Raw genomic sequence first — 243,793 nt, 5'->3', positions numbered from 1 at the left:
AGAGGAAAGCAAGAACAGAAGGATTAAAGAACACTTTTTAGAAATGCAAATAGTGAAGAGTATAAACAATCACCCTTCTTTCCTCTCCCCACACGCATCCAGAAGCACCAGAGCCAGTGAGGCCCGGTATGGGAGGTTTCAGGATTCTCTGTCACCTCTCCTCCTCTGCCTTACCCCTGTCCTGATGTCCGCTGGGACAGAGACCAGAGTGACTCTGGAGTAAGGCTTGCCAAACCTCCTTCGACACATGCAAAGCATCCTCTCTCCTCAGGGGTTCCTCCTTCTGAGCTCCTGGTTCACCTGTGCCTCCCACAAACCAACGTGCATTTTGGAGCCAGGTGACTTTGCCCAGAGTGAGAGAGGCAGCGCCTTCCCCCTTCGCTGAGGCCTGGCGTTTCCTCACTTGTAAAAACCGGCCAGAAGCTTAGTAATTGACCCAAATGTTGTTGTTTTTTCCTTCTCAATCCGACATTTATATCATCACGTTATTCCCAGAGTACTACAGACCTCTGCTACGGTTGGGTAGCTTGTCCCTGCGAGGGCACTGGGCATCCGCTCCCAGGGGAAGGGACGCCCCATAAAGCCCTCCAAGGCCGCGGATGGGCGAGTGGTGGCCCTGGCTCTGAGAAAGTGAAGCTGTCCAGCGGATTCTGCCGGTAGTCCTGACTCGCTCTTAGATAAGCACCCCGGCGGCGGTCCTCTGCTTCGCCGCGCTCCAGAACCGGGAGGGAACGGGGATCGCGGTCTCTCGGGCCCCGGGCCCCCGCCCAGCCCCTCGGCGCCCGCCGCCCGCCCCTGCGCGAGCGGGGCCGCACCCACTTCCCCCGGGACGCGCCCCCGCCGCGGCCAGGCTGACGTCACAGGCACCCAGAGCCGGCGCCCCGCGGTGCGCGCCCCGCGCGGGGACCCGCCGCCCTTTCGGCGCCGACAGCCGGGCGCGCCCGCGCGCGTGCCCGTCCCGGCCTGGAAGCGCCGCTGAAGATGGCGAGCGCGGCGCCTCCGGAGCGCGGCGAGGAAGGATGCCCGGCCGGGGCTGCGGAGGAGCCGGCGCCGCTGCCCCGGGGTCCCCCCGAGGAGCAGGAGCAGGACGCGCTGGAGGAAGGGGCGACAGCGGCTGTGGCCGCGGGGCGGCAGGTGGAGGAGGCCGCCGGCGGGGTGGCCGCCGCGGTGACCTGGCTGCTGGGGGAGCCCGTGCTGTGGCTGGGCTGCCGCGCCGACGAGCTCCTGAGCTGGAAGAGGCCGCTGCGCAGCCTGCTGGGCTTCGTCGGGGCCAACCTGCTGTTCTGGTGAGAATTCGGGGCCGGGGTGGGGGTGGGGGACGCCTGGGAGGGCAGGTGACCTTGGGGCGCCCGGGGCCTTGGGTGGGTCGTGCGCGCTGGACACTGCGGAGGAGGAAGTGTGAGCCCTACCCTACTTTCTCGGCCACCTTTCTCTCACAGGTAGACACTCACTTCAACTTTCCTCCACACCACACTTCCCTGTAAACAGTTGTCATCCTCCGTCTGTGTTTCCAGCCTCGCAGGCAAGGTGGTCGGCTGACCCGCCTGCACCTGTACTTACAGGTGTGCCCAGCGTGCTCAGAAACTTCGGCTTTTTGCTTTCTAAAACTCGCAGGTCTTGACCTGCTCCCCCAAAGCATGCCCGAGCAATCGTGCTTGAACTTGTATTGGTTCTTGCACCCCCAGCAGGCATATCTGGACCAGCTTAGGTACACGCTCAAGACTGCACCGCCTTCGTCAGCCACCTGAGACGGCACTGAATGACTTGTTTTTCTGTTCTCTGGAGGATTGGGTTTACTGTCTTGACTGCATGATGAGAAAACAGGCAAACGGTGGATTACGTACAACACCCTGCCCCCTCCCCAGGTGTGCACAGGGTGGAAAACAGTCATATTTTTAGGTGAAATACATAGAGAATACATAGGAATGTTCTCTGACAAGCCCCTGATCAACAGGTTTGTCTCTCCAATGAAAACTCTTCACCTGTAAGGACAGGGGAAGTGTCTGGCTCCTTCATTGAAGGACATGCCCTGTCATCTGCTACCAGTCTGGTGGAGGGCAGAGAAAAGCTGTCTTTGTTTGCAACCGTGTCCTCATAACAAGCATGACCCACACGGTACACATTAAACAGAGCTTAGGCAGCAGATAGCCTGCTGTAGGACAGATTTCTTAACCTTGCAGTTAGGAAACAAATAAATGCACAAGGCATAACACAGCCTACCATTTTCTAGGTGAATCTGAGCAATTCAAGGATTTTTAAAAAAGAAAATCCTAGTCCTGTGCTAGTCCTGGTTTTCTCTAAAAACTGGCTGTGTCTTATTGGGGCCCCTAAATGTCAATTAACTTTATTTTGGGTCTCTTACTTCTGTGTTCCTAAAGATTATTCCAAATTTCTCTATCCTGTTATGAAGTTATGTGAGCATTCAAATAAGGAGGATAGATTTATTGTATTATGCTAGATTGGGCAATAGTTCAGTTGTCTTAGGGCTGTGTCTCACTCATTTCACCAATGAGGGACACATTTTTTAAATTCTCTTTCTTAAGTTTAAATTTTCCTTATTAATGTTACCTGTTTCCTGTATCTTTCCAGGCAGTGCACATTTTAGCAAATACACAATATTCTATGCAAATTGTAAAATACTATAAGGGTCTTTCCTCTTCTTACTGTATCTTAGAAATCACGTCCATGCCTATTTTCAGCTGCATAGAATTCCGTTGTAAGGTTGTCACAAATTATTTAACCTGTGTCCTAGTGATGGACTGTAAGGTTGTTTCGAAATGTTTGTTACTTCAGTGTTACAGCTAATGGCTTCGTACATGCATGCATTATTTTACACACATGCTAGTGTTTCTGTAGAATAAATTCCCAAGAAGTGGAATTGTTGGATCACAGGGGATGTGCACTTGTAATTTTGATGGATCTCACTGAATTATTGCAGTTCCTTGGAGTTCTACCAATTTATACTCCAACCAGCAATGTGTGTGACTGTCTGTTTCTCTATACTCTTGCCACGAGCATTTTATCAAACTTTTTGATCTTGCAAATCTGATAGGTGAAAAAGGGTATCCCACTGGGGTTTTAATTTGTATTTCTCTGGGGTTGAGCATCTTTTCCTGTGTTCAACAGCCATTATAACCATGTTTTCTTTGCATTGTCTGTTTTTATATTTTATCCATGTTTCTAGTTGAACCCTTGGGTTTTTTCCTATTGATTTGTAGGAACTCTTTTTATATTAAGAACTTTAGCCTAATGTCTATACTATGAGTTGCAAACATTTTTCTGTAATGTATTCTTTATAACCTCTATGGAAAAGAATGATTTTTGCATAAAATAATTGAAGGCATATTCGGTAGTGTTCAAGAGTGATGTCTTGTTTGTTTTTAATGAGTCTCATGGAGAGGCACACAATATCAGGTCTTCAGTCCAGTTAGAGCTTTCTTCTTATCTGTTTTATATCTTCTCCCATTTGCAGTGTCTGCATTCCATGTATGTACTTTCTTTGACAGAAAGATAATGGTGTGGCTTTTTAAATTATGAAATATTTGTTAGCTGGAATTTATGACCCATTTATTAATTTCATTAAAAATTTGAACTCCCCCCGCCCCTTTGTTGCTTCGGGGGTTAAAACACTTTTAGAAGACGTGGTTTTCCTTAAATAGTGTATTTCTTAGCATGTAATCTTAAGTTGTGTGATACTCTAACATTCGGTGTCCCAGGACCGCTAACGCTCTGTATTTTTTATGAGAAAAACAAAAAGATTAGTAATGTTAGCAATATGGGGAACCCAGATCTTAAGCAAGAGTGATAACGTGTTCACTTTAATTGATGTTACTTCATGTTTTTTGGAAATTAACTTTTTAAACACATGTTTTCTGAATGACTTAGTATCAGTTACCAGCAGTAGCTTTCAGGATTTTGAGTTCATAAAGCTCTGACATTTCTTGCCCACCCGTTATGTGTAAGATTTTAGTCCTGTGTAATATAAGGACCAACACTGACACGTGGCCATGACAAATAGGTATAACTCAAGGCTGCATGAAGTTAGTGAATCTTGGAAATCACGGCAGAAGAGTCAGAGAAAGGATCGTTTATTTTGATGCGATTTGGGGGGAGTGGTGCCATCGTGGAAGGAGGCGATTGTGCGGTCTTCATAAGGAGATTCTGCTCGGACCAGACCTGGATGGATAGGAATGATTGGGGTACATCTAGTATATCATCAACAGCCTTCCAGCCCAAAGGAGTTGTACTTAATATTTCGACCAGTATATACTAACTAAACTGATGTAATGGCACGTGGTAGAGGGAAGTGGGGAAGAGGAGACTGGCTAGGTGTTTCTGAAGACACATTTGGGGGCAGTGGTTACCTCGAAGGTCATACTGTGTGTTTGGACTTGTTTTTTCTCTCTAGCAAGTGGGAACAAAAAAAAATGCTTTGAACATTTTAAAAATGTCCATGAATATTTTAATGGATAAGTAAATTGTAATACATTTATTCCTACCGTAAAGTACTATATGACAATGAAAATAAACTACATGGATGAGTTTTACAAATGTAATTTTGGTCCAAAGAAGCACACAATATATGCAGATTAATTCAGGTTTTAAAAAGTTTTAAAATGTGCAAAACATTGATTAGAGGTATACACACAGGAGATGAGAAAGATGTTCTTATCCCTGAAATCAAGAGAGTGGTTGTCTGGGAGGAGTGAGAAGGTATGATCACAGAAGGGCACGTGGAAAGTTTTGGGAGGCAGGTTTTCTGATTTGGGTGGTGGTTACATGGTGTTCAGCTTGTAATTATTTAAAAACTGTATGTATGCATTTTTATCTATGTATATATTTTATGAAAAGTACTACAATGCTAAAGTACTAATACTCAAGTACTAAAATACTAAAGAATGCTAATAAAAATGGTATTCACTCAGAGCTCAGGAGGAATTTGGCAAAGCACAGACCACGTATAGTACCTGCCTCAGGAAGCGGGCTTTCCGCAACCTGAACTAGACTAGGCAATAGCTCAATGGTTTTAGGGCTGTATCCTCCTCATTTTCCCAATGAGGGACATATTTTTTTAATTCTTTAAATTTTAAATTTTATTTATTTTAAAAAATAGCTAATACCGCCTCACAGTTCAAAAGTTTAAAAGTACAAAAGAGTAAACAGTTTGAAGATCTCTTTCCCACGCCCGTCCCTGGCTACCCAGTTTCCTACAACATAAAAGAGAATGGACCCAATGAAACAGCAAATGCCCATTTGGTTTCATTTTAAAAGAATTAACTTTTTGTAGTACAGTGTCAATAAAATGCCCACACTCGAAGTGTACAGTCAAATGTACCCACCTGTGTCACCACGGCCATTGGCATTTAGAACATCGCACCACTGCACAAGGTTTCTTTGAGTCCCGTTCCTGTCAGTACTTAACCCTGGGAGTGGATCTGCTTTCCATCACTATAGATTTGATTTGTCTTCGCTAAAGTTTCATATAAAGGATACCACATATTATGATGCCTTTTGTGTCTGGCTTTGTTTACTCCGCATGAAGTTTTGAGGTTCACCACTGTTGTGTATATCGGTTATTTGTTCCTTTTTGTTGTTGACTAGTACACCCCTTCGGGGATATGCCCCAATTTGTTTCTCCATTTGCTAGTTGATGTGCATTTGGGTTGTTTTCAGGGTTGGCTATTATGAATAAAGTTATTGAAAAAATTCAGGCAGAGGCGTGGCAGGCTCTGACTCATGTTTTGTAGGCCACGTGACAGTTGCCTGGGATAGGCCGGGGGATGGAGCAAAATGCCCCTATTCTCAGCCTTCTGGCCCATCCTAATACTGACGCTGGATGCCTTCCAATGCAGCCACCGTCGTGGGGCAGTCAGCCTCTGCAGCCAACAGTGCTCTCTGATGTGATTTGGTTCTGAACCCACCACTGGGGACCCGGCATACAGAAAAGTCTACTCGGGCCGTTCTCCTCAGAGCCGGTGGCATTGCATGACGTTACCCTCCATCTGTGTAAATATTAGGTTGGGGCAAAAGTAAGTGCAGTTTTTGCAATTATTTTTAACTTTTTAAACCGCAATTACTTTTGCACCAACCTAATAGTAAAACTGCAAGGAAGCGATTTGCCTGAGGTGACCCCACAAGGGCAGGAGACCTTGGGTACTGTAACTTTTGTGGTGTCCCAGGCTGGGCATGGGTGCAGTCTGGAATGCCTAGGACCCACTGGGAGTCCTTGGCGTGCTGTCCTCTAGAGCTGGTTTGGAAGGTTGCACTGGGTGCCAAGAGCACCTGTGTAGCCTCGCTGTCACTGACGGTCCCTCCCCTTGCATTAGAGCACTCTCCTCAGAGTGTTCTCTGACCCGCAGTATCGTGGGGTCACCTGGGCGCTTGTGAAGATGCAGATTCTGGGCTCCATGCCACACCTACTGGACCCGAATCCCAGGATCGGGGCCAGATCATCTGACTTTTCTGCGGTTCCCCAGGTGGCTCCGTACCCACTCCAGCTTGAGAAGCACTGCGCTTGAGCACGTTCTGGGGTCCTCTGCTCTCTTCTCTATGAGGCAGCGTGTCCATCGCTAGATAACTCTAAGGAGCAAATATCGTTCTTACACTGAGTTACACCCACCTCTTGGTTATCTCTGCAGTACAATCCCGTGTCTGTTTCAGGATTCATTCTATTCTCTGTTCCTGCTGAGTCTTCTTCCCAACTGAGAGATTCTGGGCTCGTTCCACTCACTGTTTTCCAGAGTCTTCTGAACATGCCTCCATCATCTGTATTCCTCCTTGAATGCAGCATTCCTGAGACAGTCTGACCAGTGTGCATTTTACCACCTCTGCCTGGACAGCACACACAGCCTGCGATAGAATTTCTTTATTCTAATGGCTAGAAACCCCCTCTGCCAGCTGCCACTGTTGACCAATGTTAGACTCTCATCAAACTAGACCTGTATGTATAACTGTACAGGTGTACTTTGTCAAACTACAATTACTAAATTTATTAAGGATGTTCACATTTAGCACCTCATTTAAATCTCACAGCTCAGCGAGGCAGGTATTTGTCATGCGGGAGACCCTGCTCGCTGCACCATTTGTCGTGCGCGGAGGCCTGGGGGTCTCTGCTCCCGCTCCCCACATAAGAACGCAGGATATGGCCAGGCCAAAAAGGAACACCCACGGAGCCATAGATGGGGGAGTCATACCACTATATTCTCGCTGGCGGCATCTGCCTCTCTGCAATCCGCTCTTGCTAGCTCAGCCACCATCTTCTTGCTAGCCCCCATTCTTTCTCTCCTCTCTCTGCTAGCGTAGCCACAGCAGTTATATTAGTGGCCAATGGCTCACTGGTTACGCTGACAGCCAACTAGCCACAGCTGATGGCCATCCAGTCACAGTCGATGGCCATTTACAACCTGAGCCAACACCTTTCTATGTGAGGCCGAGAGCCTGGAAACTACTTTCTGGGGCTCCGTCCCCACAGTATTGTTCTCTTATTACACAACAGGAAACTAAGGCCCCTAGAAATTAATTGAATTATCAAAGATGACGTCGACACTTTGGCCTGTACTGTTTAATGGAGTCTTTGCAGTGATGGAAATAGTTTACATTTGTATTGTCCAGTATGGTAGCCTGTGGCCTCCTGCGCTGTTGAGCATATGCAGTCTGGCTGGTGTGACTCAGGAACTGCATTTTTAATTTTACTTCATTTAAACATAAATAGCCACACATGGCTACTGGCTGCCATATTGGGTAGCGAAGTCCTAGACTACAGTCACGGGGCTGGGTCCTGAAGCCACATTCTCTTTCTGCAAAGTGTATTGTTTTTACTCTGTCTCTCTAAAGAGTAAGAGAACACAGATTATGGGGACCAGCAATCAGCGCGTACATTTACAGAGTTACACTTAATGATTTCAGCATAGGGTAAAAATAATTCTGTTGGGAGAGCATTGCTTCTGCATTAGCAGAACCTTCTCAGCCTGTTAGTCCAGTCCATGCTCCTCACCTGTTTCTACTCCGTCTGGGCGTAGCAGCCGTGGATGAGTATTTCAGCTCCAAGTCTACGTGGTGCTGGGTCTGGGGAGTGGACCAGAAGCCCAAAATCTGAGCTTGTCTTCGAAAGCTTACGCTCTGATTTAGGAGACGTGGCTGTTTCAATGAATTAATTAAAACAATACACCACAGTTCTGAATTGTATGTCACAGTCTCTAGGGCTGTACAGTTTAGGAATAGTGGAGATCGGGGGGATTTGGAATCGTTGATGAAAGCTCTGTGCGATTTATTGAATCGGCTTAAAGAGAAGGTGTAATTGTAAAAGTAAGGTTAACGGTAAGGGCTGTCCATGTAGGACAACCCCAGGAGTAAATGGGGACGGGCACTGGATGCTGTCAGCATGGGAGACTCACCTGCCTCATGCTGAGGGTACATTCTGGGGAGCGGGGAATATAAATTACTCTTCTTGGATGTCTGGAACCAGTGTGGGTTCAGAAACGCTGTCGATGGTCAAAGGTTTTGTGCCCTGAGCTGGGCTGGAGGATACTCCCCTAGCTTGAATAGGGTGGGGCTCGTGTAGGAACGAGTGGTCTTGCACTGTAAAAAGGCTTCATTCAGTTCACTGAGAGTAGTCGTTTTATATCCAGCATTCAGCAAGTGTTTCGGTGGCCCCATGTGCTTTTCATTAGACACAGTGGCTCTTTCACGAGTTCCCACGTAAGGCTCTTCTCTCAGACCTTCGAACCTTAGATCCAGGAGCTGCTGGTTGAGGACCTGAGAAATGCGGCTGTTTTCACCAGATTAACACTCATTCTAGAGCCCCGTCAGGTTTTCCTCACCAATGTAATAACTGCAAAGCTCATCGTTAGTGATTCTGCACAATTTTATGGTTACGCTCTTTGGGTAATAACTTCACCTCAGCTTCTCCTTGCTACTCTTTTTTCTTTTTCTCCTGTCGGTCATGAATGTTTTAAAGCTGCCTGATTGATCGAAATGAGTACAGATAAATGAGGTGTATCATTATCACTAGCTGCTGGGAATACAGTGATGACTAAGACACGTTCTGATCCCTGGTGAGAAACAGATTAATAAGCAAATCGTTCTAATGCAAGGTTAGGCTGTGAGTGCTCAGTTGTCACACACGGGCCAAGGAGAACCACTAAGGTTTTCTTGGTATTGAATGTGGAGGTCTGGTGACTGGGGAAGAGACAGGATGATCAGGGTATAGAAAGGGGAAGAGAACTAATGCATACTGAGGAGCTGGTACGTACTAGGTGCTCAGCTAATTCATGGAAGCTTGGACGGGTACACAGTAGCCCTCGTAAATATTCACTTATATAGATATATAAAGAGAATGAGAGAGAGAGATGGGGAGGGGGAGAGGAGGGAAGGATGGTTTTATGTATTAGGGGGAGTGTCCAGAAGTGAGGTTGGAAAGAGAAACGTTAGGGCCAGGTTATGAAGAGGTTACTGATGGTTACTGTGCTAAGGGACTTGGGCTCTATCAGATAAGCAGTCTCTGTCTATTAGCCTGATACAAATGCCATCATATTACTCCCTTTCAAGACCTCCATTCAAAAATTCAGCCATTATTTATTGTCTACTACATGCCGACACTGTTCTAGGTGTTAGAGGTGTAACAGTAGACAAAAAATATTAGTAAGATCCCCTTTCTCTTAGAACTTCTGTTCTAGTGGTGGAGATGACAGAAAAAGACAATAAATGAATCTACAAAATGCTAGGAGAGTTGATGTTACAGAAAAACTAAAGCAGGGACAAGGGACAGGGAATGACAAGGAGGGCCGACTTCGCTGGGGTGGTCAGTGCCGGTCTCTAAGAGGAGCAGCCTGAAGAGCAAATCAGGGACTGAGCCAAGCAGCTCCCTCTGCGGTGGAATGTTCCAGGCAGAGGGAAGGTGTGTGCAAACATCCTGGGGTGAGTGGGCTTGGGGTGTTTGTGGAACAGCATGAGTCACTGGTTGCAGCTGGGTGAGCAAGGGGAATCACTGGGAGTTTAGCTTAGTACGTCATGCAGCAACTGTGCCAAATTCTGCTTGTTGGCTTTCCTGTGGCCCCAGTGGATGAATTAGGGGAGCATGAGCCTGGAGCCAGAGACCAGTGAGGAGAGGAAGTGGGGATGTGGGAGAGGAGGTGGGTTCAGTGCCGACTGGAGGTAAAATCAGGAGGACTGACTGATTTCATGGGTGGGAGAAGAGGCAGAGGTGGGGTAATGATCCTGCCTACGATGATAAATGGGGAGTGGCTGATGTTAACAATTTTGAGGGTCATTGAGGCTGCAGCACATTGGGGCGGTGGGAGAGGAGGGTGACAAGCCCAATTTGGGGGTGTGGAATTTGATGTGCCTTTGGGCCATCAAGTGCAGAGAAGATACATGGGCTGATGCTCAGGGGACAGGCCGGGTGGGAGTACAGATTTGGGTGTGTTGGGGGTGCAGGCTGCGGGGGTGGGGGGCACGGTTGTTGTGAGATTTACTTGGGAGTACTTGCTGGGTGATGGGAGAAGGGAGCCTGGGGGCGAATGTTGAGGAAACTGGAACTCACTAGGTGAGTGACTACAAAGAGCGCCTTTTGCAGGGGAGTTAGAGCATGGCGGGCCCCAGAGAGAGGTGTTCCGGAGAAACAAGCGAAGTCCTCGGCTGGCATCCGACGGCAAGCGCTCCTTCCTCTCCTTGGGGAGAGCGTGAGGGCCGCAGCCTTCCCAGTCACAGCAGAAGGGGAGGGTTCTCCTCCCCTCCCCACCACCCCCTTCTTGCCCCAGCTGCACAGCTCAGTGTCGGTGGAGGGCAAGACTCCTGCCTGGTCCTCCTGGGTCCCTCTGCGATTGGGTCCTCAGGCCTGTTCCTGACTTGCCCACTTCCGGCAGTTTAGGAAATGCGCGTTCTCTCCGAAGCCTGGCTTTCGCACCTACTGAGATACCCTGTTTGTGATGTCAGAAGCTGCCTTTTGGCTGTTTCCATTGCTTTCCTCCTGTAGAGGCCTAACCTTGCCCCTGCCATTCTCCAGCCACTCTTCAGATGCTTGGAGACACCTGGGTGCGGACTCCGAAGGACCCTGGGATTTGTGGGGATGGAGGCAGTGCCACAGGGGAGGGAGAAGTGGCAGCAGGTGGCTCTGGGGAAGGCTGAAGGGGCTGGGCTCAGGACACCTGCTCTGATACCTGAGGACAGGAGGGGAAAGTGGGCGTGCCTGTGGTGCCACTGGCAGCTAATTTCTCTTTAAAGGAGGAGAATGAACTACTGAGATTGAGGAGGGAGGAGGAGGCTGGCTGTGGCTTTCACAGGGAAGGAAGTCAGGAAGTCGAATGATTGCAGGAAAACGCTGCTTCATGCCATTGTTTTCTTGATTTTATTTATATTTGCCCATTTCTTCAGTGAATACGTTTTCATCAGTTGCCTGTATTTTCATCTTTGCCCTCATAGACCAACTTTTTTTTTTTAAGGTGCATTTTTTTAAATGGGATAGTACTATATTTAGTATTGTGGTCACTCCTGTGCTGTATTACATTAACAGTAAATATTGCATGGGCACTTTCCCATTTGCTAAAGAAGAGAGTTCAAATGTGTCCAGGGTCGCCACGTATCTTTACAGACATGCGTTTCATAGGAGCATAAAGTGCTGAAGTATTTTCAAAGACTCTTTAGAAAGGTTTTCTATAGTGCTTTGTTCTCTGCTTATTTCAGTTTTTTGGGGGGAAGGAAGTATTTTTGTCTTGGGGAATTAAGGTAACACTACCTAAGTGAAAGCACGCGGGGCGAGGTGTGGCCACTGCATACTGCAGATGGAATCTTAGAACTGGGAGAAAGCTGGAGTCACCCGTGGGGCAGCCAGCCTCCCGTCTGTGCCCAGACTCTGACCAGACCTTTCACCGGAAAGACAAATTCAGATGACGGCAAGCACTCCTGTGGCCATGCAGGCCCACTGGGTTTCTGGACCAAGCCAATTTGGCTATTGTATAAAAAGCCAGTTTGAGGGCACACTTTCTGTGGGCTTGTGTGATTCCATTTGGTGATATCTTCAGTGATGATTGATTTTAGCAATGGCCCTTTATGGGGCTCCTCCTTTGCTGGGCTCTTGACATAGTTATTTAATTCTCACACCACCCAGCGAGGGACCATTGCCCCATTTTGCAGAGGGGGAATGATGAGGCTCAGGGCATTTAAGTCGCTTGCCCCAAAATGACAGTATGTGGCAGAGCTGGGATTCCACCCAGGCTTCTGTGTGTTCTGCCCCCATCAACTCGACTCTACTACAAGGGGGGGGGTACAGCAGAAGATGCTGGTGCGAGGTTAGATGGTTTATCCCCTCTGTCTTCTAGAGGACAAAGTTAGTTTACTTCTCAAAACATCAGCTGCCTCTCACATAGCTGCTTACCTCTTATCTGCTTTTGGGAAAGAAGATAATTTATTTTTCCAAGTAAAATTTTGGCATCCACCAGAGCTCCACACTGCCACCTTTGTTTTCCATTTTCAGTGTTAACTACCAAAACCGGGGATGCATTTCTCTTGAGTTGTCAAGTGGTCCAGCTTCGTCATATTTCAGTTCCCTTATGTGTTTGCCCTTTTGACCTGAGGATGGCTCTTTGTCTCCAGATGAAATGTCATGTGGACTTCCTCAACGCTTGGTGGTACCCAAAACATGTACTCTGGGGTGTGAGCCTGCGTGCGTTAGTGTTGGGCAAATGACGTCTTGTCTTTGGGGAGTGTTTCTGCCATACCCTGGTGCGGGGCTGGGCTGTTGGCTGGCACTGATGCTGGTGTCTGTAATTGAAGGGAGCACCGGAGGATATCAGGAGAGCAGATCGATCTGTTCTGCTCCTCTCTGGCCCATCTGCAAAGCCTCCCTGCTCTGCTTGCAGCTCTTGCCAGCTCCTGGGCTCGCTCTTTCAATCTCCAAGGCTCTGCTGTCCCCACCAACTTGTCCACAGCCCCTTCGCTGTCATTAGTCTCATAATCACCTCCTTGGGGTCGTCAACGCCACCCTGTCTGGGTCTTGCCTGTTCATTTCAAGATCTGCTTGTATCTTTCATGACACCTAGTACAATTTGAAGATATTTTACTTTTCTTTGTGTTTGTTTTTCTGATTCTCAGCAACTTACTAAAACTCTGATGAATACCACTTGAGACAAAGAAAAAAATTAAAACTACAGTTACAGAATGTGTGGTAAATGATGTGAAAAATGCTACATATGAAAATCAATCACTCTCTTTTTCTCTACACATACACAAACTCTTTCTGGTTTTCCCTTTCTCTCTTGGATCAATTAATTCTACCCGACTTTTAATAAAAATACTGCAATTTCTTGCTCCTCCACTTCCCAGTTCCGTTTCTCAGAGCAATTATTGTTAATTTTCTATTTTTAGCTCTATTTAGGCTTTCCTAAACAATATTGGTAAATTGCTATTTCTTTGTTTTTACGTTTATAATTTCTTTAACAATATTTTTGAAGCTAATTGAATTATAACATTATATTGTACAATATACAACAGCTTACAGCAACCATACATACAGTGTACAACATAATGATTTGATATTTGTATATATTGCGAAATGATCACCACCATAAGTCTAAGGCCACATCCGTCACCAAACATAGTTACACTTTAAGTGCCAAGTCTTGATTGAGCAATCTGAGACATTGTTTTTTTCCCCTCCTTCCCTAATTCACATACACACCCTTCCCCTCCTCCATCTCCTATAATGATGCCACAATTTGGGGTTTTTATCATTAAGATTGTGTAAGCATTGTTTATATGTGAACTAAGGCGAATGCTACATTTACAGTTCTTGTGCAACTTTATTTTCCTGTTATTCTTAGCATTTCTTTTCTAGTTGATCTTTTTAACTGTCCAACATTTCTGGGAAACTCCTTTTGCTAAAGGTCAAGCATATCAGGCTGACACTTCAGTGTCTTTCTTTTACTCCTTTCCCGTGAGCCAAATCTTCCTGTTCCGGTCCTATGTGATTGTCCCCTGGGCCTGCGGTCCCTTTAGGGCATCCACGTTGTCATCCTGCTCCTTCTGTCCTGTGTTACAGCCTCCGTTACTGGACCCTGGCTGAAAACCGGGTCAGGAGAAAGTCAGCAGCCTCGTTGGGGAGGCCCCCATTGCTTCTCCTGAAGCATATTCATGGTGGTTTAAGGCTCTCTTATGTTTGTTTCGAGTTTCTCATTTCTGTTTGTTTCTTCTGTTACTGGGCTCTTTCTTGGTGAGCTATTCTGTATTGAGAGAGCACATGCTCTTGCTCTGAGACTCAGAGTACAAAGGAAATGCATGTTTTGAGAACTTGTGTGCAGAAACTCTCTTTATCTCACCCAGCTGATTGCTAGTTTGGCTTGGTTTAGAATTCTGGGTTGGAAGTAATTTTCCCTTAGAATTTTGAAGCAGTGCCCTCCCTGTCTTCTCTCTTGTTTCCAGTGTTGCCTTTGAGCAGCTGGACGCCTTTCCAGTGCCTGGTCTCTTATCGATGACCTGGAGCTGGTCCAGCTATTGATTTCAGATCTCTGGTATTTAGGTAAGCAGGAAATTGGCCAGGCTGCTTGCTGTGTGACTATTGCTCATGCTTTAGATTTTCAGGACAAGCTTCAAGCATTTCTTTTTGGCTTTCCTACTTCCCAGATTCAACGTTTGCCATATGAAAGCTGCATATGACTTTGGTGGTCCGTCGTATTAGCGCTGTGGAGTTGAGCACAGGGCTTCTGTGCGCCTCCCAGGAGTACTCACACAGAAAACGGCCTGCGTGGTGCCCCCTGAAGTTGTGCAGGAAGATTGCCCTTGCTCTCTGGATGCTGTGGGCTTTGCTGAGTCATGCCCTGGAGGGTGGGTATCGAGCCTGGCTTTGCGGGAACCCTAGAATAATAGGCTGCACCTAAACGAACCAAAAGGTAGAGAGAATTCATGCCTTGACCTTGTTAGTACAGCGCTCAAAACAAATACCCTAACTTGTCATAGAGCAGGATACAATGAGTTGAGAGAGTCACTGCTATTTACACTTTAGGTGTGGTTTGGAGCTTAATGCCACATGGGTGCCGCTTTCTGCTTGTCAGCCTCTCAAGAACACCGGGTCCCTTTTGTGCACGGTTTGGCATTCTGTGTAGCACTGAAGGAAATACGCATCCAGAGTAGCAGATTTCAGCCGAAGAATCGTAGAATGAATCTATTAAAATCGTCTAGCTCCCCAGTACTTGGAAGGTCCTAACCTGTTTTCCGTATTTCAAACAGCTGATGGAAGATACTCATTTCTGTGCTCCAGTTGCACTAGCTCTGACCTGTAAACCAGGTTATTTGCTTTGTTAGCAGCTAAACCCTTTCAAAAGAAGGCGTCTGTATGATGGAACAAGAGGTAGGGAGTTTTTGCTCCAGTTTAATCATCTCATTTTAGAGATGAAGAAACTGAGGCCCAAGTCCCCACAGTGAGCTGGTGACAACATGACCCATATCAGAGCCTCCTGACCCCTTTTTAAAACTGCGTGCTGCTACGTGTTGAAACAATGAGCGTGATGAAACTTAGGAAGGCAAAATAATAATGTTCCCAAGTGCCAGGATCATTGATCAGAGTTTTCAGGTCAGGCTGGAAAACTTGTTGACCCAGCCACATCTCTGGGGGCCTTGAGAGTCTGGAGTGAGTGTACTGACAGATCTCCCCATGATTTGCTGGGGCCCTCAAAAGCTCCTGTCTGTGAGGTTCAGACTTCATCATCCCTCCTACCCGCTTGTCATAGCGCCAGAGTTTGTGAAAGTTGTTTTGGACCAAAGGAGACAACTGAGGGACTTGCTCTCGCTGTCAGTCATAATGGCTTGACTTGACCACACCTACTTTATACAAGATGTTTGCCATCCAGCTAATGGCAGTACCACCTTTTTTCAAATGATGAGGGTGACGCCATCCTGGAAAACCTTTCGTAGGGAGAGTTCTCGTCACTTGAAAATGCATTTACTAGTCAACGGAAACATTTTTATGTGAACTACAAATTGATAACTTGTGTTTGCTAAAACAACGCCAAGACCTGTTAAAATGGACGCGGTCACTTTAATAGTTAGTTCTCAAATACAACGTAAGGGCTATTTTTGGTTTCGATAATAAAACCTCTTTAAAATAGCTGTTGACCTCTTCTCATCAAAGCTCTCCTGTAACTGGTACACACAATACAGGGTGTTCCCAACCAAAAACCGTACATGCACTCAGTGTTTAAAAAAAAAAAAAATCAAATCAAGCGTTCTTGGGAAATAAAATGTAAAAGCCGGGACCAGAGCTGTCCATTAGAACACAGGTTAGGGACCACAGTGCACAAGACTGCATGTGCTGTCACCAGCACCCAACGAGAATTTCACCACAAGTCAGAAGACGGCCCCGTGGCCTCTCACCTGGGACTCAGTGGCTCATGAGTTGCTAAAATCCCGATCCACCTGTGAATGAGGAAGAACTGGCCCCGTAAGCTGGAGGAAGGACGTTATATGAACCTTCCTGCGGCTCTGCTCTCACTGCGTGGCTATGTTTTAGGGTATTGATAGCATTGAAACCTTACTTTCTCTCTTAATTGACGTTCTTTTAGGAATGAATATATATTTTCTTAGTTTACCTTTTGAATTTCACTTCCAAATATCTTCTGGGTAAATTCAAAACCACAAGTTGCGTTGTTGTGTTGTGTGTAACGTCAGAAAATTTCAGTGAGAGTCTTCAACCAGCCTCTTATCAGGGTTCGTGCAAAATGGTACGTTAAGCTCTTAACCTTTTAAAAATAAATGATGTCTAAATATTTAAAGATATTTAACAATACAATTTCACTTTTGGCTCAAGTTCTAAGTTCCCTAAAATAGATGTTTAACTATAATCCAGTAGAAATGGAAAATATGATTTAAAAATTGATTTTCTGTGTTTTTTCCCCATTTCACGAGTATTAGTGAACACTAGCTTTCATTTGTCAAAATAGAAATTGATCGCTTTCATTTTTAATAATACCACTAAGTAAAGCTGAAAAGTTCAGCATGCTTGTGTATATGTGCCATGTGTGACTAAGACATTGGATTCTGTGTGTGTGCCCACTTTTAGCTCCGCTGTTGCCTGTGGCATCTCTGCTGTGGGTGGGCTTTGCCTGGTGCAGACAGGTGGATATCTTAAGGCTTATGGGCCCATGGTTGCCACGTGCCTATAGCATTCAGAGAGTGGCCATTAGCCAAAGAACCGTTTCTGGGCTACGGCCCCCAGAATGTCAGTTGTGATCTTTGGCGTCTGGCTAGAGGAACTCCCAGATGCCTAAGAGAAGCCCAGACGTGTGTTGTGTAATGGTGTGGCTTTCGCCCACGCATAGCTTCTAACACTTGAGGGAGGCACATGTGCTGCCATGCCCCTGGGGATGAGGGTGCGTGAGTTGGCCAGGGCGCCATCTTCTTTGATGTGACCACCCACACTGTTGGGCTTTAGCACCTGGCAGTTAGGAGAGCCAGACTGACTTCCCAATAGCTAATGAGAAGCCCAGGTCTTTCCTTAAAGAGAGAAAAATTAATCAAAGCCAAGGTCCATCCACGTTCTCAGTCGCTTCCCAAAAGGTGTTGGAAAATTGTACACAAATTTTCATGCTGCCCCCATACATTTTGGCAAGCTGTTACTGTTAATGATTGGGTGCTTCAGGGATTTCACGATGAATGATTATGTTAATGCCACCCCAGCACTAGGTCACTGCCTGTGGGCCAGGCGGTGACCTAGTGCTGGGGTGACATTAGTGAACAGGAGTAAGTGGGCCCTCTCCTTATGGAGCTTGGGGGTCAAGAAATGAACAAGCAAATAAATGAACAAGCAAATAAATACACAAGTAGGAATCAAGATGAGTGCTATGAAAGGGAAAAACGTCACTCTGGGAAAGCAATGGAGCAGTCTAATTTGGTCACAGGCTGCCAAGGAGACTTGTTTTCAATGCCATGTGGCTACTGAATGTGACAGCTGTCCATGGGACATTCTAGTGCCTTTGACAGACTTTGAAAAACAAACGCTTTTTGCCAAAGAGCCCAACTGATCTGAATACCATTTCCTTTTGGGTATTGCAGATTTGAAGGCCCGACGCAGTGGCCTGCACGGTGGGGTATTGGTGAGACCCAGTAAGGACTAATGGAGGGCGCGTCTCTGTCCTTGGTCAGCACGGTTTTGCCTCACTCACGTCTCACCTGGTTGCAGTGGAGGCCTGTGCTATTCCAGGCTCATGGGGCTCGTTGACTGTGTTTGTGGTTGAGCTGAGGCATTCGCTTTCTTGTTTGTGTTTGCCGTCAAAGGTTATAAGCACCGCAGCTGAGTCACTCATTTGGAGAGCTAAGTGAGAGACTGTCATCTTTCCTTATTATGTATTCTTTTATTCTTCTTCCCCACATTGTTTTTCACAGGCGTTGTGTGTCTTGTTTGGACTGTTAATATGGTCCGGGAAATCTCAGGCAGAATTATCAGGAGAGACACATGTTTGCTGTTGGAGCTTGGTGAGGGCTGTGCTAAGGGACGGCTTTGTCTCTCCTGTTTAATTAACGTTGTTAGGGTTGTTTGTATGGCTGAGCACGCCCGTGTGTGCACAGAGGGTGTGGGAACAGACAACCTTTACCTGCTGGTAAAGGTGGCACCTTCCAGCACCACCAGGTGAGTTTTTAAACTGTATGTGTTGAAGGGGGACTTTGTTTCCTCCTGCGACACTTCCAGTCACCATTTTTCTTGTCTTGTTTTGCAGCTCCTTTTTGGCAAACAGTGAAAAGCATTAAAAACAAACAAACATCCCCGTAGAGTCTCTTTGAACAAGTCAGCGTGATCTTGCTGTTCAGATTGCTATTGTGGTTCCCGGGCTCTCCGAGGGGGTTTGGGGTGGTCCTCTGACATTCGCTATTTCACTATTCATTTGCTGTGTTTTACTGATGGATATTTGTCATAGTAAGAAGATATGGAAATGTTCTCTGTGTTAGTCTTCTCTTACTGGAGTCGAAAAAGGGACTCCTCATGATGAAGTAGCCAGCCCTTAGCCTGAACAGTTCCTCTCAGAACCAAATTTGGGGCTGTCTTCTTGCAGCTCAACTTATGGCTTGAATTCTTGTGGGCTAGTCTCAGACATGAATAATCTTTTCTCCTTTGGTTATTTTCCCTCTGCCAATTTCCTTATATTTTTATACTTATTCCGTATTATAGTAGACATTTAAGTTCTCTCCATTGCTTTTTGGACTGCACTACGGTAGAAATAAATACTCATGGAGGCAAGTCTGTGTGTGTGCGTGTGTGTGTGCATGCGTGTACACGCATGTGTGCACGTGTGTGTGCCTGTGGCTGGGGAGGAGGCTTCTGGAATGAGGTGAACAGCTTCTAGCAAGATGAGCCCAGTTAAGTGCCATAGTCGTTCTGAGCTTCAGTCTCCTCATTTGTAGAAAATAGGCGCCTCGCAGAACAGCAGTAAGGTTTTGGAGACAGCAGCCCTTCTTGAGTCTGTGGCCTGCGGGTCATGAATTCACTCAGGCCAGTGCCCTTGCCCTGTGGTTTTTTCCCAGAATCACAGTTTTCCACCCAAAGATGTTCCACTAAATCTCGTCTTGCTACTTGTTTGTGCTATTTTTAAAAAATCACAAAATGTAAAGCACGACATTAAAATATTATCTTAAAAAAATAACTTTATAGCTGAAGGGAGCCCGATTTATAAATTGCCTTGACTTTGGGGTCCAGGTTCAACTAATCCACCTGTGCGTGTTTGACGTGGGAGGACTTTCTCATTATCGTGTCTCGTGCTCTCACGCTGCCCCTGAGTGGACAGGATAACCTGCGTGAGTGAGGGGCTGTGCTCGGCCCGCTCCTCAAACCCTGCTGCGGGTCCTGGAAGTCCCAGGATCAGGGGCTGCATTTGAGGGACTTTGGAAAATTGACAGCCATCGAAAGAGATTCATTCTCATCCCAGGTTCACTCTCAGTTTGGAATGTTCTAGAAACAGAGAGTATAAGACATTTCGAGGACCGAGGTCCGTGAGGCAACCAGCCCTCTCCCATGCTTGTGCACTCAAAGGCATTCTCTCCCTGTCTCCCTCTCTCCATTTCTGTCTTCTTTTTTAATTGGATGCATAGGACAGAATCAGAAAGGGTTTTCCTACCCGGGATGACAGAACGTAGTCTCTGGCCTTGAGGCGGCCCTGCCGTCAAAATCCACTGGACAGTGCCCATCGGTGTGTGGGCCCAGAGTGCACATTACTGATACGTAATATTGGTGCCCAAATACTTACCACTCCTTCCTCCTGTGTCTCCAGGGTGGCCACAGAGCAGCCGAGAGTCGCAACTCTCCACGCACTGGGAATAACGGGCCACATGTTGCCCCGTCCATGCCAGCCATTAGGACATCCATTGCACACACCACAGACTCTCTGGTTGTTGTTTTTTTGACTGAAGTTTTGAAAACATCTGCCACCCTGGGTCAGTCAGGACAGTTGCACCAAGTAGGATTATAATCCTTAGCTTTGACTTCCCTATCCCAGAGTGGCCTTTCATGGGGACAGACGCCCCAGAGTGTCATTACTGTTCTGTCACTGTAATGTATCCAGAAACTACAATGACAAGAGTCCACATCCAGTTCTGGGTATGACGTGGTTTCTTTAACATGTTGGCAGGAATAAGAAATAAAAGTGGCTGATGTGTTCCTGGGTCAACTACTGGATCTTGTGTTCCTGCTATTAAGATCGTGTCTGTGTGGGGCGCTGCTGCCCTGTGTTCTTAGACAAAGTGGGGTGTTCATTAACGGGGTGACCGTGGGCCATCTCGCCTGGGCATGCAGCGCCAGTGATGAAGCTGATAAAGGGCACTTGAATTTGGCCTTGAGATAATGGCCCTCCCAGGAGGACAGAAGACTCATTCAGTGCTCAGTCTAGTTTATGTTTTGGACGTTTGAAACACATCGGACGGTTGCTTCTGTGTCATGTGCTCATTTGGATCTTTATTAGAGTGACCATATAATTTACTGTCCAAACCTAAGTACAAACCTAAGGGCAGCGTGTAAGTCAGGATGCTGTGGACTCTCTGATCTTAAGTCACCTGTTGGTTTTAATCTGCAGTTTCTTATCGTTTGTTCAGATATGTCAGTTGTTCTCTCTTTGTTCACTGAGTGTAGCAGCCTGAGAGCCTTTGTTCAGCCTTTGTAGCAGGAGTTGGGAGGAGATAGGCTGAGTCGTCATCTGCGTGGGGCTGACAGAGCCAACTGCAGGGCTCGTTAACCTTGACGCAGACGGACACTGCAGCAGGCATTTCAGTCTGGACACTTGGCCCATGGGGTATGCAAGCCTCAGTCCTAGTTCTGGAACCTCGTGGTCTCAGACTGGGACAGGGAGGTCTGGGCTGTGTGAGAACTTGTTGCTGAGCCTGGGATGTTGACCAGGAGTGGTCAGTCCAGGAGCCCGTCTGTATGTGGCTGTCATCTTGGACCACGGGGTATTCGGGTAGGATCAAGAGTCATTCCCCTGGAAGGGGCCTGGCAGGAGCTAGGGAAGAAGCGCCCCGGCAGGGCTCCTGTGGGAGGAGAGGAGGGGAGCAGGGTAGGGATGGGCTGGAGAACCAGGCCGACCAACAGGACAGAACCAAGTCTGCTGTCACATGAGGCACGGTGGCTGAAGTCCCTTCCTTGCAAGCTTGGGTTTGCAGAGTGAAGGAGGCGAGGAAGCAGCGCATCACCCACAGCTGTGCCTGTGCCGCTGGTCTCGGAACTGCAGGGCGGCGGAATCCCTTTTCGGGACCCTGGACAGGGCCAGGTACATGGGAACGGGCCCTTGGACAGAATGTGGACGTGAGCCGATGAGTGGTCGGCCAGAACTGGATGGGCAATGACAAGGCAGGAGGAAATATGACAGTGCTCTTTCAGCTCTGCTCTCTGGATCATTCTGGTGCTTTTGATGAGTTGATTCAAGTACATGCCAGGGGCCTCCGTAGAGCAGTGGACTTGGAGTCAAGAAAACCCAACTCTTTCAGTTAGAGGCTGCACGATTTTAGACAAATTGCTCCATCCTAATCTACTTATGAATATATAATTTCCACATATCTGACTTCATTGGGCTGCTGCCTTAAATGAGATGGAGATGTGAAAATACACAGCACATGGTAGGTCCTTAGTACACATTGAATTAAACTTATTGGGGTGACATTTGTTAATACGTGAAGCTTCAAGTGTACAATTCTGTAAGACATCATCGTTATATTGCATTGTGCACTCACCACCCAAAGTCTAGTCTCCTTCCTTCGCTGCATATTTGACCCCTTTACCTTCTTCATCCTCCCGCCAACTCCCTTCCCCTTTGGGAACCACCATACTGTTGTCTGTGTCTATGAGCTTGTTTGCTTTGCTTGTTCATTTGTTGCTTCCTGTTTTATATCCCGCATATGAGTGAGATCACACTTCTTGTCCGTTTCCATTTGACTGACTTCGCTGAGCATGATACTCACAAGATCCAGCCACGTTGTTGCAAATGGCAGGGTGTCGTCCTGTCTTATACCCGCACCAGCTTCTTTCTTTTTGTGTCGGGTGTGCCCATAGGGTTCATTGAATTTATTAGCGTGTGTCTGGCCCCCTTCCCCACCCACAAGCCGTTCTTCACAACCTCCTCAGCGCCTGCCACTGTGCCTTGCTGCCAGTATGTACGTGGATTTATTTATGAAGGGAGCGGCCCCAAAGTGCAGCTTGATGTCTGGGTCAGTCACATAGCCGACCTTTAGTTTGCGGTTTATGGCCTCAGAGAGTGTTTGACTGGCAGTGACCGGAGCGATCGTTGCAGTCCAGTGTTGGCAAAGCTGGCCGTGAACACAGTAAATCCCCAGGCCTCACCCCTGAGGATTCGGACCTCCCAGGTCCAGAGTGGGGCCCAGGAATCTGTGTTTTTAGAAAGTGCTGCAAAGTAATTCCGCTGGCCAGCCAGTTTGGGGAAGGGCGTACCTTGCCGGTGCCTCACTTTACAGACGAAAACACTGAGGCACAGAGAGGAGGACGTGGGGTGTTTCTCACTGGCTGTGCCCCACCAGCTTGCTGGCCTCCCTGTGCAGCTGTGATTTGGGCCAAAATTTAACTATGGCAGGTACCACTGGCCAGGAATACAGTGTATTTCATTGCAATTTGCATAAAAACCCAAACAAACCAACCGGGCTGCTCGTGACAACAGTTTCTTGACCTTCACGTATTTATTTCTTTTTCGCCTCTGTGCTCCTGGATTTCACGTCCCTTTTGCCGTCCCCTCTTTCTTCCCTTTGTCCCTCTTACCCTCCTGCTACAGTGCAATGTCTGACTTTGATCGGATCTCTTCTTCTCTAGCTCCTTTCTGTGACCGAATCTGGTAGTTAAAACCTAACTTACTGGTCACTCAGCTAGAGGGGCTGCAGAGGTACTCTCCCTCCCTCCCGGGGTGGAAGTCCCCTTCTGAGCTGCAGGGATCACCTCTCGTAGCAGGTGCGAGGCTGTGGATGGGACGATGTTGTGCTCTAGGTGGCGCCCAGGGGCCCGCTGCACTGACTTGCTCCTGGCTTGATTTGCCCTTGGCTTTTGTCACAAGTCAATGCAAAGCAGGACTAGAGCAGGCTGATCTCGCTTTGCCTTGACCTTAGGTGGACTTGGTTCCACTCCAGCTGTGCCCTTGGCTTCTCCCACTCTGTGGGTTCAAGCATGCAGACTCCCTGCTGCTCTCCCCGCTGTCTTGTGGGTTCTCCACTGTGCCCTGCTGAGCTGGCACATTCCCCGAATTCACTGGATTATCACCCTGTCCCCCATCTCCACCGCCTGCACACTTTCTGGTTGCTACCACCCAGCGTCTCCCTGCCTGTGGGTGCCTTCCAAAAGTTCTCATCTTCTGTAGAAGGAAGCTCACCCCTTTATTTTTCCTTCATATTTCTCTCCTCTCTTGCTTCTAATTTATTTTTTTGGTCATCACAACTAAAGAAGTACTTCTCTAGGAAAAAAAAAAAGGCTTCTGAGTTTACTCTCCCATTTGTAATTGAGTTATTACTTTACTTCACTCCATTTTGATTACGCTTTTTTTCCAAGTTATTTAAAACTATATATTTTGTTGATTTTTAAGAAATAGAACCCCCCTCCCCAACGTAACACACAGTTAAACAGGTGTGAAACTTGGATGCATTTTACAATTCAGAGGGTCATAGTTTACTTGGCACCCTGTTTTTTTTTGTGTTTTTTTTTGGCTTAATGGTGAATAATTTAGTTTCATGTAGCATCTTCAGACACTAGTTTTGCAGGATCTGCATAAAAGGCCAGGGATATTAAAGCCAACTTTAGTTGAAATTCAGAATTTTGTGATAATAAGGCAGATAGATGACTGCAAGTACGCCGAACTCCTGGGAAGATGACAGAATTATTTTTCAGCAAAATGTGATGATCTGGACTTTGCATGTTGTTGGATAAATCATTATGCCTTAGGAGGCCCTTCTTTTATGATCTAAACCACCGTAATATTAAATAAAGCCAACTACATAAAGGACTCTATCTAGGCAAAGTCTGTGGTTATATATTTCAGTAAAGGAAAACAAAATCCCCTTTTTGGATCTCTGTTTTGAAAGATTTATAAGCAAATGCTATAAATTAATTCCAACATTAGAACTATGGAGGACTCCAGTGCTTTTGTTCATAGATTTTCTTTCTTTGAAGATAAAAAACAAAAATGTGTATTTTAGCTGTTGACACCATTCCTTTCATAGTATAAAACCGGTTATGCTGTTCCCAGAAATGAGGGTTAGGTTTTTACACCTAGAATGGACTAACTATTGTCCTTTTTATCTATTACCAAAGAATTTTTTTGATTCATTTTTGTGAACTATCCCTTTCTTTTCTTTATGAAGATGGATCTTGTTGAGCCATTTAATTTGGCTTTGCAGAACTCATCATAAAGTAATGGAAAATTTAGTTAGGTTTTCCTTGTCAAGTGGATATACAACTATTTGAAACTTTTTAGAGATTTGTAGAAGCGCTGAGTGGCAGTGTCCGGAAGGTAGCGGTAGTGCCTTCGTGTCCGTTTTGTCATGTGACTTGTCCACACAGCCCAGTGCCTGTCCTGGTGCTCTGGCCAGCCCGGTCACTTTGCTGCGACTTCCTGCATTGCCGAGGCTGAGCAGGCATCCTGGGGCCCCTATGCATGCAGAGTGCTTGAAAGTCAGTAAAGGGACAAGGCAAAGCTGTGACCCTGACGGGTGGTACACAGAAAGCCAAGATGGCAGATTACCCGAGAGTAATTTAGTTCGCAGCCTGTCATTTCGTTTTGAACACCTTCATGGGGTTGGTGCCCAACTCTCATGGGTCTGACTCATGAGCCCCGAATGCAGACTGATTTGATATTAGTCAAAGCCCGTGATTTGATAGAAAATTGTTCCTTTAAAATCATGGTGCATTCCACAATGGACATAAATCGGGGATTCCCCAGCCTCCTCTATTTTATTTATTTTTTTAACCTTTTGTAGAGGGTTGACCTTTACAGTCTTTTAGGCTTTCTTGGCATCTCTACCTGTTTTCCTTATTCTCTCCTTTGTCTCTGAGCATACGGATCAAGTCTGATTTTTCAGCTGACCCAGATAACAGAGACTAATCCTGTAAACCATCCCAACAATACCAGGTGGGCTATGGCAGTCGTCTTGAAAACAAGACTAAAATTCAAAATAATATAGCCAAAGCAGAGAATGAAAGAAAGTATAACAAATAAAAAGCAGGAAGAAAAAAACAAATAGACAAACTTTCCAATATAAAAATGAATCAGAAATGATCTGTATAAGCAGGGCTAGAAATCATCTGTGGCCTGTAAAAATCACAAGCTCATCGTGAGTCAGCTGGGTAATGTGGTACTTTTTAAAGCAAACCATCATACTGAGATGTAGAAATTGGACACAGCTTGCTGAAGGAAAGGACATGTAGCGATTTGCAGAACTTCTTTTCTGATAGCAGCGAAACCGTACAGTATGCCTTTGTAAGACAAATGGGTATTCGTATATACATATAATTTTATATACAGTCAGCCCTCCATATCCACGGGTTCCATATCCATGAATTGAACTGACCATGGATGGAAATATTCGAAAAACAATGTTATGTTGTTGCAGACATTTACTGTATAGTTAGGCTTAATGGTTACATCTCTATTGAACATTAATAGACTTTTTTTCTTTTTCTTTTTTTTTAACAAGAAAAAAATGACCAAATTTAATTACAATCTGTTAGAAAACAAAATTCAACTGAATAAATTTGGAAATCTAATTGGTTTTATTAAACGACTGATGAATGGGGCAGCACCCCAACTAGCAACTAGAAAGGTGCTCTAGACTTTTTTCTTCTTATTGCCTAAACAATGCAGTCTAACAACTACGAGTATTTACATAACGTTTACATTGTACTAGGTATTATAAGTAATCTAGAGATGATGTACAGTATACAGGAAGATGTATGTAGGTTATATGCAGATACTACACCATTATATAAAGGACTTGAGGATCCACGGATTTTGTTTTCCATGGGGTCCTGGAACTAATACCCTGCGGATACCGAGAGAAGACTGTATCTATAAAATGTGTATTTGTGTATGATTTTGTATATTTACATATAGCATAAATTGTCATATGTAATGTTTACCTATCATGACATGCGTCTATGTATTATAGTTGTTATATATAATGTTTGCCTGTTTTGGTTTCCAAAATCTGGAATATACTTTGTCAGATAAAAGTTATGCCTTACTCATATGTCAGCGAAAAGAAGTACATGTAACTATTTTAGTAAACAGAAATGATATTTAAAAAGATGGAGTGGTTTTTGTTCTTTAATTGCATATAGAAAGCCCAGCAATCTACAGGAAGATGTTATGACAGCTGGAGACGTAGGGATGCATACTGAGTGGTCTCGGTTCTCGGACCCATCGATGCAGCCAGAGGTCCCGAGGCTAATTTGGATAAAGACAAGGGTCCGTGTGCTGCTTTAAGCCATTTTAAGGAGAAAGAAAGCCTTTATTGGTCAGTAATGGGGACCTCCCCACCAAGATACGATGAGGGTATGGCCGGCTACATGGGCGAGTGGCCTGGATGCTCACACAGAGCCTGGTGTTCAGAAGGCCCGCCCTTGGGGGTTAATGCTCTGAGGTTGCCGTCTTGCAATTCTGACTGAGTTCATCTTTCAGTTTGTATTTTGTGTGTGAAGTCTGACAGGTCAATGAAGCATGTGAGCCTCAGCTCACAAGTGTTTCCATCTCCCCGGGATGGGGTTCTTGCCAGCCCCTCCTTTGCCACTTGGTGCCAGTTCTGCCCAGCCTCGCCCTCCCCACCCTACCCGACTGCCCAGGGTCCTCTGCCCAGCGCCAGGTTGCATCAGTGGAGGGAGGCTTGTGTTCCACTGTGGCCGTCTGCCCTTTGCTGGGGCCTGAGCACAGGTGTGAGAAGGCTTTTCTTAGGGCACATGCCTTGTAGCTGCAAGATAAGGTGGTCACCTGCCTTTGTGCTCATTGGTAGCGCTTTGGTGCATTGAATGGTGACTGGGCAGAGGCCTCAAACCCACCCTGGATCAAGGTCCCGATCCCTGGAATGAAGATTCTAGTTGTCTTGGGGAGCTCCCCTTTCTCATGGGTTGGGGATATAGAATAGTGGGATGGGGATTTTGACTTCTCCACCCCCAGCGAGGTCTCTGCATTTTTGTCTTGCACTGGACTTCAAAAATTAGGCCCTCTGAGAATGGCGCATATCCACAGAACACTCTCCCCCTTCAAAGTCTGCGATGCGATCACTCTGCTTCTCATGGTCTCTTGGGCATCCTGCATTTTGACCACAACCCCTCTCTTAATAATTATTCTGCAGCACTCAAGAATCCTCTGACCACTCTGTGTAACCATCTTTGCCTCCAGATTTCTCCATGGGTGAGGTGGTCACCACAAGTTTCTATGAATTCTGTGACTGGGCCTATAGCAAGGCCATCCCGGGGCTCAAGTCAGGCTGTGCCAGGTGATACCATTTGCCAGGTTCTAGTGGTGTTTGGTTCTTCCACTGAGAACAACTCCTTACCTCAGAGTAATTCTCAGCATCAGCCAAGCCAATCAATACTTCCTGACGCTTAGACCTTAGGAATGCAGTAGATTTTAGCAAGATGTTTAAGAAAATCTCACATTATGTCTTTGTGGACAAGGTGGAATAATATGGACAAGAATACAGTGGCAAACTGGATGACCTGCCATCTTCACAAAGTGCTGATTCATAAATGGAGGTCACTCTGGGTGCAGTTGCTAATGGGCAGTGATGGAAATCCAGTACTGATGGATCCCTTCGATCAGTTGTGTGGACGAGGACTCATGACATTTGGATATCAGATGTGTGGGTGTCGTGAAGCTGGACAAGAGAACGGGTGTGATTAATGGCACCTTTAAGGCTGCAGATTTGAATGCTAGGTTGTGTCAACCAACATCAAATTCAATAGCACATACTTAGATTCAAAAAATTGCATCTGAAAAATAGAATTTTTAGGGGTTTTAACTGCCTGTAAATTCAAAATAAGGCAGCACACTGATCGAGTTGTTGAAAAGAAGTCTGTGACCAAATAAGTTGAAAACTTATGAACACACAAAATCCTACATGTAAATTTTTAGAGCAGTTTTATTCATGATTACCCCAAACTGGAAACAACCATGATATCTTTCAGTAGGTGAATGGATGAACAGTGGCACGTCATCCAATGGAATAGTATTCAGAAATAAAAAGAAATGAGCCACGAAAGACACAGAACAAACTTAAGTAAATCCTGCTCAGGGAAAGAAGCACATCTCAAAAGGCTGGAGAGGGCGGGATAACAGGAAGGGCCAAGGAATTTTCAGGGCAGTGAAAATACTCTGTATGACACGGTGATGGTGGATCCATGTCATTAGACGTTGTCAAAACCCATGGAATGTACAGCACAAAGAGTGGCCCTGATGAGAACTTGGACTTTAGTTACAGCGTGTCAATATTGGTTCATCAATGATAACAGTGATATCACTGATGCAAGATGGTGATACTGGGGAGAGTACACAGGGGAAAAGGGATCCATGGGGACTCTGTACTGGCGGCTTAGTTTTTCAGTAAACCTAAAACTGCTCTAAAACAATAAAGTCTAGTAATTTTTTCAAAAAGCCTGTAGCAGAGCTATGGCGTCCAGAACAAAGGTGCCTCCTAGTCCCCGACTCCGTAGGGACCAGACGCTGTGGGAGCATTTGGTATGAAGAGTTGCCACCTGGAACCTGGCCAGCGGGGGGGTGGGATGCTGGGATGCGTCAGGAAGATGTGTGTCCCGAAGACCACAGCACTTCAGGGAGGCCTGAGCATAATCCCCAGTCCCTGCAACTCTGGAGGGGACTGCTGGTGTCTTTGAGGTGCACTCCCAGCATCTCCGAAGTCCGTTTGGCACACCTGAGCAGACCCACTAACGAATTGGTGACAGTCCTCCCAGCTATTTTCATGCGATAACAGGCAGATGGAGACATTTCGCAGAGTGGTAAGAGCCTGCTTAGAGCCAAGCGTCTGGACTCCCCTCCTGGTCCCACGTCTCCCTGGTCTTGGGCAAGTTGCTTAAACTCTCTTTGCTCACCTGTGAGATGGGGATAATGGCTGTGCCTTCCTCATGGGACTCGTGTAAGTACCGAATGAGTGACTCCATGTGAAGTTCTGAGAGCACTGCTCACACTCACCGAATGTCAGCTGTTTCGCTCATCCACAGTTTGGTCCCGGAGGGCAGAAGCACCACCACTGGGTCGGGAGAGGCACACTCGAAGAGCAGTCTTTCTCACTCTTCTGGCCTGGCCTCCATGCACTCGTGCAGTCCCCTTTGCGCACGCCATTCCCAAACCTGGGATGCATTTGTCTCTACCTGGCAAAGTCCACTTCTCTGGGAAGGCAAAGCTTAAACGCCACCTTCTCTGGAGCACTGGCTCTGACTTCCTTATACGCTTGTCGGCTTCCGTTTCTGCTCCCACAGCATTTTGAATGGTACTAGGGTTAAATATAGTTGTTTACTTGTCTACTTCCGGCTCCGCTGGGCAGGCTGAGGCCTGGTTGTCGGTGTTCTCCCCACGGCTCCTCTAGCGTCTGACCAACACTCATTATGCAATGAAAACAGAATTTGCCCTTCCCCCAATAATCATAGGATGCTGCAGGAAATTGGATGCTGCAAGAACGGCTGAGCTTCCTGATATGAGATGTAGTTCCGCAGTGGTGGGTGATGCTAACCCAGGGAATTCATGAGGCAGCAGAGGAGTGTAGCATTTTCCTGAGTGGTGCTACAGAACGCCAGCGTCAGATCACCGAGGACCAGACGGGCAGTTTTTGGGTGTTCTGTCCTATAAGACAGTTTTCATTGGTTGGAAACTTTAAAAAAAATAAATTTCGATATAGTAAGGTCACACATTCAAAACCCTCATTTGTCTTTGAGCTTGGAATTTTAGCTAACATAACCTATTTTGTTTATAAATCGAGCAGATTTTAACAGCCGTTTCCAAGATAGTCATTGGTGAATGATTGGCTCCATTAAAAGTTTAGTTACACTCCTTTAAACATTTTGAATGCATTTGTAAATTTTATAATTTCTCTGTCCCTTTAAAATACTTAATTATCAAAGATGATGAAGGTTGTTCCAAAGCGGCTTGGGAGCCAACCTGAATGAGCTCCCACCAGCCAGAAGGGGACACTTGAGGATCAGTTGGGACAGTGCCACAGTGGACGGAAGCACAGCAAATATGTTCATAGTAACACTAAACAAACAAAAACATTGAAGAAAACCAACTTCGTAACCTTTGGAGCAGGGGTGTCCAAACTTTTTTCAACGTTTTTCACCAAGGGCCGTATGCAGTAAAATACACAAACAGCCAGGCCACTCACTCGAGGTGAAGTACGTATTGCCTCACCTGGTTTATTTAAGTAAACTAAATATATTTTTGGAATTTGCTGCGGGCCAATTAACAATGGATTGCGGGCCGCAGTTGGCCCGCGGGGCCGCCGTTTGGACACCCCTGCTCTAGAGGATACCAAGGAACAGCCCATTCTCTTGAAAGCTGGTAAAGAGAAAGAATCAAGTCCTGACCCTGCCTCCTCCGAGGTCCGCCTCCCACAGTAATCAAACGTGGAGGACGGGAAGTTTCTCTTTGTAGATGTGATCCAGGTAACACCTGAGGCCAGAATGAAGGGCTGTCACCCCCACGTGTCTCCTGAGGTGTTACTGGCCCGGCAGTCAGCATCAGTGGCTGCTAGTATCACAAAAATAGGGACACCAGGCACCCAGACAGTATGTACCTCTTGATGGAAATACACCTATCCTGTGGTTTTACAGGGGAAAACAGTTGAACCTAAATCTGGTCAAACCTCTAGACCCAGCTACCAGTTTTTATAGTCTGCACAAGGAATAGAGGAAAATGTTAAATGAAACCACAAGGATACAGTGAGCAAGTCTCAGCCTCTGGAAAACTTGACTGGACAAATGAGTCTGTTTCTTCCACAAAAAATTTCAAGCCAAAAAGAAAGAGAGAGTGAGAGATGGGAGGAAACCTGTAAATTACAGGAAACCTAAAACGTGCATCTCTCAATTTCATTGTATGACTTTTTAAAATCCTGTTTCATCCGTTTAGTGTGTGTGTACATGTGTGTGCGTGTGTGCATGTGTGTGCAAAAGATGATTGGGAAAATGGGAATGCTGACAGAATATCTGATGACATTAAGGAATTAAAACAATTTTTAAGGCATGATAGTATTGTTTTTAGGTTATAAAGTCCTTTTTTGAAAGTTAAATGGCAATATTTGCAAATTATATGATATTTTGGATTTGCTTCAGATAATCTCGGGGTGGGGGGTGGGGGATGAGGGGTAGAGCTTAGTGTGCGGGAATATAGATAAAACGAGATTGGCTGTGAATGGACAATTGTGGAGGCTGGGTTTATTTTACCTTAGCCTCCCTTTTTGTATGTGTTTGAAATTTACCAAAGTAGAAGCTTAGAAAAATGACATCTAACAACCCAAGCCCTCCCAAGTATCGGGCAACTTCTATAAAATGAATTCAACTCAAAGTGTGCCTAAGATTTTAATTTCAAATCACAATTCTGAATTATACAACTACATATTTTAAATTGGAGCCATGAGCTGTGAATCATCTTAGATAGTGTAAATAATTAAAACACCAAATGTGCAGGTTTTTCTAGATCCAAATTATTAATATTAGGGATTCATTTCTCGAAACATGTCTGTACTTAATTTTGGGGGTTCAAAGACGCTAACCTACCAAAGAAACCGTCATGTGACCCCATGCAATTTTGGCATTACCGCCCCTTCCCCAGGCAGTTGTTGGGTGGCTTTCTCATGGGGCTGAGGATTCGTAGTAATTATTGAGACCCTTGGCCAACATGCCAGGATACATGGGGGCATCATCTTCAGTGCTCTTTCGAGTTGCTATGGCAGTGGTCTTCAAATGAGGTTTTCTGGAAGCCTGGCTCTGGGGTGAAGTCCTGTCATTACCTAATTTTTCTATTCCTGGAAGATTGCAACTTCCACTAAAAGAGTAACTAATGAGATTCACTGTTTCAGTTGGTTTTGCCCCTTTCTTTCTTTCTTGCTTGCTCTTTCTTTCTTTCTCTCTCTCTCTCTCTCTCTCTCTCTCCCCCCCCCCCCCTTCTCTCTCTTTCTTCATATTTAAATGACTTCTCCCTGGCTAGCTCTAAGGACCTTTACACTTGAGGGAACTTTCTCTCTCTCCTAGGGCTTTGCCTGATTCTGCAAAGAAGGCCAAAACACACTAAGCTAACGTTTGCAGATTCCCTCTGATGCAGTGTGAGTCAAACTGTGAGTGACAACTCGTGTGTGGATCCTGAGTCACTTTAGTGAGTCACAGTCAGCATTTAAAAATAAAGTAGTGCTGAATGGAAAGTACCAGAAGGCATCACAGATTGTGAGGATAAATATTATTTTTTTAAATTTTGGTTTTATTTGTATATATTTAGATGTAAATGAATTTCTTACTGTGGGTCACCATGAAAATTTTTGGAATTATGAGGTGAGGAATACCAAGTGAGCCTGGCACGCAGATGATAGCAAGAATTAATCATAAACCGATAGGGAGGCAGTAGGCCAAAAAGAAAATAAACACACACACACAAAAAAAAATCTTGATTAAAACAAACATGGGAACTCAAAAAATAGAGTAAGCAGTGGTTGGATAGTGGAGGAAAAATTGTTACCAAAGTCATGAATATTGGCATTATGTTTTGTTTTGTTTTGTTTTTTAATGTCTGTTCCTTCCCTCTGTGCTTCTTGTTCACCATTAATTCCCTTTTGGTAGCGCTGTGCCTGGCTCAGTGTAGGCAATCCATAAATACATATTTATTGAATTTAAATACTAGTAATTAGACTACCTGTTTTAGAGGACCGAGAGGAGGACCCTGGGGTCTGGGAATCTGTATTTTAACATGCTTTCCAGGCAGTCAACCTGGTGGCAGTTGCAGACCAATATTTAAGAAGCCCACTGTTCTACCCACTCATTTTACTCATTTTATTCATTTAACTTATGTCATACACAGTTAACATTAGAACCAAACTGGAAACTTGGGCTGCCCACCTCTGGTAGAAGGCTTTACACACAACTTCACCAGTAGCTCATGTTGCCCATTTCTTACCAAACACATTGCATGACCTTCTGGTAAATGTCCTGGACTCCATGCTTCTTGCCTATCCCACCTCGTCCTCTCTGCAGCCTCAAGGCATTTTCCTAAATCACTCAGCATTTCATTTTCCTGTCCTATACCTTTGGCTTTCTCTCTATTGCTGGTATCATTAAGACAAATGCCCTAGTTTATCATTCAGAGCCTGCACAGTGTCTGCCCCCAGACTGTTTCCTCAGTCTGTTCTCCCTTTGCCAGTCTCCCAGCACTCTCCTTTATCTGTCTCCTCCTGCTGGGGCCACTTCAGAACACTTGGCATGCCCCGGGCACATGTCAGCCTTCCCTGACTCTGATCTTCTGTTCATGTTGTATCCTCCAATGGGAGCAGCCTCTGTTTTCCTCTGAATTGCATCCATCCTCCCAGACCAAGTTCATATGCCACTTCTGTAAATTTTCCCCTAACGTAGTTAAGCCACTTCTCTTTGCTTCCTTGTACTCTTTGCTCATGTTCTATTATAGCACCTAAGACTCATTGCCTTGGGTTTTGTTAGCTCAGTCTGTGTTAGTCTCTCTGATGGGGAAGTAAGTTTCTAGAAAGCAGTATTCATGTGTTTTTGAATTCACTATATTCTCTACAGTGCCTTGCAGTTAGCATTGAATGACATTTGTTAAGTTAATTTTTCTATGCGTTATGATTACATCAAAGTTAATATTAATTGGCAACGTAGTCAATTAACTTGTGTAAAATGGGCTTTGACCTCTATATGAAGCCTCAGAGTTCCTTGTGACTTTCCATTTCTTTATAAGTCCAATTAAAAAAAAAAAAAAAGTACTGTAGGGTTTGTGCGCCTCATGATAAAGGATTCTTTGTTTTCCTCTGGAGAGGAGGTGGGCAGATACACAAAAGGGTAGTGATCTTAAAGAGAAAGCTTGTTAGAAAATTGGATCCTTAATAACTGCTATTTTTTTTTAAAGAAATTGGTGGGTAGGGGGTAGTAGTTAAAGAAATGAATATGGCATAGAGGAAAAAGAAACAGAGGAGAGCCAAGTATAGGGCATCTACGGTAGCTCTGCTGTGCGTATTAGAAAACCCTGCAGCTCTGCCTTTTTAGCCCATCATAATTCTGTTTCAGGTCAATTCCATTCTCCATCTGTTAGCAGAGCAATATTTGGGCCATACCCAGGCCAGCAGATCCTCTGTCCAAATTAGGGTTTAGAACAGAAAACCTAGCACAAAAATACACATGGTACAAGCATTTTTATTTTGCTGACTTTGATGCCTATTAAATAACTTTCATGTGGTCACATTGGGCTTTTGAAAAGTGAAATCATTGTTGAATGTATTTTTTATTTCCTGTGGCAGAAACAACCTAATTTGGAAAAAAAAAGATGAAAATTCTGAAACCGAAATAACAATTTGTCTGTTTTTACTGTGATAGGTTCCTTGCACTGACTCCATGGAGAGTGTATCACCTGATTTCCATCATGATACTTGGGCGTGTTATTATGCAAATAATAAAGGATATGGTTTTGTCTAGAACGAGAGGTAAGAAAAATCAGAATTCATTTTTTATGGTATTTAATTTTCTAGACCCTGAATGTCCAGTCTTTGTGTAGGCACATTCACCAAAATAGTCTTTTGAAAACGAGCAAAAAGCCAGATGATACAGGCATTGACTGCTATTTTTAATGTTGATTACATGTTTACTTATTAAAAATATTAAATCTATTTAATATTTCTTATTTATTTAACTGATGTTGTCCCTAGTCATAGCTGCTGCTCTTGGGCCAAAGGGTTGTATATGTTGGTTTCTCTTTTGGATCTAAGTGCTGTTATTTTTAAATACCATTTTGATACTTAAGTAGGCTGCAATGAGGGTAACAGTTAAATATTTAGTACATGCCACATGACAAAACTGGGCCATTGGAAAATGGACTAGTTTATATAATTTTTTTCCTCCCTCAGTGGACAAATATAATTCAGGGCTTAAGGACAATTAAGTAATGGTTACATTTTTTTTTAATTAGTTGGTGATGAAAAATGAATTAATTTTAAACATTAAGTTTAAAAGTGAGAACTTGAATTATTTAAAAAATTTTCTTGAAGTATTTTCTGACTAATTTGTCTGTATTATAAATCTGAGTCAACTTTTTCCATAGTCGGAGGGGCCTCTTCTACCAGGCTTGGAGCTAGTTTTGTAAATGGGCAAAAAGCCGTCCTTGGAACATTGAGCCCCATGAACCTAAATGTGGTATGATTGATTTGATTAAAAATAGCTAAGAGAAGGTTACAATGAGGCATTTGATTTCACTAAACGTAAACCCAAATGGAGGGATAATTTTGGTTGGGGTCCATAAGGATCCGTGCACATAAGACCTATCCAGAGTTCGAGCCCTGGCAGGGCCACCGAGGCCTTGGTGGGGGGCACTCATCTCCTCCCAAATCCCAACTCAGACCAGGGATAAAAGCTGTTATGATTTACCATCATGATGTTTTATGGTGGGGTTAAATCCAGTGTATATTTTAAGTCTTTGTAGTTCTAAATTAAATCATATGTTAACTATCTTTTTAAAAAATATATGTTTGTGTGTAGTTTTACATTGGTGTGTCTTAAGATTTGAAGGTAATTCCTTCATTCTAGTGTTTTGGGAAGGTGAACAAATTTGTTTTTGTCCAGTTACCTCTTTTCACAAATCTGTAGATTAAGATTATATTCTTGCACGTGTTCTTCCTCGTCTCCCTCTCTTCTCCTCTCTGCCTCTCTGTCCCCCTTTTGTGTTTCAGAGAACAGACTCCCCAACTTTTCACCCTCGCAGGCACTTTCCCTGATACTCTCTGTTTATGCGAGATGTGTTAAGGCCACACAGAGGTGGACCATTCCAGTGCTATAGGATGTTGTATAGGGTCGGCCACATCAATGCCTGGTGGTTCTCATGTTTGTACCTTGATTCATAACTTACACAGCCTGTTTTCCTTGAATCAACTTTGTAACATTTTCACCCTCCAGGACCTCCCTCAAGGAAATCTTAGAAGAAATAGCCTCTTACAAGTTTTATACCCAGTCATTTTAGCTCAGTGAAGGAAGTTGACTCACAGAGCAAGCTGAGCGTCTCAATCTTTTCAGTGGTGTAACAAACTTGGTTCCAGGACAAGTTACAAGGAACAGACAAATGTGGAAGGCCGAGGATGAAATTGAAAGATTTCATAACTATCCTTTTCTCACGCTTGGTCCCTTACACAGAGATTGTTTGCAGCACTGACTTATTGGCTTAATGTTCTTGCAAATATAGAACTTTCATATTCACCAATTGCTGGAAACATCTGCATTGCAAAGACTCAGTCCTCTAAAAAATTAAGGTGCTAGAGTTGGAAGAATACGAGCCTAAAGGGTCTGGTTCTTGAGCTCCTTCACTTCATTTCTGAGCCTTCGTAGACGGTATTAGTTTCCTGTGGCTGCTACTAAACTTGGTGGCTCAAAACAACAGAAATTTCTTCTCTCACAGTTCTGGAGGCCAAGAGTACAAAATCAGTGTTCCTGGGCCAAAGTCAAGGTGTTGTTGGGGCTGTATTCTCTTCTAGGGAAAGTTCTACTCCCTTCTTTTTCCAGCTGGCAGTTGATGGCGTCTTTGGCTTATGGCTGTGTCACACTTTGGTCCCTGCCTTCACGGTCACATTACCTTCTCCTCTTCCTGTCTGTGTCCGGTCTCCCTCTGCCTTCCTCTTACGAGGACACTTGTGATTGCATTTGGGGTCCATCTGGATGATGCAGAATAAACCCATGGTTCTTAGCTTAATTGCTTCCGGTAAATCCCTTTTCAATGCAAAGTAACATTTTACAGGTTCCAGGGATTAAGAGCTGATGCCTTTGGGAGCCACTGTTCAGCATCCTACACAATCTGAACCTCTTTGTCCTGTGAAATGGGAAAATCCAACACCTACCACACGGCTGTGTGAGGGTCGAATAAGAGTGTAAAATAGCAGTTCTCCAGGCACAGTAACAGTCTGTTTAACTCTGACACATAACCGGAACCACATGGGGTTTGTGCCCTTGTCAGTAAGTCTGTGAGCGCCTTTGTGTGCCAGGGCCTCTTGTAGGTGCCAGGCTTCCAGTGGGGTCCACACGCACCCCGGTCTCTCTGCCCAAGTGGAGCGCTCACGCTCCATCCCGTGGGGTAGACATTTATCACAGGCCAGTGTTTCTGTCAGGGTTTTCCCCGGGTGACATTGCTCTGAATACAGCATTTACTGCTGCGTAAAAAGAGAAGGGGGGTGAGGGTGGAGGGAGAAACGGGATTAACGCTTTCCTAGCGCTCCTCAGTCTATGGCTGAAGAAACACTGCTGCCTGCTTCGTCCCCTTAAGCAGTCTTCTAGGACAAAGACTCATTTGAGGCCTGTAAATAGTTGGCGGGAGCCCAACTTGACAGGCCTTGCAGCCCCAGGGCCCGGCTGTGATGAATTGGTGTTTTAGAGGCCCAGAATCGGCCTCAAATTAGATCCAGATGCCATTATGGTAATGCCATGGCTTCAACCAGAACTGCCAGACACTCTCATTAGCTACCCTGGCTTATAGCACCAATTACAAGGAAAGGAGGATCTCCTTCCATCGCTCGACTTCCCCTCCTCCCACAACGTTTTTGGGAAAAGACATTAAGCTTCTATTGTTAAGTACTTAATTGTATCTGTCCTTCCCCTCCATTATTATCTCTAGTACCGTCTTAGATGCTTCATATGAAATAGGTGAGTGAAAGTATGGAGCTCCTCCTTGTGAGTTAATCTGTGCGAAAGCTCCAGGAACCCAGGTCTCCAGCACGAGCACCCTCTAGCTAGCCGCGGTGGGTTTCTCTCTCACTCCTGCTGTTGTTTACTTTGAGGGTGTAGTTCCTGCTTTAGCCCCTGCGTCTGGGCTCTGGAGGACTCTTCTGCAGTGTGGGAAAGCCTCCTGCAGCCGTAGACTCTGCCCTAACCTCCTCCTGCTTCTCTCTCATTGCAGAAGAACTAGGTTCCCGCCCCAGCTCTCTTTAAGATGCTCTTCAACTACTGCCCTGGGCAGTGGGAGGCAGGCGGGCTCAGCAGGCTCCCCCATTTGCAACCCCTGTCTCTTCCCACCCTTTCCCCTGTGAAAGCCACACCATGTATTTGTGCCACGTTCTGGCTGCTATTGAACATGGAGCCACCGTGGCTTGTGAACAGTCCCTTCTCTGTCATTCTGACTTATACCCTGATGATTTGTACATCAGTCCAGATTCCATCACCTCTTCATGTGGCCTCGTCTTTGACCTTAGCCTTTGACCTCCAACCCTTACAGAGGCTGAAAGTCAGTCCTCAGTGGACCCTCTGGCCAGGCTGCCGCCCTGTGCTCCTGTTGAACCAGCTCTTCATCCCCAGTTCAGTGTCTCCCTGCTCAGCCTCTTGCCTTTGCACTGTCCCTCGGCCCTGGGCAGCCCCTACCTGGCCTGCGCTTAGCGACTGCGGTGATGCTGTCCTTACCCTTCGAAAGGTCCCTGTCCCGTTGCCAGCAGCCACACTCATTCTTTCCAATTTTTAATCACAAAACAAACACGCAAACAGGCCACACTGTGAACCACTGTCTCCACTCTTGGCTCCATTGTTGTCAGAGAAATGTCATATGACAAGGTGAGTTGGTGCCTCTAGAATTTAGTCCGTCCAACCTTCCAACATTAGTTGAGACCTCACGAGTGTTCATCATTCCTTGGAGTCTTTTGTGTTGTTTGTTTTCTTTGTTTTGATATGCCATCTGACTGCAAAATGTGGGAGGCAGCTTACAAAATGGAGGCAGAATATAGAAACTAAGGCTGCTTACGAGAGGCCTAGCAGGAGAGCAGGAGTCAGTCTGACGTGGTGACCGTGACTGAGCACCAGCTTTACCCCTGAGCTGACTGGCGATTCAAGGCAGAAGGGGAAACAGCACCAACCGCACAGTTCTAATCATCCGAGGAAAGGATATGAGCCATTCTGAGAAACTTTTCCCTGCGACTAAGTTTTAAGAAGAATTGAGGACATAGAGCTTTGATAGGAAATACTGAAGAACAAAAGAGACAGCATCTGTGGCATTTGTTTGATGGAAAATGCAGACACCGCCTCATGGCCATTTCTTATATTGGACTTTGTTAGAGCTGGTAACTGGGAGTGTAATGTTAAGACATAGTCCAATGAAGACAGTTACTGGAGAATTAAAGCAAATGAGGGGCGGCCGATGGCTCAGTTGGTTACAGCGCGAGCTCTGAACAGCAGGGTTGCTGGTTCAATTCTTGCATGGGATGGTGGGCTGCGCCCCCTGTAACTAAAGATTGAAAACGGCAACTGGACTTGGAGCTGAGCTGCACCCTCCACAACTAGATTGAAGGACAACGACTTGGAGCTGATGGGTCCTGGAGACACACACTGTTCCCCAATAAAAAAATGTAAAAAAGAAAGAAAATATGTATTTCCATCCATTTTTTTAAAAAAGAAAGCAAATGAGATCTACATATATATATTTTTTCTGTTGATTTCATTTGAGCCTAGATATAAGCTCTAAATACCTAAAGAATAAATACTCATAGATAAAAATCTTTCTCAAATAAGATGCCTTCGGTCCCCTTTTGTCAATACCACGTCACAGCTCACTTTCATGCCACCTGTTATTGTTGTTTTCTTGAGCAGCCACATTTTCTGTCTTCCCTAAACTCTCATGGTTTGTGCTGCTTGTATAGTTTCTACACCCCCTATGTTGGTTCATGTCTACTTGCGTGCAGGTTTTGCCTGCCCCACTGGGAAGTCTGGTCCCCAAGCCAGGTCCCTGTGTTCTACAGTGTTCCATCCCCCATGGTACCTAGTCAAGTGATTTGCATGTTGTAGGATCTCGATAAATATTTGTGGACTAGTTGCCTGAATTAGTTATGGTATCGAAGGTATACGCTGTGTGATTGGATGGTTTCTAGAGTTTAAAGATTTAAGCATTGCATGTTAAATAGGGCGGAGTATTTCTAAGTTGAGAAATGCCTCCACAGAACAATACCTTGGTTAAGTTTCACGTTTTACTTTCCTTGTTGCAGGTGCGCAGTTGTGGAGGAGCCTCAGTGAAAGGTAGGGACCTTCGTCTCAGTGTTGTGGCTCATGGAAGGCCGGGTGGGGGAGGTGACGGAGCTGCCAAGATGGGTCTCTGAAATAATATTTTAGTGACGGGGACCTCAGTCCTATAGTGATGTACAAAAATAGGAAAAATACAAGAAAATTCAATTGAACTGAGGGCAAGGATCAAGATAAGCCTCGTTCTAAGGAATAGTTCATATCTTGCTATAATATTGAGCAACGTTGATATATTGTGACACCCACAGTGTGTGGACTGGACGTGAAGGGAGGAGGCGTTTTCATTGGGGATTTCCTCTCAGGATTCATTTTGGGGTGGGAACGGCACTGCTGTAGTGGGAGAAGAACAGGGCAACACAAGCGTGGGATTCTGCTGGAACATTCCTGGAGGTTAACATGCTGTCAGTTGTAGGACTTTGGGGTGGGAGGAGCAGGTGCGAAGCTCTTGGGGGTGCGGATGCAGCAAATGTCGGCCAACCTCTTGACTCCTTGCCCAGCCAGAGGCAAGTCGTTTCCCTTTTTGTTTGGCGTCACCCATCCTGAAGTAAAGTGCTGTTTGCAAGTGGGAGAGAAAAGAGCAAGGGCAGGTGATGAGGGGAACATAATTCACTTCACCAACTGTGCATATGAGAAGTGGAGAAATGAGGAAAGCATAAGGATTAATAGCCTAGTAAAATGAATTTTATAGGTACTTACTTATTTTTTTTTTAATTCTGCCTTAAAAATATCCTTAAAGAGAGGTGGTTGGGGTGCTCGATTTATATCAAAGTGGACAGCATGAAATGAATGCACAAAAAGTAGGACAAAACAATGCCATTAAAATCCCATGGGGAGAAAAACATAACTTGGTATTTTGTATAATGTAACTTTAAAAGCTGTGCTCTTGGAAATAATGCTTATTTCAGGTGTAAAGGGTAATTTTATAACCCTTCTGCTCGCTTTTGAGAATTTCGCACTTATTATCAAAGCTGTTTTCAGTGTTTGATAATCATTTGGAGAAAATATTAGCAAGCCAGCAGGACCAGTGAACTCACTTTGCTCATATTGAGTTTGGTCAAGGAGTGAGTGGCTCCTTATATGGCTTTTCTGTTTTCTTCTTTGTTTTTTAGATTTGTAACATTTTAGTGCTTGGGGAAGGGCATGATAATGGAAATAACCTTTTTTGGCAAAGGTCTCATTCACTTCAGAATCACCTACATGTATATTCAGGTGCAACTAATCCTCTGTCCTAATTTCAACAACCCCTCCAGTTAGTGGTCTTGCCAAGTTCATGTCTCTCTCGACCTCAAATTTTCTCATCTGCTGAATGAGAAAGTAAGAGAGAGAACCATTTTGAATATCCCTCCCAGTCCTAAAAAGTCTATGATGTAATATGAGAGATTTGTGTTTGTGATCTTGTGATTTGTAATAAGAAATATGTATTTGGTCTCCGTCTCGTTTCTGGCTCAGACCTCCTAAAACCCTAAAACCGTTGGGTTTTCCTGTATGATGAAAGGGATAAAGCTGTCTTATGTTATGTTAACGAGGTGACTTTTGGAAAGCACCAAGGATGGGCGCAGGTTGCCAGTGGAGCTAAGGATTTAATTAGGAGGCTAGAACTTTCAGTTCCATCCCCTGACCTCTGGGAGGGGAGAGGGGCTGGAGGTCAAATCAGTCACCAATGGCCAGTGACTGAATCAACCATGCCTGTGAAATGAAGTCTCCAAAAACCCCTAAAGGACAGGGTTTGGGAGGCTTCTGGGTGGGTGAACATGTGGAGGTTTGGGGAGAGTATTCCCCAAGGTGTTCCCTAAATCTTGTCCTATGTATCTCTTCTGTCTGACTGTTTCTGAATCATATTCTTCTATAATAAACAGGTAATCCAGGCAGTAAAATGTTTCTCCGAGTTCTGTGAACTGCTCTGGGAAATTAATCGAACCCAGAGAGATGGGGTCGTGGGAACCTACAATCGATAGCTGGTTGGTCAGAAGTACAGGTGATAACCTGCACTTGTGATTGGCATCTGCAGGGGCGGGGGCGGGGTTGTAGAACTGAGCTCTTGACTTGTGGGAACCTGACTCAGTCTCCAGGTAGAGAGGGTCAGAGTTGAGTTGAATTGTAGGACATCCAGTTGGAGTCCGAGACTCGCTTTGGTGGGTCTGGGGGAAAGAACAGCTTCACACATTGGAATCGGTACCACAATTATAATTGGTGATCAGAGGTGGGATCAGAGTCAGAATCATCAGTATTTCATACTGTCATCCATTTATGTCCTTGTTTGGCCAGTGCCTCTTTCAACGTGATGTACTTTACTCTAGAAGGGATACTATCCAATATTTTTTCACTGCAGTTTCTATTGTGCAGTGTCATTCTCTTCTCTACGCCTCACACTGAAGATGTGAAATTAAAATATTTTTTCCGTGAATTCTTTTGAGGATTTGGTACATTGTTTGCAGTGATTCTTGACATCTAGTATGGATAGTGCTTGTGTTTTTAACATTGAAAAATTTAAAACCACTTTAAGGGTAAAATACAGTGATGGATAAGAGGATCCTTGGAGGCAGAGAGAGATGCTGTCTTGCTCCTGGGGGCCACGTGGGTCAGGATTTCCCTTCCACGGTCTCAGGTGCTGAGCTTAGAAGCCTCGCGCCTCACTTGGCAGTAGTTAGAAATCAGCATCCATCACCACCTTGCCCTGCACAGCTGGGGTTCCCGGCTTAGCAAACCAGGGTTAGATTTTCCTCTCTCTGCATTGGCTAGTAGTTTGTGTTCAGTCTCAGAATGAGCCAGGCCTTCTTTTCGTGGGATTTTACTTGGTTCATTTAAGGATCATAAGTTCACTGTTAGAAAGGAAGCAAATAACGAACCATTCTCTCTTCATAAAGCCATTGTAAAGCTTTTAAATTAAAAAGGAGCTCCTCAAAAAGGGAACCCTCGTGCCCTGCCGGTGGAAATGTAAAATGGTTCAGGCACTATGGGAAACAGTATGGAGGTTCCTCAAAAAATTAAAGTGGAACTACCCTATGATCCTGCAATGCCAGTTCTGGGTATATATGCAAAGAAAATGAAAACAGGATCTTCACGAGATGTCTGCACCCCCATGTTCATTGCAGCATTATTCACAATAGCCAAAACATGGAAACAACTTACGTGTCTGTTGGCAGATGAAATGGATAAATAAAATTGGTATATATTCACAACAGAATATTTATTCAGCCCTTACAAAATAAGGAAATTCTGCCATTGGTGAGAGCATGGATGGACCTTGAGGGCATTGTGCTACGTGAAATAAGTCAGACAGAGAAAGCCAAATACTGTGTGATCGCACTTATATATGGAATCTAAAAGCTGAACTCAAAAACAGAGTAGATTGGTAGTTGTGAGGGGCTGCTGGGTGGGGAAATGGGGAGATGTTGGTCGAAGGGATACAAATTTTGTTACAAGGGGAATGAGTTCTGGGGAGCTAATGTATACAGTGTGGGACTGTAGTTACCACTGTATTATATACTTGAAAGTTGCTAATGGAGTACATTTTAAATGTACCACAACAACAAAATGGTAATTACGTAACGAGAAGGATGTGTTAACCTTAGGATAGTACATAACGGTAGAGCCAGCGTCTAATTTCCAATATCGTCGTCAACAATAAAGATTGGATCAATTTTAATCAGATGTTATTCACATATTGATTTTTGTACCTGGAAAATTAATTCCGTGTAAACGTGATTCTCAGTGAGGAAATTCCAAGAAGGGCTCATGCTTGACCCATTTTTTCATAAACAACAAGCACTAACTCTACAATCTGTGAACAGGATTTATACAGAGCTGTCTGTCAACCTAACCAAATTAACGTCTTTTATGACTACTTGTTCCTAGTATTGAAATGAAACTTGATCCATACATAGTATAATGTTAAGCTTTTTATTTCTGCATGTGACTGCTGCCGCTGACTGAATAAAATCCTCAGTTAACAAAGGAAAAACTGTGCTCAATATCTTTTAAACACAAAATTGTTTTCAGTTAGGCCAAGTTTTTCTAAGTAAGTGTAAATTAGAAAGAAGTGACTTTACTTACACACATATCAATAATTCAAAAAAAATTTTTACCTAGTTCTTTAATAGTTTTATACATTATAACCCAGATTAAGGAGCTGTTCTCATCGTAAATCTTGTTTCATTGTTCAGTGCCAAATTACAGAAAATACAGGTATTTTTCATGGCAAGTAATGATTTTGAATATTATGGCTGTGGGCTCTGGGACTTTCTAACAGACTTCTTGCCTCTTGCAGAGTATCCTTTACAGGAAGTGGAGGTGGCTTTTCAGTGGTGTAAGGGGCATCAGCTCTAGTTGCCTTACCTCAAGCACAGCAGAGTTCACAGTCAGTCTTTGTAGAGCTAGCACGGATTAGCAGTTGTGAGCTCTTTACCTCTAGCTTGGTCACATTGCAGGATGGCTCCCATTAGCCTGACTCTCTCTCACCTGCTCTCAGGAGAAGCAGTTGTGTGGTCCCACTTCATGGGATGAAATGCCCTTTGTCCTGTCAGTGTCCACATAGCTACCAAAGCATTCTAGCTGGTTCTCCCCCCTAACCCAACCCCCTGGAAGAGGAGCCAAGAATCTCTGGTTGTAAAACCCAAGTTCTGAGCTTGCCCCGGCTCATATGCTCAGAGCGAGTTGGGGCATTTAAGTAAGAGATGTCTAATTAAATCCTTGAGCACAATATTATGTCTCTGTTAAAAGTGAAAAGTCATCTAGCATTTGCCAAACTGTCTCCTCAGAGGAATAGACTTTAGTGTGTAAACTGTGTGTTCTGTATTTATGAATCATCATTACTCATCAAAATTGCATAGACAGGGTGAATTACCAAGTAAAAAGCATTAAATAGTCACATGTGTTAAACAACAAAAATTCAACCTGGTACATCTTAAAGATCTTATTGGCTTTATTGACCATTTCATGAATTGGGCAGCATCTCATCCAGTAAATAGAAAGGAGCTCTAAGGAGTTGTACAAATTGGAAGGCTTTTATAGGCAGAAGGGCGAAGGAATAAGGAAAGCTATTACCTCATCTTCCTTTGGGGGATGGAAAGCAAGGGCCCATGTGGCAGATGATCTCATTGGTGCTCACCAGAAAATTCTAGGCTGACCAGTTAAGATTACATTCCTGGGGAAGGTTGAAACTGCAGTTAGGACGTGTACTAAATATTGGTTTGGAGACATGAGCTTAACACCAGTGACTCCATTTTGGGCCCGTTGTTTCTTTTTAACATGGTAGCTTAAGAGTCGCTGTCTTTGTTGTTTTGGCGCAGCAATAATTCTGACTCGTGCATTGACACTACTGGATTTTACAGTTTTAGAATTTTTTAATGTGTTTATAACCTGTATTTTGTAACTTTTCTGCTTTGTACCTTTCTAATAAGGCATACTATTTGAAAGCTGCATTTTTTAGTTTAATTGCAATCAGAACTATAGACGGGGACCCACACATCTCCATGAGTTTTAAAAGAAAACCTTGCTATAAAGGATACATTAGGTTGCATTAAATGAGGAAAAAAATTATTTTCCTCAGGGAAAGAAAAATTCACTTAAATTCAGAATATGCTGGATTGTAGCATAAGCATATCTATGTGCTTGGGTAAGTTTTTGGCAACGGAAGTCTGGGGTAGCCTGGGAGCTAAGCACCACTTTTAAAGTCTCTACCCTGCCAAAATAAAAATCCAAATAGGCCTTTTATTCCCTTTAAAAAAATAATAAATGAGCACAATTCTGTAGTATGTGTTTCACAATGGAGAGAAAGCCCTTTTCTTCCTCTTTCAGGAAAGAGCAGATCCATTCATTGCCGGATAGATAGCTCTTAGCCAGAGCTACTGAGAAGGGTCTGAAAGTTCCTCAAAGTTCTTCATCCGGATTCCATTCTGTTGTGTTCATTTCTTAAAAGTGGTACTTTGAAAATTACCCCATTTGCAGACAAGCACAGAACACAGGACGATAAGCAGTTTTCAAAGCTGTTTTGGAGGACAGTGGTGTGGAGAATTCTGCTTTCTTCTTCACCATCGGTGTGCACCTATGGAAAAGATTACTTATGAGTTTTTAAAAATGCCTTATGCTAGACATTTAAGGGCCATTCTTTTCTCTCAGGTGTCTGTCAAACTAAAGTACATGCCTGGGTTTTGTGTTCAGGGGACAAGACCTCCATGCGATAGACGTGGATCTTCCTGACAGTAACTGATAAATTTCTTGAGGCATTAAAAATAAAATGAAAGTGGAAATGCATTTCATCACCCACTGGCTTCGCTGACAAGAGCTGTGAATTGTTAGACCTGTTCCTGGCTGCGTATTCCTTTCATGAGTAACACATGCTCCTTATATTCAAGCAGATTTATCAAGTCAAAACATGGGCAAAATCCCAGGGGTCCGGCTCCCTGGGGACAGCAGCCCTCAGGTGACCCTAAATGACTTCGTACCTAGGGCTCCTAGGTGAAAAGCACTCAGTATTACACTTGGTTGTACTTTTCATTAAATTAAATTAGCATTTTCATTAAATAAATGAACGTTTAATGTAATTCCATAGTAATCTGATTTGACACGAGTTCAATCACCGTTTCCCCCATTATTTTAGAACTACATCTTTGCATAAGTGAAATGACAATATGTACATTGTCATTCCCCATGGCAGCCCCTGGGGTCTCAACCGCCACTTGATAACAAATGACAATTCCAGCTCTGACCATTTTAGTCCATGTTTGCAGATTTAGAGCCTAAGTTATTAAGTATTTGAAAATGTAGTTCCCTTATAAATATCTAAAATAATTACACTATACGAATTGTTTCCTAATAGCATTCTTGCGTCAGTAAATTTAAATGACCAGAGAAGGAAGAATGACTAGTAGTTAACATTTCTCTTCACTGCTTATGTTGCAATTATTTGAATATACATTAAGACTTCACAGGTAGTTGGAAGCCTCTCTCTCTCTCTCTCTCTCTCTCTCTCTCTCTCTTTCTCTCTCTCTGTCTCTCTGTCTCTCTCTCTCTCTATATATATATATAGTTCCCAAACATTGTTATAGTCATATTTGCCTAATAATGTTTAAAATGTGAATTTATTTTTTAAAAAGTAATAATGCTAATTTGGAAAACTGAAAATATTGGAAACTTATTAAAAGGTGAAAACCCAAATCCCTCATAACCCCATTACCCAGAAATTAAATTCACTTTCAATTTTATTTTCTTCCAGTTTTTTTGTAAGCTTATATATATATGTGCTTATTCATTTATTGATCCTTTCAACAAGTATTTATTGAATGTCTTTATTGCCAGAACTTCTAGACATTTGTGGAAGGAAAACAGGCAACAACAGACAAACAGCCGTGTCCTCGTGTAGAATGTAGTTGACGTTCTAGTGAGTGAGCCGGAAAATAAATACGTACTATAATAGATAACGTTAGATGGTGAACCTTGTTTCAGGGAAACTAAAGCAACTGCGGGGATTAGAGAGTGTGAAGGAGGGCAGGGAGGGTCGAGTGTAATGAAGTGCCCAGGAAAGACCTTCCTGAACAAGGTTTTTGAGCAGAGACTTGAAGGAGTGAGGTAGTGAAACATGTCTGGAAGAAGAGCTTCTAGGCGGGTGGAATAGCAAGTGCAAAGGCCCTGAGGTAGAAGCTGTGTATGAGACTGATTTTTGTTTTATATCATTAAGGTTTTTTGTTTGTTTGTTTGTTTTAATGCAGGCATAGTAACTGGAATAAATAGGATATTATATAGCTAATTCAGATCATGTTGTAAAAGAATATTTAGGGATATGAAAGTTTACCCTTTATTGCTAATTACAAAAAAAATTGTAGATTTATAGCAAGTGCGGGGAGGTATAATGCACAGTACATTATAATTCCATGTTGGTATATAAATAAGATATCTCCGTGTGAAGGGAATACAGGTGGATTTTGTTTTCTTGATTTTGTTGCCCCTTATTCTTTCTCTGTAAGGAACATGCATAGCCTTTATCATGAGGAGAGGTAAGAGGGTCGCTGAAAGGGGGAGGAGGGTGTCGTACCAGGCAGGGCTGGGCCAGTGACTGGAGATGTGGAGGGTGGCACGTGCAAGCAGCGCCGCGCCAGGTATTCGGTTCACCTAAGTGCCAGAGAGCTGCCATCCAGCGATGGGGTTCCGGTTCCAAGGAGAGAGACTGGCACGGCCCAGTCATTGAAACAAAGGTCAGGGCCGAAGTCCAGAGAAGCAGCTGAGCTCCAAGGAGGGGATGGATGGAGCCTCAGAAATAAGTCAGAGGCATTGTAGCCCGACCAGCCCCCGTGTTCCTTGGCACTAAGTCTCATAGGATTGGGGTGAAGAAAAACGACTAATGTATTGTTAAGTAATAAAGTGACATTGTTATTTCCAAGGTCAGGTGGTATGCGAGGGGTGGTATAAAAGTCCTTTAATTCTTCCTATCGGAGGCTCAGCGACAATCACACTGAAGCCTCTTGATACAGGTGAAGGGGGCTAAATGCATATGCTCATGATTTAGGTACCCAGCCTCCAAGAATGTTTTCTTTAAGTAAAACTTGGGAACTCTTTCTGTCCAGAGTAAGACTGATCTCCACAGCCTTATGCTCCAAACTGTAGTTTTTGGGCCAAACAGGAATGGATCTGGGAAGACATCGCGTTCTCTTCTGAAAGACATATACCTGGGTTCTGTTGGCCTATCTGTCTGTCTGTCCATCTCTCAGATATCAGCTGTCAATGTGTCAATCTATCAATCTACCTACCTACCTGTACATATTCTTTAGGTATATTTTAGTGATCATATTTGATATGTTGAAGAATATATGTAATATACACATAAGTTGTAAGACATTACAATAAAACGAACACACGGGAACCTTTCTGCCAACCAGGGCTGACACTGGTGTGTCTCCCTCCCCTCCTCCCTCCCCACACCAAAAGCAAGCATAGTCCTGAATTTTTTGCTGTTCGTTCCTTTGCTTTTTAAAATATATACATATAATGTGTGTATACATACAAATATATGAATATAGAGTATAAATATACATATAAATATATGTATAAATATACATATATTTAAATTACATGTATTCCTACATAAAATTTTTGTTTTCGAGGTCTATAAAAGTGGTACCATATTTGTATAGTCTTCTAGAACTAGTGTGTTAGCACTAAACAGTTTTCAGAAAAATTAATCCATGTTGCTGTGTATAGCTCCGCTGCGTTTTTTTGTTGCTGTGTAATATTTCATCACGTGACCATAGCACAATTTATTTATACATTCTATTTTCACTGGACTTTTTTTTTTTTGACCAGACAGACCATTGCTTCTGGGAGTTTGAGTTTACTACAGGGCAGTACCAAAGATCACAAAAAGAAACGCCTAACACATAAAGTGAACAGTGCCCTGTATACTGTATATTTGAAAGCTTGTGTAAAATCTGTACCGGTTCTTGGGTTCTGACACGTATTTTAGTAACACTTCCTTGCAGGACCTGCCCTGTTCTTGTGCTGGCCGCCACTAGAGGGCGCATAAGAGATGGGACAGCCGCAGGTTGTAGAAGCGAAGAATAATAGCTACTGTTGAAACCTAGCTAGCTAGCTTCCTGGCTCCAAAGTGTTGCTAGGACCTGCATATTTCATCAGGGCAAAAACATTAGTACGGCTCCAGTTCCAAGAAGAAAACACAATTAAAGATTGTGTTCGTATACATGCACACATATGCATGGGTCCGCATATATTTTAAGGTGGTGGGGGGAGTGGAAAACATGAACAGGGAGTAAGAGAAGTGATAGAAGGACGCATCAGTGGAGAATAAGACAGACTGAGTGGGGAGGAAGTTCACAAGTCAATGACAGATGACTGTGCTTCTTAGTTTAGGAACAAGCTGATGATTTTGAGGCCGCTAAGAACTCACTGCCACTTTGAGTGCACCGCCATTTTACGCCTTATTTCTATCCACTCTCTTATGAAATCTTTCGAATGTTGTTGATTATGTGCTCTCAGGAGTCTCTCCTTTCCTCACTGGTCCCTGACTTAATACTTTCTCCTCTGTTGGAAATAAATGGGAACATGTGGGTCCCCCTCCCGCGCCGCCACACACATGCACATGCACGTGTAGAGCTCTCAGTATTGAATCTTGAATTTCAAAAAATTGCTTAGTTTGCACTTTCATGGAGAAAGGACTTCTTGGTGAGTTCTTGGCCTCTAGGTGTGAATTGACCTGTGAAATATTGAGGGCAGAGGTCCCTGCTTGTTAGAAAGTGTGCAAAAGATACGCTGCGGAAGCCTGTCTTGGAGACCTTGGAGTATTTGTGGTAGACTGAGTAACCCCTCCACATCCATCCCATACCCCTGAACCCCCCCCGCAAAGATGTCTGCCTCTCATGCCCAGAACCGTGACTATGTTCCTTCCATGGTAAAAGGGACTTTGCAGATGTGAGTAAGGTAGGACAATAAGATGGTGAGATTACCCTGGATTATCCAGGTGGCCCAATGTAATCATAAGGGTCTTTATAAGAGGGAGCAGGTGGTCTGGAGAGAAGATGCTGAGCTTTTGGCTTTGACAATGGGCATGGTGCCACGAGTCAAGGAATGCAGGCAGCCCCTGGGAAGTGGAAGAGGCCGCGATTCTCCCCCAGAGCCTCTAGAAGGAATGCAGCCCAGCATTTGAACTCTGATCACCAGAACTGTAAGATGATAAATCTGTGTGGTTTTAAGCCACTGAAGTTGGTAATTCACAGCGATGGTAAACGAATGTACTGTTCCTTAATATGGAGGAGAACCAGCTGCCTTTGGAAATGTGGCGGGTAGGTTTGCTGGGTCACATCTCTGTCCGTTGAAATACAATTTGAGCTCAATTAACGGGACATCTGCGTCCTCAAACAAGGAGGGCGAGAGAGGTGATGGCCCAAGTGATCACGTCTGAGGCAGTGGGAGGGGACAAGGAAGCCAGCCCGCCTGGGAGACTGCTCCCACTGGGCAAGGAGAGCTGGAAAAGGGAAACGCCTGGGCAGAAGGGTCGAGAAATGTCGTGAAGACCCCATGCCTGGAAGCCAGGGGCAGTGTTGCAAGGAGAAGGCTGTTACATGTGCCCTGAAAGCACTGAGAAAGAGCACTGGATTGTAGCAGAATGTTTGTGACCGTTAGACCCTTAGAAATCGTTCTCCATGCTTCTGGTTTATGTGTATGGAGAAGGAGAATTCTTCTGGAGTGAAGCAAAATTCAGGGGCTTAAGGATAAGAAAATGGAGGTTGGTAGCATGACCCACACATTAGGAAATATGGTGAACAAATGGAGAGAAATTAAACAGTGACCAGGAAAAAGCAGCAGCTTGTTTTTCGTTGCTAATTTTATTTTATTGTGGTAAAATTTACCATGAATGTACCACTAGTACATTCACAGTGTTGTGCGAACATCATACCGTCTAGTTCCAGAACATTTTCATCTCCCCAAAAGCAAACCCATAACCATTAAGCATTCCCTCCCCTCCCCCTGCCCCTTAGCTCCTGGCAACCATGACTCTGCTTTCTGTCTGTATGGATTTGCCTTACGCTGAGTATTTCATATCAGTGGAACCATACAATGTATGGCCTTACTGTGCCTGGCGGCTTTCACTGAGCATAATGTTTCCAGGGTTCATCCATGTTGTAGCATGAGTCAGAACCTTGTTCCTTTTTCATGGCTGAATAATATTCCATTATTTGGACAGACCACATTTTACCTATTTCATCATCTGATGATGATTTAGATTGTTCCCACCTTTTGACTACTGTGACTAGTGAGAAGTTGTTTGTTTGTTTGTTTGTTTCTTATTTGGTGTTGTCTTCAGAATAGAACAGTGTGACGGTGTGGGTGAAGCAGAAGCGGTATGTTGAAAGGTAGAACTGTGTTCCACCAGCAGTCAGGGCCTTGCGCAAGCTGGCCAGCTGCTGGGAAAAGCTCGCAGGAAGAGTCTGGGCTGTCACTAGGGCCAGGATTATGTCTGGGACAGAGGGGGACCTGGGCAGGGGATTGGTTTGCTCGTAGTCCATAAATCTCTACTGGAAAATTGAAGATAGCATTAGGTAAGCTGGCAGATGCTGGAATGCCAGGGGGAGAAGATGCGTTCTAGGCAGCCTCGGGGCCTCCAGCAGCAAGAGTGATGCTTCTGAACGGAGGACCCAAAAGTGTGCTCTTCACGTGTCATTTTAGTCATGTTTCCTTTTCAGTTCTGTGTATTTTTGAAAGAGGAAGGAATACGCAGGAAGGAGGCAGTTGAGAGGGAGACTACATTATTATTTAGAGGTATTTGGTAAAAAGGGGAAAGGCGTATGATGTAGTACTTTTATTGGGTAGATTGCGTTACACATAGGCTGTTTGTTAGTCTTTTTCAAGGCTATTCTTACTTGTGCTTGTTTTTAATACCTGAACAACTGGGAGAGAGAACTTATAATCCTGGAGTCATTTGGCTTGTATTCTTAGCGAGTATTTTTAAACTATAATTTCAGAGCCATCTAATGCCATTTAAAGCACAAGAAGTGCTTTCAGTATTTAGTTCTCCTGAGCTGCAAGCTTTAGATTTTGAATAGTATTATTACTTCCACTGAAAACGCATTTCTAAAAGATCTTTTCCTTGATGTTTGCCTCAGTTTTGCGGGGTCAGCTGTTGTTATCTTTATTAAAACATGTGATGATATTTTCAGTCATGACTCAGGAGTCATCTGTCTTGGAAAGAAAACTGTTTGAATTCCAGCGTGTGTCAAGCTAAACATCCTCAAGTCAGAAATGGATATTTATTTTGAATAAATTGTGCATTTAAGGACATTCCCCCCCCCTGGAGCTAAGTTGGAATGAAATCATCTTGCTTTAAAGGACTTTTAATGGATGTACCACTCTTGGAATACATAATGAAGACTCGAATTGAGAGAAGTTCGAAATGGAAAAGAAACTGTATTTTTAAATTGAGAAGTAGATCTGAAACTAATTTGAGGTCAAAACAGGGCTGTCCCAATCTAAGTCCTCACTAAACTGGACTGGAAAAGGCCACCTTTCCCCACAGTTTGGCTCAGATACGAGATGTTCAATAAATGCGTCGGTGCCTGAGTTGAGCCATTTTTACTTGTCTCATGGAAGGGGAGACGTGTTCCTGGTGTGGGGGAATTTATGCTCTTTGTATGGGGCACGTAGAAAGTTAGACATCAACTTATAAGTTTGTCTTTGTTCTGCGTTCAAGGCATGAAAATCCACCAACAGTGAAAGAATACACAGCTTGTAATAAATGAATTTTCTCCTGCTGGTTAGAATATGAGGTCAATAATTTAATCAATAGTCGGGAGTAGTTAGCTAAAATCCTAGAGAAAGTTTTCCTCTTGCTACTGAAAACTGATTTCTGGAATGGAAAACAAGCAAATCTCTGCTCAGCAGGTGATTTCGAGAAGTAGAGGGAGGCCTGTGAGAAGTGGACGAGGCCGCTGCGACCGGGGTGACACCCCAATACTGCGTCACTCGCGTTGCCCGAGCTCACTGCCTGGACCTTGTGTGACCTCTTGGCCTGGGGTTCTCTTCCTGCCCATCTCCCCCATTTTGAAGTGAATAAGGAGGGTAAGGAGAGGGAGTAATTGGCTGACACAAGCCATAGGAATGCAGAGTTAGAGAGTAGGATAAAGCCACCAGTAATCCAAGCCTCTAAAAAAAGATGGCAATGAAACAAAATCATTAAGGCAATCTGTCTAGCGCTCAGACTCCTGGAGAAACAAAATCATTAAGACAATCTGTCTAGCGCTCAGACTCCTGGAGAAGGAATGGTTTGCTAGTCCCTCTGGTTGAGTAGTTCCAGCACCTCACAACCCGCTTAGGGACAAAGAAGTGCTCCCTTCATATTCTTTTTGGGAACTCCTTCCTGCGATTGCTGTTACTCTCCGGGACTCCTGAATTGCAGGAGTTACTTCAGGGGACGTTCGGATACTTTGCTGTGGACCATTTCCAGTCACAGACTCCCTTCGCAAAATCAGAGCAGTTAACTCAGTAATAATTTCAGGATATGAAATTATTGGTAAATTTGACATTATGGTGGCATATTTGTGTGTATTCATATATTCAGAGCTAAAGGGCTTTAAAAACATCCTGCTGTTACAGGACTGAACATACTGTGTACCCGTATATTTATGGAAGGTCCTCTTTGTACACATTGGAAGGGGAACTTGGAAGAACGAGATATAGTCTTGGCAAAACCATCAACCTATTTCTGCAGCTTAAATTAGTGCTGTTGAAACAAGAGTTAATGCTTTTGTATCACAGATTAAATTCCCACTGTTGGTAACACTCACGGTTATTCAATAACAGTTAACAGAGAGCCAGCTGGGAGCTGGGCTCTGCAAGACTATGGTCGAAACGTGACTGTAGAATGTTTTAAAAATGTTGTTGTTATTCCGAAGTGACCAACGTCTCCTGTTATCTCTGCAGGAGTCTATTAGCCATCTATGCTTTCCTGCGAGAGAATATCTTTTATTTTGCATGTGACTCAGAAATTCTGCACTCGAACCTCTTGTGATATTCATAAAGGGATGAAACGCTTCGTAAATGTCAATCTTTTTGTTTGAGAATAGAGAAGGGGCGGGGACGTTTACCCTGGGCACCCTCTAGGTCTCTAGCAGCTGCTATTTTGGGTCCCTGCTTCAACTTTGGGGCCACTTTCCCTGTCGGTGTCTTGAGCTTGGAAGTGGCTCCGTTCTGCCAACATTTAGTAACCGCCTGCTATGCATAAGGCACTCTGCTGGAGATCTAGCGTCAGACCTCAGATCATGTCAGGATTTTATTGTATTTCCCTTGATGTTGGAACAAGGGAGAAGGTCTCAAATGTCAGAGAAGTGGTAGGAATAACAAGAGTTGTACATTGTCAGGCAAAGTTGAAGCTGTGTCATTTTCACTTTTCAAGTGATTTTTAAAGAGCTTCCATTACTGTTTGTTCTACATAGAGAGAGCCTGTGGCTACAGAATAAAAATAGCTGTAAGTATTACATCATCAGAGAAAGTTTTCATGGGTATATCGTGCCTTCAGGGGAGCAAGTCCACAGCTATAGTTAGATTGGTTCTGTTTTGCTCATTGAAATAATTTTAAGACCAAGTAAGAAAAAGGAGGGGGAGGGATACCGGAATACGGCCACCAAATTTATATTGTACGCATTGATTAATATTTCAAACTTGGGGTGAGGTGTTAATTTTTGTGTACATTAAATCAGCATCCTCTTTATTGCTGTTTTCCAATCACTTGCTATAATTACGTCTCATATTTAAACTATACAACCATCTTTGAGGTAACATGTTGCTTCTAACACGTCTTTTCAGATGTTGAATGTTTCTTTATCAAGAATAGGAAATTTCAAGGTTTTGTGCAATGGGAAAGCAGCGGTACCAAAACAAATTTTCTTTTTAGTGTTTTCTTCCCCCCTTGGGATTTTGGTCATTGACTCTCATAGCTTTGCAGTTTATGACCTGTGAAGACTGGACTTGTTTTGAGTCTGTCACTGAGGGACAAAGGCTTTTAGCTCACTACCCGTGTGGGGAGTTTTGTCTCAGCCAGCGACATCCATCCAGCACCATCCATCCAGCACTCCTGGCCCCCAGAGCGACAGTGTTCAAATGACCCAGAGCAAAAAAAAAAGCTGCTTTGTGGACACAGAGAACTGTGAGTCTTGGGGAGCTAATTTACCTGTCTTTCCAAGGAAGCTTCTTGGAAACAACAAACACAAACCTCTCAATCTATCATTAATAAAGGAGGAATTATTATTTGGACTCAGTATCGTATGGAAACTGAAACCAAGAAATGCAAGGAACCAGGAATTAAAGCAGCTTGAAGGTGTCCTCTCCTCAGGAATTTGAGGGAGCTGACGTGGTGCCTGGAGTCCAGGGACGGGGATGTTGGAATTGTTCATTGTATTGATTTTGGTAGTGGTTTCATGGGTGTGGAAATGTCAGAAGTTATCAAGTAATGCACTTTAAATACGCAGTTTATTGTGTGTCAATTACATGTCAAAAAAGCTGGTCAAATAAAACAAAGCAAGCACAGCTGTCAACACCAATACGTGAATGAGAACACAAATAAAAGTAGGAGCTGTTCCATTTAGAAGCCAAAAAGAATTTTATTAAACTTTCTACAGATGGTTCCAGAACTAGTTCTGACACCCTTTTATACGCTGGGGTGTCCCTTTCATGTGTGCTGTGTGGCACCTATGTCTTTCAGTCAAAATGATTAAAAGGTCCTTTGACTTTTGAGAATAATGTGTTACCCACTAAAAAATAAAAGGATGCTTTGTGGAGGCATAGTGTAAAGATGGACAAGTGTAGATCTGAGATCTGAGCGGTGTTTACCTGGGGGATGGCTTTCAGTTCCTTTGCTTGCCTGTCATAACAGCAAAAACCAAAGAAGGTTTGGGGGGAGGGGGAGGCAACAGGTTCTGCCGACTCGAAAACTAACAGCTCCCCCCGCCCCCCCCGCCAGGCCTGTCTTCTTTGGAAAGCCTGTCACCGGCTATGGTTGTATGTAGATGAGCAAAATGAAATCAATACCCCCACCCACAAACTGAAAAACCTTCAGGTACAAGTCAGATGGGTAGTCCCCCCCCCCCCCAGTGCCATTAAAGCTCACACCTTCACTCATCTGTAGTGACAGAAAGCAGAGCAGCAGTGGTTTTCTGGGACTGAGTTGGGTTTCAAAGGAGTGTGACTCGGGTGGGTGGGTGTTTCTTAGGTGGGCATTGAAGGTGTTCTGTGTCTTGCTTGTGGTGGTAGCTTCTGTCAAAACTCACCAGGTTTTATGCTTTAAGTGCATAGTTCATTTTCTGTAAATTATATCTCAACAAAGTTGCTACTTTGGAAACAACACGTTTCTGTCCTCAGATCTCAGAAATGAGGCTATAGTTTCACACACACACACACACACACACACTCACTCTCACACCCTAGTTATGTTTTAATAAAACAATCATGTTGTTCCCCCCCCCCCCCCCGAGTAGTTTTTCTTAGGCAACAAGAATTAAAACCACTCTTTTAGTTGTTGTTTCAACCATGGGCATATAGATTAGTTTTTATTGTTAAACTTGGATATTTCTTTACATCTAAGGACAAAGTCAAGTGTGAAATTGAGGCAATTTTAACTAATAAAATATGCAAACACGTGTGATTATTAGTTGAGTCTCTTCACACACGTAAACCGTGGGGTAGGAGCGGGTCTAAGGTTTGTTCCTCCTGGCACCTCAAGCAGTGATGTCACAGAGTGCTTGTTGACTTGTCAGTTGGCTGAATTGATTCAGTTATTCAGAATTGTCCCTGTTCGGCAGCTGCTCTACTCTCTGATCCCCCCAAAAGACGCCCAGGACATACTAGCCAATCGTGAAAAATGTCTTCACAGTCACTTTGCACCCCGTTCCCCTTCTGTGCCCAGAAAGGTCTCTTCTGTTTGGTTGCTCCCAGCATGGGGGAGCTGCTGGATGTGGGGTGCCCGGCACCTGTGCTTTCTGGAACAGGCACACACTATCCCTCTCCTTCCTTTCCCTTGTATATAATCATCAGTTAGTTCCAAATTACTCATTAACAAGCCTGCCTTTCCCAGATTTGATTTCCTGCAGTGACCGAAGTGAATCATTCACAGGCATGTGTACGAATTTCCTGAAGGGATCGGAATCAAAGGGGTTTCAGAGTCTCCGTTTTTAAGATCCTTTCTGTCCTCACTGAATTCATGGTAGCAATGACTCCGTCATGTAGCCCTGGCCTGTGTCCGCAGAGGACGACCGCTGCTCCTGCGTGAACTCAGCCCCGTAATCCTGAGCTCCGAGGCCAGCCTCTGTCAGTTCTCCCACCGCCTTCCCACTTAGCAGGAACGCTTTGTCCTCTCAGGGTTTATCATTATTGACTTGATAAGTGACTCTGCTCAATAAACAAGTGTAATGAGGTGATTGACTTGCTCGTAAGAAATTTACAAGTGCTTCACATGCGTCAGTCGGGTAGAGACCACTGCCACTGGACATACAGCCTATTGTGCTGGTCCCTTTCCGTTGCGGAATCCAGGTCGGCAGGAGAAAGCTGTTGTTCAGATGCCTAGGCCCCCATCAAAAGGGGATGCAATTTTGGTAAGCGGCTCAGTGGGTGTCTGCCTTTTTATCAGCAGCCACATGCTCTGTCCTAACTGAAAGCAGCCAAGAATATAAATAAGATCATCGTAAGTTTTACATTTAAAAAGAAAATTATTTGAATGAGTGCTTCCCTCGGGCAGAATTCTTCTCTGTTCATGTAAGTGTCATTCATGTTTTCTACTCCCAGCAAACATTCCTTTAAAAAGGAAAGTTAACTTTAAAACATGTCATCCAATTCAGGCACATTTACTAAGTGGAGAATCTGTTACCCGTAATTATTTGGCATCTAAATCTCTGGTGAGTAAACGACGCGTTAATTTTTGACAGTTACTCAAACCATGTTGAAGAGGAAGGGATGAGACCTGCCTTCAGCGATAGTGAAGTGACCCCGCAGGACGTCCCTCCTGGGACAGCCGGCTTTCCTGGTGGTGGCTGAGAAGGGACAGGGCAGCACGCAGGCAGCAGTTTGTGTGGGCAGAAAAAGATGGGGCTGGGTGTGGCAGGACGAGGGGCTGTGTTTTGACCTTTCCTGTCTGGCTCACTGAGTCCTGGCCCTAGATTATGAAACATGTTCTGGAAATTACTTCCAGAGGACACGCATCCCGTTGGTGACAGCTTATTTCTGGAGTCCCAGTGTAAATGCCTGGACTCTGATGACATTCAGGGGTGTGTTTCACGGCCCATCATCTGATTAGTCACTGAAGTGTAAGGACTGTCCCGCTGGCTTCTGGTCGGAGCACGTGATCACAGGAGCAAAATAGCTTGTTTATTTCCTCCAGGCTCATTCTAACAGAGAATGAAGTCAGGCCCTCTCTCCTTCCCGAGGAAATGGTCTCTAATTCAGAGCTCTTTGAGGCGCCTTACAATGACATGTGAACTTCGTGTCTGAAGAGATGATTTCAATCCCCTCTGGAAAAATCTCGAAATACAAAGTGTGTCCGTAATAGATTCTTGTAAGCAGTCAAGTGCTTTTGTTCCTTGTTGAGTCTAAGGTGAGGTCCGTGACCCCGCCGGCAGGGTAGGTCTCCCGAGGGCAGTGGTTGCACTGAGTGCAGGCCGCTGTGGGTAAGACAGGCTGGAGTTCAGACCTCTCGCTGCCTCACTGCGCTCATGTTTAAAGGGGGTGTAATAGCCGAATCTCCCCGCGGAGCTTTGAGGACGCTTGAGTGAGGTCATGTATGTACAGCATCTAATACAGAATGGTGTGCATTCAGTTCATCTTAGCCACCTGTCCTTGTTATTATTTATCTTCGTTGTGTGTGACAAGTAGGAGAGCCCCTGAGTTGAACCCACTTTCATGCTCAGAACAAGACTCCCAGGGGGAGCCAGGGCCCCACTAATCCTGCAGCTGCCCGGCAGTCACTGACCTCACGGTGTTTCCATTTTCCCCCTTAGATTGGTGGCTTGGTCGGCAGAGTGGGAGCCAGGTGTCCTCTGCTCCCTGTTTTGGATAAGGCGGGTGGGGTGGGGGAGTTAAGTGTCCGAGTCCCCTCCAAGGCTGGGGGCTTTGCTAGACTGAGGGCCCTGCGGTGACCTCGCAGACACCAGGAAGCTGAATCTCACTTCCTTCCCATGTGTTTCCGTGAGAGCTGAGCTGCTCCATATTCTGTGATATACCTGAGGTTGAGAATTCCTGTAGTTCATCTGCCCAATATGTACTCCCAAAGCAGTGGCCCTTGCCTGCCAGCTGACAGTGTCCCAGGCAGGGCTGTCACTCTCTCCCTCAGACAGAGGGCCCCCCGGATGTGAATGCACCACCTGGAAGGTGCAGTCCACTTTCTCCTGCCCCCACCCATGTCTCACACTGTCCTTTTCCCTTTAAAGAATTAAAGCCTTCATGTGACCTGTGGCCATAGCCACACACCACACACGACCACACACCACACACGACCCACTCCCATGCCCACGGTTTAGTTGCTGCAAATGTTGGCAGCTGGCAGCCTTGCTGAGGCCTGGACACCCTCGCTGGCAGCTTCAGGCCACTAGAAGAGCCATTTACAGAACGTCCCCACCTCGCTCTCAACAGGTACATGGCCTGGACAAGTTCCAAAACCTCAAAGCCTTGTTTCCTTACTTTTTCTGTATGGGTAATACTATAATTCAGGGAGTCCTGGTGCGGATGAAAGCCCACGCAAGTCTGCAGTGTGCCTGTCCCCTTGGGAAGGGCTTGGAGAACAAGTGTTGTCAGGTCCGTACAGCGGTTTGGGACCAGCCCTGGAGTGTGTACTCTCTCACCCTGAAGGACAAGGTGGGAAGAGTGGGATTGGCACAGGGCTCATCTGAGGAGAGTGGAGAAGCATCCAGAAGGCAGTAAGTTGAGATTGGACCTTTTGCTATCTTGGGACCATTGCGGCATGAGGTACAGTGAAGAACCCTTCCTCTGACCACGCATATGCCTTCCCCATTTTGGGAGCTCATCTGGGGCGGGGGGAAGCTCAAGCAAATCCATATTTGGAAAGCATTCTTTTAGTCTTCCAGAATGCTCCCCCAAAACAAGAGTCTGAGGTGACTTGGAAGCCCCTTAGGTTATGAGACATCTCAACTCTAATTTTAATGTCAGTCAGTCTCAGGCATCCTTTTGCTTTAGTGCCACCAACACTGTGCACTGACCTCCAGTCTCTTGGCAAAGCGCTAAACTGTGCCACGGTGACCCGGGAGTTTTCCATCCAGTGTCCTGGGGCACGTCAGTGGTGGTGGTAGTTCCTCTTGGGTGGGGTGAGAGAAAATGAAATGGGAAACATACGTCTTGAGATTGTGTGTGTCTTGGTGGCACCTTGGCAGAGAAGTTAAAATGTGTTGAAGTGTTGACATGTCCAGGTCCCAGGGGTGAACCAGGTTGGCGATTTCATGTTTTGTCAGGTCATCCATTTATGCTGACTCACAGCCCTGTCACTCTCCTCCGCTGTGAGCAGGCAGCGTCTTCCTATTTGAAGACCAAAGGAGTGAGTCTGAGTTTCTCTCAGCACCGTCCAGCTTCAGGACATCGTGTGAGCGCTTCCTTCTCTCTGGGCCTGAACGCGGAGGCTCACTGATTTCAAGGCCACCTCCTTTGTGAAAAGCTGGCCTGAAAATTCTGAGCCATCCTGGAATTTGGATGGTCCATTTCGAGCAAGAGGAGTGAAATGGGTGGGAGGGGAAGGCAGTCTCCAAAGGTGGTAGAGAACTTGTAAAACTCTTGCTTGGCATGCTCCCCTGTGATTTTAGGTCAGGCAGGCAGATAGATCTTCTGTCACCCCCAACTCAGCGTGCGTCACAAACCACAGCGTCCGTTTCGTGGAGGGGGCTCTCCACATGTGACGTCCCTGATATCAAATAGAGCCCCCAGATCTCATAGGACTGACACGGGCGGAAAATACGTTTGCATGTATTGGACAGCAGGAGCCGGACGGAGAAGCAGAAAGACAGTACAGGTGTTCTGGTTGAAAATTGACCTCATTAGGCCCCAGCTTCTCATAGCTCTTAACAAAATGTGTCTATGTGATTATTTGTCTTCACTTATTTAAAATCCAGCTTCACTACCCTGGGAGCTCCATAAAGCAGAGAACATGCCTCCCTTATCCACCGCCGTATTTCTGAGGCCTAGCACAGTGCTTGACATTTGATAAGTGCTCAGTAAAAATGCTTGATGAATGAAGGTATGATCTTGCTCCCATAAGAAAAATCGGAGCCAAAGACATTGCCCATTGGAAGTTTGGCGGGGATGTTTTATCGATGTAGCAACCGCTGGTGCTAGAGTATACTTCTGAGGGGGCTTCTACTATTAGCAGATGAATAAGACAGAGGTTCTGAGTGTCATGTGAAAAGTGGCTAGTAAAAACTCAGAAAAGGAAAATGAGAGCTGGCTGGAGTTGAAGTGTGAATGTTGATATGCGTACAGAAATACCCGGGCTACCCCTTCTGATTCATTCACACATTATCACATGATGGCCTTGGCCTTGAGACGGTTGGCTGAAACAAGCAGGGTAATCTCTCCTCTCTGCCTGCTCTATGCATCGTCCTTGCCGTCCAGTGGGGCTGGGCAAGTGTGGAGCGCTCTGCACGTCAGACGATAACCTCGGGGAGCCTGTCTTCTCACGGCTCCAAACCAGTGGGACACTCGTATCTCGGCTCTTAGAGGAGTGTGTGTAGACAGTGTAGTTCTCACACAGAATCAAAGTCTCGGCTGCACTGAATGTACTCTGACGCTCAGTTCTTTTGGTTGGTAAAATGTTCATTATGGTGAACCAGTGGCGGCAAGGAAAACACGCCCTTCTCTCTGGCTGCCCAGACCTTTGGAAGCGCTGTCCCATGAAGGGGAATTTCCTGCCTTATAAGTCCATGCTTTGCCAACATAGAAGCCACAGCTTACTTTCCCAGCGTCCCCTGAAGCGAGGATGTAAGCAGGTAACCCAGGCTCTGCCAGCCCGATGGATGGACCTCAGACAGAATTAGAAGCTGGGCATGAAAGAAGCAGGCTTTCAGGAGCCCATTCTGGTGAGGGTGGCAGCCTGTAGACCATTTGCCTAGGTAGCAGTGGTGAAGATTCTAGACTCAACAGTATTCTGTGGGCTGCCAGGTGTTTCCACTGGTATTTCTGGTGGTGCTGTACTGTGGTGACATTTAGGCAGCATTGGGACCTGGTTCTCTGGTCCTTCGTGAGACTCCCTTGTTAGTGAATTCCTATTCTGTTCAAACCAGCCAGAGAAAGTCAGTCTTATTTGCCACCAGGAATCCTGTCTGATACTGTGGGCTGTTCCAGTTGGAGAGCCATGAGGATGTGAGATGTCCCCGTATTCACCTTGGAGCTTCATGCCGGGCCTCTGCTGTTTCCCACAGAAGTTTTCCTCCATTCCTGAGCGCGAGTCAAGAAGAGGCTTAGACCTGGAGACATGTAGGTTGTCTGCCTCAGACAGAGCCCCTCCCCACTTGAAATTTGGCACTTGTCCTTGGAGGGGGTGGGAATGGGGTGGTGATCAGACTCTTGGGTTAAGCAGTTAAGAGAATCTGAGTTTACATAAGGCTTTTGATGTTCATCCCCCCGGCTGCTGAAGCATGCATTTCAGCCTTTGCAAGTCCCTTTCAACTCCAAAGTCTAGAATCTAGGATGAGCATCTTTCTAAAAGGGTTTTCTTCATCTTTTTCAAGTCTTTCCAAAGTTCCATGTGCAGTGAATTCAGATAGCATATTGTATAAAATCACATTTGGCTATTTTGTGGGCTGAAATAATTCTAAATTATCTACCTTCAAAGTTAGCATTGTTTTAAATCTCACCGTGGTCTTTCACAGGAGCTATGTTATATCAGCTCTAACAGTTTATAAAGCAAAGATACTGATAAACAGGAAGGCAACCCAAGGCCGACTTCTTCGGTAGTCACTCAGATTATAACTTTGTACAGAGAATTCATGCAGTGAGCTCTGTGTTTAGATAATTTGTAGAAATTTCTTCAGAAATATGCATATAATACAGGCATTGTAAAAATGTTTTAAAAATTTACATCTAGGTAATTGCTTTAGTCTTTCCCCTTATTGTCTGCATGGAGAACCCACAAAAAGAAGAAGCAAGAAGGGAAAAAAACCAAAAGAAAAATGTTTGGACACCAACTAGTAAGTTGAGAGGAAACCCCTGATGGTCTAGAAAACTGTGCACCTTGATACCCAAAGACTTGAGTGACAAACAGGCGACTAACACTCAATGTCACTGAGTATCCACTGGATGTCAGGACATGTTTGGTCTAAGTGTCTGCCTCCCTGTGTCTGTTTTCTAAGGAAGATTTTCAAGGCTGAGGAGGAGGTGGGTCCATTCCCTCCATCCCAGCAGAACGAGGGGGCTGGCCCTGGGAGGTCTGACAGGTTCCCTGATGCTCTCAGAACGACCTTCCTCTGTAACTTGAAGTTGGCAGAAGGGCACTTGCAAAGCTTCCTAATCGGTTTGTCCACCGCGTGTGCTGTGAAAGAGAAGCCCAACTCGGGGCTGTCTGCTGCCTAATTTGTTAACCGAAATCCTGTTTAATGCTTGGTAGACCCTCGTGTCCCCCCTCCGGTTCTCTCTAACCACCCCCCTTTTGGTCCCCAGACGTGCCATGAGCTGTCTTGCTTCCACCTGGAGTCTCCCTCCTCCCAAGCCCACCCCAGCAATCCTGTCCCGTCACGCAGACATCACTTCCGGGGAAGCCTTTTTGCCACCACAGCCCCCAAGGCTGTGTCCCGGCTCAGCATGTGTGACTCTCTGTGTTGCTCTGTGCTCTCCCTGTCATCACAGCACTGATCACATTGCTGTGTAATTGCTTGTTGATTTGTCTGTGTCCCTTACCAGACTTACACTTGGTGATGACAGGGACCGTTTCTAATCTTTGTCCTCCTAGCGCCTGGCCTGCAACTAGCATCAATAAGCAGTTATTAAATGAACCAGTCATTAACCCAACTATAGTTAATAAACATCTAGATGAGTGTGGAACTGTGCTGTGAGCAGTAGGTGATTCAGGAGAAGAAAAACATGGCCCTGGCTCAGCCAGGTACACGCTCTGTGGCCTTGGGCAAGGTACCACGCCTTTCAGTCTCAGGGTCCTTATCTGTGAGATGGAACAAGAAACACCACCTTGCTGAAGACATTTTAACGATTATGTGAAATGGTTAACATAAAGCACTTGACACATAGTAAACTCCTTAGCTGCTACATTACCTGTCATCAAGGAGTGAACTGGCCAGCAGTAATGAGGGACCAAAAATGAAAGAATAGGAAATCTAAAAAATTGTTTCGTTCATTCTTTCTTTCCTTATGTTGATATTCTGATGAAAGTCAGAGAAGGGGAAGATCACCATGATTGAAGAGAGCAACATGAAAAATGTGAGATAGAGTATCTTTATCTCTTGAGTATTTTTTAAAGCAGACCATTGAGTAGGACAGTCCACATGCCGACACTGTTCTCAGTAGTTTGCCTATGTTTACATTCTCATGCAATCTTATATACTTAATCTAGTCTAATCTACTTCACAACATTTACAGATGCATTGTCTTCACAACTGTATGAATGCTATTATTTTCCCCATTTTACAGGTAAGGAAACAAAGCACAGAGTGGTTAAGTAATTTGCCTGAGATCACACAGCAGGTAGGTAGTAGAGCCAGAATGAGAACCAGGCTGGCTGGCACGAGGGGTCACCTGGCAGAATTGCCCCTTGGAGCACATACACTGTGCCCAGTGCAATGAAAGGCTCAGATGCCACAGACTCTTCCCTTCCGTGGTTTACTGCTCAGGCCAGGAGTTGCAATCCATTTGAAAAGTAAATAAAATCTGGCAAGAGAGGAGAGGACTAGAGACAGGGTGGGTTTCCTGGAAGTGGTCTGTGAGACAGAGATGCACGTGCAACCTGTTAGGATGTGCACCTCGGATGGGCAGAGGGGAAGGGGACCTGCTGTGCAGCCTAGCCTTCTGGGGCAGGGCGGACAGACTCAAGTGATGGGAGAGTCCAGGGCACAGCTCTCTGGATGCCAGAAAAGCTACATGAGGCTTCGCTTAGACTTGACGCTGATTGAAACAGAGGTTGAAAATGAACCTGACCACCAGGCAGGATAAATGCGAACAGTGTCTCGATTGATAGTGTGTTTGCACCTGAAGGACACTCAAGGTTAAATTTCACTCTCTGCTCTGTCCCATGTCACGGTGAATTAACAAAATACACAGGGATGCAATTAAAAACATGAAAAAAGGAACTAAAGTGGCTGTGCTAGCTGGGAACTTATCAAGATGCTTTATTTACTCTGCTGTTGACCAAAGCTGTAAAATAACCGTGCAGGTACCTTCGGCGGGATGGTGGTGATAGTCAGATGCCGATACATGAAAAGAGTGTTTCTAGTTTGTTCAATTACCACATTAACAGCAAGCGCTGCTGGTTTGATTTGCACCTGATATGATAAGAGGCTAATTATATGACAGGGTGACCCACGTGGCAGGACGATTTCAGTCATAGCAACACAATATTTATCTGAACAGCAAACAGTCAGGCTGCTAATTCAAGATGCAACCTTTTCCAGAGACTCGGCCAGTGCAGTGAAAAAACACCTTTCTCCGTTCCTCACACAGACACACACGCTCCTGTGCTAAGGGACACAAACGACAAGTTATTTTCTTGTCAGCTAGCGGTTTAGCATTTATTGACTGAGGACCTTTTTACAGTAAATCGTTTCCATCAAAAAAAAAAAAGTATGATCAATGACAAGACACCAAAACACAGACTCCCAGACTTTGTTTTCATTTGTAGATTTTAATTTAAAGGGATGAAAACTTTTAAGATCTACTTTCTTAGCAACTTGCAAATATACAGTACAGTTTTGTTAGCTAGAGTCACCATACTGTACAATAGATCCCCTGAACTTATTTATCTTATAACTGGAAGTTTGTACGTATTGACACCGTTTTTCCCAATTCCTTCGTCCCCCAACCCCCACCTCGGCAGCCACCAATCTGTCCCCCCGTCTGCATCACACGACCACTTACTATATTATTTCTTGAAATTTTTGAAAGGTTTATTTATAATAACAGCCCCTTCTACTCTGAGGTCACACCCCCACAAATAATTATGAATTCTGTGATAAATCTATTTAATGATATTATTATTGTTATTCATATTATTTTCCCACTTCTATTCCATAACCTTTATGGCATCTAAAGGCTTCCCAAAGTAGCATTGGTTGATGTCATTTCAGCCATTCTTCCTCCACCACTACTTTTCTATTCTAAGTAAAGAAATTGGAATGTACAGCTCTGCTATATGACAGATTTGGTTAGACCACAGACATGTGGCCACATCCTCCTTTTGAGGGATAATTTTAAGTAAAACAAAGCAAAGCATGTGTTAAAGGACAGTTGCCACCTCCTTGGCGGACTCTGTGCAACACCACCCACCAGGTTCCCCTTTGGGAAGGAACCCTGGCGAACACACCTAGGAACCCAGTGTTTGCTCTTTCTTGTCTCCCAGCTTTGGCTCAGCTTGTGTCATGTTCGTTGGAGGCCCCATGGGCACACAGGCCCGAGAAAGGTGCCATGTCATCCCCTGAAGCCTATTTCTCATGTTGAGGAGCCTTGCTTTGCCTTTGGGGTTTGTAATTCCATGTTATTGTGAAACTCCCAGGAACAGCTGTTTCTCACCGTTGGTGAGACTCCCTGTTTATCTCCTTACTTGAAGGCAGTTGCACTTTAATGGGGGGAGAAGGGGGCCTGAGCATCCCTAGAAGACGTGTGAACACGATATCCCCTCTTGCACAGACGGTGTGGAGACATAACGTTGTTTTCTGGCCTCTGTTACAGCTTCTGACACAGTGTGTGTCCCTTGCTCTTCACTTATATTTAGGACTGAGGTGACGTTTACATTTTAACGGGACACAGAAGCTAGATCCGGGTCTTAAACAAGTCATTGCCCTCTACAGTTTTCAATACAACTTGTGATTTTATTGTCTTATTAAAAATATAAAGTCAAGTTGGATATAAAAAATTCACACATTCGTTATAAATAAGCAGAGAGAAGGCAGCATCTGGCAGCGTGAAGCCGCTAGGAAAACCTATGATGAAGTGTGTGTATGATATTGCCATGGTTTGATGCTAAAAGCAGGCCCAGGTCAAGAAGCCAAGTCTCGTTTCCATTTTTAAACTGTGGACTCCCTCTAATACTCAAAATAGGAAAGAAACGTGGAAGGTAAGTACAAACAGCACAAGTAGAAAGGACATTGGAACTCCATTTCAATCCTGGACATTTTACCAGAGCGAGGAAAATAAACAGCAGGTTGCCATGGCTTTCAGAAGAACGCACTGGCGGCAGCTCACGCGTGTGCACAGCTCACCTCCGAGGACACTACCCAGAGCACCTGGCACAGCACGGAAGGCCATAAGCAGTGCCCTGTCTCGCAGATGTCCTTGGAAATGGAGGCACACGCGTGGGCTCAGGCTTGGGTTCCCCTGTGTCGGCCCACCTCCGACTTCTGGGTTCCGTCCCGGTGTCGCCTCTTGGCTGGTTCTGACGTCGGTGGGAAGGAAGCAGGACGGTCGTGGAGGGGGCTGGCGGCTCTGTGATTAACTCTGAACTTGGCTGGAGAGTGTCGGCTGGCCAGAGTTGGGCAGGTCTAGTGGCACAGTGCCAAGAGGACAGAGAGGTGGCCCCTCCAGGTCTCTTAGTTAAAGGGGTCGGAGGAGTCGGAGCGGGCAGGGTGGGCAGAAACAAGCTTGTGGCTGGAACAATTCGAGCAACAAAATCGATAACAGAAGTGGGTTATAACGCGACGTGCTCATGAGGGCACGGAAGCCCTCACTGATATAAATGACTGAATACGTAGATGAGGGAGGGAGGAGAGACAGAGCTCCCTTCCAGAAGAATTCCGAACAATGTATGTCGTTACTCCCCCATTTAGGAGGTGGAGCTATGCCTGCCTGGCCACCACCACCTCCCTTCCCCTGTGCGGAGGTTGAACTTAGACTTGCTTTCAAAGACTAGTGTGGAAAGGGAAAAAGAATAAATTTGCAGTGGAGGAACCTGGCAAACTCTGCTTTATCCAAATGACCAACTTAACATCGCCAGTGACAAGACAAGTGCACATTGGGAACCCCCTCATGTGAGAAGGGTCCTTCACCACTGTGGTCTTCTTCCCCAAAATCCGTAACCTCAGTCTAATTGTGAGAAAAACGTAAGTCTAAACTGAGAGATATTCTGCAGAATACCTGATATCTACAAAGTTGTCCTCAAAACCGTCAAGGTCCTGAAACCAAGGGAAGACTGAGAAGTTCTCAGACGATACGAGACTTTTGTAGGAGACTGTAGTGAGGTCCCCTAGATGGGATCCTGGAAGAGAATAAAGGACGTTGGTGAAACAAGTGAGGGAAACACACAGTCTGGAGTTTAGTTCATAGTAATATACCAATGTTGGTTTTTAGTTTTCACAAAAGTACTGGGTTAATGCAAGATATCAACCCAGGTGGAGTTAGGTGAGGGGTATGCAGTTCTCTGTACTTCCTTTGCAACTCTTGTAGAAGTCTAAACTTACTCCAAAACAGAAAGTGTATTAAAATTAAATTAAAATGAAATAATCTTGTATATTAAATAAACAACATTTTACTAAAATAAAATAAGTTTGTTACGCTTAGAGAGGTGCTGGATGCTGGGGGAAACCCTTCGTGAGGAATTTTTGTGGGGGCAGGAAATCGGGCATTAGCTCATCGCTCTCGGTGGACCCAGTTTCTCTTCTAAGGCTTTTCAAGATTCATGGTTTAGATTTGTTTCATTCTATTTTTAAAGCTTTTGCTTTTTGCTAGCTGTTGAAGGGGTTTTACTCAGATGGAAATGAAGTCACTTATGGGACACCTTCGAGTTGCTGTTACTGTATCATTTGGATCCCTCAGGTGGCCTGAAGTTTCTGAGAGGCCAGATTTATTATCAGTCAACCAATGGTTGAGGCAATCAGGAGACCCGATCCATTAAGTTATTGGAGGGATCTGCCTTTCTACAAGAAGCAACTTTGAAGTCTCTGTAAGTTAAGGCCCTCGCCTTCCCCACTTATCAAGACGCCCAGCTTTTCTTGTAGCAAATGCTTCTAAAGGGGCTGCTTCCTCTTCAGGAATGCCTAGAAGCTGTAGGATATTGATCTCTAGCACATTTCCTCAAACCCCGTTGCCTGGAGGAGAGGTTCTTAGCGAGTCTGAAGAGATTTCTCATCCCCATCCATTGCTGGGTCAGCAGGTGGAGCCCAGCCAGCCAAAGCCACAATGGTGTCACATGCTACTAAGGAAAAGGGACCAAAAGGAGGCTTTCTGGTCACCCAACCCATAATCTCCAAACGGATGATCAATCATTAATAGGGAAAACTAATATGGAAATAATGATTAACCATTGTAGGCCTGTTTGGCTGGAAAGTCTCCATTCAATTTGGCTTCTCCACAAAATACTGAGTAAATGTATAGCCAAGCATCTTATCAGGCGCTATTTAGGAATGAAAAGTATTGCATAATCTGTAGTTAAACAAAAGGTTCTCATTGCCCTCTGTCTTGCATTTTATTTTTAAGCTCAAGAGATAAGTTTTATTTTGAGCTGTGTGCCACTCTTGTTCAGTCACTCTAAGGGTTTCCCGTCCACAGAGACCTCTGTCTCTGGGACTCATGGTCTTAGAAATTTTCCATTTCCTTCTGTGTGCTAAGATCAGTGAAGTCTGCCAGACTTCTTTTTCTCCTATGGCTGTTTGTTCTAAATTTCTTGGAACCAAAAACTGTCGAGGACCTTTACCCCTGAAATACACGTAGAGCCTTAGAAGAGAGCTTTATATAAGAAAGCAAGCAAGATTTTTCAGAACAGGTGTGTTCTGTGGTGGGAAGCTTGAACCAATGGTAACATTGGGCTCCCTAGGAATTTGATTTCTACCAGTGTCTATACTCCTGCTGGAGTTTTATAGATTTTGGGGGGAGGCAGGGAAGATGGGGGTTGGGGAAGGATGGGAGGGAGAAGAGATAAAGGAAAAAATTGATTTGCTGCAGAAGCATATCAACTATATTTTAAGGAGAGAAGGAATGATGAGGTAAGTAGGCCCAAGACCCGTCACAGGTGACCAACAGGCTCTCGGAGAGGGGGCCACAAACAAGAGTTTGTGGAGACCATATTTAGTGCAATAAAATGGGCCTCAGAGAAATACATGAGAAAATAAAAACCAAACAAAAGAACAGGCCAGTGAAGTAGGGTGATGTGACGCCTGAGCACGTCTTGTTTCACAGTCCCTTTCTCCTCTCTTCCTTAAGCCGTCGCCAGACTGCCTCTCTTTCCTCTCCATCTTTCCCGAGGCTGTCTCTGTGCTCTGAATTCACTGTCACTTCCCGCTCTTCTCCACCCCTCAATCCCCCTGCCTTCCTGCTGTAGCCCACTGAAGGAGTGGGTACATGGGTTATTTGTGGTGTTTCCACTTAGCTTCATGGAGTCAACGGTCATTAACTCCTAAATATCACAATTCAAAAATTAACAACATATAATGAACTTCATTAAAAAACACATTTGATTAGAAAGTTAGGACACCAAAGAGACCCCCAAAGAGGTGAGCATGACAAAGGTGTAGCTGGCACAGGACAGAACCCTGGGGCTCTTGAGTCTCTCGTCCCGCTCCCACCCAGCGTCTCTCCTTGGCCCGCTTTCCCTTCCTGCCTCGCTGACTCTCCTCCCATGTTTGTCTTCCACACCTGGCCTTTTCACCTCCACCAGCCTGGCTCGTTTCCAGGATCCCCTGGGCTACTGCACTCTATTCCATCTAAACCACACTTTCCAGACAGCTTCACTTCAGTATCTTTTTTGGGGGAACACAGTTCAACCATCGCAGGGTCAGACAGCAGGTGTAGCATGGACAGGATTGGAAAGGTGTGAGAGGCACTCAGTGGCCACACTGCGTGGTCTGTGGCAAAGATCTGGCTTCAGTTGGGGGTCCCCAGCGAGACCATAACAAATTATGTGACAAATCCAGACATGACAGTCCAGCACATATTAATAAAATAGACATGCTGACTAGTAGGGGAAAGAAAATGGTGATCTGTTGGGTTACCCTACAATTGATGGTCTAAACAGGTGCATTGATGAGAGTGAAAGGGGTCTGTTATTAATTACATCAGGAGAAGAGGTGCAACTGGGGACTGTTCCAGGCTGGGAAGTAGGGTGACTACAGGGATACAACAAAAGAAAGAAGGAGGTTGACCAGAAAGCTGAGGGATGGGGGTGCTTCACAGGCTCTCTGTGTTGGTTTTAGAGAGCCAGGTATTTTTGGATGAAAAGAAATTTGAGGAAAACATTCCATGTGCAAAGCTTTAAAAAGGTAAAAGGATAAAATGGGTAACTGAATTGAGTCTGTTCTAATTATCATGAGAAGAGACTGTGAAGGAAGGTTCCCATTTTCTCTTCCTAGATGATCTGGGTCATAGTTTTCCAACTGTATCTTGAGCAGCTCTGGGTTTCCAAGGACCCAGTTCAGGGGCTGCCTTCATGGAGAGGTGAGGCCACGTGTCAGTGCCCTGCCCCCATTTAAACCTGAGTAACTTTTTTTGGTGGTTGTGTCTTATATACTAAGGTTTGGCATAACATAGCATTTGGGGGGAAACGCTTTTATTGCTTTGAAAGCCACGGATCTAGGACAAGTCTCAGTATGATTTCCCCACCCGGAGAGCAAGAGAGAGGGGACCAGCTCTCAGTAGTGTGGCGTGTTGTGATTATTCATCAGATCTGTCATTACCGAATGGCGTCATTCACACCATGTACATACATGATGGTTTGATCCTTTGATTTGTTTTGTTTTTTTTAATCTAAGAAAAAAATGCCCTTTTCCGCTTGGCATTGATACTAGTTCCATATCCTTATTCCACTTTTGCAAAGTGGGTGATACATAGTCTGAATTTTTGTGGTAAACAAATTCAGTATCTGCTGAACACTAGAAGTCGTTGGTGGGATGGGAAACGGGGAGGGTAATACTTAGACTCCCGAGGCAGTGTGTGGGGGGAGGGCTGGCTTGGATTTCCTTTCTCCTTCTTTCAACACGTGTCTGCCCGACAGTCAATTCCCAGACTCTCACAGATTTTGAAGCCTGGTGCTCCTGCGGCCTTACTTCCCATGTGAAAGAACAGGGATTGCCCCACCCCCTTTGGTGACAGGAAGCCGCAGAAAAATGTTTCCCCTTCCAGTTTAAAGTAACTTTTTTTTCTTTTTCGTATTTTAAGAACAAATTTTTTTTCTTCTCACAAGAGCAATTTGTATTTGTTGCTGAAAAATAGAAAATACAGACTGGCAAAAAGTATATCATGGAAAATATTCATTATTTCCTTAAGCTGGAGAAGAAAACTACAATTAACACCGAGGTATAAGTCCTTTATGAGCCTTTTCCTTTCTCTTCTTCCCCTCCTCTCCTCCTCTCTCTTCCTCTGCTCTTTCCCTCGTTCTTCTCCCCTTGTCCTGGTTTCCTTTTCTTCATATTACCTTTCCAGATATTTCCATACATATATATATATGTGTATATATATATATCTGTATATATATACACGTATATATATGTGTGTATATATACATATATGAATATATATACATACACATATGTATATGTGTATATGTACACATATGTATATATGTGTGTGTATATATGTACGTGTGTGTGTGTGTGTATATATATATATATTTACATGACCACAGGCCGCTGGTTAGGACCTTTGGCTGTACGGGACAGAAGCCAGAGGTTAGTAACTAGGGGATCTGTGGTCAGTGGTGGGCTGAGGGGAAAGAGCCAGTAGAATTCTGGAGGGTCTGGACTGACGAGAAGATGGATCCCTGGTGGTACCAACTGGAGTAGAGAGGAGGGGAGGGAATCAAGAACTCGGGATCCAGCCTGGCCTTGAAGAACTTACCAGGTCTTACTCTTGAAGGAAGGATGGGAGAGGGTTGTAGGTGGAGAAAAGCAGAGGCCAAGATATTGAGGGAGTAAATGTTCAGTGGACTTTTCTCAGTACTGTCCTGTGAATTGCCTTTTGTAATCTCTAGTCTTTTCCCTTCTGATTTAAAGCTATCCCGGAAGAGTTTATGAAACAGTTGGCAAGATTGTGTTAGTTAGCTCTCATAGTAACTTTTGTTTTATGTCTAATGTAGGCCAATTTTGTCAAGGAAGCAGAGAATTGTAGCTCTAGAGCTGTACAGGCCAATAGAAATGTAATGTAAACTACATACATTGTTTAAAATTGTTAGTAACCAAGTTAAGAAAAAGTGAAAAACAAGTGTAATTAATTTTAATGATATATTTTATTTAAGCAGTATTCCCCAAATATTATCATTTCAACATGTAGTCAGTATAAAATGTAAGAGTGAGATGTTGTACATTCTTTTTTTCTGATTCTGTCTTAGAAATCTGGACTAGCCACATATCATACGCTCAGTAGCCACGTGGAGCTGCCGTGCTGAAGGCCCATACAATTATAGTGCTGAGTGCTAATCTAAGAAATAAAAACGTGCCTGCTCTTAGGAGGTGACAAAGACCCTCTCTTGGCCAAACTGTAGTCAGCCTGCTCTGAGCTCGTTTTCAACAAGACCCTGTCCTTGTGTGGGTTCTCAGGAACCCGTTTTATCAAGAATCTTGTGGGTCGGATTTTGAAAGAGTATGGATGTAAGAAACTTAAACAATGGAAGTGTCTGGCCACATGAGCTTTCGCGAGAATGTGTGGGCTCAGCTGTCTCTTCAGCTGGCATAGGGAAAAGAGCACTTTGCGCTGGAGGCGGCTCCTGGCGTTGTCACCTGCAAGTCCCCTAACTGCTGGGCCCCACTTTCAGCCTCTGAAAATCCTGGGTAGCTTCCTTGGCCCTCATCTCTCCCACCTCTGTATCCTTTGAGTCCTCCAATTCGGAGTGCCCAGTGGATTTCAGGTCAGCAACGATGAGGGATCCCTTGGCACCCCAGTCCCTCCCAGGGCAGAAGGTATCATTGATGCGAGGAAGCCACCCTTTGTGTCGGTCATGTAGTTACACTCTTGGTTTTGTTATCTGTGCTGGCTGTGTTTGCCCTTCTTGTCCTTGTGAATTTCAGGAGTAAAAACAAATATACGTAAAGGGGAATCCATGGTTGGAGCAAGTAATTTAAAAACACATGAAGGAGTGCTTAAAGGAAGTATTTTAGTAAATATTTTGTGGTAGTGATGGGCGGTTGACCTGTTGTAGCACTAATCAGTTCATTGCCCTTTAAAACTGAGAGGCTGGTTTTAGGGATATATTCAGTGCTGTGGTACCCAGTAGCTAAGTTCAGCAAAAGCTGTGCTCAGTTATCAAGAAATAGTGACATAGGAGCTTAGGAGAACAAACGGGAAAATTAACAGGGTTGAATTATCAGCACTGAGAGACAGAATTAGCATTTTTGTTTTTGTTGATAAGGTTAAATAGAAGTGCTGTAATGTTCTCACTGATAATATTTTCAGTGTTTCAACATTTCAATTCTTCAAACCTGGAATTTCTAACAACACAGCCCATTGCTTCCGGTCTGAGAGGCTCCTGCAAAACCTGATCTTCAGAACTCTGCTTATGACTGTTTTCTTTCAAGGTCAACGGTATTTGAGTTATGTGTTTGAGTACCTGCACCGACTTAATCTTAGACTTTGAAGTTTACAACTTTAGATCTTGAGTGAAATATTAAAGAATTGTCTCAAACTGTGACATGCACGTATCGCAAAATAGCTAACACTTTCAAAAGGAATTAGATTAATATGTTATTTGCTTTGACTCTTCAATTCTTTAATGCTCTAGAAATCACTTTGACAAATATAAATGTAAAATATGCGTTAGCTATAGACATATTGCTCGGATTAGCTATAACGTGACAATGGAGCACACATTTTTTTTAAAAAGTTCGTAAAAACAAAATATATATATATTGTTTCATAATAATTAGATCTTGCTTAAGTGCCTTACTTAATGTTACCAACGAGGAAAAAAAAAGTGGTTTCAAGTTTTTGTGCAAAGCTTTTAGGGTACATTCCTAAAGGAATCTCAGTAATATTTCTTTTAGCCGTGTTTTTTTTTTTTAAATGAACAAGGAGCTATACTTTCTTTTTAATTGAGATATAATCGACATATAACACTGTATGAGTTTCAGGTGTCCAACACAATGATTAGTTATTTGTATATATTATGAAATGATCACCACGGTAAGTGTAGTTAACACTGTCGTCACATAGTTGTATATTTTTTCTTGTGATGAGAACTTTTAAGATCTTCTCTCTTAGCAATGTTCAAATATGCAATGCAGTTTTGTTAGCTGTAGTTACCATGCTGTACCTTACATCCCATGACTTATTTCTTTTATAAATGGAAATTCGTACCTCTTGACCACCTAGGAACGAACTTTTCTCCTAGCCTTTTTGGAAGCAAGTATCATTGAAGTGATGTTTGTCCTGCTCTTAGAAGTTGCAGCAAATGAGGGTACCTAGTGATTGATGACTCCTGTGCAGTGATAAGCCACGCTTTAAAAACATCTCAGGCTCACAGCCCGGCCATGTGCCAATGTCAGGCTGCTCCCTGGTGATAGAGGGAAGTCCTGCGGGCAAAACCATGTTGCCCAAAGGAACACAGGGACTCACATACGTGTGCATACTTACTTCGAGTTGAGAAATCTAGATGACCCAAGGAAAGATCTTCTTGCAAAACAATATCCGTCAAAACACAATTGTTTATTGGCATTTTTTCCTTTTTTTTTTCCTTCTGTTTTTGAGTGAGCGCTCTTTTGCTGAGTGGCTAAGCGTTCTCAGAACAAACAAACCTCTCAGTTCTGGCACGTACAGCCCATTTTGCTCTCTGCCCTCCAGCTCCCTCCTGTGAGTTAGAGATCTGATAGCCCAGGCTGAAGTTTCCAGCTCCCCGAGGCCACGCCACCCTCCTGTGGGGTGCTGGTCATGCCAGGAAAAAAAAGGAAAGAGAAAGGGTAGGCAGGACTAGGCGAAGTCATCCCAATAAAGGTTAGTAGCTGGGTGGTGACACCTTCTCACACGACCGGACAGAAAATGCTGGGCAGCTGGGCAGTGCTTGCTCCCAGTTGCCTGTCACGGTACTGGAGTAAGAGGTGACCTATTTATTTTTAGAAGGCAGCAGTCATAATAACTCGGCTCTTAGCTTCATTCAAGGCAGGCAGGCGCTTTGGAAGTTTGTAAACACCTCCTTTCTGTAAGGGAGGAGTGCTTTTTTCCAAAAAGGAAAGAACTTGATCACTGGGGTTTTTCCCTCCCGATACTCATCGTTACAGTGGAGGAGAAAACATTGCGGCACGAAGTGTTGCGGCTTTCTCCACTGTGTTAGTATTTTCTAAAAGGCAGAAATGCCTGAAGGTGAGGACGCGGGACCAGGCAAAAGGTAATTATGATATATATTTCTTCTTGAGTGTATTTCATTCGCTAGCTATCTTTTTAAAACTATTATGACTAATTTAAAAAGTAGTTTAAATTAAAATTAAAAATAAAAATTAGGACTGTTATCCCTTAATTCCAGGAAACAATTTTCTTTACATTGAAGAGAGAGAGATAAAATTAGTATACCCTTATATAGCCTATCCTAAACTATACCCTTAGAAACATGTGTGAGTGTTTTTCTTAAATGAGGAGGTGATGGCATGAAATTTTTAAAAATATTTCCCTTTACACCCTGTAAAGTCTACTTGAATTTTTGATGTTTGATTTTTAACTTTAGATGATAGTTTTTGGAAATCGAAGCTAGTGAACATTTTGTAAAATGTTTGCATTTTAAAGACTTGTTGAACATTTCTAAAGGCTAAATATTAGACCAATTTTGATATGACAGCACTTTTCTTTTAACCACAATTCTTATCTTTGAAAATGTGATCAGTTGAGCGCCCATATTCAGTAAATTAATTGTAGTGATGTTTTTATTACTATCTGGCTCTAAGAAGGGTGCGGGATAGAGATGGGTAAGGAACCAGGCAGTAATTCCCACTAATGTGAGCATCATTTGTGCCTGTATTGAGGGCCCATTTCTAGCCCCATTTCTGTGTTAACAAAATTTGTATGAATCAGTTTCATTGGAATTCTAATTAGGATCATGGAAATTAGGATATGAAGAGGTAGAAAGAGAGCTATTAAAGTAGGAAAAAGGGAAATTGACAATTTTGTCAAAGAGGGTAGAAACTGGTAACTCTCTAGAAGTAGGAATGCCAAATATATATATATATTTTTTGGTCCCTGTCATGAAGATAAGCATCCCTTTACAGCCGTAGTTAAATGATGTGTGTGTGTGTGTGTGTGTGTGTGTGTGTGTGTGTTAGTGTTATAATCAGTTACAATCATGTCCTTCAAAGCTACTTTTCTGTTCAGTTTTCTAATTTTCATTTTCTTCCAAATTTCTTCCCAGTACATCAAAGGGGACATTACGTTGACATTTAATTGAATAATGAGATAATTTTCTATATAAAATGAGAAATTAAATCAAGTACTTAAAGACGACATTTATAAAAATGCCTAGATTTAGGACATGGACTAACTAACTAGTTAAGAAAACATTTTCAGAGAAATGTAAACGTCAGTCTTGGTTTTGAGCTAATGGATTGAACTACCTGTATTGTATGTATCACCCCCTCCCCCATGACATTTTAACATTTCTGAAAATAGGACTTTCTCTTTTTCTGTTAGCATCTTGGCATTCCCACTAGCTCTCTGCATAGAATTTTATGCAGAATTGGCATTTTTAATTAATACTTGTTGAATGAAATGTATTTATGGATGATTTTCATACCTGCAATAAATACGAGTATCTAGGGGACATGATCATTTAGAGACTGACAGGAGAGATTTGGTAGAAATATGATAAGGGTTGCCTTAATGAAATGTAATATCACAATTAAATTGTAATTGTGGGTAATTATAACTATTTTGAACTAAATTTGTGGTTTAAACAAACATAAGATTATTTTCTAAGAATGTTTTACTGGTTACAAAGAATAAACATAAAAGGAGAGTATATATCTAATAAAAATGATTATTACTAAGGACTGATAATATATTTGCTGAAAATGGGAAACTCCGTCTCCTTTGAAGCAATGTACCCTTCCCCCCACTTTTTTATTTCAATGAGGTAGCTCCCAGCTCTTAACATTTGGTGTTTTCTATACAATATACTTTGCTTTGCTTCGAAAGTTTGTTTTTTCCCTATCTGTGCAGAAAGTTAGAAAGGGCACCCGGACAGAGGGAAAGTTTAGAGCTAGGCTAGAAATAAAAGATTACACTTGAGAGGGAGAGAATTTTATTCTTGCTAAATTTGAAATTAAATGCCACTGGACAACTCCTTCGGTGATGTCTACATGAGAAGTAACTATTAGAAGTGGTAGATCTGCTGACACATCTTGTTTTTAGGGCTTGAGCGCAACAGATTATGGTTGAATTTCATATCCAGGCTTCTTCATGTTATTTTAATCCCATTTTGGAATTTGGTGACTTAAATTGCTCTGTAACTGACAGTGAGCTAAATCTGAATGTAATCTTTGTTTTTTTTAATTTTGGGGGGGAGTATTGGGGAACAGCGTGTTTCTCCAGGGCCCATCAGCTCCAAGTCATTGTCCTTCAATCTAGTTGTGGAGGGCGCAGCTCAGCTCCAAGTCCAGTCACTGTTTTCAATCTTAGTTGCAGGGGGTGCAGCCCACCACCCCATGTGGGAATTGAACTGGCAACCTTGTTGAGAGCTCACTTTCTAACCAACTGAGCCATCCGGCCGCCCCTCTGGAAGCTCAGCGGCAGCTTGTTCTCTTCAGTCTAGTTGTGGAGGGCGCAGCTCACTGGCCCATGTGGGAATCGAACCGGCAACCCCGTTGTTCAGAGCTTGCTCTCTAACCAACTGAGCCATCCGGCCACCCCTGAATGTAGTCTTTTAAATAAGTGAAAAAAACAAAGGATATGAAGCTTCGTCAGTGTGTCAGGATGTGTGCAACAGCTGCCGCGGCTCGGACTGCTTTGTACACTCATGGCCCAGCGGCTCTGCGGCACCGTTTTATACTCACCAAATGGAAACACATGAACACGACTGCCTGGGAGGGGAGGGAGGCAGGTGAGAGACCCTCCTCCTCACTGTTTACCATGTTGCAGTAGTAAACGCTCTTGGTGAGAACCTCTAAAGACTCCATTCCAGTTTCAAGGTCAGGAGATGCGGGGAGAGGGTGTGAAAGAATGCCCTTCTGCAGGATGTGGAAGGCTGAAACCCAAGCAGGAAGTGTGGGGTGCCAAAGAAGAAGGAAAAAAGTGCGGGCAGTGACGGGGGAAGCAGACAGGATCAAGAAATACAAGGAAAATTAGACTCCGGCCAGAGGCCTGGCTCTAGGTGTTTCCTCGTCCCACCTACTGTGAGGCCCCACTGTGGGGGCAGCAGTGCAGGCCCTCAGAGGTGGTCCGTACGTGGTGGAGGGAGGGGTGTGATAGGCGTGCCATCCCCACTTCCAGCTGCCAGCAAGGGGCTGGACCCTGGGCCATCGAGACCAAGCTCTGAGTGTGTCTCAGGTCCGCACTTGCACACGAGATCATTATGGCCTCACTGCCTGGTTCACTCTGCATGTACTTACAAGTGCTGCGCCTGAGCCGATGCTATGCCAGGTGCTGAGCGGATGGGTCAGACCCCTGCTCCCATGGCGCATACAGTCCGGATGGGGGAGACAAGTCACTTGCATTAAAAGATAAGTGAATATTTCAGACAATGAGGGCTAAAACATCTTTTTAAAGGTAATGTGGGAGAGTACCTTGTATGTATGTGGTATGGAAACCTCGCTGAGAGGCGCCCGTGGAGCTGAGGTTTGAAGGAGCCGGCCATGTGAGGATGTAAGGGGAGTGCTCTCTGAGAAGTGGGCCCAGCATGGGCACAGGGCCTGACAGGGGTGTGTGAATTGGCACCTGTTAGGAACAGAAAGGCAGGAACAGAGAACAATGAGTGGGGAAGAGGTTTGGCCAGGCCTGCAGTGTCTCACAGGTACAGTAGGAGGTGGGACGTTAATTAAGGTGGTGAGAAATCATTAGAGGGTTTGAAGCTGGGGGTTGGGGGAAAGGTGGGGGCCACTCAAATACTATAAGGTAATATGCTTTTGTGAATTGGCCTGAAAACGTCACCATTTATAACTTCTCATGGAAACATGGGTTCTGAGGTATGAAAATGCTAACTTTGGAACACAACTAAATCGATAAATTGGGAATTAGGTGGATAAGCATTTCAGAAATCAGCATACATTACACATCAAGAAAACCCAAGGGTGGAGGCCATATACTGGGAGTTCAAGACAGCATTGTTTATTACAGCGTAGTTTGTGGTCACCCACTGGGTGACAGAGAACTGGGTCTCGCACCTGTAATAGGTACTTGGACTCCTGTGAGGGGCTTTACCGTCTGCAGAGAGAGAACAGCTTCTGACAGTGAGTCTGACCCTGCAGCTGACACAGTTGGGTGCGCTCTGTGTGTGTGACAGGCTTTAGTGTCTTTCTTTTGGACAAGACTCTTCATAAATCATTAGTGAGGAAGGGTGACTTGGTGTCCTGCTAACCATGGGACAGTCACAGACAGCAGCTGGTTTTCTAGATTCTTTAGAAGGGTCTACTATTTAACCAATAAGTAGAAAACATGAAGTTTTCATGATTAAGAAGCAAAATGTTGGCTGTTAATACAGGACTCTCTGAAGCATTGTTGCTTGACTTATCATATACTGTGGTGAAGACTTAATTGACGCTTTGATTGAAAAAGGCTGACTGTAACTCTGTCGTGGCAATTTCAGTTGTTCACAGATCTTACTGCTCTGGAATGGTGAGGTGGCCACATACCAGACTTCTGGACAGACGAAGGGCTGTTCCATCTAAGAAACCCACAGCTCTTTAAAAGCTCGTTGGCCTGGTTAGTATTTGGAAATGGCAGTGACCATCACATTGAATTTTACTCTTGGAAAGCTGGAGAGAAATTGCTTTAAGTATACTCTTTAATCCAGATGTTTGAATAATTCAAGTTGGCCCATTACAGGATTGATTTTACTGTATTGATGAAGCCTCTCCTTTGATAGTGCTGTTTCTTTAAAATATGAGGTGAGGTTAAGAGTAGCCTCACAAAGAAATCTGACTAGTGTGCCCATCTCAAGCTTTGCGTGAAATGGGTTTCCCGTGAGCAAGCATATTTCAGCTTTTGGTTGCCTGAGAAAGTCCGCTGGAACTAGGCGCAGAGAGAGCAAAGTTGGCGCGGCCATGAAGTGAAGGACCAGGCTGCTGAGTCCTGAGCCTGTGCAGTTAGACACACATATGGTCATATGGTGGTGACGCACTGGGTGGGTTTGACACTGAGAAAGGTCCGTATGGTTGGCACACAGGAGGAAGGAGAGAGTGGCTGGAGATGAGTGGACAGGGATCCAGGAGCCCGTCATTGGGCCTTTGTGGGTAATGTGTGCTGGTCGATGACGTTTAACAACTGGCTCTCTAGGGGAGGGGAAGCCCTAATGTACCATTTGTTGATTCCTTTTCAAGCCACCCACAGGAGGTCACTGAGAGTGGAACTGGGAAAAGATGTACCAAACTGGTTCCGAAAAGCTTGTGGAGGTCGATTCCAGCACACACATTGATTGTGGGCTGATGCAGGAGTTGCGTTTAATTCTGTGTTACATCTTCTTCATGGATGTATCCCCAAGACATACAAGCATTTCAGTAAAGGCTTGTCAAAGGAATTAATAATGGTGTCTTTTTTTTCCCTCCCTCCAACACAGTCATGGAAAATCGCTCTCAGGCATAGAAAATGTTTACCACTTTTGAAATTCTACTTTGACCCAGCTGGGCTAATATTTGAAATTGATTAAGAACACAGAGAACAACATAGTCTGCCCTTGTTACAGGAGGTTTTTCTGTGTGTTGTGTGATATCTTAATCAACACCAGTGAACAGGCAGTATGCTTCCCAAATCCTTGCAGCTCCCCCGTAAGCTTCCGGTCGTCAAGCCCCTGTTAAAGCTGATTTATATTTTATGAATATGGGCTGACGAATCTTTTGACATCCCTAAAATGTGATGAAGGTCTCTTTGGTTTCCAGTGCCAAAGGAGGGTGGCAGCTACTGTGTGGTGGGCCATTGGAAAGGGCTGTCCCGGGGCTGCCAAGAGAAGCCGTTGCTAACAGGAAAAGGCCATTGTTTGGGCTTTCCTTACTCCCAGCCTTTCGTCCCGTCTGTGTCCAAATCCAGTTGTCTCGCTTCTTCTCCTCACTGTGTAAATCTGGGTCCCACAGAAGGTATGTGAGTACACGGGCTTGCCTGAGGGGCAAGTCTCATATGCAGTCATGTTTTTCAACTAGAAGATGTTAAAAGTGTTCATTTGGGGATATAAAAATAGTATGGGGAAAATGCATTTAAAGAAGAAAGGATCAACTGTCATCTTACTACCCTAAAAAAATACTGGTATATTTTGCTTTTTAGTATTTCTTTGGACAGATTTTCTTGGCATAGTTACAATAATTGTATATATGTTACAGTTTTGTATGCTGCTTTTTTTCCCCCTCTCCTGAGCGCTTCCCAATGGCATCTAAACATTTTGGAAGCATTTTTTTAATGCCTGAGAAAGAGTCTACCCTTTGGAATTTCCTGCATACATCATTACTATATTATTGAAAACAGTGTTGCCCTACAAATGAGAGTGATATATCACTTTTAATTTTTCTAATTAGGGAATGATTGGATGGGAAGGTGTGAAATATGAGCGGCTAGTTTCCGACGGCCGGGCCAGCATCATTTCCCCTACGTCCTGTTGGCCAAGCAGCCAAAAATTCCAGACTTGAGGGGAGAGGAGATGGGACCCCGCTTTACCTTGGGAAGAAAGAATTTGGGGGCTCTCTTATAAAACGTCTAGAAAAAGAAAAATTTTTACTTAATATTTGTTTTTATAAAAATTGTATCAGTTATCGTTTGAAAAAACATCTATGGAGAAACTTTCCACCTGACTCCGCTGCCTGCTCTTAAAACAACTGCCGACCGACGACATCTCTTCCTAACAGAGGACTGCTCCAGTGGTCTAGTTTCTTGATAACTGTATTTACTTATCTAGAATAACTTTGTATTTCTTTGAAGCTCAGATCTTGAGGCATAAACACCTATCTATTTTCACCATTCTGTAGAGTGACTATTGCAGACATGGTCCTTGCAATTATGCAAAGTCGTTTTCAATCCTGGCTGTAAATCCCAGCCTCACCGATAACTAGCTGGGTGACCTTGGGCAAGTCTTAGTCGCTTAATCACTCTGGATTTCATTTTGTTTATCAATAAAATAGGCATAATGATACTTACTTTTTATAGACTAAATATGGTGATCCACATTAAATATTTAATTTTAGTAAATGGCTCACTGTAAGTCCTCACAAAGTAGTTAATAATAGTAATAATAATAATAAGTAATAATGATACTTACTTCAGTTATACACTGCCTTAAGCAGTACAAAATAGGCCACTTTGAGTGAAAACACCTCAGTCATCCGTGGTCTAATCCAGGTGAATATCCCGATCTCCAGTCATGATGTGTATGGGAGACACTCAACATATGCCGTCCATCCGCTCTGCCTACACGTGATCTCAACCAAGGGGAATGCAGGATCGCCCAGTGCATTCCTTGCTGGTTTGGTCTGGACAGTCTGCATGGTCTTTGTGTTGGGAATAGGGCCACGAGGGGTGTGTGTTGGGTCCATACAGTTTTGACCCTTCGTAGGATTGCTTTCACCCAAGTGAGCGTGGGTGTCACACCGCAGACCTGTGCTCTGAGTGAAAGGATTTGCCACTTGGAGGTGGAAGCGAGGATATGTGCACAGTGCAGCTGACAGTGAGCTGAGAAGCCACAGGCGGAAGTTCACGTTCAGGCCGTGCATGTATCTCTTGTGCAGTTGGTCTGTTTTAATCATATGTGAATCTTCTCATATTTAATCACTGTGAATCTTCTCAACGATCGTATTTCCGTCTTTGATGTAGCCATTGGGAGGTAAAATGACCGCTCACCTACAGCAAATGTATGGAACCCTCTGGAAGACACTTTTGTATGCTCTTCTTCCCTCGGCTTTCTTGTTTGCTTTCCCATCGGGCCTCTTAGCCCCATTCCCTTATAGGGCCACCCCCACCCACGGCTGGAATGGCTGTGTACTGAGGGACCATGTACTAAGACCCGGTGAGGACCTGATGCCCATCCCAGCCTCTGTCCCCAAGCCGTGGGCCCTGGTTATGGGGCATCATTTTCTGGATGAAGGTGTGCTACCTGTATACGTGCGTCCTGTGGACAAACTGGCTCTGCTCCCTGGGTGTTTATTTCAGCCCTTGTTTTCTATGTATTATAAACGACCTCCTTTATGGACTGGACTGAGATACAATAATTACCAAGAGAATAGCCTCTGCCACACACAAATTAAATATATCCATATATATGAAGAGTCAGAAAATGAACTGTTCCATTCACCTAGTTTTTAACTTAGGACTAAGGGACAAAAGTGATTCAGTTCTAGAGATCAGTTACTGTTGGAGATAGGGTGAAAGAAATGCCTCAATTTTGTGTGTGAGAAAATAGGGCATCAGCTTGCAATGTCTAAAGAAAGGTTGCTTTGAAAATCAGTAATTTTCTTCAGCAATCAAACTTCTCTTTCAACTGAAATCTAGGGATTTCAGTTTGTTTCTGGAGCTGGTTGGCCCCCTGGCAGCCTAGTGAGACTGTATAACGAGAACCAGCCCAAACTCAGTGGAAAGACCTTCAGGCACAAGTGAGTTAAAACTCTGTGTTTTCTCAGCTGTTCTTATGAAACCACCAGTAAACTCTGAATGGGAAAATAAAAATGGCCTCCAGGGGGAATATTGGCTTCTGGCTCTTTGGCCAGAGTAACATGACCTCATCCAGTTTCTTCTTTGAGTGAGATGTCATCGGGCAAGACGGTTCTACCCCTGCTCGGCTCTTACCCGTATTGTTTCCTAATTGTTTCCTCACGTACATTCATCTCTTCTCACTCTGGTCTCTGCTCCTTGTACCTTCACACCACCAACTGCCTTCTCACCCACGGTACCGGCTGTCTCTGAATTCCACATTGGCAAAGGAAAGGGGCACAAACTGGATGTGGCAATGCATGGCACTCCATCTAGGTCACAAAGTGTCCTGACGCAGGAGTTGGGAAACAGTGGGAGGGCCCCGGCTCTCCCTGGGGGACACACATGTTAGGTGGTGGTCAAGAGGGCAGTGGTGTTTTCCTTGAAAGGAGGCTCCTGTCAGCCTTCCAGGCCCGGCCATACCCCACCCCTCACCCCCTCCCCTGTTACAGACTCATTTTTTCAGGGTTGGCCTGCCTTGGGTGTGATTGTCACCCACTGGGGAACTAACACTGAGGGCTATTAAAGATGTTGCTCTGTGGTTTCCGTAGCGTCTTGGGTGGGTGGGAACCCAGACTGTGGATTCTTTGTCTTGGATGGAGGAGCAGGGGGGGGGGGGGGGGACTGGCAGTTGTGAGTGCCCCATGTGGAAGAGGTGAGGGAAAGGCTCAACACCCCAAAGTCCCCTCTGCCTGGAAACTGATTCATGCAGAGCGCTGTGTTTCAGGGGTGGAGCCTGGTGCTCCAGAGTCGGGCAGACACCCACACGTGGCGGTGTCTGAGGAGTGCCGTGTAGTAATTACCATCATGATGTGGCCTCCTCGCTGGCTGTAAACAGAACAAGCAGCTGTGCACAAATACTGCTCTGTGACTCGGGAAGTGACATCTCCTGGTGGTGTTTTAGTTGAACTATAAGCAAGTGCTTTATTTTGAAAACAAAACAAGCCCATCAATCAGTGGAGCACTTTCAATGTATACCTATAAAATGTAAACCAGTAAGGTGATGCAATTACAAATGTGTTTATACTTTTTGGAAATTACTAGTGCCTATTAGAGTATTCTATGTAGGACTCACAAATTTTGTGGCATTTGTAGGTTTAAACATGGATCTCTTTTCTAAGAAGTTAACAAAATGTTTCTGGAATAGCTTATAACATAACTTGGTGGATAACTTTCCTTACAAAGTAATTAAACTGAACATGAATGTTAAATAGTCTTAGCTTCTCCGTTTTTGAATTATTTGAAGACTTCCTTTAGAAGCCTATTTGGTTTTGCAAAGGAAGTCTTTGAGATGTAGATTTTTTTATAAAAGGAATACACATGTAGATGAATTATAAACCTAGACTGGATGGTCTTGCTTGCTGAAACAAGAGATTTGTTCAGTAAACTAAGGTACAACAAACATTGGCATTGATGGTAAAGGAAGTAGCTGATAATCGGTTTTTTGGGCACAGCAGCGGGGAAAATGGGAAGCTCTTGTGTCCATAAGGAAGGTATGAGGGTTTGATGGCCGATGGCTTCATTATCTCGTGCCAACTCCTGTAAACTGGAAATGGTGCCTGGCGTTCAGATAAGGATTGTGAGGGTTTGTCAAGAAGGTTGTGGAAAGAATGTTACGACAAGTTAGTGTGATCTGCCATGTTTGGGGAGAGGGTATGATTATGTGAGTGAAACACGCTGTGCCAAGGTGAGAATGGAAGTGAGGGGTTTGGGGGAGCGGTGGGGGAATAATAATCTTTGTTTATTTAACTTTGAAAGACCCTAAAAGTTTTCAGTGATATTGCTGGCACTTTGATTCCCCCTCCCCCCGTTAGTTACCTATGCTCTGAAGCTTGAGGGAGTAGCAAGTTTAGCCAGGAAAAATTTGAAGGTTAGATACCTCTTTGCTGAATCCTGGATAAGCTTCTAGGGCAAGGACTATTTTAAGATCACAAGGAAACCTTGTAATACTTTACGAGTCAAATCTAGCATATAATAGCTTCACTAGTAAAATGACAAGAAATCGTGTGCTTGCATTTCATTTATTATGAGCAATAGGCCTCTTTTTCAGGTAGCCGTTGGAGCACAGGTATGGGAGGCTGACGGGTTGGAGCTGGAAAGACCTGGAAAGATCTTATCCTGGTGCTGCCACTTCTTGGCTGGGTCTGCAGTCTCATGTGGAAAATGGGGACCGTTACCCACCATGTCAAGTTGTAGTGGGGATTAGAGCTAATATGCTGAAGCTCCTAAGGTAGTTCCTAGTCCTTGGTACATGCACAGTACGTGGGAGGTGTTTTATAGTGGAAGCTCTTTGACTGGTTCCCAGGCAGCTTGTTGGGTTAATCACTGATCTCCATCAATGCCGTTTAGCCACATGGCGGACGTCCACGAACCCTTGAACCTAGCCGACTAGCTCAGCCTGGAGGCCAAATCCACCCTTCAGCCTGTTTTTGTAAATCAAATTGTATTGGAACACAACCAGGGTCTTTCATTTTTGCATGTTATCTGTGGCTGTCCTCGTGCTGTAACCACAGGGTTGAGTACAGAGACCACATGGCCAACAAAGCGGGAAATATTTGCTATCTGGCCCTTTTCAAAAATGTTTGTCTATCCCTCCTCTAGTATGCAACTGCTTCCACCATTGGAGTTGTGTGCTTACCAAATCAGTGTGTTTATTTACAAATCTCTTTATGATGCTTTTGTAATTGCGTCATTTTAATTATAAATTACGTAAACTGATGAAATAAGAGATCAAAAAGAGTATTGTTGTGGGAGATTCTTTGTTTGCAAATACCCAGCTTTCCTTCCTTTGGTAATACAGTCTCAAGTTTCAGCTGGATGATGGCCACCAGTAATTCAGTTACATTTCCCAGGCTCTCTTGCGGCTAGGCATGGCCATGTGACTAGGTTCCAGGTGACTAGGATGTAGGTGGAAGCTTTACATGCAACTCACAGGCCATGACTTTAAGAGAAAGGGTGTGCCCTCTGGTTCCCTTTTCCCCTTCTTGCTGGCTGCAATGCGGATGGGATGGCAGGAGCTGCAGTAATGATTTTGGGTCATGGGATGGAAGTGTGTGACGTTGAGAGTGTCTGAGAAACAATGTGAAAAGAGCCTGGATCGCCCACATTATGGAGCTCCCATATCAGCCCTGGACCACTCTATTCTGCTGTACACAGGGAGAAACGAAGTGCTATCTCATTTAAACCACTGTCACTTTGACTTTTGAAACGATAGGTCAACTTATATCTTAATACATAACAGCTGTTTACTTCTTTGGAAATAAGTTGAATGCATTGGAGAGAGTCAGTAAGGGCAAGTTACTAATAAATATTACTTTTTTTTTAAAAAAAGTGGACAAAACTGAAAAGGTTGGCTGGGGATGTACATAAGAATGATTCTTTATGTGGATTGTTTAACTTATTATTAAATTCTTCCTCTTCTTTAAATACATGAAACCGGAAATCACAGATAATTCATGGGGGTGTATTTTATGCAAGAATACCAGTCTTTGCTCCGTACCCTACATTAGTTGGCAATTTTATAGCTCTCACAGTATGTATATTAAGTTAATATTGATTGAACTGAGTTAATGTACTAGGTTGGTTTGTTAGTCTCCGGTCAGCATTCAACTTATTCCCCAAGTCTAAGAATGTTCATACTGATTTCTTGTTAATAAGGTTTGGAATGAATAGATAATTTATACTATTCTAGATAAAGGAAGGGGAAGTTATCTAATACTGGAAAAAGAGCTTAAAATTGACCATTGTTTATAATATATAAGGATATGATAGCTGTTTGAAACTCCGTGATGAAAATTTGAGAAAAGAGTTGTTAACAACTCTCGGCTGATTAGGTCCTGACGGATAACAGCGCCCGTTGTTTTGGGTGAATTTGCCTTTACATTCCAATCCCCATCTCTGGAACTTCCAACGCATGTTTCTAGTGAAATCATAGGTCGCTGCTTTGTCCAAACCCAGACTTCCTAGTTGTGTATTTTACTGAAAGGGAACAAACCAGGGAAGGTTGCAGCATCCAGGCCACGTCACAGACCCAGCTGGCCCAGCCTGCAGCAGGCAGCCGTCGGGACATCTGCTCTGGCCTTGCGTCACGGGCGGCCTGGGAATCAGCATTCCATTGGCTGTAAGCTTCTCTGTTACAGGACAACTGAAATGGGCATAACCTGTGTTTAACCATTTATATTTTTAATATCCTCATAGCCTCAGAGAATGGAAGTACCTGGCTTTGTCTCGGCTTCTTAGGAGGCCTGCTCGCTGGGAACCTCTTTCGTCCTGAGATCTGACACTTTGCCATCAGTACTTGAAGTGTCACAGACAGCTGCTAAGATTTTCTTTTCCATTAGTATCACCAGGGATGTGATAGGGGACATTGCCAGCTTTAAGTATTCCTCTTTCAAATCTGCTTTTTACATGAGAAAGTGAGTGTTGTGTATTTCATAAAAGCTGAGGACTTATTCAGTGTTTTTCTGAACTCAGTTTTTCAAGCAAACGTGAGTGGATAGCCGATTACAAAATCCTTAAGCAGAAGATGTCATTGATCATCCAACCCAGGAGTACTCAACCCATGGACCCTCTGATTTCCTGAGATGTGTCAAAGGGGCCACGATTCCAGAACGGCCAATATCCGGTCTGGTCCAGCTCCTTCTTTTGCAGACCGGAGAAACCCAGGTCCTCCTCTGAACTGGTCAGAAAGTCGAATGGCCTCCTGTGGTCACGTGTGCCTGATATGTAGTGTTACAGCCCCACGTTCTTTAGCATAGTGTGTTAAAAGAACATGAATTTTATTTGCTCTTATAATTTCAAAGAGTTGATTCATAACAATTCACAGAGTTGATTCATTCCTGGCCTCTGTGCTATATCGTCAAAGTAAACTTAATTTTTGAGTGAACCTAACCATACGCTTCGCTTCTGGGGTGTCTGCCGGTTCTATGTACAGAGATCACTCAGACCCCGCTGGAGCTGGTTAAAGATTACATAGATTAGAAAGTACAGGCTTTTGTTCATCACAGGAGAAGAAATGGCATATATCTTACTTAAAAAAGAAGCCAACATTTTGATGAGCCATTCTTTTCCATTTCTTGAAAATGCATTATGGTTACATGAGGTAGGAAAAAAAAAAAAGAGGAAAACAAGCATGGTAGAGTCAGTTCTGATCAAAATACAATTCTAAAGCATAGAATGTATTCCAACGTATTGGCTAAGGGATATATTTGTTTCCCTCTCTCTTTCATTGCATGTTTGTTTAAAATAGTCATTGTGGTGTTTAATGACAGGTTTCTTTGGCCATCTGGCTCCATTGGTTCCATTTTGGCTGTGGTCACTTCCCTAAAGACTCATTATACCTGTATGGCTCTCACCTAGAGTTGTGAGCTCCCAAATAGCTCAGGATAAAATGTTTAGCACCACTTAATTGATCTAAATTAGCTGGGTGGAGACAACCCTTAGAATGTCCAGGCCCAGTTAAATGCTACCGTGTTTCCCTGAAAATAAGACCTAACCAGAACATAAGCACTAGCGTGATTTTTCAGGATGCTCGTAATATAAAATAAGCCCTGATGCGTCTTTTGGAGCAGAAATTGATATAAGACCCGGTCTTATTTTGGGGGAAATACGGTAGGGCTTATTTTGTATTACGAGCATCCTGAAAAATCATGCTAGGGCTTATTTTCCAGTTAGGTCTTACTTTCGGGGAAACCTGGTATTTCACAGTAGTTTTGTCCCTGTGGCTCTGGGTGGTCCTCGCCTAGGAAAAGTAAATAATTGAAGTGGATCAAAGAGTTATTATTTCATCTTACTAGAGGATCTTACCAAGTCTGTTTCATATCACTGAATTACAGAGTACAAGCAGAAAATGGAACAATAATAAACTAAATGTGGAACAAACAAGAAGCTATTTAAAATTGTACTGACTGACGGCAAGTCCAGTAAACAGTGACCTAGAGTGAGAGGAGTAAGGTATGGGCTTAATACTGTGCCCGAGGGAGGTGGCAGGTGTGAACACACACATCACTTTCTTGTGCTACCTGATTGACTGAAGGTGATTTCCTAGAAATGGCTAGAATATTGGGCAAGCAGATCTCCAATATGGTTGGCAGTTTTCCCAAGCATACCGCCCACGTGGCAGCAGGCAGAGTCTCCTGAACACACTGACGGAAACTTGAATTCTGGAGGCAGAGAGGAATACCTGAACAGGTAGAAGTGGAGGGAGACGGAGTCGTAGGCAGGCCTCTCTCACGGGCGGCACCGGGTTCAGCGTAGCTCACTCAGGTCTCATTGACTTGCACCGAATTACATGTCACGAAGGAATACTGGTTTTTAAGAAGGAGGCGTTTTTGAGCACACGAATATTGTGAATGGAAATGAAAGTGTTGGAGAACTCTGTGTTTTCAGGAAATCTTTAAGTCTTCAGCTATAAAACACGCAATGACTATTATAACGGTACTGAGGACTGCACTGAAGGCTGACTGCTTTCCTGTTCACTATGAGCCCAACTCCTACTGTCCTTCCCAGTGTATGAGAACGTGGGAGAAATGCCTTCCTGGAGGAACTCTCTCTAAAGCAGACAGGCCACGTTAATTTAAAAATGATTATTTTCCTGAAGAACCTATTATGAGGAGAAATAACTTCTTTTGAAATCTGTCCTCACTCCACAGTATAATATCCACCACTGTACCCCGTCACACATTTCGTGTGCAGGTATCCATTTCTACCTGCTCGCCCACGTGTCCCTTTCTAGTTTGCGCCCTCCTGCACACTCCCAAATACATACCCGTCACCCCTGCATGCTGTCGTTGAGGATTGCATTGTACTAATTTACCATGAACACATGCTTATTCTTCAAACCTGCTTTTGAGGGAGGCTGATGGCAGGTTTAGCAGGCTTTGACACACTGTCATGAAATTCTCATGCTTCCTATGACTGATAAGAGTGCCTTTTGGTAAGGGTGTGCTCCTTGAAAACCCACAGTTGTCATTCCAGGGCTGGCTTGTAAAGGAAGATAAACGAGAGCTGTACTCTTTAAAGAGCTAAAGTGAGACTCTATCCTGTAATTTGCAGCCCAGCATCCTGAATGAATGTCTCAATAACCGATAGTCTGATAGTCACGGACTCCAGATTTGCCGTATTCCAGGGGAACGTTCCCTTACCACAAAGACTGACGACAGAGTCTTCAAACAAAATTAATTCTGATTGGCCTTCGTAATAAACGCACTTTGGAGCAACTTGATCATTCTGTCTGTCTGGGTTGTATATACTTGTGCAGGCCCAGTGAGATGGTTAAGGTCTCTGAGAAACAAAATTAGGAACTATATTGTTGATGAAAACTTTTGCACTGTAAGAAATGTATCCTTTAGTATTGTCACAGTTTAGGTTTCAGATAACTAGGCCAAAGGTGGAAAAGCAGGGAGGGGATACTTACTTTTGACTCCAATTACAGTAAATCCTGGATTATACTTCATTGGGAATTGTGGGTCCCAAATAGAAAGCAAAGAAAGGCTTATATCCAAATTAGCCAGCTTGCTTCACAATAATTTCTGTTTTCCTTGAGAAATGTTTCTTGACTCTCAGATATTATCCGTCCTTCAGGGATAAAGTTAGAAACCATTTCTTCCCTCAGGGAGAGTGATTGAAACAAATCTTGGCATTCACAAATGAAAGGGTGTTTAAGCTCCTGCAGGTCTCAAGTAGGTGCTTGTTCCAAGCTAGTAATGGAATTTAAATTGTTCATGTCCTGAGTTTATGAAAGTCTGGTTGTTGAAAAGTTAACAAAATTGAAAACGCTGGAAAATAACTTCTACCTGGCATCCGTTCGTAGAAACTAGCATAACACAAGAAGTAACGTGATGGCGGCAGCCTTCCAGATTATCTTGATGCATAATTGATGGCCTCTGCACCGAGGAAGTGGCAGAGCGTAGTTAAGACAGAAGGGACAAAGGAGCAATGTCACAAAGTGACTGATCTCCGATTCATTTGAAATTTAGGGGAGAGAGCGCCCCAAAGAGAGAACCCCAGGTTGCCCTGTGGGAGGTGGGGCTCAGCTTCTCAGGGCAGAAAAACCCAGCACCCAGGTGGTGCCTCCTGGTGTCCAGCTTTGGGAGGCGTTGCTCACGTGGTTAATTGGTCTGAGAAAGTGAAGGCTTCAAGTTCAGCGCTATGAAATTTCTTAATCTTGTGTTTGCTTATTTTAATCCTCCAGTTGACACATCTTATTTGCTTCGTCATGGTTCTAATGTTGTGCATGTTTGTGCGGAGATACATACCCTTGTTTTTATTGTTTCTCTGTGCGTGCACACGGAGCAACATATTATGTGTCCACAGGATTAAACAAAATTCTAACACATTGCCCTAAAAAATGTTAAAATCTGTAACTGGATACTGACTGACCTTTCTAAGAAAAATTCGACAGGAGTTACCATCAACAGATGTTCACTACCAACAGAGAGCATGAGACCATTAGTCACCAGCTGAGAATGCAAGGGCTGCGAGGGCGCCCCGCCAGAGCTTATTTTTAAGTGTGATGGCTGAAGCAGCTGCTTGTCACGGTTGCTAAGTGACAACTTAGGTATAACAAATCCCTTCTTTAAAAAGTTTGGTCACCGGGGATGTTGATATAACTCATTTACTGAAAAATATTGTTTGCCTTCAATTTCCAATTCCTACAGATTAAAAATAACGTCAAATAGTGTAAAGTAACGTACGTTCTCTGGAGGTGGTGTGACAGAAGTCTTCTAAACATGTTTGGAAATGAGTAGTTCAGCGTAAGTTCGTGGGGCTATGGAAAATCTAAAAAGTGACTAAAAAGAGGTGTGTGTGTGTGTGTGTGTGTCTGTCTGTCCGTCGGTGTGTGCATGTGTCTGTGTGTGTCAGTGTATGTTTAAGAGGATACAATAATATCTGGAAATCTCTCCAGTGGATTGAGGTTGCCCAACAAAGACAAAACAGGGACTCGTTTTTACCTGTCACATGTGAAGGCTGGGTATTGGTTGGTTTTTCACATTCTGGCTCAGCCTCCCAGATAATGGGCCCCGTCCTAGTCCCCAAGGTATCACAGATGCTCCTGGGTTGTGTGAGAGTATTGTCTGCAGGAGGTGTGCCTGGATCCAGGCTTCCCCATGGACAAGTCATGCACTTGGACCTACATTTTGCCAGGAGGAGTTTCGCATAAAATACTGATTTCTAGTTAAGGAAACTTTTGGACTAAAGGAGGCAGTTTGGAACGCAGTTTAACTCTCCATTTCCAAAGGAAAAAAAAATTAAAACAAAACTATTCCATATAAATGAAAGTTAGTTTCCAATTTTTTGGACCTTTTGCTCATTATTATATATATATTATATAAATAAAGGAATACATGCTAATTATTGCCAATATTTCACGTATAGAAACATTCAGGTACGTGAATAAAAATAATACATAATGTCACTAGTTAACCACTGTTAACTGTTTTTGATATTTTCTTTTTGATATTCCCTCATTGTTTTTAGTCATTCATTCATTCACTATTTCATGTGTCTGAGATGTCAAGCTCTGTTAGCTGCTAGCGCCAGAGCCATGTCTGTGAATTATTTCATGAAATTTAAAGTCAAATGGGAGACAACAGTACAAACATTCAGTGACTACAATGGATAATTGCCACAAAACTAAATGATGTCCTGATGGGGGGGCGGGGCTCAGGTGGAGAACCTTCAGTGAGAGCAGGTACACAGAGCGCTTATCACCGTGTTCGGCTCGTGCAGACAGCTCAGCCCCTGGGCGCTCTGATCGTGGTTGTCACGGGCACGTTTGTGGAGTCACTGTGGGTCCTGACTTGGAAAGAGCCCAAGTGGTGGAGAGAGAAAATAGCAATGAATCTAAGTGCGCCGGTCCTTAGTTCCACCTGGGAACCAAAGCCGCTCTTTAGATGTTTCTGTTTCTGTCGCCTGGTATGTAGGGATTCTGTATGCTTCCCATGTCACTGCTCTAATGTTCTTTCCCACTCATCGTTGAATGACCCCCATGTTCCAGTCCAGAGAGTGTTCTGCCTGTATCTCCTCGCACATCACGAGCAGCCTCAGCTCCACTCCTTACGGTTCCATCATGTATTCGTTCTGTGACCTTAAGAGAGACAGTTAAGTGTGTGGGCCTCAGCTTCCTCGTCTGTAAGGAGGGTGATACACAGCACCTCACTCCTAAGTCAGGGCTGAGGACAGGATGCGATAGCAAGTTTACAACCCCGAGAGCGGTGCCTGGCCCCTGCTGAGTGTTGGCCCGTACTCTTATTTCATGCTGCCCGAAGCCTCCTTTTAACCAACTGCCTTGACTTGAATTATTCACCCTATTTCCATTGTTCCATTCGACTAAAAATTGTCATCTAAATAACACTGTGACACTAATCTCTCTGTGTAACCTTATTCCATAACTCTTTAATTAGTTGTTCCTACCTCCTGCTTTAAAATATATAACTCTTCATTGCTCCCACTGAAAAATATAGGACTTTATTTTGTGTTGCAAATGCCAGAAACCAAACTGAAACCAGCTTGAGGCCAAAAGGGAATGGGCTCCCACCAAGGGGATGTCCATGGCTGGCTCTGCCTTTCGGGGCTGACAGGACCCCAAAACTCAAACCAGCCCCATCAGGATTCATTCGTAGTCTCTACCCCCACACACTGCTTTCCCCTCCTCTTTCTCCACCCACCACAGGTTACCTGTCTCTTGCTGCTAATTATGTCCTCAAATCTAAAGCTCAAGAAATACGTGAAAGGATTTGAGCTTTGATATTTTAAAAACTTCGAATATTTTGCTAGGAAACATAACTTTGTATAAAAACATTTTCTGACTCTTAGGTTCACGAATATATGCTAGAGAAAGATTTGTTATCCTGTAAAATGTACAATAACAAAAAGATAGTGTCTTATATTTATAACAGGGTTCTCCTCATATATCCAACCCCCAACTTAGTTTTCGATGTTTTCCCCTAATAGTCCTAAATACAATTGAATGTCATTTTATAAAAGTGAGTTTCATATATAAGAGAGGGAGGGAAAGGGAGAGAAATCATTTGGGGGTCACACATAAACTCTCACTTGTTGAGTAGGGGTTGTGCCTTAGTCAACTCTATATCCCTGAATCCAGGATTGATGCCTGGCAGTCACCTAGTATCCTCAGCACAGGTTTATAGAAACGAAAGGAAGGGAAATGATGCTGAGATATCATTTGTTCTATGCCAAGATTCATTTGTTTCAGCAGTATTTCTTGTAGTGCTCAAAGGCACTTTGGGTGAAAGAGATGAAACAGGCTGCGAACACATGTTCTTTCTTACAGAATTACAATCTATTTATAGAGCACGTGTCACATTTCCTGGGCTTATAGCACCCCCTCATGGAGAATACTATGTACTGCATTCTGAATTTCAAGCGTGTAGCCAGTAAGCTGTGCAAAGACTAATTTGTCTTTTCACATAAAATTTAAACACTGTGTGTTAAGTATATTTTAAGGGGAAAAAAAGGCACATAATAATTTAAAATGTAAGTATCAAAGAAAATAAAATCATTCAGATCCCATGTGAGTTACTTGGTTCATAACAAAACTTGGCACTTTTTACTCCTACGTCTGACACACGTAAATTACTTAAAATCAGTTTGATGCTTTCGGAGTGTGCTTTTAAGACCTGTCAGGACCAGAGCAGTATTTAGTCTAGGATGAATTATTCTTTGCTCCTGAGGCAAGACCCTTCTGGGTACGACCCAGTGTGCATGAATTTGGGGTTTTCCAGTCTGGTTGGTAGGACCGGTGTAAGCTCAGGACTCTGTCCCTTCTCGTCCTTTCTGGTCACTTGTTCCTGGCCCCCAGCGTCCTCACTGTAGGCTCCAGGGGTCCCCGTAGATGGTCAGCGTTCTCTCTGCAGGCTCTGCTTGCCACACTCTGTCCTGCCTCTTTGGTCTTGTCTTTGGACTCTGAGTTCTGGCTCCTCAACTCAGGTAGACACCAGCATCCATCCTTGCTGCTCCGTGGCCCAGAAGCTCGAGGCAGCGCTGGGCCATCGCAGGACCCCAAATGGGAGGGCAACTTGTGGGTCCCTGATAGACCATCTTGCCCAAAGCAAATTCGTCTCTTGTCTTTATCTTTGCAACAGGAATTCTGTGTATCTCTCTCATGGAGTGTTTCTTGCAGTGACTTTTAGGGTAAGAAACACCTGGGATACCTACTAAAAATGCAGACTTTTGAGCTTCCCCCCAGGCTTGCTCCATCAGACTCTCTGCAGTGAGGCCTGGATGGCTGGGGTTTAAACAGTACCCTGGGGGTTCACACTCAGCTTGAGAACTGCCTAGAAGGGTTACTTTGACCAGACCACCTAATGTGTATACCCTGAGTGTATTCTATTAATAACAGGAATATGGAGGCAGAGAGAGGGGATGTTGCCTTCAAATTCCACCCAGTTCCCTTCTGGGATAAAGTAAAGCTGCTTGTCTGAGGAACCATCTTCCTAATTTTTATTCCCTTAGATTCTCTCAGACAGGTGAAACCATACATTGGTTCTTTGGTAAATAAATGCTTATCTTGACCATACAGAATGTCTTCTGTCAAAAATCTGTCCTTAATCTGTGTTTCTTAAGGAGAACATAAGTACACGAATCTGCTGTAGTTTGGGTATCTTATTTTGCAAGCACTGCACGACTATAAATCCTGGGACAAAGCCCATTTGAAAGATGGTGTGGCCATGGGGGTGCCTCGTGTGGCTTCTTGCTTGGAGCCACTTCAACTGGACTCACCAAGAATGTAGAAGGTTGGGGATGGTGGTCAGGAGGGAGGGACTCTTACGTGGTCCTTACCTCTGGCTGGAGTGTGCAGCAAGTTCACTCCCTAGTGAAGGCGTGAGTGAAAGAGAAAGCTGAAGGAAGGGAGCAAGCAGGTGAGGGAGGAAAGGACAGAAAGAAAGAAAGAAAGATGGGTGGATGAACCAAAGAGCTTGACTTCCCTTTGAACCTGGCAAATGCATGTTCTCTCTGAAACTAAGGAGGAAAAAAATCAACCCTGGAATATTAATACTGATACTCCTGGTGACTAGTTTTCTCCTCTGGATGAGCTTCAATCATAGAAGAGTTATACTCGTTGGTTAAGGACTCAGTAACGCTTCACACTGTTTTTAAGCGTCCTTTTATGTTATTTGGACCTTTTGGTGCACATGATGAGTGCCAAGGAGGGTGGGCAGAGAGCCACACACTGTGTAAAAGATCTTTCCCAAGCATCGTCCAGTATTCACAGGAGATCCTTTCTCTGGTTATGTGTTTTCCGGGTAAGGCTCTCTAGGAAAACCTAGTTTCATTATGGAGCCACTCTGTGTGTGTGTGTGTGTGTGTGTGTGTGTGTGTGTGTGTGTGTACGTACAGACATCACCTGTATTAAACATCAACCAATCACCAAGCAGGAATCTTAGTTTCCGCTGAGTATTTGGATTCTGCACACAAGGTGCTCTCTTTTGCCCAGGAAAGGTGGGTCCTAAACAAGGATGCGTGGGTCTGGGTCCATCATACCTCATTCCTCCTGGCTCCAGGAAGGAGGGAGGAAGAGCATCGTGCGTTCCTTCTTGTTCTGAATTTCATTATGGGGTTTCTTCAAAGAATGTCGCTGAATTGATTCATCCTTTGACTAGGGCACATACTTACAGGAAATAGACCCGCATTGGAAATCAGGAGTCTGGTCCTCGAGTTGCGGCTCTGCCCCAAACGGGCAGTGGAATCTTGGGTTTTACTCTCCTCGTCTGTAATAATAAGGGACTTGCAACATTGGCGTTAAATGTGCTCTCTCACTCTACATTGCGTAGCTATATTAATTATGTTGCATTTCGGTGACATAATTGAATTGTGGTGACGTAAGTTGATGGTAGACTATGTAATGGAAGACCACAGAAATGTTCTTTCCAGTGGTGCTGAGAAGTAACCACTGGACAATTTAAAACTATCGTGACACTCCCAGAGAGTGATTCTTCTGGGTCCATGTTTCATTTAAAGAAGTGTAGAGTGACATCTCTTCTTTGCCCTTGAGTTCAGATTTCCTTTTTAAATCATGCATATTTCCGTTCAGTTTTATTCAGCACCATCTGTACGTTTCTTTTTATCACAAACCTTTACTACATTTCCCAAACCCATTTGGTTAGAAAATAATTTTCAACTGTACACAATGAATTTCACATTTTTGTTGCTGATTATAACAATAATTCAAATATCAATTAGAATTATTTAAGGGTTTAATGTTAATATAAATCTAAGTAACAATGGAATTTATTGTCCCAACTTGGGTTTCCGGTCAGGAATTCCCGCCTGTTCTTGTGAATCGTTTTCGCTTTTCCGTTCCCAAAACCTGAGAAAAGTTGGTCGGGAAAGCGGGAAAATCAGCTCCTTGAACCCAGGTGGTTGTTAGTATCGGCCGTCACTTTGTGGAAACGATTCCTCGTGGAGAACAGAAAACAGTTTATAGCTCGGGATTCGGGAACGGGAAAGCGAAAACAATTCCTGAGAACGGGCGGGAATTCCCGCCCAGAAACCCTAGTCCCAACGTACTATCCCAGGGTTTTTCTCAAGGGGAGAAATTTAATGTGAGAGTGTCTTTTTATGGCTAGGGAAAATATTCACACATTGAATATTGTCTTGTTTCTTCTTAAAACCAAGTGGTGATATCTGTAGACACAGAAAGGAATAATGCTAAGTGTTGACTTGAAATAACAATAATACTAAATACACCAAATATAATGGAAGACAAAAACGGGGGAACTTGGTAGCTTTTTATTGAATAAATGAATAAGGTAATGGATGAATGGGTATTGAGGTTTCTTTATATCCATTTGAAGCTCACTATGAAAAAAAGTAAGATCCTTAAATGCAAAACAGAATTTTTAGTTACAGTAGTATCTCAATTTTCAAATGTCTCCGTTGATGAACATTTTGGTTTATGAACACTGTACACCTGGAAGTAAATGCTTCGGTTTTCGAACACGCCTCGAAAGTCGAACATGTCACTCAGCTTACTGAGGCCTAGCTGTTGGCTGTTTTCAAACATTTCAGAACGCGAACAGTCTTCCGAAATGGATTACTTTAGAAAACCGAGGTACCACTGTATTTAATTGTTGTACTAAGCACCTTAAGTTGTACAAAGACTTTACTATAACGTTAATCTCTGTGCAGATGATGTAGGTAATTTTAGGGATTTAGTATTAGACAAAGCTCCTTTCCAATTTTAGGGCATTTACTTGTTAGGGTAATAAAATATGTCTACAAATGTAGTTTCGCTTCTGACATGTATCCTAAACATAGTATCAGAAGAAGGTTCCAGCATCTATACAAAGTACCATTTATTCAAAAAAACTATTTTTCATGGCTCTCGTCAGCAGAAATATTATTTTTACTTCGTCGTACATAAACCGAGGCAAACCTTAAGTAACATTTATACTTTGATTATTGGATGTGAAGTGAGATACAATCATTTAAAGATGTTATTCAATAAAAAGCATGATTATACATTTAAGTAGCAACATATTTTTAAGTAGAGTCCATATATGTATGCAGGTGTATATACAGGTGTAGCTTTAAGAGCAGTAGTTAAGTCAATTCCAAGTATCCATCCCCTAAGTTAAAAAATAGACATGCCCAGTACCCAGGAAGCTCCCGTGTGGGCCTTGCTCTCATTTACGCCCCCCCACCCACCCCCCTGAGGTAAGCCCTCTCTTGAATCTTGTTGTTTTTTTTTAAATCATTTCCTTGTTTAAATAATCTGTCAGCTTTGTGTGATTTTGAGTCTTACATAAATGAAAACATACTATATATATATTCTGTGATTTTTTTCCCTCTCAATATTATGATTCTGAGGTCCATAGACAAATGTGGAGTTGGAGTTCATTTCCACTGCTGTTGTCCCTCTTTTGCTTAAACACAACTCACTTATTTTGTTCATTGTCCTAATGAAATGATGTGCTTTAAATTTGTTTCCAAATAGGAAGTGTTCATTTCATTTTAATTATTAAAAGAATGACAGTCAAATCATTCCATTGTAAGTTTTGCATTGCTTATTATTAGAATTATATTTGCCAAACAGTTCAACCAAATCCCTAACTACTGCTCCTTATGCAGAGAGAGCAGAAATTAAAATTTATATTTCGGTTATCTTTATGGTCCATTAAACGGAACAGTAGCCTAGCCTCGCCTTGCAGATTTGCACCTAGTCTGTGGTGTTCTGAGAAAGGTGGCCACTGTTTAATAACCTCCTTATTTCATTTGCTGTTGCAGCTTTCGCTGTCCTGTACAAAATCTTTTCCCATTAAGCACACACGTTGGCAACAGAGAGTGGCCATGTACTTAGTGTTTCTTTTAGTAGGTCTGAAATCATTCATGAGCTATGGAAACCTACGTTCTAGATTTGGTCAGTGATGGAGTAGAGTTAATGGATACATAAACCACTCCCTGGTACCTAAGCATCCCCCAAAGTTCATTTCTTACGACCGCAGGACATCATTTGGCAAACATCTGCCTAGTGGAACAGCATCAGCCCGGATAGCTTAGCTCAGTAACTCTCTGGCAGAGCATTAGTTGAGGCTGAGAGAACAAAGAAGAAGGAAAAAGCAATATTTATTTTTCTTTTTTAATGCTATTTTTATTTAAACTTGGACTAAAATTTATATTGGCAAAGGAAATTTTATTTAGTTTACAAATTGCGTTAGTATTGAAAGTACATTAAAAAGTAACAGCCTATGCGTATGTGTACACAACTTCTGTGTAGTTGAGCGCTAAGGACCAAGATAGTTTTGACTTGTCTTAGGGCTGCCGGGCTTGAATCCAGAGGTCAGCCTTAACCTGACCCCCTGCAGTCAGAGCTCAGATGACAGCTCGCTAGTAACCCTTGTCTTTTACAGGAAACTTGTTTAGTTTATGGCTACATCCTAAGCTCTACGGCAGTGCCTTCATCACGATGGGCACCAATAAGTTATCTATTAAATGAATGAATTTGAGGGCCCTTAGCAGGGTTTGTTTGAATTGGTTTATTTTTGTGATGAGTTAAGATTGCGAGAGTGGGATTTGAACTGGACGTCTTTGTCATTTGCTTGCATCTTCTTCCTGGAATGATTGTTCCTAGTTTTTAGCTCACTGATGTTCCTACGGAAAAATGAGGGCAGGGACACAGCACATGCCTGGGCGTGCATCACATTCAACATATTCTATGACGATGGTTGGGGAAAGATACCCTAGAGAAACATGAGGTGCTGTGAGATCCTGATGTGTTTAACAGTTTTCTGTAGAGTTGACCAATCATAGTATGTTTGAAAATGCATTGTTGGTGTTGATGATGATGGTGACGACAGTGATGGTGATGATGACAAGATCCATGCCGAGGTTTCTTTTAAAGTACTGTGGCTTCCCTGTCCTTAAGGTTTGAGATGTCCCTAACAAGCCCTACAGGGCCACTTGCTCCTCTCCCAGCTTCATACAATGAAATTCTTCTGGTTCCCTCTGCTGGAGCCACAGCCAGGCCTCAATAGAATACTAGTGCCCTCAGCTCCTTCTCACCTCGAGGATGTTGTACATTGTTCTTTCTGGAATTTTCTGAGCCCTTATGGTAAGTGCCTGTTTATCCAGATTTTAACTGAAAGTGACTGCTTCAGAGACGACATCCCAAAGCCCCCACCCTATACCCACCTCTTCCTTAGCTTATCCTTCATCTCGTAACTGGGTAACTGCGTAGCTGGTGGTGTAGCCTGTATGTCTTGGCATTTGAGCTTTGTTAGGCAGATGTCTGTCTGGCTTGTTTACCTCCGAATTCACAGGGCTTTTCCTTAGAGTGTGACCAAAAGTAGGTGCTCAATAAATGTTTGCTGAAGCAATAAATGTTGAATGACTCATCCAAAATTCAGCTTAAAAAAATTTGTTTTTGTTTTCTTTTTTTCTCCTTAGCTGGGAAGTTATCAATTCCAAACCAGAGGAAAGGCCCAGGCTCAGCCACTGTATTGCAGAATCGTGGATGAATTTCAGCGTATTTCTTCAAGAAATGTCTCTTTTCAAACAGCAGAGCCCTGGCAAGGCAAGTTTTCCAGTACAGGAGAATTATTGCGTGCTCGCTTCGGCAGCACATATACTAAAATAGGAGAATTATTGCATGTGCTTTAAAATGTGCAGTAAACTCAGAAGCAAATGAATTAACCTATTTTATCAGCTTGTAAGTGTTCTCCAATTCAGAATATCATCTCCTAGGAACACATGGCATAAAAGCTGATAGCAGCAAGATTCAGAAATGTTAGTGTTAGCATTAGAAAATCCTCACCCTCATCTTTTGAAATTGGATTGGTTTTCTGTTTTTATATGTATATATCTGGCTCATTAACTGAAATGAGTGGTGATTGGCCTTATCAGCCAGACCAAGGTGAAATTCTTACTGAGAATTTCGGTTTATAGTATCTGGCCTGGTTCTGAAGTCAAAGGGAAATGAAATGAATACCTAGTCCTCCAAGGGTGTTTTCAGAGATAATTGAGTCTCCATTTTAATCCAAAAAGTGAAGATTATTATATGATTTATTTAAGGCAGAAGACCTGTGGCAAAAATATTTGTAGTGATTATATACATGGAATGAAAATTTTTCCAGTTAAGATGAAAACCCATGAGAAGAGTCGTAAGTGGTTTGAAAGGGATTGCATGGAGAAGCATACACACTTGTATATTTTTGTGTGTAGAGACAGCTTCAGCTGTGATCTTCACACCAAAGATGAGGCATAGAGCCATCAATGGACTCTTTCCCTTCCCATGTTGTGTTTCAAGTTTCTTGAAGGTCCACCTATAATTGGAAAGAACTGAGGAATGTCAGCATTTAATATCCATCTCTCTTAACTGCAATACTAGTATTAAATAATAGAACTATACTTGGACACATTTTGAGCATAGTGAGGTAGCAACGTTGTATATGGATGCATTTTTAAAATCACTACAGGTGGTTTTTAGCATAGATATCCATGTGGGGGGGGGGTTGCATTTTTTATGCCAGTTTTACTGAAACGATTAAACAGTTTTAGGAGATTCTGAACTTAAAACTGCATTGGATTATATTACTGGGCCCCAAGTCAATTAACTTAAGAGGATGATGCTACAAGCTTAGTGGATAATATGAAATCCTTTTGCAAAACTGAATTCTGAATATAGTAATGCTTTTATGGACTGAGTTGTCCTTTCAACTTTTATGGTCTTGCCTCTTCCATTCTACTATTAGAATTCCACATTCTTCAAGGGCCTCTGCTGTTTCAGAAACAGCTCTTAATTTAGTCCCATAAGCTCATCAGTTCTCCTTTTGACTAGTTCACTTGTTAACCCTGTGCCAAAGAACGAAAAATCAAAGTTAATCTGAATTGCAGACCCCCTTGATCTTCCTCTTAATCAGTTATTGATCAGAGTTATAAATCTCTCATTCGTGTATCTTTTTGAAATGTCCTTATTTTCTTTGCTTAGCAGTTTTTAACACCGTAATTTAAAGACAAAGCAAAAGAAGATAGTTTATTTTTAAGATTAGAATGTGAAAAAATATGTGAAGACTTTACAGGAGAATTTTGCTATCTTGATGTTTTAATTTCTTAAAACAACCAAGATTTATTTTTTTTTTTGGTCATGACTGACCGAAGGGAAATAATCACATTTCGCTATAGGAATTTCATTTCATTGGTAGTTGGTTTCTAGGTGACCTAGATGTGGGGTCAGTTTGAGGGACGGATATGGTAGGCAGGAGGATAGTAATGGCCAGTAGATTTACCCCAGCAGCTTATCAGCTATGCAAACTACTGTTACATTTATGTGAATGCCTCTAAATTTCTGTAACATGTTTTGCTGTATTTATGAATTTCGCTGGGCTCATCGAAGTAGTTAGAACTTGCAAATTTAGTTACCAGGCTGATGTATTTTAGTGAGTGATTCTGAGTGAAGGTTTCCGGGGGCCTATAAATCTCCCGTTCTCTTGCATCTGGCAGTAATGTAGCGACGGGCATGATTTATGGGAGACATTGTGTTCTGCACCAGAAATTAACTTCTGGAATGTTAAAATGATTATTACCAAGTGTGAAGGGAGAACTAAGGCTGGTTCAACACAGCAGTCATTAGTTAGACCTAAGGGCAAAAGAACACTGCTTGGAAAACATTTGCCATAACATGGTTGATCGATCGCAGATAGATAAATAATTGTGTGTGTATCCTGTGCTCTAAAATGTCTTGGTGTTCTGCTAACTGTCACATGTTATCTCTATAATTTCTAGTTTTGTCTCCTGGTCTGCAGTGTGTGCACATTTTTTACGATCTTGGGAAGTTACATTCCTGGGGTTATACTCAGCTATCTACTCTGTAAGTACAGTGGAACATGTGGCTAATTTATGTGATGCGTATGGTATCGTTTAATGGTCTGCGAGACCTGCCATAGTTTGGAAGAGGAGGGGTGTGTTCTTATTTATAAAGAAAGTCGATCATTCTTTTCTTTCGACCTGTATGAAGTTTCTCCTTTTCCTAGAGACATAGTTTAAAATAGGAACAATAGTTGCCAAAAGGCAGTATTATAAACAATGTCTTAAAACTATAAATAAGCTCTATGCCCCCACCCCCACAAACACGAATACCTTTGCCTTTGTGCATATTCATTCTGTAGCTCTAATTATTCTGTAGCTTTAATTATTTTAAGATAATTAAACGCACAGCGAGATACCATGACACCAGAATGACTAAAATGAAAAATACCGATCATATTAAAGCATTAGCAAGGATATAAAGCAACTAGAATTCTCACATACTGTTGGTTGGTAATGAGAATAGTACAAGCACTTTGGGTAACAGTTTGGTGGTTTCTTAAAAACTGCTATATGGTCCCAGCCATTCCACAGCTTGTTTACCCAGGAAAAATGAAACATGCGTCCACAAATGAATAGTCATGGCAGTTTTCATTGTAGTAACCAAAAATGGAGCACAATCCATATGTCCATGATTAGATGCATGGCTAAACAAACTGTGGTTTATCCATACAGTGGATTACTATTCAACACTAAAAATTAACATATTTAGCAACCTGGATGAATCCCAAAATAATTAGGTTGAGTAGTAGATATGTTCACCATCTTGATTGTGGCAATGGTGTTTTAGTTGTATGTATATGTCAAAATTTATCAAATTGGACACTTTAAATATGTGAATTTACTGTATATCACCTATAACTTGAAAATGCCATTAAAAAAACAGGTGTAGATTTCCTGCTTCTCCTGAGAAGTATGATCTAGTGCTGCCACCTGTCGGTAGAGAGGGCATACTCCACTTAACTAACTCGCATCTCCCCGTTTTTCTCACACCAGCTTCTAAAATTTACATGTACCACCTTGGCTTCTAGAGATATTTGAGTTTGCAGCTCCCATTTAAAAGGTAAATGGGCACATTTCCTCACAACAACAAAGAAATAAACATTAGGGAAGACGGTACAACCTTCATTTCTTTTTGTATTCCTGAGGCATAACAGATGGCAAATGGTCCGAGCTCGAGTCTGTTCTCCCCCGTAGAACTCACGTAGGATAGGAGCCTGTTGGTCTGCCCTGTGCAGCCGGTGAAGGAGAAAGGGCCAGAGAGGAGGGTCGAATAGACGCAGACATCAGCCACATCATATCTGTCCATCTCATTTATTGTTTACAACAGCCCCGAGAAATAATGTTACGATCTCAATATTACTGAGGAGAGGCTAATACATAGTGACTCCCCATGGTGCAGGGTGTTTAACAAAAAAAGCAGAGTTGAGATTTTAATCCAGGACCGTTGTCTGGAAAGCATGGAATCTTTGTATAAATTTTGATGGTAAAAGGATTGAAGGAAGGGAGTTGATTTAATTGCAAGTCTTTGAAAACAATGACTAGAAGTATGGTGTGTGTGTGTGTGTGTGTGTGTGTGTGTGTGTGTGTGTATGTGTATAGATGTTTTCATTCCGGGGGAAGAATTGAAATTATGAATTTACTTCACAAAGGCATTTCCCTAAGAAAAAAAATTCTATTTGTCAGTCCAGGAAACTGAAATATTTTTGTGAAATTCAAAGATGTGGCCTTTTGAAAGAAAGATCATCTTATTTACACTCTCTTCCTTCTTATATTTCAGTACTGTGTGCATTTTTGTGTCCACTGTTTAAGTGTAATGATATGGGACAAAAAATATACAGCAAAATCAAATCAGTTCTGCTGAAACTAGATTTTGGAATTGGAGAATATATTAATCAGAAGAAACGTGAGAGATCTGGTAGGTAAAGTTTGAATTTTAGGTTCCATGCATGAAATGAGACATCGGGGCTATTTATTATAAAATCAACCTTCAGTACGTTTCAGGGTATTTTAGCCGCTTACTAATATCACAGAAACTAATCCCCCCAAAGTAACATAGCCTCTTCCTGTTTTGACTTTTATTCTTTTCTGAAACATACAGTAAATTGACTTTTTAATCCAAATTGTCAGGGGAAGGAGAAAAGGATTCAACCATTCTATATTTGCTACTTATGATTCACTTTATTTAAACGGTTTTATTTTGGGGTGGACGATTGCAAATAAAAAATGACACAAGCAGAGGACTAAGAGTGTGGGAGCCATATAAGTGGGATTGAAAGAACCAGGGAAGGAAGACAATACATACCGGAAAAACCAATGTGATCAACTTTCACTTTTTAACTTGGCTTATGACCTTATAGATTCTCGAACTCTCGCAAGCATCACAGCTGCCCGGAGGGCTTACTAAAGCGTAGATTGCTGGCCCCACCCCACAGTTTCTCCTTCAGTCAGTCTAGGGTAGGGCCTGATAATTGACACTTCTAAAAAAACGGTCCCAGTGATGCTGATTCTGCTGGTTGAGGGACCACACTGTGAGAACTACTGATATGGACCATTTGCCTTGGAATTCAGACATTTGCCAATATGTGAAGCTTGTTATGTGCACACATTTAACTCTGTGAAGGCTTTGGAGAATATGAGGAATGTGGGTAAGGAGATGTAATGGATAATAAAATACACTATGTCTACGCTGGCCAGGAAACTGAAAGCTTCCAAATTTTTTCTCAACAGAAGCAGACAAAGAAAAAAGTCACAAAGATGACAGTGAATTAGACTTTTCAGCTCTTTGTCCTAAGGTATTTTTTGTTTAGTTTTCAATTTGTTCCTGTGTGGTTTGGCTATAAATTTATTGACATGCACTCCTGCTGAATGGTTTTCCTAAGAGTCTCCTCCTATTTCTCTAAGATGGTTGAACAGTCCTGAAAGGAAAATACTCATCTGGTTTTTATGATTCTGACATTTTTCGGTGTTAGTGTGGAGTTTTCAAAAGATTTCCCACAGAAGTTTAAAATGGGCCTGGTATTTATATTGACACAGATTAGCCTCAACGTGGCCGCCAAAGAGCTCTCTGTGTCTGACACAGACGTATCCGAGGTCTCCTGGACTGACAACGGGACCTTCAACCTTTCAGAAGGATACACTCCACAGACAGACACTTCTGACGGTATGCTCCCATTTCCGGATACTCTTCTTTTTGTTAGTGAGTGCTTGCAGAAATGTTGAACTCTGTCGAATGCTGAATGGCTAAACACGAGGGAGTGTATCTATACCATGGGATGCCATTGGCTGTCAAAATGTAGTACTGATACTTGCTGCGACATGGATGCACCTTGCACACACTGGGCTAAGTGAAAGAAGCCAGACACACAAATCCACTTTATATGAAATGTGCAGAGTAGGCAAACCCATATAGACGGAAAGGAGATGAGTGACTGCTAGGGGCTGGGAAGAGGGAATGGTGAGTGACCAGTAGTTAGTATGAGTTTCTTTTTGGAGTGATAAAAATGTTCTAGAGTTAGATGGTGGTGATGGTTGTACACCTTTGTGAATATATTAAAAACGGCTGAATTGTACACTTTAAAGGGGTAACTTTTATGGTATGTGAATTATATCAAAGCTATTATTTTTTTTGAGTATGAGAAAAAAAATCTGAGCAAGTCAGTGTCTAAAACCCGCCTTTATTTTGAAAGCAAATGAATATTGACGGCAAACAAAATTAACTTCTGAAATGTCTGGTGACATTGTTTACAGCAATAATGGGAGGAGGGGAAGAGAGAAGCTAATCCCGCATTTCCAGGGCTAGTCCTCATTAAAAGGGACGGAAGCATGGAGGGCAAGTTCTCCAAATCAGAAGCTGACTCCAAGGTTTCTCATGTTTCTTCAAAGTTAGTTGAAAAACAAACGAACAAAAAAAACCTCTCTTGTTTTTTAATGATTAAGTTAAATACAATTTAAAACAGAGACACAACTCTTGTGCATGAACATAACTGTTGCTAGTCTCATTGGATTATTTCAAGTCTTGTTAGCCATACACCGAAAATATGAGATTATAATGGAAGATTGTGAATAAATTGGTTTATATGTAGTTTTACAAGGAAGAACACACTTTCTTTTTCAGAAGAAAGAGGGAGCTTGTGCAGTGTTTGAAAGGAGACATATTTGGGGATTAGGAGACCCAACTGTCATCTTGCCTTCTTCATTACTAACTGTATGACCTTGAACAGGAGACAAAATTTCTGTGGACCTCAATTTCCTCATCTTTAAACTGCATTAGGACAAGAGGCTCTCTTGGGTCCACTCAATCTCTTCAACTCAAAATATCTACACGAGCAGGATAAGAAAACACTTCGTTCTGAAGCATCCCATCTCAGGTTTACACAAAGGGCAACAATAATCCAGCCCACATATGAGGCTTGAATTTCAGTAATTACATCAAAGATTTCGAATCACTGTTGTAAAGAGTTAACCATTCTACTGCGAGATTTTCTATGAAAAGTGAAAAAATAAAATAAAATCACTCTCTGCCTACTAACCGGGCATTGCTTTCAAATGTTCCAAATCTTAGTGTTCACACACACACACACACACACACACACACACACTCAGGACACGACTTTGGTTAAAATGGTATGGTCACTTTCAGCTGTATTTATGGAATGTTTCCATAAGCTCTGAGCTTGAATATGGAATAGAAAGAGCAACAGCTTCTTCTAATTCATTGCTTTAAACAAACGCAGGTTACAGATACTCGGATCTCCATAGGTGAAAATGCTAAGGTTAGGTAATATTCCACATCTGCTGTACCAGATTCCACGAAAATCTCCAATTGACATATTTTTTTATTTTGTGATCATACATATCCACACTGGCTTACTCTAATTCTCTCCCCAGAGGCGGGATGGAATTTTTGTTTACACTGAACATTTAAACTTGAGCTTAAGCCTCAAGCTAACGTTAGATGGGTTGAATCTTCAGTCGTTCCGTACACGGTTTTGTGCTTACAAGGAAAATTAAAGATGTATGCGGGACACGTGGTATTTGTGTCCTGGAGAGATAGTGTCCCAGATTTGGGAGGGGTCCGACATGTGGTTAAGTTGATCTAAGCTGAACCAGGAGGCTAGATGAATGCCAAGGTTGCCCAAAGGATTCAGATTAAAATCAGGTATTTTTGAGACAGATCTTTTATTTCAAATTTATGGTGGTGCTTAAACAAGAACCTCTGTTATGTATTTCACAGATCTTGACCGACCTAGTGAGGAAGTTTTCACTCGAGATCTTTCAGATTTTCCATCTCCAGAAAATGGCATGGGAACAAATGATGAAGACGAAATAAGTCTTGGCTTGCCCACTGAGCTCAAGAGGAAAAAGGAACAGCTGGACAGCGGTCGCAGAGCGAGCAAAGAGAGGCAGTCCGCAGCTGGGCTCACCCTTCCTCTGAGCAGTGACCAAACCTTTCACTTGATGAGCAACCTGGCTGGGGACGTCATCACAGCTGCAGTGACTGCTGCTATCAAGGACCAGTTAGAGGGCGCGCAGCAAGCCCTTAGTCAGGCTGCACCCAGCCCAGGAGAGGACACAGACACTGAAGAAGTGGATGACTTTGAACTCCTTGACCAGTCAGAGCTCGATCAAATTGAGAGTGAATTGGGACTTTCACAAGACCAGGAAGCAGAAGCACAGCAAAATAAGAAGTCTTCAGGCTTCCTTTCAAATCTGCTCGGAGGCCATTAGTCTGGGAATCAGCTTGCATAACAGAGCACAGATAAACTACCAAAAAAATTTCAAACAAGCAAAAAAAAAAAAAAAAAAAGGGGGAAAAGGAAAAAAATGTTTTTGAACTGTGAGCTTTACTGATTACTTAGGTTTTTTTGTCTTATTTTCCCTTCTGCAGTGAATTAATTGGACATATATCAACTAAAATTGATAGACTGATATTTCTGATAGTTATTTTTATGTAATAAGCATGGAAATGCTTATATATGTACACACATACACACACAGTTGGCCCTTGAACAAACGGGTTTGAACTGCGCAGGTCCATTTATTCATGGATTATTTTCAATAAATAAGTGTATTTTCTCTTCCTTATGATTTCTTAATGACATTTTCATTTTTCTAGCTTACTTTATTGTAAAAATATGGTATATAACACATACATATACAAAATATGTATTGATCGACTGTTTATGTTATTGGTAAGGCTTCCGATCAATGGTAGGCTATTAGTAATTAAGTTGTGGGGGAGTCAAAAGATATATGCAGATTTTTGAGTGTGCGGCAGGGGTGTGTGTGGGGGGTGATGCCCTTAACCCCTGCATTGTTCAAGGGTCAACTGTATATATAGAGAGATGAATATTAGGGCTTGTTTATAAAGCATAAGAAAAAACCCACACCAAATTATTGAGGTCCTCCATAAGTATTCCTTATGTTTTCCTTACAATTAATTTTTCAAGCATGCAAAAACAGTTTATTGTAACTCACTGAAATATTAACAATTAATCATGAATACATGCTATACCAACTCCTCTGTTCCTAATGCTTGGAAACAGTTCAATGTGTTTGGTAGATTTTGATGTAAAAAGACAAAAAATATCAAGGCATCTTTAGTTGAAGGACTTGGGAAATAATATCAAACTTAATTTCCTAGGAAAAATTTTAAAAACATATTTAACTCCTTCGGATAGGCTGATACATTTCCATGTTTTCCTGTAGCTATAGACTTAGGCTTATTTGTAAATGGCACGTTCCATTGACTGCCAGCGCTAGTCTTGCAATGGGTGGTATTAACCCCTAGAAAGCAAGTAATTCTATATCCCGTAGATGGTGGTTTTGATGTAAACCGAGATTGGGCTGTGTTTTGTTGTTTAATTGTCACATATTTGTAATAGGGGTATTCTACCTGCTCAGACCTAGGTTAAGCTCTCATCTTTCATATAGTGTCATGGAAAAAGTCTCTTAACCCCATGAAACTAGCTCCTGGTATGTTCTGTGAGTGACGTGGTCATCAGCAGTAGAGAAACAATAACTGTTTTTGTAGTCTGTATAGATTATCCTACAGGAGAAAAACTTGTGTGGCTTTAAAGTCTATTTATATTTGCCATTGAAGTTTAAATATTTAATCTATTTCTCATTGGGAAGCCACAATGTATTTTTCCTTTATATTAAACTTTTTAGGTTACCTTTAAATAATCAAATTTGACTTAGGTTTTTAACAAAGCACTACAGAGCAGAAATCAAGCTGATCTTGCTTTTGTGCTATAACTTTTAATAGTGTTGAGGGACCATGTCAGCAACTACCAACAATCTCTTCAATCTTCGGGTCCAGCTGGCATTTCTGCAGATGCATACAGACATCTGAGACCCTCAGAAAGGAAGGATAATCCAAGAAGACAGGAAATCTGTGGTCCCCTTTCTTTTTATTCCTAAAGACTAATTATAGGTAATCTGACATTTTAATGTAGCATCTCTTATTTATTTTTTCTTTCTGAGATGTTAAAATATCTAGACTGAATTTTGCCAAATGTTACAGGGAGAAAAGTTACTGCAGACTTGGAACACTTGCTTTTCGTGGTTGATTTTGCTTCTATGTCATTAGTGCCTCATGACTGTGTGACGTCCTGCATTCATACAAAGTGACCCTGTGCCTTCGTTATCTTGCCCATTTTGGTACAAATGAAAACCTGGTGTTAGATTTGTGACCTGTGTGGGTTTGGGAGGAATATACCTGAATTCTATTCAGTAAGAGTTTCTGGACATGAAGAAAAATACAGTCACATATTTATAAAATAGTTGTTACCAGGATCCTTTTTTTTTTTAATGTGTATGTTTCTTCATTTAAAAAAATATTCTTGGCTATGAAGCAAAAGAGTTAAAGGTCACTTTAATTTCTTCACTAAGGGGAAAAGAAGCTTAATAATCCAAGTAAGTAAAGAATGTGTTACAAGTCACAGGACAAGCTTACAAGAGAAGATAAACTCAAATACGCTAAATCAAATGTTATAAACTATAAGTTCAAAGGGGCTTAGGGATAGAGGGGGGATGAGGATAGTGGAGGGTAGAAAATGTGTTACCTGCACAATGGAGGAGGCATCCCAACTCTATACACAGTACCACTGTCACTGTATATACACTTCAATATTGTTTGTTCAAGAATATATGTGACAACCAAGTTACACAATGCAATAATGGTATTCTGAATTCAAACAAACATAGGGATGTCAAGGGTTTTTGGTATTTTGGTGTGTGTGTGTGTGTGTGTGTGTGTGTGTGTGTGTGTGTGTGTGTGTGTTGGTGGGAAGGGAATTATAATCTTGTTTCTGATTTTAAGATACAGTCACAATAAACCCTGTGGTTGATCCAGTACAGTGGGGGGCTACGAATCCCTTACCATGAGAATTTATGCAGTCATTAAAATTTGAAGTATGGATTTTTTTGTTTTTAATTATAGAGGAATTGTAGAAAAATGTTTTGTTCACTTCCTGTAGGAAATGCTGAGCAAAACCATACAATGGGAATAGCATACATTGATCATGCATTTTCATCTGAAACAATAAAGCAGGGCCCAGGAAGATCAAGCTTGCTATGGAAGGTCAACCCAGGATTAAAGCAGTGTTTACATTCTCATTCTGAAACATCTTTGCTTTTTCTCTTATCCTAAAAATCTTCAAAAGGCATTTTTTAAAAACTGCCCTTCCCCAGTGTAGTATTATATCAGGAAAAGAAACTTTTATAAGGTTTTGCAATTGGCAACCATCCTCCACATATGTAGGCATTCACTCTAATATTTGAAATAGGTGCAACTATTTTTCCTGTTACAAAAGTCGCTAATGCCAGCAGCAACTTTTTTTCCTCTTACAAAAGTGGCAAAATGCAGCAGACTACTGATTGTAGGCTAAAAGCAAATCTACATTTAAGAAAAAGGTGATTTAAACATTTTCCTTTTCTGTTCATAATTTAGGTTGATGTAATTCTTTACACTGCTCCAGCTATGTTAGTTATAAGGTTGAAATTATTCTGAAAACCTTTACTGAACTCTTGTCGTAGGTCAATTGTTATCATGATGAAGTGAGAAAGTCCCAGAAATATATTTTTGTGTATTATTCCTCCATTTCCATTGCAGCATTTCAGTTAGGATGGAATGTTGGAAATATGCTTCTCACACAAGGATGTTTTGAGAATGAATGAGAAAAAAAAGTGTCTAAAACACTTTCAGGATTAAAAAAAAAAGCTGTATAAAACCAAGATAGTGATTTTTTTCCCCTGCCTGTGTTTCAACTAAGCCATCTTTTAAAGCATTAAAACAAAATCAACAAGTACCTACTTACAAGGAAATTCTTAAGTTTCTTTTAATGGGCCTAGCACTATATTGGGCCTCATAATCCAATAAATGCTATGGAATAAAAGGATGAAAAATTTTGCAAAAATGTCTATTATTTCAGCTGACTCTGGACTATGTGTGAGGTTCTACACTATACACTAGTCATTTTTAATGGTTCTAACATTTATTGGCTGTGGAACTCTGAATAAATCACCTAACATCTCTGTACCTGTTACTTTCATCCATAAAATTAAGATATAGCACCTACCTCACAGTATGTTATGAGGATTAAATGTGTCAGACTAAGGTTGGCAAACTATGGCCTGTGGGCCAACCTGTTTTTATACGGAATACTAGCTAAGGTTAATTTTTACAATATTTAAATAGTTCAGAGAAAAATCAGAATATTTCATGACGTGAAAAATGTATGAAATTCAAAATTCATCATCCATAAATACAAAGTTTTATTACAATAGGCCACACTCATTTATGTACTGCCTATAGCTGCTTTCATGCTATAGCCGAAAAGTTGAATAGTTGTGACAGAAAACATAGGCCTATAAAGCCTAAAATATTTATTATCTGGCCCTTTATAGGAAAAGTTTGCCAACCGTTGGGTTAATACATAGAAAACACTCAATTACCATTAGGATCGTGTGTAAACCTCACGACTCTATGGTAAAGTGGATTAAGAGTATTTTTCAGAAGAACAGGGTTAAATTGTTCAAAGGTACGTAACTAGTAAGGGGAAAAGTCATTTGACCCCAAAGCCTATTCTCTTTCTAATATGTTGATTTTATCTACTTTTTAAAAATATATATTAAGAAGGATCATAATTTTGAATAGTTTAACAGAATTTCACCACATATTAAAGACTAATTGTATTTGATTTAGGTTAATTTTGTTTTTTCAGAGAACCCAGAAACCATGTGACCTATATGTTTTAAGTGCTGTAAGAACCAGGTTTTTCTATAAATTCCTATTTCTTGTTATTAAGAACAAAACTTGGCATATCTAGATATCCAAAAACTAAGAGCCAGTAAAATGTTTTAAAATTGTTTTTACTGAAAATTGTAACACTTCAGTTAATATTTTTATGAACACAATTTATAGAAACTGCAAACCATTTAATAAATGTATGTTAGTTTTATATTCTATATTTGTTACCCTCCAAAAGTTAACCTCATCAACACAATCCCCTTTACAGTTTTCCTTTTAAAAACCAAGTTGCTACTGCAGTATAGAAATGTGAAAATAGTAAACCTGTCACAAGCAAATATTGTGATTACAGTATCAATTGACTTCAAGGTGACCCTACTAACTTTTTAAATTTTGTAATTACCAAAAATCAACATCCCAATGCCTTCGAGGACCGCTAAGGAAGCACCTCATCATGGGTACCATCATTTTTACTGACTGTACCATAACATCAGCAGTTTGATAATCAAGTGAACTATCTTAAGGGATGTGTCACAGTATCCAAAAGGAATTCTACTTTTCAATATTTTCAAATCTAAATTGTTTTGTCATGGGCAGTCTCAATTTAAATTCTGCAATAGAATGATTGATTCGGTAACAAACAGTTTTAATAACATTTTCAACAATGATTAGACACATTAACATAGTATTCTGGATATGCTGTGGACAATTTAACTCACAGGTCCTTTAGTCAATTGACTTACATTTTCCATTGAGCTATTCTGTAGACCCGCTCCTTTTTCTTAGGATTTTTCCAGTCAATTCCAGCTGCTGCTGCTGGGTCTACTGAAGACCCAGTTCTATTCCCGATGCCCATATAAACTGAAACGATTTTTGAGTCCCTACTATTTACTAAATGAAGAATGAACAGCAAGCTCTAGCATTCCTCGCTTTACCCAATGATACCTTAATATTTTCATCTTATTTATCCTTCTTTACCTGCATCCTATGCTTCACCCAACGTAGACTTATATTCTTCCTAAATATGTTCCTTATTTTCCTTCCTCCACAGTATTTATTCTACCTGATCCCTTTTTCCACTTGCAGAAGCCCTCAATGTCCCCCCTCCTTCAGGACCCTTCTGAAATATCAACTTAATGAAAACTTTTCTGATCTAACTGATGTTTCTCTGTTGTAAAGACCCCATTGCTCCTTTCTATTTCATTGCACTTGACTCCATCTTTAGTGTATTAGTTAATACAACTAACTAACCATTTATAACACCCCAAAAATGAAAATAGGGGTGTCTTAATTTAGAATCAGTTGAATATTATAAAGGATAGGTCATGCTGTGATTTATAATAAGAAATATACATTTGGTCTTGCCACAGAGCTCCTAAAACCCTTAGAATTTCCTAAGTGATGAGAGCTATATAGTTGTCTTTTAATCTGTTAACGAGGTGCCTTTTGGAAAGCTCTGGGTATCCTAGCCAAGTGGGTGGGGCACCGCAAACACAACAAGGACAGAGCTCTGGTGTTTGGGACCCTTCCTGACCACACTTTCTGTATCTCTTTTTCTGGCTGTTCATTTGTATCCAATAACGTCCTTTGTAATAAACCAGTAATCTAGTAAGTAAACTGGTTTCCTGAGTTCTGTGAGCTGTTCTAGCAAATTAATCAAACTGAGAAGGGGGTGATGGGAGCCTCCAGTTAGAGCCCATCAGTCAAAGCACAGGTAACAATCTGTAGGGTCTGATGCTATTTCCAGGTAGAGTGTAAGGATTAAGGTGAAATGTAGGACTCTGAGCTGGTGTCAGAGAATTGCTTGGTAGCAGGGGAAAAGCACGGGTATTGGAAATAAGGAGAATGGAGGAAGGGTGATAGGAGACACTGAAAACCAGGCAAAGGAATTTAAATTTCACCCTTACGGGCAACAACCATTCTTGAACAGAATAAGTGACATAAAAGGAACAATGGTTTAGGAAAATTAGTTAGATTAAGTACCGTAGGGTGGGGTAAGAGGAAAGAGTGCAACTGGCTAGGAGACAGCGGAAGAAGAATGAATATGGTGGAGAAGACAATGCTCCTCTGAGGAGGAAAAGTAAAGAACGTGGAGAGTTCAGAGAGGCTGAAATGGGAGGGTCGTGGAAATGGACTGCAGGGAGCAGGGAGGAAATAATGATCTGAAGAAGGAACAGATGCTGGAAGAACCAGGTAAGAACAATAATAGGAAAAAGTAAAACCAGAAGTTACTTACTTCATGTAGCCATCTTCTTTACTCTTTAGAGAAGCACGAAAATAGACATTGTTTTGCTTAATCCAGGTAATGACTACTAATACTTAGCTACATTTCTTAAAGTGGGTCTCTGTCCAGAGGCCTCCGGTATTTCACAAGATTTTGATCACCTCAAAATCAAGCTTCCTGCAATACAAATCACCATCAGACTTAACTTTTGTACTACAAAAGATTCATTTCAAAATGCTGCGCAATGTAGGAGTCAGCACTACTCTGGCATTGCTCTAGGATACAGCAATGAAAGCGCCCTGCTCTCACTGAGCTCACAGTCCAGATGTGGATGACGAACCTATAATGTGACTAACCATCCTGGTTTGCCCCGGATGGAGGGGATTCCGGGCATACAAGACTTTCAGGGCTAAAACTGGGAAACCAGTCACAAACAACAAATACTAGTGGTAGCCAATTTCCCAAAATGGTCCCCAAAGACACCCCATTCGTGCCCTTATGTAAACCCCTCCCACATTAAATAGAGCTGACCTTTGTAAGTACACGCACCGCATAATGACATTTCAGTCAACAATGGACCGCATATATGAGTGGTCCCATAAGATTATAATAGACCTGAAAAATTTCTATAGCCTAGTGACATCGCAACACATTTCTCACATATTTGTGGTGATGCTGGTGTGAAAAACCCGTGTTGCCAGTTATATAAAAGTATAGCACATGCAATTATGTACAGTACATAATATTTGATGATGATAAAAGACTATGTCACTGGTTTATGTATTTACTATACTTTTTATGTTATTTAGAATGTACTGTTTTATATCAAACTTGTTTTTCCAGTCCATTTCCACGACCCTCCCATAAAAACAAGTTCGATATAAAACAGTATGCTGTGTCACACTGCACCATTTTCTCTCGTGCTTGACTTAATCTCAGTTGTTTTGTACAGTAACGTGTTGTACAGGCTTGTAACCTGAGAGCAATAGGCTGCACCACACAGTCTTGGTGTGTGATAGGCTATGTCATCTAGGTTTGTGTCAGTGCACTGTGATGTCTGCACAACAAAATCACCTAACACTAGTTCTCAGAACTTACCCCACCCCTAAGCAGCACGTGCCTGTGATAGCACATTGTGGAAATGACTGTGTGACCTCCAAAGCGAGGTCATAAAAGACTTGACGGCTTCCACTTTGCTCTCTTTGGAGGAAGCCAGTTGCCCTGTTATGAGGACACTCATGCAGCCTGGAGGAAACAAAACCTTGCTACCAGCCTGTAAATGAGCCATTTTCCAAGGGGATCCTTCAGCCACAGTCAAATCTTCACGTGACTTCAGCCCTGGCCTGTATGTTTCCTGCAATTTCATGACCACCCCAGCCACCCAAATTTCTGATTTACAGAAATTCGGATAATCCAAGTTTGTTGTTTTAAGCTGCTAAGCTTTGGGATACTTTTGTATAGAGTAATAGGTAACTACCACGGTGCTATACAGAAAAGTTATGTTTAGCAAACTTAACTGGGGGTGGGCACTATATTTGACAAGAGGGTATGGATGGGCCTCTCTCATAAAGGCATTTGGGCAGAAACCTTAAAAGGAAGCAAGCTAGCAAAAGAACATTCCAAGCAGAAGATGAAAGGATTTCTTCTAAGACTTAGTACCAACAAAAGATGCTTGCTTAGCCTTTTTAGAGGAATGGCAACAATTTCAATGTGGCTGAAGTGGGGCGAGCAGAGTGGGGAAGGGAGCGTGGCAGGAGGTCAGAGGTAGCGGTAGCAGTGCTGGCAGAGCAGAGAGCCTCCTAGCATATAAAGTGTTTTAGTCCGTTTGAGCTGCTGTAATGAAATACCACAGACGGGGTGGCTCATAAACAACACATTTACTTCTCATAGTTCTGGAGGCTGTAAATCCAAGATCAGTGCGCCAGTGTCGTCTGGTGAGGACGCTCATCCCGCTCAGACTTTCCATTGTGTGAGGTCCTGGGTCTCTGAAAACTGCACCAATCCCATTATGAGGGTTCTGCCCTCATGACCTAATCACCTCCCCAAACTCCCACCTCCTAACACTACCACCTTGGGTATTGGGTGTTAGGTTTTCAACATACGAATTGACGAGAGAGGGATGGGGCGGGGGTGGAGGGGGTTTGGGGGTGAGAGGGAGCAAACATTCAGATACTGTATTAAGGTATTTGAATATCATTCTGAGTCAGAGGAAACCCCTGGATGGCTCTGAGCAAGAACAATATTGGCTTGAGCTAGATTTTTTTAAATGTCTCTGTCTTCTGTGGTGTCAAGTGACCCTTGGCTTCTGAAGACGCAGTGTTCGTTTCTGTGACAGCGCGGACCGGTTTAACGAGCCCGTGCAGAAGAGCCTAAGACGCCTACGCTTTTAACATTTCGTGTTTCCTATGAAACGGTGCTGTTACAGATGAGGCCACAGAGTCAACTGAGTCCGAATTGACATGTGCTGTTAGTTGTAAAACACACGCTGGAGTTCCAAGATTTAGTACCAACAAACGAATGTAAAATTTAGCATTAAATCTTTTGGATTGATTACATATTGAAATGATAGTATTTTGGATATATCGGGTGAAATACAACATAACAATCAACTCTTTTTGCCTTTGAAAGTCGTGGCTACCGTTCCATTTAAGATGGCACATCATATTTGAATTATGTTTCTACGGGGCAGCGACACGGCTGGCTCCTAACTCCCGCCGGCCAGTATTTCACGTACGAGTTTAGTCCGCGCGCAGGACTGACGCTCCGGGGTCCCTGGACTCCAGCCGGCCGGCGGGCCCACCCGCGGGTCAGCAGCAACCCTCGCGTTCGTGACACCTATTCAGCGGGCGGCAGGGGCGCAGCGCGCGGTCCCCGGAAAAGCCCGCACGGTCGCGTGGCCGCCACGCCACTCTCGGGGCCCGGGAGCCGCCCTGGGCGCCCCACTCCCCCTTCTCTCGCAGCGGTCGCCGTTACTACGTCTCATGGCCCCCGCAAAACGCAAAGGAACCAGGAGACCGCGGATGCCGTGGATCATCACCCATCTTACTGGACTCAATCAAAACTCAACTCAGGCTGATCCATTCAACACTCACGTCAGGTCGACAAGGCGGGGCCTGATTAGCCAATAGCAGCTCTCGCCTTCCCTGGCCGCTCATTGGAAAGGACGCGGGTGAGAGGCGGGACTTCCTGTCCAGCGGGGAGTAGCCCTCCTCCTGTACGTCCTCTTCCGGCAGAGCCATTGGGGAAGTCAGCGCTGTTGTGGTTCTCCGTGGGCTCTGAGCTAAGTCAAGGTTTGAGTGCCTCGTAGGGTCAGGACGCTGTTCGCTAGATTTCTACCTTTGTCTCCGCTTACTTCCCGTCTGGCGATGGCGACGGCGACGGCGACGTACACCTGCATCACCTGCCGGGTGGCGTTCGACGACGCGGAGATGCAGCGCGCCCACTACAAGACCGACTGGCACCGCTACAACCTGAAGCGCAAGGTGGCGGACATGGCCCCGGTCACCGCCGAGGGCTTCCAGGAGCGCGTGCGGGCGCAGCGGGCCGTGGCGGAGCAGGCGAGCAAGGGCACGGCCACCTACTGCACTGTCTGCAGTAAGAAGTTTGCCTGTTTCAATGCCTACGAAAACCACCTCAAGTCCCGGCGGCATGTGGAGCTGGAGAAGAAGGCGGTGACTCGGAAGGTGGAGATGATGAATGAGAAGAACCTGGAGAAAGGGCTGGGCGTGCACAGCGTGGACAAGGATGCCGTGAACGCGGCCATCCAGCAGGCCATCAAGGCCCAGCCGTCGCCCAAGAAGGCCCCTCCGGCGCCCGAGAACGAGGCCGGGAGCCCCGCGGCGGCGGCGGCGGGTGGAGGACGCGCGACTGACGACCGGGACGCGACCGAGAAACCCCCCCGGCTCCAGTGGTTTGAACAGCAGGCGAGGAAGCTGGCCAGGCAGCAGGGCGCGGAGGGAGGGAGCGAGGAGGAGGGCCTGGATGGCGACGGTGAGAGCCGTGCGCGGCGGGCGGGGTGGGGGCCAGGCGTCGGCCCCCTTCACGTTTCCACACTGATGCTCCGTGTTAAGTGAGGGCGGTTTAGATGCTTTCCGCAGTGACCCACGTGGCTAAACCCCCGGGGGAGTTCTGTCTGTTGAGGTCACTTGTAGATTCAAGGCCTGAAACCTCTGGGGGTGGGGAGGGATGAATCGATTTCTGTTTTTTGAATAAGGAGGCTTTTAAACGCATGCACAGGAGGACCTGTTATCTGTTGTGGAATTTGTAGTTCTGTTGCGTTTCTAGTTATGATTTTGCACTTAATTTGTGGGATTGAAACGATAAGATGGAGTTCAAACTCAGCGAACTAACCTGAAATGTGGAGCTGGAGCCAGCAACCTAGTCTCCTTGGCTTTATAAGTTATTCCTTGTTTCTCTCGTCACACATGCTGTTAACGCTGTTCGTATGAGTTCATACAGACCTAGGAAAAAGCAAAGACTCCTTCAAGGAGTTTACTGGGGGCTGGAAAAGAAAGATTAAGGTATTTCTTAGCCATGCAGATTGGTCTGTGGTAAAGGAATAGTTAACACTGAGATCCTACAAGAGGGTGTGTCCTAGGAGGTCAGCACCCTGTCTTCCCAAACATAGGACTGTACCACCTGGTGTTTGTTTCTGTGATTTCTTTGATTGCGGTCACCACTTTTTTTAAACTAACCATGTTTTGGCTTGAAGAGTGGGAAGATATTGATTCTGATGAAGAATTGGACTGTGAGGATGCTGAATCGATGGACGAGTTGGAGCAGGAAGCAGAGGAGGAAGAGGCTGGGGGAAGCGCCCCCCTCGGTGCCATCCCTATAACGGACTGCTTATTTTGTCCCCATCATTCAAGCTCCCTTATGAAGAATGTGGCTCATATGACTAAAATCCACAGCTTCTTTATTCCTGATATAGAATATCTTTCGGATCTTAAGGGACTGATTCGGTATTTGGGTAAGTATAATAGCTTTCCTTTGAAGGAGGAAATAGTACATTATTGGGGGGCAGGTCTTAAAGGGAACATTGGTTTTATGTTTCTCATCAGTCTTTGATTTCATTACCTGTTTATTTCATGAAGATCAGAAACTTGATGCCTGTTTTATGAATTGTGCAGATAAATGGTGAGACTTAATCTGGCCGCAAAAGCTTTTTTCATGTTTTTTTCCTTAAATTATTTTTCCAGGAGAGAAAGTTGGTGTTGGGAAGATTTGCTTGTGGTGCAACGAGAAAGGAAAATCGTTCTACTCCACAGAAGCTGTACAGGCGCATATGAATGACAAAAGCCACTGTAAGCTCCTCACAGAGGGTGATGCTGCTTTGGAATTCGCAGACTTCTATGATTTTAGGTAAGTCTGGATTGTAATGTGAAGCGAAGCCAGTGCCTGATATGTGTCTGGCGCTGTACAATATACACTTTGTAACTCTTAGAACACTTCTCTATGGGTGGTTATTCCCTCTCATTTTGTAAATAAGAAACTGAGTGTAACTGGGTTAAACACATCTGATAAAGAAATCTGATAAGGAGAAATCGTAGACCCAAAGTGAAGTTTGTGTGACTTGAAAACTTGGGTTGTTTTTTATTTTGTTTTGTTTTGTTTTAATGGTTTAATGGTCAAGAGTTCAGTTTTGCCAGTTACCTTGTGAACAGAGGCAGAGAAATTTGGTGTCATGTTTTGGTTTCCCTGAGAGTCCTTGAATCACAATCTGTCTCCTAAGGGAGTTGAGATGGTCGCTGAACTGGGCCAGTCCTAGTCATTTGAGATTATCCCATGGGTGAGATTATCCCATAGGTGGTTCATTAACCCTTTACTAGAAACTTGTATAATTTATAGTATGTCATACACCGAATCTATGCTAGGCAATCTTGAACAGCTAATCCTAGTGTGCTACACAAGCAGGTGTGTATAGTTAACCAGGCCAGGCATGCAATCCCTGTGACATAGTCAAGTGTTCAGAAAAGTCCTGGTCTTTTCTGTTGTCCTTTTGCATTTTCCTGCTGACTTCTCATTTCTCTTTTATAGTGAGGGAGAGCTTTTCATTTTTGCCACTTTGGAGATTACTACTGTAGTTGAGAACCTTTTATATGTTAATTGGCTATTTAGATATCTCGTGAAGTGTTTGATCAAGTCTTTTGTCTGTTTTTCTTTTGGGTTATCATCTACTGCTAACAATTTAGTGTGCATTTCTCCAATTATTTTCTATGTATTTGTGAACATTTCTAGGAACATAAAGATTGTTCTAGAACTGCACTGTCTAATATGGTAATTACTGGATGTACTCGTGTGGCTATTTAAGTTAATTAGAAATTGAAATTTTAAAACTTTAGTTCTTCAGTTGTACAACTTCACGTCAAAGCTCAGTGGTTAAAAGCACAATGATTAGTAGCTACCATATTAGTAGCTACCACACAGAAAATTTCTGTATCACAGAGTTCTATTGGACAGCACCATTCCAGAAATTATTTAACTTTTTAAAAAATTTTCGATTACAGTTGGCATGCACTATTTAGTTTCAGGTGTACAGCATAGTGATTAGGCATTTATATAATTTACAAAGTGATCACCCCAATAAATCTAGTACCCACCTGGCACTCTACATAGTTATTGCAATACTGTTGACTATATTCCCTGTGCTGTACTTTCCATTCCTGTGACTGTTTATAACTGGCAATTTGTATTTCTTAATGCCCCCACCCCCGCCCATCAGGCAACCATCAATTTGTAGAACTTATTATAATGGTTAAGTTGACCAGAATAGCATCTCTAGCTCTGCTTTCTCTTCTTCCTCTCTGGTTACCTACCTAGGGAGAAACAAATAGGTAAAAGAATTCAGTTTTAGGTCATTTGATTACTCTTTTTTTTTTTTTTTTTTTTAGTGCAATTTTAGGTTCATGGCAAAATTGAGCAGCAGGTACAGAGATTTCCCGTATGCCCCCTGCCCCCACTCGTGACAGCCTTCCGCCTCCTTATCATCATCATCCCGCTAGTTGTACATTTGTTACAGCTGAGGAACCTGTACTGACCCATCAGCATCAAAATCCATAGTTTACATTAGAGTTTGCTCTTGGTGTTGTACATGGGACAAATGTATGACATGTATCCACTGTTACAGCGTCACGCAGAGTAGTTTCACTGCCCTGAAAATCCTGTATGTTCCCTTCCTCCACCCCAAACCCTGGAAACCGCTGATCTTTACTTTCTTCATCGATCTGATTTTTCCAAACTTCATGTGGTTTGAATATATAGCCTTTTCAGCTTGGCTTCTTTCTCTTAGTTCTTCCATGTCTTTTCATGGGTTGACAGCTCTTTTCTTTTTGGTCTGAATAGTATTCCATTTCCTGGATGGACCACAGTTTATTTATCCATCACCTACTGAAAGATATTTTGGTTATTTCCAAGTTTAAGCAATTGTGAATAAAGCTGCTGTAAACATCTATGTGCAGGTTTTTGTGTTGACATAAGTGTTCAGCTCCTTTGGGGAGACAGCAGGCAGCAAGATTGCCGGACCATGTGGTAAGAGAATGGGTATGGCGTTAGTTTCATGAGAAACTGCCCAACGGCGTTGCAGAGTGGCCGGCGTTGCAGAGTGGCCGGCGTTGCAGAGTGGCCGGTGTTGCAGAGTGGCCGGTGTTGCAGAGTGGCCGGTGTTGCAGAGTGGCCGGCGTTGCAGAGTGGCCGGCGTTGCAGAGCGGCCGGCGTTGCAGAGTGGCCGGCGTTGCAGAGTGGCCGGCGTTGCAGAGTGGCCGGTGTTGCAGAGTGGCCGGTGTTGCAGAGTGGCCGTACCCCTTTGCATTCCCACCCGCAGTGAGTGAGCGTCCCTGCTGCTCCACGTTCTCGCAGCACTGGCGTTGTCAGTGCTCTGGGCTTGGGCCAGATTGAAACATCTCTTTGTTTTAATTTGCATTTCCCTGCTGATGTGATGTGGAGCATCTTTACATGCTTGTTTACCAGCCGCCTATCTTCCTCGTGAGGTTTCTGTAAGGTCTTTGGCACATTTTTCAGTTGGGTGGTTGTTTTCTTGTTGAGTTTTATATTTTGGATAACAGTCTTTTATGAGATGTGCCTTCTGCAAACATTTTCTTTTGTCTGTGACTTGCATTTTAATCCTCTGACATTGTTTTTCACAGAGTAGATTTTAATTTTAGTGTAGTCCAGTTCATTAATTTTTTTTCATGGATCGTGCCTTTGGTGTCATACCTAAAGTCATCACCAAGCCCCAGAAATCCAGATTTTTCCTGTGTTGTCTTCTGAGAGCTTTATAGTTTTGCGTTTTTCATTTAGTTCTGTGATCCATTTTGAGTTCTTAGGTCATTTGCAACTTTTACTACAGAGTAAAGGCTAACAAGTTTTCTCTCAAACCTTTTAGGTAGCTGGTGGGTTTGCCACATTTGCAAATACAATGTATGTCTTTCAGTTAAGTTTGAGGTGTCAATCTATCTATTAATGCCCTTTCACTGTTTTCCAGGAGTAGCTACCCAGATCACAAAGATGGGGAGGAGCCCCCTGAGACTGACGAGTTGTCCTCTGACAAGACGTTGGAATATGATGATGAAACCATGGAGCTGATTCTGCCGTCTGGTGAGTGCGTTTGTCAGAAATAAATAGCTTGATACCAGTGAGACTATTGGGGAGGCATGTTCTTATCCATTCTTTTCCATACTGAGGGAAGTAGAACATAAAACTCAGTGTGTGTTTGTGTCCTCAGGGACGTGGTATGCTCTGAAGGCTGCCACTTGCTCTGTGTTGGCTGTTTGTTTAAATTGGGTTGGTGTTTTTGCTCACTTCTGTTCTGACTCAGAATGCTTGGATCAGTCATTCCTTTTCAAATATGCAGACCTATTCTGTTCTGTTTATATATTAATATCTTTTGGGGGGGGGCTCATCTAGGTTTTTCTTGTTAATCTTGACCTTACTCTTGTTTGAATTGATTGCTGTTTCCTTGTGTTGCTCAGACTTCCAAGTGGTAGGCTGGCATGGGTGTGTCTGATTGACAGTGCCCACGGCGTCTGTTTCTGGTTGTAGCGGGGAGGCTTAGAGTTTGAATTCTGTCTTCTGCTTTGGGGAAAGGTATTCATAATAGTGGGAATTTAACACAGGTATAAAGAGATGAAGAAACCAAGAACACGAGAAGCATCCACTATTGTTTACAATGTTATGATTAGCTAATAAGAATGGGAGATGCGACAGAAGACACATGAGAGAACGAAAAGGAATGGAATGGAAGAGATGATGAGATCCGAATAATACCTGTATTTCCTGGGTGGTTAGCATGTTGAGGCAGATGTTTTATTTTTACAACACGCCTCAGGGCCTTGGAATCGTATTTCCCTGCAGTACTGGGAGCAGACTGCTTTGCCTCTGTATCATCAGTTGGTCAAAGGAAGCGGCGTGAGATGAGCTTGAAAGTTGAATGTCCCTGGTTTTAAAGCCTAGGTTTCCTGGTTCACAGCTGCAGGTCACTTACTGAGTCATGTTATTTTAAACTTGGATAAGAAGCCTCAGGACAGCGCTTTGACGTAGCCTTGGATGTAGTAAGGTAACTGGTTGGGTGGTAGAGTGCTGAGAAATGCTGTGCTGTTAGACACAGACTCTGGAAAGACCTAACCGACAGCCAAGAGGTTCTTTATTTATTGTTAAATTTATTGGGGTAACATTGATTAGTAAAATTGTGTAGGTTTCAATTATACAATTCTGTAGTACATCATCTGTATCTCGCATTGAGTGTCCACCACACAGAGGTCTCCTTCCGTCACCATATGTTTGACCCCTTTCCCTCTTCTACCATCTCCTACCCCCTTACCCTCTGGTAACCACTGAACTGTGGTCTAGGTCTGAGTTTTTGTTTCTTTTTCATTTGTCTTGTTCCTTTGTTGTTTTCAGTTTTATATCCTACATATGAGTGAAGTCGCATGGTTCTTTTTCTGTCTGACTTAATTTTGCTTAGCATGATAATCTCAAGATACATCAATGTTGTCACCAATGTCAGTATTTCATCTTTTCTTATGGCACAGTAGTATTCCACTGTGTATGTATACCACATCTTCTTTATGCAGTCATCTATCAAAGGACACTTTGGTTGTTTCCATGGTGCTGCAGTGAACATCAGGGTACATATATCTTCACAGATAAATGTGTTCAGGTTTTTTTGGGTAGATACGTAGAAGAGGGATTTATTCTATTCTTAGTTTTTTGAGGAACCTCCATACTGTTTTCCGTAGTGGCTGTACCAATTTAGATTCCCACCAACAGTGTATGAGGGTTCTTTTTTTCTCCACAGCCTCTCCAACACTTGTTATTATTTGTCTTGTTGATAACAGCCATTCTAACAGGTGTGAGGTGATATCTCATTGTGCTTTTGATTTGCATTTCCCTAATAGCAAGTGAAGTTGAGAATTTTTTCATATCTGCTGGCCATTTACGTCTTCTTGGGAGATGTGTCTGCTCAGTCCTTTGCCCATTTTATAATTGGATTGTTGTTTTTTTGTTGTTGAGTTGTATGAATTCTTTATATGTTTTGGATATCAGCCCCTTATCTGAAGTGTTTGCAAATATCTTCTCTCATTCAATTGGTTGCCTCTTTGTTTTGTTGATGGTTTCTTTTGCCGTGCAGAAGCTTTTTAGTTTGATATAGTCCCATTCATTTATTTTTGCTTTTACTTCCCTTGCCTTTGAGATCAGATTTATAAAATCCTCTTTAAACCCAAGGTCCATAAGTTTAGTACCTATGTTTTCTTCTATGCAGTTTACTGTTTCAGGTCTTATGTTTAGATCTTTTGTCCATTTTAAGTTAATTTTGGTACATGGTGACAGATAACAGTCTAGTTTCATTCTTTTGCACATGGCTTTCCAATTTTCTCAGCACCATTTATTGAAGAGGCTTTCTTTTTTCCGTTGTATGTTTTTGGCTCCTTTATCAAAAATTGTCTGCTCATATAAATGTGGGTTTATTTCTGGGTTTTCAATCCTATTCCATTGGTCTGTATGTCTGTTTTTCTGCCAGTAGCATGCTGTTTTGATTATTGTCATTTTGTAGTACAATTTGAAGTCAGGGAGTGTGATACTTCCAGCATTGTTTTTTTTCTCTTAGGATTGCTTTGGCTATTTGGGGTCTTTTGTGGTTCCATACAATTCTGATGATTTTTTCTATTCTTTAAAAAATGCCATTGGGATTTTGATGGGGATTGCATTAAATCCGTGTATTCCTTTGGGTAATATGGCCGTTTTAACTATGTTGATTCTTCCAATCCATGAACATGGAATATTTTTCCATTTCTTTGTATGTTCTTCAATTTCTTTTAAAACTGACTTACAGTTTTCAGTGAATAGGTCTTTCACATCCTTTGTTAAGTTTATTCCTAGGTATTTTATTTTTGTTGCAATTGCAAAAGAAGTTGCTTTTTTCATTTCTTTTTCTGAAATTTTATTGTTAGTATATAGGAATGCAGTGGATTTTTGTACATTGATTTTGTAGCCGGCAACTTTACTGTATTCATTTATTATTTCTAATAGTTTTTTGGTGGAGTGTTTAGGGTTTTCTATATAAAGAATCATGTCATCTGCAAAATGTGACAGTTTAACTTCTTCATTCCCAATTTCGATGCGTTTTATTTCTTTCTCTTGCCTGATTGCTTAACTAGGCCATGCAAGTGTTTTTTTCTACGGAAAGGTTTGGCATGGATGTTAGCAAGAAGCTAATTTGAGAAGGACTCTAATGTGAAGAGCTTAATCATATTTTATCCACCACACTTAGTAGATTTAGTTTCAAACTAGTTTTAAAAGCAGTAGTTGTGATACCTTGAATCTCGTTAATTCAGATCAAGTAGCTGATCCCAGAGCCAGTGACAAAGAGCGTCCGGTAGAGGGCACTGTGGGCATTATTTTGAAACGTGGTCTGGCTCAGTCGCTGGAGTTCTTTGCTCTTCAGTTGCTGTGGAGTAAGTTGGTGTGAAAGACACATCCCGTTAGCTGCTCGCTGACCAGATGGAGCTGTTGGTGGACCCACAAGAGGTACAGAGGCGATCATAGGAAAATTACAGTTGGAGGTATTTTCCTTTCCAGTATCTTATGTCATCGGTTCTTAGGCTGTTTGTTAAAGTAGGAGTGGACAGTTCTGTAAGTGGTTATTGCTGTGGTGAAAGGTAGATGGACAGGTTGTGACTTCACTGTAACTCAGACATAACCATCTGTTACCTATTGGGCAGTCAACAGTGTGTTCTAAAAATAATTTTCCTCGGTGAGGGCCTTCACGTTGAGCAGTTCTCAGCACATGGCGTGGAATCAGGTGCTCACTGTCACTGACAGGGCAGGGGCAGCTCGAAACACTGCAAGTTTTCTTTTCTGCTGCTAGCTGTCGGAAACCTTGGCATTGAGTAATGAAACCTTTTCAAGGATGTTTTAAAAAGTCCAACTTCAATAATACACATTTCCAAATGCTGCTTAAGAATATAAAAGTATTGATTTATTATGTACTAATGACCAACATTATCATTTAATGATTTGAAGTAGTCATCGTTACAAACTTGGAGCATCCTGACCAAACGTATAAGTACAAAATCCCAGTGAATGATGCTGGGCCTTCCTGCTAGAGCCTCCATTTAAGTTGAATGTTTACCCAGCGCTGTGTCTTCTTTATTTCTTGTGATCTAGGAGCTTTGTTAACTCTTAAGGTGCCAGAACAGTCAGCTTCAGCAGAATGTGTTTTCATCCATATTGGTATCCAAAGCCCATATCATCTTTGATTTGGATGTTTCTTTTTGTCATCCCTTGAGTCTGATCACAAAACAGTCAACTGGAGGTAGCTGCTTTTCCATATCTGTGTAGCAAGTAAGCTTTTCAGGTAGTTTGCCAGGTAGAGAGACTTAAAATAAACTGACAGAATTTTTTCATGTAAATTAAATGTCTAGATCCTAAAAGCAAATGCAGCCACGTGCTATATTCATAGTATCCTGTTTATGAGCTTTCTACACAGGATTCTGAAAGAAATGATTTTATATGTATAAATGTCAAATTTCCTAGAAGTTGTACACACGGTTCTACCTAGCCATATTTCCTTTATTCATTTTCGGTGGAAATAGCTGGTTCGTGCCCTGTGTGTGCTGTTATTAAATCTCTACATGGTTAAATCTGTCTTGGGAGGTGTTTGATTAATATTAATTCATATTCTTGTGAAGACACAAGCTCTCAGGTGATGCTGATACCACTGGCCCAAGATCACGTTTTGAGAGCCACTGCTCTGATGGCGCCTGGAGCTCACTGTCCCGGAGGCCTGCCCCCTCCCTTTCACCTGCTGTGAAGCTGAGATGTAGGGGTCAGCAATTTCCTGTAAAGAACCAAACAATCATTTCTGAAAACATGATTGACTTGCATAGTTTTACTAGATCCTTTTAAACAAGCAAAAGCTGTAGAGAGAATTCAATTTAAGCATCTTTTAAAATTCTAGTTCACCCGATGATTTCCATCATTTAGAAAGCATTAGGGCAGTGTTTGTCAACCTAGGCACTATTGACATTTTGGCCCAGATAATTCTTCAATGTGGAGGGTTGTCCTGTGCATTGTGGGATGTTTAGCTACAACCATGACTTCTACCCACTAGATGCCCTAGCTGCCCTCTATCTGTAACAACCAGAAATGTCTCCAATCATTTCCAACTGTCCTTGGGGTAAAATCACCCGTTTGAGAACCGCTGCCATAGAGAATTTAAGCAAAGGAGAGGTCTAGATCTAGACTGTGGTTTGTAGTCCTAAACATCAAGACCATTCTCTGCTTAACCTTTTTTATTAAAAAAAAGTTACAATCCCTTACCTCCTAGGGCCTATTAGCTGTACTAGTAGGTGTTGCTATGCGAATTTCCAGGGAGGCGTATTGTATATAAGTAAGTACAAGGTGCTGAATTTTTGACTTACCAGTGACTTGCCATTCTTTTAAAACAATCTTTGTACTCTTTGGTTTTATTTGTTTCATTTTTAAATATGCTGCTTCATCTTTCTTCAGCAGATAGAGCACCGTTTCCTCTGGCACATCCATTTTCCAGCTCAATACCCTGAAAAGTCTGATTTGGAAAGCCTTTGTTTTATAGCTCTGCCTTGAAAAACTATTCAACTTAGTGTTTAAATATTGCTCTTTGAAAAATAGGTGCCAGAGTGGGTCATCGCTCCTTGATGAGGTACTATAAACAGCGATTTGGCTTATCAAGAGCTGTGGCAGTTGCCAAGAATCAGAAGGCCGTGGGCCGGGTACTCCAGCAGTACAGAGCCCTGGGATGGAATGGCAGCACAGGTATGTCAGGTGGACAGCCGTGGACCCGCCCAGGAACTCGTTTTCAGGAAGGGGCTGGGCTGAAGCCGCTTCCTTTTATGTTGTCTTTGTGGGGCCTCTCTAGGGAAATCTGAGCCTCTTGGCTCTTTGGCTTCCATTACCACTTAATATGTTTACGGCAAAAGCCCAAAGCTATGTGACTATGTTACTGCCACAGTAACTTTCTAAAACTGCATATACACCACTACTTTTTCAGAAGGTAATAGTTACCAAAATAATTATTTAGTAGTCATCAAACATTGAAATTGTCCAGGAGGTTACACAGGGAAACTAGATAGTATCCTCGTGGCAAATAGCCTGAGCCGTGGTAAATAACATGAGCTGTCTGATACACTGGTAGGTTCTTGTATGATGAGCACAAGTGATGTAATTCACCTGGGCCTCTTTTTCCTCACTTACAAAATGAAGGTGATAATAATAGGACCTACCTCGTAGACTCATGCGTGTTGAATATCATAATGCACTTGTCATACCGTCCATGCACATAATCAAGGGTGGCTGTCACTCCTGTTTGTAACGTTCCCAAAGAAAACTTAGTAAGAGTCAGGAATAAAGCAGGCCACTGACTTGTTAATTTTGAATACCTCATCGCTGTGAAATATTTAAGTCTATTCTGCTGTGTCTGCTGTATGAAGCTCTATCCTTAGCTCTTCAGGAAAACATGAGTCCACTGGAACTGGTAAGACGAGAGCTTTTCTGATGGCCTGGAAAGCTCTGCACAACTGAAACCCATTTTCAGTGCCACTGTGTGTATCCACGTGGTTGCCTTCACGTGGCTGCCTGGGAGCTGTGAGGCCACTTAAACGTAGCAGACACAGACTTCATGTTACTCTTGTCAGGAATTCTCTGACTTGATTATAGCCTCTGCCTGTCTCTGTCCCCGCAGATCAGTGGGCCTTCACCTTTTGGGCTTATAGACCCTTTCCAGATGGTGAAAACAAAAGAGGTTTATCTCAGAGAAAAGTATACTTATCTCAGAGAGAAGTATATAGAGAGAAGTTCTGGTATGCAGTTCCGGGGTGCACATAACCCCTGGCCCATTGTGTAGAGACTCCAAGCTAGCAACTTTTCTGTAAATACAGAGCCCCAAGCTAAGTTTGAGATTCTTCAAAAAGATTGGGTTTTCTTTGATGACAAGTAACAGCCCTTTGCCTCATTTCTTACCCACTTCCTAACCAAAGGGGCAGCTCCCAGGAGCCAGCGGGACATGCAGTATGTCCAAAGGATGAAGGCCAAGTGGATGCTGAAGACAGGCATGAAGAACAACGCCACCAAGCAGATGCACTTCCGGGCCCAGGTAGTGTTCTGAGTGTCTGCTGCTCACGAGCCGTCATCTCCTTCACGTGTGTCCTTATTGAGCACTAGTGGAAGCCAAATTCCACGACGGAGCCTCATTGCTGCTATGTCTCCCTATACTTCATCTGTTCTGACCTGATAATAAAAGGCAGAATCATACTGGCTCTCAAATATCATTTCTGGACGGGGTTTAAAGGTTCTGTTTTCACAGAGTGAGGGGTGTGTCCACTGGACTCAGGACCTGTCTACTGGACAGTCTTCATTGCCTCAGCTCTTATCTGATTTGTGGCTGTCAGAATAATATGGGAAACTCAAGAGTGACTTGTTTGCTCCAAACTTAGTTTGACATTAAGAAGAGTAACTTACCGGGTGCTCCATGAGTGTTCCCTGTGGGGGTTCTGTGTGCCCTCTTGTTATACTTGGGCCTCGATTGCTGTTGGCATGTCAGTGGGTGGGACTCACCCTCAGGGTGACTGGCTGTGGAGTTTGGCCACATCCACAGCTTATAGGCCATTTTGTGGGGTAGGGAGGGGCTGACCCCACAGAGCAGGATTGGCCCCAGCAGGCTCTGGCCTGCTGAGACCGCCCTTTGTGTGCCGCTTGTGAGGCTAATTGGCAGCGCTCTGCTGTGGTCTGAGCCAACCTCCATGTGTGTTGGTTCCGGGACCTCTTGAGAGGGGCTCTGGTGCAGGCCCAGGTCAGCCACTGCTATGACTGGCTGGGGACTACCTGGTAGGAGCTATAAAGTGATCTGAGGTTGTTTGCTGCCTGTGCTAACCTTGGAGGTACGTGGGAGGATGGCTGCCACCAGAACCAGGCCTGGGGTGGTTCTGCAGAAAGGACACCCTGAGGCCTGCTGCTGATAAAGCGGTAGGCGTGGTGTCTGATCACCAGGGTGGAGTCAGTGCAGCTGACCAGACCAATTCAGATGCAGATTTGGCCGTGGGCGTGGGGGACAGCTCAACACAGGGAAGATGGCACCCGCTTGCTAGCTGCACGGGAGCAGGGTACCACACGGGAAATGGTGGCTGTCCCACCAGTTCTTGCCTGTCCCAAGCCACACGGCTCAATCTCGTTTTTCTCCAACCGCCCTGGAGTCGCTGACCCACCGCTGGAACCTGAGGTGAGTGAGCGAGTCTGCACGCGGGCGCTGTGAGGACGTGTGGGTTTCCCGCAGCCTTCCAGGCTCACGCAGCGGTTAGAATCCCACTGTTTTTCACAGCCAGATGTGGGGGCTCTTCCTCCTTGCACTGGTACTCTAGGCTGGGGAGCCGGGTGGGGGGCTGGGGTCCTTTGCTCCACACGGAGGTGATCCCTCCTGATTCTCAGCTGCCACAGGCAAGGGTGACGCTGGCCTGTGCATGTCTCTGTCCCTCCTACCAGTCTCACGGAGTGTGGGGACAGAGCTCAGAAAGCAGTTTCCAAGCTCGCCTTCACGTGGAAAGGTGCTGGCTCGGGTAGTAGATGGCCGTCAGCTGTGACTAGTTGGCCATCAGCTGTTACCAATTAGCCATTGGCCACTGATGTAACTGCCATGGCTGAGCTAGCAAGCGCAGGTGGGTGGGTTGGTTGGCAGAAAAGCGGACGGCAGGTTGCGGATCGTGTGGATCCTGCTTCCTGTGTCTCCAACCCAGCCGCCAGCGAGAATATAGTGATATGACCCCCATCCATGGCTCCGTGGGTGTTCCTTTTTGGCCTCACCGTGTCCTGCGTTCTTGTGCGGGGAGCAGGACCAGAGACTCCGCCTGACATGGTGGCTTCTTACATTCCTAATATAGGACTTCGGTTCAGGTAGACTTCAGGTGGATCTCCAGGTTGATAATTTAGTTGTGATTTTACTGTGTTCATGGGAGGAAACGGGCACAGCGTTCACAGACGCTGCCAGCTTGGGTCCTTGGTTGTTTGACACGTTTTTTAAATCTGTATCTTGGGAAAATGAGGTGGAGCTTCCCATGAGGTATATTTTAATTTACACTTACCTGCATGCACGTGATACCGTGCTGTAGCTCTTATCAGTGTCTTTTCATTCCCTCAATGTGATACACCTGGTTGGTTGTGCCTGACGCCTGCGAGGCAGCCAGCGAGCCCCCCATGGCGCTCACCTCTCCCTGGCGCTGGCACCTCTGGCCTCCAGCGCGTCTCCACACCAGCCGGCACTAGAGTGTACCTCGCTCCTATCCGTACACTTTTGCTTTTGAGCATTTTCCCCTGTTGGGGGCAGCGAGGGCCTTGCGCTTGCTGATCTGTAAAATACTCCCTCCGTTTATGTATCTACTTCCAGGCTTCAGTAAGATACCTTCTTAGTTCTGATTCTGGGTTTGTAAAACAACACTATCTCATCACAATTCTATAAAATTCTGTGGGTTTTTTGTTTGGTTTTGTTTTTGCCTTTCTGGAGTAAAATGCTATTTGGGTGGAGGACAAAGCCAATAGAGATTTAAACATCATTTCCTTGCATTTGCATGAACAAGATAAGAAACAAGATGAAGTGCTTATTTTGAGGGGACTTGTTTGTGGTGTAGGAAAGTACGGAGCTGTCTGGTAGTTTGTTTCCTGGTTATCCTCTCGTTGGAACTGTGTCTATTTTTCTTTCTCGTGGCACACAGTTCCCCACTCTCTGTCTCCCTTAGTTAGGATCCCTTGGGCTTCCTGCCCGTTCCCAGTTCTACAGCTACCAGTTCTCCCCCATGTTGGTCCTTTCACAGCCACACGTTCTTTCTTGCTTTCTTATTCCTGTCACCTTGGAGAAGTAGGCAGAACTTGGCAAACAAGGGTAGCAGCTTAAAACCTAGGGAATGCTGGTACCTTCGTATTAACTTCATATTTGATCATTTTAAATTTCCCCACTTACGATGGTGTTGCAATAGTGCTTTTGTTTCTCCAGCTTTTTATTCTTCACATTTCTTTTTGATTAAATCTAAAACTAATCCAAAGTAACCCCAAATTAACTTTTTGCTAAATCCATACTTGAATCCAATCCCTATGGGTATTTCCCCTTGTTGTTGCTTGTTGCCTTTATGACAGCTAGTTGTCTGCATTTATGGTGGATGCCAGAGTAAAGCTATCCAAGTTTCTTCATCCACACTAAGCTGGCACTCGCCGCGGCAGCCGGCTTGCCATGGCTTGTGGAATCTTTCCTCCTGGGAGTGACCTCAGGGCCACGTGGCCCTGGCGAATTGACATGTCTGTCTTTAGCTTAAGACATCAAGACTGGGATCCAAACTGATTGTGGTGATGGCTGCACAGCTCAAGGTATACTAAACGCCAATCAACGGTGCACTTTAAGTGGGTGGATTATATGATATGTGAATTATAGCTCAACAAAGCTGTTTTGAAAAAAAAGTGGGATAAAAAGTGAACAAACGTAATGTATTCCCTCCCTTGCATGTTATGGAAGCCCCCGGCGGCTGTGCTGGTTGTTTGCACTTCGTAGCTGCAGACTAGACACAGGCTTATCTAGTCTTCCTGCTCTGTGGGGTGTGAATTCATGTTTTAGTGTGTATAAGGTGCTTTTCATGCACCATTTCTTTTCCTCCACCATGTGGTGTAGGCAGCATTCCTGTTTTTACAGATGAGGAAATAGACTCAAGACAGGTCAGTAACTTTTTTTTTCTTTTTTATTAAAGTTTATTGGGGTGACAATTGCTAGTAAAGTTACATAGATTTCAGGTGTACAATTCTGTATTACATCATTTATAAATCCCATTGTGTGTTCAGCACCCAGAGTCAGTTCTCCTTTCATCACCGGTCAGTAACTTTTTTAAGGAGACACAGAAGAAAGCCAGAGATGGTTATTCTTAATATTGCAATACACTGGACAGAAGCCTGACCATTATCCTGTCCTAAGAAGCACACTCACTGGGTTGTAAACATTTCCTCGAGTCTATGAAATTATCAGCAGCTCTGAAAGAATCCTGTAAATCTAGAAATACATGGAATCAAATGTTTACATTAATGTTACATGCATGATGCACACATGAGTAACACATGTTACACACATGAAATAAAATACATTTTCTTGCCTAGAACGTGAACGAATTTTGCTCTCTGCCAATTTAGGTTATGTGTGGGTTCATAATTGTTAAGCTGCTTTCTAATAAACTCTTTAAAAAGTTATTTCTAAACCCTTTTCTGATTCCACTGGACGTTATTAATTTGGAATTCACAATAATTCATATGCAGAAGACCAGCAGTGTTGCCAGCTCAATGTGCAGACTTTTTTTAAGATAATTTTTGGCAATCTAGAGATTAAGTGCTTTGAAGAATACATGTCATTTCATTTTAGACTCATTTGTAATCAGCCCATTTTGACACCAACATTGATGGACATTAGGAAGATTTGGTTAGCTTCACACTGCTGCAAACATTTTAATGTTCGAATAATAATTTATTGATCACTTGTGGGCTCAGGACGGTCTGATGGGACTCTGACACGTCAGTAGCTGACAGCAGGCAAGGGAAAAGCTGTTTCTCCTCATTGTACGTGCCGGTCACTGTAGTACCTTTTCAACTCCAAAAAGCCTTTTAGTATAAACTATTTGCTGAGTAAACATGATGCATTTCTTTAGAGGAAAGAATGCATCTATATTTAGCATAAACATGAAACTATGCAAAACATTAAAACTATGTTAAAGACATCAAATCTGTTTCCGAAATCTACAATGTCGATTTCATTGTCGATGACCTTTAAATCCTGAATTCAAGGCATTCGTTATCTTATCCCTTATCTTTTATTATCAATCACTATATTTGGTATTCCATCCTCAAGTACCTCTTAACCCGGGGTAATGGGTCTCGAGCAGGTTGCCCTGCCCAGGATTACCCATTTCTAACACAGCGTCTGCAAGTGTGGAGCATAAGACTCTACTTATAAAAGTGAGGGGTTTTCGTTTTTTCTGAAGAGATTTTTGTAATGCTTAGTGCCAGAGGAGGAGAATATTAAATTGACTGTAAATGGAAACTATTGTTACCTTTATGCTTGAAACATGACTCTCCTTCCACGAGTCTTTGCTATTTCTAATCCAAGTGAATGAAATCTATTTGGGTAATTTGGTAGTATATATTTTCTATTCATCTTGAAACTTGGGGGGTATTTCTTCTGGTAATAAGCACAAAAATATGTAATATGTAAAAATCAGTAACAATAAGAGCAAAAATCAATACCTTATACACAGGATATTGTTGTATGCACATTACATGTGTTAACTAACTTCGTGTTCAGAACAACTCTAAAGTAGGAAATATTTCCATTTTCCAGGTCGGGAAACTGAGGTATAAAGAAGGCTGCAGGGCTAGTAAGTGGCAATGTTGGGCTATGAATCTAGGTAGTCACTTCCAGGGGCTGCATTTTTAACTACTACCCCCGAGGAGTTCTTTAATCTTTTGATCTTGGAACCCCTTTCCACTTTTTAAAAAATATTCTGAAGAGCTTCAGTTTTTGTTGGTCACATCTATCACTATATACTGTATCAGAAATTAAGGCTGAAAAAAGTTTTAAATGTTTATTTAAAAATAATAAAATTGCATGTTAACATTAACATATTTTTACAAAAAATATATTTTAAAAAAAAACACCTGTAATTAGGGTGGATGGAGTTTACATTTTCAGTTATCTTTCACATCCAGGGTCACAGAAGACACCTAGACTGTTATATCTGCTTCTGCATTCAGTCTATTTATTGTATGACACATGTTACATAGATCCTGGAAACTCCACTGTAACTTAATGGGAGAACAAGGGTGAAAGGGCCGATAACATCTTATATTATTATGAAAATAGCTTTGACTTGGCAACCCCCCCCCCCCCCCCCCCAAAGGGGCTCTGGACACCAGGATCGCACTCAGAACCACTGTGTTACACTTAACTGCCTCTCAGTACAAGGGGGAAGTGTCCTGGCTGCATACTGAGTGTTCCTTAAGAAACAGTGTTTCCTCAAGTAAATCCCGCCTGGTGTGTAGAAGGAGCAGCGACTATGAGAGACTGGGGTGCGAGCCTGGTTTCCGCCTGGGAGTTCCTGACTTTTGCTAAGTTACTTTTGTTTCTCTCTGTCTCCGATTCCTCATCTAAAATAGGGCCAGTTACAAATCCCTGGCAGGGGCATTGTAGGAATACCAAAACGTGAGACAAGGTGCCAACAGGTGCTGACACCGGAGGATGGCTGACCAAGGGTGGCTTTGATCCCAGACTGGCCAGTGACATCCAAGGAAGGAAGGAGGGGGTTCACGTTCATGTTCGCAAAAAGGGAAGGAAAAGAGCCAGCAAGGGCAGATCCTCAACCCCTGTCTGAGAGCCAGCTAGATACTGGAAGTCAGATGTGTTTAGAGAGTCATAAATTTTGGGGTTTAAAAAGTTAATAGGGTGCGTTAGACCTCTGTGGGACCTGGAGGAACACTGGTAATGGAACAGATTCCTGTTTCTAGAGGCGAACTTATTCCACTCACACCAAGTTCTAAATCGCCTTATGTCTGTCCAGGCCAGGTTTCAATACCATAAGATTTACAAAAAATCTCTCAGTATTCAGAGCTCTGGGGAGTCTTGCATTGTGGGTAAGGGCTTGTGGGTCTAACCAAATGCTGCTGTGCGGGCACCAAGCTAGGGATGTGCCCGTGCAGCGTCAGGTACTTCTCTCAACTCTGTGAGCAAGAAGCAGGCATCTCAGGATCCAGAAAGGGCTGGGCTAGCTTTTGCCGTTCAACCAGCTTTCCAGGGTCCCAGGGTTGGAGCAGCGGCCTCTGACTTCCTTTCTTTGGCAGTTGCCTACAAACTAAAGTCCAACTATGTATTATATGTGGGTGAGGAGAGGGGGTTAGACATGTTGATTGTGTGTGTGTGTTAAAATGAAACAGCATCAACAGATCTTTTGTCTTTTTTTTCTAAATAAATGTCTTAATGAATGCATAGAAAGTTTGTCTTTAGTTTGTTGAAAACCCACCTCGCCAGGAATCAAATTTTCTGAAGAATAAAGATACGGTGAGTTGATATATTTTAGAAACGAATAAAATGCATTACTCACTACATTCACATGGATGGAAACTGAACACATTCAAAACTCTGTAAACAAGAGCGCGATCTGATTGTTTCACGCTCATAATCTCCAACTTACAGAATTTCACAGAGAAATAAAGACTGAAGCTGTTTGAAAATAAAAGTCTTGGCTACGAATTAATGTTGAATCGTGAAAAAATTACAGGTACGTGGAAGTAAACTTCTGAAGAATTCAACAGAATCCAAATTGATAATTTTATGACAAGGCATGTGCATCCTGAGATACCACTTCAACTACTGTGTTTTTTTTTGGGGGGGGGGGTTAAAATAATTTGCAGCTACAAAGATAAAAATAATTTAAACCTATTTTTTCTGCCTCTACCTACACCATTGTGCTGAATTTAAGTTCAGGGTCACATAAGTTGCATTTATTTGGACGTCTATACATGCTACATACATTAGTAGGCACTTTATTTTGTTGATTCCAACTTCATATATATTTTTAATTGTAGTAGACTTCTTTAGGTTTGCCACTGTTGTGAATTCAGCATCATGGTTTTAAAATGTCCCCCTCCCCAGCCATGCCAAGGAGCAGCAAGTGTTGTTTTTTATTAAAATACGGGGGAGTAGACAAAGTTTTTATAATAATGATGTTAAGTAGAAATGACTGCTGCACCGAGTTGTGAGGGTTTGGTCTTTACCCTTTTGTTTCCTTCCTTCCTTCCTTCCTTCCTTCCTTCCTTCCTTCCTTCCTTCCTTCCTTCCTTCCTTCTTTCCTTCCCCCCTTCCTTCCTTCCTTCCTTCCTTCCTTCCTTCCTTCCTTCCTTCCTTCCTTCTTTCCTTCCTTCCTTCCCTCCCTCTCTCAGTCCTTCCCCCTCAATCCCCCCCTCTAATTTTACCCATCAAAAGTGGATTTTAATATTTCTATAAACAATAAACTACTGCTACTTTACTGCTTTCATTCCCTGGAATTCCTTTAGGAACATTTACAATCACAACAGCGAGCTGTGATTGGGTCTTCTCCTAGGATCCCTAGTAACTAGAGTGTGACAGTAAAGTATATAAAAATAATTTTTTAAAGTTATTTGAAAAAGATCTAGGGGTGGTGGATGCCTCAAGATACTTGAACTCAGCAGCTCAATATGTACCCATTTGTGTGCAGCCAGCCCTCCCCTCCAGGACTGAGGCGGCCAGGATGCTGTCCTTTGAGGTCTCGCATGTCCGTCCCTCTCTGGCAAGGGCCCTTAGCAGAAGGAAGCAGCATGGCCCAAGACCACACAGCCCCTCTGCAGGGGTAGCCTCATCCAGTCGCTGCCGCCTTGCCTTGATTCGGACACGCTGAAGGCTTCCCCAGCTCCAGAATGCTCCACGGGGTTGCCTAAGGCCTTTATTGCAACAACATCATAGTTCAGCTTCCCCCGACGTGGAATTCTTTTTCTTTTCCTCCTTTGTAGATATTGACCCTGAATGCACTGCCTGGTGAAAGTCCTGCATGGAAATCTCCATCTCAGTTTGTTTCTCTGAGAAGCATAACTAAAACCATTGGTGCCAGGAATGGTCCAAGGAAGGAGGTTCTTAAATGGGATTTGGAACTGGGTCACCAGCTGGCGGGCGGTCAGGAAGGACACCGTCCCTGGGGGTGGGGGGTGGAGTACTGCTAGCCTTGGGCAGGCTGTAGCCCTGCAACTGTCAAAACTTTCCCTGTGGTGAGACAGCTGGGGTGTGGGGGGAATGCATTGGTGTGTGCACGATCTGTGTATTTGAGAGGTTTGAGGAAAGTGGTAATTGTAAGTACAGTAAGTACTCAAGGTCGTCAATAGGTTCTCGGAAACTGTGACTTGAAGCAAAACAACATATAACAAAACCGATTTTACCATAGGCTAATTGCTACAAGGGTGAAGTTCCTACGGCCTACTTATGGTCACACAACATCACCAAACTTCTAAATAAACACCCAACACACTAATAATATTAAACAGTGAAATAAATGTGAGCTAAACATATATTTTCTAAGATTAATGGAAATAAGTAAGATTATTTTCCAACCCGCTGATTCCAGTGCAGGTCTGCCACCCTTAATCCGCTCGGCACTACAAGGCTGTGGCCCCATCATGTCATTTAATTCACCATTCTGCCACCCTTCAAACCCAGGGATCCTGGTAACTGAGAGCAGACCGCCATCATGTCAGCTAATTACTCATGTGTGTATTGCCACTAATGAATACCCAACCTGCCAGCAACAGAAGCCAACACTGAGACCCCAAAACAACACTCTCTCCTGAGGAGACATACCACTTGTTAGCAGCTTAATTACCTGGGATCCCTTTCTATATGGAATCGACAATATCGTATCTTGACTGGAATCGGCAATATTCAAAAACGTTCTTTGCCTTTCCTGCCCACAGGGACTCCATCCATGAGTCTGTAGATTAATGGGTAAACTGACATGGGATCCCACATGTCGTACCCGGGACCAAGGATCCCACTGGATCCCACCCACACCATACCACGCCCAGAAGCTGTTGCCCAATAGAGCCTTTTGAAAACACAGCTCAGGTGACAGCCTGGAAGTGATACCCTGTGAGGATGAGGTGACGTTAAATTAATGCCCAACATACAGTGCTGTGCTCCCAGCAGGCAAAGGTGCTGGGTCCCTTAGACAAGAGTTGCAAGTCGTTCTGGCCCCACTTACCATTACTCCCAGTGCTCTGCTTCAGGGACTTGTGCTTGCTTGTCGCTGCACAGAGATTCACTTGGATCCTGGTCCCCAGAGAGAGAACGCTTCTCTCAGGGTATACAGTAAGGATTCCATCAAACTTTAAGCTACAGCTGCTGCCTACTTGCAGCCGCGTCTACCCAGGTGATTTCCCGGTGTTGTGTGTACTCCCTTGCCAAATTTGAATGGTAAATGAGTAAGTACGGTAGCTATGGCTTGAAGTTGGCCATTTATCACCACAACCATGTCCCCATGGTGACCTAGGGCTCAGAGCACTCAGGGATGGGTCTGGTTCACCCCAGCAGAGGAGCAACGCAGACTAGGGGAAGTGCTTTCTGGGGTGTGGGGAGCCTCGAAGGAAGTAGACGAGGAAGATAATGATGTCACCTGTAGTGGCAGGGGCTGTAGTTTATCCGCTAAACCTTCCTCATACATGTTTCCCCAGAAAGAGAGATTGTTCAGAACCATATGGAGCTGTTTTCAGATGGGATGGAATTATTCTATGAAGGTATTAGATCTGGGAGGCTCGAGAGGTGTACGGGAACGGGCAGGGAGTTTCACTCCCTGGATTTCTCCATCAGGACCAATGCATCCATTTCCAAAGCAGTCAGAAGAGGTGTCTATGACTGCTGCATAGGGACCAGACTCATCAGTGAGTCCCACTCAGGAAAGGCCCAAGGTTACAGCCCATTGGCAGTGCCATCTAGAGATGGGCTTATGTGAGGCTAGGGAGGCCTGGCGCCCTTGCTTCCATGAGGAAAACTCGGAAGGGCCATTTCAGCTGGGATCTCCTTGTGGTGTTGGCTAAGACCTCTTTGCAACTGCATCACAGCTCACTTTATCCCTCTGTCCACCCCACTTCCCTAACCCTCCCAGAGGTGTTTCTGAGACGCTCCCCAGTGCAGGACCTGTGTCCACCACAGCGTCTGCTTCCCAGGACCCCGACCTAGGAGCATGCTCTGGTTTAAACATCTTATAAATGCCTTTATATTCCCAGTTGTTGTAACTCTGGGGTTAAAAACAAACCAGTGACTAAGAAGAAATAATTTTCCCCTCACAAATTGAAAATTAAAATGTTCAGTCATTTCATTCAGCAGAAAACATTTTGCTGAACACAAAGGGCTGTGTTTGTATGGGAAAGCATCCAGATAGCGTCTCCTTCAATGAGCTTTCGGTGTTTCAATTATTTATTTTTTAATCAAGTTCTAATCCATTGTTTAGATAAATGTTTCAGAGGTATTTTGAAAATGTGTAGTGTGTTTTTAAAATTAGATCTTCAGCTGTCATTATACGGAATGTGTGTGGGCATGTGGTGAATGGACTTATTTTTAACCCCTGAATGCTGTTGGCTTGCTTCACTGTATCCCTGGAAAAGCAGGACTATTATGAGTGTTCTTTTCCTCCCACCACTTACAATTTTGTTTCACTTTGTGATCTACAGCATCAGATTTTTTGGGAAAAAGAAAATCAGCACCTTAACCTCTTTAAAGAAGATTATAGACAATTGCTCTGCAGAATTTATGTTCTCCAATAATTCTCCAAATTATTTCTTTGCGGCAGGAAAGACATGTTCACTGAGCGTAGAACAGATCTTGTAATTCACTGAATTTCTTTCTTTTTTTTTTTTTTTGAATTTCTTTCTTAAACTGAGTTTTGATACTCTTTCTGTTGGAATTGGTGGTAGTGTTAGTTATCAAAAGAATGTAGAAGATAATTTATCATTTCTTTAATCATCAATTTAAAAACTAGTCAGATAATATTTGGATTATTCCATTTCAAATATAGATAAGAAATCAACAAAAAGCATATGAAGCAGGTTTTTCTGACAGTTTTTTTCCCCCAGATTATTTATTCCATGCTTCTCTAGTCCTTGTATATGGGATTTCATTTCTATATATTTTAATGTCCTCTTAAACATCAAATTTTTTTTCTTTTTTTTTTTTAGTGTTTGAGCTTTTTTATTATGGAATTTTCCAAATACACACAAAGATAGAGAGACTAGTATAATGAACGTTCACGTGCCCATCACTCAGCTTCAACAATTATCAAAAGCTTGCAAATTTTGTTTCATTTATCCATCTCTATCTCCTGTCCCTTCCCACGACACACACACACACACACACACACACACACACACACACACTCCATCATTTTTTTTTTCCTGGAATATTTGAAGAAATACTAGACATCGTGTCATTTTTCTCATAAAGTACTTTGTATGCTTTTCCACTTTTAAGAAAAATAACCACTTGAGTATTATCATTCATACCCAACAAGTAACAATATCTTAAATGTTCTAATACCAAGTGCATACTCACAGATCCCCAATTGTCTCAAAGTTGCTCTCTTACAGTTGGTTATTCAAATATTAAGAACTAATACAGACCATAAGCTGCATGGTTACCCTATCTCTTAAGCATTTTAGTCTACATAGGCCCTCTTCCCTCTCATGCCATTGAATTTGTTGGGGAAAATCGGATTATTTATCCTTTATATCCCATATTCCAGAATTGCACCATTGTTTTTCTATGATGTTTTTAACTTGTTCCTCTGTTCTCTATATTCCTTATAAACTGGTAGTTAGAGCTGTGACTTGATTCAATTAAAGTTCAGATGTGTTTTACTTAATATTTCTTACCTTGTGAACTTCCTGTGAAATCATATCAAGAGCTCATGATGTCTGGTTGGCTCACTTCCCGTAATGTCAGTCATCAGCCCAGCTGATGTAAAGATGCTCCATCCTCCATGAGTTTCTTATGAAATTTCATGTAGGGCTGTAGCATTCGCCGACAACCGTTGCCTAGATCCGGTGTGTTATTAAGGATTGAAGTTACAATTTCCTCATTGTCATTCCTTCTGCATTAGTTAGCCATTCTTCTCTATAAAGAAGAATTATCTTCATCAATTATTTGTCTGCCCTGAAATACAATTTATATCGAAAAGGCAGGACCAATTCTTGATTCTTTCTATTATGTTGGTGCAAAAGTAATTGCAGTTTCAAAGGTTAAAAATAATTGCAAAAACTGCAATTACTTTTGTATCAACTTAATATATATTTATCAATTTTCAGAGTATCGAGTTGGTGCCCAGCAACCTTCAATAGCAACTAGTAAGTTTTTTAAAAGTATCATGAACTTATGAATTTTTGTATATTAATATTTTCATTGAACGTGATTATTCTTTTTGGGTAGTCATACTGTGCCATTGGACTAACGGGTCTCTTTCAAGTTGGCTGTCTTTTTACGTTACCTATTTAGTCTTTAATAGTTCCTCGCTTTTCTGCCTTTCAAGATGTCCCAGGCTCATCTTGCACATTTCAGATTCCATATAGATTCCCAAAAGGTGATTTACTGGATCAAAAGGAATGACTCTTTTTAAGGTAGTTAGTTGGGTGGGAAGATTGTGGGTTTTGGAGGTGGGTAAATCAGGTTTAGAATCCCACCTCTATTGCTCATTAGTCCCTATAAGGAGTTATAATCACATGATAAATTATTTTACTATGGTGTTAAATGGAAAAGCAGGATTCATAATTATATAAAAAATGCATAGAGAAACTCTTGTGATCAAACATGCTAACATGTTAGCGGTTGTATCTTTTGATGGTGGTACTAACAGGTCATGTTTCTCGTGTTTATGCTTCAGACCATACTTTTCCACATAACATAGAATGGAAGAACTAAGATAACTCTATTAAAAGAAAAATAAGCCTCTCCCACAAATCTTACAGTGTTGATTAAAATTCGTTTGGGACATGATTCATCACATACTCTTTTTGTAACTTTCATGGTCAACTTAATCCTCTTGTCTTGTAGCAGAATTGAATGCAAACTATATAATAAAGAAAAATATTGATGTAACTATACTCTACCACCTGCTTCCTTTCTCTCGGCCATGCCGTATTGATTTCAATAGACCAGGTCAAAGCTGAGTGTTTCCTGCTTTCAAGGATGACCTCTGAAGGCCTCACACTCTCTGGTCTCCTTGCTCTCAGGGGAGAACCTCTACATTCTGGGTTGACAGCTGAAGGCAGAGCAGTAAAAACAGGAAGTAAAAGAAAATCTCCATTTGACATGCTTATAAATCAGTTTTCCCAGGGGACAGGATTGTTGGCATTGGCGTTCATTGAAAATAGCATTATTGATCAGAAAACTAACCCAATTGGTTCTTTATTCGCATAAGGATTCAGATGACTTGTCAAAGATGAATTAATCTTGTAATCCTTTAAACTATGGCAAATGATAAAAAAAAAAACTTTTGTGAGAGCCGTCTGCAGAGGTCTCTAATCTGGGATTTAATCTTGATTTTCAGAAATGGTACTTTGATCCTGAAGTTGAGGGTCATAATTTTCTCTTTTAAAATGGGCCATGAAATTCTGCAGGGAGGGTGACAATCACAGATAACATTTTTCTTTATATTTTATTCTATTTAAATATATCTCATTTCAAAAGAGAATTCTTGATTTTAATTTTAAAGCAATGTAGGCTAAGTTCCCCGTTGTGGAAGTTTCACTATTGTGGCCGGCTCGATGACTCGTGAACAATGATTACCTTTGACAGGTCTTCAGGTGGCTGTGTAAGAAAAACCATGTAAGATAATGTGTCTTAATAATTGAAAACAACTGGTAAGGGTGGGTTTTTTTCTCTTTCCTTTTCTTTTCCTTCCTGCTCCTCTTCTGCGGTGAGTTAGTTTGGAGGCTGACCTGTAGATGAGCCAAACCAAGCATTTAGCCTCAGAACCATTGTCACTAAAAGTGCTGCTTCATTCAGCAACACATCTTTGGTGGTCACTCATTCCTGGTGCAGCTTCTCTGCTGGATGTTAGAAACACATTGATGATGGAGGCATAGTACCTGCTCACAAAGACCTTACAGCCTAGCTGGCTGGACTGGACATACGCGTACAATAAATACGAGACTAGCAGAGGCTGCATCAAGAGTGCTGTGTGACCTGTGATGACAGGACTTGTCCCTCTGACAGTGTATGAGTCAGGTTCTCCAGAGAAACATGACCAATGTCTCTCTCTGTCTCTCTCTCTGTCTCTCTCTCTGTCTCTGTCTCTCTCTCTCTCTCTCTCTCTCTCTCTCTCTCTCTCTCTCTCATTATTTTAAGGAATTGGCTCATGCCATTGTGGGAGGCTGAAATGTGCAGGGTTGGTCAGCAGCCTGGAGACCCAGGTTGGTGTTGCAGTCTCCAGTCTGAAGGCCGTCTTAAGACAGAATTCCCTCTTCCTTAAGGGGATTTCAATCTTTGTCTCTTAAGGCCTTCAACGGATTGAATGAGGCCCACCTAATTCATTCCTATGGTACAAGTTCAATATTTAACAAGGGTATTTATCCAGAGAAAATAAATATTTCTCTCACACCAGACCTCAACTCACCTTAAGTCCTTACCGAGGGGCAGTGATTAGTGCCAGACTGTGAGTTCCTTGTAAAGATATTCTATGCATATATGAGCAAATGATTATAGACTTTTTAAAAAATATACCAATCACACCTTTCTTTTTTTCAGTTAACAAAATATCTTGGAGATTATTCCACTTGAATTTAGTTAAAGCTGCCTTTATTTGTCTTATAGCTACGTATTAATTCCATTGTATAAATATACTGTCATTTATTTAGTCAGTTCCCCATCTACATTTTTCCAGTCTCATGTTAGTACAGACAATATGGCCATAAATATCCTTGTGCACACACATTCCCCTCATTCTTTAGGATCTATCCCTAAAAGTAGAATCACTTAGGTCAACTGAGATGTGCGTTTGGAATGTTGACGTATTTGCAAATTGTCCTCCATAGGGGCCCTGCCAGTTAACACCCCTATAACTGGTAATCTTGAGCTCCAACTTACAGGTGTACAAACATGACATCACTGGTATTATTTTCAAGGATGGTGATGGAGTTTGGCTGGTCCATTCTCTTCTTTTTCCTCACACCCCTGGTGACCAATCACCAGCATTTCATTTGAGAGTCGGCTGCCTGAGTGTAGGCTGAGGAAAGGAAACAAAGTGAAGGGAACTTGCCCAAGCAGACGTCCACCCCAGAGCGTCACCTTGTTACCACTGGGCTTTGATCCAGTACTGACATACCTTGGAGATATTGTGGGTTCTGTTCCAGGCTACCGCAGTAAAGCAAGTCATAATCTTTTTGCTGGTGGGGAGCTTTGCCTTCAATTTGTAAAAAATGCAGTATCTTTACTGAAAGGACAATAAAACAAGATTCTCCTCCTGGTGACTTGCCCAGTGTCACTGAGCTCGTAGGTTGCAGGAGTAGACTTGAACTCTTGTTCAAGTTCTTGTGCGTTCTTGTGACCCTCAGGGTCATAGATTTGTGACCACGCCTAAAGAGCTCATGCATCGGCACCATGTTGACCTACCTAGTTCATGTTCATCCTGTGAGAGCTAGTCCCTGTGTGTCATTTATGAGCTGGTTCACGTGCATGTTTAGGACAGCACAGCGTAAGTGCTCAGTGAACATCAGTTATTATCATACTTCTCGTTCCTTGGGGGCGTGTGTGGAATGGGTGGGGCGGGGAAAAAGAGGAGTCTGGACATTGTTGGGCTGGGGGCATTGCTGGGCTCCCTGGTCCTTCCAGCTCTGTGATTCACACCTCTCCAGCTTGGTAGCAGCATTTGAGTCACAGGAACAGAAGAGCATTTTTCTTAGTTGAGCAGGAGCTAACGGGAGCTGTATTTCTTTGAATCTGCCCATTGGATGAGAACAAACATTAATTACTGCTGGGCTGGAAAGGCCAGATACAATTTACAGAGCGAGAGGGCGTCTTTCCCTGTCAGTTATGAAACTGTGCAGAGGACGCGCATGCATTTTCCCACAGCAGAAGTCCATCACCGGCTGAGGTGTTAAGGACAGATGAAGGCCCCATAAACCGGCATCCATGTGTGAAGCAATTAAAGGTGACGCTGTCCCCTTAGCCATGCTCCAGCTGCCACCCCTGTTGGGTCTTTCAAGGCTCAGGAACTTGTGGGATGGTAGAGGAATAATAATGTGTTGGTTTCCTTTGGGGACACAAAGAAGGGTACCGTGGGAGCTGGTCTTTCCTAATTGAAGCAAGACACCACAGTCTTTGTCACCTGGGAGGAGCAAGGTCGGTTCTCCCCTGGTGGCACCTCCTGCCAGTTCCCTCCACTGAAACAGCGTCAACAGTCTGCTGATGGTGGCAGTTGGGCACATTTTACATACTGACGAGAGACCCAGATGCCAGGGGACACGAGAGTGGTCCAGCTTCTTCTTCTTCTGAATAGTAAATGCAACCACTTCACATTTTACACATCCCATTCCACCAATGCCCACTTTCTCACACTAGTTTGGGAGCCCAGAGAGTATTTCTAAGTCTTTGGGGCTCAGTGAGGTTGATGGTTATTCTGAGTACGTTTCCGAGATGGTGTCGTTAGCTCAGTTTGTAATAATAGCTTCAGCCTCTCCAGATTATGCCTGTCATTTGAGTCATTGAGGCCCCGGCAAGAGTCCAGTGAAGGACGAGGCTGGGTAAGGCCTAGGCGCTGATGACATTAATTCGTATATTGGGACTTGCAGACGGAGGCTGGCCCAGGACACAAACCTAAGCCTAAGTCAGCCTGTACTCATGGGAAACACCTGCCACGGAAACCTACCACACCAACCTCAGTCCTGCAGCTCAGCCCGAGTTGACTCACCTCACCCTGGAATACAGGAAGACCTGCCCGTCTTCTAAGGAAATCCGCGACCTCCCTGCCAATCCTGCCCGTTTCTGAGTTGCCTCTTCTGACGCTCGCTCCTTAAAACTCACTGTTGCCCAAAGCCCCTCAGGAAGAATCTTCACTGCTTGTGAAACGCTCTGCACAACCCCTCCCACACATCAATTGTTTTGTCTTGAATAAAGAACATCAAACTTGTTACTAAATTATTTTAATTTTGTCATCTGGCAGTTTGGAGGAAGCGTAAAGGAGAGTCTTCCTCCTCGTTTTGGCCATTTTCCCTTCCAGAGCTGGGACCCTGTGTGGGCCCCGCTGACACCAACACCCCACGCCTTCACAGCACTCCGAATGGAAATTGCCAAGTCGTTTATGTCAAGGGAACGAAAATTTGAGCTGGGAGACCATAAAGAAGTTTGCCTTCTGCATGTCCCACTCGTGAACTCTTGAACTTTCAAGCTCACCATGGCAACCAGACCATCTGCCTTCTTCACTCTGGAAGAAGCCAGTCAGTTTAACCAACCAGCATCCTTCATTTAAATAATGGGCCTAACCAATCCCCGTTAACCTAGCCAACATCCTTCATTTACATAGACGATCTAAATGGCGCCAGTCCCTACGGTTTTTGCCTTTCTAAACCTGCCTCGTTCCCTTCAGAGCACATTTTGCGTTGTTACCTCAATCTGTGCCTCCTGGATTACAGCCCCTCCCGTGTGTGTGTGCGTGTGTGTGTGTGTGTGTATGTGTGTGTCCTTTATCACAGTCTAAACCTTTGTGTTTTGCTTGACAACACCTAGGCGCCTGCTTGACCCTGGATGTGTGGTCCAGGCATGTCTGGGGGTGTCTGGGGGTGGGGCATCCTCTCCCTATCTGCTCTACACTTCTGGTCAGGGGTCCCTGCAGCTCCTGCTCCAAGGTTTCTGCCAGAACCGGCTCCCCTTCAATCCCTTCTGGGAAGGTTGGAGCCAGATGTCTTCTGTCACCCAGGCCCTAGGTACTGAGGCAGTGGTGCTCAGCGGATAAGAATTTGACCATCTCTGATAGAATCTTGGTTCCACCTCGTGCTGTGTGTTTTGGGTAGAACTGCTTACCCACTCTGTGACTCAGTTTCTATATTTGTAAAGTATGGATAATAATAGTACCTACCTCATAGGAAAGTTGGAAAATTAAATGAGATCATGTATGTAAAGTAGTTAGACTGGTGCCTTGGGTATAAAAGGCACCCCCTCCCCAGTCCCTGAAGATATCTGTCTCATGCTTTGACCTACGACCTCTTTCTTGGGGCTCAAATCTAGCCTGGCTGAGATGGGAATGGGAGTGAGCAGGATGCGGGAGGCTGCTTGCCATGTTGTCCCAATCTCACCCTCATCTCTGAGCACAAGTAACTTTCCCTTCCTCATTCGGGTACAAATATATATATAAATATATATGTCCCAAGCATATCAACATAGGGACTTGGCTGCCCACAGGGGTCACAGTTCTGCAAATTGCATGTGTGAACCAGTCCGGCCTTTCCTAGGTCCCTCTGAGCACCCCCTGAACCATTTGGGGCATCCTCCGTAGGCCCTTCTGACGGCCCTTTGGGGCTTTCTTGCCCATCTTGCCATCTAAAGCCCAGTGCCTTCCATTTGAATTTTACTCCTGAGCATGTTGCCATGATCGCCAGAATGTCTGGAGCTTGGGGTAAAGATAGGCAATTACGAGTATTCTTGCGCTTACATCAGTTTTCTACCAGACACTGTCAGGCAAAGTTCCGTGTTTATCAGCTGTGCCTCAGAAAGGCTGCTGCCTTCCAGAACTGTACACCCACGTAAAGGTTTGTCCTCAGGCTTGGGTGGTGTTCCTATCAGTGGCAGGAACTCCCGAATCTCCCTTGTTTAGGAGAGAACTGTGGGGAGTTCTGTTCTCTCTGTGCTCTTGGCTGGGCCTGAGTGCTTGGCTGTCGCCCCAGGGCATTTTCTAGTCCTGCCAGAGCAGATGGAGACGATGAAGACGACTCATTTGCCATTATTATTATTATTATTATTATTATTTGCATGGATGTCTATTATAACGATTTACTTTTTTCTTTTTTTTTTTTTAAGAAGGGCTCAGCTCACAGTGGCCCATGCGGGGATCACACCGGTAACCTTGGTGTTATCAGCACCACCCTTTAACCAACTGAGCTAACCAGCCACCCCTAATGCTAATGATTTACTTTTTAATTAATTGTGGTTATTACTCCCTTTCTTTTCATCTTCAAATTATTATTTTAACCCATCTTTTATCTTTCCCTTTTGACTTATAATAGCATTCTCTGACAATTTCTTTTTAATTTTATTGGGGAATATTGGGGAACAGTGTGTTTCTCCAGGACCCTCCAAGTCATTGTCCTTCACTCTAGTTGTGGAGGGCGCAGCTCAGCTCCAAGTCCAGGTGCCATTTTCAATCTTTGGTTGCAGGGGACGCAGCCCACCATCCCATGTGGGAATTGAACCGGTAACCTTGCTGTTGAGAGCTCGCGCTCTAACCAACTGAGCCATCCAGCCGTCCCCCCCACCCCACACCCGACAACTTTTTAAAAACAATTTTATTGAAGTTCTATTGAGATATAATTGAAAAACAAAAGAACTGCACATATTGAATGTGGACAATTTGATGAGTTTGGACATACACAAACACCCCTGATACCGTCACCATGGTCAGGATACTAGGCATAGCCAGAACCTCCCAGAATTTCCGTTTGTCCCCCCACCCCCCTTTTTTATATGGCAATAAACCTTAATCTTTTGTTGTTGTTGTTAATGAGGTTTCTTCTCCTTTTACATTAAAATATTTATTAGGCACTCATTTGGTAGTTTTTGTACTTTCAGTATTGATAAAAAAATAAAATGGGGCATAGTAAGCATTTTAAGAATTTATTTGAGCAAAAAATCAGTTGGAATTGGGCAGCACCAAACTGGAAGGAGCTGAGAAGAGAGTTTTACAGAGAAAAGACTGAAGCAGAGCAAGGAAATGATTGATTGGCTGTAGCTTAAAGCCTCGTTGACTATGATTAGTTGTCCTTAGGTTTTGATTTTGTAACTTTAAGGCGTTTACAGGCTTAGATTTTTGGTTTGCATGTGTAGGTGTGTGGGCATTAAAGCCACCTCAGGGTAACAGCCTCCGTGTTTAATTCATGTAACAGTATCAAATGAACAAGACTGTTTACCAAATTTAAATGGTCAATAATTTAGTCCTCTACATTTCTTTAAAGGATAAAAACGTCTTTTTCTTAAAAAATAGAAGTTCATTGACTTGATGGACTATGCTTATTATTAACTGAGCACAATCCCCACTTTAAGGGGATGAGTCCCACAGTTTGGAAGCCAACGATTTGGGGATAAAAACTGCTACTCCTTTCCTCTGTTTCTGAGTCAGTCAGCCTCTCTCTCTCTCTCTCTCTCTCTCTCTCTCTCTCTCTCTCTCTCTCTCTCTCTCTCTCTCAGTAATTAATGGATTGCTGTGGTGTTTTTTTCCAGCTGAACCCGGGTTCTAGGGTAGAGATAATATGGGTGATGGGGACCTCAATATTTGGACTGGCTGCACTCGCTAGTAAAATGCCCCTGAAGCATCTACTTGGTCACTCTGAGTCCTAGTTTCCTCATCTTTAAAATGAAGAAATTTGACTCCTTATTCTATAAGGTCATTTCTTGTCCTTATATCCCACATTCCCGCAACTCTTTGGATTCAGAAGAGCTACCGTGTTTCCCCGAAAATAAGACCTAGCCAGACAATCAGCTCTAATGCGTCTTTTGGAGCAAAAATTAATGCAAGACCAGGTCTTATTTTACTATGAGACCAGGTATAATATAATATAATATAATATAATATAATATAATATAATATAATATAATATAATATAATATAATATAATATAATATAATACCTGATGTCATATTAATTTTTGCTCCAAAAGACACATTAGAGCTGATTGTCCGGCTAGGTCTTATTTTCAGGGAAACACAGTACTATTTACTATAGCAAATAATACACAAGCAACAAAGGCCAGCACTTATTTGCATACAAATAGAAGGCTAATCACGAAGTGCAGATAAAACTCCTCAGAATCAAGATGGGCTGGCCGGACACCGTCCTTCTGGAGGGGCCGAGGCAGGGCAACCTGAGGCAGGAGAAATTAAATTTAACAGGAACGACGGAGTGCTATCACTTATCAGCGGCCCCAGGCGCACCACACAGCTCCAGGCTCCCAGTGCTTGGCGTGAGGGAGCCCTTATCGTTCCAGTCCTGGAATTTGGAACCATTATCTACCAGAGCAGAGGGATTAAAAATAATGTTTGGGCCTAATGGGCAGCGGCTAGCAGTCAGACACATGGTGACACTTATCGCTTGCAGAAAGGGATCTTGGCAGAGGAAGCAGGGAGGCCGAGGTAGATGATTTAGGACCACTAGCAGATTACCAGGGTCACCTTTGCGAAAGTTGCTTCAACGTCTCTGCAACTGAGGTTCAGTTTTCATTTTGTAAATAGTTATCACTTGATTCCTTCTCACGGTGTTGTTACAAGAATAAAATTCCTTCTTATCTCACTGTATTGTTATATGATACATATTTCACTTATTTGAGATAATACTATAATCTTGATAATTCATTTCAGTTAATATTATATAAGCACATTCCCATGTCTATAAAAACTATCCCTAGAATAGTTGAAGGGTGCATATCATTACAGAATTACTGTAATCTACTTGACCTGTGTTTCAACATTTAGTTTTCTTCCATTCTTAATAATCTTCAAATGAACATCTTTTTTTGTCTATACGTTGTATCATTTCTCAGAAGTGGAATTATTGTATAAAAAAAGTATATGTGTAATTTCATTTAAAATTTTTTAATGCACATTTTCAAGTATATCTAATACTAGGGAGAATGATCTTATGAACCCATCTTCCCCATCACCAGCTTCACCAGCTAGTCACACCCACGCAAACTTGTTTCATCTATTCCCTCCCCACCCCACAATTATTTTGAAGCAAGTCCTGGATGTTATTTCATATACAGATTTTCAGTTTGAATTTCTGAAGGACAAAGACTCTTTAAAAAAAATACCTGTAATATCATTGTCACACCTAAAAATTGTAACAATAGTTATTAATCAAATTAATATAGGGTATTAATATTGTCAAATACCCTCTCTGTTCACACTTTCTTAATTGTTTCTGATATTTGAATCAGAATCCAAATAAGTTCCATACATAGTGATTGGTTAATAGGATTTTTAGATCTCTTTATATCTATATGTTCTTCCCCTGCCCCCCATTCTGTTGTCTTCTGTTGGGGAAACTATGCCATTTTCCTAAGAGTCCCACAGTTGCTTCTTGCATCCCCAAAATAGTTACTACATTCTTTTCTCCCTTATATTTCTCATAAGCTTGTTTTGGACTAGAAACTTAATCAGACTCCAGTCCTCCCAGATTAAAAAGACTTCTTCCTAGTTCTCTCAAGTTGAAAGACTCATTTTGATTGAACAAAACTAAGTTAGGTATTCATTTGACCAATCAAAATAATGGCCAAAATGATGGAATTATTCTGATTGGTTTGCAGAGGGGAAGGCACTCATCCAAACCACCTGGATTGCTAATGGTGTGTTGCAGGCTTTTAAACAAAAACGGTCTTTTAAATAGAAATTATTAATCATAGTGTAAATAGAGAAGCTCTAATCATTAATTTTGTATGTCAACTAGACTGGGTTAGGGGATGTCCACATAGCTGGTAAAACTATTTCTGGGTGTATCTGTGAGGGTGTTTCTGAAAGAGATTAGCATTTGAATCAGTAGACCCAGTAGAAAAGATGGCCCTCACCCACTCGGATGGACACCACCCAAAGCACTAAAGGCCCAAATAGAAAAACAAGGTGAAGGTCAGGTGAATTTTCTCTCTCTTCTCAAGCTGGAACATCCATTCTCCTGCCTTCAGACATCGGATTTCCAGGTTCTCAGGCGTTTGGACTCAGATTGAATTCTACCTTCAGCTATCCTGGTTCTCTAGTTGCAGATGGCAGATTGTTGGACTTCTTGGTCTCCATAACTGCCTGAGCCAATTCCTGTAGTAAATCTCCTCTTGTTTGCATCTATATCTATCATCTATTATCTATTATTCTATCTATCCTATTAGTTCTCTCTGCCAAGACCCCTTTCTGCAAGCGATAAGTGTCACCATGTGTCTGACTGCTAGCCACTGCCCACTAGGCCCAAACATTATCTTAAGACATCGAGGCAGCCATGATAGCACAACTAAAGACACTCATGAAAGAGGACTTCCAGAACTGCTTCAGAAAGTGGCAAGAATGATCAATTAAGTGTGTTCAAAGTGAGGGGGAGTATTTTGAGGGGGATTAATGGCAATGTGTCTTTTACTGTAATAATTTTTTTGTAATTTAAACATTCACTGTATTGTTTGGTCACACCTCGTTTGTCTATTTCCTTTGCCAGGTCAGGAAAGTTTTCAGTCATTACTTCTTCAAATGGGTTCTCAACCTCTTGCTTTCTCTCTTCTCCTTTCAGTACCCCATGATGTGAATGTTATTATGTTTGATGTTGTCCCAGAGGTCTCTTAAACTATTCTTATTTTTAAAATTCTTTTTTATTTTTGTTGTTCCGATTGGGTGTTTTCAACTACTTTGTCTATTAAATAGCTGATTTGATCCTCTGCTTCATCTAGTCTGCTGGCGATTCCTTCTAGTGCATTCTTCACTTCAGTTGTTGTATTTTTCACTTCTGACTGGTTCTATTTTATGGTCCTTATGTCCTTTTTTTAATACTTATTATTTCTTTGTTGAAATTCTCACTAACTTCCTTGAGCATCCTTATAACCATTGTTTTGAACTCTGTCTCTTGTAGGTTGCTTGCCTTCATTTTGTTTAGTTCTTTTTCTGGAGTTTTCTCCTGTCCTTTCATTTGTGATGTATTTCTTTGTTTCCTCATTTTGGCTGTCTCTCTGTGTTTGTTTTTATGTATTTGATAGATCTGCCATGTTTCCCAGTCTTGGCCACATGGCCTTATATAGTAGGTGTCTGTGGGACCTTGGGACATTCTCCCTAGTCACCTGCTCTAGGTGCTCCAGAAGTGTCCTTTGTATGGTTTGTGCGTGCCCTCCTGTTATAGTTGAGCCTTGATTGCTATTGGCAGGCATGTCAATGGGTGGGATTGACTGTCAGGATGATTTGCTGTGGGGTTTAGCAACATCCACAGCCTATGGGATGCTGTGCAGGGGGCTTACCCCAGTAAATGAGATTCACCCCAGCAGGCTCTTGTGCCTGCTGAAACCACCTTTTGTGTGTATCACTTGCTCTAGTCTACTCTCCCTATAGATAATTGGGCAGTGCTCTGCTGTTGTCTGAAGCCAACCCCCAAGTATGTTGGTTGGTTCTGGGGCCTTTTGGGAGGGGCTCTGGTGCAGGCCCAGGTCACCCACTGCCTGTGACCAGCCAGGGATTATCTAGTAGGAGCTACAGAGTGATCCATGGTTGTTCACTGCCTGTATTAAATGTGGAGACTCATGGAAGAGGCCATACTTTGCACCAAAAACAGCTGCCACCGAGGGTAGCTCTGCAAGAACCAGGATACCCCAATGCCTGCTGCCACTTGTCAACTCTCTTAAGGTTCAGCCACCGATAAAGCTTCATGCGGTATGCAAGTTGGGTGTGGCAGGGTCTCAGGGAGTCACTACAGTGGGAAGAGTTGTGTAGATTCTGGTTTGGTACCAATGCTGAGCCTGGAGGTAGTCATCAAAAGTCTCAGAGCACACTGAGGCCAGTTGCCCCTGCTTGGAGCCTGTGGACTCCACTAGGCCTGTGGACTCCACTTTTCAAGAAAGTGCAACGTGGACTGGGCTGGCTGCTCGCTGAGAAAGTGTCTCCAGCATTGGTGGAGTTGGGTAGAGCAGGGTCCCAGCAGAGCTCAACAGACTAATTCAGATTCAGACTTGGCCTATGGGGGAGAGCTCAACACAGGAAAGATGGTGCCCACCTGTGGGCTGCACAGGAGAAGGGCCTCACACAGGGAAAATGGTGACTGTCCTCCAGGCCTTGCCCCAAGGCCACACACCTCAGTCTGCTCCCCATATGCTTCCAACACCCCCCAAGTTGCCATCCCTCCTCCAGAGCCCAAGGTGAGTGCCTGTGAGTGAGTGAGTGAGTGAGTCTGTGTGCAGGCCCTTTAAGAGGACGTCTGTGTTTCCTGCAGCCTTCCATCCCACCTGGATGATTAGAATCCCCACTGTTTTTCACAGCCAGATGTTGTGGGAGCACCTCTTCCAAGCACCAGTACTCCGGGCTGGGAGGAGCCTGCTGTGGGGCTGGGGTCCTTCACTCCTCCAGGGGGAATTTTCACGGCTGAGATAGCCTTCCTGATTCTCAACCACCACACGGGGGTTTGGGGCCAGCCTGTTTTGTGTCTCTGCTCCTCCTACTAGTCAAGATGTGGCTTCTTCTTTATATCCTTGGTTATAAAACTTCTGCTCAGCTAGACTTCAGATAGTCCTCCAGGATGAATATTCTATAATTAGTTGTAATTTTAGTGTATTCACAGAAGGAAGCAGGCACAGTGTTTATCCTCTCTGCCATCTTGGATCTCTCCTCCATTACACATTTTCATTTCAGTTTCATTTTCTTTCAAGGGGACACACATACTTTCCAAATTATTTCTTTACAAAAGAGTTCACCTTGCTGCTAATGGAGCTTCTGGCTGGTCACCAACTGAAGGAAAAACAGGCAGTATTCATTTTGTCTGGCTGATTGATGCACTGAGTTGCATTAATGAAAAATTCGACATGTCTCCAGCTATGTTCATCCATCTCCCCTTTTGTTCTTTGTTTACTCTTTTGTGTTATCTCCCAGAATTTCTCAAGGATATAAACACAGGGCAGACAAATCTTTCAGTAGCGCTGGGTGGGCTGGGCTGTGGTGTGTGAGGGGAGGGAGGTGAGAGAGACACTGTGAGGAAGATTTTTCACATGCATGTTTCACCAGCTTATTCACAGAAACATCTGATGGTATTGAGAAATCTAAGGGGGGGTAGACGTTGACTTTAGGATTTGCTTTAAGTTAAAACATCTTTTTAAGGGAGGTGAGAAAATAAAAAGCTGACCCTGACATCTGGGAGCTGGCCTGATGCTCACCACTAGACCCTGTTCTTCTGCTCATAAACAATCTCACAGAACACATCAGACACAGTCACTGAGACCATGATGAAGTGAGACCAAACAAGGTCACTGTGCAGCTCGTAAAATCCCACCTATCCTCTCTCTCAGCTGAAATGAGTGACTGCTGGTTTTTCACCAATTATAGTTTTACCCTTGTTCTAGTCTACTCTCCCTATAGATAAGCTGTATTAATATACCCAACCACAGAATTTTCCCACTCTCTGACAGCACCCAATCTAGACAAAACCCCTACTTCCTTAGAACTGGCTTACCTCCCCTTACCCACCTCCCCCTTTGCCAATGACCCAACCAAACCCCAAGCCCTAGAATACGTTCCTTCTAATACCTTTTTAATGATGTGCCTCATGATTCCTCTTGATGAATGTACCCACTCCCTGCTACAAAAAAATAAACCCAGCCTTTTCGATGATGGTGTGTTCCTGATATCTTTGGTTGGAGGACATTGACAGAGGGTAAATGTATAAAACATATCACTTGGTTTATTAAATCATTGACCAGTGACATTGAAAGAAATATTTCAGACCATCAATTCCATCATTTTTTGTTTGTTTTGTTTCATTTTATTATCAACTACAGAGCTCTTATTTATTTAGACAGAAATTTTTGATGGTGTCCTAATATAAAATGGATTAAAGGGGAACTGCTCTGGCCTGAGCAGAGTGGCTCCTGAGTTCCATCAGCTTGGGTCCCTCATGCCTGCTCCCACAGTAGCCTTAAGTCACTTCCACTTGTCAGAGGGACCCATGTAGAAAGCCACTTGTCTAGTCTAAATCCCTCGTATTACAGATTAGGTAGCCAAGATCCAGATATTATGAGTTTCTTAAAGTCACACACCTTGTTAGGGACATATCTTGGACCAAGAGTCTGGTTTCCTGACTCCTACAACAGAGCCAGAATTCTATGGTGGTTCTTTCTTGTTCACGAGAGTTCAGTGATGGCTTACTTGCATTAGTGACCTGTTCTGGACTCTTCATGTAGACATCATGGTCTGACTCACTCCCCCAAATAACCACTGCATCAGGACTCTGGCCCCCCACAAATGTTCAGCACCTCTGCTCTTTCCCTTTTTACTTTCTTGACCAACAACCACAGTGATTATCCTGGTGGTCCATAATTAGTTAATTAGAATAGAAAGATTCCCTTTCATGCATACTTGCTGGGAAGAGCTCTACCCATTGGGAATGAGAATCCCAGTTAAAAGTGTTTTGCAATGATCTTTTTGCTAATGATCCAACTGAACTCTAATATTTGAATCTTTGAGGTGAGAGCAGCAGTGAAGAGAAGATGAACTTGGGGGGTTAGTGAAAAGAAAACCAAGAACCATGGTGTCAATGAATAGCTTGTACTACCTCATTACGCACTGATTAGGTGAGGTGTGAGCTTGCTTTATGCAGTGTCCTCACTTAAAAGAAGAAGAAACAATGTCTCTTCTGGGCTGATGCATTGAGATGTTGAATAGGTGGGTATTGGAAAGTAATTTCAATTCCCTGAATGAAAAGGGCTACAGACGTCCAGAGGGATCACAGGGAGAAATATTTTTGGTGATGTTTGTCACAATGCCCATCACATGCAGGAGGGACATCGATTGTGGGTGGCAATTAGTTGTTTACAGAGATTAAAGACAGATATGTATTCATTAATGATATTTTTGCAAATATTTTGGAGTTTATTTCCTAATTGTTCTGGTAAGGAAATCCATCCACAGATCCCTTTCCTGGTGTTTCTGGGTCTTCGCATTGTAAATGAGAAACAGGTCAGAATGTGATGAAAATAGCATAAGTTGTGTCACGGCCTGACCCAGAAAGATGTCTGACCTGTGGTAATGGATCAGCCTAAATTGTCATTGAGTGCTTCCCAAGTATCAGGGAATTGTAACCAGAGCTGGGACTAGGTGAGATGAATAGGACACTCACTTTGGACACAAAATGTAAGAGGGTGTCAACAAACTGATGTCTATAAGTCCTTTCCACAATCAGTGTCTTTCATTCTATTCTATTTCCATGCATTAACTCATTGCCTTAGTCAGCTTGGGCTGCCATAATGAAGTACAATAAACTAGGCGCCTTAAACAACAGACATCTATTTCTCATCATTCTGGAGGCTAAAAGTTCAAGGTCAAGGTGCCAGTATGGTCAGGTTTTTATAAGAGCTCTTTTTCTGCCTTACAAATGACTGCCTTCTTGCTCTGTCCTAATATGGAGGAAGAGATAGATAGATAGAGAGATAGAGCGAGAGAGCGAGGGAGCAAGAGAGAGAGACTCTGGTCTCTCTTCCTCTTCTTATAAGGACACTAATTCCATCATTGGGGCCCCACCTTCATGAGCTCATTTAAACTTGATCACCAAAGACTTCACTTTCAGATACCATCACATTAGATGTTAGGGCTTCAAATACCACCATATATAAATTGGGAAGTGGGACGACGCAAACGTTCAGTCTGTAATACTCATTAAATTCTCACATCAATCCATTGAGGTATTTACTCTAATCCTTTTTCCTCTCTCTCTCTCTCTCTCTCTCTCTCTCTCTCTCTCTCTCTCTCTCTCTCTCTCTCTCTGTCTCTCTCTTCCTTGTGTGAAAATTTGGGCATGGAGACATTAAATAGCCTGCCCAAGTTCACACAGTTACAAGTGATAGAACCAGGACATGAATCCCCACTGCCCTGACCCCAGACCCTACACATGTATCCACTCTTATTATACTGCTTCTAAAGCAAAAGAATGGTAAGTTTTGATAAAGTGCAAATATTACAGAAGAAACAGGCTTAGAAGACAGTTCCCAGGTGGTGACATGCTTCAGGGGTTGAAGGAGCGAGCTTGCAGAGCCTCTGGCTCCATAAAGCACCAGATACATGAGAGCTAAGGGGAGGGGAGGGGAGGGTAAAGATCTAAGCGGGCGTGTAAGGAGGGCTAGACAGGTGTGGAGCCCCTTCTCTCCACAGAAGTAGCACCGCTGTGGAAGTTACAGAATTGCCAAACACTGCAGGGTCTCGCTCACTATTCACTGTGTCAGTGAGTATTAGAGACCTAACTTTTGTGCCACCTGAATTTGCCAAGTACCCTGTTTGGGAATAGTCCCTGTTTCCTCTCGCTGCTGACTGAGAACATGCCGCACATCATTTAAATGATGTCCTGGAGGCCCTACCCTGCCTGGAGTGCCTTGTCCAAGGTCACGCCGTGATCCATGGCCAAGATTTGGACTCCAGCCCAGATTCTGATGTGTAAGCCTCTGCTTCTACAATTACTTGCTGACATTCTTCCTTGTTAATTCTCCTTATCCACAAATTTGCAGGCTTCACAAGCTCTAGAGTGAAATTAACTTCTGTAATAGTGCCTTTATTCACTTTCTTTCAGTTCGGCTCCTCTCTGTGGAAACCCTGGTGAGCTGCAGCGATTATTCAGCGTGCTTGGTGGACTCTGCCCACCATTAGCCAGGAGTTTGAGCTGGGAGTCCAGGCACTGGAACCCACCTGTTTCGCCTCTTTTCCTCTTGGCCTTGCTATGGACTGAATGTATGTGTCCCTCCCCAGTTCATATGTTGAAATCCTAACCCTCAATGTGATGGTATTAGGAGGTGGGGCCCTCACGAATGGGATTAGTGCTCTTATAAGAAAAGACACGAGAGAACTTGCTTTCTCTCTCTCGGCCATGTGAGGATATCACAAGAACACGGCCATCTGCAAGCCTGGAAAGGGTTCTCAGCAGGGCCTGACCATGTTGGTATCTGGATCTTGGACTTCCCAGTCTCCAGAACTGTGAGAAATGAATTTCTGTTGCTTAAGCCACTGAGTCTGTTACAGCAGCCTGAGCTGACTGAGGCAGCTTTTGACAGAATTTGTGGTTCTATGTGGTGTATGCCTTTCAGGTTTCTCCTGCTGCCTAGAAAGATGTAAAATGCTTTTTGATATCCTTAAGCAGTGACTGAAAACGGTGCTGCCCAAGTATCTGGATCTTCACGTCTGAGGTATAGCTACATGTGTCTGGATGGTGACTTCCACAGTGGTACCAAGAGCGACCGTTCAATGTTCAGGCAGGAAAAATTCTTCTGTCCTCTGCTCACCCAGTCCTGAGCCCCTGGGACAGCTAGTGTTGGCTCTTAACTCCACTGCCGCTCTGCCCCTGCCTCTGCCCCATGGCTTCATAATTCCTGACAGATCCAGCTTCCCACCAGGATATATACATTGCAGATGTGTTCCTACATTTTCTGGAAGCTGGTTCTAGCTAGTGAGATCTAAGAGGAAGAATGCTGTACGTGTGCGTATATGTGGGGGATCTTAAGGGAAGGTGGATTCCCTAATAAAAAGAGATTCACAAGAGGAAACACCAACATTTTTCACAGGATGCTGTTATGACTGTGGTCATAACATGATGCCTGGACCTGTGGCAGCCACCTTGCAGCATTGAGGGTAGACATTGCATCACGGTGAAATGCAGAGCAAAGAGATGGGAAGAGCCTTGGATGCTATCATCGAACTGTTGCTCCAACTTGGGAATTACCTTTCCTCTGGTCTTCTTGCTTTATGAGATAAATACCCTTATTGTTTGAGCTACTTTTAATTGAGTACTTAGGACCCTGCAGCCAAAAACATGCTGATACACTCTTTACTCCAACTTCCCTTGCACACTCACTCTTTGGAGCTGTGCCCAAGGCAGCTCCTTGTCACAAACACTGACGTAGTTCATTTCTTTTGGGACCGGGCTCAAGGCTGCACATGTGCCCACGACGCCTTCATCCACGTCCTTCTAGCTCGTGTGTGTGTGATGTATTTTCAGTGGCCAGGGAACACTGATGAAAGGAACAAAATACACAAATGTGAAGTGGCAGTGGCAAGGACAGGCTCTGAGTCACAGCTGGGTCTGGGCACTGAATGAGATGCCTACAGCCACGTGGGCAGCTCCTGTCGTCTTTATGCAGAGATTTCTCAGGCTTTTCCTGAGGCTCTTGCCAAGGAAACATTTGCATTCCATCGACTCAGTGCTAGCAGGAAAATCCCAACAGGCTCGGTTTGTTTTTTAGGGCTCAAGATAACCACGTAGTGGGTCCGGATAAGGGATGCGAGGCATTTATAGTGGGATCAGGAGAGACACACTACTAGGTGGGATTTGCATGACTAATTAGAAGGATTGTTTGATGCCCTGCAAAGGAGGAAGGCTTGGGAGAAAACAGCCATGAGGTCTTGGAGTAAGAGCTAAGCATGGGACCGGTAGGCGTGGTCAGATATGTACCCTGGATGTGAGGAGACCATCTGTCTATGTTCCAGGGGAAAGAACAGGTAAAAGGCTAAGGTTGGCTTGCTTTATGGGAAAGCTGGGCTTGGGAGAGGCAGTGCAGAGGATGGGACAGTCTGGGAAGGACACGGCCAGGAGCAGGAATGAGACAGTGTCAGGGGGAGGACTCAGTCAACTCCAGGGGGAGGAAAACCACTAAAGTCAGTTTCTAGAACATTACTGGTCACCAAAATGCAAGGCCACAGAGCAGGCATTGGTTTGGGTGAATGCTCCTCACAGGAAAATAGAACTTGAATGGAGCCCAAGCCTGCGGATGCCTCAGAATTATTAAGTGAAGAGCTTTTGCAAGAAGTGCATGCAGAGCCTCTGAGTCCCACCTGCTGGAGGAGGTCATCGAGGAGGGGATGTGACTGGGATTGACCCTGGAGCTGGACCGAGGAAATCCGTGGCTTCTCACCCTTCCCTTGTCCTTGGAATGTGTGTGTCTGCCCACCTTTCCCACAGCGGGAGCCATTTTATGGATGCAGCTTTGAGAGAGCAAAGTGTGGTTGAGACCATCTGGACAATTCACAGGACTAACCCCGGTCAAGACCTTTATATAAACACTTAAGATTCTGGCAGGCAGAGCAAAGGTCTTGCAGCCGTCTAAGACCAGCCTCAGAAGTCCCGTGCTTGTTAAACCTGCCACCTAACAATCCGGATGGGCTGCCTCTTTCTTTGCCCTCTGATATGGGGGGACTGTTTACAAACCAACGCTACCCTCCTTCTACCCCCCCCCCCAGGATTCTGATTCAGTACTTTCAGAGATTCTCATTCAATTGGTCCCTAGAATTAATATTTTAAGAAAAATTCAGGTGATTCTGATAATCAGTCAGGTTTGGGAACTTCAGGAATTGGCAGTAACAGAGGGTTGGGAGCAGATGGTGGGTACCCTCAGGGAGGGTGGGCAGTCAGGTCTCGGGGGTCAGGGGTCAGGATATAAACATCTCCCCGAGAAATTACGGAATTACACAACAGTGGGCTTGACATCAGCACTCCTGGGGAAAGTATTACATGTACCTGTCCTATGAGGTATCTGCTAATGTCCCTATTTTACCCCTGATGGAACTGAGGTGCGGAGAGGACAATAAATTCATCAAAGATCACGAGTCCAGTAAATAAATGGTGGAAATGGGAAGAGGACCAGGTTTTCCTTCCAGCCAGTGACTGTGGGAGGGTGACTTCAAAAGCAAATGGGAAACAGGCCACACACACGTAAAAGAAACAGAAACAGAAGAGGAGAAAAGAAAGGAAAGAGGACTATGCTGGAGTTGATGAGAATGAGAGCAAGTAGGGGGAAGGAGACAGAGGTATTCAAAATGAGAGCAAGACCTCTTATTTTCTGAATTTGGCTTTGTCGTTATTATTTCCACAATTACAGTTTACTTCTCTAACTCTGCTTTCTAGCTTCCCAGCTGTGTGACATTCTTCTTCTTTTCCCCAAACCTCGAATGATTCTTTCCTTTCATGCCCTTTCACTACCATCTTCTTTTCGCTTGACGGGATGTCATGTGACCCGGCAGCTCCTCAGCCTTCTTTCTCCAGATACTTCTTTCCCACCCATCTCTCTGAGCACAGAGGACGTAGAGTGGATTGTCAGCTTCTAGGAGTTTTGAGTCATTATGTGGCGTCTCCTCTTCTTCTATTTTTGTAAATGATGCCTCGTCATCCATCAAATATAGAAATGAACACCTTGTCTGAAACTAGGCAAAGCAAAGCCATAGCTGATTAGATTCTGTGATACTTTTTGTCTCTCCTGATACTTTGTACTAAGAACCATGGACACATTTAGGGCTTGAAAACAGGAAAATTCAACATATCAACAGAAATGTATAAGAGCCAATGCACCTTCTGAAGCATCTGCCTTTCTAACCAGGAATATTGAGGACTCCAGACCACATGGGCTCACTGAGCTTTCCAAGTAGGAGGAAAATGCCGTTTGCTTTGGATAGTTCCAGGAGAACTTTAGAATCCTTGGTCCTTCCGTTAGAAGCATAGGAACAATAAATGCTGTTGCTGGTCTTCTTTCTAGGATTTACCAGTCAATGGTAAGAACTGTTCTTTAGTTTTTGCAGTAGACATTTTGGACAGCAATACATTCAATTAAAATAGAAATTAAAATATTATGCAAAGCATTTTCTTATTTATAGCATACTAATATATTGTGAAGCAGTTTACTTTCTTCTTTGGTTGAGTTTAATGAATTTCTTTTAAAAGAATCATAAAAGGCATGCTCAGAGAAAAGAGACTGTGTTGTTGTTTTTTAATAAGCAACGTGGCTGTCACCAGATGTTCTGAAGATTGATTACTAATGCATTTTTAATGCAGATAATTTATTAGATAATAGGATATTTTCTCCTTTAAATTTCTAGTAGGAGGAAATCATCGAGTTAAGTTAAAGCCTTTCTGCAATTGGTTTTTCGCTAAGACTTAAAAGGAATGACCAAATTCAATTATGTAACAAACGTACTTAGGATGAAGCCCACTGTTGGTGATTCTCCCTCATACTTATGTATGTTTGAATCCCGACAGACCTCTTGAAAGCAAGCCCCACATACGACTCATACCCTAGCCAGCATGCTAGAAGAGGGCTGCTACTGTATAGTAAGTGCCCGTAACAGCTTGCTTGATGAATAAAGGTCATATGCTGTTGTTTTATCGGAAGCAGTAATTCAGAGATTCCTCCTGCTAAGCCCACTTGTCCTAAGCTTGAGTGCTGGATTGCTCTACAGGATTCACACCTCATGTCTCTCCCTGTCGTCTTCCAGCAGCCAGGAAGGAGGCACGGGTCAGCCCACCTTGGACTCAGGCCTGTGTGCTCAGCAGACATGGTTCACTGTTTGCCTACTTGGGTTCAGAATGAATACGCCCAATGGTGTCCCTGTTTCCTTTGCGGACGGGAGTTGAAAGTGTTCTGGCCTAGCGATGCTAAGTAGTCCGGCTGTGCTTCAGCGTCACGGAGACACCAATGGAAAATGTCCTATTCAAGGTGGGCAAGAGCTTAAGATGACCCAGATGAAGCGCCCACAGCAATTCTCCAACTTTCATACCTAATGGCAAAGAAATGTAAGTTTAGGAAGACTTGCCTCCGGGAGACATGGAGGCACACAGCCCAAGACGGCACACGGAAACAAAAACTCTTCCCTGAAGTCTAGATTTATCTTAATAAGTGCATCCAAGTTTACATTGTAAACCATGATATACCTGTTTGTTATAATAAAATAAAACAAAGTAAACGGAGCAGGAGCTCCCTACCCATATTTGGTTAATACTGAATTGAGTATAATTTCCGGAAAAGCAGCCTGAGTTGAAAAGAGCTTACAAGGTCCTCACGGAGGACGGATGTCTGGAATTCAGCTGCCGAAGCTCTCATGATGTCACATTTTTATTTATTTATTTTTTATTGGGGAAGGGGAACAGGACTTTATTGGGGAACAGTGTGTACTTCCAGGACTTTTTTCCAAGTCAAGTTGTTGTCCTTTCAATCTCAGTTGTGGAGAGTGCCGTTCAGCTTCAAGTTGTGCCTTTCAGTCTTAGTTGTGGAGGGCGCAGCTCAGCTCCAGGTCCAGTTGTCGTTTCTAGTTGCAGGGGGCGCAGCCCACCATCCCTTGCGGGAGTCGAGGAATTGAACTGGCAACCTTGTGGTTGAGAGCCCACTGGCCCATGTGGGAATCGAACCGGCAGCCTTCGGAGTTAGGAGCACGGAGCTCTAACCGCCTGAGCCACCGGGCTGGCCTGATGTCACATTTTTAACCATAGTTCAGGAAACCTTGGGTAAATGTCCCTTACAGAGAGGTTAAGCCACTTCGGTCATGTAATGGTTAATTTTCTGTGTTGACTTGGTTGGGCCATGGTACTCAGATATTTCATCAAACATCATTCTGGATGTTTCTGTGAAGTTATTTTTTAGAAGAGATGAACATTTTAAACAGCAGACTTTAAGTAAAGCCAATTACCCTCCATAATGTGAGTGGGTGGGCCTCATCCAATCAGTTGAAGGCCTTCTGCGCAAGGGAATAGGGAATTCTACCCTCACCTGGCCTTCAGACTCAAACTGCAGCTCTTCCCCAGCTCTGCAGCCTGCCAGCCTACCCTGGCACATTTTGGACTTGCTGGTTTCCACCATCACAAAAGGCAGTTCCTTCAAGTACATCTCTCCCTATATGGGCACATATCCTGTTGGTTCTGTTTCTCTGGAGAACACTGACTCACATAGGTCACATGGCAGACTGAGATGGTAACTGCTGCACTGCTCATCAGTCCAGCAACATTTTTTCAGAGAAGAAAAATGACCGATAAAGCTATTCTATTAGTGCTGGAATTTTCAGTGCACGCATGTAAACTCAATCACAAAAACCTCATCATGCCTTATCACCTCCCCTGTGATGAACGCCTTGTCAAACTTTCAAACCACATTTTCCTGTGGCAGTTTCATCACAGGTGGTGGGACACAGCTTGGTCTTGAGAAATAAGATGTTTAAGAGAAGTCATTGGCTAAGAAAGCCAATGAATGAACACTGAATTCATTGAACTAATCCATTTTTTTTTTAACTTTTGTAAGGATGCCCTTTGTTTTCACTGCAAGAAGAAAAAGCTATCAATTCAACCTCCTTATTTTTTTTTTAGTTGAGACACCATTAATATCACCTCACTTTTTGTCTGTGACTGTATAGTCAAAAATAAAAAGGACTATTTTTTTATCAAGTGACATAACTGTGAGCTCCCGCGTTCTCTGAGAAATCAGGCATGCCAGACACTACCTTTAGGTATCGACACCAGTCCTGGCACATTTACATAATTCATCCCCTCTCCTGGAGGGCTCCCAAAACAATGATAATCTTACTTTGTCCGCAGGTAATGCAAAGGGACCGAATTACCCAATTACTCTCAGCACATTAACATGTTTTATTCCAGCCTCACAGAAAGCATAGTGTGATTTCCAAAATGGAAAAATGGGATTCTTCACACTTCATTTGACACGGTTCTCAGAAGTATCCCAGTGCTTAAGTGGCACATGCTATAGAGCCATGGAAATGTCTACTAGTGGGAAGGGCTGCATTCCCAGCATCGGGACAAGATTGAGTAGCCAATGGGAACTGGGAGTAAAGGAGAGAAAGGGGTCTAATATGACACTAGGTTTTAAGCAAAGGTATTAGTTATTTTACTCTGGGAGTGAGGAATTTGCTGGCAGTTTGGGCATTGCATATAGAGGACTCCTTTGGAGGACAGAAATTCCCAAGTTTTCCCTTCAAGAGTTGGCAAAGTCCATGTCCTTGGAATTAAGGAGGTGGGGGAAGCATTAGAGTTGTCTCAAGGACAATGACTTTTGCTACGATTAGGGGTGGATGAAACAAAATATCTTTTGAACCAGGATTTAAAAATGACTATATTTGTGGCTATAAGTTATGAAGTGGATGTGTGTAGTACATTAGTAAGTCCAGTTAATTAAAGGGCTAAAGGCTAGAGAGATAATAGAGGACTAACAATTCTGGCCGTTACTCTCTGTAAACATAACAAAGAATTCAAATAGTCAACCAATGGAATTAATTGATTGTGTGGACTCTAGACTACAAGGTTCTAATTTAGACATCTTTATATCCCCCTCAGCTTCTCACCCACTGCCCTGTACAAGGAGGTGGTTAATTAATAACGATTGATGTACTGCCAGCAGCTTTAATTTGTACAAATTAATGAAAAGAGATGTGAGGTCTGTTGTCACAGTTCCTTTGTGTGTGCTGTGTATGCTGTGCGTGCCCGAGAGAATGAGGCTAGTATGATATCAACATCCCGGAAATGCATTTAAACAAACCCAAAAGCTATCTCACTGCTCAAGCTGTTCTTTTACAAAAATAATACCTTAGGGAAGATTTGTTTAATTAACAAAATGTGAATAAGAAAAATTTAGTCCGTGAAGAGGGTGAATTCAATAATTTGGGAGAAATATGGGAGGTGGAAATACAGTCAAGCACCGATGTTTCAGTCAGCACCGGACTGGATATATGCTATGGCAGTCCCATAAGATTATACACACACAGCCTAGGTGTGTCGTAGGCCGTGCCGCCCAGTTTGTGTAAGTGTACTCTGTGATGTTCACACAATAACAAAATCGCCTAAGGACGCTTTTCTCAGAATAAATCCCCGTTCTTAAGTGGAACATGACTGCAGGGCCATAGAAGTGTCTGTTGGAGGGAAAGGATACACTTCCACCATCAGGATGGAACTGGGTAGTCAGTGGGATTTGGGAGTAAAAGAGAAGTAGGAGTCTAATATGTCACCAAGGTTGTAAGCAGTGACATCAGTTACTACACAGTGGGAGTGAGGAATCGGGCGGCAATTGGAGAAATGCACATAGAGGGCTTCAAAGACTTAAAAATCTGTTTGTTTAGCTGAGTCTTGACTTATCGTATTATTCTTTAAATAATAAATATAAATAAATACCAATTATAGTGTTTATTATATATACAGTCAATGTGATATATTTTGTAATTATAAAATATTTTAAAATTCTACTTGAAATATCCACTCTCACATTAGTTTATTTGTAGCATGTTGTGAGCATGTATTATGTGAAAGAAACTCCGGTTAGTGTATGGAATACAGGCATTGTCTTCTAGGAGTTTAAAACCTAGTGACAGAAGTCTTACCGCTAGAATTCTGGGCTGTGCTTGGTAAAATAGGATTTTCTGAGGCTGGAATGGCATCCAGGTATACAAGAGTTGTTTGTGGTTCCTGGAATTGAACTTGGGCACAGAGCAGAGTGTCCCTTTATTCACAGTGATCACCCACAGTGCCCAGCATTGCCTGGCATATATATAGCAGGTGCTTAGTGATATTTGTTGAATGGACGCAGGGGGCGGAAGGCAGGAAGGGAGGCGGTGTACTCACTGGAAATCACAGAAGTGCCTGGGCATCAGTCAGATGGCCCCATAGGCCCAGGTCCCCTGCAGCAGTGGGGGTTCTTCTTATTCTCTTTTTCTTTGCCTTTGTCTTGTTTCTCCACCTTCGTGATGTCAACAAGAGCTTCTTTCTTCACTCACAGCTCTCTGGGGCCAGAAATAACAGCGGCCTTCTGAGAGACCAAGAGCACTGTGCCTTTTTTTTCTGTCTGTCCTCAGGCAATATTTTCTTTTCAAAATCCTCTGCTACCGTCCACATTCCAGTGCACTTGAGTTTTCTCAGTGGGCACAGACCTTCTTTTCTTTCTTAGGGGGTTGTAGCTAATGAATACATTTAGAAATCAGCCAGGGAGTTCAAGTATTTGACAAATAACAGGTATGGGCTTCATTGGAACAGGTCCCTGAGTGCAAATATGAATTTGAACTTTTAGGTCCATATTTGAATTCATTTAATTCAAATATTCAAAAAGTTTTTGAGGTTATGTTGCTGAATTAGGAAATCGATGTTGGCTTCTTATGTAGAGGTGACCCAGTGATGAAATTGATATTAAATTAGAGATCAGGTCACTTGTCCTTGAATCATCAGTCTGGCGGTAGTGACATAATTCTGATGTAAATACAGGATTAAAAATATTGAAGCTTTTCCAGCCATTTGGAAAATATGTTTATGATCTAGGATGCTCTTGGACTTCAAGTTCCCATTAGCTTGTTTTTACTTGTGTCTGTAGCCAAGTAAGGAGTGACTTAAGCAAGAAAATAAGAGGGCATGATTTTATCCCTAAGTATCCACAGCCTGGCTCAGAAAGGGAAAGTCGTGAATAGCCTAAATTCGTTTTACCGGCTCTAAGCACTTGATTTATTTGAGAACACATTTCAAAACTTAAAAATCCTTTCCTTTCCCCCTTTCTTGAATGGACAACCATCTTCTCCTCTTTCCCACTGTGTTCAAATGGTGAAATTGGCAGAACAAATTTGTTTGCGTGAAATCCAGTTGCTCTACTGGTGGGACTTACCACCTGCTGCCTTCGAAAAAAGAAGGTTTCATGGTATCTGCACTGAAAATATCAGTATTGTTCTTTCTTTCTAACAACATTATTATCAAAATTATGTGTTTTCTTCAATTAATGATAAAAATACTTATTGAGTACTTACTATGAGCCAAATACTGTACTAGGTGTTACATATGTTTTAATTCCAATACGGTAAGTCCTTACTTAATGTTGTTGATAGGTTCTGTGACTTTAAGCGAAATGACACACAACAAAACCAGTTTTACCGTAGGCTAGATGATGTGAGTAAGAGTTATGTTCCTGTGGCATCTCATCCCCATTTAATCATGTTGAGTAAAATGATGTTATTCGAGGATGTGCAGTATTTGACTTGTGTATTTTTATGTCGTCCTCAAAAATATCCTGCAGTGTATTATTTACCTTGTTTTACAGAAGATGAAACAGAAACTCAGAGAATTAGAGTAACTTGCCCAAAGTCGTGTTGCTATTGAGTGCCCAAACTGGTATTCGTGTTTAGTCTCTGAATCCACAGACTCTGTTCATTCTTCAGTGTGTTGGTGCCTAATCAACTGTTTCCTCATTCATTTGGCCCCGTTCCTGGTTTGATCTCAAAACAAATCAATCCTCCATGATATGATTTAGCCAAGTTAGGCAGACATAGGCTATGGACATTTAAGGAGAGCGGCGAGAAATAGTTGAACATCTGTATGTACTGGCCACTGTGCTATGACTTTACATCTCATCCTCACAACTGAGGGGTGCCCGTGTGAGGGGGCTGGAAAAAATGAACAATGAATGAAAGAAGTTTCCAGAAATATTAAGACAAACGTTTAACTATTGGTAGGTTGACAGTAAAAACTTAAAATTGGTCAAACCATTTCCTCTGCATTTGTGACTGTAGGGCGTTGCAAGGTGGGGCACCATTTTAAGAATGAAGTGTTCAGTCTTGTTTAGTTGGTATTGCAGGACCACCCTAAAAAAAAAAACAATGGGACTCTGGTGGTTATATGCCAACGATCTGGTTGAGGTCCTTAAACAAGAACCCATTGCTGCTCTGGAATATTCATTTTCTTCCTGACCACTTTTGGTTAATAGAGTGAAAGTTAAAAGCATCAAACTCATGCAAAAGCTTTTATGAAAATGAACGTATCAAACAAATGGATCTTTAAAAAAAATCCGAGAGTTGATGCACGCTAATAATATTAGCTTCAATTATATTTAGGCTTTCTCGAATAAAGCCCTGGCAAGTCCTGGCCAATAGATAAGGGAGGACTTGCTTCCATTTCCGCGTCTCTCCCTCTGCCCTCCCTTCTCTACGCAGAATGACTCATGGCTTAGTCTGCGGCCCAAACAGAAGTACAGGGTCAAAACAAATGAACAGAAGGAAGATGGTGCCTCCTCCTCTCCTTTCCTCTTTAAGTGCTGACACAAAGTTCTCCCGAGAGAGGCTGAAATTGGTCAGGATGTTGAATTCTCTCTATCTGGCACATTTCATTCTTTTATACTTATTGTCTTCCTCTCCCAGTTGTCATTCCCTGCGATTAAGTAAAAATAAATGTTAGTGCCATTAGGAGGCTGAGATAATTCCAGGGTGCATACTAATTCACCCTGGCCTGTCTGCAATGTGTTTTCAAATGCCAAGCCCAGCTCATTTTGTTTCTGATCTTTAGAAAACACTATTTATAACATGCGTTGTCACCCCTTTGGAGACACTCTCTATAAGTGATAATAAACCTCGCCGTGTTTATACCAGAGGATATGCCTCAGTAAATCACAGGCTTCCCTTTGCATAGCATTAGTGTTGTCAGGCCTGCTGGAATACCTACAGATTGGGTGGGAGAAGGAAAAACAATTTGCAGACGTCTGATAACTATCCACAGAGGCTTCATAGTTTTTGTTTTCTCCTAGGATGAATCACTTATCAGAGGAAATTATGTTGATAACTTTCATGTGGTTACATCGATAACAAATTAACACTCCCAGTCACTCTATGCATGAATCTGTAGCAATGCAAGTTCACTTTCCTGCTGTTCCTTAATATCCATCTGAGTAATAACAATTTCCATCATTGAGCAGAAACAATAGGGAGGCCTCTCTCTCCTGTCTGGAAACTGACACTGTTATTTCTATGTTTTCCATTTCCATTCCCATCCTGAGACTGTTGGTTGCAGGGTCTCATAGAAGTCAATGACATTACTACTGATTACAACATAACAATTCCTCATTGATTAAATGTCTTTTACCTAGGGTTGTCAAAGGTGGACCAGGAGGCATGCAAGTAGAAATTGTAACTGCTAAGAAATGTAAGGCCTACAGCTAGTTATTTAGCTGAAAGACAAAGTCAGGATACAGAGTAGCAATTTAAGTTCTACATAAAGGGCTAACTTTTTCATTTTTAAAAATGAATTAGCAATCAGTTCAGTAAAATAATTGGTTTGATGAATTTTAAAGTTCACATCAGCTAATCTATTCAAAAGAGTCTGAAAATCATCAAGCTTGTTCTTTTTGTAAACATAAGTCCAAGAATTTTTTTTTCAGTGATGTCTTTATCATTTTGGTTTTATGTACAAATCAAAATGACAGCTACTTTGACAATGGTAAACTCAATTAACAGCTTGGCAAAGAAACCCTGTCTTTTCAGTCATAAATCTGCAGTCAGCACTCAGCTAGTAATTGTATGTATACAATGTATACAAAACCAAACTGTGCTACACAGAATATTCTTAGTTGACAGTGTAGCGCCAGCCGCAACCCTCCAGCCATGACTCCACGATGCAGGATAAAGGCAAGCTTATTTAAAAAACATTTTTAGACTCCCAACATATTTGAAATAGCTCACAACAGGAAATGTTATTTGGTGCAACTTAATACTTAATATCACATTAACTGACTTAGAGGCAAGAAAACGTTCTGCTTTTTATTTTTGTCTTTTAATTTGGTGGGGCTTAGGCTTTTGTGGGACAAAATTATCCAAGTTTGGCATATGCCTAGTAAATTAACATATTGAGTTAAACTAAACTATACATTAAGAATATACAGAAAATAACTCATGGACTAAGAAGTTGGTTTAATTCCTGGAAGATGATTTGTTGTAAATGAATGGGGCAGTCATCTTAGCAGTGGGTTTGGGAGTGAGATATGAGCACGGACAGACAATCAAACAAAGAATGACCAAGAATTCAATTACCTGATGCAATAAATGTGGAATTTATGATCATTTAGTTGGTCAAGAGGCTGAGCTGAAGTTTATCTGTTAATCACAAGATATTTGATTAAGATGTGGAACAACATAAAACTGTTTAAGTTGTTAAAATAAAAAAAATACACTTTAAATCACTCATTATGCGTAAATAGAGTTGACTCTTGAACAACACGGTGTGAACTGCGAGGATCCACTTATATGCACATTCTTTTCAATAAATATAGTCCGCCCTCTGTATCCACGGGTTTCATACCCGCAGATTCAACCAACCACTGAGAGAAAACAATAGTTTCCATCCGCGGTTGGGAATCCACAGATGTGGAGGGCTGACTGTGTGCATTGTTTTAGACCATTTTACATGAGGGATTTGAGCGTTTTCAAATTTTGGTACTTGAGATGGGTCCTGGAACCAACCCCCAGTGGATACTGAAGGACGACTGTAGCTAAGTTTTTGAGGGAGTCCAAAGTTATACATGGATTTTCGACTGCATAGGGGAGGTGGACACCCCTAACCCCCACATTGTTCAAGAGTCCACAGTACTGCCGATGTCTTCATTATACGTGATTCTTAAATAGTCATTAAACAAAGTCAGCTGCACTTCCACTAGCCGATATTTTGCCGTATATTTCAAGTCAGTGCATGTCCCTGACATACAGAAACTGGGCTGAAGTCTTCTGAAATCCAAATTTGTCTTTCTCCTCATTGCTGTGTTTTATTTAATTTGACCTTAATAATTTCCGCTGGTTCAGGGCCAGAATGGAGAAGAACTCAGCACAAGTCCTGGGTTCCTTTGCACATAGCCTTTCTATAAAACCAGCAGAAGGGTTATGAGGGAATTTCCTCCCAAGGTGACTTTGTCAAGTGACCCCTTCGCCGTGATGGTAAGAAGTTTTCAGGCTTTCTAGGATCACTGCACAGTCTCTGCTTCTCAGTTATTCCTATGTGTCGATACTAAAATCACTGCACCCAACGGGCTCGTTTATCATCATATCATAACCTGCATTAAACTTCTCAATTCACCACCAGGCGCTTAATGTATCCATTTTGTCTTCACTCCCTGCCCCATCCAGGCAAGTTTACTAGCTACTCTCGTGCTGCTTTTCTGACTCTTCCTGAACCATGCTTTTATTCCAGCTGTCTCTGCCTCCCACAGAAATAGCAAGTATACTCTGACAGCACTTAAAAATTTATATCCAACTTCCTACCACTCCAAGTAAAGAGGTTAGGGCATCTAAAGAGGGGAAATGTGGGTCAGAACTGAACACCTCTTTTAGGTGTCTGACACATAAAATAGCATGAATCCCCCTGGATGAGGCTCAATGAATTATTTTCATTCCTCAAATAGAAGTTTATCTACGTACCGATCAAAAACTACACATGGCGGCCACACATGCTAGGGGATGACAATTTTCCCCCAAGTTTGCAAACAAGGTGAGCCCCATAGTTAATATTTAACAGCAAATCTAAAATTATGGTCAGAATAACATTTTATTCTCACTGAGTAAATCTTGATTTTTTTTTCAATAATAAAAATATACAGTAAGTGCATCGACTGAGCAGCAGCCAGGTTTTGCACTTAGTGCTGGCACATATAGTAAGTGGTAGGAAATGTTAGTCACTATTGTTACTTCACCTGTATTGATTTATTTCATCCCCATGACTACCCTATGATGTGGATTCAGTATTGTCCTGTTTAGCAGATGTGTTCATTTCCCAGGGCCGCCATCACAAATTACTGCAGGCTGGGAAGCTTAAACCACAGAAAGGAATTTTCTCACAGTTTCGGAGGCTGGAAGTCCAAGACCAATTAGTCAGCTGGGTTGGTTCTTCTGAGGCCTCTCTGCGTGGCTTGTAGATTGCTGCCTACTCACTGTCCTCTCACATCTTCCCTCTGTGCCTGCCTGCATCCTTCACTCTCCTTCTTCTTACACGGATAACAAGTCATATTGGAAGGATCCACCTTCATGAGCTCATTTAACTGTAATTACCTTTGTAAAGACCCTGTCTCTAAATATAGCCACATTCTGAAGTACTAAGGGTTAGGACTTCAACCTATCAATTTTGGGGGCCAATAACAGCAATGAGGAAACTGTGGCACTTACAGAGCCAAGCTATGGTTCCAGGAAGTTGGGTTCTGGGGCCGTGTTCTTAACCATTACATGGGGTGCGGTGTATTGGATAAAACGTAATGCCAAGATAAGAGCTTTCAGATCCCAAATTGGAGACATCTCAGTAGATGAGATATTTTCACATCTATGTAATTGGTATTAATTAAAGTCATCAGAAAATTAGATGTCTGAGTTAATTTTTTTCTAGTTCATTAAGTATTAAGCATAGTATGTTTTACTTTGTACTTGTTTAAACCTCTTTGGGGTTGCATGTGTCCTTTTTTCCTTTACTATGCAGACTTTGTGACAATGATTGAAATCTTATTCTGTGATTGACAATTTTAAGATTTGTGAACATGCTGAGTTTTCTGAGTATAACTTTGTGTGTGTGTGACTCATTTTTTGTTATTATTAGTTTCAGGGGTACAAAAAACATAATGATTAGACATTTACATGCCTCACAAAGTGATAGCCCCAAGAAGTCTGCTATCCCTCTGACGCCGTACATAATTATTACAATGCCATTGACTATATTTGCTATGCTGCACTTTACATCCCGTGACCATATATATATTTTTTCTTTTTTAAATTATAGTTGACATCAATACTATTTTATATGAGTTTCAGGTATACAGGGCAGTGGTTAGGCATTTATATAATTGAAGAAGTGGTCCCTCTGATAAGTCTAGTACCCATCTGACATTATACATAGTTTTTGCATTATTGACTATATGCCCCATACTGTATTTCACATCCCCATGACTATTTTGTAACTACCAATCTGTACTTCCTAATCCCTTCATCTTCCTCACCCACCCCCCACCCTCTCCCATCTAGCAATCATCTGTTTGTTCTCGGTATTTATGAGTCTATTTCTGTTTTGTTTGTTCATTTATTCTATTCTTTAGATTCCACATGTAAGAGAGCTCATACGGTATTTGTCTTTCTCTGTCTGACTTATTTCACTTAGCATAATATCCCATAGTCCATCCATGCTGTTGCAAATGGTAAGATTTCATTCTGTTTTATGGCTGAGTAATACTCCATTGTATAAATGTACCACACTTTCTTTGTCCAATCGTCTATTGATGAGCATTTTTGTTGTTTCCGTATATTGGCTATTGCGAATAGGGCTGCAGTAAACATAGGGATGTGTATATTTTTTTGAATTAGTGTTTTGGATTTCTTTGGATAAATACCCAGGAGTGGAATTGCTGGGTCATCAGATAGTTCTATTTTAACTTTTTTGAGGAACCTCCATACTGTTTCCCACAGTGGCTGCACCAACTTGCAGTCCCACCAACAGGGCACAAGGATTCCCTTTTCTCCACATCCACGCCAGCACTTATTGTTTGGTGATTTATGGATGATGGACATTCTTTTTCTTTTTTTAAAATTTATTGGGGTGACAATTGTTAGTAAAATTACATAGATTTCAGGTGTACAATTCTGTATTACATCATCTATAAATCCCATTGTGTGTTCACCACCCAGAGTCAGTTCTCCTTCCATCACCATATATTTGATCCCCCTTACCCTCATCTCCCACCCCCCACCCCTCTTACCCTCTGGTAACCACTAAACTGACCACTATTGTCTGTGCCTATGAGTTTTTGTTTGTCATTTGTTTGTCTTGTTCTTTTGTTGTTTTTGGTTTATATACCACATATCAGTGAAATCACATGGTTCTCTGCTTTTTCTGTCTGACTTATTTCGCTCAGCATTACACTCTCAAGATCCATCCATGTTGTCACAAATGTTCCTATATCATCTTTTCTTACCGCCGAATAGTATTCCATTGTGTATATATACCACAACTTCTTTATCCATTCATCTATCGAAAGACATTTTGGTTGTTTCCATGTCTTGGCCACCGTAAACAAAGCTGCAATGAACATTGGAGCACACGTGTCTTTGTGTATAAATGTTTTCAGATTTTTTGGGTAGATACCCAGGAGAGGGGTTGCTGGGTCATATGGTAATTCTATTTGTAATTTTTGAGGAACTTCCACACTGCCTTCCATAACGGCTGCACCAGTCTGCATTCCCACCAACAGTGTATGAGGGTTCCTGTTTCTCCACAGCCTCTCCAACACTTGTTACTATTTGTCTTGTTGATGATAGCCATTCTGACTGGGGTGAGGTGATATCTCATTGTGGTTTTTATTTGCATTTCTCTGATGATTAGTGATGTTGAGCATTTTTTCATATGTCTATTTGCCATTTGTATGTCCTCTTTGGAGAAATGTCTCTCCAGGTCCTCTGCCCATTTTTCAATTGGGTTGTTTGTTTCTTTGTTGTTGAGTTGCATGAGTTCCTTGTATATTTTGGATATCAGCCCCTTATCGGAGGCACTGTTTGCAAAAATCTTCTCCCATTCAGTTGGTGGCCTCTTTATTTTGTCGATGGTTTCTTTTGCTGTGCAGAAGCTTTTAAGTTTCATATAATCCCATTCGTTTATTTTAGCTTTTACTTCCATTGCCTTTGGAGTCAAATTCATAAAATGCTCTTTGAACCCAAGGTCCATAAGTTTGGTGCCTATGTTTTCTTCTATGCAGTTTATTGTGTCAGGTCTTATGTTTAAGTCTTTGATCCATTTTGAATTAATTTTGGTACATGGTGACAAATAGCAGTCCAGTTTCATTCTTTTGCATGTGGCTATCCAATTCTCCCAGCACCATTTATTGAAGAGGCTGTCTTTATGATGGACATTCTGACTGGAGTGAAGTGGTATCTCATTGTGGATTTTACTTGTGTTTCTCTGATGATTAGTGATATTGAGCAACTTTTAATATATCTATTGACCATCTGTATGTCTTCTTTGGAGAAATGTTCAGGTCTTCTGTCCATTTTTAGATTGTTTGTTTTTGTTGTTGTTGTTGAGTTGTATGAGTTTTTTATAAGTTTTGGATGTGAACCCCTTATCACATGTATCATTGGCAAATATCTTTTCCCATTCAGTAGGATGGCTTTTTGTTTTGTTGATGATTTCCTTTGCTGTGAAAAAATTTTTTAGTTTGATGTAGTCCCACATGTGTATTTTTTTTTTGCTTCCGTTGTCTGAGGAAATATGTCAGTAAAAATATTACTAAGGGTAATGTCTGAGTTTACTTCCTACATTTCTTCTAGGAGTTTTATGGTTACAGGTCTTACATTTAAGTCTTTAATCCATTTTGAGTTTATTCTTATATATGGTATAAGTTTCATTTTTTTGCACATTATCTGCCCAGTTTTCCCAGCACCATTTATTGAGTGGACTGTCTTTACCCCAATGTAAATTCTTGCTTTTTTATCATAGATTAAGTGACCATATAAGCACATGGATTTTTTTCTGAGCTCTCTATTCTGTTCCATTGATCTATGTGTCTATTTTTACACTAAAACTATGCTGCTTTGTTTACTATGGCCTTGAGGTATAATTGGATATCAGGTAGCGTTATACTTCCAGCTTTGTTCTTTCTCAACATTGCCATGGCAATTCAGAGTATTTTATGATTCCATATAAATTTTAGGATTATTTGTTCTAGTTTTGTGAAAAATGCCATTGGTATTTTGATAGGGATTACATTGAATCTATAGATTGCTTTGGGTAGTGTGGACATAACTATATTAATTCTTTCTATCCATGAACATGGTATATGTTTCCATTTAGTTGTATTTTCTTTAATTTCTCTTTTCAATGTTTTATAGTTTTCTGAGTACAGATCTTTTACTTCCTTGGATAAATTTATTTGTAAGTATTTTATTTTATTTTTTGATGCAGTTATAAAGGGGATTGTTTTCTTAATTTCTCTTTCAGATAGTTAATTATTGGTGTATAAAACTGCAACCAATTTCTCAGTTTCAATTTTGTATGCTGCTACTTTACTAAATTCATTTATCAGTTCTGATAGTTTTTTGATGGAATCTTTGGGTTTCTTTGTATATACTATCATGTCACGTGCAAATAATCACAGTATTACTTCCTCCTTTCCCATGTGGATGCCTTTTATTTCTTTTTCTTGTCTGATTGCTGTGGCTAGGACTTCCAGTAATATGTTAAATTAAAGTGGTGAAAGTGTCTTGTTCCTGATCTTAAGGAGAATGCTTTTAGCTTTTCCCCACTGAGTATGATATTAGCTGTGGGTTTGTCATATATAGCCTTTATTATGTTGAGTTATGTTCCCTCTACTCTGACTTTGCTGAGAGTTTTTATCATAAATGAAAGCTGGATTTTGTCAAATGCTTTTTCTGCATTTATTGATATGACCATATGATTTTTAGTTTTCATTTCCTTTACATGGTATATCACGTTAATTGCTTTGTGGATATTGAACATTCATCCTGTGCCCTACTGTGTTAACAGCTCTCTTTAGTCTTTCTATATATGAAGCACACATTCCTATCAGCATACCCATCATGTTACATTGTAGTTATGTGTTGACATGATTGGGTTAAACTTTTATTTATTTATTTTAATTGTGGCCAAAGTAGAAAAGTACTGCACTGCTCATCATCAGCAACAGATAGGATTCAGATAGTCTGTGGACACGTGTGATTTTTCCGTTATAGACATTCTCTGGAATGAGGTAGAAAGATGCATTAATGAAACCAAAGCCAATGCCTCCCTGAACCCATACAGAAAACGTAATCCTTCTTCCATTTCTATTCCTAATTATCATCAGCCACATGGTCCAATTCCATTCATTTTGGTGTCTCCAATTCAGAATTCTGAGATGAAATTAAGGGACACCATTATTAACAAAGTACAATAATATATAGTACAACAACATAGATATCCCAACTTGACTTCAAACCTTCTCCTATTATAAATTTCCCAGCAGGAAATTATAGTCCAAAGATGAATCTCCCTGCAAGTAGAAGTTCATATACACAGGAATTAATGTGTCGAAGGAAGTTCTGTTTTCCATGTGAGCTAAAAATTCAAAGATCGTATAATCCCTTCATCCCTTAATTTCATATTCTGGCTGTTTTAGCCAGAAAGTTCTCATTGCCTATGTCAATAGTTTTAAACTTTTTTGTCTCAGCCTACCTTTAAACTCTGCACAATTGTTGAGAACCCCGAAGTAGTGGTCAATGTTGATTATATTAGAAATTGAAACCAAGACATTTAAAAATGCTTATTAATTCACTTAACCATAACAAAACAAACCCATTACAATGAACATAAATAACATATACTTATTAAAAATAACAATATTTTCCAAAGCAAAAAATATAGTGAAAAAGAGTACCATATTTTTTTTTCCATGTTTGCAAATCTTTTTCATGTTTTGTTAAGAGAAGACATCTGGATTCTCATATCTGCTTCTGCACTCAATCTGTTGTAAAATGCTTCTTTTGATTGAAGAATCTGAAGGAACTCCAGCTTCACACAGATATGCAGTTTGAAAAAGGGAAGTGTATTTTCAAACCTGTTTCAGAAAATTGTGGAGTTTTTCTTTGATATTACACTAACACTTGAAAAGTGCTAATTTCTTAAAGGTTAGTTAAATGTAGAAATTGAAACAATATCAAGTGTACTTTACATGTTTCATTACATTAAAATCTATTGGAATATCTGACATTTTGAAAAGATCTTTTACCCATGCATAATTTTGTTAATATTTTGTTCCATATTTTGGTCATTTGGAAAATATAGGTTCCCTGAGGTAGGCAGATCTCCTGAATGTTGACATATTTCACTATACAATATCAAAAAAAACCCCACATTTGTTAATATCACCATCCATCTCATCAGAAAAGTCTTTCAGATTAGGAAATGATAAAGCTCATAGTGGTGGATACACATTTCTTAAAACTCTAATTTTGGCTTGAAAGCTTGTATTTTATCATTGGTGGCAATTATTGTCTGCTGTTTTCCTTGAACTGACATGCTCTTTGTTCATTTTTTAGCAAATAGTTTCCAAATAACCAAGTTTGGATAACCATAGTAGTTCCTTTAAGTAAAAAAGATGCTCGTTTAAAAAAGAAAAAGAAAAGAAAGAAAGGCTATTTCAGGTCTGAATTCACACACTTGCACAAGTGCCTGTCCTCAAGACAAACTTTGCAATATGGTACACGGCGAAAGTATTCTATGAGGGATTTCTTATTTTGTCACATAGAATATTAAAAGGACATGTACTCAAGGGATGAGACTTAGTAAAATTAATACTTTTTATAGTTTTGTCAAGGACATTCTTAAGGGAAAGTGGATTTAAAATATTTTTGAGTGTGTGGTGGTCAAGAATTCAATGACTGCTAGTACAGTTGGGTGTCATGCTTGCTAAGGTGCCAGCAGTTTACACACCAGACCTTTGAGTTTGCATCACCAGTGTGCATGTCAACAAATGAAAAGAACAAATGCTATTTTACTCTTATTAAGAAAATAATTTTGGCTCCCTCCTAGGCATTGTGGGCCATCTTTTGTGGTCTCGTCTGAGGTGATGCCTGGGTTGGTTCTACCTGAAATGGGCATTATTCCTCTTAGGCTCTAGACGTAGTATTCATTCAATGAAAAGTCCCCTCCTGAGTACCTTTCTTTTTCAAAGAGTTCACAGAGAGAAAAGGACACACACAAGTATCAGAGCTCTGATCCACCCCCCCACTCACCCACTAAATAGAGGAAAACAGCAAGTCCCTAACTCAAAGGGCAGCTCTTCCCTGCAAAACTAGGTTTTTAGACCCCAGAAAGTAGTTTGCCACAAGAAATAGCAGAGAACCAGAAAAATCTGGGAAATGGTAGTTAGAGAAAATCATCCAGCTTCTGTCTTCTCCAGACTATGAGATCTGACAATTAAGTTCGTGAACTCATCCTAGAAAAAGTGCCACATACATCATTGCTGAATATCACTATGGTCACCTTCAAAGGACTCCCCTTGGGAAGCTATGCACTGATGCCAGCACCTAGTCCACCCTTCAAAGCAATTTTGGAACTTCTTTTCTGGAATGGCCATCAGAGCTGCTGTTGTATTACCCTTGATGTCCTGAATGTCATCGAAATGTCTTCCTTTTGATATTTCTTTTATCTTTGAGTAAAGAAAGAAGTCATTGGGGGCCAGATCAGGTGAGTAGGGAGGGTGTTCCAATACAGTTATTTGTTTACTGGCTAAAAACTAGCTCACACACAGTGCTGTGTGAGCTGGTGCGTTGTCGTGATGCAAGAGTCACGAATTGTTGGTGAAAAGTTCAGGTCATTTTTGTCTAACTTTTTCACGCAGCCTTCTCAGTACTTCCAAATAGTAAACTTGGTTAACTGTTTGACCACTTGGTACAAATTCTAATGAATAATCCCTCTGATATAAAAAAAGGTTAGCAACATCGTTGCAACAAGTCCTGAACTTAATTGTCAGAGCACTTATGTTATTAGGTTGGTACAAAAGTAATTGCGGTTTAAAAGGTTAAAAATAACTGCAAAAACCGCAATTACTTTTGCACCAACCTAATAGTGTCTGGAATCCCTGAGCTTTGAACTTAATCTTGATTGGGAAAAGAATTCTCCTGGCAAAGGCACTTACCATGCCTAGAAGGAAATCCACATCTCCACTCTCAAACAGTGGCATTTGAGGTATTGCTGCCTTCTTGCTAAGTTTAAAAATCTGAAATTACTGTAACCTCCATCACCAGTAGGTGATGTTTCTGTCTTGGCCACCCAGTAGGTCCATAACCTACCAGTCTGCATTTCCCAGTGCTTTGCCTGCTGGTGCCTGACACTAACAGTTCAAATCTAGGACCTCACTTGGCATTCTGTAGTGAAAAAGGAATTCCCCAGCACTGTAGTTTAAGAACAGCAAACAGGTTCTGCATCCTGATGTCTAGGAGGCTCTTTTCTATGTGGCTGAACCACTGACTTAGCCACATCTGTGTAGGAAAACCTGCACCTCTGTAGGTCACAAGCTGTAGCATCTATACTCAGAGGCCACCCTCACTTGCTAATGACCCATACCTTTGCTGAGGTCTGCAGGGCCAGCATTGATTTACACAGGTCCCATGAGGCACTGCATATGGAAGGCATCTGTATGAATCACATTTGGCTGTGGTGCCTTTGCTACCACCATTGGAGCCCTTATGCTTTTTCGTGGCTCTGGTCCCCTGTGCCTTTGTTGATTCCTCCACTGCCCTGCTCTTTTGCTGAGGCTTATGGACCTTATCAGCTTCCAGCCCTGTGCAAGCAATTCTGACTGTTAATGGTCTGTGGACAGAGCTGGCATAAGCTGCACTCACTTAACAAGTTCAAAATATTATATAGCCAAAGGCATAAAGCTTTTGTCAGCCTATAGTACATAAAATCCAACTGCACAATTATGTAACCATCTAGTTCTTTTTCTGGAATTTTCTCATTCTTTCATTTGAAACATATTTCTTTGTTTCCTCATTTTGGTTGCTTCTCCATGTTTGTTTCTATGTATTAGATAGATCTGCTATGTCTCCCAGTCTTGGCTGTGTGGCCTTATGTAGTGGGCCCTGTGGGACCTTGGCACAGTCTCCCAGTCAACTCCTCCAGGTGCTCCAGGAGTGTCCTTGTGTGGGTTGTGTGTGCCCTCTTGTTACAGTTGAGGCTCAATTACTAGTGGTATGTCAGTGGGTGGGATTGACTCTTGGGTTAATTGGCCATGGGGTTTGGCCAAGTTCAAGCTTACAGGTTGCTGTGTGGGAGGCTAACCCCACTGAGTGGGATTTTCCCCACTGGGCTCTGGTGCCTGTTGAGACTGCCTTTGGATGTGCTGCTTGTGGGGCTAATTAGGGAGTGCTCTGTTGTGGTCTGAGCCAAACTCCAAGTATGTTGGTTCTTGGGCCTCTTGGGAGTGGCTCCGGTGCAGGCCCAGGTCACCCACTGCCTGTGAGCAGCCAGGCACTACCTGGTAGGAGCTACAAAGTGATCCATGATTGTCTGCTGCCTGTGCTAAACCTGGAGACATGTGGGAGAGGCCATGCTGCAAACCAAGGATGGCTGCCACCAGTACTGGGCCTGGGGTAGTGCCATAAAATGCCAGGACATCCCGAGGCCTGTCACCTGTCAGCTCCCTTAAAGTTCAGGTACTGATAAAGCCTCATGCTGTACGTGAGTTGCATGAGGCAGGGTCTCAGGGAGTCACTAGAGTGGGAAGAGTTGTAGTCAACAGGTTAATATAGACTCTGGTTTGATGCCAGTGCTGAGCTTGGAGCTACTCAGCAAAAGCTGGGTTTCCTGCAACCTTCCCTTCTACCCGGATGCTCAGAATCCCCACTGTTTTTCACAGGCAGTTGTTGTGGGGGCTCCTCTTTCTGGTACCAGTGCTCTGGACTAAGGACACTGGTGTGGGGCTGGGGTCCCTCGCTCCTCATGGGAGAACCCTCATGCTGAAATATCCCTCCCAGTTGTCAACCACCACAGGGAGGTTTGGGGATAGACAGTTTCACATCTCCACCCCTCCTACCAGTCTCAAAATGGCTTCTTCTTTATATCCTTAGTTATAAAACTCCTGTTCAGCTAGATTTCAGATTACTCTCCAGGTTGATTGTTCTATAATATAATGGTAATTTGAATGTGTTCATGAAAGGAAGCAGGCACAGTGTTTATCTACTCTGCTATCTTGGATCTCTCAGGGTTCCCTTCTCTTGAAGGAAAACTCCAGGAAAAGGGCAGAAGAATTACCTTGCAAGTATAATATCTTAGCTCAGCTTCTTACTCACTATTTATTACTTTATAAGCTACATTTTTCTGGTGTTGACAATGGAGATAGTAATATCTACATGGAATGATCTCTGTATGGAGTAGAGCTAATACATGTGAAGCCAGCACAGGTGTATACAATTGGCTCAGAGGGGAGAGAAACATGCACAACTGGATATGTTGCAGGACGGAGTCTGTAATAAGTACTACAATAATGGGAAAGTGCTCTAAAAGCCCACATGAAGGAAAATTTAATTCTCACATGGGTTTGGGGTGTATGTAATATCATGAAAGGGATGGCTCTGGAGTTGAATTTTAAGATTTCATGAGAGTCCATCATTGAGTTCATTTGATGAGCACATTGTCTTGACTGTCTACTGTCTTAGAGGCTCTAGGCAAGCAAAGAGGTAAAAGACAAATAACGAGAGTTCCTGAATCTGTAGATCCAGTTGGAGAAGCATCACACACACACATGCACACACAGCACAGAGACAAGAGAAATTCAAACTATGTACCTGCAAGCAAAACGGGGCAAAGCATACATGCTTGGTTTGGGCAGAAAATTCAGGAAAAACAAGCCTAGAAGTGCTCTTCTGAAATGCTGTCCTAGAAGCTAGAAGCTTTAATGATAAGAATGTATAAGAAAGGGATGGGAGAATGGGAGAAATATTTGGCAGCCAGGTTATTTAAGAGGTCTGTGCGAGCAAGCAAAGCAGAAAAAGGAAGACTTATTGGAGTAGGTCACTTTGGAGAGGTTTGTTCCTTGGGAGATACCGAAGTTAGGTTGAAGAATTCACGTGGAAATCAAAGGTCAGAAGGGAGCAGGTGGTTTAGGAACAAGCCATTTCCTAGCTCTGGGGAGTCATATTCTTCCCATCAGGTTATTTCTTTTTATATCCAAGATCTTTAAGATCATAATTTTATCACAATTGTTAAGTCCATTTCGGAAGTCTGCTAATGATGCAAGACCCATTTCACTTAAGGATATAAAGAGACTGTGACATGATGTCCCAATAATGTATCATTTATGTTTGAGTATGAACATGTTTTAAAGTAGGTAAACTGAAGTTGGAAAATCAATAGTATTTCATAATCTACACTTATGCCTCTTTCATGCGTATTTCAATTCATGTAGAGAAAGTCAGTGAAAGGAATAAGCAATTTCCTGGCCTACTTAATGGATGGAAATATGTTTAATGGCCTCCAACATCTTGGCTTTAGTTAGAGTTCTTTTCTGAAGGAAAGTAAATTGCATGGTCTCAATTCAGCAAATGGTGGATAGTGGTCTGTGCCATGCACAATTTAGCTGGTGACCAGGGACTCATTTGTGGAGTGGGAAAAGAATTCCAGCACAGTGAGAGAGGAGCCTCTCCCCGCAGCTGGCACGGCAACCCAGCAGAGAGCTTGTATCATTGAACAGCAATGCCCGTTTATGGACCATCATAAACTTAGGTCTCACTGAAGCACAAATAAATAAATTAGTCTCTTGAAAGTCCATAACAGGGAAAGGAAGTAGACAGTAGTTGCAGGATCAGAGGCGTGCTCTCACGTACAGTGGTTTGGATGATGCAAATGTTGAATCAGAGCTTCCCTCACCCAGGTGTGTCCCTAAAAGTAATGAGTGCCCTGCACGCAGACACCTGTCCCACTGGCATTTGGGAAGAAGGTAATTGGGAGTTGTTTCTGCCATGCTTTTTTGTAATTCCCTTATGTGATGAAAGTGGAAACGTACAGAGAATTGACTGGGGTGTGGTTTGTTTCCTGTGGCCTCAGAATAGAAGCAGGCCAAGTGGCCCCTGAGGCCTGGTTTTGGGCTTACGGGCCTTCCCATAGATTCTTGGCTGGCATCATAAATCAGCTAAACCAGACTCATGGCTCTCTGTCCCCTAAAAGGAGTGTACGTCTGGGAGTGTTCCATTCCTCAGCTCCATTCCCAAAGCCTCCAAATTGGAACTGTGTGTTTTCGTAAGGATGACATTGAAACTACTAGACTCTCTCACACTGTGGAAGAGAGTGTGTTTCTATTCAGTTGTTCTAGATGCTACCTGATTAGCTTGACAGGGTTGTAACGACCTCCACAGATGTTCTACTGAAGTCTAACGTATCCTAGAAAATGCTCATTTCTCTCTTTTTTACACATGGTGCATAGGGACAAGTTTATCAGAATCCTGACTTGATGGCAAATCGGCCTATGTAATTAATTATCGTCTCTTTATGCCTATTTCCCCGTCTACCTCCTGCACTCACCTCCCTTCCTCAAATGGCAGACATTCTGTCCTAAGACAGAACACAAGTTGATAGGAATGTAGCTCACTGGGGGTCTGAGACAGGCTAGTTTCTATACACCAATTTCCCTCCCTCGAGAAGTTATACCATGAAATGAATTGGCAATGAAAGTAAACACACCATCTTGTAGCCGAGACCATGTTCTAGTTATTTCTGTTATGCAGACATGCAATCAGAGATTGCAAGGAGACAATCAAGTCAGTTTGGTCCAATTCTTCCCCACTAGCAAATCCTTCCCGGGTGGTTTTGCGTAATGTACGAGCAGGGATGGACTACACACATGGAGCTGAGCTTTCCAAGACCTTCCTTTCACAAGGCGTCAGGCTGAGGAAGAGCCCTAGGGGCTGCGTCAGGAATCATCGCTCTACCAGCCCTGCTTGGGGCAGGTGCGCCTTCTGCTGTCAGATGTAGATTCTTCCCCTAGTACAACTGTCAACAGGTGGCATCAGGACGGGCTTCCAACCAGAGGGCTGGAATGTGGAAACACAGTGCCACTGATCCAGCAAATCCCCATCTTCCTGGGCGCCTTCACTGGCTGCCATAAACCACTGGCTTCTATCCTCCCATGGGCAGAGGGCCAGCCAGACAGATGGTGAGGCTGGCCGGCAGCTGCCCAGAGATGGAGACTGTATCTGGAGAGTTGCACTGGGGAAGGGCAGGCTGCCGGCTTCCATGGATGAAACTGTGATGCAGTCTGAGCTCTTCTGCAGAGGTGGGAGGAAGCACAGCTAAAGCAGCTCGTCCCTAACCCTACAGGTTAATAAAGAGAATGGAAGTGTTGTGATTTGGTGTTTTGACCTTGCTTAATTCCAAGAGGTGGCAGGCAATGCAGTCAGATAATTCTGATCTTTATCGTGATTCTTGTCTTCATGGAGGGGTGGGGTGGCGTGGAATCTAGGCTGCGGGACTGGACACAGGTGAAAAGGGTGGATGTGAATTACAGCATATTTCAAGATGGTTGCATATCCTAGTGGATTAACTGAGATGGAGCCTCAGCATCGCTTCCTGTCAGGTGCGCCCGGGGAGAGGCTTGGGGAGCATGGGTGGAGAATAGGTGCCCATCATTGAGGCCAAGTGCTGTGGAGTGGCTCCTGTCTGGATCTGAGGCCAGGCACAGAGACAGAGATGAAAGCTGACATGCGTGTCTCAGAAGATACTGTTGCTGTCAGGTTCAGTTTCTGGAGCTGAGAGTTTGTCGTGCTGCAGAGGGGCGCCCAGCCTGTCTCCATGACCTTCCCACTCTCCTCCGGCTTTGGAAAAGAGCCTCAACCCTTCTTTGCCTGTCCTGAATCACTGTTTTGGAATGTGGGACCCTTGGTCCTTACTGTTGTGTTCTTGGCCTTTGGGTCTTTGTCCAAAAGTCAGATAGAAAGAGTTTTGTTCTAACATTCGCTTAAATTTGTTCTAAAATTCACTTGTTTCCTCCTGAGCAGGGCAATGGGAGAACATGGTTAAGCAAATGTGCCATTATGGATTTACATCATGTTAAAAAATATTTATTAGGCACTGAATACATCGGCAAGAATATACCAGAAGCTGAAGTAGGTATTAGAGTTGTACAAAAAAGACAATTAAGATCGCGAACTTAATTGTTGTACTTTTTGCATATTAATTAGCTAACTGATTAATTAATTAGGCAAATATCTATTAGACACCTACTATGGGCCAGGCACTGTGCCAAACATTGGGGATACAGCAAAGAAAAAAAGAATCAAAATTCTTGGAGCTTACAATATAGTGGGGAAGTCTCAAAATAAACAAAATACACGCATTAAGTAGTAAAAGCATGGTGGACTCTCCAGCCACACTGCATTGAGCTGAAATCCTGACTCCACCACTTAGCCGTTGTGTGATATTGCGCAAACTATTTAATTTCTCTGCACCTCAGTTTCCTAATCTGTGAAATGGGATCAGTAGGGGACCTACTTTGCACTGTTGCCAAGAAGGTGAAATGAGAGCGTGCGTGTAAAGTTCTTAGAATAGGCCCAGCATATAATGAGTCCTCTAGGAGTGTTTGCTATTATGGTGTCAGTGTTAGATGCGGGCAAGTTCTCGAGAGAAAAATGAAACAGAAACGGACAGGAATGAGAGAAGTGGGCTTAAGTGTCAGATAGGGCTGTTAGGGAAGGTCACACGGAGAAGGGGATATTAGAGCAAAGCCCTGAGGAACGGAGGGAGGGAAGTATGAGGCCACCTGGGGGAAGAGTCCAACAGACAGAGAAAGCTGCAAGGTCTGAAGTTCTTTGCTCAGAAGGAGTCAGTCGTATTACAAAAACAACAACAAAACAAAACAAAACAACAATAAAAAGACTAGCAAGAGGCTAACATGGCTGGAGTGAGCCAATGAGAGAATGTGACAACAAAGGGGGTGGTAGACACAAATCCTGCAGTGCCTAGTAGGTCACCATAAAGGTAAATATTGCTTTCTTGGCAAATGTGACAGCATGGCGGTGATTGCTGGCAACAATTGTGGGGTTTTATATGCAGAGTCCTTGGGATATAATTAAAAATTTCTCCTCTATACATTTAATATTTGGTCTACTATTCTGTGACAGATGCAGTAAGTCCTTGAGTTTCCTAGGAAGTCTATTTGCTTTTTTATGAACAAATAATAATTTAACATCAATAAAGGAAAAAAATGACCCATGATTCTGTCACCTGAGCAAAATAACTGTTTTGATTTTACCACATTTCATACTGGAAGCATTTACATAAAACAGGGATAATAATATCTCCTTGCTAAGTTGCTGATAATGGAACAAATATCATTTGACTATTAATGGGGGAGTGGATCCTGGCAAGAAACCCCCTTCTCAGAATATACATCTCCAGAGACTGGGGTTCCTCAGTGAGGAAAGACACAAAAATCATGTCCATATTTGGGATTCAGGAGTAATGAGGTATGTTCGACAGACAAGGAAGGTCCAGCTGCAGCCAGGTTGCTGGGAGGGAGGGCAAGCCACTGAGGGGGCAGAATGTTACCATAAGATAAAAGAAAATCGGGAACCCCCATTTTATAGAGGAGCAAATGGAGATTGTGAGTGTGATTCAAAAACGGTCTCCTCTCACCCTTGTTGGAGGCCACCTCCGCCCAGACGACACTGAGGGAGGCATGGCTGGGTGCCAGTGGGAGCTAATCGAAGGACAGAGGCCTGAGACATGGAGTTAGCCTCTGGGGTGTGGTGTCCATGTGGCTCTGAGGTCACCTCAACAGACCCGAGGAGCCCAGCTCACACTGAGCCACCCCCAAAATCCTTGGGTGCAGGGAGTGGACTTTGCAAGGAAATGGAACCCCTGTGCAAGCCGCAGAGGCTTGTTTGCTTGAGGCTTATTTGGTGGAGACTTGGGGGTCCAGATTAAACAATGATTGGAAGTAATCCACACGGTACGTGCCTGGCACACGAAAGATGCTCGATAAAATGGAAGCCATTACTTCTATGTTCTGCTTCTTATATTTTAATTTAAACAGAAGCCGATGCCATTGACAAGATGCGTTGGACCTAAGCGACACTTCACAGCCACAAATGTTTATTGTGCTCTAGCTGGGCTCCCCTCGGGGCAGGGATTTACATTTAATAATTAGATTGATATCTGATGCGTGGGGACATGTAACAGGGTTCCGTCATGAATAGAATTCAAGGCGAGGTTAAGTGACAAAAGGGCATGCTGTCACAACTAGTGGCCCGACCAGACAGCTCCTCAACACGCCTTTGGCACTAGTGACCTCTCCTAGTTGTAGTGTGTGCCCAGCTATCTGGTGATTCTTTGAGCTACTCAGCAAACTCCTTTAAAAATACCTTCTTTGTTGAATATAGCCAGAGTGGTTGCTGTTGCTGGCAACCAAGAAGACGGACCGATATCCCACCCTGGTAGAGTTATCAGCTTCTCAAAAGTACAAACCATGCCTTCCTCATCCTTTCCTGTTCAAGGGCCCGGTCCATGACATGTTTACAATAAATGTTAAACCCAAGTAAACAAAGTTCAGTCTAATCTTCATAACCCCATAAGAAACCTTTATTGAGAACATGTGTATATCAGATGCAGTGTTTTCCAGTGACGCATAATGCATCTTCCATTTTAAGGTATGGCATTCTGTCACACAGGATAAGTTAATTAGACTGCCAACATGACGTTTGTGGATGTAGCTGTCCTTTTAAAGGTGCTGAAGAAAAACATCTTTAAAGTCTGATGTCATCCACCCCCAGACCTAGCCAAGTTTTCCTGTCAGAGCCCAATGCACACCCCCTCTCTCTTCTTCTTTACTCCCATCTCGCTCTCTCCGCCTCACTCTCTCTTTCCCTGCCCACCCCCCTTCCACTTGCTTTGACAGACTGCTGGCTTCCTAGCAATCACTGCGGAGTCCCAGACACCTGGCTCCCTGAAGGCAGCACACCTCGCTAGGCTGCACACTCATTACGGATATGTTAGTCTAGAGCATTCACCACCAGCACCAAGTCTTCTTTCCTGCCCACAAGGTCACAGTGCACCGCATCTCAATGGAAAGTTCTTGGACCGGGAACAAAGGGAAGCAGAGAAAGTCAATGCATGACAGTCACTCCCTGCTCTTAACTATATTTCTCTGCTTCCAGGAGACAGTGCACACCTCTGTTTCTCTCTCTCTCTCTCTCTCTCTCTCTCTCTCTCTCTCTCTCTCCCTCTCTGTCTCGCTCCCCGCCCCTCCAATGTCGTTCAGCTCCATTTCAGATAGGGAAAATAGCAATGGGCACAAAAGGAAAAAGAGAGGGGGCTGGGGTGGGGTGGAGAGAGGAGTGATGAAGAGAAAAGTGGCAAGAAGTAAATAGAGGCAGAGCATACGCACGAGGATGAAACTTTTTGACATTAAGGGAAAGGCCTGAAATCTGCCAGGACATGCAGTAAGAGAACAAGGAAGCAACTGGAAGAATCTTCTCCAGAGAATTCGTTGATGAGCCGTTAAACCCTAATTTCCGTCTCCCACTTGATTTTCTCCTTATCTGCCTCCACTTTTGAACAAGTGCTGGCAATGACTTGGCTCCATTATTATGCTTATAACCAGTTTAACTGTACCCCTCACTTCTAAGCCTTGACCTTCACCTAACACTGGGAGATTTCTCAAATCTTCATTTAGAGTAGCAGCTGGATTGCACTGGGGGAAAAGAATCACTCCTGCTCCTAAATCTTGATATCAAAATGACAAAGTAGCCTAGCTGACAGGCCATAAAATCATTTAAGTCCGTTTACAGATAAAGAAACAAGACACAAACATTTCGAGTACCCAGCCCATTGACGGAAGAGCACAGGAGAGAGAATTTTTTTACTGAGTCATGATAAGCGTGGCAAGGAGGATAAAGTCACAGAGGAAGACAACACGATTAGGGGAAGCTTGTGTTAATAATTCATTCTGTATTTGTGTTGTTCAGAATTTGAGAATGCTTTTTGATCAATTATTCAGGGCGCAAGAAGGTAAAGAAAACATCAAATGCCATAGGACATCTGATCCGACTCTTTGGAGAAGAACCACTTCCTGAGTCCAGCATAGTGCAATGAAATTAGTCCATCAAGGGTCTTTGAATATGTTCCGTGAGCATCCTTCATGGACATCCTGAAATACCCTAGAAGATAAAGGCAGCACCCCCTCAAGGGACGATTATGCATCCAAATATCTGCTTCTTGAAGTTAGGTGATGACCCCTCTCTGAGGGGGTCACTAGGTGAATGTGAAACACTGAGTTTCTGCAAATCACAAAGGCAAGACACTGTGCCTTCCAGCGTGAGAGGGACAGTAATGAAAACAGGACAGGAAATCATTACTGATGGGCGGTACTGTTTCAACACCTTTCGTCTCACCGGTAGGTGCTCACAGAAAGGCTTGATGAACAACGGGGAAATGAATGAGTGACTTCATGACAGGAAGCTAGTGGCCACCAGCTAGGGAACAGAGGATACATCTCTCAGCATATAGGGCAAGATTATCTGATATGCTAGAAACACATCTCACCTTCTTTTTGTTCTAAGTCCTTTAGTCTTGGAAGATTGTGCACTAAATTTGAGACTAAAGAGAGTCAACCTCAAGTTCTATCAGATTGAAACTGTGTACATAGTCCCTTTACTACTTCGGTAAAGGTATGTGACACATACCACAGGATTATGTATCAGGAAAGTGGATTAAAATCTTGAAAACAAGTTATAAGTCTTTTAAAAAAGAGACATTTTTATGAAAGGTTTAACTTGGGTAGCTAGTTAGGTGTGAAGTCTAGAGTGGATGTGAATATTTTTCCTTTCTGACTTTTAGGTTACCCAAACTAAAGCAAAGAATTTCAGAAGGACATTTGTAGATTTCTGCTTAAGGAAATGCCAAGGTTCTGGCACAAAAGAATGGAGCAAAATCTTGGGGCTGAGTGAATTATATATAAGACATACTTAGAAATGAATAGACAGACAAATATCTATATATGTAATATCTCTAGGCTAGAAGAGTTTCTTTCTTGAAAATGGAAAATAAACAGCAGGATAGGAGTGAAATTTCTGAAACTGGGCTATAGTTATATTTTATTTGTAGGTCTGCACCGCAAATGGAAGTTGTAATTCAGCTGGTTTGCTTTGGCCTCTGTGCCTACCCACCCCCCATCCCCCGTCCTCCTCCGTCATTCCCCCAACCAAATCAATGAATTTGTGAATACGGAGTTGGACTTCAGCCAGGAATATCTGCAAATGCTGTCTCACAATGCCTGAAACTATAAGGAGGAAATTATTCAGACGACTGATGCTCCTTAGGGTAGCACATTAAATTGATCCTTTGGCAAGAAATACCTTGTGTAATTTAACACAGCAATTCCCATAAATACCAATGTGATTGTCAACCAGAAGTAAGGTTTACCTATTTCTCAAAGCTAGACTAGGAGTTCTGTGTACACCTTTGTGTCGTTGTTATGTTTAATATGTGTGTATCTTGGCGTGCTCAAACCAACCATGACATAAATTACACTAAATGAAAGTGCTTTGTCAAGCATGCAATGTGCTTGATGAAACACTTCCATTATAACACTTTGTTTTTGAGTACTTACCTTTCAAGGAAAATTATCCTCTAGATTGATATTTCTTTTTTGCTTTTTCTTGGTTCAGTAGAATTCTCTTTTCAACAGAAAGTTTCACTATATTCCCTTCTGTGACATGGCTCTATTTTAATGGTTTAAATTTCTGCAACGTGTATTTTAAACTATTGCTTTCTTATTATGAAACTAAAGCATTTGTAAAAGTTTGCTCTCCCCAGGATGGCCTTTCTTTCATTCATTTGTTCATTCGTACATTCATCTGTTCATTCATTCAATAAATATTTATGGAGTGCCTGCTTTGTGTCAGATCCAGTGTCCTAGACACTGGGTGTCTCCTGGTAACCGAAACAGACACAGTCCCAGGTAACGACCAAGGAAAGTAAAAGAGAGTAGTTCAACGGGTGAGAGAGGCATTGAATGAGGTGCCAGTTTAGAGAGGGTTATCAAGGCAGGCTTCGCTGGGGACATAACATTTGAACAGAGGCCAGACTGAAGTAAGAAGTGAGCCAAGCCGATGTCTGAGGGGAGAAGGCTTGAGGTAGTCAGGATGTGTGCAACAAAGACCTTGAAGGGAGAGCATGATGCAGTGTACGTGGTCTCTTTACCTGTCAAGAATGCCTTCCTTTAAATGACTATCTGAGTTATAGGCCCGGTGGAATTAATTGCTTCCTGATTTTGAATAGAATGCCTGTTCCATTGACCATTTATTTTGTAAACATGGCTGTTTTAGGACGTGAGAAACAGCTATTCCAGATTTGGAGAGAGAAGCGGTGGATGAGAACGCTGGCATAGGCTTGCCCTGGCAGAGCTGGTGACTGAAACAAAGAGATGAATAATTAAAGGCTAGGTGGCAGTGGTTACATGACGAGGGCTTTGCAAATGTTTCATATGAAAGTCATTAAAACGACAGTTTTCTCCAGTTGTTGTCAAGTATTTAAAGATCTGGCTGTGAAAGGCTTCACTGGGTTTTGGGAAAGACAGTCCCCTACACTCCCCACCCGCCGACCCCGATAATAAATAATCTAGTTGTTCATTTTACTCCGTTAATGTGTACATGTGTTTGTGAACCAAATAGGAGGCAATATCATAGCGTGCTTTTAGCAGTCAGAATTTTACAGGCTTTTGGCTGCTCTCTATGTAGAGATGCCACAGGGAAGGGTGCCTGATGGGTTCAGATTGTTTCTATCCATGTTTCTGTCAACTTCTGTTCATACAGCTGGCTGCTTTGTGGCTGCGTCAAGCAGTTGAGTCTGTCAGATCCCATCCAGTCTCACTCTGGTTACACTCGCAACAGCTAAACCAATCCAACTGTAGTCCTCTTGGGCCGCTTGCCTATGTGTCCCTTTCCCCTGTCACTCCTTCCCCTTCCTAAAAGATCTTAGCTCCTGACTCACTGTGTCCAATCCTACTCCAGACTTAATTCTTGCGGGTTTCAGTGCCTGGGTAGCCTCACGGTTCCTTGACTTTCATGCACTAGTGATCTTATCCTCCTTCATCTCAGACTCTCACTCCTTCTTTGTCATTCAATAACTACAAACTCTGCATCTCTCCTACACCCTACTTTTAAAACTCTCTCCCTCTAGTATCCTGATTCCAACCGTCCAACAACCCTGCTGCCCCCCAGGGTCCTACCATCGTCTCACTGTCCCTTACAGCCCTCATGCCCTAACTTCACTCCTTACCTTCCAGGCTCAATCATTAAACTCATTTCCTTGTCAATATCTCAGCCCCCTTGTTCTTTTCTTGATTAGTAGCATTTCTTTGTCTCCATGATTATAGCTGGAGAAAAACACACAGCAGTGTGGATTGGTGTCAGTGTAAATTCACGTTTGCTAACATCAAGGTATGCTCCCCAGCGCATCCAACCTTCTGCTCCCTAGGAGACAGTTTCATCCATTCTCCTCTCTTCTCAGAACTCCTCATCTCAGCTGATGACCTTCCTATTTTCCTGAAAAGATGGAGTAATCAGAAGAGAACTGCCATAGTTCCCACCACCACACCTACCCATCTACCTGTGTCTGTGCCCGGGTAATGTTACTTTTCTTATTATGGTTGAGCCAATGCTCTGTGAATAACCCGTCCACTGGTGTCTCTCCTCGTGGACATTGCTCCAGCAATTAAAAGCCCTCTCAACTACATCAGCGATTTCCCCCCAATCTACTGAATCATAACTATCAGCATATTTTATTTGTCCATTTCAAGGAAAAAACCAAAAACACCCTTCTCCTGAACCTACTTCACCTTCAAGATATTGTCCTATTTCTCTCCTTCCCTTTAGAGCAAAATTTCTTGAAAGTGTTGTCTCTGCTCTCCGTCTCCAACTTTTCTTCTCTGGTTGAATGGACATGAGCCACCGATGAAGGCACCACGATTACTCCTACCAAGACCATCACTGCCAACAACACCACCAGGTTCAGTGGTCTGTTCTCGGTAGTTATCTAATGTGATCTTTGGCACTTGATACAGTTGATTTCTCTGTCCTCTTGAAACACTTTCTTCACTTGGCTTCCAGGATGCTCCGTTTGCCCTGTTTCCTCATTCTGAGGCTCCATTTTTAATTCCTTTTCATCGTTCATCTTCAGATGTGGAAGTTCCCTCAGCCTCATCTCAATTTGTGTGTGTTTGATAGCTGCAGGGGGTTAGTGGCTACTGTATGGGAAGGTGCAAATCCACAGGGATCATTGTATGTTTAGTGTAGTGATTAAGTTGCCTGATGTGGATTTAGATCCCTCCCCTCTCCCCCCACATGCACACATGTACATGTACTAGCTGTTTTTTTGCTCTAAGTCAGTCGGAAGTAATATCAGCAGCTACTTCATAAGAATGTTATTAGAATTAAAGGAAATAATTTAGGTAAAGAGGTTAGCACATAGTAAGAACTCAAGACACATTAGCTATTATGAATATGGCTGAAATGGGTTTTTCAGTCTCTTAAACCAGTGCTCCTTTAAGTAAGACCTGGTAAACCTGTTTTTGTATGCTACAATAATAAAGCAGTCGCAGCACAAACCCTGTATTGAAATTAATGAAATGATCAGTGCTGCTTCTTATCAGAAGCTAGTGGGGGTGATTAAATATTGTAAGTGGATTGCCAATTATATTTAAAAGCCCGAATGCAAATGTGGATAAACATGGATGTTGCAAAAGGTGGTTCTGCTGACCTGAAAGATCCTGAGTCCTTATCATTATTGCCTGGATTGCAACTCAAGTTTCTCACACGACCAGTTGCTCTGGGCCCTGCTGTCTGCTTGTTTGCAGCTGAGCTGACTAGAAGAGCATACTCCAGGAATGTTTTCCCAAAGAGCAGTTCTGAGGTATGTGACTAGGGTTTCCATAGTCAAATCTAAGTTTCAAAAATTCTGCATTAGGATTGCTTTTAAATGACAGGACTTCTCACAGCCTCTTCCATTTTCATCTGCATGATGGATCTTCATAAGAAGGTCTCATCTACAGGGTTTCCCAAACCCCTCTGACTATGGAAAACATGGACTTTCTTCAAAGAAGTATCTTTGTATTATGCTGCTCAGAACATATTTTGGAAAAATCCTGGCATAGAGAGTATCGTAATTTATATTCTGTCTGTCTTCCTTTACTGTTTTTGTCTTTGGGGACTTAGCCTAGTATGTGACACATAATAGGTGTTTAATAAATATTTAATAAAGTAATGAGATGTAAGCAGCATTTTCCCATCTTTAAAGCCGCATGTCCAGAAACACGTGATTCACAAATATCGTGATGTGGTCACTTTTCCTGGGGAGTCACTGATATGAGCGACTCATTTGGTCCCAAATCTAAGCTAATCATTAAAAAGTGATCCCTGCAGGAGGATGCAATATTGAAAGGTAGGAAAAAGCAACTTTAATCATCTATTTGTGTTTAAAGCAAACCTACTGGAACTTATGCATGAAGATGGTTACTTAAAGTAAATGGCTTTGAAAAAAGGTACACTTCATTCTCAGAGAAGGTTTAGATTGTGCGGCCATGAGGCATATATACTATCTCTCCGTTCATTCATTCATTCATTCATTCTTTCAGTCAGTAACTTTGCATCCACTCTGTGCCGAGCACCATTCCAGCCATTGGTAATCGAGGGGCGAGCAAAGCTGAGAAGGTCTGCGTTCTCAGGTGACTCACTCTCTAGTACAGGAAAGGTGAACATGTATAACATTTAAAAAGTAAACACATTTTAAAAATGAATGAATTGCAGCCTGAGATAAGTCCTATTAAGACAACAACGGAAAAATAAAGGGGAAGAGAGTCAGGTGATAGGACACCATCTGGGTACCAGAGAAAACATAGGGATGGAGACAAAGCCCAGGCAGGATGTACCATCAGAGATGGAGTAACAGTCTGAGCATCACAACCCCAATCCCTGTGGAGAACCAAGGAATCATAGGATTGGTGGGGGCTGGGCTGGTACAGCTACGTGGAGGTGGCAAGAACCCTAGAACCTGGGAGCAGGCTCAGATGAGGTGTGACTGAGCAAGAACAGCAACTCCATGCAGCGATAGAGGACGTGCAAGGAAGAGATGATGTTATACAAATGAGCTAAAGATGGCCTCTGCGGATTGACCCCTTGATTGTTTATTTCTTCACAGCAGGTTGAGACCCATTAGCTCAAAAGCCTGTCAAACTCGAATTTTTACACATTCAATTGTTTTAAACATACCCCAAATAAACACATTCCCCCCCTCCCCCCCATTTAGAGCTTGCCTTGTTTGCATACCCTGTGATACTGCCCCATATCTGCTGGTTATATAAAAGATAAACCCCCGGGATATAAAGACCCCAAGTCAGTGCTGCTGCCCTTGGAAGCCCCTTGACCCAGAGACTCCCCGCTGGCCTGCCGAGTCATGTCACTTAGATGTGAGGGACCCTCTCTGATCTCCCTCACCACCGGGAGTTCCCTTGCCTGCTTCCTCTTCTGGATGGTGGCCCCAATGCAGTAGTCTCAGGCCAGTGTCATGCTCTGACAAGTCTTTCCTGCCTAAACTTGTCAAAGCAGCACCCAAATATAGCTTGTGTGTACTACTGCCACTGTGAACCCCCCAAGTCAGAACCCCCCGCCCCCAAATCCCTCCTATTCTCCACAAATGGGAAAGCGGGTCACAGGCGGTCTGGTCCAGGAATGGGAGAGACCTTGAACTTGAGAAATAAAGGAGCTGTTCACACACACACACTGTCGAAAGGGCTAGAGAATCTCTATTTCTGAAAATCATTTTCCACTTCTAATTTTTTGGATAAACTTGGTAGTTATATAAAAATCTACAGTCCAGGTATATTTCAGAGGTTGGTCTTAAGCTTTCTGACCTTGTGTAAGAAAGCATGCCTACATCACTGAATGCTTTCACTTTTGCCACAGCTGGAAATGGTAGTCACACTTCCTGCTACCAGTGTGAAACAAGTGAACTTGAAATGTGTGAACATAGCATCATCAGGCTATTCATTTATTGTAAACTTTGGGCCATTCTTGTATTTTGTAAGATATAACAATTCACACTTCTAATCTAATGGCCTGAGAATAGTTAACTCTGCTGGAAGCAAGAAGTAAACTATCTATAGCACTCCTAATATAAAGCAATTTCAACCAAATTGATTTTTCTGGATAGGGTCTTTGAGAAAGAAGGTTGGCTATTAACTCTAAACTCGGGACACACAGCATGTCACAGTTATTACTGGGGCCCCCATCCCCCAATCAGAGCCCATAAATACATTTTAATTATTTTTAGAGCTTCACTTGTGTGGAAGAAGACAGCTTGAGTTAGACAGAGGCGGGGGCAGAGTAAAACATTCTATAAGTGAAGTATGAAAATCAAAGTCAAGCAATGAACTATTCAGTCAGTTGCCTGTGTCTTTATCCTTCATCTGACTGAGTAGAGGCATGGCACTTGAACTTTTAGAGTTCAGCCTTTGGTTAAGGGCCATAATTTTGAAGAACGGCACCACATACGAGACAAACCTCAAGGCTCTTCTATATAACCCAACACTGACAGGAGACTGGAGCTTGCCAAGGAGGAGGTTGTAGAAATCTTCCAGGAAAAGAAACAGTTGCTTCATTTTTTACTATGTTGTGCATTGCTGCACAGATGTGCAGTGATGCTTTTCATAAGACTCCGTTTTGTTAAGGTGTCAACTAGTATTTCACTCAGGTACCACCTGAGTAGAAGCAGTTAGTAGGAGCTTTCAGCTAAAGTCACTGATGGGTCTTAGCATCACCCAGGACAGAGTTTTCGTCTGTCCAGAAAGTGGCGTTCAGAATCGATGTAATCAGTGCCCGATTGCATGTCTTCTGCAGCCCTCGCACTTGTAACGCAGGCTTATAACTTAACCGTTGCTACTCTACATGAGATGTGGGGAATCTGAAAATTTTCAAAAAGACTTGTGTTAAAATCCTGGCTTATCATTTACCCAGTGGGGTCACCTGGGGGAATTTATTTCATCTTTCTGAGCCTGTTTCCTCATCTGTAAAGTGTAGGTGCTAATGTTTGTTTGATGGGTATCTTGTAAGGATGGCATGCGTTAAGCATTCCTCCATCTTCCCTGTCTCGATGGGTTCCACAGTGACTTGAACAAGTCTCACCAGACTCCAACCCCTTGTCCTTTCTCCTCACCAGACCTGCCAACCTCCACCTCCTGGAGAAAGGACAGCATGCCATTTCTCAGCTTCTGCTCCCAGGCTTGCAAATATTCTTGGAGAGACTCCTATACCTCTGCCAGTTGTTCTCACTTCACTTCAAGTTTTTTAAGAGTAGAAGTGAATATTGAATTAAGAAAGAATAATGTAGACAGTCCCTCAATGTTGCTCCACATTTTTGTGTCCTTTTTGTGTCTCTGGCCAAGTCTTTATGGCATGGCCCCCAGATCTTACCATGCCTCAACCCCAGTCCACCTTTATCAACCCTTCAGACAATGACATGACCTCCTATCAAAGAGAAGATGGTCTACTTGACAAGTGTGCTATACCTTCTTTCTTTTCCACTTTAGCATTAGAAGTGGTTCTTGTCTCAGAGGAACAGAGGTCCGGGGTTCTCTTAAATGCCACCCTTTCCACTTGGGAGCTAGACTCCATGCTGCCACATCTTGTGCCAGTCTTTCTCTTTCCTTTGTTTTCAATACCTTCCTGGTCTCTCTTCCCATTTGCATATAAAATTACAAAATGTTCCCCATTGAAAATATCTTTTTGTTTTGTTTTGTTACTTTCCCTTGTTTTCAAGTCAAGCAATGAATGATTCAGCCAGTTGCTTGTGTCTTTACCCTTCATCTTTTGGTGAGCCTGTGTCCCGGACTGAACTTCACCAGCTCCTCTCGGTCCCCTCCTACCTCCCTTAGGTGGGACAGAATGGCTGGGGTGGGGCTGGAGCTGGCTCTAGTTGGTTATGTCCCTTCCCTCCGGTAGTTAGTTAACTAGTGGTTAACTAGTTTTCCCTGAGGGCAGTCCTGGTTAAGAAGAAGCGAATGCTCTGGAGCATTTCAAACTGGTTACTTTTTACCTCCCCCTTCCAGAAGCACAGGGGATTTTTCTCCAGAATTCACTGTGAGATGTGGTAGAACTCAGGTAAAAGTCACGAAAATGTGGTACCCTTATCTCCCCACAACCCACCCTGAGACTGTTCTCCTAGAGTTTTTAACTCTTAAGCTTGTCTACACCAAGCCTGCAGCAATTCACCGATTATAGTTCAGGCTCTGCTACCTGGAACACGTTCCGGAAGTGGTTTCTGCTCCAGTAAATTGTGATTTTTGGTTTCTGCCCATCTGTCTCTAATTTAGGGGCCAGTGGTGTGCCCTATGACTTCACTTCTCTGATGGATCTAAGGAGAGTTGTTGACTTTTCAGTTTGTTCAGCTGTTTACTTGTTAGGATACAGCGGCGAACTCTAAGCTCCTTACATGCGGGACCAGAAATCTCCGTATTTTGATAATGATATTTCAGTATCTCTGGTTTCCTCTCTAATATTATTTATTCTATCTTAGGATTTAATAACAAACAAACATGTTTTCTGAGTTTATAGATTTCATGAAAATGCCAAAGTGATCCATTGCACACAAAAAAAGTTTAAGAACCCATGTTCTCAATGAATAAGGAATGAAAAAACTTTCATGTTTGATACCATTTTTGCTGTGTAGTGGGGCCTTTCAAGTTTGGTGGAGATTTTATGGAGTTTTAGGGCCATGGGTGGCAATCATATAAAGCAGCTTCTCAAAATAAATTAATCCTGTGGCAGCAGACACTTGCAAAGTTCCTTTGTGCACAGAACTCATCCTCTACCTGCTGAGGCCCAGCTCAGAGCCGCTGTGGTCTAACCATGGTTCCTTTCAGATCACAATTGGAACATTAGTGAGAATGGGAAGGGAAATCAGTGAAGGCATCAAAGTATGATACAATCTGTTGAAGAACATAATCCCTTCCTGGAGGCCTGGTTTCTAAGCCATCGATAATGGTTCGCAAGTAGAAAACAGAACAGAACACTGGACCTTGCTGAGCAAGCCACTGGGATTACAATGCACATTCTCCCTGGATATTGTCTCAGATCCAGTGCATTGTTTCAAGCAGTTTCAAAAAACCCATTGCCACATAGGCCTTTGGTTATGTTTCTGGCCAGCGACTCTTTCACAACAGCTGCTCCTAGCTAAGGAGTGAGTGTCTCATGCTGACTAGGATTTGGAGAGAGACACAAGATGGAAAACTGCAGACAGAGCGTTCTCAACGTCCGAAAGCCAGGTATTGTCTCTGTTTCGGACAATGCCTGCTGTTCGCATTGATGAACCTGATGGCACGCTGCAGGGCCATTGCTCTGCTGCTGGCAGAACCCAGGAGAATGATGCTTTCCAGAAAGGCCAGAACAAATTAAATGTCCAGCTGAGAAGAATGTAGCCTGAGCCCATTTTTCACAGAGAAAATTGAAGCTGTGCTTGTGGAGGATGTAGACACGGGTCACTGAAAGAAGGCTTAGTTTAAAGGGAAAAAAAGTAATAAAAGGGCACACTCCATTTCTTGCTTCAGCTCCTCTATTTCTAAAAAGACTAATGCAAGAGTACAATCTCAGGAAATGGCTTAGTTCCCACCCAGTGCCAACTACATAAATTTTATAACAATGAGGCTTATAGCTTGCGTGAAAAAGAAGCCACCAAAGGATTCCATTTCTTTATTCAAATTATTTTCTCATTAAAATAGTTGGGTGAAGAATGTTAGCGGGTTGGTTTTTTTTTTTTTGTAATGGACAACTTAAATAATCTTCAATGATCTTTCAGCTCTTCTTTCCCATTTACTGGAGAGATTATTTATCTAAGATTTCATAACAAACAGAGCCAAGAATTTCCACAGCGTTCTCAGATCTAGCAAATTCTCACTGCATGATAAAAAGAATGTTCCATAAATGCGTATGCTAAAGAGGAGAAACTGAGGAACTGATATACGTGCGATTTAAAAGAGTTGTCCTTAGGATTTAGTTTCAAGACTCAGTTGTGTGGCTTAAGCAGCTTTGTTAAGGAAGAGAAAGACCACGCAGTTGGCTCTAAACATATAGTAACACTGTGCTTTATTCTCTACTCCCCAGCGCAGACCATGTGGCTAATTAGGAGAAAATAAAGAGAAAAACATGGAGATTTGGGTGCTTTGTTTTCATCTTACCTGCACAGGGGTGTTCTAACTAGTGTTACCAGTTTGGGGAAAAGCCATATACAATTATTCGAAGTTAGTTATCCATGGAGGACATTTCTTTTCAAAGTGTTTGGAAGAGTAGAGGGATTATATGCAAGACATGGGAACATATGCAATAAATCTGGCACATTGTTAAACAAAAAATAGAACAACAATAAAGAGAGAATATTACCTACATTGTGGACATAACATGCACATTTCAAATTGATTTCATGAGGGCTTCTTTACCTGGTGTCCATGTATCATAGAATTCAGGGAGGCTGCAAACAGATGGAAAATAGTACTACCTTCTTGCTGTTTTTTTAACCTCTAACTAAAATTGAGCTTTTCCTTTAATTATAAAGATAGGTTTCATTAGATTGTCAAAGGGACATGTGACTCAAAAATAAAGGTTAAAACTTCTGGAATAACAGTATCTTCACCAATAAATGGGAAAGTAAGAATTTCTCCTGTTTGAACCAAAATATCAGTATATTCAACTAGTACATATATGAATTTAGTAAGAAATGTTTTAGATCACAGGATATGGATACTACTCAGCACCCCCTAAATATACATCTTATAGTCTCTACAACTTGTATTTTCAATTCAATTCTATTTTTTGTTGAGTACTATGAAGTAGATATTATGCAAGTCATTGCAAAAGCTTCCACTGTTTTGGAGGAGACTGCTAGGTACATGATGACTATACTAAAAAAAAAAAAAAAAATGCTATGATAATATTTTTTAATTTGAGAGAGCCAAAGAAACTATTCAACAACTTACTTGGATTTTGTATGTATCGACAAAGAGGTTAAGGCCTCATAGTATTAACATATGCCTTCATCCATGACGTTGGAGACCCAGTTTTTTGAGTGTCCATATGGGCAAGGCATGAAATCAAAGTAGGAGAGAAGTGTTTTGTTGGGCAGTTGGAGACACCCACACCCCCTCACTCACGCAAAACAAATATACTCTTCCTGGTGATCGCATGCATTTCTAACCAGATAAGGTACTTATACCTACTTAACTTCCTCCTCCAATTCTCCAGGTCACTTGGACCAATGGAGAGAAGACTATAGAGAGATTGTCACAAATTCATTCATTCTTCTGGACCACAAAGGAAAGTGTGTTTCCCAGAAATGGTGGTTCAGAAATATTGTGTCTTCAATATATGCTGCTTTGGAATGTTAAGATTTTATCAGGTTTGGGTGAAGTTGACTCATTTGATTTATGCTCCTTATTCAAAAAGAGATAATTAATGGGAAGATATTGGACATTTCAGTTGAAATGCTGAGTCTCCTGACTTATTACTGACACAGCAACTTTAATTTTCAAAAGAAATTGTAAAAATTGACTCTTTTAAGTGCCAATTCAGCTATAACAATATTTTAAGACTAATCAGCTGAGAATAATAGAAAACTAAGATCAAATACCATTTAAGCCTTATGTAAACTAAGCTAATTTAATGTTATGCTTATTGCCAAATGGAATATATATATGTATATAAATCCTTAAGGTGTTTGTCCCTCAGCACCTCTTGCCTAGGTGAGGATGCACATCTGTGCCCAATACCATGAGGAAGGTCTGCAAGCTTCGGTCCTCACATTCTCTCAAGCTAAGTGATGTAACCAGTGGATCTAGAGATCTCATGCCATAGAGTTTCAGTGCTGTACTGATCATAAGCCCTGTAGCTCTGTGCTAGCCTTGTGATTTTGGGCAAGCTAATCTACCCAAACCCCAGTTTCCTCATCTGCAAATTAGGCATAATAATAATAATAGCATCTACTTCAGAAGGCTGTTAAGGGGATCAAATGAGATAATTCAGGGAAAATGCGTAGCAGAATGTCTTGCACATAATGACACCAAGCACATTTTTCACTTTTATTACTGTTATCAAATTATCCCAAACTAAAGGCATTGACATGCACTTCGCCATCTTCCCAGTTTCTTCCCACCTATAAATTTATTTTCTTCATTTTGCTTTAGTCATTTCAGTTCCAGAATGAGGTGTACTTCTGCTTAATAAGGTTCCATTTTCCACCTGTATACTTGACCTTATTCCCTCACATCTCTTTCTAGATCTGCAATCTCTTTTTCCTTTTGATTTTTTAAATTCCTTCAACAAACATAGGCAAACCCATTTGTTGTGTGCCAGCCTCAGCCTATTGATAACCAGTGTTGTGGCTGGACTGGCCCATTGGTTCTTATTATGATTGCAAGACATCCTCTGCAATAACTGTCAGGAAACTTTGGAAAAAACAAAGGTCATGGAAATTACACAACATACCTGGGGCCACACTGTATTGGAGGGCTAACCTTCATGGTATATTTTCTAGGATGTTGGATCAAATAAATAATAAAGTAAATGAATATGTAAAAGTTATCTCTGCCTTTCTTCCCCCAGAGAAAGTAACCATCAGTTAAATATGAAAATCTTTAGCTGAGAAATATTAACATAAGCATATTTCATTAATTTGATCATTATTAATGATCTTTAGTTATTACATATGTCAATAGATGAATTAATAAATAGATGGATGTATAGATAGATAAATGATCTAGGAAGCAGGAGACCTGAGTTCTAATCAACTGCATAAATCAATTCTGTGATCTTAGAGAATATATTCTCTTAATTTATTAATTAATTTCTAAATTTCTCTTTATTCCTCTTTCTTAATTTCCCCATCTATAAGTATGGAGATAATAGCATTTGCCCTGTCTACCTGACAGAGTTGTTAAGAGGTTCAAAGGAGATACTATATACTAGATCTCTGTATAAACAGTCAAATTGTCCATAAGTATACACTGTTGTCATTAATACAGACACAGTTATTATTCCCAAATTATTTATAATCTAGTAACTTACAACTAATTGGATAATTTCCATCACTATGATAAAAATCCTACCAAGACCTTCCATTATCTCTGTGACTGTATTTGCCTGCTTATATTAATATTTCCAAGGTCATTTTAATCCATTCTCTGTATGTCAGCAATATCTAGGTCTGTAAATTTATTTCTAGGCCAAAATCCTCATTATTTTTATTTAACTATAAATAATACCTTGAACAGCCCATTATGTTTTTCAATTTAAATTAAAATTAAAACTAAGACTTAATTTTACAGTTTTAAATGGCTATGTTTACCTCATTTTACCCTCAAATTTCAGTTGAAGTTCACCTGATGAGTGTGGTTGGTAGATGTGGTTGGTTGTCTAGCCAATATTCATTTTCCCTTTTTTCTTCTTCCTTGCTAACAGAATGCCAATTTTATTTAGAAACCTGACAACAATGATTTATTAGACCCTCCCCTAAGAGAAGAATGATGATTGTTTTGAGCCAATCATAGCAACCCCATTCCTCTTGGTCAGTGATTGGCTTAGGAGTTGGCATGTGACCCGAATCTGGCTCGTGAAAATGGAGAAGTCTGTTGTTGGAAGAATGAAAGATGTTCTAAGAAAGATTTTCTTCCCATATAAAAAGAAATAGACATGCAAAAAGAAGCCTTCTTTCTGCTTCCTTCCTGCTTTTAGATATTGTTATGAGAGGACAGGTTGGTTGGCAATGTGGGAGCCATCTTGAAACCCTGGAGGGAAAGTCAGGAGATCTACAGAAAAACTGACATTGCTAAGCTGCTGAATTAACCAACACTGGAACTGCTTACAATTAAGACAGGCCAAAGTATGGGAGAAGATATTTCCAACAAAAAATATAGAGAACTCTCAAAAATCAAAAAGAAAAAAAAAGAGATGAAAAATAGGTAGAAGACTTGAATAGGCATTTTGCACAATAGCATATGCAAATTACCTATAAATATATGACAGGATGGTCAACATCATTGGTCTTCAGAAAAGTTCAAGTTAAAACCACAAGGTACTACATATACCCACCAGAATGGATACACTGAAAAAGACTGACAAACCAATGGTGGAGAAGATATGAAGAAATGAGAATTCTCATAGACTGCTATTGGAAAGGCAAAAAACCACTCAGGGAAACTCTTTAACAATACAATATCTACTAAAACTGAACTTATGCATACCTGTTGAACCAGCCACCCCATTTCTGGATATCACCCAAAAGAAATGTGGACGTGTGTTTACCAAGATTATTTATAGCAGCATTCTTTGCAATAACCCTAAATTGGAAACAGGCCAAATATTCATCAGCAGTAGAATGGATACATAAATTGTAGGATATTCATATAATAGGATATTAAAGAACAATGTGAATATGTAAACCACTGCTACACACTGTGACATAGATAAATTTCATAAACAATTTTGAGCAAAGGAAGCTGGGCAGGTATACTGTATGATTCCATTTATAAAAAGTTAAAAAACAAGAAAAACGAATTCTCTGTTCTTAGAAGTCAAGACAGTGACTGGGAGACGGATGATATGAAAGGGTTTTCTGCTGCTGGCAATGCTCTATTTTTTGACATGGGTTTTGATTACATGTTGTGTCCACTTTCTGTATTAAAATCAATTAAGTTACATGTTAATATCGGTATACTTTTCCTGAATATGGGTTCTCTTCAATAAAAAGACAATTTAAAATAATTTAAAAAGAAGAAAAATAAGGTAAGAAGAAATATTAGTATTGAAAAAGGAACAGAAAATCGAGAAAGAGTATAAATAGAAAACAGTCCTTTCCAAGGGGCCCTGCAATCGAAGCCTGGCTGTGAGGGCTCTGAGGCATCGCCTTGTGCTTTTAAAAGCCTATGGTAAACAAAGCTGCAATGAACATTGGAGCACACGTGTCTTTATCTCTAAATGTTTTCAGATTTTTTGGGTAGATACCCAGGAGAGGGATTGCTGGGTCATATGGCAATTCTATTCGTAATTTTTTGAGGAACCTCCACACTGCCTTCCATAATGGCTGCACCAGTCTGCATTCCCACCAACAGTGTATGAGGGTTCCTTTTTCTCCACAGCCTCTCCAACATTTGTTACTATTTGTCTAGCTTTGTTTACGGTGGCCAAGACATGGAAACAACCAAAATGTCCTTCGATAGATGAATGGATAAAGAAGTTGTGGTATAGATGCACAATGGAATACTATTCGGTGGTAAGAAAAGATGATATAGGAACATTTGTGACAACATGGATGGATCTTGAGAGAGTAATGCTGAGTGAAATAAGTCAGACAGAAAAAGCAGAGAACCATGTGATTTCACTGATATGTGGTATATAAACCAAAAGCAACAAAACAACAAGACAAACAAATGAGAAACAGAAACTCATAGACACAGACAATAGTTTAGTGGTTGCCAGAGGGTAAGGGGGGTGGGGGGTGGGGGGTGGGAGATGAGGGTAAGGGGGATCGAATATATGGTGATGGAACGAGAACTGACTCTGGGTGATGAACACACAATGGGATTTATAGATGATGTAATACAGAATTGTACACCTGAAATCTATGTAACTTTAATAACAATTGTCACCCCAATAAATTTAAAAAAAAAAAAAAAAAAAAAAAAAGCCTGTGGTATGTAGAGGAAGTGCTTCCAAAATCTTCTTCCGGACTTTGGCCGCCTCTTGCCATTGTTGAGGGTAAAAAGTAACTTTATTTGCTCTAAAAATTTAGAGTTGACTTATTGGACCTATTCACCTGCCAGAAGAAGTCAGATCCTTGCTGTTTTGTTTCTTGGATGATTTCATGGTGATGAGTCCATTTCTATCTCTAGACAGCACAGACTCTTAAATGCATAAATTTAACTTGTAATGCTTAGACTAATTTGCTAACAAAGTCAGCACATTTTCCTATGCAGAAGAATACTGTTTTAGATATAGTGTACAATTTGGAATGTAGGTAAAGACTTTATTAACTAATAAGTTTTTAAAAAAATGTTGACAGACCTTGAAGATTTGCTTCTCTTTGGCTCTTCTCCAATGTTGGCCCCTCGTCCACATTGTTGACCAGCATTCTGCCTTGGATTGTTGGCAGGTTTGGGTTTTTTTCCTCATGTATGCTAGTCTTGGCCCCCTACCTAGACTGCAGGCCATTTGAAGATAGGGCTCATGTCTCATAATCTTTAAAAAAATCTCTTTAATTTTGGGCTTTATTCATAGTAAATGTTCAATTTTTACTGAATAATTGCTGGCTACTCTCATGCTTGTTAGATAAGGAAAGAACACGCGCATGGGCAATGGGCAGAGAATTTTTCTTGGCAGCATTTAAGGACAGAACAGGCATTCTTCTGTTTATAGTCTTACGGGAACTCAAAGAAATGAACTAGGAATATCATGACAGTCTCTATCAGTTCTGTGGCCCGTGGATGTGACAAAAATAAGCAAATTATTGTTTGGCCTACCCAACACCAAGAAACCCATTTGACTTTTTAAAAAGAAAAACAACAGAATGACTAAATTACCCAATTGTTTTGTCTTTGTGTAGACAGAGTCTGGGATTCTATTGATGAAACCATATTTCATGCTTATGCTCTGATGCAGCTGTAGCTCACCGATTTGAAATAACTTAATGAGGTATTGATTTTGTGGCTCAGCGTACTCTGAAACAAGTACCAAAATCATGGCAGAAAACATCACAAGGGAGGGGACAGAAGGAAAGGTGCATTTCTAATGAATATGCTAGATGAGTTTCTGTCAACATGATGGGATGAAATGAATACTTTAGAATTAGAGAAATGAATTATTTAATTGGAGATGAAAAATATGAGTTCATTTTGCTCATTGGAATTTGGAATTGGAAGTGAAACACATGCACTTCAGGAAACATAAAAGTTAAAAAAAAATACTGGCTCAGAGATGAATTATAGTGGTAAGTTATTTTTCAAGCCAATTTTCAGTTGTACAAACTAGAAGAAATGGAGAAAAACTTAGAGTGGAAATAAGACTCCAGGGAAAGGAAATAAAGGAACTGTTCCTTTTGCATGTTTCCTAAATACTCCCTGGTGGCTGCTAATGACATGGAACTGGATGGAGTTTTGCCATAAATTAGCAAGATGGAGGGAATTTAAACGAGGGTACTGCACAGACAAGCATATAGGAAACCTCTACCCCATATTGCATTTGGTCACATTCTAATTCCATGGATAAATGGCTGGCATCTTGAGGGATGACCAAAGTTACCCAACTTTGCAAAGAACTTTCTAGAATCACTGGATCAACAAATATGTTAATCAGGTAAATTTACATTGGCCAGGCACACTTCCCTAAGCGACTTCCCCACTCTCTTCCCAGTCACCCCATGTCCTTTCATTAAGAACCTCCCCCATAAAAAAGAAAACCCAATCATTGATTATTTGCCTGAATGCAATAAATTTGGTGTTCTCCACAAACATACAGTGCTTTAGTTACAAAACAGGTTAGAACTGAAAAGGACGGCACAGTTTATCACAAGAGGAAATGGTCCCAAATGGTTAGAGGGTCATAAAAAAGAATTTCTGGTGAATTGCATATGGAGCGATCTCCGGGGTCAAGGGAACCATTGGGAAGAAAACAAACTCCTACTATGTGGAGGGGAGTCCTTTTAGAGCCTTTCAACTCTCAGATGCTTCCTTGAATTTAAATTTGATTTGGCTTCGTTGTTTCCAGCAGATTCCTTTCAAACAGTGGTTCTCACCATGGGACTAGGGTGGTGTTGCTTCCTAGGGGACATTTGGTGACGTCTGGAGGATTTTGGGTGTCACAATTGGGGAGTGAGAAGGTGCTACTGGCATTTAGTGAACAGAGTCCAGGGATGCTGCTTACGATGCCAGGATGCACAGGACAGTCCCCCCATAACAAAGAGTGATCCAGCCCCAAATGTCATGAGGGACAAAGACGAGAAATCCTAGAAGGAAGAACCAATATCTGTGATCACAGAAGAAAGAAGAACTAATAAAAATTAGGAAAGCCTTAAATTCTGCTGACTAAAGGAGGAAGAGAAATACCAGCCAGGAGAGGCAGACGTGATAAGGTGATTTACTACTTGTGTCAGGTGTGTGGTTACACACCAGTGATGTTGGACTGTGTGCCTTAGAATCGCTTTGGCTACTTGCCCAGAGCCTCAGAGTTATAACTGCTTTGCTCCTAATGATATGTTTACATAAAATATGTAGTTATAATAAATGCAAACAATGGTGGGTGGGCTTGTTTTTAATGTATCTCTTCCATTGCCAGCTAATACTCATTTATTGAGCATCTGCTAGGCCCTGGAACTGTGTTTAATATACATTGTTAAGGTGTTCTTGGTTTCGTTTTGTTTTAAGACAGCAACCTACAATAGCTATCCTCATGAGGATAATTTAATTGTTCCAGAAACAAAAGAAACTTTTTTGGGGTTGCTTGCTTTCCCAAATGTAGAATATGTTAGTACAGAGCTTTGGGAACTGAAGACTTTCAGGGTTCCTGCACGTGGAAAAGTAGGTCTCATACACTTAAAATATTAAGTCATAAGGAGCTTAAATGGATTTGCATGTCACAGATTCAGCAACGTTATTCTAGGTCTGTTTGCTCAAGTCTAAAATGATAAATTGGCTCTAATGAGTTCTAAAGCCCCTTCCTACTTAAGTGTCTAGGATTCTGTCCTTCTCTGCCAGCCAATTAGAAGTGACACAGTAGGGTCATCTTGGCATGCTACAGGATTGGTAATCATTATTTCTGGGGCTTCAGGAAGCTGGTAAAATTGGGTGCCAATCAGGGAGTAAAAAAAAAGTTGGCCTTTTATTATTGATTAACTGATGGGAAATCATGGCTATGAATGTGGGCCAAATAGGCTAAGTAATACTCTCTCTGAATTCAAAAGGTTTACTCCAGCTGTCCCCCAACCCGCCAGACAAGCACAGGTGAGCGCCTTTCCTTCAGCCGAGCAGAATGTCCTGCGTGCAGAAGGCCATGTCTCTCTGAAGGCCTGCATTGCTCAGCTCTGTCTCCCGCCACCACTCAAATGTGTGTCCCCTCCCTATGAGAGCAATAAGTGAAGGGTGGAAAGTAGTTTTTCCCTATAACTTTTTTATCTGGGATGTTGAATGCATGTTATCTACTCTCTTTAGAATGTCAGAAATTAAAAATAAATTCCCGCCCCCCCACAAATGTAAGTGCATCTCTGCTTCCACTGCAGATTGAAATAACAATATTGGTGGGGAAATAATCTTGAGTGGCTTATTTTTTTTTAAATGGAAATAAGAGCCGTTCAAAGCCATGTAAAGCATAAAAAGAATTGATCAGAGAGGTTTCTGAGAGACTGCTGCTGGTAAGGGGGAGCTGCTTTGCCAATATATCTTAAGGCCCTTTGGTGAGAGTCAGACCTTGTTAAATCGCACCAAAATGTGCTGGGAGAAAGTGCTTCAAAGCAAGACGCACAGGAGTGGGCATCAGAGACGTGACCCCCCTAGGTAAACTGTGAGCTGAAGATGTGTCATGTCCTGGCAGAGACTCGTGCTTCTGTTTCCTTTATCTAACGTTACCTTCCTTGAGTCTACAAAAAGAGCTCCGATTTTCTGTCAAACATTCTATAAATTTCAAACGCTTTTCATGTTGTAATTCTTCTGAAATAATAATCGCACTTAGCTTTGAGAAAGGTCAAAAATCCAGCCTTTGGGAGAAGGCAGGGTGTTTCCAAGGGGCTTCAGGGTTCTTATCTGTGTGGTGACTGAGTGTCCCAATTGGTCTGGTGGCTCTTGGTTTAGACCTGATGTCCCGGTATAACTATTAAATGCACTTCCATTCACCCTCCAGAGTGTCCTGGTTTGGATAGTAGATTATATGGTTATTCCACTCTTCTTTAATGCCTAGTTTTTTTCCCATTTTTTAAAAAAGAAATGGATTTATTATGACTTCTGTAATTAAAATTAGTTTTATAAAAAGCTTATAGTTAGTTTTATAAAGTTTATTAGTTTTATGAAGCAGTCATTGATATGGTGCTTTTCTCCTTACAGAATACTTTAACAAGTTTATTTAAAGGGTTGAATGGTAAAGGTTCAGTATATTTTGAGTAAATAAATAAATAGGTGAAACTGAAATGACAGCTATAGCAGACATTAATATAATAATTACACGTAAATTACCCACATTGTCTCATACTTGTGAACTTTTGTTCCTACCTATCCTAGTGACTCGATTGCATGGAATATCTTTCTTCCTTGCCTTTTTCTAGGTGATCAATGATACTTGAAATTGTGCTGGTCTTTCAAAAAGTCAGAATTTCTCCCCAACTCCTAATTCATACTTTCTTTAGTCTCTAATTAGAACTCTTGATTTTTCCAGCCTCCATCAAGCTGCCAATTATTTTAAGTATTATTGTATGAAGTAAGATAACTGGGAAGTGGGTAAACATCACTGGTCTCAGAACGAACTCCTGTGGGGCCCTATTTCCAACCCAGTTCCTTTTGTCTGACATGCAGTCATTGAAATCCTCTTTGCATATGACCCTCCAGCCAGATCTTCCCTGCTCTGTTGTGAAACCCAGCCTGTTATATCCCCATTTATTAATGGCTGTGTCACACAGTAGAGGAGGAAAAGCCTAGCTAGATCCACATGGATTGCCTCTCTCTTTTCTTTCCCACAGAACTCGCTGTCAGAGAGGGTTGGTGCAGTGGGATCGACGGGATCTGGATTCACACTAGTGGTTGTTCCCAGGACTGGTTGCCAACCCGTAGGCCCCAGCACGGTGGTACTGCTTGTTAAAATAGGAAAATGTATCTGAACCAGTTGATAAATAGCCACTATTGCAAAGGCTCCCTTTAAGTTGCCCCGACCCCATTTCCTTCACTTTCCCCTCAGGTATCCCCAGATCCAGCAAATAAGGGTCAACACCTGGCCTAGCAAGGGGTTGAAGGCACCTTACTCCCACCTACTCTGATTAGCTGGTGCCTCTGCCGTCTGGGCTGTTGAATACCATCTCTGGTAGCTCTCCCGTATCTCTTCACCATGAATTTGAAGTGACTTTCCACAATTTAAAAAAGAGAAATCGAGCTAGAACTTTGGAATTGAGCTTAATTCTTTCCTGAGTGTGTGTGTGTGTGTGTGTGTGTGTGTGCGTGTGTGTGCGTGTGTGTGTGCGTGTGCGCGTGTGCGTGTGTGTGTGCGTGTGCGTGTGCGCGTGTGCGTGTGTGTGTGCGTGTGCGCGTGTGCGTGTGTGTGTGTGTGCGCGTGTGTGTGTGTGAATGGCCAGGACTCATTTTCTATCTGTTAGGGTGTCGGTTGGCAATTAACATTGCTGCTCAACAATTTGGCCAACTGTTTTATATTCATAGAAGATAGCGTTTTGAGGTTACTTATTTTTATTTTCCAAATAAAATATGGGACTTTCATCTAGTACCTATCTGACAGATGGTCATCTAGTTTTTGGATAACTTTGGTAATGGAGAGCTCACTGTCCCTGAGGTCATTTTCCCCTCGGAAGTAAATTATACTGGACGACTTACCCTCATTTCACAGAAATGTTCTTTATCACAAAGAACCATATGACAATCAGCAACAGGATAACTCTTTGCTTGCGTCAAAATGTTTCCCAGGTGAACTTCTCTCAGCCATTCTCTCCATATGCATATTATTGAACACATCATAACATTTGAGAAATGCCACAAACCAAAAGAAACCACATGGTCCTGATTTCTGTTTTTTAGCTCAGAAATAGGCTTTCTCCATATTTTGGTAATCAGTCTTTAGGAAATCAATTGTTTCTATCAAATGAATGAATGAATGAATGAACAAATGAAGAACCCCAAGCAGAACATTTTTTAGTCTTTATGGAAAATACCCAAAGATAGAAGCTTCACAACTTCTGATTGGCCTATTTCCATATTTTGTCATAGCAAAGATCAATAGTTTCCCCTTATGCCCGACTAAAATCTCTCTACCTTTAATTTAAGCTAATTTCTTTTCCTTCTTCAGAACTCAGGCTCTGTTCTCATATCATCCTTCGTGTTGACTGGGCAGAGGCTGAAGGAAGAACGAAGCATGGTGTTTTAGAGAACTCTATTACCAAATTTACCTCCCTATACAGTAAGCATTTACTATAGAGATAATTTCCCTGTATCATGCTAGACATCTGACTATGTTAAAAAGTTTCTTAAAAATGCTATTCACTTTTCTATAGCAAGTGAGGCCAACTGTTTTTGTTTACCAGGTCATATTTGAGCTTTGGATATTCAGAGAGAGGGAAGAGGCTGTCCCTGTAAACATGTAGGGGAAAGCACTTTCTGCAAATTTTCTAGAAGAACTACCTGTTACAATCTGTGCTCAAATCTAAAAGTAAGAATTATGCATGAGGTATGACAATTAAGTTCGCGAACTCATCCTAGAAAAAGTGCTACATACCTTATCGTTGAATATCACTACAGTCACCTTCAATGTACTCCTCTTGGGAAGCTATGCACCGAGACCAGCACCTAGTCCACCCTGCAAAGCAATTTTGAAACTCTTTTTCTGGAATGGCCATCAGAGCTGTTGTCATATTACCCTTGATTTCCTGAATGTCATCAAAATGTCTTCCTTTCAATATTTCCTTTATTTTTGAGTAAAGAAAGAAGTCAGTGGGGGGCAGATCAGGTGAGTAGGGAGGGTGTTCCAATACAGTTATTTGTTTACTGGCTAAAACCTCCTTTACAGACAGTGTCGTGTGAGCTGGTGCATTGTCGTGATGCAAGAGCTCCTTTGGGACCGTTTTTGCACACACATTCATGCCAAGATTTTCAGTTAAGATTTTCCTGTTTATCAGTGTTTACTTGGTCTGCTATGCTTCTTACAGTCAGCTGACCATTTTGATGCACAATTCAATGAATTTTTGCAATGTTTTTGTCAGTTCTGCTCATTACTGGCCACCCTGACCTCTCTTCATCAGTGATGCATTCTCTCCCCTCAGAAAAACATTAAATCCATTTATATACTGCCATTTTCTTCATGGCATTATCCCCATAAACTTAGACTAACTTGTCCCTGATTTTACTTCCACTCTTGCCAAGTTTAACAGGAAATTTAATGTTTGTTCATTGCTCTAATTCAAGCTCAGACATTCTCACAATGGCACACAAAAACACGCAACTACAATAATGAATGTCACTCAGCAAGACACCACCACACATCGACACGAACACAGCTGTGAGACACTGATATACCAACGTTATGAAACCTTACTGAGCTGTTTGTATAGTGCTGTCAATGCAAGTGTATGGTGGCAGGTTCGCGAACTTAATTGTCAGATCTTGTATTTTGCCTCTTGAGATTGACCTTCTGACTTCTAATTAGGTTAATTAAGATACCCTCACGGACTTTCCCAGAGTTAATCAGGAAAACACAGAAAGAAGTTTTATTGTGAGACTCCCAGTTCTAGAACTTTTCATTCTGGTTACGCCTTGAAGTATAGCAATGGATTCTTTAATGACAAAGCTCATGATTATAGTTAACTTTCAGTTTCTTGACTTTTGAAAGGATGCTCAGTCTGAAGGGACTTTAGAGAGCATGTAGCTTAACCTTCCTGCTTTGCAGAAGAGGCAACTCTCGCTCATGTCCTGACCATAAACAAATATCTTTGCTCCAAGAACTGAGCACTGAGGAGTGTTACACAATATTGAACACCTATATTTACCTCCTTGGATCAGATCAATCTCCTGCCCCCTCACCACCATGGCCTCCATCAGTTAGAAATATGTAGAAAAAAAGGAATACAATGCATTCAATGCCCGTGGTTTGGTGGAGGTGTCTTTTAAGACCTCTAACCCTTTTGAAATGAATTCTATGATTATGGAATACCCTTTGGACCTCTAAGCAGGTTTGCCTACTAAGAGGGAGTGCCCTGAGCAAACAACAGATGCAGATCATACTCCTGATGTGAAATAAGAAATAAATCATCACTATTCTGATTTTTAAAAAATATTTCTGATGAGTTTGATAGTTTTGAGGTTTTGTTTTGTTTTGTTTTCTTTTGTTTTAGCTCTGTGTGGCCTTGAGTTTCCTTCATGGACTCTTTTAAACAAACATTTTTTGAATGGCTACCATTCATTTATTTATTCAACAAGAACGTATTTAGTGTCTGCTATGATCACAACTGATCTGGAAGCTGGGAATATAGTAGAAATAAAGGAAATCCCTGAGCTCTTGGAGCTTTTGTCTCATTACAAACACAGGGAGACAAGGCAAATTCTGTCCTTGCCTCCCTGAACTTGGAGCCTAGCAGAAAAGACAAGATTTACATTGATTACTACAATTGGTATAATGAATATTCATTACAGGGATAACAGGAGGTGTAGGGTATTAGGGAAGCAGAAAACAGGGGTTGGGACCAAGTCCTGAGCTCCAAGAAGGTTCCTCATGGGGTAAAGGGGATCAAATATATGGTGATGGAAGGAGAACTGACTCTGGGTGGTGAACACACAGTGGGGTTTATAGATGGTGTAATACAGAATTGTACGCCTGAAATCTATGTAATTTTACTAACAATTGTCACCCCAATAAATTAAAAAAAAAAAAAAAAAGAAGGTTCCTCATGAAAGGTAGAGACATTTAAGCTGGTATCTAAAGGCTGAGTAGGCGTTCAGTGCCGTGGATTGTTGGGAGAGAGAATGCTTCACCAAAGGGTAAAACATTGGTGAGTTTTGGAATTGAGAGAAAGAATTTCACATCTGACAAACAGGAATAAGTTTGGTGTAGCTGGAGCAGGCAATGTACGATGGGAAGAGAGTTTTGACATGAGGCTCCCTTGCTGGGGGCTTTGCAAACCACTGTAAGGCCTGTATTTGAAGGCCCATGGGGAGCCATTGAGGGTTTTAAGGCATACTTGCACTTATTCTAAAGATAACTTTTGCAGGAATGTGGCTAAAAGAATGGCAGGAAACAAAACCAGACTAAAGGAGTTTTAAGACGGTTCACATAATCCAGGTAGGGGATGGTGGAGATCGGAACCAGAGTGATGGCAGAGGGAATGGAGTGGAATGGATAGGACTGAGTAACGTTTAGGAAGTAGAATGATTAGACGTGCATGATAAGAACGTTTAAGTAAACGATCACATGTGCACGAGAAGGACAGTTCAAGTGTGACTTCTGGAATTTTAGTTTATGGATTCAGTCAGCTACAAATCTAAAGGCCAGACCCAGGCCTCTGTAATTTCCCATACTTCTGTTTCTTGTCCTTTATTTAAGGACCTACCTGAATACCCAGTTAGCCAGCTGGCCAGGTGTCTCTTGCAGGTCTTCATGCCAAGGAGAGCCCCATGTCACAGGTGGAACTGTGTCCCAGGGAGACCTTTTGTTAATAAACTCACTGAACCTGCTAGATAGTTTCTGAGGGGGGCCAACCTTCTGAATTCTAGTCAACTGAACATCTAAGAATAGCTATGTCAGAATTATCTATGGCTCTGTCCACTTCATGCTTCCAATTTATCATTAACTCACTCAACTGTTTCACTCAGATAGCAGGCTAGAAATTCTGTTTTCCTTTTCTGAATTGACTGTTGTCTGAGGCTGAATTGCGTCGTCTGTTGCTTTCGTATTGTGAAAACTCAATATATCTACTCCCCCGCTGGGTCAGAAGGGGACAATTTGGATTAATATTTTATTATTTTAAAATGCCTCCAAGATATTATCCGATTCATTCTCATAACAATTTTGGGAGACAGGAAGGAAGCAGGTAAATGTGCACTTCACATGGTTTTTACTTAATGGCAAATTTAGTGCTGTTTGGTCAAAGATGAAAAATGAAGAAATTATTCATGTGGAGTCTAATTTAAGCTCATTCTAGGTGACATTTATGAGTTGCTTCTGGCAGGAATTTTGTTTGTTGTAACATGAGGAATGTTCTCCTTGTGTTTGAAGGTGACACCACCGTGCCTCCATTTAGCTGCACGTGTGTTTTGAGATGTTTTGTAAGGGGACAGATTTTCATTAAGCCCTTGGCACGTTCTCTTAACACAGTGACGACCGACACACATTTCAGATGCCTGGCTTGGGATAGGTGTTCCAGCCATCACCACAAGCAGAGAAAAATAAATTGCCTGCCTGAGGATTTGAACTTTTGCTCTGGCCTCATTAGTGCAGCGTGCTAACCAACTAGGGTAGCCATGGGCCTGCAATTATACAACAGCAGGAATCAAACCTGGTCTAGGGCCCTGAAACTTAACCTTTGAATGTATCCATTAGCCTTGGCCTTTCTCTAGGGGCATAGACTACACCATGGTTTGCTGTTAGCTGTTGTAAAAACTTATTTTTCAAATTTAATAAAGATAGAAACATTAGTGAATCTTGAAATAAAATTTAATGTGTTTATAATATTCAGTATTTATTTTTTGAAAGGTATTTACACATATGTCATTCGTCAGTGACAATTGCTTTCAATAACTTCTTTTTAATAATAAGGGCATGCTTGAACCACATCTGAATTTATGTTTATTCACCTGTGGGAGCAAATACCATGTTAGAATTAGATCACAAATGTCAAACACTACCCATAGTGGAAGCTTCATAGAAATGTTAGAGCATAGAAGGAGATCCATGAAGGCATAAAGAAAAAAGTAAATTCTTTGCAGTGAACATATTCCTGCGAACTATTGAAAATGAAGTCCTTAATTACATTACAGTTATTACTGACTTAAAACCAGGTAAGGTTATGTGAATATAAAACCATTCAAGGAAGTGCAGATGCTACGGAAATGAATGTTACATTTATAAACTGTCTTAGTTTGCTTGGGCTGATGTAACAAAATCCCATAGAATGGGTGGCTTAAGCAACAGACATGTACTGCTCACAGTTTTGGAGTCTGGAGAGTCTGTCCGAGATCAAGTTTGGACCCGCAGGTTCGATTCCTCGTGAGGCTCTCTTCCTGGCTCACAGACTGCTATCTTTTTGCTGTGTCTTTACCTGGTGAAGAAAAGAGAGCACTCTGGTCTCTTTCTTTTCTCATAAGGACATTAACCTGTCATGGGGGCTCCCCCCTCAGGCCTTCATCGAAACCTGATCGTCGTCCTAAGGCTCCACCCCAAGCACCATCGCATTGAGCGCTATGGCTTCAATATACGGATTTCGGGGGGACATCAACATTCCATCTCTAACATAAGCTGAAAGCAACTCGGTTATTTGGATTGGCAAATCATTTCTTCTGTCTCCCTCACTTCCCTTATTCAATCAGCCATCAAGTCCTGCTGATTCTGCAATCTGAATATTTGTCTAATCAAAACCCCCAGTACTACTGTGCTGGTCCAGATCCCCCCCCCCCCCGCCCCCTGCCCCTTTCTCTTGTGTGTGACAGCAACAGCTCCCAACTCTTCCCTGTGTCCAAGTTTGCCTCCCTTTATTAATTCATTTTAATCAATTATTAAAATTAATAATTGTATTATTAAATTAATAATTTAACGACAATATTAAATATTATTTATTCTGTAAACACCCAAGTGCATTTTTTTGTGTGAACGTAAGTTTTCAACTCCTTTGGGTAAATATCAAGGAGTACGATTGCTGAGTCTTATGGTAAGAGTATGTTTAGTTTTGCAAGAAACCACCAAACTGTCTTCCAAAGTGGTTGCACCATTTTGCATTCTCATCAGTAAGGAATGAGAGTTCCTGTTGCTCCACATTTTACCAACATTTGGTGTTTGTCAGTGTCCTGGATTTTGGATATTCTAATAGCTGAGTATTGGTAATAAATATTTATGAATGAATCTCACCTACATAATAGTGCTGGTATGAAAACACTGAAGGAGCTGAGATTTTTAGGTGCTATAAATGTGCATTATTCACATCAGTAATCAGAGTACAGATGTCATCCCGTTATAAACATGGACACATCCAGGGACCAGCCAACCATTTCTCTGGTCTACCCCTATGGCTCATCAGTAGTTTGTCTTCAGAGAGCAGAAAGCCCTGCTTGTCAGTCACTAAGTTCTTTTTTTAAAACATTTCTTTTTCTTTTTTAATGAATTCACAGTAACTGGCTTCAGTGGGAAGAAAAGAATTGATGACAATTACTTTTAAAAATAGATTGTCTTTAATTTTTCCAAAGAAAACTTAGCCTAGATAACAAAAGGTTCAAATTATCGAAAAGATTGCAGACCCTAATTAGTTAAGAATACAAGTACAGCTTCATGCTGAAATTATTTTTGTTACCATAGCTCTTAGTTCATAAATATGAAAAGAGGAAAGCCTAACCACATGGTTTTTAATGCATCAAAAATTCAAGTAATAGTTAAATGTTTCCAGTGTTTTCTGAGGTTCTATTTTCCAAGATCTGTATTTATTATCTATAAAATTATGAAATAAATCTAAATGCTTTTGTATAAAAGAATATGATATAGGCTTTCAGTAAAGACTCAACCAAGTTCTTCGACATAAGATCCTTCTATTATTGGGTAAATGCTTAATAGGAATAACAACTTATAATAACTACTAAAAATTGTATCTCTTTTCAATTTACTGTTAATTTATACATGTAAATATAATTTAATACTCATTTCTGTAAGCCAAATTTAATGATTTCAATTTTATAGATAAGAGGACTAAAGATCAGAGTAGTTCAGTGGCGTGTCACACAAGGTAACATAGTAATGGTGTCCCTTGCCTAGTTCATCCCCTTCCTCTGAATTGTATCTTGGACTCCAGTTAATGACTCTTGTTGCTTAAATATAACTTTGCTGCATCTGATGTTCCTGGGAATAAGTGGGCTGTCTGGGAAGATTTCTCAAAGAGCAGTCTACACGTACTCACCTAGTTTCAATTTTTCCTCTTTCTACCATTCAGCTTCCACGTTCTCAACAGTCTTATGATTGATGTCCAGACCAGCAAATTTGATGGATGTCTTTGTTTTTCTCTCTCGTGTTTGAAATTTCCAACTCATCTTCACTTAAAAAACATTCCCTTCTTACTGGCACAGTCCAAACACATCTCTGTGATCTGTTTCAAATCCATACATCAAATTGCTTCCTCAACAGCTTGTTCGGTGGTTTCACAGGCATTCAAGACTCAATATGTCTGAAGCTGAACTCATTTTCCTCCTCAAATGTTTTTCTTCCTGTGTTCTTGAACTTAATGCTTAGTACCACCATCATGCTAGTAGGTGTCTGTGATGGTTAAGTTTATGTGTCAAATTGGCCATGCTATCGTGCTCAATTGTTTGGTCCAACACTAGTCAATATGCTGCTGTGAAAGTATTTTGTAGATGTGATTAGCATTTACAATCACTTGACTTTAAGTAAAGCAGATCATCTTCCATAATGCAAGTGGGCCTCATCCAATCAATTGAAGATCTTGAGTAAAAATTGAAGTTTCCTTCAGAAAAAGGAATTGCGCCTCAAGACTGTAACACAGAAAGCATGCATGAGTTTCCAAATTGCTGGTCTACCCAATGGATTTCTGACTCAAGACTGCAATATCAACTCTTATCTGAGTATTCAGCCTGCTGGCCTGCCCTTTAAATTTCAGACTTTCCAGACCCCACAATCATGTGAGACAATTCCTTAATATCAATCAATCAGCTAATCACTCAATCAATCAGTCAATCAACCTTTCTCTCTCTGCTATTTGTTTTGTTTCTCTGGAGAACCCAGACTAATATATTGCCTAAATCAGGAACCAAACACTTTCCCTAGACTTCCCTAGCTCCCTTTCCCCCTGTTACCCAATCAAGTACCAAGCCTTACAGGGTCCCCTTTCCTAATGTCTCCCAAATCTGCCTCCTTCATCCAGGCCCTCCTCCCTTCTTGCTTGGAGTTCTGGGGAGGCCTCCTAAGGGACCTCCCTGACTCCAGTTTTGTCCCCCTCTGTCCACTCTGCTAGAAATGTCACTCCGTCATTTTAAAATCATTTAGTGGCCAATTCCCTTCACCTTTAGAAAAACCTGAACTCAAGCATGTGTGTATGGCTCTTCTTTATTCAGTTTTTTTTATTTTTGGACCCTCCACATTCACTTTTTGGTCCATGCAGAAAGACATCCTATTTCATACCTGTAGGTTTTTCCATGTTATCATTTCTGAATGTCCTCAATTTCCTCTTCAGCTAGACAGCACCTTCTCACCTTTCAGCACTTCAGCTCAGAACCATCTTTTCTAGGATTCTAGCCTGTGTCTTCACAACCTCTTGCTCACACTATCAAGTGTTAATCCCTCTGACCTGGATTATTTAGTTTACTTGCTGTCTCCTACTCTAGGAAGAAAAAGGCAAAGACTATGTGCTTTTACTGCTCTGCTGCAATTTTCTAAAGCTGGTGTTTTGTAGGCACTCAATAAAAGCACGTAGGAGGAATGAATCAATAAACAGATGAGTAGGTTGTGGCTTGAAGGCCTTTGTTATATGAAGCATCCTAGAAATGATAGGTGTTATAATGTAAGTTCATCTGTGAGGCACCAATAAGGATTGGAAATTCTTACTTTGCACACCGCTCTATTGCCTGATAGGGCTGGCTCTGTAAACAGAGGTGGGACTGAAGAAGAAAAGTGAAGAAGAAAGACACCAAATATTAAAAGGAAGGAGTTGGGAAATAGAGAAAACAAAGGGGAGAGAAAGCAAGGGAGGAAGCAAAGAAGAATCCTGTGGAAAGGTAGAAGACCAGCGAGCTGTAGTTAGAATCTCGGGTGTTCTCAGCAGCTGGAGGAGCACGAGTGTCCTGTCATCTGCCCTAGCTGGATCCTGGGTCAAACCCTGGGATCACACCACCCTTAGACTCTGGTTCCCAGCACCTTGCTTTAGATGGTCCCACTCTGACCGTTGACTGTGTGTGCTCCTCCCCTGGGGTGAGGAGTCTTCATCAATGGAACAGGCCCATGTGAATTCCCTACCTGTCCTGGGATCCCGGAATACCTTGCCCAGGGGGCCCTCAGCCTGCCTCCAGGGCCCACAGAGGCCTCCTGCTCCATCTTCCTGAGGGCAGAGGAGTTCACCTTCAGGCACAAGGACACTCCAAATGGAGTCACCACCAAAGCTCTACACCTGGGTCTTGAAGACCATTGTCAAGGCCCTGGATGGGAAGACTAGGTCTAGAGTGGCCCTGAGGTGTCAATATATTGATGGAAGAGATAAGTCCTAACTTCATTCTGACTCTCCAAAATCCCCACTGAATGGTGCCGAGGCCTAGACCTAACTGACTCTCCTATAAATCCTCTAGATTTTTCTTTTTCTTCTTAGAAATTTCAAAACCGTAGAAAATTACAAATGAAATTTTAAAAAAAACCCATACTCCCACCACCAAGAATTAATCCTGTCAATATTTTGGCATATTTGCTTCTAATCTTTTTTTTTTTTTTTTTACGTAGCTACTGAACACAATTATGCTGGTAATATAGGGACATATTACCATTTCTTGATAAATTTTTAAAATATAATTTTAAACTTAATGGAAAATTGCAAGAATAATACAAAGAACTTCTCTATATCTTATATCCAGATAAACCAATTGTAAACATTTTACCTCATTTGCTTTATTCTTTTCTTTTTCTTCTCCTTCCCACCCTCCCTTCTCTCTCTCTCCCTCTCTCTCTCTGTCTCTCTCTTGCTTTTGATCTTTCTTTCTCTCTCTACAGTTATTTTTTGAACAATTGGAGGATAAATTCTAGTGTTTAGTTTACTCCAAAATACTTCATGTGTGTTTACTACAAACAAGGACACTCCAATGATCAAAATCAGGAACTTTCACTTTGATACAGTGCTGTTATTTAAGTCATAGTTCAGTCAACATTTTCCAATTGTCCCAATAATGTCATTTATAGCTATTTTTTTGTTTCTGGCTCAGAATTCAATGCAGAATCGTGCATTGCCTTTAGCTGTCATGTCTCCTTAGTCAATTCCTCAGCTGCCTTTGTCTTTCATGACCTCGACAGTTTTAAAGAGTATAGGCCAGTTATCGTGTAAAATGTCCCTTAATTTGGGTCTTTATGATATTTCCTTATGATTAGATACATTTTATGTATTTTTGGCAGAAACACAACAAAGTGGTGTTATTTCCCAGAATGTTGTAATAAATGGGTTGGACTCCTACAAATAAGATTCCTTTGACCATCCTGATTCTATTCCCAAATCCTGTTTCCATCTTCCCTACGCTTTACCCCAACTTGGAAAAAAGAAAACACTAATCAATATCCATCTCCAGTCCTTTAAAAAATACTTATAAACCTACTTATGTATTGAGAGACAATCTATATTATTGTTTTATACTTTTAAAGTTACACAAATAGCTATACGTGCAAAACGTTTGTAATGTGCTTGAAACCCATTCTTGATGATGCATATAGACCTACATGATTTCTTTCATCATTCTCCAGATTCTTCAGTCTAAGAGGCCAGGGAGTTTTTCTAGGTGACTAGAATAGAGATTCCATAAGGTCATATCTAACTTGTTTACTACTCTGTCCCCAGTCTAGAGCCTTTCCATCGTAGGTGCTCAATTGATGTCTGCTGGAAAGACTGCAAGACGGCACCAGGATTAGAATAACATCCCAGGCCAGCGCCATGGCAGTTCCCGTACATGTCTCTGTTAGCACCAAGGGAACTTACTGATCCCCCAAATTATGACACTTGCTCCTGGGTCAGAAACTGCTAATGAAATCTCATCCTTCTGGAAGTTTTCTTAACGTTTTGTTTTTGAATTCATGTTAAGAAAGTGGAACTGTAATCAGAATTAATGCTAGCCATCAGACGCACGCACTTCCTTATTTCCTTATTAGTATTTGTGAACAGCAAGTCTCCATATATTGCTGCTATTAAACCTTCAACACAAAGCACTTTCAGGATGTTTTAATGATCAGTGAATGACTTCATGAATGTTGAGCTGCGGGCTATTAACCCTGACTCTGCCCTCTATTAGCGATGAATTAAGGCAGAGGTGTAGGCTGCTGAGAAGGGATCAGAGGAAAATGGAGAGTAATTAAGCTTTAGTGGGTCCCTAGATTTTTGCATTTCCCATTGTATGACCTGTGTAACTGCCAAAGAGAGTAGATCACTCTGAAGCCTAAAACAAAAAGATTTCTTATTCTTTGATTCTGAATTTGCATGTGGATGAAATGGTATGCATGCTTCTTTCTCACTTTCAAGAGAGTAGTGGGAAAAGAGACTTCAGTAGAAGTAAAATTGATGATCAAGAGAAGTAACATCCATGCTTTCTACCATGTGATACCATTGTTTGGGGGAACTGACTTACTATTCATGTGTTCACCTAAATAGACTTCTGTAATTGGCCGAGCACAAACATAGAGGCTTTCACCTTCCACAAGAATCAAGCAACGCACATTTCTTCTCATTAACAGGCTATTTGATTAGACAGTATTTTGTTCAACTCTGATTTATCAAATTCAGTGTTCTTTATATATTTATAAATCATAAGGAAGTCTATAGGTCAACGTGTTTACCCTGTAAGACTCTACATTTGTTTTTAATTTCTAGCTTTTGAACAACAAAAATCATTCCTAAAGGTGATTATTTGAAGATAAATTTCCCTGTTTTATGAATCAGATTGAGTCAAAATATATTTTCTCATTTTAAATCAAGTGTTTCAGTATAGGAATTTAGAATTCTAGAGACTTTTAATCCCAGTTTTCATTAGGAAGGAAGGAAGGAAGAAAGAAAAGAAGGAAAGTAGGAAGATAGAAAGGAAAAAAAGAAGACAAAAAGAAAAGGAGAAAAAAAGAAAATAGGCCCTTTCATCAAATTAAATTCTTCTTTTAAAGAGAAACGTAAAGGCATAGGTTCCCCGGAACTGCAGGCATGAAAACTCATGTGAGGGGTTGATTGTTAGTGACTGGGAGAGTCCCTAGCCAGGAAAAGGGGGTCCCACATCCTACTGACTGATGCATAAAACTTATGACAATGCCTAACTCTTGGACTTAAGTCCCAATATGCATCCTATATAAAAATAAACAGTAAAGAATTACAAGGAGCCACAGTTGTTTGATAGAAATGCTTGGAGACTCCATCTCCTCTCTCTCTACTAGTACCAAGAAGTAGGAGAATTTCCCCCAATGTACGCATCTTCTAAGAATGGTCCTTGAAGAAGCAAATGATAAGAGAAATGGAATACAGGTAACCCCCATATAACACGATGGTTAGGTTCCTAAAAAATGCCATGTTATGCAAATCCATGTTATACGAAACAAAGAACTAATACAAAAAAGGGGGTTAGGTTCCAAAATTTAAAAAATATACTATTATATTTTTACAATTAAGAGAAATATCTTTATTAAAGCAACTTTCACCAAAAATATAACATACATATTAATATGTATTAAATACATATTAACACACATTATGTATTAATATATGTATTAACACATTAATACATATATTAATATATATTAATATGTATTAAATAATGTTTTCTTCGTCATCACTACTAGTAAGCACCATTAACTGAAGGTGTTTTCTTTTTGACAAGATAGCTTAATCCTCTGAACTTAATACTCCACAAACAAAATGGATTTAAAATTCTAATAAATTTTAAAATTCTGCAGTCAAATCTGATACGACATCCACACTGGAATGAAAAATTTCAAATGAGATCTGTTGCTCTTAAAAGCTCTTGTTATGTTCCGTGTTGTTCGGGATTTCCCTAATTTCAAATGAGATATTTTTTGCTCTTATAAGCTCTTATTACGCTCCGTGTTGTTTGGGGATTTCTCTAATTCTCAGACTGTGTTAGAGTGAATCCATTTTCTAGGATGCCGTGTTGTATGAGGGTTTCCCCAATTCTCGAACCGCTTTAGAGCAAAACCGTGTTATAGAAGTGCTGTGTTACACGGGGGTTACCTGTATATGTATAGTTATATATCCCTATTATATGTATATTTGTACAACACACACACACACACACACACACACACAAACCTGGGTTGAAGGCTGAATTAATAATGACAATACTAACCTTTTCAAAGACTGTGAAAATGTTTATTTTTCTTGCAGAAGCATGTTTAGCCTGTGGACAAAAAAGGGGCCACACAGTGAACCTGACAAACTTGGGTAGGCTAGCATGGCAGGTCCTACAAACTCAGACACCAAAAGTAACGCCATAGGATGGCCTGAACATAAAAATTCCTCACTGAAAGCAGGTCATGGCAGGTAGTCACATCCTGGCCCTGTAGCTTCCTTGACAAAGGTCAATCTACCTTGAGTGAACCTGTCTTTTGTCTTTTTGCATCTAAGATAACATACCCTTGGAACTGTTAGAGTAATCTCCTTTTCCAGACCTATCAGAGCACAACCACTGGCACCAGAGCAGGAGACCACAGAACCCCTCATCATTTTGTTCCCTTAATACCATTTCTGTGTACTTATTAACTATGCTGTACCCACAAATCTAAAAGAATGTGTCTCGCCATTTTATTTTTTATCCAGTCCCAGAGATCTCCCCACTTTGCTTTGCTTTCTCCAGCCCCCTTAATGTACCACCAATGGATTTCATGTAACCCTCCTTACATCTCCTCCTTTGATTCTAACGTGTAAAGTAAGCTGCAGAACTACCATTCTCCAGAGCATTTTCTCAATTCATTGATATTTTGCTTCCTAGCAATTGTCAGTTTGGCTCTAATAAACTCATACACATTCTCTCGGTTTAGATATTTCTTACATCAACGAGTCCAATTAAGCCAGGCAGACTAATGACCCCCTGAAAACATCCGCATTCTGATGTCTGGAACCTGTGAATATAGTACCTTGTATGGAAAAAGGAATTTTGCAGATGTGATTAAGGTAAAGGTCTTAAGACAAAGAAGTTATCCTTGATTATCCAGGTGGCTACGTAATCACCGGGTTCTTAAAAGATGGAAGAAAGAGGCAGATGAAAAAAAGGAGACGTGATCAGAGAAGCAGGGACCAGAGTCAGGAGAAAGCTTTGAAGAGTCTACGCTGCTGGGTTTGAAGATGGAGGAGAGGGCCACAAGTAAAGGAATGTAGGCAGCCTGTAGCAGCTGGGAAAGGCATGGATTCTCCCCTAGTGTTTCTGGAAGGAAGGCAATGCTGTTGATACCTTGATTTTAACCCAGTAAACCCATTTTAGATTCTGACCTCCAGAACTGTAAGATAATTTACCTGTGTTTTTTTAAGCCACTGAATTTGTGATAATTTGTTACAACAGCAATAGGGAACTAATACAGTGAAGCATCTTAGTTCCACATGAGACTCTCTAATGTGCTGTTTCCCTGCAGCATTGACCATAAGGGTCATGGGGGTCACGTGCTCCAAATGGTGCAAGTACAGGATGGGGGGCCCTGTAAGCCTGAGGCACCACCTGGAGAGTAGTGATTACTTAGACTGGCAGCAGACTGTGCTCGAGTTGAGAAATAAACCTCTGTTCTGATAAGATCTTGAGCTTCTAGGATTGTTTGGTTCCACAGCCTAACCTAGCCTCTCTTCATCGGTACTCAGGCTCTGTCTGATTAACTCAGGTCTTCACCAATGAGGTTATATCTGTGGTGGGCAGATAAATGGTAACAGCGAGCTCTCAGAGACAAGAAAACAGAACAAAACAAAAAATCACCGTGATTTGTAGTGTTGCTGATTTCTCTGGTGTAAATATTTCCACCATGGCTAATTTCAAGCTACGAATATGATGTCACTGAACGTGGAGCTGCAAGGTCTTGGGACAGTCAGGTCTGGGGATCCTATAGCACCCAGCACCAGCACACCTCTGGATGACACCTTGATTGCATTAAAAGACGGGTCAGAGTTTGCCACAATTTGTCAGTGGCATCACTGCAGAGGCAACACGAAGGTGAGAGAGGACACAGCCTCCTGAGCCAACAACAAATTGGAAAGGTTGTGTTCAGTAATATTTTGTATGAAGACTTCCAAACCAAGAATTAGGAGGTTGCAATTGCACGTGGTAAAATAAATTTTAGCATTTAAATTTAATTTAAGATTCACTTAATATACCCACTCAAGGCAAATCATTTGACAAGTTAAATTACTTTGCGAGTTTTGGTTTTAAATGATGGAGGTATATCTTATTTTTATTAAAGAGTACGTTACTGCCATATTAAGATAATGGAACATAAAAACAGAATATTTGGGGTTTTTTGTACAAGGACTAAATTAAATGAACTTTCTTACATTTATTTTATAAGTCAAAATACATTTTATTACCTATTGCAAATATTTAAGAGTATGTAAATGTCAACTTGGGAGTATAGCTAAGTTAAAATATAATTTAAATAACCATCATTTTTACAAGATGGTTCTTGTAAGACTGAAACAATGTCACAAATAATGTACTCCTATAAATTAAATATCCACTTAAATTATCCGTGAAAATATCTCAAGTGTCATTTTTAAAAAGATACTTAACATTAAGTAATAGTATTATTCTTTAATATTAATTTAAGTATAATTTTCTAAAGTCCCTGATTCAATACTTAAACAGGAACTAGTTTAAAGTCTTCTGAGGAATTAAAAGTCACCACACAACTGTTGGAGATAAAAGATAATTAAGTACCATAAGGTAATTACGACTGTGTGTATTTTGAAGTGTATTCATTTTTAAGATAAAAATTTGTGTTAAACAGAGGGAAAGAAAACCCAAAAGGTTAGAAAAAGGGAGGAAAACAATGGATAAAGTTGGAGTGACACGAAGCACAGACAAGAGGCACTTGGTCCTTTGCCCATTAGAGTGAGGGACCCAGGGGTATGACTGCTTTTCTGAATCACGGAGCTGCTGATTAGCCTGCCCTGCAATCCGCCTCCTCTTTGAAGCGGTTGGGTCGTGTGCACAGGAATCCTGAGAGGAATCCATCTCTGTTATGAGGTCTATTGTCCACACGAGTGAAGGAAAAGTTCTTTGTCTTCTGCATATTCTGTCCAGACAGCAAAACTGGTTGCCCTCACTCTCAAATTCGTTACTTTCTGCTTCTCTCAAATCCGTTAACGTTTATATCAGTGGTAGACAGTTGTGAAACTGTTAACTCACTGATGTTACAATTAGAAAATAGTTACTCTGGCTGAAAGCTCAGCTAAGACTGTGTTCAGTCCTCATCTCTGTTGAGTAGTCGGCCTCTAAAAATCCTTCAGAGGCTGCCCTTCTTCATCTTCAGTCCTTAATCTTACAAGGTCTGAAAATTAAGTCCATGAACTCATCCTAGAAAAAGTTCTACATGCCTCATTACTGAATATCACTATGGTCACCTTCAAAGCACTCCCCTTGGGAAGCTATGCACTGACCCCAGCACCTAGTCTACCCTTCAAAGCAATTTTGGAACTCTTTCTCTGGAATGGCCATCAGAGCTGTCATCGTATTACCTTTGATGTCCTGAATGTCATCAAAATGTCTTTCTTTTAGTATTTCCTTTATCTTTGGGTAAAGAAAAAAGTCATTGGGGGCCAGATCAGGTGAGTAGGGAGGATGTTACAATACAGCTATTTATTTACTGGCTGAAAATTCCCTCACACACAGTGCCATGTGAGCTGGTGCATTGTCGTGATGCAAGAGCCATGAATTGTTGGTGAAAAGTCCAGGTTGTTTTCGTCTAACTTTTTCATGGAGGCTTGTCAGCACTTCCAGATAGTCGAGTTGGTTAACTGTTTGCCCAGTTGGTACAAATTAATAATAAATAATCCCTCTGATATGAAAAAAGGTTATCAACATGGTTGCAATAAGTTCATGAACTTATCTGCATGTGTGTGTGTGTGTGTGTCGACACACACACATGCAGAATTCTTTACACATACACACTCAAACAGACATGTGTGCACACACATGTTCTGGAGACCTGCAGGAAATGCTTCAAGTCATTGAATTACTGGGGGGATTTCCAGAGAGCCCCTTGGTAGTCCTGTCCCTTTGCTTTTGTACCCCCATGCCTTGGCAGCTAAAGATAAAGGGGGCGGGTGATGGAAATAACACCATGATTTGTATGCTCTAACTTTCAGTGTGGTTCAGCACCACTACCAAAGCTATCCTTTGAATTAGGCAACATTCACGTAAAGCTGTGATGACCAAGAGAGAAGCTTATTCTTCCCATTGCTGGCCACGCGAATAGTCAGGTTGATTATATTTTATGGAAGAAATACTGCCCGTAGGAATATATTTAAGTGATTGTATATGTACAAGGCTGGACAACTAAGTTCTCAAACTTGCTGCAATGATGTTGCTAACCTTTTTTTGAGATCAGAGGGATTATTCATTATGAATTTGTACCAACTGGACAAACAGTTAAGCAAGTTTACTATTTGGAAGTAAACTGTGTAGGCTGCGTGAAAAAGTTAGACGACCTGAACTTTTCGCCAATAATTCATGGCTCTTGCATCACAACAATGCACCAGCTCACACGGCACTGTGTGTGAGGGAGTTTTTAGCCAGTAAACAAATAACTGTACTGGAACACCCTCCCTACTCACCTGATCTGGCCCCCAATGACTTCTTTTTTTCCCCGAAGATAAAGGAAATATTGAAAGGAAGACATTTTGATGACATTTAGGACATCAAGGGTAATATGACAACAGCTCTGATGGCCATTCCAGAAGAAGAGTTCCAAAATTGCTTTGAAGGGTGGACTAGGTGCTGGCATCGGTGCATTGCTTCCCAAGGGGAGTACTTTGAAGGTGACCATAGTGACATTCAGCAATGAGGTATGTAGCACGTTTTCTAGGATGAGTTTTTGAACTTAATTGGCCATCCTCATCATATTCTTAGGATGGCAGAAGAACACACATGTGCAAAAGTGACAGGACTCATTTATTTCAAAGATGAGATCAGGGATTTTGGAACAGAGTGACCCAGCAGTTACATAATTATTCAGGAAGGAAAGCCCAGTGGGCCCCTCACTCTAACACAAAATTAAGAACTTCTCAAATACTTTATTTCCAAATTTGGATTATTTCACTAGAGCAATAAGGACACTTATTACACAGGTAAGATTTTAAAGAAATTGTAAAGCCCCAATAGGCTAAAAAATGCTTTCAATGTTTGCATCATTAGAATCAACAGAGGCAGTGAAATATTGAAAAGAAATTTTGAGAAAAAGTAGCCAAGGTTTGGACAGGAAATGGGCCCTAGTGGCCAGGTTCCGCTTACTACACAATCTACTCCTACAGCAAATGGAAAAGTAGGACTCTGTTTGAGCCTGGATTCCCTGAAGGCAGTCAGGATTGTACCATCCTCTCACAGGGAGGGCAGCGAGTGTGCAGGAACAGGAATATAAGCTAACACAGGGGATCCCCCCATGCGAAAAGTTTACAGGAAGGCCTATGAGACTTCTTACTCCATCCTCAGTCATCAACTAGGTACCTAATGTCACTAATGTCACTAATGCAAAGCGTCCATAATATGTGATAAAGTAGTTCATTAACACATACAAGAAGCCCTACTTACTGAGCTTGATATATATGATACAATAGAAAGCACAGAGACTGAGTTCACATCCAGGTTTACCAGACCTCACTTGTCAGTGATTACCAGGAAATGTACCAGATCAGCCTAGAGCACCTGGTAGCATCAGGGAGTAAGGAAGTCCCCCTCTCTCTCCAAACCCCTACAATGATAGAGTCTGTCAAAGGAACACAGGAGCCAGCTGAAAGAGCTCCCATTGGCCAAAACTAGACAAATTTGAGCAGCAAAATGAATAAAGTAGTATTAGATTATAACCTGAAGTATAAAATAAATATCCATGTATTCATACTGACATAAATAAGTGAGTAAATTAACAAATGCAGGGAAGACACAAATTTCCTGTGCAAAAATCCAAACAATTTATATAAACACTCTGCCCTCAGGGAGGGAGAGCACAGCTCCCCATTCCTTAGGTGTGGGCTGCAAACAGTGACTTCAATCCAGTATGGAAGGGAAGAGGAAAAAAAGAATAAATTTTCAGTGGAAAAATCTGACAAACACTGCCATAGCTAGGTGAGGAAGTTCAACATCAACAGTCAGAATCAGGGTGACGGTCGATACCCATGATGTGATGTGATGAAAATTGCACTTGGTCTCCACGGTCTCCCTCCTGATAACTTATAACCAAGTCTTATCATGAGAAAAACATCAAATTCCAGTAGTGGGGCATTCTACAAAATACCTGAACAGTACTCACAACTGTCAAGGTCATCCAACACAAGGAAAATGTGACAAATGGCCACAGCCAAGAGGAGGCTAAGGAGACGTGGTGACTAATTGTGATGTGGTGTCTTGCTTGGGATCCTGGGAGAGAAGCAGGACATGAGGTTAAAACTAAGGAAATCTGCATAAACTATGGACTTTAGTTAATAAGAATGTAAATGTAATTGCAATTAATTAGTTCATTAATTGTAATAAATGGACCATACTGATGTGAGATGTTAATAATAGGGAAAACTGGGTGTGATGTATATGAGAACTGTCTGTGCTGCCTTCTCAATTTTCCTATAAATCTAAAACTGTCCTAAAAATATAAAGTCCATTTTTTTTATAAAGGTGGGGAGGTGTTTGTTAAAATGCAAAATAATTTCAAGGCTAAGACTCAAAAGAGACACAGAAAACTACAGTCTCAAGTGCGAAATTGAAGGGGACCACCAACACAAACAATATTTCACGGGAATATTTTTTAAAACCAAAATTAATACAAAAAAATTCATGACAAATCAAATACTAAAAATTTGAATGGAGACAAGACTAGTGTCAGTGCCGGGTTGTCCCATAGTTGGTTCTGAGGTAAAAGGAAAAATCAGTAAACTGAATAAAATACTGATCCTATCTTCATTTAAAATTTTGATATTTTGTTCATCGTGGCCTGTTTGCATTCATTTGACTTTTAAAGGATGTTGTTGTAATACATTATTTTCTTGAGTACTGAGTTTTTGGAGTGTCTTCATTTTGTGTTCTAGATGACTGCCTCTCTTGCCTCGCCCTGGCCTCAGCCCTGAATGTCTGTCACCTCTCAGACCTCATCTACCTCTTTCCCATGTCCCTCTGCTCCAGTCACAATGGTTGCCTTGTACTCCCTGGAACATTCTAGACATCTCCTACATGAGGGCTTTTGCACTGGAATCCCCTCTGCCTGAAAAGCTGTTACCCCAGAAAAATACACAGCTTGGTTCCTAAGCTCTTCTCAGTTCTTGCACAAAGCACATTTTCTTTGAAAGGTCTACCCTGGCCACTATGCTTAAATAGAATCTGTTCTTTCCTGCAGGTTCTAGTTTTCCTTCTTAGCTCTCTACTTAAAAAAAAAAAAAAAAAATCTCCATGGCACTCTGACTTCCTTTACTGGTTGGTTGATAAGTTTCATGAAAGCAGAGATTTTTTGTGTCTGTCTATTTTGGTCACTGCTTATCTTTGTTTTTATCCCCCCAAATGAAATATTTCAAGCAATTAATTTCAAGCAATTAGAAAGGTGTAGGTGTACTATAATAAACACTCAGATTCTCACCAATTTGTCAAATTGTATTTTCCCCTATTTGTTCAAATTTTTTTTCTTTCCTTTTTTCCCCCTAAGAAATAAAACTTGATGGCTATGGTAGATTATATACGCCTCAACTTTCTCATGATCCTTCCTCTCTCTCCAGTTAAGTACTCTCCTAAATTTGTTGTTTATCCTCCGCATGCATGTTTTTATACTTTCATTAATATGTATATATCCATAAAAAATGTATAGTTGCTTTGCAAAATTTTAAAACTTTATATAAATTGCATCCTACCGTATATATCCACCTGAAACATTTTTTTTTCTGTTGTTAAAAATTATGTTAAGATTAATCCATGTTGATACATGTGGCTTTGGCTACTGTAGCATTGCACTGTATAAATATAGCTTTTCACCATGATAAACAATGTTGCATATATCATTCCTTATGTAGACCTCCTTGTAATACAACTGAGAGTTGTATTGTATTCCAAAGTAGTTATGCCAATAGCAGGCAGTTTCCATTCGATAACACAGTTTCTGTGAATTTGTTTTTTGTACAAAAATATCACCTAATTTGACCACCCACTTCAGACTCCATTATTCCTTCTGAGTGGCTTCTGACTTTCCAGAAAGCTCATCCATACTCAAAGGTTAAGTTTCTATGACACACTGAGCAGTTTCTGAGGGATTTGACATAGGGTCTGTAAGCGATTTCATAAAAGGAGCCCCCTGAATATTTTAAGCACAAGTATGAAAAAAGCACTGTATGTATCTTCCACAGATTACTATTCGGCAGGGCTATTTCTCATGCTAATGTGTATATGTATTATTTATTTTAAAAAATATTTCTTAATAGACATATTAGTAGAGCAAAGTGCAAAAAAAGCTTGGTGGAAGAGAAGTAAGAGAGATGAATGTATTGTAAAATTAATTCAATCAGCATCATCCAAGGATCATAAATGTGAAATGAAAAGAGGAGGAAAGGATTCCTGCTGCTCTAGTTAGAGCCAGTTTATCAAGAACATTCTTGGGAGGGTTGTCACAGCAAGCTGTTCCTAATTCAGGTCAGTCTGCATTGCCTGCCACTCTGGTTGCCCATCCACCAATACTTGAGGTAGAGACATGGAGGGGGAAATAAAGAAAATTCTGCACTGCTTTCTTTTGGCAACTTCTATTATACTGTTTTTACATCAGTCAAAAGTAAGTCTTATCCCCTCCTCTTTCTAGTCCCCTATTTTCCACTCCTACTGTTCTCTGATTATATCACCTTTCCCTCTTTTGATTTTTCCCTCTGTCTTCAAAGTGAAAGATACCAAACATAGAACGGCCAGTGGTGACACACTGGGATAGAGAGAAATGTCCACACTCATTCTTGCATGAGGCTGGGAGAAACACAGGGGCTTTTCTTTCATCCCAATTCCTGCCCCCTAACCCCACAGGGCTGAAACATTCTTTGTTTTATGCCTTTTAAATCATTCACTCTTATTTCCCCCAAAGCCATTTTGGGTTAAGCAATGACTGATGCTCTCCAGGTCACCCGCCCACCTACAAGAGTACCTTATATTTTTCCTTAAGTGCCTTTCTTCAATGGGGAGAGAACCTGGTTAGACAGCAGATTTTAAAAATCTAAATAATTTGTCCATAACATTAAAATCCTACTAGTGAACAATGTCATTGGGGTAAAGAGTGTCACTTGAATTCAAGAGGACATAGTCCAGCTGCCAACTTCCAACTGTTGCCATTTCCTAACCCAGAAAGTGAGATCAGGAATCATTTGGCAGAAAATAGGTTTATCAATACAAAGCTTAATATCTTGACTATGATTGTGTTCTTCTCCTATTCCAAAGCACAAATGGACTTTGTAAAAATGCTTGTGCAGATGGAGGCTAATATTTTTTAGAACTTTAATGAAATTCCTGAACTTGCTTTTCTTGGAATAATAAGGGGATTTGACCTCAATGAAAGAGCAATTTAGAAAAATATATGCAGACTTTCTAGCTTAGCAAACACTAATGGAGGGAAACGGGGCAAATTAAGGAATTTATATTCCCGTGTCCAGGTGGCTGAAACAATGTTGCTCAACTTTTATGCCACTCACACAAAGTGTATTAGAGTAAGGAAATGGCTTTAAATGACTCCCTGAATTTTTCTTTATGTGAACAGTTTAAGAGTGAAAGAAAAACATTTTTGTTGTGTTACAGAGTTGTACACCTGAAACCTATGTAACTTTGCTAACAATTGTCAGTCGAATAAACCTTAAAAAAAAAAAAAAGGGTATAAGAAATTTTGTTCTCATAGACTTGAGAAGTGGTTGGGTTAATTTGAAATACATTTATTAACTGCTGATGACATGTCTAGCATCATGGGTGACTTGATAGAATATCATTCTGAAGCCCTAGCCTTTCCCCAGAAATACACTTAATACAAAGTGTATTCGTTTCCTAGGACTATGGGAACAAATTAGCACAAACTGGTTGGATTAGAATAACAGAAATGTATTCTTTCAAAGTTCAGGAGACCAGAAGTCCAAAATCAAGATGTCAGCAGTATTGGTTCTTTTCGAAGGATCTGAGGAGGAAACTGTCCCAACCCTCTTCCTAGCTCCTGGCGGCTGCCAGCAATATTTGGTGTTTCTTAGGCTGTAGATGCATTACTTCAGTCTCGGCCTCCATCTTCACATAACCTCTTCCCTTTGTGTCTCTGGGTCCTCTCTTCTTCTTATAAGGATGCCAATCTTTGGATTTAGGGCCCACCCTAAATCTAGGATGATTTCATCTCGTGATCCTTAACCAATGACATCTGCAAGTACCCTTTTTCCAAATAAGGTTCCATTGTGAGATTCTGGGTGGGCATGAATTTGGGTGTGTGTTGGGGGTAACTATTCAGCCTACTGCGCCAAGCAGATAAGTAAAAAATAACCTGAACAGTGCTTCTTAAAACACGGCCGGGGGCAGTGGTAGTTCCCCAAAATCCCCTGTGCTTTTGCCTCCCACCACAGTTTGAACTGCTGTGTTGATGGTAAGAACACACAATCATGCCTTCCACACGGTGACACCACTCTGTCACCCCTGTGAATGTCAAGAGACCTAGATGAGAAGGAGACCAGCTCCTTTATATACTGTGTGAGAGCATAGGGTCAAATTACCATGGTTTCCAAGTCAGCAGAGATCCAAGTTTCCCAGGTCATCCTTCTAGGACATGAATTCCCATACCTCTCCAAATTCAAACAATCACACAGTCCTTTGAATCTTCTGCCCACTGGCAATAATTAATAGTCTACCAACATATGATGAATATAAAAATACTAATGCTATGTTTTATGTTTTTTTTGTACCAAATCTTTGAAACTTAATGTGTATTTTACACTCGCCGCATATCTCGTTTTGAACTAGCCATATTTCA

At 42.3% G+C, this 243,793-nt stretch overlaps 2 protein-coding genes across 3 annotated transcripts; both read left to right on the top strand.

Annotated features, from left to right (window-relative positions):
- The first annotated feature begins 854 nt into the window (after positions 1–854).
- On the top strand, positions 855–114,210 carry RETREG1 (reticulophagy regulator 1). 2 transcript variants are annotated; one of them, XM_019753537.3, is made up of 9 exons: positions 855–1,286; positions 35,042–35,148; positions 40,660–40,690; positions 104,009–104,135; positions 106,343–106,427; positions 108,204–108,341; positions 109,154–109,218; positions 109,460–109,586; positions 111,660–114,210. In XM_019753537.3, the coding sequence occupies exons 1-9, from the start codon at positions 982–984 to the stop codon at positions 112,151–112,153; spliced, it is 1,479 nt and encodes a 492-aa protein (XP_019609096.3). In that variant the 5' UTR covers positions 855–981; the 3' UTR covers positions 112,154–114,210. The 2 variants fall into 2 exon arrangements, with proteins under 2 accessions (XP_019609096.3, XP_019609097.2); XM_019753538.3 differs by lacking the exons at positions 855–1,286; positions 35,042–35,148; positions 40,660–40,690 and adding an exon at positions 77,101–77,627.
- Positions 114,211–122,122: 7,912 nt separating this feature from the next.
- Positions 122,123–134,685, top strand: ZNF622 (zinc finger protein 622). Its single transcript, XM_019753541.3, has 6 exons — positions 122,123–122,892; positions 123,614–123,871; positions 124,101–124,263; positions 127,382–127,494; positions 133,048–133,191; positions 134,412–134,685. The coding sequence occupies exons 1-6, from the start codon at positions 122,268–122,270 to the stop codon at positions 134,537–134,539; spliced, it is 1,431 nt and encodes a 476-aa protein (XP_019609100.3). The 5' UTR covers positions 122,123–122,267; the 3' UTR covers positions 134,540–134,685.
- Positions 134,686–243,793: the final 109,108 nt, after the last annotated feature.

This window comes from Rhinolophus sinicus, chromosome 3 (genome assembly GCF_057876585.1).
Source record: "Rhinolophus sinicus isolate RSI-liver-muscle chromosome 3, RSI-T2T, whole genome shotgun sequence".
NCBI classification, from domain to species: Eukaryota; Metazoa; Chordata; class Mammalia; order Chiroptera; family Rhinolophidae; genus Rhinolophus; species Rhinolophus sinicus.
Note: the sequence above shows the minus strand (reverse complement) of the source record. Positions and strands in the feature narration are given on the sequence as shown.

Excerpts from the sequence above, each read along its gene's own strand:
- RETREG1 (XM_019753537.3), top strand. The coding sequence starts at position 982 with ATGGCGAGCGCGGCGCCTCCGGAGCGCGGCGAGGAAGGATGCCCGGCC. Across the intron at positions 35,149-40,659 it reads GGTTTTGTCTAGAACGAGAG|GTGCGCAGTTGTGGAGGAGC; the intron begins GTAAGAAAAATC and ends TCCTTGTTGCAG. Across the intron at positions 104,136-106,342 it reads AACAGCAGAGCCCTGGCAAG|TTTTGTCTCCTGGTCTGCAG; the intron begins GCAAGTTTTCCA and ends TATAATTTCTAG.
- ZNF622 (XM_019753541.3), top strand. The coding sequence starts at position 122,268 with ATGGCGACGGCGACGGCGACGTACACCTGCATCACCTGCCGGGTGGCG. Across the intron at positions 127,495-133,047 it reads GGAGCTGATTCTGCCGTCTG|GTGCCAGAGTGGGTCATCGC; the intron begins GTGAGTGCGTTT and ends TTTGAAAAATAG. Across the intron at positions 133,192-134,411 it reads GGGATGGAATGGCAGCACAG|GGGCAGCTCCCAGGAGCCAG; the intron begins GTATGTCAGGTG and ends TCCTAACCAAAG.